The 224,057-nt window shown below is 41.5% G+C and overlaps 3 protein-coding genes across 5 annotated transcripts; all 3 read right to left on the reverse strand.

The window, feature by feature from the left end:
• Positions 1 to 61,385: 61,385 nt before the first annotated feature.
• Positions 61,386 to 86,162, reverse strand: slc6a5 (solute carrier family 6 member 5). The gene is made up of 17 exons (XM_015953704.3): positions 84,659 to 86,162; positions 83,304 to 83,768; positions 81,933 to 82,080; positions 81,373 to 81,504; positions 81,077 to 81,250; positions 79,819 to 79,969; positions 79,325 to 79,457; positions 75,940 to 76,074; positions 75,735 to 75,838; positions 75,159 to 75,283; positions 74,324 to 74,436; positions 71,407 to 71,538; positions 71,093 to 71,192; positions 68,838 to 68,938; positions 66,886 to 67,053; positions 65,186 to 65,386; positions 61,386 to 65,096 (listed from the first exon to the last, which is right to left on the reverse strand). The coding sequence occupies exons 1-16, from the start codon at positions 84,659 to 84,661 to the stop codon at positions 65,231 to 65,233; spliced, it is 2,340 nt and encodes a 779-aa protein (XP_015809190.1). The 5' UTR covers positions 84,662 to 86,162; the 3' UTR covers positions 61,386 to 65,096; positions 65,186 to 65,230.
• Positions 86,163 to 89,929: 3,767 nt separating this feature from the next.
• On the reverse strand, positions 89,930 to 209,301 carry prmt3 (protein arginine methyltransferase 3). 2 transcript variants are annotated; one of them, XR_008559332.2, is made up of 17 exons: positions 209,218 to 209,301; positions 208,904 to 209,030; positions 200,244 to 200,326; positions 200,113 to 200,162; positions 199,892 to 199,997; positions 195,160 to 195,298; positions 194,576 to 194,717; positions 193,373 to 193,438; positions 190,772 to 190,893; positions 187,779 to 187,878; positions 155,902 to 155,980; positions 140,110 to 140,297; positions 127,455 to 127,541; positions 113,219 to 113,269; positions 112,575 to 112,662; positions 107,859 to 108,002; positions 89,930 to 90,117 (listed from the first exon to the last, which is right to left on the reverse strand). XR_008559332.2 is itself a non-coding variant. In XM_054732209.2 (16 exons), the coding sequence occupies exons 1-16, from the start codon at positions 209,237 to 209,239 to the stop codon at positions 90,008 to 90,010; spliced, it is 1,560 nt and encodes a 519-aa protein (XP_054588184.2). In that variant the 5' UTR covers positions 209,240 to 209,301; the 3' UTR covers positions 89,930 to 90,007. The 2 variants fall into 2 exon arrangements, 1 of the variants encoding a protein (XP_054588184.2); XM_054732209.2 differs by lacking the exon at positions 107,859 to 108,002.
• Positions 209,302 to 210,400: 1,099 nt separating this feature from the next.
• On the reverse strand, positions 210,401 to 223,592 carry htatip2 (HIV-1 Tat interactive protein 2). 2 transcript variants are annotated; one of them, XM_070554923.1, is made up of 7 exons: positions 223,221 to 223,581; positions 222,658 to 222,847; positions 222,472 to 222,579; positions 211,727 to 211,864; positions 211,591 to 211,652; positions 211,168 to 211,404; positions 210,401 to 211,073 (listed from the first exon to the last, which is right to left on the reverse strand). In XM_070554923.1, exons 1-6 carry the CDS (start codon positions 223,334 to 223,336, stop codon positions 211,185 to 211,187), a joined length of 834 nt encoding a protein of 277 aa, XP_070411024.1. In that variant the 5' UTR covers positions 223,337 to 223,581; the 3' UTR covers positions 210,401 to 211,073; positions 211,168 to 211,184. The 2 variants fall into 2 exon arrangements, with proteins under 2 accessions (XP_070411024.1, XP_070411022.1); XM_070554921.1 differs by having other exon boundaries at positions 210,549 to 211,404; positions 223,221 to 223,405; positions 223,503 to 223,592.
• Positions 223,593 to 224,057: the final 465 nt, after the last annotated feature.

The following is a 224,057-nucleotide window of genomic DNA, read 5'->3' on the forward strand; positions in this document are numbered from 1 at the left end:
ATAATTTTATTATTGAACAACAACCATGTTCTCAATGAACCCAAAAAACTCATTAATATTAAAGCTGAATGTTTTTGGAAGTAGTTTTTAGTTTGTTTTTAGTTTTATCTATTTTAGGGGGATATCGGTGTGTGCAGGTGACTATTACTGTGCATAATTATTAGGCAACTTAACAAAAAACAAATATATACCCATTTCAATTATTTATTTTTACCAGTGAAACCAATATAACATCTCCACATTCCCAAATATACATTTCTGACATTCAAAAACAAATCAGCGACCAATAAAGCCACCTTTCTTTGCAAGGACACTCAAAAGCCTGCCATCCATGGATTATGTCAGTGTTTTGATCTGTTCACCATCAACATTGCGTGCAGCAGCAACCACAACCACAGACACTGTTCAGAGAGGTGTACGGTTTTCCCTCCTTGTAAATCTCACATTTGATGATGGACCACAGGTTCTCAATGGGGTTCAGATCAGGTGAACAAGGAGACCATGTCATTAGTTTTTCTTCTTTTATACCCTTTCTTGCCAGCCACGTTGTGGAGTACTTGCGTGTGATGGAGCATTGTCCTGCATGAAAATCATGTTTTTCTTGAAGGATGCAGACTTCTTCCTTTACCACTGATTGAAGGAGGTGTCTTCCAGAAACTGGCAGTAGGACTGGGAGTTGAGCTTCACTCCATCCTCAACCCGAAAAGGCCCCACAAGCTCATCTTTGATGATACCAGCCCAAACCAGTACTCCACCTCCACCTTGCTGGCGTCTGAGTCGGACTGGAGCTTTCTGCCCTTTACCAATCCAGCCACGGGCCCATCCATCTGGCCCATCAAGACTCACTCTCATTTCATCAGTCCATAAAACCTTAGAAAAATCAGTCTTGAGATATTTCTTGGCCCAGTCTTGATGTTTCAGTTTGTGTGTCTTGTTCAGTGGTGGTCGTCTTTCAGCCTTTCTTACCTTGGCCATGTCTCTGAGAATTGCACACCTTGTGCTTTTGGGCACTCCAGTGATGTTGCAGCTCTGAAATATGGCCAAACTGGTGGCAAGCGGCATCTTGGCAGCTGCACACTTGACTTTTCTCAGTTCATGGGCAGTTATTTTGCGCCTTGGTTTGTCCACACGCTTCTTGCGACCCTGTTGACTATTTTGAATGAAAAACTTGATTGTTCAATGATCACGCTTCAGAAGCTTTTCAATTTTAAGACTGCTGCATCCCTCTGCAAGATATCTCACTATTTTTGACTTTTCTGAGCCTGTCAAGTCCTTCTTTTGACCCATTTTGCCAAAGGAAAGGAGGTTGCCTAATAATTATGCACACCTGATATAGGGTGTTGATGTCATTAGACCACACCCCTTCTCATTACAGAGATGCACATCACCTAATATGCTTAATTAGTAGTAGGCTTTCGAGCCTATACAGCTTGGAGTAAGACAACATGCATGAAGAGGATGATGTGGACAAAATACTCATTTGCCTAATAATTCTGCACTCCCTGTATATTGTGCATGTGGGAGTAATTATGTTTATATTTATATTATTGTGGCTTGTAAGAAGACATTTTTTTCTCTGACACTTTCGTTTTTGGCATAAATTCATCTTTAAACTGTGCCACAAAATTTGCTGCAAAACAATGAAGTAAAGAGTGCAAAATGCTCACACGTTCTGATATTCATCTGTATCCTTCTACCTATTTAAGTCATTGTCTCGCTTCTGGACATGCCCAAACCATCTCAGTCTGGCTTCTGACTTTATCTCCAACACATCTAAGCATGAGCTGTCCCTCTGATGAACGCATCCTATCCATCCTTGTCAATCTAAGAGCGAGCCATAACACCTTAAGTTCTGCAACCTCTAGTTCTGCCTCCTGTCCTTTCCTCACTGGCGTTGTCTCTTCACCAAACAACAACATGGCCTCACTGCTGTCTTGTACACCTTTCATTCTCACTGAAACCCTTTTATCACACATCACACCTGACGCTTTTCTCCACCCATTCCAACCTGCTTGCACACATTTCTTCACCTCTTTTCTACACTCTCTGTTTTGGACCGCAGATCCTATGTTCTCTACCTTCTTTACTTCTACACCCTTTAACACCACTATTATATTTGTGCCCACCATTTAGTCTACCTTGTCACAAATAGTGCCAGAGTCTGCCCCGATTATGCTTACTGTTTCTACCCTGGTCTTTTCAGTCCATGTTTGTGGATGTGTTCCTCTTTTCCTTTTGTTTGTGTATTATCATGTTTTTCATATGCTGCCTGGTTAAACATATCTGCACTCATGTCTGGCATTTACTGTTTCTGGACACTTTGAATGGCGTCTCTTGGTTTTGCGTAGCCTTCTGTTTTTGTAAGTTATGAAATTCTTTTGTTCCTTTCAACCTCCTGCTTCCAGTGGCCTGCATTTATATTTTTACAAACAACTCATTTGTGACACAACCAATTCAGCAAGCCATTCTTGTTATCAGTGCCTTCCAAAGCTAGTTTTCTTTATATTGCTTTCCAGAACAAAAAAGTCTTTGATTTATGTTTTAAGTTGTGACTTTTACTAAGGTTCATCTGAAAACCCTTGTTTAAATTAAAAGTAAGAAAAAAGTCAGTATTAAAAGAAAACAAGCTGAATACTTCTGATTTGATGATTCTTCTATAATGTTCTGTGCATTTCTGATTAAGGTTTTGTCACCTCTGATACATTCGTGTGTACCTTCATTATCATTTTCCTTAACAGGGACATATGATCTTTTACATTTTATTAGATGTGTGTTTATTCAAAATATGTTCATGATGTTCTTGGAACCAGTTTGGCACACAGCGGGTTGTACAGTAATTAGATTGTTGTAGGATCAGTCCTCACTCCTGGCAGAGAATACTGCTGTTGTGCCCTCGGGCAAGACACTGCCTTGTCGGCTGAAGGTGTTCAGTGGGGCTGGTGGTGCCAGTGTTCAGCAGAAGCACTTCAGTCAGTGTGCCCCAGGGCAGCTGTGGCTACATTGTAGCTCATCATTACCAGTGTGTGAATGTGTGTGTGCATGGGTGGATGACTGATTGTGTTGTGAAGCACCTTGGGGGGTTGTAGAAACCTAGAAGGAGCTATAGAAATGCAGGGCGTTAACCAAATTCCCTCTCAAATAAAACAATTTCACCAGCTTTAATCTTGACATTTTAAATACTTTCCACTTTAAGAAAACATTTCTAAGCTGGCTATGCCCACCCATCTTCTGCTCAGGCTGCTATAAGCCAAAAACTCCAATGTCCGGGAGGAGCTTAGAGTAGAGCCACTGCTCTTCCAGGCTGGAGAGGTGAGAAGAGGTTCTATGCTAATTTTCTTTATTGTGACATCACAATAAGGGACTTTTTGAAATGACTCATTTTAGGTATGTAGTACCTGAAACCAAACGCTAACAGAAATTGGACAGATGGGTTTTATTCATTTAAGGTGTGTTTACGGGAAGCAGTAGACACCCACATGGCAGCACAAAATGTGCAAAAGTGAGCTTTGCATTATTATTATTTTTTTGGAATAGTCAGCACTAAGGTTGATTGATTTTCAGCCCACCAACAACTGTTGCTAAAGCACAATAAAAAAAACTTGTCTGCCATAGAAAAATGAGTAACCAATCCAGCAATCATGTAGTTCATCACAGCTGGTAAATGGGAGATTTTTGATCCATCAGCATTTAGCAGCACATTAAGCGTTTCTGCTAACCTTGTCACATAGGATCCAACCTGTTTGCACATCATTCCCACATAATACAAATGTCAAGTGGATTGAGAGGCAGAGAAAAAGTTGATGTGTGAATAAAGATTCATACAATTAACAGAACCCAGCATGTCAATTTTGGATCTTCACTTTTGGAAAAGACACCATTGTATATTTGAGGGCCAATAGCCAGCGTGGATCCACCAAGAAAAGTCTCTAGCAATGTTCCAGCTGATTCAGAGCAGCCAGGACATCATTTTAATATGGTGATGGCCCAGAGGAGGCGTAGACCTAAAGCTAGGCCCGTGGTTCACCTCTGACCTGTTTCCCCTTGCAGCAGCACACCCTCTGAGAAACAGACCCTGGTAACTGGCAGCTCTGGTAAAGCATGGAAACAAAAAACATGTTGGTAATTTCAACACTTGTATTTAGCTGCAAAAAAAAAATATATATATATATATATATATATATATATATATATATATATATATATATACATATATATACATATATATATGTATGTATGTATGTGTATATATATATGTTTTTGCATGACAACTAAACACTATATACCTGAGATATAGTCTACTTCATATTTCACAGATAAACACAATCTGCAGATGTGATTTCACTAAAATGGAAATGATTATGAGTGAATTAGATGTACTGATGGAGCACACTGGATTCTTTTATAACTTACCAGTCAGCAACTGAGCTGACCATTTGCTTTAGTTTTCAAAGGTAAACAACATTTTTCATTGTTGCACTAATAATAATAATAATAATCATAATCATGATAATAATTGTATTAAAAATCCATCCATCCATTTTCATCCGCTTATCCAGAGTCGGGTCGCCGGGGCAGTAGCCTAAGGCGAGAGGCCCAGACTTCCATCTCCCCAGCCACTTGGGCAAGCTCCTCCGGGGGAATCCCAAGGCATTCCCTGGCCAGGTGAGAGACATAGTCCCTCCACCATGTCCTGGGTCTACCTTTAGGTCTCCTCCCGGTTGGACGTGCCTGGAAAACCTCACGAGGGAGGCGTCCAGGAGGCATCCTGACCAGATGCCCGAGCCACCTCAACTGGCTCCTCTCGAATTGGAGGAGCAGCGGGTCTACTCCGAGCCACTCCCAAATGACCGAGCTTCTCAGCCTATCTCTAAGGGAGAGCCCAGCCACTCTTCGGAGAAAACTCATTTCGGCCGCTTGTATCCGCGATCTCGTTCTTTCGGTCACTACCCAAAGCTCATGACCATAGCTGAGGGTATGAGCGTAGATCGACCGGTAAATTGAGAGCTTCACCTTCTGACTCAGCTCTCTCTTCACCACAACAGACTGAAACAACGCCCGCATTGCTGCAGATGCAGCACCAATCCAGCTATCGATCTCACGCTGCAGTTTTCCCTCACTCATGAACAAGACCCCGAGATACTTAAACTCCTCCACTTGGGGAAGGACCTCATCCCTGACCAGGAGAAGGCATTCTACCCTTTCCAAATCAAGACCATGGTCTCAGATTTAGAGGAGCTGATTCTCATCCCAGCTGCTTTACACTCAGCTGCGAACCGCTCCAGCAAAAGTTGAAGATCACGTTCTGATGAAGCCAACAGGACCACATCATCTGCAAAAAGCAGAGACCTGATCCTCAGGCCACCAAAATGGATGCCCTCCACACCTTGGCTGCACCAAGAAATCCTGTCCATAAAGGTTATGAACAGAATCAGTGACAAAGGGCAGCCTTGGCGGAGTCCAACTCTCACTGAGAACGAGCCCAACTTACTGCCGGCAATGCGGACCAAGCTCTGACACCGGACATACAGGGACTTAACAGCCCGTATCAGAGGACCTGGTACCCCATACTCCCGGATTACCCCCCACAGGGCCCCCCGACGGACGAGGTCAAACGCCCTCTCCAAATCCACTAAACACATGTGGACTGGTTGGCCAAATCCCCACGCACCCTCCAGGATCCCCCTAAGGGTATAGAGCTGGTCCAGTGTTCCACGGCCAGGACAAAAACCACATTGCTCCTCCTGAATCTGAGGTTCGACAATCCGACAGACCCTCCTCTCCAGAACCCCTGAATAGACCATACCAGGAAAGCTCAGGAGTGTGATCCTCCTGTAGTTACCCTGCAGTCCCTCTTTTTAAATAAGAGGACCACTATCCCGGTCTGCCAGTCCAGTGGGACTGCCCCTGATGTCCATGCAATATTGCAGAGCCGCGTCAACCAACACAGCCCCACAACATCCAGAGCCTTAAGGAACTCCGGGCGGATTTCATCCACCCCTGGAGCCTTGCCACAGAAGAGCTTTTTAACCACCTCAGTGACCTCAGCACCAGAGATTTGAGAGGCCAACCCAAAGTCCCCAGACTCTGCTTCCTCACTGGAAGACGTGTTGGTGGGATTGAGGAGGTCTTCGAAGTATTCTGCTCACCGATCCACAAAGTCCTGACTAGAGGTCAGCAGCACACCATCCCCACTATAGATAGTGTTGGTAGCGCACTGCTTTCCCTCCTTGAGGCACCGGATGGTGGACCAGAATCTCCTCGAACCGTACGGAAGTCTTGCTCCATGGTATCGCCGAACTCCTCCCATGCCGGGTTTTTGCCTTGGCGACCATCCGAGCTGCGTTTCGCTTGGACTGCCAGTAACCGTCAGGTGCCTCTGGAGTCCCACAGGCCAATAAGACCTGATAGGACTCTTTCTTCAGCTTGACAGCATCCCTAACCACCGGTTTCCAGTAGCGGGTTTGGGGGCTGCCACCACGACAGGCACCGACGATCCTGCGACCACACCTCCGGTCGACCGCCTCAACAATGGAGGCACAGAACAGGGTCCATTCAGACTCAATGTCTCCCGCCTCCCCCGGAACATTTTGGAAGTTCTGTCAAAGGTGGGAATTGAAGCTCCTTCTGACAGGAGACTCTGCCAGACGTTCTCAGCAGACCCCCGTGATACGTTTGGGCCTGCCTGGTCTAACCGGCATCCTCCCCCACCATCTGAGCCAACTCTCCACCAGGTAGTGGTCAGTTGACAGCTCTGCCCCTCTGTTCACCCGAGTGTCCAAGACATGCGGCCGCAGGTCAGATGAAACAACAACAAAGTGAATCATCGAGCTGCGGCCTAAGGTATCCTGGTGACAAGAGCACAAATGGACACCTTTTATGTCTGAACATGGTGTTCATTATGGACAGTCCATGACTGGCACAGAAGACCAATATCAAAACACCACTCGAATTCAGATCAGGTGGGCCGTTGCTCCCAACCACACCTCTCCAGGTCTCACTGTCATTGCCCACGTGAGCATTGAAGTCCCCCAGCAGAACGAGGCAGTTACTGGAAGGAGTGCTTTCCAGCACCCTCTCCAAGGTCTCCAAAAAGGGTGGGTAGTCTGAACTGTAGTTTGGTGCACAAGCACAGACCACAGTCAGAACCCGTCCCCCCACATGTAGGCGGAGGGAGGCTACTCTCTCATTCACTGGGGTAAACCCCAAAGTACAGGCACCAAGATGGGGGGCAACTAGTTCGCCCACCCCTGCTCGGTGCCTCTCAGTGGGAGCAACTCCAAAGTGGTAGAAAGTCCAACCCCTCTCAAGTAAACTGGTTCCAGAGCCAGATACATGCATTCAGGTGAGTCTGACTATATCTAGTCAGAACCTCTCAACCTCACACACCAACTCAGGCTCCTTCCCCACCAGAGAGGTGACATTTCATGTGCCAAGAGCCAGCTTCTGTAGCCGAGGATCAGACCGCCATGGTCCCAGCCCTTGACTACCACCCGTCAAAGACTGCACCCGACCCCTTTGGCCCCTCCCACGAGTGGTGAGCCCATGGGAAGAGGGACGCACATTTCCTCTTCGGGCTATGCCCGCTCGGGCTCCATGGGTGAAAGCCCGGCCACCAGGTGCTCGTCAACTTACCCCATCTCCAGGCCTGGCTCCAGAGGGGGGCCCAGTGACCCACTTTTTTTTTTCCACTTTGGGCTTTTATTTTATTTTTTATTTTTATTTTTTTTTTTTTTGGTTTTAGGTTTGATTTTTCCTTATTGATTCATTCAGTTAAGAGAAAAAGCCTGCTGCCAAAACCAATACCCTGGTACAGTTGGTAGCACCGCTGCCTCGCAGCAAGGGGGTTGCAAGTTCAAAACATGGTCATGGCCTTTCAATGTGGAAATAGCATGTTCTCCTGATGCATGCGTGGGTTTTCTCTTGGCACTGCGGTTTCCTCCCACAGACCAAAACAGTGCATGTTGGTTAACTGGAGACCCTTACTTGATGGATCACACTTAAGATGATGGATAAATAAATTAATAATTCAACCAAAAATCCTTATTTCATTGTTATAGTCCATCCATCCATTTTTTTACCCCACTTTTCCATTCAAGATTGCAGGGGGCTGGTGCCTACAGGCAGGGTACACCCTGGACAGGTTGCCAGTCCATCACAGAGCAGCATAAAGATACAAAGGACAAACAATCATGCACACATTTTTAGTATATAGGATGAAGCCGGAGTACCCAGAAGAAACCCACAATGCACAGAGAGAACCTGCAAATTCCTTGCAAAGAGACTCCAGGCCAGGATGTGAACCCAGGAACTTCTTGCTGCAAGGCAATAGAGTTAACCATTGCATTTTGCAAGAACCAGTGTGCCACACAAGGCTTGAAATCCCTTAAAACAATAATAAACGAGATGTGACACAAAGGCCACATTTAAATTCTTAGTTGTGTTACACACAGCAAGCCTTCAAATTGCTGCAACTGCCTTGTAAAAAAATGTATAACCCTGTGTTACGATCCCTGGGTCTAACTGTCCCATCCTGCGAGGTCCAGCGGCCCCATGGTTTCTTCAGTCGTCTGTTTTTACTGCACGGAGAATCAGCACCCTGGAGAGCAGCGCTTCAGCTACACTCAGCTGGTTCAGCACCATGGAGAGTGGCACACCGTGGATCCTCACCGGCCCAGCTGAAGCGCATCAGCGCTTAACAAACTGCCTTTAAAGACTCGTGCTTGTCACCCGTTCAAGGAGGGTGTCAGATTCTGTCTGGTGCTCTCCATTCAGAGCATTAGAGCTATTTTGTCCGTAAGAGACTGTATTTGTAAAGGTTAAATTCCTTTAGTATCAAGCTTTGATGAGATGTGCTGAGCTATAGAGCTTTTCTTATTAGTGGGTGAAATTCCCATTTGTTTGAAGCTCTGCCGACCTACATTGAGCTTGAGACGCTCTTTATGAGTCCTTTAGGCTCTCTTAGGAGAGGTTAGGAGTGTTTACTCCTATTTGTCTATCACAGGTTACTTCCTGTTGTCTTCCTTTCTCCTAGTTTTAATGCTACCCACAGTCTACCTCAGTTGTGTTTTATAGCAACCTCTTTTAGTTAAATCCATTATTTTAGATTTAGAATCCGTTTCTGTTAGGTTTTGCCCTCTAACTTTTGTAGAGGGGCTCTTTGTGTTAAATAAACCTTTTTCTAAACAGAGGCTACGCCTGGTTCTCCTTTTTTCCTTAGGTGTAGATTTGTTTTCTTGTGTTACCCTCTTCCAGATCTCCTAGCCTGGAAGGGGGCGTAACACCCTGTGTTCTTCCTGACAGCTTGATAGCTTATTGTTTTTGCCAAAAGATCAGGTGAACAAATTCTAGCAAAGTTATAGATTTCTTCTTTGTTTCCATAAGCATTTTGGGTAATACATCAGCAGGGGTTGGGAGCCCTTAAGCAAGCTTTGGATCAGCAGACTCCTAAATGACACTGTCTGGCTAAATGAACTCTGCCGTACATCATTAGCTTGGCATTAGTTCAGATATTTCAGAGATTTTATTTCTTTTGGGGGGCTAAAAGTCTTTTGGTCCTCACCTGAGAGTTGGAATATGGCTGAATGACTGAAGATTTCCTGTGATGTGTTCACTGCAGGATATTTGGAGACATGTTAGTGGGCGACAGACCATCGGCCAGCCTGCAGGAAAATTAATATATGTACACAAGCCTTAGAAATGTGTGAAACTAATTTGTATGACAAGCACCATCTATGGACAAGTCACCTAAAAAAGTGGTAGGTCTTGTATCAGCCACATGAAACTCTTGTAGTCTAGAATGACTGGTGACCCTGGGGTCAGCTTTTCACATTAATAATCTGAGCAGCAAGTCTTTAGCTTCACTGGATAATAAAGAGAGAGGAGGTGGAGGAAGGGTTTAATGTAAAAAAAACCAAGCACAAACTCACGAAATAGGCAAACACCAAAGACTACCCATTACTTTTATCAAGTGTGCATCACCTCCAGCTCCTCAGCAAATGTATCATGAATTAAAAATGAGAAAGGCCGTAGGTGTCCCTGACCTTTAGGAAATGTATGGGCTCACTGCTAGGACATTTATCATTTTCTAATTAAGTTATGTGGCAAAAGCATCTCTTACATGCCCAAAGTGTATGGTGAAATGGGTCTCTATCAGTATGAAATTATTACAAAGCCATGTTTAATTAATGAAAATATGACCCAGAGTGTCAGAGCTAATATATCAGGAAGAACAAGTCTGAGACCATTCGGTTGCAGAGAATGAGGATAAAAGTTGGGCTGTAGCTTGAAAATAACTTAAAATGAGGACTTTCTTTTGAATTTTGCCACATGCTTGACAGGGTGAGCCTTAAGTGATTGTACAAGCTTTTAAATTTCAAACCCATGGGGAATGTTCGATTAAAAATGTAGGAACGTGTTTGAAATAAAACATTTTATGAAATCTTGAGCACCAACGGTCAAACTGGAAATACTGATCCTCAATCAGTGACATGATGCGTTTGCTTTCACCTCGAAACTCGTAAAATTTGACTTCTGTTTGAACAGTTTGAAAAAGAACAGCAAAAGGAATGAAGATACGCAGTAAATTTTGTTATAGCAAAGATTTTTGCTTCATTTTAATTAACAGTTCATAATACTACAAGAATTCCACCCATCACACAATTTGTCCAGAGGAGAAAGGAGAGAAATAGGAGTACTATGATAAAATACAAGCAGGTGTATGTTAGTTATTGTGATATTTATCAAATATGGTTAGCTATTGAGAATAATGCATACATTTAATTTAAAGTGATAATTAATTAATTAGTTAATTAATTAAATAACACTCAAAAGAATCGAAATTTGGTACCATTTAATACTGGTATCTATTCCAAGGTACCAGAAAATTGCACTGTATTGATTTAAATGTTAATGGTACCCATCAGGCACATCCCCAAATGTGAAAAATGGTCTGACACTCTTATTCACTATCTAATATAGTAATATAATCAAAAACAACTAAATAAAAATAAACCATACAAACATACCTTTGTTTCCTTTTCGTGTTAGCTCTGCTTGAAACCAGCACAGTTTGCATTATTACAGATCAAACCTCAACAAAAAGCACTTCATGCTAATTTTTTAACAGACCTTTTCCCTTTATAGCCAGGTTTCAGTTTATATTCTTTGATTTTGTGGCTGTTGTCTTTTATATCCTGTTGTAATAATTTGTTTCCAGGTTGTGATTATTCTTATTTACAACTTGATGAATAACAGCAAAAAATTGGAACACTTTTGACACAATAACAAAATATTCTGGTATTATTAGTACCACTGAGACAATTGTTTCATGCATCAACACCTACTGTACATCTTTTGTTGTCTTGACAAGCCCACACATCAAGAGTGTGATGATTACAGGCTGTCTCACCAGGTGCAGGAAGGTTTCATAATCGACTCTGGTTTGAAACGCAGCAGGCAATTTTGTCTCTGATGGTTCCCTCTGTGTAGGCACACGTCCTATTCTGGCTGAATCACATGTTCAGGTCACACATGGTCTAGAAAAGCACATCTACATCCTTCATGTGTTAGTTTCATCTGAAGCTGCTAAGTATCTAAACCAGGGATTCCCACAGTGTGGTGCGCGCACCCCCGGGGGTGCGCGAGCTGCCGCTAGGGGGTGCGCGAGGTGAAAAGTGTAATGGCTGCGGAGCTCAGAGAAGTCTGTCATATGTCACCATTAGCGTAGCCAGAAACTCATTTGTGGGTGGGCCTAAGAAAAAGTAAGTGGGCACAATAAATGTAATTGAAAACAAGTATATTTTTGCGCGCGTGTCCTCCACATGTGCCCTAGCTTCATAATAACAATGCGCCGAGCTTCAGCACTCTGGCCTGCGCACGCTGATATGTTCCGTATTTGATCATTTTTAACAGTGTTGGAGAAATCTGAAGGTGGTGAGTCATTGTGGCAGATTGTAATTAACACCCTGTCTCATGCAGGTGTTCTGATGTTGTAAACCTCACACACAGAACATTGTGGATGTAACTAAATAAATCAAGAAATGATTCCCATCTGAACATCTGAGCTGGACACTGCTCAGCGCAGCTCACTGTCAGCGCGTACGTAAGGTGCACAGCAAGCAGAAGATGTGGAGAGAGGCTTGGAGCGCATACAAGAAATGATTCCCATTCAGGCTATTAACAGTGCGCTGAAGATCTGAAGTTCAGAGTGTGTCTGTCAGAGGTCAGATGCGTTCCAGCGGAATCACGGGTGCACAAGTGAGCACATCTGGGCTGGGCAGAAGTAATTTTACAACATTGGTTTAAATAGCGCCAATAACGAGACACGGTGACTTGAGCGGCTCATGGAGCTGTGCCACGCGTACACACATACATACACACACACACACACACACACAGATTCAATAAGCGCGCACGCTGCACAAACTCCGACGCGCCGTCAGACTGAAGGCAGAAATGTTGCTGCCTCCTCGGTGATAAAAACTTTTAAGAGGTTTTATAACAACATTTTTCATTTAAGGTCATTTTTCAATTAAGATATTATCTTCTATTTTGGGATGACGTATTAAAGTCGGGTCCACTCCAGCCAGTGACTCTGAACCTGACTACAACTCATGTTACTGCAGCATTTGTTATTCCATTCCGCGTGGCAGCGGATCGCAGATTCAGCCACACCATAAAACAGCAATAAGTCGGTCTGAGGCAAAAGTGAACATCATGGCTATATCTTTTCCATCTTTTCCCCTATAGACATTTGATTACGCACAAGTAGGTGACCAGTTCAGGTTTATGCAGAGCAGAAGGAAGGAGAGCGCTCTGGCCGCACAGGTTAAACGTTCCTACTTTTAGAAAACCGTTAAATTGCATTGTTTATGTGCTACCTGGGCACTCTAAATATTTATTTAAAATTAAATCAAAGGAAATTGTAATGGTACCGAATGCTTATTAATTACTATTTAAAAAATGAAAGTGATGGGGAAAAAGGTCGATCATATTTTTTTAACCCTGTCTGTTTAGCTTAACGTCTGACAAATATATATATATATATATATATATATATATATATATATAGAGCCATGCCCTGATGTGGGGGCTGGGGGGTGCGTCGACATGGTCGGGACATAGAAGGGGGTGCACGGCTAAATAAGTTTGGGAACCACTGATCTAAACAATTCATCTTATTTTTTTTCTGTCTGAAGGTATTCTTTACTGTAAAGTAACAGCCATTTTTACTGGTTTTATAAGTTGTTGGATAGTTTATTTGCTCTCTGGGACATGACTTAAGCTATGTCTTCATTTTGAATCCATCCAGTGCAAAAGTGTGTCGGAATCTTTGCACAATCAGACACAGCAACACCCATGGTTTTCACATCTTATTCATGTTGGACAAATTTGTGATGCACACTTTCCCACAGCAATTTAAGATGATGTCAGCAGCAGCTCAGGTTACTTTTTGAATGCTATGTATATATATATATATATATATATATATATATATATATATATATATATATATATGTATGTATGTATAATTCTACCTAAATTGAAGCTACCGACTTATAGTCTTTATTCACTTTATTAACTTCTCAAACTAACAGCTATAAAGTTTGGGTGAATATTTCCGTATAGGGAATTCATTAATTGACTCTATTTGCAGGAGTTGGTGGAGAGAGTGAATCAGACCATAGACCTTCAGCAAACATGAAGTGGTTGGAAGCCCTTCCACTAGTCACGTCGTCTATCAGATCATTATCCAACGAGTAAATGTGGTTGTCCTCAGATGAATTGAGTTGACAGGGCAAAAGCTGCCCTGTCTTTTGACTGCTTGGCTGAGTAGTGGCCCGGTCTGGACTTGCAAAGGGAGGAGATGACAGAGTATGTGAACTCTCGCAATGTACAGGAGGTCCTTATCAAGGAAGCAATGGATGAAAACCTGTAGGAGATAAAGGCTGGGGAATGGGTGACAGGAAAGTTCACCACAGGACCTGGAAGGATTTAAGGTAGATAAGTCTTTCAAAGTGGTCAGCTTTACAATCTGCGGGTTGAAGGTTTGGCTTGACGAGCAAGTGACAAGAGTTTGTAAGGACTGACACGAATCACACTGTAGAAAAAGTGAGGCTCCAGCTGAAAGAAACCTTAAAGAGATCAGAAAGTTTTTAAGAAGCTTGTGTTGTCATTGAACCAGTGTCCTGGCACAACGAGATTACAGTGTTGGGTAATAGGAGCGAGTAATTAGTAATTAATTAATTACTTTTGGATTCTTCAATAAACACTGTAAATATGGGAATATTTACCGATGTATTAATTGATTAAGATACTCTTACGTATCTATGGGGCACCATCCCTTTAATTAGAAAGGGAAATTAATCCAAAACTCTTATCAGTGTTTCTTGAAGATCGTGGACCAGAGGAGCAGAGACTTTAAATCGACACAAGAAATCTATTGGAGACAAATCTGAATTTTATAACGTTTAATTAACAAGGAGATTAATAATGCAAAACAATGGTATAATTGAAAATGTGTGTAAAATGGAGGATGTCCCCACGTGATGGATTTGTTTCAGTGGTGAGTCCCCGACAAACCATAAAAACACGTATGAGTGTGTGTGTGAGTGGGTGTGTGTGGTGTGTGTGTGTGTGAAATCAATGAATGCTTTGTTTCCCAGCGCAGGTGTGCGCGTGCATGTGAGTGTCTGATAAGGCTGGAGAATTAAGTGTCCGTGTGTGCACGAACTGTCTGTCTCCAGCTCCAACACAAAGAAAAAGTTTTTCAGCTTAAGCTCAGTTTCACAGTAATCTAACTTTAACACTTCAAAAGTTTAGACTTTTAAACACTTCAGAAAGATTGATAAACAACAAAGGTCACTAATTATTTAATCTAAACAGAGTCGGTAGCCTGGCCACAGCTTACCGACAGTAACCCAGATTAAATAATCAATAAACAAAAGATCTTACTTCACGGTATATATCTATAACGTGTTTGATTACGGAAGATAGAGAAAAGCGTCTGATAATTTGAAGCAAGTCACGCGGTCGACTGCTTATTGTGAACTATAAGAGACGAGAAAGATAAAAAGAGAGAATGAGATAAAACTTGCAGGAGCAAAACAGCTGTTCCGGGCAAAGCAAGGCATCCCTGGTCAGATGATTTACTCCGTTGTTCCTCCCCACGAGTGTCTCTCCACGGAGTCAGCTGGACAGAGAGAGCAAAGTTTCTTTGTGCTGAGTTTGACAACTTACAGCGTCTCTGAGAGCAGGATGGGCTCCGCTCGTTCCCAGTCAGGTCCTGATGGAGTTGGAGTTTATCAGTCAGCGATCGTTTCCTTCACCTCAGCTGGAGGAATGCAGAAAAAGTAGATTTGCTTGCTGGGTTTCCAACCCAGCTTTTCAGCGTTCGGTGTTTGATCTGCTCACGTTGATCAGAGCAGCAGCAATGAGCGTCCTTTACAGCCAGTGAACTAGGCACAAGAAACAGTTAAGTTTCGTTTTTCACTGAAACTTATAGTTTTGAGCTGGTTGTTGTGGTTCGTTCTGCGCATGTACAGAACCGTGCTCCGCCTTGGCGGTGACGTCATCACATTGTTTCCCTATGCAAAGCATCATGGGAAATGAAGTGTCTCTTGGCACTGATGTTATTATTTGCTTTTTCAGAGCAATTTAAGCACAGTCTTTTTGGAGAAAATCACTGCATAGTAATTTCCATATGAGGGCAGACCCTCAACAACAGTTTCAGAACAACCCATTCAATATTAGACTCAACATAACAGAATCAGGCTGAACTGTGGGCAGACACCTTTACAGCACTCCCATATGCAGGAGTGAGAAAAAGGTTTCATGAGGACAGGAAAAAAGGCATTGCAGAGTTACCCCTGTAATGTCCAGTAATGGTCAGTTTTTAAGTACAGTTTGACCCTTCAATATCTGGTCAAACTGGAGACATGAGACTGCATGTGTTTCCTTTAATCTGCCTGCCTTCATCCCATCAGCTGGAGTTCAGAGCTTCTCTGCAGCTCTGAACACATGATAACATATTGTCAACAATGATGTTCCCTCCTCAAGGTCTCAAGCTTCCCTTATTGTTCTACAGGACTCTTCATGCCTCTGAATAAAGTGAACACTCGCAGCTCGGATTAGTTGCTTAATCAAAGAATGAATTCTTAAATAGAATGTGAACTTTAAAACTTATAAGTTAAATAATCATTATATAAACTTTTGTTTATTGTCACTTATAATAATTATTATATAGTGAAATGCTTTCATTAATCTGTGCTTGAATGACTGAAGTTTGAAATGAATGTTATGTTATTATTACACTGATTTATACAAGGATCAGTAATGTTGATTTGACAAAGCTGGTGTAACCCAGGTTTCAGGATAGTTTTAATTATATTAATATAGTTGTAGTTGTTTAAAAATAAATTAAACAAATAAAAAAAACTTATATTACAGAAATGTTACTGTTATTGTTCAGACTTTTAAGACATCAGACTTTTATTTTTGTAAACGGATGTTGTGCGAGCCATGTGATTGGTAACAGCCAACCGGATCGCTCGGTTGCTTAGTCGTAGCTAAGCGAGGGAGATGAGCAGCAACACCCAGAACTACTGCAGCACGCAGAGCTACCGCAGCGAAAGAGAGAAGGAGAGCTGAAGATTTAAAAGAAAGTGCCTGAGGCGAATTTTCCTTTTGTTGACCGAAAATACAGCAGGAAACGGTTTTGATGTTCCAATCTGTTCCAATTGGAGACGTTTTGTAAAGTTGTGGAAAGGACTTGGTGAGTTAAAAGAAATGTATAATTTTAGTTAAGCAAAGATGTGTAATGTAACTATTATTTAATGTAAATGTGGCGCTTTAAGTAGTGAATGGGTGAAATGGGGAAGCATGTTATGGTGAGTGCTGGAGGGAGAAGGGCTGTTAATTTAATGGCCAGCGGTTGCCGTTTTCTGTCCGTTTTGAAGGAGCTGCACATTCGTCGGCACAAATGAGACAGAAGCTGGGTTTATTTCAGCACTACCTGGTGCCTCATTTTATTCAAGTATGCATATTTTGTTATGCTAGGCCTTTTAGTGTGGGTCGGAAGACAACCTCCTAAACCCGACCGCGGGAACCACGTGAAGAGCTAAGATGGCGGGCCACCCATGGATTCCTGAGCTGAGCCGTAGTCGCCAGCAGACCTCCCTCTGCTGAATCAGCCCTGGACTTCACCAACATTGGATAGGTCTTCCAAACACTGGTGGGAGTTGCTTTATTTCTTGTTTCAGGAAGGCACTGAACTCAATAAGAGCCGAACTGTTCTTCAGAACCACCGACAAGGAGACTAGAGACTGTGAACTGCACATGTGTTCAGCCTTTTGCTGGATTATTTTGGTTGTGTAAAGTTTTTTTGGTTGGTTTTACTTGATTGTGGGAACTTGAATACGGGTAAAAGGGTAAATCTTTTTCTATGCAAGGTTATTTCCATGAAAGGGTTATACCTGCGAAAAAAATGTATTAACTTGGGTCAAAGAGAACTAAGGTTTTGCTGGAACCATAGAGCTGAATTTGATGGTTTATTCTGATTGAGTAAACTTAAGAAGGAGACAAATAGAAAAAACCAGATAACGTGAACTAGGGTCTATTGAAAGGTTGCAACCTATCCCAAATTAGAATTAAGTGTTAAATCCCAAAATACGGGTTTTAAAAGAAAAAAAACACTTAACCCATTTAATTCCAAAAATCTTAACAAGGGGTTACCAATTGTAAATTTGTGTTGTGTGTTTATTGTTTGTGTATTGTCTATTTTCTATTACAAATAATAAGCCGGCAGTTTAATTCTGGTCTGTGGTCTCTTTCTTCTTTTAATTTTACTCAAATCCTAAATTTGCTCCAGTAGTCGAACCTACCTGATCCATACTGGTCCAACCCTTAGTTCAAATAACTATTTCCCCTGTAATCGCCTACACAGGAGTGTTACACTATCACCATCTGCACTCACACAAGGACAAATTAAAGTTAAGTCAAACGCGTGACACATAGATATTTCTTTACCAAAGATCAGAGCATCCGGGATCTGAAAGAAGGCGTGTTTTCTGAGGTTGTCTTGTTAATATTCCTCAACATGTCAACCTCTGATTGGCCACACAAATCATAACATGAGAATATTAAAACAGAATCACTCTGGTGATTCAGCAGTTCATTCCAGTTTGAGTTGGAGTCGCATTTCAGCTCTCATCACTCAGCATTCAGTTCTAGAGGAAGCTACGGAAACGGCCGTCCGTAGCGAAGTCTCTTTAACTAAGAAGCAGCCTCTGACACGTCGTCAAGGTTGTTGCAAAGCTGACACAGCAAACGGTTCCTGCACAACAAAGCTGATTTTGTTCTGACTCCTTAAGGGTCTAGACGCAAACGGTTCCATCCAACCTGTGTGCCTGGTGACATCTCTGGACTGGAGAAGTTGGCGCTGTGGTCAATCTGCTGAACCTGGGTGCTTAGAAGTCATCCAACCTCAATGACCTCCGGATCCGTGAAGAGGGTCTCCGAAGGGTGAGGTAGAACACAGTGTGATTGTGTCTGATGCTTTTTGATAAGAATTAACTTCATAGCTTAACACAAACCAAATTCTTTTACTCCCAGAACTCAGCTTTCCTAGATACGGAGGTTCTGATAACATCGCATTCACACATTGGCACCATATACCACATCTCCTCCATCTAGATTCATCCATCACAGTAAATATTAGTTAACTTGTCATGTTTGAATTGTTTGGAGAATAAATTCTTACTTTTATAAACCTGACTCTTTCCTTGAATCAAAACGAAGTGTTTACAATCCCTGAATAAAACAAAGGATCCTAGAATCTTCTGAATAAACACACAAAGACCAAGCAGGTTGATATTCTATATTTATATAGAGTATCACAGCTTATTGCTCATAAGTAGAGGTAATATATATTGAGCTCTTAAAGCACTCAATTTACCAAATCCGACACCCCCAACAGGGAGTAGCTTTGCTATGCTAAATGATTCCTCAACAGTTCACAGACATGATTCTCCAAGATTTGGAGGGGCTGGGAGCCTTCTCGCTTCAGAGAGAGCCGCAGTTGTTCGTAGGAGGGAGATCCAGGGTGTGCAGAGCACATTGACACCATAGGTATGGTGTACTTGCCAAGCTAGGCCACAGTTCCATTTGTTCGCATTCCTTCTGTGGGTGTTTTTCTTCTCTGCAGCTTCAAGGTTGCAAGGGCACCAGATTTACATATGAGGAGTTGTTTTTGGGGCAGGTGGAGATACTGCCTTGCAGTTCTTAGCTGGTCTTCAGTCCCTCAGTAAATCCAATAATTGGGTTTAAATTTCTCACCATGCAGACATTTTCTTCAACATGACACCTGTTTTGCCCACTAATGCCGGAATCACAGCTAGAACCCCCAACTTGCAATTAAACTCGAGCAACGTCTGAGTCTGAGCTGTCCCCGCTCGGCTGTACGAGAAATCCTTCTACTCCAATTAGAACAAATCCAGTAATCATAAATCCAAAATCCAGTAATCCTAAATCTAAAATTCAGTAATCATAAATCCAATAATTCATGCAGTATTGGGTCAGTTTGGTGTGTAAATTGCAAAGTGGGGTGGGTGGGGTAACACTAACACCACTTTGTATTTTGATCTGTGTGATGTGATATTATGTGGGGGTGGGGGGCTTATGAGGTCTGAAGTAACATCATTAATCTTAATTAATTAATTAAATGTATGGATTTCCATTTCACACATTCAGGATTTTAGAATTTATTTTTATTATTTTGATTGAGAATTTGTTCACATTTGCTACTCACACTCTGAGAAAGCTCAGGATTTCCTTTTAGCAAGATTGTGAATATTTGGAGTGAAAACATGAGCTGTAAATTTTCAGCATCTCAGGTGTTAATTTTACCTAATTTGTGTCACTGGCATATCATTCTGTTGCATTATGTAGCGCATAATCTAGTGTTAATCTTTTGACATGTTTGACTGAGTACAAACATTTTTACACTTTTTTTAGCAAAAAAGATGAAAAACCAGACGATGCGAACTGTGCAGCTTCAACTTCATAAAGCTGTAGGCGTTCACTGTTGGCAGTTATCTAACCACTTTGTGCCAGCTCAGCTTTATTTCCTTTTTAAATTTTTTCTGTTAATTCAAGTGGGTAAAATGCATAAAGTGATTCACATCTTACTGTCTCATGATCATATCTGACGGTGCAGTTTGACAGGCTGCGTTGGCTGATGCCAGATGCCAGCTCCCTGGTTGATGACTGTTATTTATAACTAGTTAATGAGTTCAATAAAAGCAGCTAAAGACAAGTACAAGAGGAAAAATAACAATATAAATGACACTGATCGGATTAATTCACCTTTTAAGACTAAAAATAAATTTGTCAACATTAGAAAAACTTAAGCAGACATTTATTTTTCACCTAAAAGTTTTTTATACAGACCATATCATGCATGGATATAATTTGATTGCTGTGTGCCTGATGGGAAGATGCAGGAATCAACATTGTGGGTTCAAAGTGAACCATGTAAAACCCACTAATTACCCCATAATTTGTAACCTTGTCTAGGAAAATAATACCCTGCCATCACAGAAGGAATAAAATCAAATATTTGTCACCATCAGCATGGAAAGGTATATGGTCAACCAGAGGACAACATCTGTCTGCTGTAATATGGGCTCCTTGATTTGTGCTTGGTGCAGATGGCCTGCCACGCTTCATGGTTTCACACAGTAAATGTGCTACAGTAACAAATGACTCAGGCTGGGATCCAATGACAGGGACTCTGTAGGACAAACGAAAGGCCAGATGAATGGACATCTTCCACCACAGCATCACTGTAGCAGTAAATTTTTGATCCCATCCAATAAAGCCTGGTCTTGGCAAACTTTAAACGTCAAAACATGAAATATATACTTCAACTGATGGCAAAGTACTCATGCCCATCATTGATAGACCTTGAGTGCAGCTATGCTATATTTGAAAATGGTTAAACTGAGCTACAAAGGAGAATTTGTGTTAAGTATAGTAGTAATATTTATTGACCTCTAAAAAATTTCCCAAAAAATACTTGAGATAAAAAAAATGAAAGCACACAGTGACTTTGGGACAGAGTTAAATATTTGCAAGATGGGGTTTGAAAAGTACTAAATTAAAGATAGAATATAATAATAGTTGCTTTATGCTTTATTTTTTGTTAAAGCATGTATAAAAAAGCCCAAACACAAACCTCCCCCTTTGGTTTCTGCTGGATAATGTGCATGACAGCTAATGCCTTTCGCTCTAACATCTTTAGCTTGGACAAAAATGCATTTGGTCTCCAGCTTCTTGGCCTTCTTAAGCTCCTCTGTGCTTTATTCTTGTGCCAGTAGTTGTGAAGTGGGTTGCTGTTCCTCTTGCCTCGTGTGTTCAGCCCACCAGGGGTGTTTCAGACTCAGCTTGGCTGTAGCAGAACAAAAACACGTGAATCTCCTTGGGATGGAAATGATCCACCTTCATAGCAGGGGGCTGGTGCTCATCTCTAAACAAAAGAAACCATCTGATATGCTTGTATAGTACGTTAGAACATGAGATTCTGTGTAATTTAATTCATGTAATACAAAAAGAAATGTATGAGGCAGCATTTTGCCATTTGAAATGTATTTACTTATGGACACAGACAGTCTTCCTCCTGTGTTTTCTAGATTAGTCTATTAAATAAACAAAATATTTTTTATATAATATGCTTGTGAATGTGCTTTGGTCTCTGTCCTGATTTTCTACAGACTTCACTCATGATGTATGCCGTCTCTACCAACCTGTAGTGGTCTTACTCACTCCATCAGATGGTTTGCATTGTCAGCTGCAACAAGAGCACTTGACATCTCTGAAAGGTTTTAGTTGTAGCCTCACCAGGGCCAAGCAGCTCTTTAGACCATTGTAGAGTGAACAGGTTTTTCCTTGAGTACCCGCGGGCCGCATGTTTGACACCCCTGCTCTAGATGGAGGATTTTTTACTGGCGAATAAACCTCCATCCTGACAAGGTGGACAGTGTTGTTCTTGCTGCATGCATTTTGCACAACTTCTTGATTGCACCAAGTGAGAACCAAAGAATCCTGGATGAAGCAAACCAACAGACCACACACATGGTGCCAGTGATGGACATTGGTCCAAATCGGGCATCCAGAGAGGCCTGCAACATCAGGGAGATCTATTGTGACTTTTTTTTATCTCTCCTGAGGGCAGTATGGCTTGGCAGGACAGGATGGTGTGAAGTAGGAAACAAGTCCTGCAGCTGAATCAATGTTGAGACACTGTACAGAATATTTAAATGTGTGCATCTTATTTTTTTAAAAAGGTTCTCAACCGTGTCATGATTTTTAAAACTGTTTAACCACAGACAAGAGTGCATGTTTCCTAAATAAAAGTATTTTTTTACTTAGTCATTCTTTCCGAAAATGTTTTTGTTATAACAAGCCAAAGGGATTAAATAAGTGGGATACTCAAGAAAAGGGCTTTAGTTTGTTTTAGAAGAGGGACGTTTACACCTTTGTGAACAGTAGCATGGGATTAGCACTGTTTGCATTTCAGCACACTACAGGGTGCATTAAATTGCACATACAGCTATTTGTAGTTCCTCACTGCTGAAAGCAGAACATAGGAGGTATTTTGGAGTGATGCTTTAAGTATTTTATACAAAATATTCTATATGTCAAAAAATTGACATTATTTTTCTAAAAACCTTTGCTACAACTATGACCATATACAAATACTTATTCTGCAAGTAGTACACATATATATCTTTAATACATGTATACTACTTGCTGAATGGAATATATAATATAATTTATAGTATAATATTAATGTAAAACTATTTATTATGCATTACTGAAATTGTCCTATAACTGACAGAGGGGATTTTCATTCTAAGATTTGTTTTGGAAACTTTACAATACACGACCATGCATGTTACATGGTACTTACCAGTCATTTGTAAAACTTTGCCAATTTCTGCCCACGCATTGTCCTTAGTTTTGACATCCTTGCAAAATGGATGCATGGTGTCATATAATATTTTGTACTTTTCCACTTCAAGGATGAGCTTTTCCTCGTCCATCTTCTGATCTTGCTCGCAAGTGTTTTTCTTCTGCCTTTTTCCCGTAACTCGTGTGACGTAGTTATCGAGAAAATGGCTTTCAAATTAAAAGATAATATTGACTTACACGATCTTCAAATTATGTGTAAACACGCAAAAAATGTTTTGAGACATATTTGTATACATGTAATAGCTATTAGATAAAAATACCTGTGCATATGAACAAAAAAAAAACGCTTTTTGTTTATCGATTTATTGTGAAAAAACGGAAGTTGTGCTTGCTCACTTTCCTGTTGGGCGGTTGTGATTTCTGTCCACTGACTGTGGAGGTGCTCCAGCGTCAGGTGTTCTGAGAATTTCTTCTACCCCGTAAACCGTCCTACCCGTTGATCCTGAGCATGTGCGCGCATGCGCACAACACAAAAAGGGAATGCTACTCCGTTGTCATTTGCAGGAAAATAGGTAAGTAGTAACTATTAGTACTTTTTATTGAAGTTGATACTTGATTTTTTTTTTTTTTTTGGGGGGGTTAGGGTTAGGGTTAGGGTTTGTGTCATGTAAAACACAGTAAAATTATCCTACAGGTAGGACGTTTTGCCAAAGTAGGACGTGCGGGCCGCACGGACGCAGTAGTGGAACAGCTCTGATTGACTACAACGGGACCGTTTTTGCTGCGGAGTTCGTGCTGGAGCGGAGCGGAGGTAGTGGAATTTTGGGGTAAAATATCAGAGCTTTTGTTCACGAGCGTTTGAGTCCATGGTTGGTGTGTGTGGAGCAGAGTCAGGTAGCTGCATGTCTGGGACAGAAAATGAGACACGAGAGACTTCTCCTGAAGTGTTGAAGAAACTCACAACAAAGAATCACAGATGTTGATATTTCTCACTCTAGATTATCCGGGTCATAACTTCTGAATTACTAATCAAATAAAAATAATTCAAACGGTTTCTGAAAGCACATAAAGCGAGCTTTCCAACGAGGTATCACATGACATAATTCATGTTACTCCAAAAATCGCTATTAGAAGGACACCAGCTTTGCAGCGTCACAGAGAGAAATTGAGCGAACCGCGGCGGGAGAGCAGAGAACCAAAGGGAGGAGACAGTCTGATCATCTTCATCAGCAGCTTTTATAAAGTTATGGAAACGTCACAACTAAAATCCACCTGGTTGGTCAGGTGTCCCAGAAGGCTGTTTCTGTAGATGGTGACATGAGGAGGGACAGATTAAAGTCACACTGGTTTTTATTTGAACACTCAACTGTTTACTAAATGATTCAGCTTCATTCCAGCATTATTTATACGTACAATAACTATTTATTTAGCTGAAAATATCATTTTATCAGTGCAGAATTTTATTAGTTGACTTTTTGTAATGAAATGTTTACATTTAACCTTTTATCTGCTTATTGATCTTCATAATGCTGGTAGAAATGTAGCTACAGCTGTGAAGTAGCCTATGAGTGTTATTTTATGATACCTAGTATTTATTTTACTGTATCCCGTTCTCTGGACCAGAGCATAGACCTGTGATCACAGACAGGCTGCAGTCATTAAACTGGTAATCGTGAGGTCAGGGGTCACACTGTTTTCTGAGTGTTTGCTACATAGTTCAGAGTTTAAATTGTTCTTTTGACATAGTTTGCTCAAGTCATTTTGAAGTTCCTGTTTAGTAATAAATGTAAAGAAAATTCGAATCTGTTTTTTTTTTCATTTAAGCTGCAGTTTTACAGACTTTAATAAACATAAACACAAATACAAACTAGACACTGAAAGATGAGGTTGTTCTGAAAAAAGGAGCAGAGTTACAAACATTATTATCACAATTTCAAAGCCATAAAACAAAAGAAAAAATACTTGTTCTATTTATGGTCATACGAGGGTTAACCGTGATAAACTTTCCGCCTCCTACAAAGAGATGGTAAAAGTGAATGTGAGCATAATTATATACGTTTTATTACTTTATTATGTATTTTTTATTATTGACTATTACTCCAAAGAGTTCAGATGAAGGCAACTGGACTTCTTTGGTTTCTTTAAAACATTTCACTTCTCCTCTGAGGAGCTTTGTCAGTTCTAACTGGAATATGGGAGAGCCAAGTTCATAAGCTGTAGCTGTCTGTTGTTATTTAAAGAGCAGAAACTACTCTGAGTACCCCGCCTGTCCATCTCCTGATGAGTCGTTAGCCTCTATTGATGGTGAGTCATCGTGTTGATTAGATGCAGGAAGGTGTGACCTAGACTGAAACTGAATGAGATTCAAAGCTGCATTATTGGTACTGGAAGGGTGAAATCTAAGACCCTCCCCTATTTAAAGTGGGGTTTTCACGTTTTTACATAGATAGCTTATTTTACTCCTCTCTCAAACCATCTGTCTTCTCTGTCCAGAATGTGGACTTTGTCATCTTCAAAGGTGTGTCCCTTGTCCTTCAGGTGGAGGTGGACTGCAGAGTTTTGACCTGAAGAGGCGGCTCTCATGTGTTGTGTTACGTTCTTGTGTAATTGTTGTTTAGTTTCTCTAATGTAAACATCTGGACAGTGCTCCTACACTGGACTGCATAAACGACCCCACTGAGCTTCTGTCTGGGTGTTTTGTCTTCTGGATGAACCTGTTTCTGTCTGAGGGTGTTGTTGGGTTTAAAGTGTACCGGGATGTTGTGTTTGGAGAAGATTCTTCTAAGTTTCTCTGAGACTCCTGCCACATATGTGATGATGGTGTCTTTGTGTAAAGGGTGTTGTTGTTAGGTTGGTAGCAGAGCTCTCATGTTTAATGTTAAGTTCAGTGAGAACATGGAATGGGATCAAGAATTTTCTACTGACAGGAAAAAGATCTCAGCTAACAAAGCTGTAAATCCTAATGGATAAGTCTCTGTGGTGCATTTATTTTACTACCTCTTACTAAAGCTGACTTTAGTAGGCACAAAATATCTTTGGTTGTACACCTGTGCAATAGCAAGTATCTTGAATCTTGATTCCTGTTAAATGTACTTCCTGAATGAGTGACCTTTTCAGGCTAAAATAACAAAATGACAAATACAGACCGAAGGACGACTTATTTCTTCTTTTATAATGCGTTGCATCACCACCTGGTATCAGAACAGGACTCAGTATTGGAAGATAATCAAAAATCAAACAACTTGGACTCGGATCTGGAGCAAAATGTGGTTGTAACATCTCTAGATATAAGTCAGCTTTATAAACTAAAACTATTATTTATGAACTAACATTAACACTAATGACACTAATTGATATATTTTTATTATGTTGTTTGAACCCAAGGGTCTCATTATCTGAATTTTCTAACTTGTTGGATTGCTCTATAAGTGCCCCCTTTTTTTTTCTTTTTTCTTTTTTTTTTTACTTTGAGCACCCGCCCCATCAAAGGTTTCTGCACGGCCCTGATGACTACAGCCTCGCATCAGAGCCGGTCCGCATGTCCTGGCTGCCCCGAGAAATGGGAACAGCCAGCTGCCTGCTCTAACAACTGTTCCCAGCAGGAGACAGAAGAAGCTGGACACCCGCTCATGGTTCTTATGCAGCCCCACTAACATCTTTGACCAAGTGGTTAAATGACAGCATTCACTCTGATTCAACCAGCGAAATAAATCACAGAAATATAATTTTACTAACTGATAAAAAATAAGCAGAAACTGCTTGGATGATCTGTTAGTGCAGTCAATAACCACAGCTTTCCCTCTTTTTCCCAAATAATTCCATGATTAACATCCAAAAATGAACACACTGAGGACACAACTAAAGTTCAGAGTCGAAATGGCTGAACATCTATGTAACGTCCAGCAATGGTCAGTTTTTAGGTACAATTTGACCATTCAACATCTGGTCAAAAAGGAGACACAAGACTGCATGCATTCCCTTTTAAATCAGCCTGCCTTCATCTCACCAGCTGGAACTCAGAGTCTCTGCAGCTCTAAACACAGATGACGAAATGTCAACAATAACGTTCTCTCCTCAAAGTCCAATCTTTCAGGTCTTCATGCCTCCATATAAGGAACACTCCAGCTCAGATCAGTTGCTAAATCAAGTAAGGTTAAGTTGAACTCGTGACACATAAATAGTCTTTTACCTAGCCTAGTCACAACCTCTGTGTCAAAAAAGGCATGTTTCTGAGGTTGTCTTGGTAACCATTCCTCAACTTGTCAACCTTTGGTTGGCTACGCAAATCATAACATGAGATCCTTAAAACTGGATCACTCTGGGTGATTGAGCAGTTCTAGAGAGAGTTTCAGACCGGCCACCTGAAACAAAACCCTCTGAAACCATCAAAGGTTTTGACACGTCGTCAAAATCTTTTTGCACCTGCGAAGCTGATACCGCAACAGTTCCTGCAGAACAAGCTGATATTGTTTAGACTCCTTCAGAGTCCCAGACGCGTGGTTCCATCCATCTCTTGTGACCCGAGACATCTTTGGACTGAAGCGTCGGTGCCACGGTATTCTATAGCCCTTCGGTGCCAGAGGTCAGCCGACCTCTCTGACCCTCGGATCCACCAAGAGGGTCTCCGAGAAAGAAGTGAAGTAGACATGACAGATTGCATCTGATATGTTTTGATAACAACCACCTTCATAGCTTAACGCAAACCAAATCCATTTACATCCAGAACTCAGCTCTCCTAGATAAGGAAGTTCTGACTAACACCGCATTCACACATAGGTTTCATACATCACATCTAGTCCCATCCATTACAGTAAATGCTTAGTTAACTTGTCATGTTTTAATTGTTGGTAAAATAAATTCTTACTTTTATAAACCTGACTCTTTTCTGAATCAAAACGAAGTGTGTACAATCCCCTGATAAAGCAAGAATCCTAGAATCTTCTGATTAAACACCGTTAAGACCAAGCAGAGTTGATATTCTATATTTAGACAGAGTATCACAGCTTATTGGTCATAAGTGGAGGTAGTATATATTGAGCTCTTAAAGAACTCAATTTGCCAAACCCTACAATCTATTAATGTGAGGCCCAGGCTGAGGCCTTTACCCGGAGCTAGCTCCCAGCGCTAGCTCTGACGTGGCTCTGATGCTCATTAATTATTCTGAATTTTAAGCATTTACTTACACTTAAACAGAAGAGCTACAAAAAATGTGCCCCCTCAGAGTTGTCATGAGTGTAAACAAGATATATTAAACTTTTTTGAACCAGGCTGTAAACATGTTTAGTTCTGCTGCGAAATTGTCATCTTTAACATGGGAGTCGATGGGAACTTGCTCGGTTTTGGTGCCTAGTGGATGAGGGTGGAACTGCAATTTTTGCCACTTTCTTGGTGGCTTAAAAAAATTCAGACAAAACCTCCCCTTGGTGTCACACTTCTCGTGATCATGAAAAAGCAATCCATAAATTAGGAGATTTATTTTCGGATGCCGCTATGCCTAAAGAGAGGTGCAAACTGGAAAAGCTTCTGCAGCTCACACTTCCAACAATAGATTGTGAAAGAATGGAAAAGCTAGAAACATGCTGATTCATCCTGATGTAAGAAGTGAGCCTACTCTCTTTTGGTAGTTTTGGTGTTTACATGGTCATAGAGCACATTATTCTGTTACTCTTCAAAAAACAGTAAAAATGCTCTAAAATGCTGGCAGTCAAGAGCTTCCTGTTCAGATAGTGGCTGCGAGTGAATGGGCTAAACCAATTTTAAAAGGAACCCAGGATACTAAACTTTGTGGTTCTTAAAAGATAAATGTTAGTATCAGTTATATTAAAGTGGTGTAAAAAACCTTCTTAATGTCTTCATTTTTATAAAAATTTGTAAAAATTGTTGAACTCATAGGTCGCCATTGTTGTTAGAGTTGCAATGCACTCTAGGTAGTGACGTTATATGGTTGTACCTTGCAGGGACGAAATTTTGATTTCAGAAGTGGGGGGGACACACCAGGCTTGTGCGGATTTGGGGTGGGGGTGTTATGTAAAGACCCTTTGACACGTCACATGCCCATCTCAATAATTTTTCCATCCTCAATATATATATATATATATATATATATATATATATATCAAAGTTAAAAAATGTACAACTCTATTATCATTAATATTTATTATCATTATTGAAGTGCAGTTTTGGCTGTTGACAATGGATAGGCCATTGTATTTATTGTTTTGGGTCTTTTTTTATTGTTTTTGGTGCAACATTTTCTAACAGGGAGTGAGATTCTTTTTTTTATTTAATTTTTGTTTGTTATTTTTATTCATTTAGAAGTTCTGGTTCTGGACATTTCAATGTTAAATGAAGGTTTATTTGTTGCATTTTAAAGGGTGTACTTGCATTATTATGATATATTAACATTATATTAGTGGTTATTTTGGTCTAGATAATGTTGACAATGATATTGTTTATCATCAACAATTTTTTTGGACAAAATATCATCCAGCAAAATTTGTTACTTTCCCAGGCCTAGTCAAAAGTATAAAAAGTATTTATATAAACGGTCCCTCCTGAGATCTGGCCGTTATTTCATTTGCTGTGTTAGAGGACATGCTGAACTAATGTTTTACACATGATCATCACCCTAACATTTGTCACAATGATCAATTTTATGTCTATCGTATCTTCATTATTTCAACCTCACCTGTGAGCCTCCAGCCTCTGCTCCATCTCCTCCAGGCTCTCGTCCTCCATCTCCTACAGCCTCTCCTGCTGTACCTTCACCGGTCTCTCCTCCTGCATCTCTGTCGGTCACCTGAAAAAAAGATGCATGAACTATAAACAGTGGGAGATTTTGGAATGGAACAAACAGAAATATTTACAGGATGGTTCTAGTATGATTCACAATTATTATTAATATAATGTGTAAATTATTCATTACCAATTTGAGTGTATAAAAACATATTAAATATGTTTTTTCCCTTAAAAGTGTTTAAACAGTTGTTGCATTTCAACACACAAAAAATAAATGGAAAAAATAAGATAAATCTAATGAAAAGTGTACATCTTTGACATTAAGCTTAAAAAAATCTGTTGACGATGATACTGTTCATTTTTCAGAGCTTTTTAATGTGAAAATATGCATTGCAATAGATAAGTTTACAATAAAGTTAAATGATAAAAGTTTTGAAGTTACACTTCTACTACTACTACTACTAGTAATAATAATTATGATGATAATAGTAATAATAAAAACATAATAATTATAATAATACGAATAAATTGTGTCTGAGGAGTCAGTTATGTGGAGGAGATGAGTTTGTAAAAGTTAGTTTTGAGTATGTTTGTGAAGGAGGAGGTGAGTCTGAGCTTAATGCAGGGGTGTCACATGTTCCAACTTACGTTTTGACTTTGAAAGAAGTCTCTTATATCCACTTTCGTTTCTTGACATGCTGCCGCCTGGCTGTGCATAACTACCAAACACTCACAAATGAACACTTATTCAAATGTTGTGTAATGGAAGCTGAGCTGAGCTCTGATATTACACAGCGTCTAGTTGACGATGTGACTCAGTACCGGTGTTCCCTAGCGGCTCCAAACTAGCAAAACAACGTGAGCACGTTCTCACTGTTTACAACTTGAGTGACAGCAGCAACAGCCAATAATACGTTAGCAAGTATCAGCAGAGCCAATAGATTAGCTTTTGGGTGGGTCTAATAGGAAACCGGTTTCCGTTTCGGTCCTAGTGCTCAACTAAATCCATTTAATGGAGCGTAACATTGTTTTTGGACGGAAAAAAGTGAAGGGGACCGAAACTGCCTTTTGAAAAAGTGGGGGGGACATGTCCCACCCGTCCCCCCCCAAAATTACGTCCCAGGTACCTTGGTTGCACCAGCTGGCTTTGGGACCCTGTAGAGACTGTTCAGTGACATCAACATGTAATCTGTTCAGCCTTTTCTATTTGAACCAGAGTGAAACATTAATGAGGACATCACTGACCATGTTTCACAAAACGAGCATCAAAATGAAGAACAAGAAGGGCGGGATGAGGCGAAGGCAGGACAAAACCGGTGGTGCGTGTGCGGCAAATGTGTCTCCATGGTAACCGAGAGGGAGAGTGTTTGTTGTCGAGCGCACATTTTTGTCAGCAGAAGTTAACGGTAAACTATCCTGTGATCAAACATATTCAATTATGAATGATTTTGGAGAATATTAGCATCCGGAGCTGCCGTGTGCTTTATAGATGATTAGGATATTCAGTGAAACGACTTTCATCATTTTTGCAGATATTATATATTTGGAGAACACTGTATTGCTACACTTACTGCTTGTTTTACTGACGGGAGAGGTGAATGTTCAGTCCGTAATGAGTGGCGTGTCCGAAGGTTTGCTGAACGTGACAGAAGTGGCAGCTGCAGGAGCGGGTTGTCGGCTCAGGAGAGCGTCCAGCATCTCTTGTCTCTCCGAGGGCGTTTAGGCTCCTTGTGTGGGAAAATGGTCGGTAAAGCATTTAGTTTCCGCCTTCTCTTATACCCAGCTGCTCTGGTGAGCTCTTTAAGTAGTTGTGGTCGACTATATGCCTCAAATGCATCAGGAGAAAAATGTTGGGAACACAGCCGCGGATCGTTGGGAAGTTGTGTCCGTCCACAGGCATCTTCCCACTGCTTTCTCCTCTTCTTGCCAGTGGGAAAGCTGTGTAAACTCACATCAGTCCCCTTGTTGCCTTCTGACTGGAAATTACATCCAAAAGCAGCACAGCACAGCATTTTACTTAATTATTAATATGGTGAGCACGTAAGCAAACACTAGCGTCAATAGCTATTCTTCCAAGAGCAACCAATATACGTGATCGCCCCCAGAGTGCATTGCGTGTGGAAAACGCATCCTATGTATGTCAAAAAATGTACTAAATATTATAGATTTATAGATAAACAGCAACATTGTGTGTGTTTCTGACAACATAGTTTGGTACAAAAGAAAACTTATTAGGGCATACATGTCCTCATAGCCGGAGTTCCTTTTAAGGGAGCATGAGGCAGGATGAAGAAACTAAACTCATGAGCGATGCGCCCGGTGATGCGAGTAACTGCAGCTCAGCACGGGAGCACACACAAACTTGTTACACAACAAAAAAACAAGTACCTGCTAAAGTATTGCTTACAGGTTGGTCTATAGCGCCAACATGACATAATTCTAATGACTCTGGTGTTCTGCTTGGTAAATGTTCAGTCGTCAGGCCTCATCTCCCCATACGGATGTCTTAGATTTACTAGAATCCATAGATAAACGGCTTCTGGGATTTGAGGGGCGACTCCACCTCCTCGAGGTTCTTCACAAGGAATTTCAAAACCTCCGAGAATTTCTAGAGTTCAGCCAGGAGCAAGTGGAGCGACTCGCAGCTGAGAACGCGTCTCTGCAGGAATCGGTTTCCTCCTTGACTGAAGGATTTGATCGGATCTCCCAGGACAACAAATCTCTAAAGGAGACTGTTCTGGATCTCCAGGCACACAGCATGAGAGATAACCTGGTGTTCGCAGGCCTTCCAAAGCAGACAGAAGGAGAAGCGGAGGATTGCGAACAAACCTTCAAGAACTTTCTCCACATCCAAATGAAGATACCTGAGGAAACTGTTGGAAACATCACCTTTCATCGGGTGCATCACCTTACAGCCAGGAGAACGGACAGCAGAAGACCTCGTCCCATCGTGGCTACATTTGAGCACTTCAAGCAGAAATATCTTGTTAAAAGCCGCAGGAGGGAGCTTAAAGATAAAGACTACAGCGTGAACAATCAGTTTCCTAAGGAAATTCTGGATCGCCGCCGCGTTCTCTTTCCGCTGCGTAAGAAGTTCATCCTGGATGGGAAGCGGGCTGTCATCTCCATTGATAAACTGTTTGTGGACAGCAAGCTCTACAAAGAATGAGGAGTAACAGACTGGCTTTATTAGACAAACATCAGGTACAACTTTATTATTATTATTAACAGCATTCGCTGGGTTGGAACATGTCAGGATTTATTAGCTGCTAGATCCGTGTTAGATATGTTCACCTGTTCCCTCACCACCTCACACCCACAACACTTTTTCTTTTCTTTCTTTCTTTTTTCTTTTTCTTAACCTTTATAATTCCTTCCTTTCCCTTTTTTTATCTGCTTCTGGATCTTTACATCTGCATGGCACAATTAGCTTTTTTATCTACACGGCAGTAACACGCACACAACCTACACACACACACACACACACATAGAATCCATACGCATAGTCACACACAATAAGTAGCCTAAGATGTTTCATTGCACAATCAAAAACACTGTTGGGCTTGTATTATTATTGTTATTATTATTGTTGTTGTTATTATTATTATTATTATTATTATTATTATTATTATTATTATTATTATATTTTGTATATTTGTATGCTTTCACTGAAGTGCCAGAATCAATCCATGCTTCTAAGGCAGTTTCAGGGTTAGTTTATGGAAAGCGTCCTTTAGTTGATGTGGGCACTTCCGAGAAGAACAATCTTCTGGATTTCTTGGACTGTTGGGTTTCCAGGAATCTGTTTTGTTCTCTTTTCCAGTCCCTTCTTGATGAGGTCATAGTGCACCCACTATGACGGTATTGTTGTTGTCTTCATCCCCCACATTCTTGTGACTTCTATTTCCAGGTCCTTGTACTTTGATAGCTTTTCAAGCTCCTTGGTGGTGACATTTCTTCAGATGGGATGGTCATGTCAATCATGAGGCTGGTCTTCTCTTCTTTGTGTTTGATGATTATGTCTGGTCTGTTGGCCATGAAAGGGGCTGTGTTGGTTCCCTTGGACTCCGTGGAGCTCTGCTATGCTGCTGCTTTGGGCCTAGCGAGATGGGCTGGGGTCCTCATGCCCTGGGTGGCTTTTTGGCAACAGAGGTGCCTATTGGGGCCAGTGGGGGAGCTGGCTCCCTGGAGGGCTTAGGCCAAACAGCCATTCCTCCCCATCCCTACACAATTTTCTCCTCCTGCTCCCTCACATTATCACACAAACATGCACATAGGACCTTGGGGGTGGACAAGTCAGGGGGTGTGGGTATGGACCCCAAAATGGATGTCACCTCGGAGAGAGTCACCAGACGGTATGGACAAGTTTTAAAATCCAAAATTGGCTTCACTGAAGGACTGGAATGATCAGTGAAGGCAGCGAGGAAAATTATCTCAGCCTGACCCAAACAAATTCTTGTCATCCGAACCTGACGCCCTGGTAGCCTTGAGCGGAAAGGCAAAAACCCCCACGACGAAACGCAGACAGATGCTGTGAAAACCCCACCTACCCCCCACCCCCCGCCGCCTTCGGACTGGTGGAATTCAGCCTGGTGAGGTCATCAACCTGCAGGAGTCAATGTGTTCTGCGCTTCTCCCAAGATCTCCCTCCCACCTGTGACTGTACAGTGGCTGAGCGCCATAGATGGCTGCTGTTGCTGGGGGAAACAGGATCCCAGCCCCCCCCACCCCCCACCCCACCACCCCCCACCACCCCCCACCCCCCACCTTCCTATTGGAGTCTCATGTTGTGTTGTCTGAAGTCTGTTGCATATCTGTTGAGGTGTTTTTTATTTTATTTTTTGAAGAGCAAAGCTGCCCTCCTGGTGGGAGGGTAGCTGTGAAGTGCCTTTTTTTTTGCCTCCACCTGAACCAGTTCCTCATGTTATCCTCTATCTCTATTAAGGTAGCGCGACTCGGGTTGCGAATGACCACAGTCACCAATTCTTGTCATGTGTCTTGCCCATGTATGTCTGATCTCTGAATTGTGTGTACTGAAACTCTAATTTCCCTCTGGGATTAATAAAGTATTGATTGATTGATTTCCGCATTCCTGTGGCAGCCTGCCCCCCAATTTTATTTGCACATTAAACACTTCCACCAACGACATTCCACGCAAACACACTTAGGGCCTTGGGAGTGAGCAGATTCAAGAGCAGATTCAACGTCATTTGGCAAGGGGATCTTTCAGCCTCATCCCAAGTGCCGGTGCCCACTTCAAACTTTAAACTGCTTTTACACACTGAGGGCTGTGGGGGGAAGAGGGGCCAGATGGTGCCTGCACTGCCCGCTCACCACAGCCACGAATACACCTCATCAACACGCACCAACACAGTATTGGAGCAGGCGGAGGGAGACTTTTGGGTGGGTTGCTTTGCTCGGCGCCCCCGCCCAACGTCGTGCAAAGCAACCCACCCACAGTTCGACCCTTTCTGCTGGGGTGCTGATGAGTGGGGGGCCAGATCTGTGGCCCCTCACACTCTCTATTGGACGCTCCTATAGAGAAACCTTACATATACAAAAACGGGTACGCACACAGGTGCTCGCATGGTGCTCTCATAAGTATGGACTTGGGCACGGAAATTAATTAATTTTAAAAAAAAGTTCAGTCTTTAAACTGGCACACAGCAGCCGTAGTAACTAATGCTACTGAATGCTATCTCTCTCTGAGTCTTGGTGATGTCATATCAAGCACTAAACACAACCTAAAAGGTTTCTTACCTGGTCACTAGGAAATGAGCTGTGTCAGCATCCTTTTTTAGTCCCAGATCTAGTTTAAGCAGCCACCGTTCGTCAGTCGCCTATCCAACATATTTGGCTGCCTACCAACTTTTATTTGGTTTTTGACTCACAAGATGCCGCTGATAAAAGTTTCTTCTTCTTTGTGCTCTTGGTCGTTTGTCGGTTGCGATAGAATCCATTCCCACAGTTTTTCTTCTTCTTTGTTAGAATCTGCAAGCTAGACACCAAACAGGCGTATTGCTCACACCTAATCCCCTACAAATTCTGCCGTACAACCCTATCGCACGTTGAAAACCTAGCAGAACTTTCACCCCACGCCCGACTTCTGTCTCCAACAAAGTCCTCAGACTGACCACAGACACACCAAGGGCCTTCAAAGATGGATAAAGAAGACCCGTCTCCCCATCATATCGCTGGCAGTGCGGAAGAACGTGTCTCACAGTTTCCAACTCCCCACAGCTACAAAGTCCATCTGGGTGATTCCCTACTGTAAACAATGCATCATCATCCATTAGCTTTCAAAAAAGTTAACATGCATTCTTATTTTTGCTTTTCTACAAATTCTGTCCCACGCCCCATTAGTAGGAAAAAAACATTTAAGCAAATAATTTTTCTATATTTTTTGCAATGATTTTAAGCATTTAACTAATTAAAATTTACATCAACAGGAAACAAGTGACAGAAATAAAATCAGGCATCTATTGTTTAGCTGCTGTCACAGAAAATATGAGCTTTGTTAGTTTTATTCCTGTTGCCTCAACATTGCAGACACTTATTTGATTTCTTTGCTTTCATTGGGATAGTTGATATTCAACAACCACATCAGAGCCTCACGGTCATCAATTGAGCTCTTGATGCTGTCTAGACCTTGGAGCAGCAAACATAAATGTCAAATGGATTACCAACATTATTTGTGTGCTTACAAAACCTGGAAATTAATTCTTATCCCCATAGACTCCTACAGATGCACTCTAAAATTATCAATCTAAAACAGCAGTCATGATTAAAATTTCCATTTCAAAGAACAGATACTTTCATGTGTGAGTCCAGGTACTTTATCCAACAAAATTTTAAGCAATAAATGTTGTTTGTAATGTACTGAAGAGTAAAGGAAATTCAAATAATTTTTATTAATGTTTGTGTTTACACACCAGTGCACCCAGATAAATGTTCTAACTTATTAAATCAAACAGCTAGTTCGTTAAAAATAAGCTGCTGCTGTAATAAGTAGGCTTAGATGGTATTAATTACACATTTCTCAAAAAGGTGAGACATCCAAGCAAAAATGTAAAGTGACTTTCCTTGCATTTTAAACACCAAAGGTTGTCTCACTAGAATTAAGTACAGAGTTTGTCATCTCAGAGCATCCCATAAGTAAACAAGTTCTGTCATGTGATGTTCAAATAAAACTGATTCATTCAAATCCATCCTTTTTTGTCCCCCAGTTAAAAGAAATAATCATTAACAGTCTAGAAAAATCCTGTCTGGTCACAATGTGAGAAGATAGTGTAGCCAGAAGGTCTTCAAGATGAAAAATTGGAGGCAAACTGCAGAACGGTGAGGTATTTTCCTTGGGAGCCAATATACTACCCAGGCTTTTATGCCATTGCTCTTTACAAGTCAGAAAAATGATCTCCCAAGCCACCACATGGTTTCTTTTAAATAGCTTAGAAAAAAATCACACCTGGCAACAATCAGCACCAATCAACCGTGCTCCAACAATCAAACGGAAGTAAACATCCAAATAAATATACCTAGGTTTTAAAGACTAAATTCTAAAGTACAAGATACATTTTTTAACTAATACTAAAGAAACAAACCCCACTTCATTTGGTTTGTTCAAATGAAGTAACCAATCAGAGGATGATCCAGAGAGGTAGTACTGGGTGGGCAGTCCCCTCTCCCCTTACAGCCTACTCTGGATACAAAGAAAAACATTAGATTCAAAAGGGTAATTACATCAATATACAATGAAAACCCATTACATCAAAACCAGTGCAATGTCCACATTTTAATCTGGTTAAAATATCACGTAGTAAAGTTCCTTCAGACTATAGAAAAATACATTAAAGAGACGAATGGGAAAGCATTCATACCACTCTGTCACACACAGTTATCACTAGTTTAGTCAATTAATTTAGAAGATGGTAAATGGGATGCATTTTACAGTGTTTTTGTAGCACCGATTGCTCAAAGAACTCTTAAACAGCAAATTCCATTCATCCATCTTCACACACCATTTTATCAAATACATGAGGGTTCAGTGTTTTGCTCACAGCACTTTGATGTGTGGTTTGGGGAACAGGAACAAAACTCCACCTTTCCAATTGACAGATGACCGCTCTCCTAACCGAAGTAAAAAAAAAAAAAAAATAGAAAACTGTATCTCAGTAAGCCAGCCAGCGGATTTCCCTAAATCTTTACTTTGATTCTTTCACCGTCTTGAACAAAGTAAGAGAGAGAAAAATGACTTAGAAAACTGGAAGAAATTTCCAGCACAGCCAGAGCCAGGGCATGGCTTGGTGTGGTGAGGATTGAAAGGAAAGACAAAAGCAGTTTGATCAAACATTTAAAAAAAACTCTTAAGTAATGTCAATAATCTTTTGAATCAAGCGAAAAAGTGAAATGGGGATGCCCCGCAAATCAGCTCTGCCAACAATTTAGGCTCCTAACAGCATCAGTGAAGAATAACTCAACATTGTCTTGATGGTAGACTTGTTTTCCATCCCACCCCAAAATCAGATTGAATGCTGATTCTGGAGTAAATAAGTCTGAAAGCTGCAAATACTCATATCAGATTTAAAACGTCCTAAGAACCAAAGTAAACTAAAGTCTGAGAGTCAAATACTCTGCTGGGAAAATGTGGCGCTGTGAGGTTTACAGATCCTTCAGTTGTATTTTTAGTAGTGGAATGAATGCCTTATAAGTCAAACTCTGGGGAAAAAAGCTCAGATGTGCCTGTTTCAGGACAGAGAAGTCAGCTGGAAGAGAAAGTAGCTTCAGACGACAGGATCTGGAGTCTTATTTCCTGATATTTAGACATCATGCCCCACAGTCAGTGTGCTAATATAATAATATAATAATGCTAAAATGCTCAGATGGGAATCATTTCTTGATTTATTTTGTTACATCCACAATGTTCTGTGTGTGAGGTTTACAATATATATATATATATATATATATATATATATATATATATATATATATATATATATATATATATATATATGCCCTGATGTGGGGGCTGGGGGGTGCGTCGACATGATCGGGACATAGAAGGGGGTACCCAGCTAAATACGTTTGGGAACCGCTGACATAAAGCATTTTAACTCCTGGAGTTTCACCGACTATTTTCTATCAGAAGCTAAATCAGGAGAAATGTGTAGGAGACTATTGTCATGTTCAGCCTGCATGTTAAACTCAGAGTGATTTGTGATTTACAAGGAGCTGCCAAAGTGATGCTAAACCTAGAAAAACATTTTTTCTGATTCTATCAGATATGCAGCAGCAGTTTAGATCAGCCAAATGATTTTCACTAGTGTTTTAGGGAAGACCTTGCTAATAAAGTACTGGAATCTCATAATCTAAATGCATAAATTAGTTTTATACTTAATGTACCAAGTTAAACTTTAACTTGTTTAGAAATGACAGCTTAATCCTCTATCAGTTATTGAGCAGAAATGATTGCCTCTAAGAGATCACTGATTTCTCATATGAATTATACAAAGATTAAAACTTTCTAAGTTTTTAATGAGGCACTCAGACTTCTCGATCCACGGCTAATCAATGCATCTGATTCGTGGCACCTGGCTGCTTCTTACCCTGCAAATTCTTTTGAAAACAGGTCTATATTTTTCAGTTTTCTGTTTTGCAATAAAACTAAAGAAATACTTTTTGGTCTTGATTGTTTAGCTGAGGATTTGTCTCCTTTCATGACTCTACAAGAACCAGAAGAACTTTAATCCGTCCAGATACATAAAACTGGAGATGTGATTTTGATTTCTGGAATTTGATTAAACTTTTGTTAAGGTAGAAGTGTATTTTATGCTGCAATCACACATCCAGCATAGCTTCACATGCCTCATGAGCTCCACTGGGATTAAAGACATGGACATCCCATTACAGAACATGCAAAAAATAATGTGCAGGGTGTGACGATGTGAGTTTTTAGCATTCTTTGAACACATAATTGCGGCAAACTCCTCAGTGGTTGGTGTTTTCATAGACTGTTGGAAAGTTCTGTCTGACATTTTGCCTTTGAAAAGGAGAAAATATTTTGTACATCTATTTCATCAGGCAGGTGTGTAGGAGAGTGAAGAACAAATCAAAAGTTTCAAAGTTTGACTCACTGTCTAGCATTAAAAACACATTTGCAACAATACAAACTTTTTTGAATTCACACGTCTTTCATAAGCATTCAGCAGGCAGACAAAAGCTGAAATGGAAGGTCACCAATAAGAGAAGTATCTGACTGACGATCCGGTGCTGACAAGCATCACCTCATGTTTCTCCATTTGAATGTGAGTCTACCAGGTTGCTTTTTGTCCTCTCATTTGTCTCAGAGTTGGTCCTGTGATGGACTGGCAGCCTGTCCAGGTTGTACTCTGTCTTTCACCAGCTGACAGCTGGGGTACACAGTAGTCCCTGAGTAAAACTAAACAAGCACAGAGAAGGAATGGATGTACTGTATGTTTATTGGTCATGTATGCATTGCTCATTTACCCCCTTTTCATTATTTTTGTGTGTACTTCTCTAGCTGCGTTGCAGGTGGCCATTCTTTGACAGGAAGGGTGCTCAAAGTAAAAAAAAAATAAGGGGCACTTATAGAGCAATTCAACAAGTTAGAAAATTCAGATAATGAGAAACTTGGGTTCAAACAACATAATAAAAATATATCAATTACTGTCATTAGTGTTAATGTTAGTTCATAAATAATAGTTTTAGTTTTTAAAGCTGACTTATATCTAGAGATGTTACAACCACATTTTGCCCCTGATCCGAGTCCAAGTTGTTTGATTTTTGAATATCTTCCAATACTGAGTCCCAGGGGCGCAGATAGGATTTTCAAACGGGGGGGGGGGGGGGGGGGGTGCTCCAATGTATCCTCCCCCAAACACCTGCACACACACACACGCGCACATACACATACACAAACTATTGCAAGCGCCTTAACTAGAGCTCAGTCAGTTTGTGTAATTTCATCCAATGGTTTACGTAAAAACTAACACTTTTATATACGTGTTTGAAGCCATTATGCAGTGGAACGCTGGCAACTAAGCTCTGCCTGATCAACACTATAAATGATAAATGACCCGCACTTGTATAGCGCCTCTCAGAGTAAGGACTCCAAAGTGCTTTACACTACAGTGTATCATTCATCCATTCACACACATTCACACACTGATGGTGATAAGCTACAATGTAGCCACTGCTGCACTGACAGAGGCGCCCCACTGTTTAATTCAGTCATTTGTTATTCTCCCAATCAATTACTAACCAAAACCTCATGCTTTATGCAAAACATTAAATGATTTTCAGCATACCAATCTTTACAGAAAACATAAAAGCCCTAAAAAACTGCATATAAAACATAATAAGAAACAATATTCACTTGTCACTTAGAGCAGTAGTTCCCAAACTTTTCAGCCTGACCAACAGATGTTCCTTCGTATTTTTACGTTATTTATAAATTTTCATTATATTTGGAAAGTTTTAATTTACATATAAATATATAAAGCTCTTTTAAAATTTTATATTTTACTTTTTTTATGATTATGTGGTACACTTGACTTCCATACAAACGCATCGGCATCTGCCCCTTTTTACGGCTTTTTTTTTTTACATTGTCACTACGTCTGTCACGTTTGCGGTGTTTTACCATCATTTCTACATCCATCACGTCCCAAAGAAGGTTAAACCAGCATCAAGCCCAACGTTTGGAGCTTGTAAACTCCACACACCTCTCGTGCAGCACCATCTGTCTGATGCTGCAGCAGCGTCAATCTTCCCGGCTGGATGAGTGAATTTCTTCATTAGAGTCAATATTCTGCTTCATAATCAGAGTCAGTCATGACCAGACAAAGTGATCAGTCAACAAAGACCAGACCTGCCGGCAATTATACGTTCTATCTAATATTAGCGCTCTTCATGTTGCACGCATCTCCTCCTCTCCCCGACTGGGAGCCTCATGGCGGGAGGCGTTTTTCAAACTCCCAAGCTTTGCTCAGCCTGAAGGTTACACATCTCCACTATCTTCTGGTGTAAAGTAGTAACTTCATGTGGGATCATATTTTTAGATGCAACTTGTTAAAGTCAGCTATGAGGCTTTGGTGTTTTTAACGAGTAAGTCCTAACACTGACAACAACGTACTGAATCTAGAACCAACATGCATAAACAGACAGATTGGTCCCACCTACTTATATTGTTGGTCTTTTTTAAATACGCAGTAATCGTTGCTTGCCTTTTTCGCTTCATCCTGCATCCTAGCAGCAACCACTTTGGCGTCTCTGGAGTCGGTGTTTGTTTACGTCATGCTGCATTCAATGTAATTGGAAAAAGGTGCTTCAAGCGCTAAACCTCCGATTTTGTTTTCTTTCTGGCCTTAGTTGGGGGGACGATCGGGGTCGATCTGAATCTGGGGGGGGACAGATCCCCCCTGTCCCCCACCCTATCTGTGCGCCTGCTGAGTCCTGTTCTGATACCAGGTGGTGATGCAACACATTATAAAAGAAGAAAGAAGTTGTCCATGTCTGTATTTGTCATTTTGTTATTTTAGCCTGAAAAGGTCACTCATTCAGGAAGTACATTCAACAGAAATTAGGATTCAAGATATTTGGGTGTTCTGAAAGGCGCTTTTAAATAAAATGTATTATTAATTGCTATTGCACAGGTGTACAACCAAAGATATTTTGCGCCTACTAAAGACAGCTTTAGTAAGAGGTAGTAAAATAAATGCAACCACAGAGACTTATCCAGTGTGATCTACAGCTATGTTAGCTAAGATCTTTTTCCTGTCAGTAGAAAATTCTTGATCCCATTCCATGTTCTCACTGAACTTAACACTAAACATGAGAGCTCTGCTACAAACCTAACAACAACATCCTTTACACAAAGGCACCATCATCACATACGTGGCAGGAGTCTCAGAGAAACTTAGAAGAATCTTCTCCAAACACAACATCCCGGTAAACTTTAACCCAACAACACCCTCAGAACTGTTTCATCCAGAAGACAAAACACCCAAACAGAAGCTCAGTGGCATCGTTTATGCAGTCGAGTGTAGTGAGGACTGTCCAGCAGATGTTTACATTCAAGAAACTAAACAACAATTACACAAGAACATAACACAACACAGGAGAGCCGCCTCTTCAGGTCAAAACTCTGCAGTCCACCTTCACCTGAAGGACAAGGGACACACCTTTGAAAATGACAAAGTCCACATTCTGGACAGAGAAGATAGATGATTTGAGAGAGGAGTAGAAGAAGCTATGTCAAAACGTGAAAACCCCACTTTAAATAGGGGAGGGGCTTAGATTTCACCTTTCCAGTACCAATAATGCAGCTTTGAATCTCATTCAGTTTCAGTCTAGGTCACACCTTCCTGCATCTAATCAACATGATGACTCACCATCAATAGAGGCTAACAACTCATCGGGAGATGGCGAGGTGGGGTACTCAGAGTAGTTTCTGTTCTTTAAATAACAACAGACAGCTACAGCTTATGAGCTTGACTCTCCCATATTCCAGTTAGAACTGACAAAGCTCCTCAGAGGAGAAGTGAAACGTTCTAAAGAAATCAAAGAAGTCCAGCTGCCTTCATCTGAACCCTTTGGAGTAATAGTCAATAATAAAAAATACATAATAAAGTAATAAAACGTATATAATTATGCTCACATTCACTTTTACCATCTCTTTGTAGGAGGTGGAAAATGTATCACGGTTAACCCTCTTATGACCATAAATATAACAGATATTTTTTCTTTTGTTTTATGGCTTTGAAATTGTGATAATAATGTTTGTAACTCTGCTCCTTTTTTCAGAACAACCTCAGCTTTCAGTGTCTGGTTTGTATTTAGTGTTTATGTTTATTAAAGTCTGTAAAACTGCAGCTTAAATGAAAAAAAAACAGATTTGAATTTTCTTTACATTTATTACTAAACAGGAACTTCAAAATGACTTGAGCAAACTATGTCAAAAAGAACAATTTAAACTCAGAACTAAGTTGCAAACACTCAGAAAACAGTGTGACCCCTGACCTCATGTTAACCAGTTTAATGACTGCAGCCTGTCTGTGACCACAGGTCTATGCTCTGGTCCAGAGAACGGGATACAGTAAAATAAATACTAGGTATCATAAAATAACACCCATAGGCTACTTCACAGCTGTAGCTACATTTCTACCAGCATTATGAAGATCAATAAGCAGATAAAAGGTTAAATGTAAACATTTCACTACAAAAAGTCAACTAATAAAATCCTGCACTGATAACATTATATTTTCAGCTAAATAAATATTTAATGTACATATAAATAATGCTGGAATGAAGCTGAATCATTCAGTAAACAGTTGAATGTTCAAATAAAAACCAGTGTGACTTTAATCTGTCCCTCCTCATGTCACCATCTACAGAAACAGCCTTCTGGGACACCTGACCAACCAGGTGGATTTTAGTTGTGACGTTTCCATAACTTTATAAAAGTTGCTGATAAAGATGATCAGACTGTCTCCTCCCTTTGGTTCTCTGCTCTCCAGTCGCGGTTCGCTCCGTTTCTTTGTGACGCTACAAAGCTGGTGTCCTTCTAATAGTGATTTTTGGAGTAACATGAATTACATCATGTGATACCTCGTTGGAAAGCTCGCTTTATGTACTTTTAAAAACCATTTGAATTATTTTTATTCGATTAGTAATTCAGAAGTTATGACCCGGAGAATCTAGAGTGAGAAATATCAACATCTGTGATTCTTTGTTGTGAGTTTCTTCAACACTTCAGGAGAAGTCTCTCATGTCTCATTTTCTGTCCCAGACATGCAGCTACCTGACTCTGCTCCACACACACTAACCACAGACTCAAACGCACATAGACAAAAGCTCTGATATTAAAATCCATCCAGCTGACGTGAAGCAGGCAGAAAAAAAACGTACAGGTAGATGAACGCAGACTCCTGCCTGCAGGCAAAACATCGGTCTGTCGTCTCTATGGCTACAAGGTAGAGCGACAGCAGAGTCGACCAATCACACGTTAGTATGATGCGGCAGAGCCAATCAGTGAGCTTGTAGGCAGGTCTAAGGGAAAATAGGCTTCAGCTTGATATCACCCTCTGCTGCCTGCGCCTTCTCCGCTGATCACCGTGTCCAGTGAGTGGCCCAGGGTGTAAACTCCTTCCTTCCATGTCTCCTTATCTCAATCGCTTTTTTGATTCATTTTTTGAATTTCTGTTGCTGTGTTTATGATCCATGTGTTCTCCCCAGTCCGTTATGATTTTCCCTTGTACAGCGGTCTGTTATGGCTGATTTCTTTATTGTGCTTTCTGCTTCTTGTTTTCTACTCTTGTGTGTCTTCGTTTCATCCACAAGCAAATGCTGACTATGGAGAATTTACAATTATCCACCTTGGTTGGAGGTTTTTGAAAGAATAGTTTTAGGCATTATATATCTTCATGTTCATGTGGATGACAGGTCAAACCGTTGGCCTACAGAAACATCTTGGTTTTGTGGAAATCTAAGCTATATTTAGTGTCTGATCTCTTAACCCTCCCACTGTCCTAATGGGTGTGAGCCCACGAGGAAAGTTGACCATTGAGCAGGGTTGATGGTTTATCCCTTGGGTCCATGTGGCAGGGGTGAGGTAGTGCTCACTCCGCACCCCAGCCACATGAACCCAAGGGATAAACCATCAATCCTGCTAAATGGTCAGCTTTCCTTGTGGGGTCACCCATAAATATAAACATAAATAAGGTACAACATCACTCCCTCAGTTGTAGGATACAAGAACATGGCCTTTGATGGTACCACCCCAGAGACAAGACTTTGTACCTTGAAGGTATGATTTGATCCTTTTTCATTGAGTTTACTATATTTTTAAAAGCCGAAGTCAAAAGTAAAACAAATGTCACATGGAAATTTATTTTTGTCTTATTTGAACCCTTTGAATTACCATGACCTGGATGACTTAGAACCTTCACCAGTACTTGATGTGAACACTTTGCATTAACATTCAGCAATGCTGGCTGCACCAGATAAAAGTCAAAGGACCAAAATGAATCCTCAATGTCAGACAGAAGCTGAGTCATCAGAAGGTTCAGTCTGGTTTGTTGTGTAAAAACTAGTCTGTGGGTTTATATAAACATGCCCTTCTCTGCAAATATAGTTGGTTAATTTAAAATATTGGTTGTATAATTGTTGTACAATCTGTCATGAAGCAAAAATGTTTACCACTGGGGTGTAAAATAATACAGAACTCACAGGTAGTAAAATTAAATAAAAAAGATTAATTTCATGTTGATGTGATGAGGTGTCATTTTAACATCTCTGTGTAAGATCAAGTCATTTTTCTTTCCTTTGTCTTCTGTTGTTCATGTACTTCCTGTTTAAACCATCATTCACGTGACTCAGCTAATTGAGAGACAATGGTGAGATAATTGAAGGCAGCAAGAAATATTTAGAAATACCAACAATTTTTGTTCTCTTCATTAGTCACCACTTGTGTTTTTTCTGTGTTAGTGTTCTTGATGTAGAACGAAGGTCGTGGACTCTGGCCTCAGCATCAACAGACTCAAGTCTCACTCTCAGTGTGGTGGAACCACCCTTCTAAGGTTTCCTGTTCATCTGATTGGGGTTAATTGGTGGTTTGTGTAATCATCTAAGGTTTGAAATCACAGCTTTGATTTCAGACAATTTCTGTTTCTGAAGCCTCAGACCTGTGTTCATACATCACCAGCTCACAGACAGACACTGGGTGAATATGCAAAGTGAGTGGATGTAGATTTTCACATATTCAGAAAACATCAGGGAGCTGTGGTTCTCGTCATACAAGACCAAAATCAAAACAGCATATATCCTTTCTTGTGTGCTTTCCTCTAAATGAAAAACATTAAAAAGAGAACAAATAAAGAATTGAGGCGGCTTAAGAGCAGGAAAGCTGCAGGATCTGATGGGATTAGCCCCAGACTGATCAAAGACTGTGCTGACTAGCCTGGTGAAGTGGTCATGCACATGTTCAATCTAAGCCCCAATCCTGTAGAGGACCTCCTCTGTGGTTCCAGTTTCCAAAACATCACATTTCATTTAACCAGAGCACTACATACCAGTCACCTTGACCTCCCACCAGATGAAGAGACTCATTCTCACCTACCTACGCTCCATGGTGTGCCCAGAGATGGACCCACTGCAATTTACACATAAACTAAACATGAGGGTGGAGGACGCCCTCATCTACCTGCAGCACTGGACGCGGGCTCACCTCGAGATGCAAAAATAGCGCTGTGAGAGTCATGTTTTTTTTACTTCAGTGCTTTCAACACCGTCCAGCCATCTTTACTGCAGCAGAAGATGAGGGGTGTAGGAGTGGATGGACATTTGACTGCATGACATCAACTAACCCACCAACAGGTAACAATATGTGAGGCTGTGTAACTGTATGTCTGAGGTGGTTGTGTGTAGTCCTGGAGCCCCGCAGGGAACAGTGCTCTCACCATTTATTTCATCTTCTACACCTTGGACTTCACCTACAGACAATTATCAATAAAGTAAAAATATGATACCAGTCTGGGGATTATTGTTTTACAAAGAAGAAGTGTGTCTGGGGGAATGGCCTGGAGTACAGGTCATTCATCAAGGACTTTGCAGACTGATGTGAGGGTAACCACCTTCACTTGAATACCAGTAAAACAAAGGAAATGATGACTGACTTCCAGAGAAACACTCTTCACTCACTGGTAAACATCCAGGGAGCAGACATTGAGGTGGTAGATACCTTTAAGTACCTGGGTGTTCACCTCAACAGTAAATTGAACTGGTCCCACAATACAGATGCTCTGTTTAAGAAGGGCCAAATCCTCCTCCACCTCCTGAGGAGGCTGGGGTTCTTCAGAGTTAACTCCCACCTACTAAAATCCTTTTATCACTCTGTTGTTGGCTCTTTCATTCATTTTGATGTGACCTGTTTGTCATGAGTCGGGGTGAGTACTCCTCTCAAACATTCCAGCTTTGAGTTGTGTTTCAGGAGAGGGAGGTTTCCAGCTGTGGCAGATTAACAATCAGCGGTACCAGCTACTTAAGGAGTGGGAGAACACACCTTGACGTGGGATGATTACTACAACTTGGTAGTTTTCCAGTGACTTAGTGTTTTTCTTGTGACTTAGGATTATCTATTTTTGTTGTGTTCACACCTGCCTCAGGATTTTGGATCTTCACTGATGCAGAAGCTTCTCTGGATTCTGTTACTCACCTGGATACTCACCTTCTACATAAACCTTCTGGACTCAGCGCTCTGGCGTTCTCCTCCATCAGCTCCACTCACCTGCTCTCCACACGCTCTTTCTCCTGGACCTACTCACCTGGACACACCCTGACTCTAGATCTGCCCCTCCCCATACCTCCACCTACCTAAATCCCTGTAAGTCTTTTCTCTGCACCTTCCCAGTTACGACTTACCTCTCAGGACTCACCTTTATCTGCTCTCCTCCTCCTCAGACGCTGCGCTCCGTACTCTCGTCCTCCGCTGGAATTTCCAGTGCGACATATGTTCTCATTCTGCAAATAAACTTTTATCATTTTGTCTAAAACCTGTGAGTTGTGTTGGGATTCTGCATGTCCTGGGTTAAGCGCCTTCCCCAGACCATGACACTGTTGGGGTGCAGGCAGCTCTGACTGAGAATGGAAGAGCGGAAGGGCGGCTCTAGGGCCCCACACTCGCACTTACCATCCGGGTGCCTACCTACCAATAACAACCCCCTCTTAGGCACCTTTGACCCAGCCGCAGTCTGGTCATGACCACACAGTCACACCTCCTGTGGAAGAGATCCGACCCGCAACCACCCGCCTGGCTTTGCAACACATAATAGGACCGCACAGTGCTCCCCGCATCCCAGGAAGCCTGCCACATCTCCATGGACCCATAACCAATCGCAGGGCAACACTCTGGAGGTCCCAACTCCACCCACAAATCCTGCCTCCCTAGTGTGCCCTTAGCCACAGCATTTGCCTGTTTATTACTCTCCACCCCCACATGAGCTGGAACCCAAACAAAGCACACCTCACAGCCCCTAACACCCAACCAATGCAATGCCATCCTGACAGAAGCCAGCAAGTCGGGATGAGACCTGGAGCTCTGCCCCACCAATGCCTCCAGTGCCACTGCCGAGTCGGAACAAATAACGGACCGTGGCGGAGCATGCTCCCCCACCGAGTGCAGAGCACACATAATTGCCACCAGCTCAGCTGTGAACACTGAACAGCCATTGCACAGCTGGCAACCACAGCTGTAACACAGACCTGGAACTGCAGTTGGAACAGAGGGCCTCCTCACAATGGAGAAAATCATGATTGCCCCACACCTCTTACACCTCCTATCCCCCATGCAGACTCTCATTACATGACCAAACTTCTGGCACCGAAAACACCTCAATGGTGCTTCTCAAAAGCCCTGATGGAACAGCTGACGTGGCCCGACATTACTACAGCAGAAGACATGGACCATGAGCCCTCTCTTCTTCTTCTTCTTCTTCAGTGAGGGAGGCAGGCTAGATGCCCATGAGGCATATCGCTGCCACAGCCGCCCAAACACACTGTCAGAGAGCAGTCACAGCCTCTCAAACCCCCGACACATGCAGAAACCACATCAGGGCCCACACCCTACGCCGGTCCTCCACACCCAACAAGGTCCGCAGAGAAAACACTGACAGACCCGTAGCCCTCAACCTCCGAAAATAGGCTTCCCTCTCACAATCATACCATCCACAGTGCAGAAGAACATGACACACAGACTCAGGCTCCCCACAATCACACCTCCCGTCCATGTGTTTCCCCTCCAAAAACAGCCCGCTTCGAAGACCACAATGCCCCAACCTCAACCGAGTGAGGACCACAGAGACTCTCCTCCAAAGATCAAGGACCGACCCACAGCCACCCACCAAATGATGTAACCCATAAAAGCCCCTACCCAAAACCCCACCATCCCACAATGCCTGCCACAATCTCATGGCCTCCCTGCCTATCTCTGCCTTTTGTGTGACCTTCATCACTCTCTCCTTGTTCTGCTCTCCCTACCTATTCCACCTCCCTCAGGATCCACTGATTTCCCTCTTTCCTATTCACTCTCTTTCTCTTTATTTACATTTTGAATCACAATTGTCTATTTTTGCTAATTTTAAATATATTTTTTTATCATTTTATAAATATTTTTTTATATTTTTACATTTTTTGGTTTTGTGAAGTGCCTCATGATTTTTATCTTGAGAGGAGCTATAGAAAAGATCTTTTCTTCTTCTATCGCTGAACAATACTAGTAGTTGCATGGTGGTGCAGTTGTTAGCACTGTTGCCTCGCAGCACGAAGGTTGCAGGTTCAAAACTCGGCTGCGGCATTTCTGCGTGGAGTTGCGTGTTCTCCCAATGCGTGCGTGGGTTTCCTCCGGGTACTCCAGTTTCCCCCACAGATCACAACATGCCCTATAGGTTATAAATTGTAAGTCGCTTTGGATAAAAGCATCTGCCAAATAAATAAACATAAACATACTCGGGGGAGCCCATGGCAACCTCCAGGTCCACAACAGTACTCCTCAGCACCGCCTTGGCCACAGAGTCCACCCTGTCATTGCCCACCGCCCCCACAGGAACCCAAACAAAACAAACTTCACAGCCACGAGCCCGCAGATCATGCAGCATCCCCCTGGCAGAAATCACCAGGTCTGGCCTAGAGCTAGAGCCTGACCCTGACATAGCCTCCAACGCAGCTGCTGAGTCAGAGCAGATAACAGCACGCTCCAGGACACGCTCCTTCACCCAACGCAAGGCACATAAGATAGCCACCAACTCAGCCATGAACACGGAACAATGGTCCCGCAGCCGACAACCAAAGCTGAAGCAACAGCTGCGGGACCACCAAACCCACCGCCACCTGACCACTATCAGGATCCTTAGAGCCGTCCGTATACAGCTGCAAATGGCAGCCCCATTCCAACCCTATACAATCCTGAAAAGCACCAGCAATCCCACCATGACGGCATCGCCCCAAAAAGGTTAAATCCACCTCTGGCACAGGCAGAAGCCAGGACGGAACATCAGACCAGACCAGGCGCGAACAAACAGGCCAACCTAGGAAGCCCAAGGTGTCCGCTCTGTCCCGCAACCGGGCAGAAAATCCACCCTCACCAAACCGACCCCGCCCTCCAAACTCCCAATGCAGGTCCAACAGGCCCAATGCAGGAGAAGCATCACCCAAACCCCTGACTCTCAACAGGTACCGGAGTCCCAGTTTGACTCGTCAAAATTCCAAGGGCATCTCACCCACATCGACCAGAAGGGCAGCAACTGGGGTCCACCTAAATACCCCACTTCAAACCCTCACAGCCGCCGCCTGCAAGACAGCCAACCTCCTCAGGGTAGTGGGGGCAGCCGAGCCATCCAGGAAACACCCATAATCCAGGGCTGACCTGAACACACTCCGGTACACCATCTCGCCCCCAATCCGTCCCATCTAAACATCGCATCACATTCAAGACCAGTCCACACCTGGCCTCCAGGCTCCAAACATGAACACCCCATGTCAGCAGCTCATCCAGCCACATGCCCAGGTACTTAAAGAGCAAGTAACGTCTAAATTAACTTTTTTTTTTGCTGATAAACTGTATAAATGAGTGTCTAACAGTGTTTTAAATGTGTGTATTCATTATTTTAGCATTTTGGTGCATTTTCTTTAAAAATTAAAAATTCTGCCTAAATACCACAGCATAGCGCCACCTTCAGCTTAAAACATAGAGTTTGAGTCATTTTGAATACTCTTTAGCCAATGGCTAAAGAGAAAGAGACTACGTAAACCAGTAGCAGCTCTGTGTCAAAGTTATAAAAACATCGAGAGTTGGGAGTTGGATTTGCAAGCGAGTGTAGGACGGTTAGCAGTAGTTCAGCATTAGCATATAGGGTTATCATATCCTAATATTTAGCATAGCTTTTAGTGTTATACATACTTATTTAGTGTTAGCTTGGCTGTTGGATAGTGTAGTTTAGTTAGTGTTTAGCTGTTAGTGTTATTAAGAAAGTAGTTCGGGTTTAGTGTTCCCTATCGTGTTTGTATGGTGAGAAGGTGTAGTGTAATGGGTTCGGTTGCTCTGTGGGGTTGCACTCCTTTCCACTGGACTTAGAAATTAGGCGCCAGTGATTGCGCTCAATCGGTGTACTGGAAAACAGGCAGCTGCCGCCTGGTGCTGTAGTTTGCAACCAGCATTTTACCTGCGATTCCTTCGCCAACATGATGGAGTTTGAACTGGTTTATTCTGCACGTCTCCGTTTGAAGAGTGAGGCCGTGACCACCGTGGCTCTTCCACGATTTAGTTGCAGCCTACCGACTCTGCTCCCCCATCATGGCGGGCTCCAGTCTGAGGTGAGCAAGCTAAATAAAAATTTTAACATCTTCTAAAGACAATTCCCTACCTAAATGCAAAGTTTCAGAGACGTGGTTCGGGCTGATTTGTCAAGTTCACAAAATGTGGAACGGGATGTAAGGTTAGAATCAGCGGCAAATCGGAACATATCGAAGTCCTGGCCGACAAAATGGTCCACATGACATTACAGCGTGACCCGGTTCTGTAAGGAATTCTGTTCAGGAGATCGCATTTCAGGCTCTCCACATCAAATGTGACTGACTTTTACGTTATAATAACGATCACACACTAGGAATGTTATAAAGCGCCTATATAGGACAGTTTCTTTTGTATTTTATCTGACTTTATAAACTCCAAAAACAATGTGCTTCTATTTTTATTTATTTTTTTTTTCAGGCGAAATCTACCCAAGACATTGGCTGTCAGACTGATTTAGTAGTCTGCAAGAATGCACTTGTCCAGGCTGACGTGAAGTCTTACCGGCGTAGCAAAGGTGAATTATTTCTAATAATCGTCTATGTAAACATTTTTTTTATCACCTTCTAGTTTTAATTTGTTTTACAGATTATTGTTACATGTGATTTTATGCTCTTTTAAACATTTATAAATGTGCTGTTTCTTTGTTTTTTACATGGCCACCCAGTTTAGAGCTCACAGCCTCAGTGTGTCTTGTGACACAGGGACCATAGTCCCAGAGCAGCGTCCACACCCCTGAAAAAACCAAGATGTGAGGTGTCTGCTGTTGATTCCAGCTTCCACCTCAATGACAGTGCAAGCTCTGAACTGTTCAAGGTAAAAAAAATTACAACATTTCAGAATTTTTAAGATATTAACAATTAAATAAACTTATGTGATTACATCATGACATCAGGAAGGATGCTACTGATTCTGCCCCTGTGACACTTGGTGGTGACGTGTGAGCTGATTCACCTGGTAAATAACTTTTACATTAAATATTTTGTTCGTTGCTATCAAAAGTAAATTAACTAATAACCTGCATTATTGCAGGACACTTAGCAAAATATGGACTCTACACCATGAGGCAGGCACACGTTAATACTCTATAAGAGCACATAAGGTGAGCAACACCACAGATTATTGTTATTATTGTACACTGTCCTGGATTTGTTTTCTTTCTGCATCTCATCATTAGCCTGGCTGATCACCTGATAACTCATGTCATCTGGTTATGACAGCATGAGGATGTCCTCACACACCTGTAACCTATCAGCTCATCTGGCAGAATAGAGAGAAGAGACGACACCACATCTCCTGTTCCTGGAAAGCCTTCAGCCATCCTTCGATGACTGAGAACCTCCATCAGCTCTGTCTCCTGTCTGCCTACAATTATTATAATAAATATTGTGTTTGACAAGTTTTTTTGTGCTGCCAAATGTCTCATTTTGATTCCAGTATTTATATTTTAATGGCTATTTATAAATTACATTAATTGAATTATCACATTGTTGCATGTTTAGCTAGCTTTATTGTGATGAATTAAACTAGCACCTCACCATTAAAAGCTCGTTTTAATTTCAAGCATGTTTTAAGTATTTATGGACATGAACAAAAACAGGAAATGTATAAATTGAGATTTATTATAACAAATAAGGGGGAAAGAGTCATTGAAAGGCACATTCTTCTGGAAGCTCCTGATCCTGACGACACCAGCAGGAGACCAGCTGCAGTCACCAGAGGATCACCTACGACCAAGAGAGCAGCTGGTATCGGTAAATAATTCAATCAGGGCAGTTTTAGTGGGCTGTTTGGGATTGTGTCACATAAATGAACACATTACAGAATAATTTTCCCATGGGGTATTTTCATTACTTTCTCTGCAGCAGACTGTAACTTAAGCCCAGGGCTCCTGGAGAGCTGCTATCCAGCACGTTTCAGTGCTTTTCCCACTTTAACAGGTTAGATTAGCTGTTAAGCAGCTCAGCTGTTTGTTGCTGATTAAAACCAGGTGTGATGAAACAGATAAACCTCTAAAACATGCTGAATACTAGCTCTCTAGGGCCGTGGAGCCAAACCCTGCAGCTAATCTAATGCTATGGCTAACGGCTACTTACCATTCAGAGCTGGTTCTGTTGGGTCGGTTCCAGTAGTTTCAGGCAACTCAAAAGCTCAAAACAATAAGGCTCAGGTCCGCTTGTCTCCTCCAAATAGACTTGGTCCCTTTCTTCTGGAGTGTCTGGGTAAGGAGGGGGAGAAGCGTCCTCCACTTCTAATGACTGCTCAGAGTGAAGGGAGCTAGCTTCATCTCGTTACCCATCGTCTTCGTCACTGCCGTTGCTCCGCGTGGGTGGAGAATGACTCTGAGGCACACTTGACCTGCTCTTTAAAAAAGGACACGCACTCCAGCGGCAGCCCACCCAGCAGCAAACCCACCGATGGGGCAATCCGCTTAAACCCAAAAACCATATACTTGGACTTGGATGGGGACAACTTAAAGCCCTAATGCCTCCACCAAGCCACCACACCATCCAAGCCTTCTTGCACCCTGCGGAAAAGAAATGGGAGGTTCTGGCCCCACTTCCAAAATGCCCCATCATCAGCAAACAAGGACCTCCCCATATCACCGGCCAAGGAGTCAAACAAGCCATTGACCATGACCTTAAAAAGCACCGGGCTAATCACACTCGCCTGAGGAACAGTGTTGGGCAAGTTACTTCAAAACTGTAATGCATTATTTAGTACTTGTTACCCTCATTTTAATGTAATTGATTACATTACAATATTACTGATTTTAAAATGTAAGGCATTACACTACTTTGCATTACTTTCAGTTACTTTCACCAAAACAATTTCAATAGGAATTAGGTCATGTGATGCTCAGTGAACTCATGACACATTCAGAGGAAGGTGATGTGGTGTCTGAGCTAGGATTGCTGTTAAAAACAGTCAGATATAATAACAGTTCTTTATTAAATAAATGCAACAGCAATCTGTACTCTTAGCACGCTGCCATCTTAGATTAACTGATCAGGGAGTGAGGTGGTGGGGGCTCCAAGCCTATATTTGCCTTGGTCCCCAAATGCCTTGATACGGCCCTGGATGTGGGACTGACTTCTGGGGTGATCTGATTTTATCACATGTATAAATATTAAATGCTTATATATTATTGCTTTTCACTGGTAAAAAGCAATAATATAGGACTTCATGTCTACCTACTTTTTTTTCTTTTCAAGCACTTTGTTTTGTTTTCTTGATTTTATTTGAATAATTTCCGGCCCTTTCTCTCTCTAACCTTCCTTCATGCTGCATGTTTTCTCCGTCTTCCAGAAAAACTGTTTCCTAGATTTCCTACTTTCTAACTAATAAACCAAAGGGATCTACCGAACGCAAAAAAAGCTTAATATGCGCTGCGCTCCAGCAGCAATGAGTTGAAATCACCGGGCGAGGGCACAGATTATGAACTCAGCTGAGGCAAAGCAGGTCAGAAAAGTACAGAAAGTACAGAGAATATGGGCTGATATGAACGATCGCAAGTTAATTATTTTGTTTTGGTGGAGCGATTTTGTGAATACAACAGTGGCCGCGCGCAGGGCGCATTTGGAGTATTTGAGCCGTTACCGCTGCGTCTTCTCTGCTCATAGAATGCTCGCAAAGCGGAGTCCATAAATGACGTCATAAATGTGGATACCGGATCTTTATTTGGGGCTTTCCGCAATTTAAATTTTTAAGAAACCCACATCTTGATTCTGGGTTTAAAAATGCATTGTAATTACCGCGTTACTGACAATTGTACCGAGTAAATATTACCAGTTTCTTTCCCTGTAATGCCTTACATTACCACATTACAGCAAAAAGCAATGCATTACAGTAATTAATTACTTTTGTACCGCATTACTCCCAACACTGCTGAGGAACCCCATTCTCCACCCCCTCAGAAAATGACAACACAGAACCCACCCTAACCTGAATCGTCCTATCACTGAGAAAGCCCCTGATCCAGTGCAAAATTCTCCCACAAAACCCAGCCAAATACAGAGAAATCAAAAGCCTGTCTCTTCAAAGCACATCATAAACCTTTTCGATGTCAAGGAACACCGCCAACACTGCCTCCTTATTCGCCAAAGCCCGCCTAACATCCAGATCCAGAGGTGCCACCACGTCCATCGTGGATCGCCCCAGCCGAAACCCACTCTGGCAATGAGCAAAAAAGTCACCGTGCTCCAGGACGTACACCAACCTTGAGGTGACCATGCGCTCCATAATCTTACAGACAACAGACGTCAGAGCTATAGGCCTATAGGAGTCCGGGAAACCAGTGGGCCTACCCAGCTTCAAAAATGGAACAACAACAGAGTGCCTCCACTCAGCGAGCCAACAGCCCAATTCCCACACAGCATTGTACATGAACAAAAGCTCCTCCAGGAAGATACCACCTGCATGCTGAAGCAGCGGATACCCCAGACCATCCCTCCCAGGGCAAGTACCCCCCCCCACCCCCACCCCCACCCACCACCCCCACCCCCCACCGAACAGCTGACTGCTGTTCGGCCATAGAAAAAACAGGTTCAAGTCACAGGCAGTATCCCCAGATTCCCACATACCAGGCGCGTAATGCTCCACCAACCTAGCCCTGGCAGCACAGTCGTCAGCCGAGATGCCCGCTGAACTATGAACCCCCTGAAAATGAACGGCCAGCAAGTTTGCCTTATCCACATCCCGCATTGCCAGTCCACCCCCAACGCCCAGTGCAGGAACCCCCCGAAGCAACTGTGCCCCCGACATCCTATGGGCCGTGCACCACAACAACCTCACATTGGTCCGGGGCCCCAACCCACCACAGAAGCCCCTCCAACCAGCCTGCTTCGCAGCTCTCACTACCCTGCGAGCCTGAGCCCTCAGCTTTTTATAAGCAAGCACATTGACCTCCAAAGGGTGCACCCTGAGCAACCCAAACGCCCTATTCCTAGCCCGAATAGCCACATCACAGGCCTCAGTCCACCATGGGACCATAGACCTCCCAGCAGGAACGCGCTTCCCAGGAACGTGGGCCTCCGCCACCGATCGCACACACACAGAAACAGCTGAATCATGAGCCCTCTCTCCTTTCTCAGCTCCTTTTATTAAGAGCCTATTAGTCAATTAGCCACACCTGCTAGTGTGGTACACCTGTGCAAGGCCACAACTGGTACTTCTGCTTCCCTCCCCACTCTGTCACCAGCCCAACTTTGTGTTTCTGGAAAGCTTCACAACAACAAAACATAAGAAATCATGCATATGAACATAAATCAAGCCAAAACGAACAAAATCATGCAACTTAAACTACTGAAATGCAATTTCCTACTGTGATGCTAATAATAAAAGTGGTCTTTAATTGTCAGTAGAAAGGGGGCTGTCTTTTGAAGCTGTTACATACATAGGTAAACCACAGATATCTTGTTTTTTTTTGTATAATTTCAGAAATCCAACATGCTTTGCTTTATTCAGAGAACTATAAGAAGCTCACAGGTGTAATAAAAAATGGATGACTGAAATAAGTCCTTGGGTTGTTTTAAGAGGTTGAATCTGTACCATCCTTTCATGGTCTCACAAGTTTCAATCCAACATAAAACAACACTGTTTAAATATGTATTTTGGTCTTGGCAGCTCACTGCCTGTACAATTCTAAGTTTCAAGAGTCAGATAGAGGAATCCTGTCAGTAATGGCAAATTCATCAGAAAATAACTATTTCAGTTGAATGTTATTGCTGGCTTCTAAAGTCAAGTGAACCACAGAAGCAACAGAAAGTGCCAACTGGTTGTCATCATGGAGATGGCACAGTAGCAGTCACAAAGGCTGCATAAAGATTTTACCACTGTGGTAGAAAATGGGAAAATCTGTTAGTTCATGTAGCTGGCAACTTCTTTTATATTCACACCTGCCTATTCACTGAAGGCAGGCAGGAAAAAGTCGAAACCTGCTCAACAAATAAAGTTGGTCATTTGCGCTAAGCAAGATCGGCAGTAATTTTGCAATATTTGGAACTTGACTAATTATTCCAATTTCCCAAATAATGTGCAGTCTATTGCTCAACATGAAATTCTTGAACAAAGTCAGACACAAACAATATTATATTTTAAATATTATTATAACAGTGTGTGTAAAAAACATTTATTTCTATGACATAAAATTCTTTTTATATCAGTTTAACAGGAAATGATCACTTTACAAGCAGCTTCCTATAGCTTTGCCACCTAGTGGTGAATCTTTCTACTCGTTCCAATCGTCCTTTTTTAGTTCTAAAAAGTGTTCATCAGCTAAAGAGATAAATCAAAAAGATGTTTCAGTCAGGTGAAGATAACTTAAAAACTGCAAGCAAGGTGGTGTGTCATCAAGCTGAGGGCCACGTAACTTTTAACTGATGTGGTAAAAAAAAGACAAAGAGGCCTTCATGAGGAGAGCAGGGGTGTCTGGGCTGATCAGAATGATGAACGTCTGAGTGTCAGCACCTGCAAAATGGAAACAAAGTGTTCTGGAACACAGCAGACTAGTTTTATGAACTGCACAGGCCTTTGATGTATCACACAATATCAGGTTGAGAAGAGTCGAACTGTGCTGACGGTACAGATGGAGCGTTTCCGATGAAAAAAAAATTAAAATAACAGATTATCAACCTGCAGCAAAACAATTTCAGACTTAACATTTTCCTGTGTACATCTGGTGATAGAAAAATGTAGTTCTTGCTCAAACATGTAAAGCTGAGGCTATTTTAACAAATGTATAGTACTGTGCAAAGGTTTCAGGCCGGTTTGAAAAATGCTGTAAACAAGGAATGATTTTTTTATCCTTTTTTTTTTTTTATCAATTTCCAAAATGCAAAGTAAGTGACCCAAAACATCGAGCTAAAGTCTGTCTTAGTATAAAGAAGAACACGTTTTCCCAGACGTGATGGTCTGGCACTATAACTGAGGCGCCACCCATTAGCATGTATTAAATGTTCAAATAACGAGCCAGACTAAACGAGGTGGCTGTGTCTCAGTGGGAGGAGTCACCTGACATGTAGGAAGTTGTTAGTTCTATCCAGGCTTTCCCACCACATGTTGACGTGCCCTTAGGCAAGACACTGAACCCAATATATCTCACTGATCTGCAAACTGTGGAAGTGTGTGTGTGTGTGTGTGTGTGTGTGTGTGTGTGTGTGTGTGTGTGTGTGTGTGTGTGTGTGTGTGTGTGTGTGTGTGTGTGTGTGTGTGTGTGTGTGTGTTGGCAATGTAAAGTCAGAAAATCTAGAAAAGCACTTTATAAATACAGTCCATATAATTTTGATGCTTTCAAATCACTGTTTTCATGTACTTCATATCTGAATTACCGTGTTTTGAACTGAAGATGCTTTCAGAGATATTTTCCCATGTAAAGCATCCATTCCCAGTCTGGTATACACTTGGGTTCAAAAGTTTAAATTTAAACAACCAAGATTGTTTTTATTGTTTGTTACAAAATGTACTTCATTAAACTATTTCTAATTTTTATTCCAATAATAAGCCTTTCACCATAATTTCTAGAGACCAAACACATCACACACCTTAAAGAATGTTGTATATAGAAAATAGAGAGATGACTCCTCTTGTAAAGGTCCTGTGGCACACTAAATGAAGACAGCTTGCTGACCATCAGAGGGCAGAAGAAAGAGGATTTAATGGACTTTAATCATAGACTGACTGTAATTGCCAGACATGCCAGTCTGGGTATTTCAGAAACTGTTCATCTACATCACCTGCAACCATCTCTTGGGATTCCAGAAAACAGCTAAAAAAAAGGGTTCAGGTTGCAGCTGGGGATGTAATGGTGACCATGGCCTGCTTTGGACCCTGTTGTACCACCTGAGCCTGATTTAAACCCCACAGCCTTCCTGAGTATTGTAGCTGACCATGTACATCTTCTGATCACATGGACCCATCTTCTGATGCTACTTCCAGCAGGATAAAGCACCATGTCACAAAGCTCAGATCATCTCTAACTGGTTTCTAGAACATGACCATGAGTCCACTGGACACCAACGACCTCCACAGTCACCAGATCTCATTCCAGTCCAGAATCTTTGGGATGTGGTGTAACAGGAGATTCTCATCATGGATGTACCTGTGTGATGCTGTCATGCTAATATGGAACAGAACATCTTAGGAGGGTTTCCAACATCTTACGTCTATGAAATAAATACAAAAGTAAGCATTTCTGTGGGTGAAATGAGGTCCAACCCAATCCTAGCATGGTGTACCTGATAAAGATGCTGGTGTATAAGTATTATAAAGATCATTCCCCTAATTTCCTTCAATGACTACATATTTCATCAGCAGGTGGGACAAAATGCTGATTTAAACTCAAACCAAAACCTGCTGCAACGAAGAACTGTATAAAATAACAACTGAAGACGATTTTTTTTCATTCAAGCACATTCAAGGAAATGATTCAGAACGCATTAAAGGCACACTTGGCAGTTTTGCTTCCCTTTAGCACCCCCTAGTGTCCGTTATTAATTCTCTGCATTTGTCTTTTTAACACCTTAATCTAACAGCAGAAATGTCTCCCCACACCGCCTTCATTGGTTTCTATAAGAGTGATTTGTCACTGAATGAAACAAATCAGCTGTGTTCTTAATCCAAAGCATGCAGGAAAAGTGCTGGAAGCAGACTGCAGCGCCAGGCATGTCGGCTTAATTTTGTTCTAAGTCCAACAGGTAGCGGCCCGCCAGTCTGAAGTTGCAAATGTGGTATTCTGGCCACAGAGTGCAGTGGGGGTCTGAGTGGCCTTTCATTAACTCTGTAAAGGGTCATTTTAGCACATACTGGCACAAGAAAACAAAGTATGGAATTAAAAAACACTTCTAACATGCAAATTATATGCAATACCCTCATATTCATAGTATTTGTCTTACATTCACAACTGATTTATTGATCAGTCTATAGCATTGGCCATATTTTATGTACATCACTAATCAGTCAGTTGCTCTAGATTTCATTTGAATTAGGAATAGGTGATGCCAAACATGTTAGCTGGTTAGCCTCAGTGAGCAGGGCAGCACATCATGTGTTCCAGCCAACAGGCCTGCAGCAGTGTTCACATCCTCATTCTTTCTCCTCATTTGTCTTCTTTGATCATGATTTTCCAGAAAACGACAAACAGCATGTTGCATGTTCTATTCTCACAGAACCTGCCTTGAGTTCTGCATCAGATGAGTTTAAACATTGAGTGGCAGCTTGGATCACAGAGGGGTTTTACTGTTTTACCTGGTTTCTTCTTTGTTAGTGTGTATAGCTCTGCAAACCCAACAAAGAGCTTGTAAAGTAGTCATTGATGACAGCAGCAGAAAAAAAAACAATAACATTTATTGATTCATACATTATACATTTCATGATATATTAGCGATATACTATCATTGGCAAAGATACTATAATCCAATAGCATTTTTATACATAAATACAAAATCTGAGGTAGAGCCTCAAAGATTGATGATGAAAATAAATAAATGTGTTTTACATTTATGATATATTTATATATATATTCTATTTTTTACACATCACACACTTTTGAAAACATAGTTTTATAATATATCTACTCTGAATTTTGAAATCAAATGAATGTCATGGGCGACTGGAGGCACATATCTATATCCATAGGCAGCAGTGCCTCACACAGAACACACAGAAATATGACATTACTCAAGTAATTAGAAATTGAACCTATGCACCCATAGGTCACGTAATAAAGTGCCAAAAGGACACAACAGACAACATTACTGGTACCATATGAGACAGACAGCTATGCTGCGGTGTTATTTTTGAATAACATATAATATTCTACCATCAGAGAACATCTATAAGGCCAATGGTTACCTGAAAATGTTTCGTAACGTATTGGCTAACATCAAAGAACACTACATTATATGAATGGCAGTATTTCAACTTCCTATGCAGATGAAACATTCCTTTTTGTTTATTAGATTTTTTTGTTTTTACTACAACTCTAGATAAATTTCCACTTTCTTTGGTTACATTTACTGCCCAAAGTTGACTTGCAGGCTACAGGTTCTGATTTATTTTTTCATTAAACTGACAACATCATCCCTCTGTTTCTTAACTTTATGTAGAACAAAATGTTCCCTAAAGTAAGCATGCACCACCTTATACTATGGAGAGAAAAAAGATTACACATGGACATTGAGTTATAGCAACACAAACTGCACATGCAAGCTCTTTCTTTGAGAAATTTTATAAAGCAGTGTAGTTTTAACTAAACTCTACTTTTTTTCCCCCTCTTTCCTTTTCCCAAGCCGGAGGATTGGATTCCTTGTGCAATGGGAAACACGGCAGCACGAAGGGGATCAATAATCATAGTTACACCCCCGAATAAATGAAATCTTTAGTGATTCAGGGCATAAAGCTTCCCATCGTTCAACTTGCTACAATGGACTAAATGCCCAATACATCCATTATTTGCTTTATACTGCACACATTTCCTGCTCTGATTTTATATATATATATATACACATATGTATGTATATAAATATATAGAGCATTTCTCTCATTTCCAGTTAGTTCTCAAAGATCCTCTCATTACTGAGAGCTGTGTGAAGCCGAGGCGTTCCAGGAACTGTATGTAAATTCTCCTCGCTTCTTTTCTTTCAGATCTACTGCGACCAGCCATGCAAACGTCTGATTGACAGTTAAAGTGAAGTTTGATCAAACTTATACAGAGACAAACATATGCACACGAGCATAAGCAGACATACATTTTCATCACAAATAGAGCTAAATGCACGACATCTTCAAAGTAACAAAGAGCAGCGAGCAAGCTATTTAACATCAGTTATATTTGTGCTCATTAACTGATTTTGTTTTGTTTTCAACGTCTTTAATTGTATCTGTGCTATTTTCATGTCAAGGTCATGAAAAGACATGGCTTAGAGAAATAGGAAGAGAGCCTTTGTTGCTGTTATTGCATCCTCTTTAAAAAAAACACACACTGCAGTTTAGTGCCTGCAGTGTTGAAAGCATAGTTGAGCCAATCAGGAGTTTGTGAAAGCACAAAAACACACATCACATTGGTCCAAGTGTGCAAAGAACTAATTGCTCCAAAGTGGGGAGGTGATGTTTCTGTTAACGGGTTGGTCTGAATCACCCGCTGAGCTGCATTAGTGAAACAACTACAAATGACTTTTAGACCACCCGGCAAAAGGAGAGCAGCACCTCGGTAATGCTGATGATGGCAGAGCAGCGTGTCTTTAAACAGGTGCTAAATTACAGCAGTACAGAGGGAGTGAGGGCCACTGAAAGCTTTCTACTTTCTGTTCATGAAAAATGAGCTGCAGGAGAAAATGGCATCTCCTGTGTGTTACAGCACTTTTACATGTTCTGCTTCTACATTTGATTCCTGTGTTGTTTTCTTTTTGCAGAACAAACATGATAACACCTGATTTAGCACTGCACACAGCTGGCCAGTGGCAAGCGGTCCGTGTGTCCTCCAGTGGTCCTCTGGGAAAATCGTTTGGACTCGAACGCATTTTAGCATCGTGTTCGGTGAAATCAAACACAAGGGTGGCTCAACTTTTCTTTAGAACTGAATTTTCCTGCAATTACCGCGGTAGTCTGAAAGAGTATACCTGAGACCGTTTCCACGAGGACACACAGAGAAGCATGAGGGTCTGAAATGACGAGGGAGTCCAGAGCTCTACCGCAAACAACAAGAGACAGCGCACCTCTCCTGGAAGGAAACGAGGCCATTTTCTGGTCTAAATCTTCATCTGCTCACACATAGAAGCTCCTCCTACTGATGTGAGGACAAGACGACACGCAACTAGAAGACATTAGGCTCTAAGTGTACTTTGTACAAAACATAACAGCTTAGCAAGAGAAACGTGAAAAGACATTTACTCACACACACACACACACACACACACACACACACACATACACACACACACACACACACACACATGCACAATATGTCTTGCTAGCTCTGTCCTCAGCTGGAAGCTCTTTATAAATACATGTATTTATAAATATCTGACTATGTGTAATAGTTTTATATTCATATATGATTTATGACTTTACTGATGTGATGTACAATGCAAAATATTTTCACAAATGGCCTGACAAAGTCACAACACATCCAGTAATAAATAGACATCTAAAGAATATCCACACAGAGTGACCATGAGGCCTGATGTGAGACCTGAAAGGGTTAAACGGCCACGTTTTCACCCACTAAAAAGTTGGATTGACTATTCTACGAGCTCCCTGTGCTAGAAAGGTGCTTGCTTTATATTCTTGGATAGTAATACAGGAGTTTATTAAGAAGACAAAGAAGGTATCACATATGTTCTCTGGAGTAGAGAGAAAAGTTCATCCAAGCTTCTATCACGCTGCTTAAAGGCCAAAGTGGACAGAGTCAAAGTGGTAAACAGGATGCATTCGCTACTCTACTGGGACCGGAGGCACAATTTTCAAACTCATAGTCTATTTCTGACTAAGCAAAGGCGACTGAGCAGTAGTTGACATGACTATAAATATATTCTGCTAGATAGGAACTAAACATGTGCTTACGTAGTTTTCTTTTTCTTTTCTCAGAAGCTGTTGAGTTTATTTTTACGACTGATTAAATTTTGTACACTGAGAGAACCAGAATCAGATCCCAACCAAACTGCATATGTATATATTTTGATTGATAATGTATTTTTGATTTTCTGTGTCTGCTTACGCCAACACGATTCCTTATCTCTACACACAAATGTAATGCCAGACACACACACACTAACAAACAACTCCATGGGGAGCAGCTATGTCGAGTCTAATATTGCAAGTGCAGTCTGAGCTGTGTCATTTTATGACACAATTTTTCTCTTGGAATGAGTTCCCTGGGAGGGGGGAGCGGAGTAATCAGTGATCATGTGTAATGATAGCCCGTTAACCGAGTACAGAGTAGCAGCGAGGGGGCAGGCTCCACTCGGGGCAGCCACTCCTCCCTGACAGAAGACGGGAGAGAGTGAAGGAGGATGAGGAAAGCCTGCTTCCAGTTCCACTGTAGAGAGAAGAAACAGAAAAAAGGATGAAACAGAAAAAAGAGAGGGAAGAGGTGGAGGAATAGACAACCAGGAAGCAGGCATCCACCTCGCTCTGAGAATGGGTGGAAGGTGATCAGTGCTGGGACGGCTGCTACTGGTAAGAACCCAGCTGGAAATCCTTCGGTGGCAGTTTGAGACCCAGGGAGTTGGTTCCTAATGGGTCGATCATGTTCTTGTAGCGGTTCCCACGGTGCTTCATCAGGAAGGGACCCCAGTCAGGCTGAGGGGAGCAGACCAACTTCAGACGCTGAAACACAAAAACAAAGATGGTTGGATAGATGTTGGGAGGAGACTCTGGCTGTTTTTATCCTCTCATTATCTGTGATGTTCCCTCTTCACTGGTCTCAGTGGGTTGGTTATCCATCACTTTTAACCCAATTATAGGAGCTGCTTCATTTCAACATAAAAGCAGCAGCGGTGTCCCCTGGTGGGGGCCCTAGGGGGTAGTGCTCCTTTGAAATACCGTGACTTTGTCGTTATATTTAGTGACATTTCAAACCCCTCAAGTCACTCTTTTGGACAAAAGAGTAACATTTTCTGGTGTTATTGGAGATTTTCATGTGAAGACTTGGCAGCCATCCCAAAGCATTCACATACAGCCCAGTCTTCCTGCTGCAGTCAGAGCAGAAGATGGCAAGCCCTGCATGAAGCTGCATCTGTCTGATCCCTCCAGGAAAATGAACTAAACTAAAAAATGAATAGATGAACAAGTGTTATAAAATATCTCCATCAGAGTGTTTTTGGGGTAATTTTTTATCATTCCCAAAGATAAAGGAAGGGGTGTGGAATTGGCGCCTTAACAACCACTAGACTCAAGAATCAACAGAAAAAAGTAAATTTGTTCTAAAACCATAATGTAGGGTGTTTTACTCCATTTTTGTCTCTAGATGGCCAATTGGGAGATCACATCAGACAGAAACCTTAAGTAACTTTTAGGACGGCTATAACAACTTTCCATAATAAGGAGATGACATCACTGCTTCAACATGCTGTACTGTTTGAAAAAGTCTAACATTAAATGTATGTATGTATGTATGTATGCATGTATGCACATACATATGTACATACATATCATATATATATATGTATATATATATATATATATATATATATATATATATATATATATGTCGGAATAGAACTTGAGAACCCAAATGCACCAATGAGAAAAGAAGCTAAGGTGCAATCAAAATTATTTTTAACTGATGCATGTATTTTACAGGTGAAGGTTAAAAGAACAGGAAGAGTGTGCAACTGATGGAAAAGGGAAATAAAAGCACTAAGGAACTTTATATCAAATGGTTCCTGATTTGCTGACTGATTCTTAGATAACAAAAATCTTTCAGAAAACAATCAGTAGTTGAGGCTGCAGACAGCGATACGGAGGAAACAAAGACATTTGGACCAAAAGCATCAGCCTCATCATCCATTAATCAAAGTGTTTAAAAGAGACTCAGAAGACTTTCAGAAATATGTTCAATTAATCCTCAGCCTACAGCTTGCCTCTCCGTGCTAATGAGAGAAGGATGAGACTATTGATTTCCCACACCGTGTGTGTGTGTGTGTGTGTGTGTGTGTGTGCGTGCGTGCGTGCGTGCGTGCGTGTGTGCGTGTGTGTGTGTGTGTGTGTGTGTGTGTGTGTGTGTGTGTCTGTCTGTCTGTCTGTCTGTCTGTCTGTCTGTCTGTCTGTCTGTGTGAAAATATATATATACGTGACAATGTCTCGCCACAGCTTTGTGTCATTACCTCGATGAGGGTGCCGGGGGCCAGGTACATCTTAATCACAAACATGATGGGGATCCAAATAACTGAGCAAATAACCATGAGCCAGCCCATGACCATGGACCAGGTGGGATAGGTGTAGTCCTCATAGGTCATCACCTTCCACTGGTACAGACTGAGTCCCAGGATGCCCTGCACACAGAAGGTACTTTCAGTACACAACAGAATTATTTTCAGTAGTTTTCAGCAGCTTTTTAAGTCTTGAATAAACAATGTTCTTTGTCAACATCTGAGTTATATGAATTCATCAAACACTGCAGAGGGTAAAGTTGTGTAACCTCAGATAAACACTTGAAATATTTCACAATTTTGTTATTTATTCAACAACTACAATACATGTATTCCTTCACAGGAAGGTAAATGTCAGCCTAGTGTGGGTTATCTGATCATCAGCAGGTGTGAGTATCTCACTCAACTGATTTCACACAATGCCGAAGAGGAAAGACCACACTTAAACCGGCTGCAACCTTCATCCATTAAAGCTGAATCAATGGTTTTCAGACCGTTTAGCTTCTAAAACGGTAATTGACAAACTTGTGATACTAAGGGCTTCTTGGCAAAGTTAAGAAAAACACACAAAATAAACCGATTAAACAGGAACATAGTGCAAAACAAGCTCCACTATTATTCTCATATTTTAAATCAATAATGGCTACTGAGTTCATCTGTTACAACCGTTTTGGCAAAAACTGCTTCTTTGAAAAACTCGTCACCTTCATTACAGTTTAAGCACCTAGGGTGAGGTTCTGGATTTAAAAAGATTGGAAAAGTGTTTCTGTGGACTAGCTGTAAGCACATCACTCCTGTAGAAATTTTTCTGCAAACCGAGGCCATTTGGGAAGCAATGCACCACACGCGACAGCGTAACTACATATTTTACACGTGAACACACCTGAAAAGGGGAGAGAAGTTCCTTTGACTTGAAGCTTTAAGCTAAACAGCATCTCACCACTGTTTATTATCCATCAAAAAGTCCCACATGACCAAAAGCCAAAGTCTAATTAGATGATTTCTTCTGAGATATTTAATTTCTTAACAGTCCATTTCTTAAACTTTAGGTGCAAAATGTAGAATTTGACTTCAACTTATTTTAAATTTTCTGCATGAGCGTAATGAAAAACATGTTTCCTTGTGTTGTAAACAAAAGAATAGATGACAGTTGTAGTTTGTAAGGAAACTGGGTGGAATAAGGACACTGGTTTGACCTGAAAGGATGAAATTATGAAAAAGAGAAGGCTAACAGAAATGGATCTGCCTCCTGCTAAGAATCGATGAGCTGATCCCCCACAGAGAAGCTCGATGTCCAGCTGGTCCAACCCAGCTCCATTTCCCTGAAAACAGTCAATGTCGCATGGACTGTCCAGACCTTGTTTGTAGGACGTCCAAACTAGGTCTTTGCATGGTCTGCATCACATCGTCTACAGCACCGGCTTCAAATACAAACTATGATCCTGGCCGGTGTCCAGCTCTGGGTAAAACCTTTGTATTGTAATATTTATGTCTTCTGCTGCTCTGCACAGACAAATCTGTGTCAGATTACAGAACACGTGTTTATTAGAGGCAGAGGCATTAGATGGGCTTCAAACTAATAAACAATTTGGAAATTGGTTGCAGGACACCCGATATTAAACATAGCAGTAGCTTGTTTTTCATATTCCAGATGCAGATTAAAGAAGTTGACAACAAGAACTCTCTTTTAAAAAACACATTCACACATCTATAATCAACAGTGTGTGTGTGTGTGTGTGTATGTGTGTGTGTGTGTGTGTGTGTGTGTGTGTGTGTGTGTGTGTGTGTGTGTGTGTGTGTGTGTGTGTGTGTGTGTGTGTGTGTGTGTGTGTGTGTGTGTGTGTGTGTGTGTGTGTGTGTGTGTGTGTGTGTGTGTGTAAGGGAATGAGAAGAGCAAAAACAAACACCGTCAAAATTGTTGGAGTCACAAAGGCCCAGCACAGTCTCCAGAATCGGTTTGGCTGAAAACCAATCATCATTTCGATGTCCTCACAAAACCTCTGCAGACCTGAGAGGAGGAAGGAAAAGGGAAGAGAAATAAAATCAAAGAAGAAAAATGAGAGGAAGACAGAAAATAGAGACGCAGAGAGTGACCTGGGTTTAATAAGATTCCTAGAAAAAAGATCAGCAAATTTCATCCATCTGTGTGTGTGTGTGTGTGTGTGTGTGTGTGTGTGTGTGTGTGTGCGTGCGTGCGTGCGTGCACGCGTGTGTGTGTGTGAGGCGTGCGTGCATGTGTGTGTGCATGCATGCATGTGGGTATGCGTACGTGCATGTGTGTGTGTGTATGTGGGTTTATGCATGCGCGTGTGTGTGTATGTGGGTTTATGCATGTGTGTGTGTGTGTGTGTGTGTGTGTGTGTGTGTGTGTGTGTGTGTGTGTGTGTGTGTGTGTGTGTGTGTGTGTGTGTGTGTGTGTGTGTGTGTGTGTGTGTGTGTGTGCTTGTGAAGAGTTTCTGGAAAAGTGTAAGGGAGCAGATGGCTTCAATCCTCTGCTGTTATTGATGAGTAACAGTGAGTGGCATGAAGAAGCAGAGTCACACAATCATTTCAATAAGTCACCTGTACTGATGCCGGGACAGGCTGGAGAAAGGCTGCATGCCGACACACACCTGAGCCCTGGACTGGTGTACGTTTGACTTGTGTGTTACAACAGCGGCCCCTGGTGGTTAAGTAGGGCATACTTGTGCTGCAGCCAATTGGTTAAGATACTAAAATCCATCTGTGAAGATTTTAGTGTCATTTCTAACCTCTGTTACTTTGATTTCAACACTTTCAGTTTTGATGTGAGCTTTGAGATCATAAAATAATCCCCAGAGATTGTATTTAGCATAAATCAATATTGTCTAATAAACAGCGACACATAAAAAAAGTGCTCTATTTTATTCAGTACAAAAAAATAATTTGAATCTGTACATTTTCAGTGAATGCACTGACTTCAGAAAGGTTACAATAAAATAAAAAAACATAGAATGTGTGTCATTTTCGAGAGATAGATCAATACTGTTACTGTTCAAACAGATGACCTCATAACACGTCACAACAGGGCCGGACACCAAGTGTCCTAAAATAACTCAAATGCCCTATTTTATAGGTTCATGTACATGCTATTTAATAACCTCTATGTTTGTTGATCTCCAGCTTCTTTTCATGTTAGTGTTTCTCTCATTCATGTATATTTCTGAGCTCCATTCTTTTTTTTTTTTTACTTTGTTCTGATTTTTATTTATTATCATTCTTTTTTTAAATCACCCAGTAATTATCATTTGGAAAGGCGCTATAAAAAAGTTTCTTCTTCCTATTCCTTTTATAAATTTTACATTTTAACATGAAAATAATTCATGTGAAAGTTGCAGGAACATCCAGCCAGAAGTGCTACAGTAGCGCCACAAGTCAGTTTAACAATAACTAAGCACAGCCTCTGAAACCGTCTATCAGGGGTGCCCAATCCTGGTCCTGGAGGGCCGGTATCCAGCAGGTTTTAGTTTTAACTAGGGATGCACCGATCAGGTTTTTTGCTGCCGATCACCGATACCGATATCAAAGAATGCTGATCACTGATACCGATCACGTGGATTGGCCAGATATTTTCTACAACATTATAATGAGTGGTACAAACTACATAATCTGGGAATAAAGGAAATGTAACCTAATCTAAAATGGTCGATCGGTCTGCTTTGATCTATTTTGAAAACTCTGATCAAAACCGATAGGGGCGCTATCGGCCGATTGGGATCAAATGCCGATCCATCGGTGCATCCCTAGTTTTAACTCTGCTTCAACACACCTGATTTCAATCAACAGGTGATTAGCAGGCTTCTGCAGAGCTCGGTGAGCTGCTGCACAGGTGATTCAACCAGTGAATCAAGTGTGTTGGAGCAGAGAAACCACTAAAATGTGCTTGATACCAGCCCTCCAGGACCAGGATTGGGCACCCTTGGTCTAGGTACTTCTTCATGCTCTGCAATAGACATCTGTTTGTGAGCAGGTGTCTAATGCTATTGGCTAATGCTGAGTGGCGCTCAAATCAAAACGCATCCCACGATGTAAACCTTACTTACGTATATCTGGATACAACAACCCCTACATTAGAGGCTCCCAGTGGTTTTTGAGCCACCAGGCTTGCCGCTGAAGCCTTGAGATCACACAACGTCGTACTCACCGTAGAGGTAGGAGATGCCAACCAACTCAAAGATAGCGATGATGACCAAAGAATATGAGGCTGCGTATGTGTCCACCAGCTGCAGCATGTACATCCCACTCTAGAACACAAACAAAGCACGCGTTAACCAGAACCGAGACCAGTTCCGTTTCTAATCACTATCTCTCTTCTGTTTAGATTTCCAGATGAATAGAGAACATTTTCATTTAAAGACAGGATTTCATTTTTTCTTGAAAACTGAATATTGATCCATTCAGTGAGCGTGCTTACTAGCCTTTGTTTTACATGCAGACTGGCTGGTTTTGTTTGTGTACCTCTGTTATCATGGGAAAGCCCAGGATGAAGAAGGCGATGCAGCAGACCAGAGTGAAGATGGGTTTGTGTTTCCTCAGGTATTTGGGGAACTCATCTGACACAGATGTTACGATGGTCTCAATGGTGGCAAACTGGGTGGGAGAGGAGCGGGAGGAAGAAGGAAGAAATACAAAGAGACGGGAGAGAAATTAGAAGAGCACACATCATTGCTGATCATGTTGGCTGTTTCACGCTAACGCTGAACTAACAGCCTGCAAGGTTACATCATTTCAATCCGAGCAGCTGCTGCTGTCAACAATTCAGCAGCCAGTGTTGTGGAACACTGATCTCTGGTTTGTCCACCAAAAACTTGCAGTAATTTAATTTGCAGTAGTTTTAGTTTTTCTGGGCAGAGAGAACAGAAAGAAAAGAGAAATGCATTTTAAATGGAAGAGACGTGCCGGGGGGGGGGAGCCAGAAAATGGAGGACAGAACCTCGATGAGAACAGATGAATAAATAAATAAACAGGCACATTTAGAGGGGCTGGTGTCATGTCGGCATATGCGTGAGAACAGAGCAGAAATGCTCCAACGCCGAGCTAAATCTGCCACTTCCCGATTCGTCTCCTGCCTCCTGAGCTCCCAAAACTAATTTCCTGTCAACATCCCAAGCCTATTACTGCCGAGTTGCTTCCTACAACAAAGCCTCCGGCTCTCTCCTCTGAGCTGCTGCTGCCAAGGCAAGAGAACATCATCATTTAGTCTTACTGTTGACTTGTGTCTTAATGCGCCGCTGCGCCCTCTGCTCCTCAGCTCAGCCCGGATGCACTAACAGCCATCGCTGCATTATGTGGGATTGTTTATTCAGGATCATAACGGGAGCTGCTCGGGACTTTAACTATGTACACAAGAACAAATGTTTACTAATTGAAGCTAAATCAGATGAACTGGTGTGGTAATGGACACCATAAATCCAGGTGTACAAAAAAAAAAAACAACACCACCATTTTAGAAGGATTTGCTGCCTCCTTTGTGTCTACAGACACACCACCATCATGGTACAGAGAAAACAGCAAAAGATCCTGATAACAGATATAACAGCGATGTGAACTTTGAACTCTCATAATTAATATTTAACTTGTACTTGTCACCAGATGTGTAGTTTATTGTACAAGCCTGGATTTGCAGGGATGCTGGAGTTTTATGAGATGTGGGCCATTTGGTTTTATTTAAAAACCAAAGTTTAAACAAAATATCTAAATGTCAACACCATGGACTTGTATATGATGCCTGATTAAAATAAATGAAGGAAACAAGAATCGGACTGTTTGGTCATTAACTCAAATACAAATTTGCTTTTATTTTATTTTTTAACTAAATTAAGAAAAGCTAGACTTACTTAACAAAATGTACTGAAACATTTTAAAAGAAGATGTGAAATGTATAAGAAAATAATGCAGAAGCAGCAGTTTGACATGTTTGGATAAATGCTGTTACGCGGCTACGTGTCCACTCATCTTCAGCCTGTTATAGTCAATCCTATTTTAGAAAAACTAAAGGACATCCTCTTTTAAACTAAGTGACATTTTATGATGGTTAGATTCGCTTTATTGTCGTCCCCAAACTTTCTGATGAACTTGGTTCCACTGATCGCTCCGCCTCCGTCTGTTCAGCTGCCTGCAGAGCTGCAGCTCTTCAGCAGACAGCCCCAGCAGGTAGCTGAATGGGTAATTACGTTAATTGGGTCAATGACTGCAGTGTTTACACATCACTTCATGTTGCCACCAAAAGTTGAGTGTTTACATTAGAGAAAATAAAATCATCCATGTGTCTGACAAAGATTTTAAGTTTGAAATTGAGCGTCAGAGCAGAAACGCTCCAGCTGAAAACAGAATTAATGTTTCTTACAGTAAAGTAAATGGTGACACTTTTGTTCTTCAATGACTATAGCGGTAGAATTGTGAAGTGAAATATTTTGTTGTTAAAAATCAAACATTTTATCTTTTTTTTCACCCACTAACTTGTCGTGTTGCTGCAAAGTTCAAAGGGCAACATGTGAATGTTGCTAGTTGCACGTTTTTGTTGTTTCCTGGAATAACTAATCATTTCTCTTTATAAAGAAAAGAAAGGAAGAAATTGGGAATTAAATGATTTCATTTGAGTAGTTGCCTTCTTGACAGGATCTTCCCCCATTTGGCCAAAAGAATAATAATTCTGGAAATCAGATCCTGAGAAGAAGGCTGAAATGACTCTCAGGCCCAATACCAATACTTGCACTGTGCCCTACAGTCTTCTGTGAAGTGCACTTGGAGGAAGTGCGCTGTTAGGCTTCGAGTGTGTGGTACACAAATGTGCAAATAATTGTTGACTTAGGACAGGGAGCGTTGCGTTATCGACCGCAACGCGTGCCGGGATGCTGGTCGCTGTGCTACTTAAAAAAAACTTTATTAACTACTTTCAAACAAACAACTATTTGAAAAATAACATTAATTGCTGCTTTGTCTAAAACATTCATAGCATCGATTAGTCGTTTTAAAAGTAACTATTTACATTTGAAAATACATATTTTCAGAAAAAGAACTTGAGCCTTTTCCCCTGCAGCATGGATTGTGGGAGGAAATACCATTTGTCCAAGTCGGCATGGATGTGGACTTAGCTGAAGTAAGGATCAAGGGGGCAAAGGGGACGTGATCAACTTCTGCACATGAGGATCGGGACACCCAACACAGGTGGGCCTTAGTGGTTCAAAACACCAACAGCGGGGGTGGGGTCGGGGATACGATGCACTCAGAACACTGTTCTCCCAAATCTCTTAAATCTGCTTTCCATATTTAAAATATTCCAGTCTGTTGTGTTGGTTTTTATGTGTTTTTTATTCATTTCAAACACAGGTGAACTACAAGTGCAAAGAAATAACAGAGAAAAAGCAACAGTTACCATGGTGTCAAGTCCCAGAGTGAGGAGCATGAGGAAGAAGATGATTGCCCAGAAAGGAGACAGAGGAAGTCTGGTCAGAGCCTCTGGATACACTACAAATGCTATTCCTGGACCTGGAACACACACACACACACACACACACACACACACACACACACACACACACACAGTTATATACAAATGAAATACTTCTGTTGTACTTGTTTTTTATTTGTTTGGCAGATGCTTTTATCCAAAGCGATATGCAATAGTGGGGGAAACCGGAGTACCCGGAGAAAACCCACACATGCATGGGAGAGCATGCAACTCCACACAGAAAGGCCGCAGCCGGGTTTTGAACCTGCAACCTTCTTGCTGCGAGGCAACATTGCTAAAAACCGCGCCACCATGCAGCCCACTTGTGATTGTAACCACCCAGGCATTCCTGTAATACTCTAAATGGCTCTTGATCAGCTCTTCAGTCTTTCCGAAGGTCTTTGTTTAGATGTGTTTGTAAGAGAAGCTTTGATCGTTTACTGTAAGAAATGTTTTCAGCTGATAATGATTTCAGTGTATATTTCATCAAGTCAGCCAAAGATTTAATTCTCACAGTTTTTTGAATAAGTTCTCAAGATCCACCTTTAATTTTTGTTAAGTTGGCTCTTTAGGAGCTTTTTTGTGTCTGAATGCATCAGTCAGAGTCCAGTTGCTCTTGCAAAAACCTTCTCTTGAAGTGATCAGGCGCAATCACAACCACTGTAACACATCACAAAAAGGTCTGGCTGCTTGGAAGCAAAAACAAGGATACGACTGAAGACATTCACATTGTCTCAAGAGCAGCATGGGTTTATCTTACCCTCATCTGCCACCTTCTCTATGGGCACCTTCAACTCCTGAGCCATGAAACCAATGACCGAGAAGATGACAAACCCAGCAAATATACTGGTAGCACTGTTTGTGCAAGTCACTATGATGGTATCCCTGCAGGGAGAAAAAGCAAAGAGGGGGTGAGAGAGTGTACGTGAGCAAAGAGAGTCTGTGCTAATGAGACATTAATGCATAACATAGTTAATGCTTTCCTGGCTAAATGGCTCAATAGTGTCCCCTGGTGGGAAGATTAGAAAATTGTTCTTTTGTGTGCAGTATTTATTTATTAAGTAGCAGATAAATATAAAAAAGTGAATACATTCCAATAAGAAATATTGAGAGTAGCTACAAGCCTCTGAAATGTGATGTTCCATTTAGCACAGAGGGAAACCTCCAACTACATTCATACATTTGAAAAATGTAGATGAAAGAAACTGAAGTATGGCTGCAAAAGATTACATTTATTTCAGACATGTCTACCAGACATACAGATACAGCATCAAGCATCTGTGGTGACAGGTTAAATATGTCTGACAAAAGCATAGTTTACCTTTTAAGTGTTTACCTGTAGCAGTTATTGTGGAACTTGTTGTAGGAGGAGAGCGTGATGAGACCTCCCCATGCAGCAGAGAGCGAGAAAAAAATCTGTGTGGCTGCATCTTTCCACACCTGAGGGAGAGGAAGAGACGGGTAAAAGAGGAGCGGTGAGAGAGCATAAACAAAACAGACTTACATTTTTCTTTATGAGTATCACAAGTAGCATTACATACCTTTGCATCATTAAGTTTCTCCCATTTTGGGGTGATGAAGTAAAGGATGCCATCAGCAGCACCAGGGAGGGTTACTCCCCTGATCAGAAGGATCACCAGAACCACATAAGGGAATGTGGCTGTAAAATAAACCACCTGAGAAAAGAAATGAACAGAAAGATGTGAGTCAGGAAAAAAAATCATGTGTGGTAAATGAAAAACAGCTAAAATAACCAGATAAACAAAGACTCTTGATTCAGTTTGTTCTTATTTTTGTGTTTCAGCTTTAGGAAGAAAGTAGGCTTGTGGCACTTCTAAACTCTTACAATAATTTGGAACACATATAATCTGTGAACTTTGACCTGACCAGTTTAAGAAATCTAGAATGACCTTTTTCCAAGAAGAAATAAAATGTTTAATTTACTTAAGTTATGTCACAAGTGTGCTTAAAGAGCAAGTCACCCCCAAATCAACTTTTTTTTCTGATAAACTATATAAATGAGTGTCTAATCGTGCTGCAGAAACCTGTAGTCAGGAGTTTTGCACTTTAGTGCATCTTAGTTAAAATTTTGCTATTCTGCCTAAAACTGTCAGTGTTGTGCCGTCTTCAGGTAAAAACTCTGCACTACATTTGAATTGAAATCTGCCATCGCTATTGGCTAAGAGGCACACTATGGCCCAATCTTAATACTCGCACTTGCACCCTTGTGCCCTTCATTTGCACGTTCCTGGCCAGGGGTGTGAGTGCGTACGGTGTCCCGATTCTCAAGTGTGGAAATTGACCACGCCCCCATTGCACTCTCAATCTGCACTTCACCCAAGTCTGCAGCGATGCGGACCTCGGGCAAGGGTATTACCCACAAGTCATTGCTGCGGGAGAAAAGGCTCAAGTTCCTTTTCTGAAAATATGTATTTTCTAATGAAATTAGTTCGTTTTAGGATGATTATTTGATGCTCTGAATGTTTTAGACAAAGCAGCAATGAAGTTAAATTTATTTCAAATAATTGCTTTTTTGTTTGTTTGAAAGTTGTTAATAAAGGTTTTTGAAAAAAGTTTCACTGCAACCAGCATCCCGGCATGCGTTGCGATCGATGACGCAATGCTCCCCGTCTCAATTCCGCAACTAATTGCACATTTGTGTTCTACTCACTTGAACCCTACAGCGCACTTTCTCCAAGTGCACTTTGCTGAAGACCACAGGGCGCAGTGCGAGTATTGAGATTGGGCCTATGACGTTAGCTGGTATATTATGATGTCACAGTGTGTGTGTGTGTGTGTGTGTGTGTGTGTGTGTGTGTGTGTGTGTGTGTGTGTGTGTGTGTGTGTGTGTGTGTGTGTGTGTGTGTGTGTGTGTGTGTGTGTGTGTGTGTGTGTGTGTTAGCGGTTCCGTCCTCTCTGTCTGCCAGGCAGACTCAGGCAGGAAGTGGGAGCTGAATAAGACTCTGGTAGGGGGTGACTTGCTCTTTAAATGTTAAATAAATTCACCATTCCATGTCTTAGAGTGTATGGTGAAGGCAGCCATTTCTCTGGATTAAGAGAAAGGTGGACCATGTGTTCTTGCTCCTAATGTTGAATCGGTGTTTGTGAGAAGCTGATTTTTTTAGTTCCAGTGTTCTGAGATATTTTCGCATTATTTTTTCAGGTTATCACTTTTACATTTGCTGTAAACAGATGATTTCTAATCTAGATGACGATTCATCTCTTTCCTTTTGGGATTTAGTATTGTACAATGTTAATTTCATCCAATTATAAAAGTTTTTGTCATTTTTATTCATTTTGCTTGTTTGATGTAAAGCAAAAAATGATTCTCTGAAACAGACTTTAATCCACCATAGATGTTTTGTTCTTCTGATGTATATGCTGTAATAAATACATCAAAACGTAGAAAAAATAAAATAAAATAAAGAAGTTGAATAACTTTCAATATATGCATGGATACTATGTCACTTGGGGTTTTCAAACTTGAATATTTGAGTCGAGAAACAATTTTGTGGATGTTTGAAATGGGTTGGGACACCAGTTTCACTGCGGGTCCTTAAGGGTTAAAATAAACAAGAAAGTGTTTATTGTAATACATGTATATGATTTGCTAAGCATAAAAATATAGGCACCCCACTCCGGTTGTTCTGGCTGTGTTGTATGTTTACATCCACTAGAGGGCAACGCACTTCAAGAATTTTATTTTGTAATGTTTCATGTTACTGCTGTTTATCTGACTGAAGTTTTTTCAGGTGGCAAAATAACCTTTTAATGGCCAAATCAAGAAAAAGCATTGAACATCCCAAATCACAGAACATTTAGAGAAACAATAACAATCATTGGAAACTTTTTATTCTAACAGTGTAGTTTCCAGATGTTTTTTTTTTTTGTTTGTTTCTTTGTTTGCTTTACTCAAAGGTTGTTGTTTGTTTGTTCATCAGTAGCATTCAGTTTAATAAAATGTTTGGAAGAAGAGGTGCTCTACCACAACGGCTCCCAGTCCTTTAGCGCAGTGGTTCCTAATCTGGGGGTCCCGACCCCCACAAGGGGGCGCCAAAGCCTCTCAGTGGGTCGCCAGGACCTCTCCACTTTAAGGGGTTAAAACTTGATTTATTACTTGTTTATAGCCTACATTTTGCTCACATTTTTTTTTTCATGAGTGAAAAGTTTACCGATATTAAGACAGGAAGTAATTAGTACAGAAAAAGTAACACACTTTTAAGAACATTTTGCTCAGCTCACTGTTTTATTTTCAAGTGTCAAAAGTTCATTAAAGATAGGACTGGTTGATTAATCACAGCCTTTACAGTAAATAATCCAGTATTAACAGTAATACACACATTTAAGCACATTTTGCTCAGTGTATTTTTTATGTGTCAAACGTTTATTGAAAGGAATGATTGATTTATCCGTGTTTACAAGAAACAATGTGTTCAGAAAAGTAATACAAACTGTCAAGCACATTATGCTCTGTTTGGTTTTGTTAATGACTTTGTTCTGTACTGGAGCCTACTATTACTGTTATCTATGGAATCAAAGCATGTTAAAATGTGCTTGAACAATTTTATCATTTCTTAATACTGTTTGTACGGGAAGAGAGAATGGGAGGGGGTCGTCAAAAATTTTACTGGTAAAAAACGGGGTCCCTTGGGAAAAAGGTTGGGAACCACTGCTTTAGCGCATCGGGGTAGGATCCAGTATTTTATTTTGAAAAATAACTAAATATATTTATACTCAAGTGTAATAATATAGAAATAAGGTTTATAATAATTAATCAAAGTGTGATTTAATTTTTAAAAATTCTTTAAATTACTATAGATTATTGTCATTTACTAGAGCTGTCACTACTTTTAACTGCACTGTAGTTTTTAGCCAAAGCCTTTGCTGCTAAACACAGAGATCGTTAGCTGTCTTTTGTCTTGTTACCTTTCCTGATGACTTGATTCCTTTGGCTAAGGAAGCATAAACAATGAGCCAGGCCAAGAACAGACAACCTGCTAGAGGCCAGCGGAGGTCTCCTGGGTATTCAATCCCTTTGGAAATGTGTAACACATTGTACCTGCAGGTGTGAGGTGAGAAGTTAAACTCAGCAACGAAAAGGTCACACAGCGTACTATATGTATTAAATCTGGGTGCAGACTACATCTGTATTATTTGAAGCAAATTTCATATTCATATATTGTTCATGAAAAAATATATATTCATCCAAATACTTTGTAATACTTCAAACATAAATGGTTGATGATACATCTAAAAAATTATTTGTTTCTTTTTTAGAACATTATTTGCAAAATAAACATTTTCTATGCGAAGGATAACTAATGGATATTTTAAACCCATAAATAGATATGTAGTCATGTAGAGTTCACTGGTTAAATGGAATGAATGGGATCAACTGATGATGGACCTTTCAGACTCACTTGAAGTATTCCTCACTCGGGCTGACGTAGGTCTTGTTGCCATCCACGGTCATGTTCAACAGCTTAGTCAGGTTTCCCACAGCGTTTGCAGACAGGCAGAAAGAGGAATTCTTGATGGCAATGGGGTTTCTGTCCCGCAGTATGCACGAGTCTGTTCCAATCAGAGACCAACACATATGAACGAGAGACTGGCAGAAGGACAACAATTTCCTGTTCGCTCAGGTTTTGCATAGAGTAGAACAGATGGGTGGGATTTATTTAAAAAAAAAGGGGGGGGGGCAGCAGCGAAACATTTAAGGCACCTTACTTATAGTGCAATGATGCACAGATGGACGTTGAGAGGTAAACACTGTTTTTATGTTTTCTATTCTGCCTTTAAATTGATGCTATTTTCAATCCCTGCAACAAGTCCATGACTGGAAATGACTTATTACGCTGCACACACTCAACAAAACATTTTCTGTAAAAAAAAAAAATTAGGTTGACTAACTCTTGCAGAAAAATCATATTTACATTATCATACAAAAAATCACTTTACAGATGTTTTGCATGTTTATTTTTCAGATCTATAGGGCATTACGCATAATTCACTTTAACTTGTGTACAGAAACTGTTCATAAAACTAAACAGAAAAACGTTGTTATTGAACTTGGTGTTCACGTTGCAGCCAGCAGGGGTCAGTGTGGGGCACACTGCGGCACTGCAGCAGCTCGTCTGTACAGTAAATTTGTCAAGCAAGCAGTTTTTGTGCTGATTTCACACAAACGCTGAAGGCGAATTTTTCCCCAAATGAACGAATTTAGATATTTTTTTCGACGCATGATGACGTGAAACGATCCTGTTTAGATTTGATGATTTGATTAAAGAAAATCGCATTGAAATGTTTTATTATTATTATTTTTAAACCCCCCTGCAGAGCGCTTCGGCTGATCCCTGCAGATTTAAATTATAACAAACAGATTTTAAGAGACATTAAAACTCAAAAAAATGATCAGATTTTTAAACAGAAAGCTGTGAACTTGGAGCTGCATCTTGTGGCGAGGGAGGCCGAAGGAGTCGGTGTGATTACGGCCTGAGTCATTAAATTAATTCCTCAGATAAATGATCTGCTCTGATGGAGAAACACTGCAGAGATCGCAGGTCAGGATTCATTTTACTGCAGGACACAGCTGAGGGAGTCATGACGCATTGCGCATTGTGGGGAGTGGGGGGTTTTGGTGTGCGTGTGTGTAAGTGCGTGAAGAGGTGTGAGCCTTACCTAACAGAAGCATGTCTTTGTCCTTACATTCCACCGTGTTCCACTCATTCCTACAGTTAGCCCATGGCAGTGAGCCCTTCAACGAAGCGAACAGGTAGTACAGTGTCCAGCACATAATAATATTATAGTATATGGCTATCAAGACAGATATTATCAACATGGCAATCCCGCAACCTAAAATAAATAAATGAGACGAAATATATAAATTACTCCTAATGGAAGTGGAGAAGTTGTGATCATGAAAAAAATGCTTTATTTTTATAAGATGCAGGGTTGCTGTAGTTGTGTGTGCGTACCTTGCAAGGCCGGAATGCATTTCCAAACGGACACGGGGCCCTGGCTGGCGAACTGGCCCAGGGAAACCTCCAGCAGAAAGATTGGGATCCCTGCGATTCCCAACATGGTCAGATAAGGAATCAGAAAAGCACCTGGAGGGAAGGAAGCACACAGCAGGCTGAAGAGCGTGCGCCAAGTGCCCGGATGTCTTCAAAAAACTCATTTAACAAAAACAAAATTAGGATAGATCATTTAATGATTAAAATGATCATGTATCAGATAGATTTTTTTGTTTGCTTGACAAACTATATAATGTTGCCGTGATTTTTGTATTAAAACATAATTGTTATAATACTATTTGACATAAAATCTGTTTATTATGTTTATTTTCTTAAGTGAAAGAAAATCAATGCTCAAACTTTTTGTGCAGTTTTTACGTGAAGGCCTTCAAGCATATTGCAGACTGAAATAATACATTTAAACATTTAAAGAGGCAAATAAATAAATAAAGTTCTAACTAACTTCAGTTCAAGTAAATGCTTTTATCTCTCTCCTTTTTTAATTTTAAATCAAATCTTACCTCCCCCGTTTTGGAAGGCAAGATAAGGGAACCTCCACACGTTTCCAAGTCCCACCGCGTAGCCAACCATGGACAGAATAAAATCCAGTTTATTGGACCAGTTTCCTCTGGCCTTATTCTCATCTCCCCCATCATCCTCATCGTCCTCCTGAGAGGAAATATTTATACATTCAACCCCAGAAAGGAAAGCGAGAGAGAAAATACAAGTTCAGAAGTAACTTCTGGAATTCTGGTTCAAAAGCCTGGACTTGGAGCATTTGGATTTTTGTAGGAATTTTCAAATTTGATTGGATTTCTCATGAATATATGTAACAATCACATCTAAAATTTCTAAAACGCACTATAATAAATATAAAACGCATTAATTATGTCCTAAACGATGTATTACAATTATATTATTTGGTCATAAGTTAATTATTGTGGGTTTTTTTTTTCAATCAGGTGCACATTAATCTTTGTTTTATTTTAATTTTCATCCATTGAAAAGTTGCTTTTAAGAATGTTCAGAATAAGAATTAGTTACTGAATCAATAATAAATGCTGCCACGATGCTCCACTCACTCTACAGGTTTACTATTGCAATGAGACATAAATATCTAGGAACAGACTTTAAAACCTCTGAAACCCTAACAATAAAAATAAGTCATTATACAAAAACAGCAACGACTGGATGGTAAATATAGATCATAGCTGATATTTATATTAGTTACAACAATGCTGCGCAAGAGACTGTGTGTATGCGTGCGCGTGACTGTGTGATGGGGGATGTCCTCGCGCAGATCCGAAACAATCCGCAGCCTCGTGCCTATCAGGCGGGAAACACCTGGGGCATACCAAGGAGCGGGGAAGACAGAGAATACCGCGAGAATTTGACTCTATCTAAAAATGGAATCAGTTCGCTCTGACTTTTGTTCTTCGGACAAGATGCATCGATTAAACATCGGTGATTTTTAGCTGACGTAAGCCGGATTTAAAGTTTGGGCGCAGCAGACATCAGATGATGCAGAGAAGCTGCGCAGTAATCAGTTCATCTGCACCACATGATTATCCCAACGCAAGATTTTACGTTTGTATTGGACCTTGATCATTACGAAAGCTAATATTCTGCAAGTGGTTCCAGTGGACTGAAGACTGGACTCATAATAATCCCTGACCAGTTCAACCCTGGAATTATAAATTATTTATCTTATCGTGGCGCAGATAATCAAGTCAAACGAATTCAGTGATTGAATTTGAACTAAAGACAAAACGACACGTCTCAAAAACAATATTTTAAGAAACACGTAAAGCTCCACATATTCTGAATCAAAGGACCTGCTCCGCGTCCATCACCGCACCTGCCTCCAGCCGCGCTCCATTAGGCTCACTTACCCCCGCCACCGTTCCAGGCTGAACAGACGTGTTCCCATCTGTTCCCAGTATGATGGTGGTTTGACTCATGGTCGTCCAGTTGCTCGTGGTGTTGTTTTGCTCCGCGGTGGCCCGGAGCGGGTCGCTGTTCAGTGCGGACCCCCCTCGGGCCGAACCCACGGATTCCTTCCTTAAGGCTGAGCTGACTGCTGCTGATCCAGGAACGGGCGGGGCGGTGCTTTTAAACGTCCCATACTCTTTATTGGTGTCCGGTTCTCCCGGTTTATTTTCCGTGGGACAAAAAGTTTTGCTCTCGTTGCAGGGAGGCGGCTGAGGCGCCGGGTGGTGGTGAGGGGCGGGCGGTGGGCACGCAACCGTGTTGTCCGGTTTGTTTGACAAAAGTCCGGATCCTTCTTGCTGCAGGTGCTGCACCGGGATGTAGCCGGTGGTCGGTTGCTTGGCCATGTCTCTGTACTCAGTAGAATCCTGGAACGTGAAAGTGACAGATCAGCTAGCGGAAAGGCGACGGAACGGTGCTGCCGCTCATCTCCGTCCTGGGACTAAACACCACGCAGCTCACTTTCTGTTGATTTTCTGCCTTTGCTTTTTAGTTCAGTGTTAACTCAGCGTCCACTGGAGGGTGTGTGTTGCTGAATGGATGCAGAGAATATCGGTGTGCGTGTGTGTGCATGTGGATGGGGAGGAGGAGGGGTTGCTTTGCTTCTCCATTTCTCGCTTTCTGCAAGATTCTTTAATTTTACGCCCCATTTCACCCTCATGTCATTCAGCCACACACATCCACCAATTTTATGGGCAATAGACAAGCTGCTGCCGGTCGCACGAAGCTTTGCTCTCCCTGCAGGCAAAGCGAGCTCACCGGCGTTACAGCAGTGAGCGGACCCGGGGCGGCAGATTTCAAAACGACTCTCATTTTTTTTGGAAAGGGGGGGGGGGGGGGGGGGGCAAACTGGGAAATCCACCACGTTTAAAAAAAGTTAGGTTTACTGACTGAATAGTGTTTATCTGTGTTCTTAATTAGTGGGTCACATCACCAACGTCTTCCTTCCTTTATTTATTTATTTTTTAAACTTCATATAATAAAATAGGAAACAAGTATGGGAAAACATCTAGATCTCACATTTAAAAACCCAGAACATGAGCTGTAACTAAAGAAATCAGGATCACTGGAGCGCAACCTACAGAATAATGAAGAAATGTTCATTTAAATTAGAAACAACTTCAGGACCACGGACAGCGCAACTAGCCCAGCGTCTATAAAGGGTTTTAAAAAGTACCAGAACAACATGAGAACAGACCATAAACATCCGCTGTGATAAATAAAGCTGCAGGTGAGATGCTGATAAATTGTTTCTTACCATGGTTTGCAGATCTGAGCAGGTAGACTGAGAACAGCTGTAAACCCACGAGGAGAAGGACTGGAAACCAACTGGTTAGAGCCGCGCAAAGCAGCAAGTGTAAAGCTCTTCTAGCTCAGAGGGACAGGACTGGAGTTTGCGTCAGTGCAGAGCAAGGTGCCCTTCGCGTGACATTTTCTTGATAATAGGAGTTTGATAAATCATTGGCCTTGGATTCGGAATTTTAAGGGGGCTAGCGGAGTCAAGATGACGGGGGCGCGTCTGTGCGTGCGTGAGCTGTATATGTCTCCTGATTACGCACGTTGCATGCGTGAGCGCTGGGCGAATATTTCCAAAACTGATTAATTCGCCAGTCCTGAGAGATGTGGATCTCTCTCTCTCTCTCTCTCTCTCTCTCTCTCTCTCTCTCTCTCTCTCTCTCTCTCTCTCTCTCTCTCTCTCTCTCTCTCTCTCTCTCTCTCTCTCTCTCACACACACACACACACACATACACACACACGCACGCACGCGCGCACACACACAGGGGATTTTGATTTTGATTGGAGAAGGTTTAATAACAAGAGTACACGTGTTTACACTGTGCCGAGGGTCTCTGGTGTACCTGTACCTCTAACAAAAAGAATACTTTTATGGATGAACTTACACAGTTTGGCGTGAGCTGTGTTCGGTTATTACAGACGAAACCAAGTATTTTATTATGTTTTATTAAATAACATATATAATGGGTTATTTTAATTTTAAAGGAAACTTAAGGGTTAAATACAACACACAGCTGGAGGGGATGAGCTAAAATGATACGAAGTTGCTATAAATAGTTGCTCTTTTCTTTTTTAACGCTCGGCGGGTTTTACGCACAGCGCGCTGCAGGCTGCGCGCGTCATCCAATAAAGGCATCGATCAACCCCTTACTTTTCCCTTTTTTAAAAATGGGTGTTGCAGAGTTACTCATTTGTTACAGTCTTACGCAAGAAGGAGTTTATAACGCAGTCATCTCACGTGGAGCTAAAATCACTGGAGCCTCCACTGGAAGCAAATGAACGGGAGATGAAGGGCCACATTACTTTCTAAAACACTGCATTGCGCATTACGCCAGCATCAGTGTACACGGATGACTGAAACGAAAGTGTGCTTCTGGTGTTTGCAGCTTACGTTAAAACAAAAACAGGAGCCTCGTTAGGCCTCAGTTTAAACCCTGCAGAGACAAAAAACACACACAGGCTAAACGGGAATTCTATTTCACACAAATATTTATTTAATAATGATACTTTTTCTTGAGTCATGTGATTAAGTATAACATCTATTTTTGCACAACCAGCTAATAACTTCAGGCGTGTGTGCGTTAGTGGTTTGCTACAAAACTGCAGCAACACCAAACAACCACTTTATAATAACGTTCAATGGGAAATTGAATACAAACGTTAATATGGTTGTTTGTTCGAATCATGAACTGGAATTGAAACATTGAAAAAGAGGACAGAAACGGGACATTTACTATAATAAAAACCAAAGTTTGAAGGCTTTTTCCTGATTTATTTATTTGTATTTTTGAAAAAATAAAATTCTAATTCTACTCGAACGCGTTCAGCGGACCATTTTACAGTTATGGGACGCTCTGAGCTGAGGAGGTCCGAGGCAGCCTCCACCCTTTCCAGTCCCACTCGGGCCCCTTCACTTGTTATGCGCGCTGCGCTTCTAAACGCTTGTAAATCTCGTCCGTTCCAGATAAGAGGCAGAAGCGGGTGGATTAGCCGCCGCCCCGAGTTTAATTACATTGTCAACAGAGAATAATTGTAATTGATTTCTGCGCCTCTTCCAAAGAGCACTGAACACACCGCCGGGGCTCAAACCTAAACTCAGAACATGGGTAGCTGAACATCCTTAGCATTAAATCTGCTTGTTATTATATAATCATGGTGTTTAACTCGGACCCTTAGAGCAAACCGTGATTCTGGACTGGGTGCTTGGCGGCGGGGGGTGGGTTCCGAGAATCTCGTTAATTACACAAGATGGGGCAATTAATTGATCACTCCCACTGTCGCCTGAGTGATAAGGAGCCGCATCCATCTGAGGCGCCTGGAAGGCAGCGATTCAGGGAGGAGGTCATCCAGAGGCGCGCAGCTCCATTATCATCATCAGCCCTGACAGAACCTTCACACCTCAGCCGCATTTCAAGTTTCAGAATCATTTCTGCTGCAGCAGAAAGCACTTCTGACCCCAAACGGTTTAAAAACAGCAAATCTTAGATTTATGGGCTAGCTTTTTTTACTCAAAGAAAGCCTTTCAAAAGGTGCAAAGTGTGGCTTAATGGGAAATTGTGTAAAAGCACAATTCAACATTCTAGAAAAAGAAGGAAATTGATTAAATAAAATATAAATGGACAGGATCCTTTTGTAAAACTAGGCCATTATAATTTAAAGTGACATTTGTTTTCAAGCCCATTTTAAATGCAGTTCCAACTAATTCAAACAAGACTAATGCTCCGAGTTATTGAAACACCCAGAATGGAACATCAGTCAAAGTTACATAAAATCCTCAATTTTGGATAAATTATCAACACATAGGATCAAAAGATTAATTGTTGTTATGCCAGAATAGGCCTGCTCATGTGACAAACCCACTGGCAGATCATATTTTACAAAAACACTGACGAGCACACAGAAATAGCAGAAATACATCAGAATATGTGACTGTCACAATCACTAATAAGACGGCTAGCAGTACCAGAGTCCCCTCATCTTCTCTGATGAGTTCAGGATCCATCATCTCAGGGAGACAAGGGGGAAAAAGGTTTAATTGTAAGCAGAGCTGCTCAATGTAGTAAAGAGGCTTCAGTCACCCTTTTTAAAGCTAAAATACCCTTTTCTGCTAAATCCACAGAAGATGGATGATGCTGCAGGTGAAATCTTACTCAGCTCAAAGTAAGACAATAAGAGGGAGAAACACTTGGTAAAGGGATCATTTGTGAAAATCAGCCAGTTCCTAACTTTTTTGTTTTGCTGAAAAATAATTTCAGACAGATGAAAGTGAGTAAAGTTCAATGATAAGGGCTGGGTTAAGACACTTTCTGATATAGAAGCACACTCTTGTTCGGAAACTAGACGGATGCTTTGAGGTGAGAACCTGGTAGCTCAGCTGAAAACTGCATTGCTGCCATGACGACTAATGGGCGACCCCGGATTAATGGTGATTCTTTTTTTTAAATGAGTAGAGAAGGGTTAATCGATTTAAGAACAAAGATAAATGAATAATGTCCAAATGTGCTTCATGTTTGTTTGCAGCAGGCTAGTCACACTGACATTAAAAACAGAATATAATAATAATTATTATAATGTTGAGGTTTTATGGTTCATGACTTCCAACCTGGTCCTGCAAAAACAAATATCCAACAATACTTTTTATACCATTTCATTATTTAAACTTTCTAAGCAAAAACAGTAGAAACTTATTTGGAAGAACAAACTCGCCCCATCGTTCAGAAGCTTCTAAACACATGTAGGAAATGCTACATGAAATAATATTAAACTGCCATGTCATCGTAAATGAAGTTCTTACAGGTGAAACTGGAAAAAAAGAGAATATGGTGCAAAAAGTTTATGTCAGTAATTGAATTTAAAAGGTGAAACTAAAATATGAGACAAACTCAGTCAAATCCAGATATTTTAAGCCTTTATTTGTTACAACTGTGATGATTAAGGATTATGAAAACCCCACATTCAAAATCTCAGACAATTATAATATTGTGGACTCAAAGTGTCACACTGCCACGTTGAGCAGGGGTTAGGACCCAAAAATACAGAAACACTCGAGACAGGCGCAGATGAAATAAGTAAATCCTTTATTTAAAGGAGGAGACTTGATCCAGCGGTCAAAAAATACAAAAACTGAAGCTCAAAAACTGAGCACAAACACGAGCAAAACTCTGGAGGACAGAACAACGTAGACACAAAACAATGGACCAACAAACACTGAAGGACAGACAGGGTTTTAAACACAGAAGAGGTGATCAGGGGAACAGGTGACAGGTGTGAGGAGTGAAATCTGGAGGGAAGGCAGGTGCAAACAATAAATAAGGGGAAAGAACAAGCAGTAGGGCAAACAAACCTGAACCTATAAGACACGGATGAACTAAACCTAAAGACAGAGGGCAAGCATAAACAACTAATAAGTGGATGGATGAGGAGGACTAATATCAGGGAATGCTAGGAGGACACTTGGAAGCCTAGAGAGAGGTCAGGAGGGGCTGGGGACCAGAGGGACACAGAACAAGACAGGAGCACAGGGACGCCGAATAGGAGACACATAAGGAGGACGCAGAACATGACACACACTCAGCTAATGAATCCTAAATACCTGGAAAGGGTTCCTGAGCCTTTAGATGGTTTCTCAGGCTAAATTGGATTACTGAAATACTTTTGCAACATATTCTCATTTTTCCCATTTCACCAGTATAGACACCAGATATATCTGCTTCGAAGGCGTTGCACAGCCTGTTTGAGGTCCTACCACAGTATTCTAATCACATTTACCATGGAGACTTATTTTCCATGATTTGAGATTTTCATATGTTCTCCCCTATTACCCATGACCAGCTCAGTGACCTAGTGGTATGATTGTCTGCCCTGTAAATGGGAGATGGGGTTCAAAACCTGGTTGGGTCATTCCAAACACTTAAAAAATGGAATCCAATGCCTTCCTGCCAGCTTTAAAAGGTTGGATTGGGGGTTAAACCACCAAATAGTTCCCGAACGCTGCCGCATCTGCAGCTCGTCACTCCCCCAGGGGATGGGTCAAATGCAGAGAACAAATGTCACACACACCAGTGTGTGACAACTAGTGGGACTTTAACTTTGATCTCTTGTTCTACAAGTTTTATGTTGTGCTCAAGTATAACTTTGCACATTTATTCTGAGCTGCCATGATCCAAACATGAGCAACCTTTTCCAAACAAGCCCCATGTGTTCAGCTTTCAACTCACAAACCATAATAGGTATTTTACTGTCATGACATAAACTTTGTTAAATCTCTGATTAATAAATACTTCAAAAAATCTGTTTATTCTTGCAGCTCTGTTGTTTTTTGTATTTTTTAAAGATATTTTAAAAATGTATTAATTCTATTTAATATTTTCTTGCATTGTGCAACAATGTTGTTTCCTTTGTGGAGATAAAGGAAATAAATAAAAAATCCAAATTTAATACAAAAATCATTTAAAAAGACAACATGCAGTCCATGATTTCTGTACGCTAAAAGAAACAGACACAACATGAAATGTCAAAGTTTGGAGTTTTATTGTGTTCTGCTGCTACAAGGTTAAAAAAAACACTTCAATGGGTTACGTTACAGTGGACTTTATTGTAGGCTGTAGGTTTGCTTCCTGTCTGGAAGGCCTAAGGTCACAAACAGTGAGCGAGGATCCTTTTTGTTTTTACGCACAACGATCTTTCCTTGGAGCTCGTCTCCTGGAAAAAACAGAGAGAGAAGGATTGCAGGTGAAATTGAGATTCTTTTCTCTTGCATCGCATCACTGCACGATCATGCTCTATGGTTGGAGGCTTTCTCACTGATCCAGCGTTTAGTTAGAATTAAAATTTCATGACACAGTCATCCATCCTGGATGTGAAGAACAGCTTCAGCAACACATAAAGGAGGATTCTGCTGGCCGCCTGTTCTCCTGAAACTGTAGAAGTTACAAACATCTGTATGCTGCTGCTGGGCCTCCTGTGGTTTGTTTAGCCTGTCGGAGCACATTGGACTGTTGCAGAATGACACCTCGACACGGTACCTTTACTACAACTACAGTACACGTCATTGTGATGCTGTAAACTGACACGTGAAAAGCTAACACAGCTTCTAAATGACAAGAGAAATGGGCATCAAGAGAAGTCATAGTCGATGCATGTAGTGAGCACCTTGAAGAAAGCTGCTGTATGAGCTGGAAAAGGTATGTGAACCTGTAGAAATGAGCAGAACCACTGGGAATTCTGGAAAACATCCCACAGGAGCAGTTGAAAGTTAGGAATCTTGAAACCCTTAAAATACTCTGGTGATGTGACCAAAGTTAAAAATAAAGTGATGATTTATAAAAAAAAAATGGTTACCAAAAGCCCTTTAACTTGTATACTTTCTATCTGTGTGTAAACGTTCTGCTGAGAGAGCGGTGAAACAGAGTGCCAAACAATTGGCTGCTGCTGAAATGAAATCCTTATTTGAAAACTGCTCAATCAGGTTCTCTGATTTTATTTGTGGATCTGAAACGTTTTTTTGTGACAAAACAAAATCTGAGGAAATCAGCATCCCTCTACATGTTTTAGTGTAAAACATTAACATTTAAAACTTTAAATGTTACAGAAAAAATAACAGTAAGTATTATGAGAGGAAAAAACAAAGATGGAGAAAAGTTGGTCAGTATTTAAATGTTATTCACAAAGGAAAGCTCTTATTTTGTTCCTCCATTTGCTGTTTCATAGATTTCTGTTTCTGTAGTGTGTGTAAGCTCACACACGGCAGCATTTTCTCATTCTTGACAAATGATGTGGAAACAAATGGTTGCATTTATTTATAGAAAGACAAAAATGTGTTGACAGATTGTTTAAAAACATTAAGACAGATTTGGTTTCTGTTCGTTTAAAGTTCATACAACTGGAATAGTGACTCATTTGACTGTCAACCTCTACATCATTAAACATATTGCATCTATACATCAAACTAGAAAGAAAAAAAACAGAAAGCAATTGCACTGAGTCAGACATTGATCAGTATGTTGGCGATAAAATAAAAGTCTTCCTGATGCCCTGCAGCAGCACTGCTGAGCTCAGGCCTCTGCAGCCTGAATGCACCAGTGCTCATGGAAATGATGATGTGTGTAAAGGCAACATGGTTTAATGTATGTTAATAAGCAAAATTGTGTGTGTGTGTGTGTGTGTGTGTGTGTGTTAATGCAGATGCTTCAGTATCTCCAGATGGCAGAGAAAGAAGTGTGCCTACAGTACGACGCACGATTATGACACATAATCACTCTGATTAACTTCATGTTTGAATGCTGGAGGTGAATGAATGTTTACCGAAACAGCAAACAAGAGTCCTCTCACCCTCGCAGTCCCACCGCACCTCCTCACTGATCGCTGCTGGAGGTTAGGGAAGGACTAGGTAGAAACATGCTGACTGTGGCTATTTCTCTTGCAAAGCGTTCACCATAACTGCTGTCACTCGTTACCCTAGCAACGCTGCTGTCACTGAGGCTGCTACTGGCGCCATGCTCTGGGTCTGTGGCTTCACTGCATGACAGGCCAGCATGCAGCACTGATTCACTGTGGGTGTTTATCCCAAACCAGCCTGATAATTATCACAAACCAATGTAAAAATGAAAGATAGATGTGCATTTAGTTGAATAAACCAATATTCAAAACCCCCTAAAACCAGCATTTAAAAATATGTGCAACTCTAGACAACATTTTCAGAGTCATAACATCTGTAACTGGGATCTGTGGTAGGAAATTAAGACTACCAAACCGTAAGCTTGACAACTCACAGGATTCATTTATTGCATAAAAATAGTCATAATCAGCTCTAAGAAATTGGCGTGGCCTTCCAACCTGTTTCCAACCCACCACCTGAGTGTTTATGACTGGTTGGAGACACAACATTGCAAATTGCAAATTTTTTGATAACTATGTTAAAATTGCCAGAAGTTTTATGAATGATTAGTTCAGAAATATAACGTCATTGCAAAGTCATTCCACTATTGTGAAAAAATTCTTTTAAAAATATAGTCATAAGGTATCTTCACTCATTCACTGGCAATGACGACTAAGGTCGTCATTTGCATATTTTTACTGTGTGGGCGTCGGAACGAGCCCCCGCACCATGAGAGCAAAACACCTCAGCTCTAAAGCCGGTTTTCATCCGCATCCGTCTCACGTCACGCAATCAGAAAGCAGAAAATCCATGTGTTAGGACACATGTGTCAGACACAAGGCCCCGCGGAGTATTTTTTGTAGCCCGCGAGACACATATCAAAAATATATTAAAACTGACCCGCTGGCCGATTTTACAGCAAAGACTACAACTCCCATGATGCTTTGCGGCGTTTGCGCGTAAGCGCCCCCTCTTTTGTGTTTTTTCCTGCGTCTGCTGCCGGTGTCTGCAGCTCCGCTGTCTCGGACAAACTAAACACTCCTCTCACTCAGCGCAGAGTTCACTCAGCTTTTTGCCGACGTTGAAGCCCAGAAACAGAGATTTTAACCGCTCAGTAATGTGTTCACGACTGAAAGAGTTTTCCAACTAAATTCCAGACAGAGCTGATATAACTCCAGTGAGCAGCGACACGCTCAAATCAGCATGACTCTGTGGCTGCTGTAGTTTTCATTTTTCCTCCCCGACACGCAACAACGTGGTCAAGCTGCTCAGACATTTTCAGCAGCACAAACATATGTGAGCATCTGTTGTCATCTAATATTGTCATTATTATGATGAAGATGAACAAAACAACAGGAGTCTCCTCAGCTCTGGAACAGGTGAGCATCACAGTAAATCAGTGAAGCAAACTGAGCTTTAAATATTTTGGTTTTATGCTCTTTTTCTGCTCTAAAACATGAACGTTAACAGGTGAGATATTGCATTTTCATTTAAGATAAAATTATATTTAAATTTTGTTGTTGGCCCGTGAGAAAAAATTTAACCAACAGTAAATCAGGAACTGGAAAGGCTGCAGATAGATGAATCGAATAAAAAATCCATTTATTGTTCCTCAGTGGGGAGAGCTAGATGTCACAGCAGCGATGACGCTTATTACAGGAGAAAAAAAAGGAGAATAATAAAAATAAGAAAAATGAATAAACAAGAAAACATAAATCCTGAATAGATTTTGTAACGTGATGAAGGTTCTCTGATGTGTGGCAAAGGTCACATTTTCCCAGCTGGGTCAAGCTGGGTCAAAAAGTACTTTTGAATCCACAGATTAACCCAAGGAGCCACGATGTCTGCTCAAGATCATAACACCATATCTGCTGTTCCGTCCCAGGACACTGCAAGTCACGATGATAATAATTAGATAATAATTAATAAACTCATTGATTTTATTACTGTTTAATATAATCATCATAAAATGATCACTTGGTTCAATATAAAGGTATTTTAATTACATGAAATGGATTATTATGCTTTGGGTATAATAATAATTATTATAATGATTATAAAGATGTGTTCAGCAAAGAAGGTCAAGTTCACCTTATCCAGCTAACACAGAGTCCAGATAAACAATAACTGCAACACGTTTGTGACGCATAATCAAGGTTTCTTCCGGAGAGAGTGGGAGTGTCCTGAGACAAAACTGTAACCATCACAGATTCACATTCAGTTCTTGAACCAACGCCACGGAGGAAAAGGGAACGGCCGTCGCTGAACCCTCCACCTGCTGTTCTAGTCACGTCGACCAGAATAGCTAAAGAATAAACAAAACTGTAACCAGCTAACGAAGACTCTACCAGTCATTGATTTCTGAAGTTAAGACGAGAACGTCCATCTGCCAAACGCTTGACAACCGTGTACCCGGCTACAACTCTGGACCAGACGATCGGACACTCGCGTCTCCCCTGCCAGCCCCAAGTGTCATCTTGGATGAACCCATCCTTCCGATCTCCGGATCTACAAGAGGGTCAGCTGTTTGGGTGAGGTAGAACACGAGAATGCGTTTGATGCTGTTTCTCTCAAAATAACTCAGTTAGCCGCAAAACATCAATTCCATCCAGAACGCTTTTCATGCTCTCTGAAAGAAACCTTCTGGACTTCATTCACGCATCCAAACTCACCATTGTCATGGTCTGCGTCTTTCCCCATGTGTCTCCTGATGTTCTCCATCCCTCTCTAGATTCCCCTTTTGTGTCTCATAGCGCCCTCATGTGTCCTTTGTCTGCGTCTCATTTATGTGTCTTCTGTTTGTAGCCCTTCAGGTCATCCCCAGCCCCTCCAGTTGTAGCTCCAGCCTCTTTGTCCCCAGCTCGGTGTGTGTGTCATTCCCCAGCTCAGTGTATGAGTGTGAGTGTAGGTGTGTGTTAGTGTGTGAGTTCTTCCCTCAGTCTTTAGATTTACTTTTGTGTTTTATATAGTTTTAGGTTTAGCTGCCCTCCACTGGTTCTCTTCCCCATTCAGATAAGTGAGTACGTTTACATGCAGCCAATATCCAGGTTATGATCGGGCTAAGGTCGGGATTCGGGTTTCTGAGTTGATCAGAATAACCCGTTTACAAGCATAAATAAAAAGAGTTACCTCTAACTTGCATAACCCGATTTAAATGCGGACGTTGGGGTAGCGTCAGGACACATGGACTACGTCCAGATGCAATATGCGTCATTTCCGGTTCTTCTTGTTCTGGTATCCATGAAAACAACAACATGTTTCCCAGTTCGGAAGAGATAGCGACCGCGTTTGTTTGCGCTTTAGTTTCCTCGTCACTCAAAGTGTGGTGCTGTGCCGCGACTAGCCATTTTGCCCCCAACTTGTTGTTTACTTCTGGTGTTCTGGCGCATACAAGATGTCTCGCTACTCAAAAGACCAAGATTCTTTGCAAACAGAGCATGCGCAGAACACACACTTTGATGGGGATATCCCGGTATGCGTTTACACGACCAAGCATTCGGGTTAGAAAAGGGTTCAATCAATCAATCAATCAAAGCTTTATTTATAAAGCGCCTTCCGCAACCCTGTCAGGAAGCCCAAAGCGTTACCCCAGGTGTAGTAACCGGGTTTTTAAAAACCCGGTTATGAGCATATCCAGGTTTTTGGCAGTGTTTACAAGGATCTGTGGAACCGGGTTATTGTGAATATTCGGGTTTTAAAAGGGTTACTGGCTGCATGTAAACGCACTGAGTGTTGTCACCTGCCTTCCCTCCAGCCTCACTCCACACACCTGCTTCCTGTTTTCCTAATTGCTCCTCCCAGTCTATATAAGCCCTGTCTTGTCTCTGTGTTGTGTCGGTCCATTGTTTGTATGTCAGCGTTTTCTGATGCTCTGTGTGAGCTTTGTGTCTCGTCCCAGTTTTGTGCTCTAGGTGAGCTTTTGTTCTTCTGGTTTTGGATTTTTGGCTCCCTGCCTTCGGATTTATTTTTGTTTCATCCTACAATTAAAAGGATTATTCTAATATCAACTCCTGCCTCGTGTCATCCTGGGTATTTTCATTTTTGGGCCTTAACCATCCCCGTAATGTGACAACCATTCTCAAATTAGTTTTCCATCCAACACAGGGGTTTACCTTTTAAAACAAGTTTAATATCAAAGCTGTTAAAGATTGTCATTAAAATTGCCATCCATGAATTGTCATTTTATAATTGTCGTTTCAAATCTTCCGGTTTAAAATTGTTAGTAATAAATTTCTTCATTTTTAAACTTGCCTCATTATTGAAACGAAACACAGAAAAGGTATAATATTTCTGGTTATTTGAAAGCAAAGATCCTAGCTTCTTATTTAAAATAACTTTTGCTATTACATTTTATTATCTAAATTAAACATTAATCTTTGAATTAGATCAAACAGGTTGATGTATGAACTTAGATAAATATATAAGTATCCAGGATATTTATATATATGAAATAAGCTTCATAGGTTAATCTGATTGGTCATTTTTCGGAATCTCCACTGAATAGCAACAGAGGTGATTTCAGTATGCAGATTAACTCTACAATTATTAAAATGCTGAATATACCACAAGTAATCTACTCCTCCTTGAACCGTCACTTTATCGTGGTGGAGGAGTTTGAGTGCCCTAATGATCCTAGGAGCTATGTTGTCTGGGGCACTTTGTGCCCCTGGTGGGGTCTCCCATGACAAATTAGTCTTACGTGAAGGGTGAGACAAAGAACGGTTCAGAGGATCTTTAATGGATGTAAATTCAAAGAGTTGGAGTGCCCGTCCCAGAGGGTTACCGGGGCCCCACCCTGGAGCCAGGCCTGGGGTTGGGGCCCGTGAGCGAGCGCCCAGCCTGAACCGGCTACATGGGCTCATCCAACTGTGGACCCACCACCCGCAGGAGGAACATGAAGGGTCCGGTGCAGTGTGGATCGGGTGGCAGACCGAGGCGGGAGACTTGGCGGTCCGATCCTCGGACAAGGAATCTGGTTTTTGGGACATGGAACGTCACCTCGCTGGCGGGGAAGGAGCAGGAGCTTGTGGCTGACGTTGAGTGGTACCGGCTAGATATAGTCGTACTCACCTCGACACATAGCATTGGCTCTGGAACCCAAGTCCTTGAGAGGGGGTGGACACTCTCCTTTGCTGGAGTTGCTCCGGGTGAGAGGCGGAGGGCTGGGTTGGCTTTTTGTTAGCCCCAAGACTCTCTGCCTGTGTGTTGGGATTTACCCCGGGGGACGAGAGGGTAGCTTCCCTGCGCCTTCGGGTCGGGGAACGGGTCCTGACTGTTGTTTGTGCTTATGGGCCAAATATCAGTTCAGAGTACCCACACTTTTAGGAGTCCGTGGGACGAGTGCTAGATAGTGCTCCATCAGGGGGACTCCATTGTCCTGCTGGGGGACTTCAATGCTCACGTGGGCAATGACAGCTTGACCTGGACGGGTGTGATTGGGAGGAACGGCCCACCTAATCTGAACTCGAGTGGTGTTTCGTTATTGGACTTCTGTGCAAGCCGCAGCTTGGCCATAACGAACACCATGTTCAAACATAAGGATGCCCATTGGTACACTTGGTACCAGGGCACCCTAGGTCGCAGGTCAATGATAGACTTTGTAGTCATATCATCTGACCTGCGGCCATATGTTTTGGACACCCGAGTGAAGCGAGGCGCGGAGCAGTCAAATGATCACCACCTAGTGGTGAGTTGGATCAGATGGCAGAGGAAGATACCACGTAGACCTGGCAGACCCAAACACATAGTGAGGGTCTGCTGGGAACGCTTTGCAGAAGAACCTGTCAAGGCGGTCTTCAACTCCCACCTCCGGCAGAGCTTTGACTGCGTCCCGAGAGCAGTGGGGGACATTGGCTCTGAGTGGGCCTTGTTCCACTCTGCAACTGTTCAGGCGGCTGTTGCTAGCTGTGGTCGCAAGGTGGCCGGTGCCAGTCGTGTCCCCTGTACCCGCTGGTGGACACCAGAGGTTCGGGGAGCTGTCAGGCTGAAGAAGGAGGCCTACAGGGCGTGGCTGGTCTGTGGGTCTCCGGAGGCAGCAGACGGGTACCAGATAGCCAAGCGAGGTGCAGCAATGGCAGTTGCCGAGGCAAAATCTTGGGCGTGGGAGGAGTTTGGTGAGGCCATGGAGAAAGACTATCGATCGGCTCCAAAGAGGTTCTGGCAAACTGTTCGGCGCCTCAGAAGAGGAAGGCAGCAACTTGCTCACACTGTTTACAGTGGGGATGGGGAGCTGCTGATGTCAACTGGGGCTATAGTCAGACGGTGGAAGGAATACTTTGAGGAGCTCCTCAATCCCACCTATGCGCATTCCGAGGAGGAACCAGAGCCGGGAGACCTGGGGATGGACTATCTAATCTCGGGGGCAGAAGTTGCTGAGGTAGTCAAACAACTACACAGCGGCGGAGCCCTGGGGGTGGATGAGATTCGTCCTGGGTATCTCAAGGCTATGGATGTTGTAGGGCTGTCGTGGTTGACACGTCTCTGCAACATTGCGTGGTCATCGGGGACAGTTCCTGTGGAGTGGCAGACCGGGGTGGTGGTCCCCATCTTTAAGAAGGGTGTCCTGAGGGTGTGTTCCAACTATAGGGGGATCACACTCCTCAGCCTCCCTGGAAAGGTCTACTCCAAGGTACTGGAGAGGAGGGTCCGATCGATAGTTGAATCTCAGATTGAGGAGGAGCAGTGTGGTTTTTGTCCTGGCCGTGGAACTGTGGACCAGCTCTATACCCTTGCAAGGGTGATGGAGGGGCATGGGAGGGGGCATGGGAGTGTGTGTGTCGAGTTTGGTGGCAGGAGAATCTCGTCTCTGCTTTTTGTGGATGATGTGGTCCTCCTATCTTCATCCAGCTCTGACCTTCAGCTCTTGCTGGGTAGGTTTGCGGTCGAGTGTGAAGCGGCTGGGATGACGACCAGCACCTCCAAATCTGAGACCATGGTTCTTGACCGGCAAAGGGTGGCTTGCCAACTCCAGGTCGGGGGAGAGGTCCTACCTCAAATAGAGGAGTTTAAGTATCTCGGGGTCTTGTTCAGGAGTGAGGGTAGGAGGGATCGGGAGATCGACAGGCAGATTGGTTCAGCATCTTCAGCGATGCGGACGCTAAGCTGATCTGCCGTGGTGAAGAGGGAGCTGAGCCAAAAAGCCAGGCTCTCGATTTACCGGTCGATCTACATCCCAATCCTCACCTATGGTCATGAGCTTTGGGTAATGACCGAAAGAATGAGATCATGGATACAAGCGGCTGAAATAAGTTTCCTCAGTAGGGTGGCCAGGCTCAGCCTCAGAGATAGGGTGAGGAGCTTGGACATTCGGGAGGGACTCGGAGTAGAACCGCTGCTCCTCCGGATTGAAAGGAGTCAGCTGAGGTGGTTTGAGCATCTGGCCTGGATGCCTCCTGGACGCCTCCCTGGGGAGGTGTTTCGGGCATGTCCTGCCAGCAGGAGGCCCCCGGGTTGACCCAGGACATGTTGGAGAGGTTACTTCTCCAATCTGGTCCGGGAACGCCTTGGGGACCTGCCGGAGGAGCTGGTGGAGGTGGCCGGGGAGAGGACGGTTTGGAGCTCCCTAGTTGGGATGCTGCCCCCGCGACCCGGACCCGGATAAGCAGAGGAAGACGATGACGATACCACAAGTAATGAATACCACTGATGCGTTTTATTTAAAATTGACTTGCTTGTGTGTAATTTGGTTTTTCCACATTCAGTGTAAATGCAAAAATAAGTTTGTTTCCAAATTAAAAGGTTCAAAATTGCATATATGTTGATAAAGAAAATGTGCAAATTTGCGTCACTTTTTCAAAAAATTTTAAGTTTGGCCCGTGAGTTCGTCCCAGATTTTCACTTCGGCCCAGTGTGAATTTGAGTTTGACACCCATGTGTTAGATCGCTTTGGGCCGCTGCTGTAAAAAAAGTGAGGCGCGAACCGGAAAAGCTTCTGCCGATAACAATTCAGCAACGGATTACGAAAGAAAGGATAAAGCTCAAAACGCACTGATTCTTCCTGATGTAAGAGGTGAGTCTCCGCTTTTATTTTAGTCGTTTAGGTGCTGACATCATCCTAGCGTGCAACATTCTGTGACTCTTAAAACAAACAATAAAAACTGTGAGAAACGCTGGCAGCGAATGGCTTTACCGATAAGGAAACGGCTGGCAGCGAATGAGTTAAAAAGATGTCTTAATTATATAACAAATGTTTTAAGACATTTTATTCCCAGTAGTTGCATCCCAGTGAGGTACCGGCTTAACCAAATGTCTCACAGAAGCTGGTTAGAAAGCTGGAGAAACATTCTGACTCGTAGTAATGAGTTGAAGAAAAAGATAAATTTCTACCTTCTACTATCATACAAATATATTCAAGAGCAGGTTAACAGAAAGAGTTTTTTCACTTGTTTTGTTGAAATACTATCGGACAATAAGTTTTATCATGGGGGCTGAACATGAAATCGTTTTCTATCCCTATTTTCGAGATTAGCCAGTGACATAAAATAGACGAGAAAAGTCGGGTCAGAAAAACTCAAGAGATCTATGTCACACTGAAAATTAACATTCATGGACTCACCCTTCTTGACGCAACGAGGAAGGTTGTTTATTTAGCATTCAGGAGAGAGCAGAGAACATCTTGGCTTGTAGAATCTAACTGTTAGCATTAGCAACTCCACAACATGGCAGAACCCCTTCAGGCTTGTTATTAGTGGAAATAAAACTTCAGCAATGCAGAGCAAAGTGAGTCAGTGGTATAGTTGCATTTCTGTTAGCCCAGGGGTCGGCAACCTGTTCCCATCAAAGAGCCATTATTACCAGTTTCCCACTGTAAAGAAAATACTGGGAGCCACAGCAGCTGCGGCGTTGTGGGCAGGGCCTACCCTCAGACAGCAGAGAGCTGCTTTAACCAATCACAACAGGTGACAGCAGCCAGTACCGGTCGCTCGCGTACGTCAAAGTTATCTTTCATAAGACGACAATCAATAAAACAATTGATATAAAATGGATCCAGAAGTTGTAGCCCGTCTCTGCCTACAATATTTTGATATTTTTCACCCTGTTGGTGGATTTACTGAGCAGATGCCACTTTTGTCATACGTTTCTTTTTAAAACATGTTTAGACTGTTCAGAATACAAATTCAGGCTCTGTCACGTTTGATTGTTGTAATTAAACTTTGTAGGTGGGGAAGGTCAGAAAAGGATCCGATCAATTTGTTTTTCCCTCATTTACAGTGACGGAGATAACGGCGCAGTGCGTCTGGCTCTGGTGTTAAGTTAAATTATATCTCTTTGCAACAATTTTCACAAGAAAACAGTTAAAAGCAGGGCTTGTGTTGACCAGATAGTTCCCGTATTTGACCGTTTATTTTGACGGAGAAAGAATAGAAAGAATTACCCTGACGCATGCAGACGAACTGACATTTTATTTGTTTCGCACATCGCAGATGTAGCTAAATCACTCAGGAAAAGATTCCCATCTGAACATCTGAGCTGGACACTGCTCAGCGCAGCTCACGGTCAGCGCATACGTACGGTGCACAGCGAGCTGAAGATGTGGAGAGGGGCTTGGAGCGCGTTGCAGAACCAGAGCGCATGCGGGAAGATTCCACCGACTGAAGCGAGATTTGTCACTTAGAAAATGTTCCCTGATTATGAAACTTTGGCTTAATAGTGCTTGTTCCTGTCTCCAATGTGGCGACACATCCAGGAGCCTGTCTGAGGAGAATCCCAGAATCTCACATCCTCGTCAGCTCAGAAAGCGCCTATGATTACGCACAAGGGTGACCCGTCAACCCGGTCTCACAGTAAGACTGGGTTGGAACTGTTCAGGTTTACGCAGACAATCTTTACATTTAGAATTAACATACAGATATAAAATTAATTCAGTAAAATATAAAGCCTTTTATTTAAATATCCATTCATTATTTTACAAGCACAGAGAGCCGCATCAGATGGATGGAAGAGCTGCATGCGGCTCCAGAGCCGCGGGTTGCCGACCCCCGTGTTAGCCAATCAGAGATGAGTTGTTTGAATACCATATGTATAAATAATAGGGCTGGGACTTGATTAAAAATTTTAATCTAATTAATTACAGGCTTTATAATTAATTAATCTCAATTAATCGCATTTTAATCGTTCAGGAAAATGTGCTCTCAAAGTAAAACTTTTAATTAAAATTATGAGACAGAGAATCAAACATTAGACATGGTTATTACTGTAAAACTAAAGCTTTTAATAAAAAAATGCATTTTAATTATTCAAATGTCACTGTGTGATATGAAACAAAACCCAAATCAACTAAAATTTATAATTACAAATAGAAAACACCTGCAAAGGGTTCCTGAGCCTTTAAATAGTCTCTCTGTCTAGTTGAATGACTGAAATAAATATGACTTTGCACCAGATTCTAATTTTTCCAGTTTCACTTGTTTGTATAATTGGGAGTTTTTATTAGCATTTCTACTGATAATGTAGTAAAAACACATAAATAATAACCCTTCAAAATGACAGTAGAACAGGCACAAATATGATCTAGGACTTAAATGTACTAACTTTTAACACCAGAGCAGGCATGGCATATTCTGAGAATGATCAGGAACACTAACTGGTTCCAGTTGGATGACTGGAGGTTGATGGGATGATAAAAGATCATGGCGAGGAAATAATGATCTGACGAACAGGTGAGCGGACCTTCCTTACATGGGAAGTCCTGATGTCACGTTAATAAGGGGATTCTGCAGACCCGCAGATTCACACCTGCAGCAGCGAATCTGGTGTGATCTCCAGCCTGATCACAACGTTCTCGTTCCTCGCTGCCCCTTAAGCATCCGCCCCTTAGCTGAAGACAGCTTCAACACACCTCGCTGCATAATGATAGTAATGCATGTGATGTTTAGACAGTGACTCGTCTCAGAAACACATAATTCCCCGACAGAATTGTTTAGAAAATCATCAGAAAAGTTTCAGAGTGTTTCTGTTTTAACTTAAACTTCGGTTTTCAACTTTAAGACACGTTGTCTGTGATTGTTTACAGAGTAGTGAGAACACGGAGCGTTCTCCCAGCGGCAGCCAGGTGCCTGTTTGTCTGACTACTTTCATAAAGGGCATAGAATTATTCTGTCTGGTGCTTTCAGCGCTGCACAGATGTTACGTAAATGTTAAAAATATAGCTTACCGCAACTTTTGTAAAGTTCCCGTTGCCACCGGGCAGCCGCAGCAGAGACGATCTCTGAAAAATGTCCGCGGCACAGACACGTTGTTGTCTGGAAGTTTTTTTTTTCCAAGTTAAGAAAAGAGGCGGAGGTGTTTCCTAAATCCTGCATCAGTCCAAGCAAGGCAACTTCTTTCTGTTTTTATTCCGTTTTAGTAGCCATTAGCACTGTGCATTGTTGTGTGTGTCAGTGATAATCAGTCTACGAGGAAATCGTGCAATGACAAAGGTTCCGCCGTGCTTGAAATGCAAGCGGCAATTAAATGCGTAAATTTTTTTAACGCGTTCTTTTTTTCTAATTAATTAATCGTAATTAACATCTTAAAGTCCTGGCCCTAATAAAAAAGTAAGACTTCCCCATAGCCCTCTGGCTAAGCTTTTTTCCCCGCAGAGACCGACTCACAAGGTATTTATTTACATTAGAGACCACTGCAAATGTGTTTATACAAACAAGTGAATGAGAGAGCTTTAACATTGGTAGGCAGTCAACATTGTTGTGGAAACACTGAGACCAAAAAAAAAAGGTTGACTTACTCATGCAAGTTTCTTCCAATGTATTGCATAGATTCATGCGTAGTATATTCGTTTTACTAATTTTGCTGAATTCTCACCAAGAAAAAATCTGATATATAAGAAAATTAATCTATAACACTGTAGTTGTTTTTAATTAAAAAAAAAAGCATTGCAATAACATCAGTAGGCGTACTGTTGCAACAGCAAAAACCTTGGTAAGGGCATCAGTTTGGAGCTCATAGGGGCAAATGCCAAACTGTAGTTGGCAAAAACACGATAAAGGCCAATGAAATAAATGTCTGACCTTTGCTCTGGCAAAAAAATAAAATAAAAAATAAGGCAGAACATACCTTTGCCCTGAAAAACATTGCAATTAGGTGTCCAGCTAATCCCTTGTGTTTCAGATTGAACTGTTGAAGCATACAAACAATCATTGATGGAGTGTGTGTAGAGTTACAGTGCAACTACGGCAGCTCTGCTGTAATCAGTCAAACTGAACTCCCCATGGAAGAGGGGCCTTGGCGCCTTCAGTAAACTGGCCACTTTGAAGCTGGGAGAACGAGTTAACCATGTGTGGAAATGAGTGGTGGAATGGAGCCGAGCTTTTACTGCAATGTCGTACATCACCATGTCGGTGTCATTACGCACAAGCGGGCCCATGGAAACAGATTGTCCCAGCCAAACACAGCTTTCCTCCATGAAATTACAACTGGAATACATGGCTACGAACAGAGACCATTTGATCCACTTTGCTCATATTTCTACTGTAACTACACAGTGAGAGTAACTTCACTTGATGTTTTGGCTTGGAGGGGTATTACTATATACCTGAAAGGGTAGGAAATGCACACACAACTGAGGAAAGAGACTGTATGATTTGTTATTAATTAAAACTGTGAATATGATTTATAGAAGGAATCCTTAACTGAACTTCAAACACAAACAAATATTCTTCCATCAAAGAGTAAATGACATCAGCCACATTCACCATCACTGTAATCTACTTAAATTCAACATTTTCCTATTTCTTAGATCTTTCCTCTTTTCTGCAAAGCCAGTTTAAAGTCGAGGCATTGTAGATTAACACCAGCCTAGAAATCTAGACCAACCGCTGCAGTAGCAACTAATGTTGCTCTGATGGTCGGTACAGCCGCGCTCCATTGTAGCCTATTTTGTGTCTTGCCAATCAAAGTGCTCTATATTTGTTGTGCTCATCACCACCAGTGTGTGAATGTGTATGTACTGGATTGTGCTGAGGAGTGCCTTGGAGGGTTGTAGAATCCTAGAAGGCACTATACAGATACAGCCTGTTTACCATTTAGTGTCGACAAAGAAATACTACAAAGATGGCATTGTCATTTGAAATGGCTTTGGCATCAACTTTGAAAGATTTAAACTTGGGCCTTGAGCCGCTGGAGGTAGTTGAGTAATTTAATTATGTAATTGCTTCTTCTTTGATGTTGTGTGGCAGACTGCTCCACTGACGGATTTCTGTAGCGCTGAATATGTCACGTTGTTTGTTGCTCTGATTGGTCCTAGCACTGTCCAGTTGTGTGTGGAGACAGCTTGAACGACAACCGTAGTCTGCCGCACAACTGGGTGGTTTCTATGGCCCGTGGCCAGACCAAATAGTTCCATATATAGGAGGGCTTGCCAGTAACAGCCACGAGGAACTTCTATGTGACAGTTCAAGGATCTTCAGAGTTTAAACAAGAAGAGGGAGGATGAGGGGATGCAAAGCTGTGTTTAGACTGTGTATGAACAAACAAGGGTGGGGGTAGGAGACAATATGGAGGATATCCAGCTCCGGTCAGGACAGAAAAGGTTAGTCATAAAAGAAGAAATGCACAAAGACCACCTGACTGGCCAATAAAAGCTGGATAAGAACTCATGCCCATACTTCAGCTTCTCTAAGAGCAGGTAACCAGGACAATGTCTCACCTTGAGCATAATGAGACTTTCTTGCACAAAAAGCAATTTGTTATCCAGTTAACAGTAAGCAGGTAAAAATGTTAAATTAATAAATAAAATACCCTCCTCTTCAATACTAGAGCTACACAAACACACCAGAGCATGACAAATGATTTGCTGTTTAATTTATTACGCTGCCAGCTGGGAGAATTTGCAGGGATGTTTTGTTCTAGGCTGCTGCCCGTGTTCTCTCTCTTCTACCAGCACCTCCCACAAAAGCCAAGCTAAGAGTTAATTACTGCTCCACTCAAGTTAGCACACCTAATAAGATTTGGTCTCTGTCAAAATAAATCAGAACAGCAAAAGTGAATATTATAGCAAACCAGTGGCTGTTTATACTCAGCCTTTAATCTCAAAGGTGCTTCTCAGTCAACTCCCAAAACGAGAGGCTGACAGAGTACTGTCATCTTCAAGGTGACTTAAGAAAGTTTTCTCCTGCAGCAAGATGGGTAGTTTATGGAACTTTTGTCAAGCAGTTTGAGTGTTGTAAAGTACACAATAAGAACCTAGCAGGCAGCCAACGAATGCAGTTAAAAACTCTATTTCTGGTTTACGGCCCCCGGAGGAGGCTGAGGAGTGTTAAGAGTGCTGTGGTACTCCGAGCACATCAATAATCTGCCACTCACTTCAACCGTAATTTTTCTGTTCTTCCAAAGAGTTCTGTTCATTCTGTGTGGTTCATGTACTCAACACACCCCAACACGCCTTCATTGACTGGATTCACGTTAGACTGATCTCATCCAAGATCACTCTGGATCTGTACTGGGATTCTTTTTTGTACTTTTGTCCCATCTTTAAGCACTCAGAATTGTGTGTGTGTGTGTGTGTGTGTGTGATTGAATTATTCCACTCACATATTATATCCAAGAGGGTTGTTTTCTCTTTGGAGAACACTAATGTGTGCACCTCATGGCAATCTACACATGAGTTTTTAATATGTCTTGTCTTCAAATGAAAATTAAATCCTAATTTTGGCTTGGGAGAAGTGTTCGGTGAGGTGGATACAGGACACATAGTACTTAGCCCTAACGTTGACAAAAGACCTTTGAGGGTGTCGTGCAATGACTGGCCAGCGCCCATTAGGCTCTTTCAGGCTGTTGAATAAAACTGCTGTGGGTCAAGTTTATGCAACAGGATTTAGAGCTGAATGTCCTAAATATTGAGTCAATAAAATGTTTTCTCTTTGTCACTTCAACCCTTACCATGATTCATAAAAATTACCCCCAAAACAAATCTTGATCCGTTAAATTTCCTTTGCATTAATTAGAACTATATTTTGGTCCCCACCATAGATATGTTGAAAAATAGACTGAGCATTTCCACCTTTATTAGTATTGAAAAATGAATCATGTAGTTTAGAGAAACAGTCATGTTCTATTGTAGTAGCTGGGGTGTGGGCCCTACACTGTCTGTACACAATCACAGTGTTTTTTAATTCTCAAAAGAACTAATTACAATACAACACATTTATAAATACTTCTACATGCAGCAACAACGTAACCGTGTGAATCAATAAGAGTCAACATATGGAAGTGAGATGTATTTACACGATTTAATCCAAACAAGGCCCTAAACTATTTGCATAGCGGGGGCTGGACATGAAACCATTACTGAAACCAGCTAGGGGGTGCATTTCTGTTTAGGAGTTTCCCTTTTGGGTTCAATTCCCTGATCCAGATTTATACCTATGGCCCACACCCATGATAGAAGTCCAATTTAGTATCCTTCACTCATGTAAATGCAATGAAAGAAAGCAAAAGTACTCAAGAAAAACTTTAAATTCTTACATTTATTTTGACCCTAACAAGTGGAGACTGCTTAATCTAATGGTATTTTGTGCTTGTCAAAAACTTCCTGGAGCCCTTAAATACGTTTTTATATTCTGCAGCAAAGAGACAGAAACGTACATACAAATCCATTCTGAGGTTATTCTACGTGATATTACTTTAAAACATAAAAATAATATCCTCACATATAATTAAGCCAGCTGGAAAACCTCAGCTTGTTTTTGCTTCCAGAAGAGTGAACAAACTTATTAGTAATGTATGATTATGATCAGCTGTAAACAGCTTTTTAAATGATTACTATTCTACTTCTTTATTAGATGTTGTTTTTATCATTTGTAAGATGTTGCAGGTCCAAAATCAAATAATCAATTATTAAATGATTAAATTGACAAGACAATTAAAAACGTACCAAGTTCATAGTAAAGCATGTTTTTGGTTAAAGGAGTGTACAACGGTTTCTAAACACAAACAAATGCAGCAGACACTTTAACATTCAGGATCAGAGCTATTTTGCTTTGCATTGTTCAGCCCTGTAATAATATATTATTGCACAGTTGTCTTCTGCTCTCTGATACATTTATCTGAGCAAACAAAGAACAGAACCTACCGTAGCATTTACGCAGTCAGAGGTTTTGACATTCTTATCATAGCAGATGCAGCAGGTGGAGGCCAAGCAGGGCCGCAGGCTGTCGGACATCAGCCGCCTCCTTGCCCGTGCAGGTCATTTGTTACTGTAACCTCCAGCTGATCTCTAATCAGAGAGGGGACAGCCAGATCTGAGCTCCATCCATCCTCACATCAGCTGACTTATACTGGATATTTACTGTGATAATAAGAGGGTGCCGAATGTACACATGATCATTCACACAATGTGCATGGTGAATGAGCACGGGATAAACACCAGGGAATACTTTTTAAACTACGCTTTCAGTTCTTGTCAAAAGATTTAACATTACAAAGAAAGATTCACACAATTGGCTGAAAAATGACAATATTTACTCTTTTAAACAGTAAGTACCCAGATGTATACTAGCACTGCTTATATTTCTGTTCTCAAGGGATAATGAGAAATAAAATAAATGAGAATCTGTTGGCAGAGCAGACTGTAAGTCAGAAATACGTCTTGGCTGTGATTCTTATAATTTAGACTTTACATTCAAACTTTTACTGTATTTCTTTTGTGTGGTGCAATTCAATCTCCAACTGCTAGGTGGCAGCATTTTTTTACGTCCTTCATTTTTCACGGAGCAATAAGGTTTCGGAATAACACTAGATGTGTAATGGAAGCCTCTAGATGGAGATTTACACAGATTTCTAAACATGAAACAATAAATAAATAAAAAGCAGCAGACACCTTAACATTCATGGGCTGGGGTCTCCATTAGGGCCCGACCGATATGCTTTTTTGGGGACCGATACCGATACAAAACTTTTAACAAAGGCAGATAGCTGATAAAATGGCTGATAAATCTCCCTCGCAAAAAATAAAAATTGTCTTACGCTTAAACCCTTCATTCTCTGCCTTTTTGATGCAAACTTATTTCTCAATAACTCACCAGGGTTTCCAAGTAATGCAAATAAAATTTATTTAGCAGATCTCAAAAACAACAGAACACACAAACTCAGTCACAGCATAAATCTAACATTCACGTTTTTTCTTGTAAACTGTGGTTTCCACAAATACATTTCAATTTAAAGGAATATTCCACCACTCAGTAAAATTGTGTCTTGTTAAGATTCCCCAGAGTTAGACAAGTCAGAAAAAACTATTTATAACCAGCTCAATATGATCTGGCAGCAGTTGGCTTTCTTAGTTTAGCATAAAACAATGTAAGTGAATTCACATACATTGTAGTGTTTTTTTATGTAGTTGAATGCAAGCCTTCCCTTCCATTTCTTTATGCTAAAACAACTGGTTACAAAATGTTTTTTCTGACTTGGCTAACTCTGGGGAATCTAACAACACACACAAGTTTAGGGACAGAAGATCCCTATAAGAATATTAAAATGATAAAAATGCAGCAATAAATAAAACGTAATACTTGTGCTTTGTAACAAAGTAACACTCTGTGGAAGTTAACTTGGTGAACTTATATAAGCCTTATATAAAATATAAGGCTGAAAAAATACAATAGATTTATTCTATTGTAGAGAGGAATGTTTATTTTCTCGTCGTATTACCGCCCCTCGAGGGCGGTCCCTACTCCCTGCTATCACAGCGCTTCATTGCTTTGTTGCCAACCCCCCCACTCCCCTCCCCCGTCCTCAGCAGCGGCAGTGGTCGTGTGAGTTTGAAAAGACTGCTGAAGAAGAGCGGATGAAATTGTCTGAGAATATTCCAGAATGTCTTAACAGAAAAAGGCCATTGTTACTTACTTACTGCCCTGCATGACTAAAGGGGAAGCAGCGTGAGCTCTGCATAGAGCGAAATGCTGCAGCAGTTTTTTTTTCCAGGGTGACTTTTCAATACAAGGCCACGAGGCACACAATAAACTTAGGAAGCATGTTGAGGGGAAACATACTTTTGTCATTGCTTATTTTACTGTTCAACTTACCACAGACGCAACAAATATGCTTAAAACTGAAGACTTACCTGCTCGTCTCTGCTTGACTGAATTGCTCCTGCTGCTCCGCTGCATGTGTGCTGTGACGGTAACTACACCCCCCGAGAAGTGGAGCCACACAACATGAGTTCATAAAGCTGGCGCCATCTGCTGGATAGGTAGCGCAATATTGGCCATATCGGCCGTCTTTTTGGTCGATAGCAGACAGTGTTAATGACCCCAATGTCGGCCGATAAGATCGGCTGGCCGATATACCGGTCGGGCCCTAGTCTCCATGCCCTGGGTGGCATTTTGGGAGAAGAGGTGCCTACCGGGTACAGTGGGGGAGCTGGCTCCCTGGAGGGCTTAGGCCAACCAGCCATTCCTCCCCATCCCCATACATTTTTCTCCTCCTGCTCCCTCACATCATCACAAAAACATGCACATAGGACCTTGGGGGGTGGACAAGCCAGGGGGTGTGAGTATGGACCCATTTCCGCATTCCTGTGGCAACCTGCCCCCCAATTTTATTTGCACCTTAAACACTTCCACCAATGGCATTCCACACAAACACACACTTAGGGCCTTAGGAGTGAGCACATTCAACTGCATTTGGCAAGGGGATCTTTCAGCCTCATCCCAAGTGCCGGTGCCCACTTCCAAATTTAAACTGCACTGATTGATCCCGGTGGCTGCCTGGTGGGATCTGAGTCCCTGGGCTCTGTTAGATCCCCGGCGGGGGTGGTTGCCACTGGGTCCCGGGAAGCTGGGTTCCGGGCTCGGCCAGCTTGGGGACAGGAGGCTGCGGTTGGGCCTGTGGGCTTGCCGCTGATATCTCCCGGGACTGCAGGCTGCTGGTTGTGACCCCCGGGGCAATCCTCTGTGCCTCATGAGAGGGGGTTGGGGCTTTTCTGGTTACAGTCTCCCTGCGCTCTGGGACATACCCTGGATCTCTGGTACTTAGAACTCCCTCCATTTCCTACACATCTTTGGGGCAGATCTGTGGCCCCTCATACTCTCTATTGGACGCTCCTATTGAGAAACCTTACATATACAAGCGTGTGTACACACAGATGTGCTCACATGGTGCTCTCATAAGTATGGACTTAGGCATTTTCAACACGTGTTAAGGCTGTGGTTGGCACTTAATGCACTGTGATTTATTATCGTGTGATTGTTCAGTAAAACAATGTTGATTTTATTTTTTTGTTTTTCTCTTTCTGCAGGTCTAGAAGCAGACTCTTGTTCATCATTGTTTATTTTTGTGGACATTTTGTGGCCTTTCAGTTGCTCTGCTCCACGGCTCTGGAACTCACTTCCCTCTGCCATTAGAAATATGGACTCTTTTCCATTATTCAAGGCACACCTGAAAACCCACTTATTCAAACAAGTTTATTCCCTGTAGACCTAGACTTTAGAATTGTTTCAAATTTTTATGTATCTTGTTTGTTCTTATTGCCCTTTCTAACCTCTGTTGTTTTTTGTTTTTATCTTTGTAAGGTGACCTTGGGTTTGAGAAAGGTGCCCTCAAATAAAATGTATTATTATTATTATAAATCTGTTAGGCTTGTCACCAGCATTCAGACGTTAATTTTGTTTGCTTCAAAGCCAGACAGGACACGGGGAGTGGGGAGGGAGGGAAAGAATTTAATTCAGTCTGAAAAATTACAAATATCATCTGGCTTTTAGTATTACAATAGTCATCATCATTCCCCCTGTATTGTGATATATATCGTATCACTCCACATACATAACTCCACGTGTGTTCATTCATAGTTTTGATGCCTTCAGTGAGAATCTCCTAATGTAAATAGTCATGAAAAAAAGACAACACATTGAAGGAGAAGGTGTGTCCAAACTTTTGGCCAGTACTGTATATCATATCGTCCACTCTGTATTGTGATATATATCATATTGCCAGATCTTTGCTAAGACCCTACAACCAAGTGTACAAACAACATACTTGAGAATTAAGAATTGGATTTTTCAAACTTACTAATTCAATTCAGTGTGCTTCAGGGTGGATAGTGGGTGAAAATTCATCAGAAACTTTCTGCATCTGCCTTTTAATAAATATGTCATTTTCTAAATCAGAATATAAATGAATATTAATGCCTTTTAGCTAACAAACATGCAGAAATTCTTTACTCACAGTGATCATGTATACTTTCTGAGATAAGGATCTATGGTTATATATGATCAATTAATATTTGCACTGCTAATAGATAGCTTTTGAAATGAAGAAACAGAGATTAGTTCTGACTGTTCTGTTTAGTCTAAGAAAACCCCATAAGTTTAAAAAAATGTATTTATACCCGTTAAATAAACCTTCCACCTCATGATTGCTTACAGGTTGCTCAAAAGAAACTTCAACAAATCTGAACTATCTCTTAAACCACATTTTAAACAGCTGATGCAGCTGTTCTATTAATGTATTGCCAGTCAGTTTCAAGGCACTTCTTTTGGAACATGTCATGATTCAGATGCTGCTATCAGATGAAGTTTTACATGCTGCTACTGATGGCTGTATGCGATTTGTTTGGATCCCTCAAAGTCGCAGTGGGTGACAGATAGCAGGTGTCAACCAACCTGACTGCACATCTACCATAGACAGATTACCTGAAGGAACACTCCATGATATCCCACAATACTCAAAACAGTAAAATATACTGAAAGAAAGTAAACTTGGATCAAACTGAAACAGAAACTCTTAAGAATAAAAGGATTAAGTTGTTTCTGTCCAGTGCATTTGCCAGGAGGTAACTGATGAAGTTACTGACCTGCTTGAACAAAGAGTGGTTTCTCTAGGAGAAAGACTGTCTGTCTCCAGTGAGTCTTTGTGGCCTGAGGACCTGTGGAAAACATCACCTGGCACAACAAGGAGACATTAAAAACACTATGAGCACAACTTTGCTCAGTTGCAAATTTGCTAAAAGAATTGGGGCATGAACAATTATCATAAATGTTGAGCAAAAACTAAAGCTAAATAGAAGTTTCTTATCAACAAAACATATTAGTACATCAATGTTTCGTTTGATTCTACTTGAGTAAATTCACTGTTCTGTGTATGAAAATCAGTTTTAACATTGCCTGTACAATATTGAAAGAAAAAGTTATTATTTCAATTCTTCATTCCAGCTTTAGCCTCCCAGCGGAAGAGATCATTTACAGCTTCACCCACAGGATGCAGCTTGAGTCTCAGATACAATAGGATGTTCAATCAAAAGGTTTTTTTCTGAGCTGCTCACAGAGCTTGGCATCAGCTGTTCCAACTGGCCAGGCTTTGCTGGGTAACTGCTTGTATCAGCAGTTGGCTAAGATGCTCGTCGATTGCCAGTGAACGCCTCAGGGAGGAGGAACACGCTAAAGCGTGAACATAATTGAGTTTCCGTTAAATGACTAGGATGTTGCTCCCCCCGCTTACCTTGTTGCTGCAGCCTTTGTCAAAGAAAATGTCAAAGTAGCCGACAATTGCCTGGAATGAAATATGGGGCCTGTGTTAGAATGTGACAGTACAAATATACCCCTGGATGTGTTTAACTACACAACAACTGGGACATGCACAGGTAAAAAAACAAACCTCGTCTCAAAGTATCAATGAGCAGAATTTAGCATGCTGAGAATAAGGCAGCACATCCAGACAGATAAGGACAAGTACAGTTGTTTGTAAGTGGCTGCTTAGTTATTTTGTCAGCTCAAAGGAGTTGTAACAATCATCACCCATGGCAAAAAGGTGGGTGACTGTTTTTGCCTGTATGTCTTTGTGCAACTGTTTTTCTGTAGCGCTTTACAAACCTGTCATGAAAGAGCAAAATTACTTTAATGAAAGTGTTTGAGTTTAATCATTGGAAGCTCATCTACAACCGAATAACTGTTGGAGTCAACTCAATTCAGGATGGTTGCCAAGGCCAGTTGACCATAGAAAAACAAACAAAAAAATTATCCTATAAGTCTAACAAAATTTGAGCTAAAATGTTATGTGATATTAGCAGGGAGTCACTCACAAAACATACACTGAATGCTACACGTTACTCAAAACCTTTGCTTTGGCAAAAATATCAGGAAGCACTGCATGAATTTTGATGAAAGTCTTAATAAATAACTGCTGAACACCCTAACTTTATTCAAGATGGTCCTGGTCCTGAAATCTTAAATGAAAGGGAGCAGACAATATCCATTCCTTCAAGGAATGCTGGGCCTTTCTGTCTGTCTGTCTGTCTGTCTGTCTGTCTGTCTGTCTGTCTGTCTCTCTGTCTGTCTGTCTGTCTGTCTGTCTGTGTGTCTGTGTGTGTGTGTGTGTGTGTGTGTGTGTGTGTGTGTGTGTGTGTGTGTGTGTGTGTGTGTTCTCAAAACTGACCTGGTAACTGTTTTTTTTTTCATTCTTTTTTTTAGATTGAGTACACAACACAACCCGTGTGCTTTTCCTCGCCTCATCAGAAACTTGTCACAGGACAAAAGAAATAAATTATGAGTCAGGCACCAACAACACTGAAGAAAATTCTGCTGACAATAGTCAAAAATACAGCTTGCTACCAAACATGAAATTAGCTCAGGTAGCTATTCTGGTGACAGAGTTGCAATGATGTAAAAAATCCCCATGAGAGAGAAGGGGAACTGGAATAAACACTCCAGTTGAGTCTGTATGTCTGGAAAATGCACAGCAGACAAGAATTATACTATAGATAGATCATTTGTTCCAGGGAATCCAGTGTTGTGTTGATAAGAATTTATAGAAACCAATAAACAAGACAGAGCTGCTCTGATACGTGGGGATTTCATTAGATCTTGTCTTTGGGTCCTACCAGAAATGATAACCTTATTTCTGTTTGCACGATTCACCTCACTGAAAGGCTGTGTGGAAATATGGAACTTTCATTAGGTTCTGATTTTGATGACCTGCTGAGCTACAAACGCATTTATGTGAATTCACACTGCTAAAACAAATTGAGGGAAAGTCCAAGGATGGAGTGCCTTTGGGTGTCAGTTGTCAGATTTGTGAGGTAGAAACCTTCCCCCCCAGGTTTGTTTGTCTCCCATTTCTGCCCCCACTGAAAGAGGAGGGCCACTCTATCAATCTCAAGAGCACACTTGTAGTGGCAATGGTGCAGAACTAATGGCTTTTAATCCTGATGCAGCTGACAACTTGGAGGCCAGTTCTCTGAGACAAAGAAGAACCAAATCAATGCAAGACAGGAAAAGAGCAGAACAGGAGGCAGCCAAGAGGGAAAGAAAGCTGTAAAGACAGGAAAACAGAAATAAGGAAGACACACATCTGAAAAGTAAACAATCTGTAACAAAGTCCATCTTGCAGCAGATGTTCCTTTTAAACATATGTTTAGTTGGTCTGTATGCCTTGGAGAAGATACCTCCCATGCAACCCTTCTTGCCAAATCTGTGTCACAATAATCTAAAGGATTTTCCCATAGCGCATTTAACAAACTACAAGAAACACATGCAACTTCAATAAACCCAGCACCATCAGAAGCTGTGTTCAACACACTCCACACTGCTTCAATCAACCTTTATCGACTGAGACAAGCAGGGGCAGCACTGCAAGCTCACTGCTAAGCTGCCAGAAACTGACCCAAAGTGGATAAAAGAGCATGTCAACCCAATGCAATTATGGCTTTTAATGAACACTACAGAGAAGCTCGTTGCTGGGGTAATTAGGAAATTAGCCATAATTACTCATCAGGCAGAGCAGATTCACCTCCCTCAGAGAGACAGAGATCATCCTCAACGCGCCTCGCTCATGACAACGCCTCGTAAGCTAGATTGATTGTCATTTTTATGTTGTGTAAGTTTCGAATGACAGCCAATATGGTCAATTTAAATTTTGGCTTCAGAGTTTAACTTTCAAATGGAAAGCCAGATAAAGACTTTGGCCCCTTGATATGTATTAGGATCACATCCAAGAAAAGAAATATAACGGCCTGAGGTATTAAATACAGATGATGTAGAAGTGCTCAGACAAGCCATAAAGACCCTGATGACATAAACTTAATAGGAGCTGCATCAAATCTATCCAATCAGCAGCTTTTAACATGTTAAAAGACTGAAAAAGGGACATGACATTTATCAGAGCTTTCAGAGTAATCTGAAAAGATTTGGGAGATTTTTGAATTTATAATTGAAAGGAGTGAAGAGATTCAAACTTACTTTAAAGACTGAAAACAAAATGGACTTTGTTAATTAGAAGCTTTTTAACAAGATAAAAGAAAGTCCTCTAACAAAATGAAGGACCATTTCCATAACTTCGTCTGATCTCTCAAACTGTGAGGACAAGTACTTAATGTGGACGATGAGGTAGAAAATTACTGAGTTTCAAATTATTTTAACCCTCCCACTGTCCTAATGGGTGACCCCGCGAGGAAAGTTGACCATTGAGCAGGGTTGATGGTTTATCCCTTGGGTCCATGTGGCAGGGGTGAGGAGTGAGCACAAAAGTTCAACAGAACTTTTGTAGTTTTGCTTTTATAGTTGCAACAATAACTAATAACTGTAATGAGTGTTAACCTTCATCACCTTACATAACCATGGTGTTATATATGTTAGGCCTGACAGAGCTCAGAAGGATTAATATTAGACTAAATGTGTCCACTAAGGAGATTTGTGTAATTAAGGATAACTTGTCTCCCTTTTTATAAACAGACATTGTACATTCTTTCCATCTGTTTTATGTTTTGCTTTTCACTTTTTGGAAGTGCCAAATATCAGAAAAAACATAAATAAAAAAAATAAAAAAAACAATGAAAGGGTAAATAACCTTATACTTGAAAAGTCTGGTATCACTAAGTAGTTAGGGGCAAATGGGAGTGGGTAAGAAAGGAAAAGAGATGACGGCAAAAGAAAGGGGTAAGACAAAAGTGTGAGCACGCACGCACGCACGCACGCACACACACACACACACACACACACACACACACACACACACACACACACACACACACACACACACACAGGAACATGCACAGGAAAAGGGGTAAATCAGAATCAGAATGAATGCATTTCATTTTCATCAGTGTTTAGCCTTGGGCCTCAGCTCTGTCTATGATAAGTGATGACAGCAGGCTTTCTGACGGCCTACAGAGGAGGCTGTGCAACACAGCAGCTCTCCAGCCCCTATTCTCTGGGAAGAGAGGGGGAAAATTAATAATTATCATCATGGATAACACCAACAGGGAGCAATTCATCATGTCTCCGCTTTTGCCTGACTGTGTGTCAGCAAGCCGCGTGGCCCGGCCAGATACTATTATACGATGGTGGTGGGGGAGGTAGTAGGAGGAAAGTGGGGGGGTTAAATAGAGGAAGAAGGAGGGGCATTGAGGTTGAGGAGAGGGAGGGGTGGGAGAATAGATGGCTAATGCGCTTTTGATGGGGTTTATCCAGGCATGGAGATTTCAAGCACGACCACCTCTAAAGCAAGATAGTGTGAATTCCCCCAATAGACCTCGGAGTCTCCACCCAGCCGTTCCGAGATCAAACATGAATGTGCTTTGGATGAACACAACCTACAGCCGGCTTTCCTCACTCATGATGTGCACAAGACAGGCAAGGGTCAAGCCATGCAATATGCATTTATTTGTACTTTTTCAGGCATATTTTATAGTAAAAGTAAATTGTAGAAAAGATTTAACACTGACTGTTCAACCTTTCTTTTATTTTAGTCTGTTTATCAAAAGTCAAATGAGTTAGAATCAAAAGGGTCTGACCAGGACACTGGCAAACCACTTTCTGCAAGGCAAAATTGATATCAAAACAATCCAAGGAATAAACAATCCAGGCCCTCCTTAGCCTGGCAAGCCATCATATATATGTGAATATAAAGTCTGGCCATGACCCATAGATGGATCTCAGTCATGGAGTGGGATCTACAGTTGTCTTTCCAATTGTCTCCACATGCTATTGGACAACAAACATGACATACCGCTACGGATGTCAGTCAACAGGGCAGTCTGCCGTACATTGTCGAAGAATACGCAAATTCATATTTTTTCTAATTAAAGGACTTGAGTACCTCTATCTACTTTTGTCTCAAAGAAAAGCCCAAGTCTAAATTGTCCAAAGCTGATTTGCCAACCAAACCAATAGAGTGCTGTGACTGACCCACCAAACATAGAGAGCAAACAGAGAGCATGGTGTCTAGCCCACAAAACCAATAGAGTACTATGATTGGCCCACCTAACAAATAGGGCGCTGTGACTGGCCCATCAAACCGAGCTGTAATTGGCAAGCCACCAGACTGGTCTGGCCTGCTGTGGTTCCTATGGAGTACGGTTAGGCCAAAATCCTGATATCTCTATCATGTAAAATACTCCTGAAAAATAAATAAATAATAGATGCAAAAGGATGTTATTCTAACAAAATGCTCTAAATCAATTGATTTTCCTCCACGCCATGCCATGTGTTGCAAGATCCAGCATGAAAACAAAGTAATTTCTTTCCCCAGGAACACTATATGACTTCTCCAGGGTGATACCAAGGTATCAGAGGATATATAATCCTTACAGTTACTTCTGGGTCTGCCTCAGGGTCCCTTCCAGTTGGGTGTGTTTAAAAAACCTCTGAGAAGGTAACCAGGAGGTGTTTCAGTCAGACGCCCAAGCTGACCACTACTGATGCTCCTAAACATGTGTCTAAGGCTGAACTTGGCCACCATTCAGGAAACTCACAGCTGCTGCTTGCACCCAGAATAGCAGTCTTTCAACAATGATCTCATTTCCACAGATTAGGGTTAGAAGACAGACATTAAAATTAAGGGTTGAACCATTCAGCTCAGTTTCTTTTTTACCACCACAGACCAGAGCAGGGCAGTCACTAATGGAGATGAAGCACTTATCTGCTGGTCCGCTTCTACCTTACTGCCCCTTACAAACAAGACATCAACATACTTAAACTACTCTGCTTGGAGCAGCGACTCACACCCAAACCGGTGAGAGAATTTTCTGACTACTGCCTCATCTACCTCAGGTGACTTATTCTAATGAAGAGGCCCAGCAATTGATCCTTTGCACCGACGTCACCTAATCACGTGGGTCCAAACTGCTGCATGTAAACAGTAATTGACACGAGTACCAAACAAAGGGAAAAGTAGAGCCTGAAAATTGTTTTTGCGACCAAAACAAAAACAAAACACCTCCAGCATTTCTTCAACTAGTTCATGCCCAGTGCAGTTATCAGAAGGAGTAGCACATCTAGCCGGGGCTTACCAACGTTAGCTTACGTTCTCTCTGCAGCTGTTCACCGATGTAAACATGTTGCTGACTTTGCCTAAATTCACCCTGCTGGATTTATAACTTTATGCTGTAAACACCGTTTCACTTTACACCAAAGCTGATTTTTAAAAAGTTCGGATCCCTTGTTGATGGTGGTGTTACCGGGTTCAGCTGCTGCTCTCGCACCGGAATTAGAAGATCTCTGAACGGCGACGCTCATATAAATAAATAAATAACGTAATTTTAACACATGTAATCATACATTGGAGCTTTAATATTGTTAATAATTATATCGCTTTACGCTACAGCGGATGGCCGGCATTATCCGTGGTGAAATACCCATCCATCAGGATTATCAATAACTAGTATAAACACATCACATTTATCTCTGTCTCTGTCTTCCTCATGAAATAAATGAACATTAATCTTATCCGGTAAAAACATGTTTGCTGCAAATCTGAGGGCTGTTAGTCCGCTTGGCACGGCAGTTCATCTCCGTCCTCAGTCTCCATCAAAGTTATTAAAAAAACAAAACTAGTTAAGTTTACATCCTTGTCTGTTAGTGCAGCCAACAACACAGCAAGCTAAAACCATTTTACTATCAAATCAACTAAATAAAAGCCATAAAAGGCTACAAACTGGCTTGTTTTGACTAGCTTCACTGGAGTTTCAATGGGTGTAAACTGTCTTTTTGCCATCCATCATGGCGAAGGGGGCAGTCACATGAGTGGCGTGACGTCACGTGCAAAGGGTCAGTAACACCTTTTAACCCTCCCACTGTCCTAATGGGTGTGACCCCGCGAGGAAAGCTGACCATTGAGCAGGATTGATGGTTTATCCCTTGAGGTCCATAATGGACGGTGGTGCTCACTATTGACCCCGGCCACGTGGACCTCAAGGGATAAAGCATCAATCCTGCTCAATGGTCAACATTCCTCACGGGGTCACCCATAAAGACAGTGGGAGGGTTCATTTTTTAGGATAACCTTTTTTTTCTTTTTTTTTTTGTATTTTACTCAGACCAAATGATGCACAACTACTTAGACTTATTTCATCTTCGCCTGACTTTGCTACAGAGTTAGTTTCTGATGTTTTCCACTGCAAGCTGATTGTCACAATACATACAGTAGAGTGGTTTTTGTCCCATGGTGACAAACTACTTTTACAATTATATGGACCAGTGTACAACACTAGTGTAAGACTGAATTATATGGACCAGTGTACAACACTAGTGTAAGACTGAATTATATGGACCAGTGTACAACACTAGTGTAAGACTGAATTATATGGACCAGTGTACAACACTAGTGTAAGACTGACTATACTGTTACCTGCACGGGTGCATCCCTATGTCCAAAAGGGGCTTTGGATGTCACAAAACTGTTTAATTTGTAATATATAGCTTAATAAATGTACACTACCGGTCAACCGTTTTAGAACGCCCCAATGTTTTCATTTTTTTATTGGAAGTTATGCAGTTTAATGTCACACTGCACTCTGAAATGAAAGCATAGTACAAATAAGCAAATGGAGTTAAAAAATAAATCATGGAATCAATTTATAGACCAAAATTTATTCTAAACGTTTGACTCAAAGTAGCCACCTTTGGCAGACATAACAGCTGAACACTCGTGGCATTCTTTCTACAATAGAAATCAAATATTCTTCTTAAAGTTCTTCCCAAATCAGTTGCAGAAGTTCCCATAAATATGTGGCACTTGTAGGCTGCTTTGCTTTCACTCTTCTGTCCAGTTCATCCCAAACCAGCTTGATTGGGTTTAAGTCTGGAGACTGTGCTGGCCACTCCATGTTTACAAGCTTACCATCTTGTTTTTTTTTTCCTGAGGTAGTTCTGGCATAGCTTGACCTTATGTTTGGGTGATTATCTTGCTGTGGGATGAACCCCTGACCAACTAGGCGCATACCAGTGGGTACTGTATGGCGCTGGAGAATGCTGTGGTAGCCATTTGTGTTCAGGGTGCCTCTCACTCTGTACAAGTCACTGACCCTGGATCCAGCAAAACAGCCCCAGACCATCACACTTCCTCCTCCATGTTTGACAGTTGGTGCCACACACTGTGGAACCATCCTTTCACCTACTCAACGGCATAAAAAGATCCTGCGTGATGAACCGAAGATTTCTAATTTGGATTCATCAGTCCATAATAACTTCTTCCAGTCTTTAGTAGTCCAATGGTGGTGTTGCATGTTCCAGGCAAGCCTCTTTCTCTTATTCTGGCATCTTAACAGTGGCTTTCTTGCTGCAACTCGTCCTGTCAAACCTGCAGCTCGAAGTCTTCTCTTCACTGTTGAAACTGAGACTTGCGACCACTATTAAGCTGTGCTTGAAGAGGTTATCCTGTGAGCCATCTGTCACACAAGCTGTTAACTCTCAGAAACTTGTCTTCTGATGCAGTTGTGGCTTTGGGTCTGCCAGACCTCTTCCTATTAGAGTTTGTCCCAGTTTCTGAGGGCTTATTGGTGGTGAAGGAAACTGTACTTGCTGACACTTTGACTTTGCAATTTATCTGTAGGAAAAACCTACATTTTTAAGTGTTATGATGGTCTGTCTCTCTTCCATTGTTAATTGCCTTATTCTCATCATTTTTGTAGCAACACACTATTGTCTGCAGTACAGTACTGTTCAACTGATGCTCATGAGGGTATGGTTGTCCAATACTGTATTTGCCACGTTAAATGTGAATAAGGCTAATGAACTCTGTTTGAAAAAACAATACTATTAAAAAGTGAAGGTGAAAATCAGCTTTTTACCCAACAATGGTAACACAGTATGTTCCAACACTGCTGTTATGCAGACATAGGGGGTTGTAAGTAATACAGAAAAGTTGGAACACCTGTGGGAATTAGTAGCACCAGCTTTCAAGGCTTGATCAACCTCCATTGCTGCAGAACAGCTGTGTTCCCTGAAAAAGGCCTTTTTGTATAATTCTGAAATGTACATTATTTTTCAGTTTTGAATAACCTTACCTTTTTATTTAACCTCTGGCAGTTCACCACTTAACTTTGTACCATTTCAAACTATTCATTGGACTTGAATGACTTAAACTGCAATAAATAACTGGTAAAACTAGGGCGTTCTAAAACCTTTGACTGGTAGTGTATGTGTGTGTGAAAGTGAATATATAAATTGACAAAACAAGAGTTTCTCTACTAATTTCTAATGCTATATGTACTGATGTACTGTGAGGAGTGAAGAGTGGATTTTTCCATTAACAAACCTGTTCCTAATGTACTAAAATTTGTCCTTGGAGTTGATGAGTGCCTGACCTGACAGTCCAGAAGGCCAGCCCTCTAGACACACAATTTAAATTTGATGGAAAGCAGGTAAGAGATGGATTGCACAGAATTTTTTTCTCTGCAGCTCTACAGTAACTATGTAAGCAGCAGTGAGACAGCGGCGTAAAAATTAATTACGGACAGAATTTTATTCTCTACTGCCACACCATCAGCATACATCACTGCCAGGATTTAGGATTTTGCTACCAATTCTACAGTTCAGGTGAGTGATCATGATGATGGCATTGCTGTAAGGGCAAAAAGGAGGCAAAACAAGGATAAAGAAGCCCAGCAAAAGGAAGTCTTAATGAAACTTTAAGGATATCTGTATGTTCTAATTCCATGAGTGTAGCAGACCGTGTAAACAAGGCAATGAGCATGTCAGATGGAAGTGATAGGAAAAGGAAAAAGAGGAAATATAAAAAAGTATGAGCAAAAAAATGTGTCTTCTGCAGGAACGACGCAGACGCAGGGGTAGTGCTGTTCATTTAATGCAAGGTTAGGCAGGCTGAGCAGATGAATGGACTGTCGAAAAGAGAACAAAAGCAGGCGTTCAATCACAGGACAAGAGAGGCAACAGCTACCCCTTACCAATCCCTAAGCACTGGTCCAGAAGCAGTATACCCTTCACACACTATACCCCTCACTACTACTGAGAAGCTACAGCCCACACTGACTGCAGATCAGTATCTTTATGATACAAATGTGGCCTGCGTCTGCAAAAACCAAGATGAGCAGACGGGATGCTGGAGGCAAGTACCTACATTACACAAATGACTACACGTACACAGAACATCTGCTATAAAAATGTCAGGAATACCTAGATGAAACAATTGTATCAGCATACCAAAATTATAAATCATTCGAAGGGCAAAAAAAAAAAATCTTTTAGCGGAGTGCTTTTCTAACCCTCACACATTTTTATAACAGTAAACTTTCAGGAATAACACAGAAAAAAATAGTTTTAACTAGAACTATGTCTCATATTATCCTACCACTTCTTTTGCTCCACACATGTCTGGACTTACATCCTAGAAATAGAAATGGGATGTTTTAAATTACAGAACAGGGATGACAGGAAAAATGAGAGGATGTTTACGAATCCCATTATTTCCACCAGCCTCAGAGAGCACAGGCCAGATAATAACTACCTATTGATTATCCATTAAACCAGTACACCCAACAGTGCAGTGCAAACTCTACACACCATGACACAAAGCTGCTTCAACCCTATGAGCTTTGTCACCGACGGATCGTTCCACACAGCATCAGGGACTACAAAAGTAAAGCCACTCTGTAGTCATACAATTACTGTTTGTATTGCAGACAGAAGTGAGCGGTGTTTATGGGAGGTGAGAGGAAACAGGCTCCCCAAATCCTATCAAAGGGACCTACAGACCTTCAATCTCCAAGCTTAGCTGACCCTCGACAAGGACAGAAGTGTATTGACTTGTCAGAGCTGACATACAAATTACAACTAAAATGATCATCATTCATTTATTGATACAAATTATTTAATAGAAAAAACAATGATGAGGATTCACTACAAATAAGACATTTATTTACTCAGAGTATTCCTACGTATGGCTACATGCATTTTTGTTATTGGGTAACACATCTTTCTGTGCATATAAAAAGTCTGATTTGTCTCTAACCCCCAAATTCCACTACCTCCGCTCCGTCCCCGCCTTCCGCAGCCGCTCGCTTCCGAACTCAATTTTTACTGGTACCGGCTCTACAACGGCTCCGCTCCGGTGCGGAGACCTGAGGTGGGCAAACAAGCATGCGCGGGATTTTCGAGATCTTGCGATACAGTCCGAGCAATAAACGCGGAAGTTAGATCCAAACACCCGTTGTGTGGGAGAAGCATCGGCATGAACTGTTTAATCTGCCCATCATTTGTGTTGAGAGATCAGCAGTGTTTGGATCAACAAAGTGAGACTACTTTGATAGTAGAAACTGTATTCATGGCTTACTTTTGTGCATTTAAACTTCAGCCGCCATTGATAGTTGTTAAAAGTTGTTAAACCTGTGCATATGAAACAAAAAACGCCTTTTGTTTATCGATTTATTGTGAAAAACGGAAGTTGTGCTTGCTCCTTTTCCTGTTGGGCGGTTGTGATTTCTGTCCATTGACTGCAGAGGTGCTCCGGCGTCTGGTAAAAATAGGATCGATTCTATTTTTGCCAGACGCCGGAACAGAGGACGGCGCCGCACTGCCGGAGCACGGCCGCAGTAGTGGAATAGCTCTGATTGACTACAACGGGACCGGTTTTGCTCCGGCATTCGTGTCAGAGAGGAGCGGAGGTAGTGGAATTTGGGGGTAAGAGGGTTGAATCCCTCCCACAGAAGAGAGCAACACTCCCTAATTAAACAGAAAAATGTATAAAGCATCAGTGAAAGAGGTTAAAACGATGCTAATAATATATACGATATAATAAGAATTAACTTGGTACAGAAGCATTGGACACTCCTATCACACGTAATGTTAAAATCACATGACACATTCCTTTTGTCTCTCCAATCAGAGCTTTCCTTTCTGACGCGTTGCGTGGTCTGTGCTGTGTTTATTTTGTTGTCAAATCCTGATTCGATCATAAATCAAAACATCTGAATTATAAAACTAATTCCCACGTCACCCTTAACTCAGTTCAAACGTTCTAGAGTTTCGAGCCGGCCACTCGTAACTTTTTAACCACAAGGAACCTTGATAAGCTGGATAACAAAACCTGTTGCAAGCTCCACCTGACGCAACGCTCCTTCAGAGTAAAAGCTGAACTCACTGACCCTTCAGGGTCCCGCTGACACTGAAAAACACCTGTTTCTTACCTGGAGGCAATCCCAAGACTAGTCTATCGTACCGTACGCTGTTTCATCGGCTCCGGTACCAAAGGGGGGTCCGAGGACCTGGCATTCTGGATCTACGATGGAGGTCTCCGTCAAGGGTATGTTGAGCAGCAAGATAGCATCTGCATGTGGTTTTGAAACTCCAACTGTAGTTTAGAGCCAATCATTCGCTCCCACACAGAACTAATGCTTCTCCGAAAACGAGAGTTCTGATAACAACATTCCTTACACCATCCATCTTGCCTCATTCACACCTAGATCCATTCATCACACAGAGTGTTTAGAGTTACAGTTAGCCTTATTTTAAATTATACACCAAAGATACACCAAATTGATTTCAAATTTTCTATGGAATCTCCCCTTTGATGGTTTCTTACGCAAGATGTGACAAACGAATCATTACAGTACTGATTATCGTTACAACACCACAGCCTGCCTGTGTATTGTTGCTGGTCATGTCCATCCCTTTATGACAACAGCGTACCCATGTTCTGATGGCTACTTACAGCAGGATAATGCACCATGTCAAAAACCTAGAATTATCTCAGACTGGTTTCTTAAACATGACAATGAGTTCACTGTACTCAAATGGCCTCAAAACTCACGAGGTCTAGAACACCTTTGGGACGCGGTGGAATGGCAGATTTGCATCATGGATGTGCAGCTGACAAATCTGCAGCAACTGCGTGATGCTATCTTGTCAATATGGACAAAGGTCTCTGAAGAATGTTTCCAGTACCTAGTTGAATCTATGCCACGAAGGATTATGGCAGTTCTGAAGACAAAAGGGGGTCCAACCTGGTACTAGCAAGGAGTACCCAATAAAGTGGCCAATAAATCACTGAAGCAGGGTTCTTCGGGGGGTGGGTGGAGGAGAGGACAAGAAGAGAAAGTGTTCATTCGTAACCGCTGTACAACTATAACCCATAGCTGCATGCACAGTTTGGTGTACAGTCACTAATGCAGATGCTTCTGTACCTGTAAATGCTGTTTCGCTCACTCACACATCAGAATTTTTATTTCACATATTTTCACCTCCCTCATATCACTGCGACAGGCACTGCGTTAAGTGTGCGCACGCAGAATTCATGTTAGCAAGTTTAGAAACTGTGTTCAGAGCCAAAGAGCAGCAGACTTAAAAAAATGACTATTAATTCAAATGTGTTAACGTGCCATAAAATATTTTTTGGTGTCAATGTAACTAATGTGTTAATGCGATAATGATGTATTAGCTTTTTCATCACTGGTGTGTGTGTGTGTGTGTGTGTGTGTGTGTGTGTGTGTGTGTGTGTGTGTGTGTGTGTGTGTGTGTGTGAGACAAAGAACAAGACTCAACCATTTAGCATTAATATTTAACTAATTATATAATTACATGTAATTACTACTTTACGTGAGTTCCTGTAGATGTAATGATGCAATAAAACAATTAGATTATGATGTATTATTATGGATTGCAACACTTTTCTGATCACTGGGGAAGAAGTCAAGGGCTGCCTGGCAAATGACTATAATTGAGTTGTTTAAAGATTTTATATCACAGTAACTAACCTGGACGTGCACGCAATAAACACATTATTCTGCAACTAGTTAAGATGAAACTCTTGATCCACACATGTGATGATGTGGTACCACATGGTCATCTGCATTAAAGTGCCTTCGGTTTGCAAGAGATGTTTATTATTTGATTGTAGGAAGTTCTTTATTACAATATTCTAGAACACCAATAGTAACATAAATATTAATTAAAAAATTCTGATTGAGTGGCCATTTGATGACACACTATCGATGACAACTATCTTCAGTGTTCAGGGACTAAATGTGAGTTGTTTAGTAAATCTGTGCTGGCATTAGAGATAATGACAGAGAAAACAGGCTGTGAACAGTTACTATGTTGTATGACAGATCTTCCAAGTCACTTTTGCCTCATATCTCTGATTGAAATTGAAACTACGAAATATCTAAATGACAGACATCCTCTTCAACAAAAACACAATAAATCAGTGTGTGCTGACTGATGACTCGTCTGTTTGTACTGCCATGTTCCTTTCACACAGCATCCCTGAAAAATGACAGATGTCAATAGTGGATGAACAAAATTGGTTCTGGTTATTTTTTCTGTCCCAATCATTTGACACTTGGATTTATTACAATTTAAATACAAAAAAAAAAAACCTTCTGTTTGGAAGATAAAAGCCATGTGTACATAGGAGCTGCATGTCTTCTGTCAATTTTATTTTTGTGCAGGTGATACATCAGCATCATAAAAAAATAAAATAAAAAAGATGTGATTGTGCTTCTTACCGTACAGTCTGCAGTGTTTAGTATCTTCAAGCAAAAATCAGTTGTAAACTCCAGCTCTGACAGGCACACTGTGTTACAGTCTATTGTCTGTTTCAAAGGAAAAAACAACATAAAATAACCATGAATTAGACAAAATATGAAAGGATAACAAGACTACATACAAGGTCAAATTTTATTTGTATAGCAGTTTTTTAACAGTTCACACTGCCCCCAAAGTAATGTACAATAAAACACAAACAATAAAATGAGTAAAGGACTAAAAATGTAAAATAAAAACAAGACACACAGAAAAATTGTAGGAACAAATAAGTTAAAACCCATCTAAAAAATACTCAAATGCCAGAGTCAAATGGCACTGAAAGCCAGATTAAAAAGATGTGTCTTCAATAAAGATATGACTATGAGACTATGAGAAGTCCTTATATGCAAGGACAGGCTACTCCATAACTATGGCCCGACTACAGAGAAGGCCATGTCAGCACGGGTCTTACGGTTAACAGGGCCTGGGAACTAGAACGCATGGTTCTGGTTGGAGCGTAGGGAGTCAGCAGCTTGGAGATGTAGGAGGGAGCCATAACTGAGCAAGGACTCAAAAACAAAAAGTAAGGTTTTAAAATGAATCCTAAAATAAACAGGAATCCAGTGCAGAGAGGCCACACTGGGGTTATGTGTTCATATCTACTGGTGTCTGCCAGAGTTGTTTGGATGTTAATGCAGCTCGAACGGCAGCGTGCACCCCCAAATTTTACATCAAAACAAGACTTGGCCATGGGAGGTGTGCGATTGTGCATGGAGAAAATAATTAGCAAAAAAAATCTAAACAATTTTCATTTTGCGTGTGTTCATTACGCATTTGTTCATTAACCCTTTATAGGTCCAATAGCAGTTGCTGCTCGAACGGCAGCATGCACCCCCACAAACGTTGCATCAACATTTGGGAAGTGTGTGTTCACAAGAGGATGACACGGGAATGGATTTTCTTTGCTTTCCCAAACCACTCCCATCGTAAAAAATAAATGCTCTTGTCCCAATCCCAGAAAGCAAGAAAAAAATGCTATTCCCACCCATCCCAATAGCATCATTCCCACTCCCTCACAGTCCCAGCAGATGTGTTTTAAGGTGTAATGATTCTAAACAAACCAAACAAAAATACAAAAAAAAAAAAAAAAAAAAAAAAAAAAAAAAAAAATCACTACGTGTAAAGTGTTTTCACTCCATCACTGGCAACTCCCAGAAAACTGTAAAACTTCAGACTTCCCTGACAATGTTTTAATGGTGAGATGGGCCTTTTCCTTCCAAATTAGCTCCTCCAGCTCATATTTGTTTCTCTCCATGTTGCTGATGATGTTCAGCGCTGGTCATGTGACTTATAGTGACAAATCAGCTGCTAGTCAGTGACCAACATTTGCAAAAACATTTGGGCCACATTTACCAAACAGGCATACACTTTTGAATCACGTAGGAAAATGACCTGTACATTCATATTTATTTATTGTGACAATAATATGTGGAAATAAAAAAAAAAAGGAACCATCAATGATTTTTTGAGGATGAGACAGCTGCTCTGCTTAGAAAATAAACCAATAGAATTTGTCTGAATATGAGATTTTATTAGGCAATATAATAAAACATCAAAAACATCAGAATACATATGAAAATATTTCTAAATGCTTTAATGGTTCATAAAGGCCTAGATTAATTAAAATCGTAAGCCAGGGCTTGCGATGTAAAAAACTATTTTATCATCTTTCTTGGGAATGTTTATCGTTAAAACAACATTTATTTCACTTTTAAATGATCATTTATTGTTTTCTCCACACCGACGGTAATACGCTGCCATAAACTCCAGACGATAGTCGTGCAGCAGTTTTTTTGCACTAGTTGTGAGTGTTTTTGTTGCTTGAGATTTAGACCAGCTAAAAGACTGTTACAGTAGTCCAGTTGTGATGAAACAAAAGCATGAATGACCATTTCCAGGTTGTTCTTGTAAATTAAAGGTTTAACCTTCGAGATGTTCTGGAGGTGAAAGAAGCAGTTTTTTAATGAGTTGATTACAGTGTCATTCAAATGATATTGCACAATCAAATATGACACCTAGGAAAAGCAAAATGTTCCGTGCAGGGATGCCTGCGCGCAAAAATTTGCTCTGTGGGGGAAATATTTTCTTGATCTGGAGCGTGCACCTGCACAGATGATGCATCAAAACGACCAACTCAGCCTTAGAAAGTGTGGTATAAAATGATTTTGGGGTGATCAACCCAACGTCACCCCAATTTTACAATTTTTGGGTCATCGCCCCAACATCACCCAAATATCATTTGGCTTATATAGCACGTGACCACTATCTTGTGCTAGTGGGCAGGTCCATTTTAACATTTCTTCAGGAATTTTCTAGTTATTATTATTATTAGTAGTAGTACTAGTTTCACACAGATATATTTTTTTAAATTTAAGCATTTTCAAAAAATGCCATACACTTCTAAGGACTCTGTTTAAGTATGGTGTCTAGGAAGTATAAACTCAGAGTATGGTGTGTGCAAAGACACACAAAACACATCAATGCCAGGCTGATGCTTACAAGCTAATTACTGTAACAGGTCATGTACATGCTTCTGTGCCAACTACATTTTCTGATGACAGCAGTTTTATTTATTTATTTATTTTGCTGTATGGTGCTCCTTCCAGCACTGCATGCCAGCGGAGGTACATAAAAGGTAGTTTTTCCAGTAAATGGGCTATGTCTGTGGTGTCCTAACAGCATCAAGTTGATTTTATATACTATATAACTAGGCCTTTCCACCTCACGCATAAGCATCAGGTAACCTCCACCAAGCGTAGCAACCAGCCACCATTATAGCAAATGGGTGCATTTCCACTGGCCGCAAAGCAGTGTGTTTTGGACACGCCCACGAAGTGTATGTGTTGCTCCACTAAATTTATGCTTAGAGTCTATTTTTGTGTTGCGCTTCCAGAACACATCAAACTTTGCAATTCAGATAGGGCCAAAAAAGGAAGTCAAACACAAAAGTAGTGTAAATCGTCCAGAATTCTGCTAAATAAAAGTCACATGCCAATTTCCAGTTGCTTGACTAAAAAAAAAAAGATGTCATTACCTGCTCATCCTCGCAGTAGAGGTAAACAGAACCAGGGTTTTTCCTGGCTCAAATTGAGGCAGAGGTGGTACCATCCTGACCATGCACCAGCACATGCATTCTCTGTGCATTCAACTGCCTCACTTTTTTAAAGGCAAAATATTTTTTCGTTAAGTGTTCTAATCTATTCTTCTGTTGATTAATTGAATATTCCATTTGACAACGTTTCAAGTGAAACAAAACTGGTTTGCTGCTAAAAAATATGAAATAAAACAACAAAATGATCAGGCTGAAATAACAGACTCTTGTTATCAAAGGCTCAAAAATATGCATCAAATTGGTGTTTAGCTCCCTTTTTCCCATCTGATATTTATAGTTAAAATATTTTTAAATATTTGACCTACATTTCAGTAACTTTAGGTTTGTATTAATTAGGGCTGTAGCGAAGCCTCGACGAAGTCGACGGCTCGATTCTAAAAATTTGTCGACGTCAGATCCGGAAGTCGACGCACCGCGCCCACTTGTTGCATCCCCAGGAGTTTGTAAATAGAGGAGGAATCTGCCTGTTCTTCCTCTAGTTCGCCCTCTTCTCCGCCTTCACTAACATCTCCGCCAAATACCGAAGACCCGGAACAACGTCCGTCCACTACTAGATTATTTTCCTGTTTTGCCCCGTCGTCTCCCGGCAACGGACAACAACTTCCGGGGTCAGATGCGCTGCTTCGTGTCTATCGCAGATGTAGAAAATCACCGGGAGCGCTTCTCCCTTAATAAAGGAGCTTCTTTCAGACATGAGGAGAGCTGTTTTGGTGGTAGCAGTCTCTCCTCCGTGCTGGTCTGTTTGCTGCTGGGTGTTTTTGGTTTATTTAAACTTGGTAACTTGAACTTAATGTTGGTAAAGCTACTGTTAGCATCTTCGCTAACAGCTTCTTGCGTTGGGATAAGCTGTTACGTTTTGGTTGAGAGTTCATCTTTTTTGTGGTGTAGATCTCCCTTTTATTACATTTAGAGTGTTGTGGGTTTTCGGTTTAGTGTAAAATACCACCTGAGTTTGGTTTAACCCGTAAGACCACTCGCCTCACGCACATAAGTGACCAAAACAAAGCAGCATGGAGACACTCCATCTTCTACCACCTCTCAGGCAGCAGCCTGCACTCCCAAGTTCTACACGTCATCAGAACATAACCAACCAACACAATAAACGCAGTATTATACAAAATGGAAGGCCTGTAGTGTTTATTCTCTCACAGTAAGAATTTATCAATTTTTTTTGAGGAATTTATTTGAGATTTTCTGGTTTTTGTTAATTGTGCAAGAGAAAAATAATCATTAGATTAATTTTCTAAATAGTCATTAGAATAGTCGACTATTCGATAAAATAATCGTCAGAATAATCGTTTTAAAAATAATCGTTTACCCCCAGCCCTAGTATTAATGACAATCATCTTAATCGAAATAACACATAAATATATCCAGTAAAATATAATGCATTTCATTAACATGAATTTGTATTGGAAATGGTAATAACATTTAATTTCTGCTGCCAACAATGTAATGGTGGCATGTCTATTATGAATAGGTTGGCAATAATCCAGTTTAAATTATGTTCAAAGATAGATGCGTTTGTGAATTATATACTACAATGGATTGCCGTACTTCCTGCTCCTGTGTGTGGAACAGACTTGTAGCAGTAATGTGACTCGTATCTGCAGCGGTTCTGATCCATAGCGCTGCAGGATGCACAATAAACAGGATGGATGGAGGGGACTTTTCATCCACTTGTAGAGTAAGTCGTTCTTAGTTTTATGATCATCATATATTTGTCTGTGCACCACTTGATCGTGAGACTGCTACCTGTTAGCTTTAGCATTAGCCAATCTGTGTGTAGCTGCATTTTTTATCCCAAACTTTGGACCGGTTCTGCCTTTGTGCCTTTGCTGGTTCCTTTATTTTCCTCCACTGCGTCCAGATGACCACACTGTGCACCAGTAAAAAGCATTTTTCTTACACGTAACTAACTTGCTTTTGTTCAATAAAGTTCTGGGGAAAATAGTCATTCAAAGATTTTGCACCAGTGCTACGTTTAAAAATAGACAGACATGCACAGACAGTTTTTTCGTCGCACTGTACAGCCCTGCTCTTATATGGACGAGCCTGGGGGAAAACCAGGCCGTCAATACCATCAATATGTACCAACTTGTGAGAAAAGCAATTTTTGATCTTCTTTTTCTGCAGCGGTTTTAGAGCTTTTCGGTGAACCGCTGCTGATACAGCGCCCCTGTAGTGGCGCAACACTGCAATTGCAGATAAAACAACATCCATTTAGCATGGGGCAGAGTGAAATCAGGCTGGGGCAGTACAAAAATAGCTGGAGGCGGTCGCCATGCAAATTTGAATGCAGGAAAAACCCTGAGAACAGAAATTATACCACATACATTTTTGAGTATATGCTGCCACCTTAGGGAGCGATAGTGGGTGGCCTTTCATTAGCCCTGTAAAGGGTCATTTTAGCGCATACTGGCTCAAGAAAAGTATTTAAAAATATGAAAAAGTTGCAAAGTATCCCTTTAAAGAATATTTAATGTTCCAAACAAATAAAAAAAATAAAAAATACAAAACATCTCAAACAATTTTAATGGTGACTTATGATTCTCTTTTAAACAATGCTACACAAATATTCTCATAAAATTAATAAAGATGATTGGATTTTTATACAGTACAGGTCCTTCTCAAAAAATTTGCATATTGTGATAAAGTCCGTTAATCTCTGTAATGTACTGATACACATCAGACTTTCATATATATTAGATTCTGTAATGTCCAGAAATGGTCACCTACAGATTGACCTACATGCCACTGGTCATCTGCAGACCTAATTCCATCCTCCAAGGTGGATTTTACACCATCTTCCAAAGAGCCCAGAAGGAAACTGCAACCTTGTTGTCATTTCAGGAGGAACACGATGTCAGCCTGGGTTCCCAAACAAAGCCTTCTTTGATAACACCGCAGGAGTGTCCACTCTCTGAATAAAGTGAACGTTTTCAGCTCATATGAGTCAATTAATCATGAAATGAAATTAACAAATGTTAAGTGTGTTTGATCACTGAAAAAAAAAAGAATCCTAGAATATTCTGATTTAACATCCAAAGACCAAGCAGGTTGATATTCTTTATTTATATAGAGTATCACAGCTTATTGGTCATAAGTAAAGGTAATATATTAAGCTTAAAAGCACAACATTTACCACCCTACATATGATACTATAATTCATTACACACAACTGAATTAGTTCAAGCCTTTTATTGTTTCTAATATTGATGATTTTGGCATACGGCTCACGAAAACCCAAAATTCCTATCTAAAAAAATTAGCATATCATGAAAAGGTTCTCTAAACGAGCTATTAACCTAATCATCTGAGTCAACCAATTAACTCTAAACACCTGCAAAAGATTCCTGAGGCTTTTAAAAACTCCCAGCCTGGTTCATTACTCAAAACCTCAATCAAGGGTAAGACTGCCGACCTGACTGCTGTCCAGAAGGCCATCATTGACACCCTCAAGCAGGAGGGTAAGACACAGAAAGAAATTTCTGAACAAATAGGCTGTTCCCAGAGTTCTGTATCAAGGCACCTCAGTGGGAAGTCTGTGGGAAGGAAAAAGTGTGGCAGAAAATGCTGCACAACGAGAAGAGGTGACCAGACCCTGAGGAGGATTGTGGAGAAGAACCGATTCCAGACCTTGGGGGACCTGTGGAAGCAATGGACTGAGTCTGGAGTAGAAACATCCAGAGCCACCGTGTAAAGGCGTGTGCAGGAAATGGGCTACAGGTGCCGCATTCCCCAGGTCAAGCCACCTTTGAACCAAATCTGTGGCAGAAGCGCCTGACCTGGGCTACAGAGAAGCAGCACTGGACTGTTGCTCAGTGGTCCAAAGTACTTTTTTTGGATGAAAGCAAATTTTGCGTGTCATTCGAAAATCAAGGTGCCAGAGTCTGGAGGGAGACTGGGCAGAGGGAAATGCCAAAATGCCTGAAGTCCAGTGTCAAGTACCCACAGTCAGTGATGGTCTGGGGTGCCATGTCAGCTGCTGGCGTTGGTCTACTGTGCTTTATCAAGGACAAGGGGTTTTCAGTTTTGGATGGGGCTAGCTATCAGGAGATTTTGGAGCACTTCATGCTTCCATCTGCTGAAGAGCTTTGTGGAGATGAGGATTTCATTTTTGAGCACGACCTGGCACCTGCTCACAGTGCCAAAACCACTGGTAACTGGTTTACTGGCCATGGTATTACTGTGCTCAATTGGCTTGCCAACTCTCCTGACCTGAAGCCCATAGAGAATCTGTGGGATATTGTGAAGAGAAAGTTGAGAGACGCAAGACCCAACACTCTGGATGAGCTTAAGGCCTCTATCGAAGCATCCTGGGCCTCCATAACACCTCAGCAGTGCCACAGGCTGATTGCTAGGGCTGGGGGTAAACGATTATTTTTAAAACGATTATTCTGACGATTATTTTATCGAATAGTCGACTATTCTAATGACTATTTAGAAAATTAATCTAATGATTATTTTTCTATTGCACAATTAACAAAAACCAGAAAATCTCAAATAAATTCCTCAAAAAAATTGATAAATTCTTACTGTAAGAGAATAAACACTACAGGCCTTCCATTTTGTATAACACTGCTTTTATTGTGTTGGTTGGTTATGTTCTGGTGACATGTAGAACTTGGGAGTGCAGGCTGCTGCCTGAGAGGTGGTAGAAGATGGAGTGTCTCCATGCTGCTTTGTTTTGGTCACTTATGTGCGTGAGGCGAGTGGTCTTACGGGTTAAACCAAACTCAGGTGATATTTTACACTAAACCGAAAACCCACAACACTCTAAATGTAATAAAAGGGAGATCTACACCACAAAAAAGATGAACTCTAAACCAAAACGTAACAGCTTATCCCAACGCAAGAAGCTGTTAGCGAAGATGCTAACAGTAGCTTTACCAACGTTAAGTTCAAGTTACCAAGTTTAAATAAACCAAAAACACCCAGCAGCAAACAGACCAGCATGGAGGAGAGTCTGCTACCACCAAAACAGCTCTCCTCATGTCTGAAAGAAGCTCCTTAATGAAGGGAGAAGCGCTCCCGGTGATTTTCTACATCTGCGGTAGGCACGAAGCAGCGCATCTGACCCCGGAAGTTGTTGTCCGTTGCCGGGAGACAAAGGGGCAAAACAGGAAAATAATCTAGTAGTGGACGGACGTTGTTCCGGGTCTTCGGTATTTGGCGGAGATGTTAGTGAAGGCGGAGAAGAGGGCGAACTAGAGGAAAAACAGGCAGATTCCTCCTCTATTTACAAACTCCTGGGGATGCAACAAGTGGGCGCGGTGCGTCGACTTCCGGATCTGACGTCGACAAATTTTTAGAATCGAGCCGTCGACTTCGTCGAGGCTTCGCTACAGCCCTACTGATTGCCTCCATGCCACGCCGCATTGAAGCAGTCATTTCTGTAAAAGGATTCCCGACCAAGTATTGAGTGCATAACTGAACATAATTATATGAAGGTTAACTTTTTTGAATCAAAAACACTTTTCTTTTATTGGTTGGATGAAATATGCTAGTTTTTTGAGACAGGAATTTTGGGTTTTCATGAGCTGTATGCCAAAATCATCAATATTAGAAACAATAAAATGCTTGAACTACGTCAGTTGTGTGTAACGAATCTAATATATATGAAAGTCCAATGTTTATCAGTACATTACAGACAATAATGAACTTTATCACAATATGCAAATTTTTTAGAATGACCTGTACTAGCTAAATGTGATGGAAACAAAATTCTAATTAGTTTGAACTGAGGTAAAAGATTAAAAAGCGAATTAACATTTCATCTTGCTTTTCTGATTAATTAATTTATTTTTCACTTTTTCCTTTTGTTCATAGAAGCTAAGTGTCTAACTGCAGGTAAAATTATGCTTTGCTGCATTTTTCTGGACTATATTAAACAGCGTTTAAGGCTTTATCCAATTTTGTTCCCTTCTTTTGATCTGTGTTCAGATGAGCTGATCTGCGTCTGTCTCACCAACTGCGGTGCGCACCAGCAACACGGTGCGAGAGAGGGAGGAGCTGCTTTAAAACTAGACCTTTTTACTAAATGGGAGAAACAGATAAAACTGCAGAGGGATATTTGCTCAAACTACATTGTCCAGTTTGGAAGCCTGTGTGTTCACGGTGTGTTAAAAAACCTACAGCATTTAAGGGAATTAGCATTACCAGGCTATTAAACACAGATAAGACTTTACTGTTGCACACCGTATTTTACTGAATATGTTTTCTGCTCAACATCCAAGTCCTCATACCCAAACCAGGTCCATATAACTGATGTTACCCTGTCTTTTTTACAAGCACGTCTTCATTCACGCACACTGCGGTGCAGCCACTGCTGCGTTTCGCCCAGCGTTGATGCAGCTTGTCAACATTCATGCACAATCGTGGTTAGACGGTAGAGTCAAAATCTCTACTGGTGGTTAAATTTATATCATATCAACCGTGTACCGGTTATTCCATGCATTAGTAGTAGACGTGTGAATTCATTATCAATAACATCTGCCAACAAGCTATACAGTGGACTTGCAACAAATTCATATTTCTGATGTTAAACATTCCAGTCTGTTGACACTGAATGAAAAAAATTGATCTCTTCTGTTCAGAATGAATTTATAATTCCATGGAACTGCTCTCAATTTTACGGAATTGCAGCCAGCCTTAATGGAATGTTATTGGATCGTATCAATGGGACGCAATAGATGAGAGTCCATGTAATTTGGGTAAAGGGGGTGTCTATTTGTCACTGGAGGGGAGAAACTATTGATTAGAGGACTCAGATTCCATTACATCAAAGTTCTACCCTCATTCATCACACTCTCAGATGGGCGGGGGACACAACACTTTGCAGGAAGGTTAACTGGTGAAGAAACACAACAAAACCCAAAACAAAAGAGCTTTACTTTATATGTTTTAGTACATCTGAAACGGTTTTATCCGTGTGTGTGTGTGTGCGTGCGCGCTTGTGTATTTTATCTTAGAGCAATTTATGTCCTTGCCCATCAGCTCTGTAAAACTGTGCTGTCCTCAGCTAGCTGAGAGTAATAAAGTTTCTTTAAGAAGAACTTAAATGATGATTAGACAGATCAATCATCCAGCTCAAATGCATCAACACAAACACACTTCCCTAAACATCACAGCTCTATCTCGGTCCACTGCTAACTCCCGCTCTCATTCTTTGTCTACACACCAGCAGCTTGAACCTCGAGAACTTAATTTCTCCTATCTCTGTTTCTACACAACAAAGTGCCTGGCAATATATTAGTCTAATGTAGGAGTGAATTGTCTTGATAGATGTGAAACCGTTTTCTCATAAGGCTGTGTTTTTTCTTTGAGGGGAATATCTTGATGATACATTAACTCTTCAGTGTTTGCATTATGAAAAATCAAGAGTACGTGTGTTTTTATTTGTTTTTGATGCGTCTTTCACCATGAGCACCAAAATCAGAATGTTGGTCCTGAAAATGTCAATGTTTGTGCTTGTCACAGCTCAAACTGAGAGCTAAAAAAACTGGAAGATTTAATTTGGCATTTTATGTGGACATTCAACAAGAGAAAACATTGTTTAGTCCAAGCCAATTTCTATGTGAAAACAACAAAATACCTAGGGCTGCACAATGTATCAAAACATCTTCTCACTGCAATTTTCCCAATATGCAATGATTATATTGCCAGGTTTTCAGTTATGGATGGGCCTCAATTAAACAGGTTATTATCAATTTAGGTTAGCAAGTACAGAAACAATACAGTAGTGCCAGACTTTTTTTTTTTTACGAAAATAAATAAACAAATAAAATAAAAAACGGCCATGGCTGTTTCCTCTCGTCATTTTGATTTCTCAAATAATAATAAATACTAATTCACAATTTCATTTGCATTAATATTTAGTCTAAACATACTGGCCAGCGTGTGCAGCAATATATTAATGTTACAAATAAACAGGTTCACCTAAAGTAGCAACATTTTACCTGCCTTGTTCTGGTTCTGCTGTTGGCCTGTGACCCACAGATGCACTCCGAGCTCCTCAGCTCTGATCATGGTGTCCAGGTCTGAGATAATGCTCAGATGTTCTGATGGCAAGTTCTTGATTGATTTTGTTACCTTGACTATGTTCTCTATGCGTAACGTTTAAAATGTCTGCACACCTGCATGCGTCGGGTTAGGGTTGACAGCCTTGAGATTTTTCCATCAAAAAAAAGCAGTCAAATACAGGAAATATCTGGTTACCGAGACTTCAGCCTACATTTAACATTTTTAACTTCTTGTGAAGATAGCATGGCAGCCCTTCACGGCACGAGTGTGCCATTTTCTGCAGTTTAAAACGCTCGCAACACATAAAGCAGACTAATGCTTCCGTTGTTCATACACCAAGCTATCGCATCAAGCAACGCGCTACAGCACCCAATATGTCATCTGACAAAGACCGAAAACAAGACACAGTGACGAGCGGCCGCCGCTGTCATGGGCTCAATCCCAACTTTCACATTTCCACACTTGCGCCTTTCAAATGCACAATCCCGACCAGGGGTGCGAGTGCGTAGGGTGTCCCGATTCTCAAGCACAGAATTTGATCACGCCCCTTTTGCAACCTTGATCCACACTTTACCCAAGACTGCATCGATGCAGACTTGGACGAAGGGTATTACCCAAAATCCATTGCTGCAGGAAAAAAGGCTCAAGTGCCTTTTCTGAAAATATGAACGATTAGTTGATGCTCTGAAACTTTTAGACAAAGCAGCAATAAATGTAAATATATTTCAAATAATTGTTTGCTGTTGGTTCAGAGACGACCAAGTTTATTTTAATTGTATAAATATTATAATTTAAATTTTGTTCTGTTTCATTTCATTGTATAATGGCCTGAAAGGGCACACCTCTAAAATAAAATAAATTCACATACATTTTTTTAAGGAAGCCACTTGAGTGGGTGGACTCTGGTAAAAAGTAGGTGGCCCTGACCCACTCAGGCCCACCCACAGCCACGCCCCTGCTATACTAGTATATACTATATGCTATACTATGCTTCGCATCTTTACAACAGAATTTTCTCAAACACAATGAGCTCCAATCAGCATCTGTATCACACAAACTGGAAAAGGGTCAGCTTCAACTTTGTTTCTTTGACTCATTCATGTTTGTTTGATCAGAAATTGTACATAAAACAATGGCTTGTTTACAGACTAATTCTGAAGTTAGGAGCCTTTAACACAAAACTAAACTCTACAGGTATTAATACAGAAGATAAGAGTTTTAAAACAAACCGCTAAATTTATAATAGATCAAGCATTTTGCTCTACTAATTTTTTATACATGTGGCACTTTTAATAACTAATTATCCACAGAAAATATGGCACAAATTTATAAAATTATAGATTGTCTTGCTTTTAGTAGTATTTTTTTTAAGATACACAATACAACCTATTAGCCAAATAAAACAGCAGCATTATCATTGGGCATGCCAAGGTGTTTACCTGTATGACTGTAGGCTCAGAGATTAGCGTGTCTGCATTCACTACTTCCGCTACAGCATCGTGTACCACAGCCTTCTTCATGCATGCCATGTTGAAGCCATAAACATCATCCCAGAACGCAATGCGGTCTTGATGCTTCTGGATATCTCCCACAGCTACCAGGCTAATATTGCAAAGGTCTGGATACACTGTGGAGAAAACAGCAGCAAAGGGGTTAAAAAGTTAAGGAAGTAATCACACACACACTTCTAAGTTACAGAACTACCCATTCTAGGATGTGAAAATCAACAAAAGAGCATTTGTGCTCGTGGTCTTTTTTGAAAGTCTCATGCAGGCTGCTATGACATGTTTTTGGGTAACTTTTTTCAAAAAAGGCAACAGTTCCTTGTAAGAACGACTAAAAGCTTTTTTTCTCCTAATTTTCCACATCTTTCATTTTTTGAAGCAGAACTTCAAACATCTGATATACAAAAATATAAAAAAATACCGAACTATGGCATCCTCTAAATTTTGATTAGAGACTAAGAATTTTCATTTATTTCAGCTCAATGACAAATAACAAAAATTCATCAAAGTGTCTGGTTTCACCTACGAGGTAAACCTGAGCGAAAAAGCCCCTATAAGCTTTATGTTCAACCAGGATAGTTGATAGTAAGGTGAGTATCAAGATCCTGAGATACTGAAACATGCCTATAATTCTCATCCCAGGGGTTTTCTAGTAAACCACTGTTTGGTGTTGATCAACAGAACTTGGTGAAAGTCTTCAGACATCTTCACCATCCATTGATTTCTGTGGCCAAAGAACCTCATCTTTTTCCAGAAAACCTCCAAAAGTGCAGTGACAAAAACAATTTTTCCAGCACATTTTTCTCTCTAAAGTTATCGTAAAAATATTGTTGAAATCTTGTTTCATCTTGTTGTGAAACCAGACATATTGTCTCAAATAATGAACTGTACGTACATCACTTTAAATATAATGCTGCTTGTATGTGAGATGTAGAATGTCTAAAATTAGCTTCCACTAGGGCTCACTATAACAAGGCAGGCCATACAGCAATGAGTTAATCCTTCTAGGTATTTATTTTTCTTCAAACCAAAGATCATTAATCATAACTAGATTAATGGGGGGGAAACACGAGTCTCAAAAAAACATCTATCCAGTGATAAGACATCAATATCAACAAATATAATGACTAATAAACCATACCACGAGTTTACTGTGGGTGTGGACTTTTACATCAATTCTACAAAGATGCTGTAATGGCTGAATCCATCACACAAGCACAAAACACCACCCAATGACCACTGTCCTACTTCAATTTTTCTTACAGTTTATTCTGGACACTCATCTTCCATACTGCTTTTTCCTCAATGAGGTCACAAGAAGCTGGTGCCTAGTTCCAGTGGTTGTTGGGCAAGTGGTAGGGGACACTCTGGACAGGTTGACAGTCCATCAGAGGGACACACAGAGACAAATAAGATATACAACCAACCAATCTAAAGTCAATAATTAGGCATGAATGTTTCTGGTCTATAGGAGGAATATGGAGTACCCGCAACTCCAAGCAGAAAGGCCACTGTGAGTTTTCGATCCTATGACCTTCTTGCTGCAAGACAACTATGTCACCATTCAGCCCTGTTCTAAACACTGACTCGCTAAAATGAGACTGCAGTCACACTGCTGCATGTGACTATTAATCAACCAAATCCAATGATGCTTTTGGGCTACAGCAATTTTTTTATATGAAGAGTTTGTGAAACAGGTTTGGAAACCGTCTGCAGGAATGTATTACATTTTCCCTTTAATGTTAAGCAAATAAAAGTAATTCAGGATGTTTCAGATATGATGGATGAAGTTAATATTAGTGCTATGGCAATCAAGGATTTTCAGCTAGAAATAAAAATATGTCAAGGAGCTTTTGCAAATTAATTACTAAAGCATCAGCAATAAATGGACTGTTTTAAACCCTACCCTTGACAGGGGACAGAGCAGAGGTACAAAAAACACCTGATTACATAGAAGCACACACAGACGTGGACAAACTTGTTGGTACCCTTTGGTCAATGAAAGAAATATCTCCCTTAACAGGGCGAGGCTGTAGCTAATCAACGTGGGAGCACAAAATGTGTGCATGTCTGTGAATTATCGTGGACCACATACACAACTGCAACGGTGGAAGGATACCCTCAGAAAAGCCGTCTGTTGTCCAGGCAGGGAAATACTTTTCAACACACCCTAGGCAACAGAGAAGTCAGAAGGGACAACGTCTTGGTCAATGCGTGTGTACGACAAAATTGAGCTGACGGAGAAGTGTAAACCAGGCTTTACTGTGTTGATAGCTAATGAAAATGTTGGCAGTTAGCTTTTTCAGTTAGCCAACCGTCAAAAAAACAAGTTGCATTTTTTGTTGGCATTATGATGGACCTTGCCTGCACTCGTTTGAGGAAGCTATAGATATAAAATCATAGACTGATGGTGACCTGACTTTGTTGCTCCTGGACTTAGTATTAATATATCATCCAACAGTGTGGATCTTTCTACCACATGGCTTATTTAGTATCAGTTGGTTCTTGTTAGTGTTAGCTCATTGTTAGTACAACAGGCTGCTGCAGGGTTGTTTACAACAGTTGCAATTCCACTTGCAACCAGTAGGAGGGAGAAGCAGGAAACAGTTTTGTGTTGCTTTAAAGACTAATTTATATTCTTTGCATTATACTGTGTTTTATCTGCTGTGTGTTTTTATTAACCTTTTAGCCCCATGCTGCTTTTACTACTGTCACAAAACATATGATGCTTCCAAATGTTACAAATTCATTTTGTTCAGGAGCAAAAAAAGATCAAACAATAATAGATTATGCACTAATGAGTATAAAGATGCAATTGTAGATAATAAACTTTCTACTCAAAAAACTATATTCAAATAATGCTAGAGTTGTTTATTTGCGTTGCCATATGCATATGAAATGGGGCAGTATTTAAGATGTATACACTACCGATCAAAAGTTTTAGAACGCCCCAATTTTTTTCAGTTTTTTATTGGAAATTATGCAGTTTAATGTCACACTGCACTCTGAAATGAATGCATAGTACAAATAAGCAATGGGAGTTACAAAATAAATCATGGAATCAATTTATGGGCCAAAATGTATTCCAAACTTTCGACTCCTCAAAGTAGCCACCTTTGGCAGACATAACAGCTGAACACACTCGTGGCATTCTTTCTACATTAGAAATCAAATATTCTTCTTAAAGTTCTTCCCATATCTGTTGCAGAAGTTCCCATAAAGGTGTGGCACTTGTAGGTTGCTTTGCTTTCACTCTTCTGTCCAGTTCATCCCAAACCAGCTCGATGGGGTTAAAGTCTGGAGACTGTGCTGGCCACTCCAGGTTTACAAGCTTACCATCTTGTTCTTTTTTCCTGAGGTAGTTCTGGCATTACTTGGACTTATGTTTTGGGTGATTATCTTGCTGTAGGATGAACCCCTGACCAACTTGGCGCATACCAGTGGGTACTGTATGGCGCTGGAGAATGCTGTGGTAGCCGTTTGTGTTCAGTTTGCCTCTCACTCTGTACATGTCATGGACCCTGGATACAGCAAAACAGCCCCAGACCATCACACTTCCTCCTCCATGTTTGACAGTTGATGCCACACACTGTGGAACCATCCTTTCACCTACTCGACAGCATACAAAAATCCTGCGTGATAAACCGAAGATATCAAATTTGGATTCATCAGTCCTTGATACCTTCTTCCAGTCGTCCAATGGCTGTGTTTCATGGCCCAGGCAAGCCTCTTTCTCTAATTCTGACATCTTAACAGTGGCTTTCTTGCTGCAACTCATCCTGTCAAACCTGCAGCTCGAAGTCTTCCCTTCACAGTTGAAACTGAGACTTGCTTACTACGACCACTATTAAGCTGTGCTTGAAGCCGTTGTCCTGTGAGCCGCCTATCACACAAGCTGTTCTCTCAGAAACTTGTCCTCTGATGCAGTTGTGGCTTTGGGTCTTCCAGACCTCTTCCTGTCAGTTTGTCCGTTTCTGAGGGCTTATTGATGGTGAAGGAAACTGTACTTGCTGACACTTTGACTTTCTTTTGCAATTTCTCTGTAGGAAAAACCTACATTTTCAAGTGTTATGATGGTCTGTCTCTCTTCCATTGTTAATTGCCTTTTTCTCATCATTTTTGTAGCAACACACTATTGTCTGCAGTACAGTACTGTTCAACTGATGCTCACGAGGGTATGGTAACACAGTATGTTCCAACACTGCTGTTATGCAGACAGAGGGGGTTGTAAGTAATACAGAAAAGTTGGAACACCTGTGGGAATTAGTAGCACCAGCTTTCAAGGCTTGATCAATCTCCATTGCTGCAGAACAGCTGTGTTCCCTGAAAAAGGCCTTCTTGTATAATTCTGAAATGTTCATAATTTTTCTGTTTTGAGTAAACTTACCTTCGTTTTACCATTTCAAGCTATTCATTGTACTTGAATGACTTAACTGCAATAAATAACTAGAAAAATTGTGGTGTTAAAAAACTTTTGACCGTTAGTGTATATTTTTAAGAAGTTGGTAAATCAGTGTTTTGTTTCAATAACTATTTAAATCAAAGGTTATTTTGCATTACACTGTGAATTTATTTGATAAAATAATATCAGAAAAAATATCTTAGAATGCAAAATATGCCATGGAACTGAATATCAAAGCTGATTACTGGTGATTGTCAATATGCTCCTCATATTTCCTAACACTGCCTATTGAATGAATTATTCATATTCTAGAATGAACATTAAACATAAGCCTAAATGCCTTTTCATTTCAGATTCACATTTGAACGAGTTGTTTGGTGAAGCTAATATCTTTGGCAATTCTGAGTTGAGATGCTCGAAGCTAGTTGTATTCCTACTGTGAAGTAACATTAAGCAACACTGAGGCCTGGGGCCTAAACTAGAGGTTACAGCAACTCTTTAAAAGGACATGTCAAACTTTAAATTCTACAATTACTGTATTTGGTTGTGTTGTAAAAACAGACATCAGATGAAGAAACATAAGTGTTAAAGGGGTCCTAGAATTCTAAATCACATTATGTTGCTGTTTATGTTACGTTTAGGCAGATTGGAGTGTTTTATGTAGCATCCCAAGATGTCCGTCGTGACTTGCTTACCTTTGAAAATAACTAATTCTGTAATGGCCATGACAAACATTTTGTTCTGAGAAAACCTGCAAACATAGATGTATGGCATTAAAATTGCATGTTGAACTCGCTTCAATGTAGGCAGTATATACAGTGGTGTGAAAAACTATTTGCCCCCTTACTGATTTCTTACTCTTTTGCATGTTCGTCACACAAAATGTTTCTGATCATCAAACACATTGAACCATTGGTCAAAGATAACACAAGTAAACACAAAATGCAGTTTTGAAATGATGACTTTATTATTTAGGGAGAGAATAAAATCCAAACCTACATTGCCCTGTGTGAAAAAGTAATTGCCCCTGAACCTAATAACTGGTTGGGCCTCCCTTAGCAGCAATAACTGCAGTCAAGTGTTTGCGATAACTTGCTACAAGTCTTTTACAGCGCTCTGGAGGAATTTTGGCCCACTCATCTTTGCAGAATTGTTGTAATTCAGCTTTATTTGAGGGTTTTCTAGCATGAACTGCCTTTTTAAGGTCATGCCATAGCATCTCAATAGGATTCAGGTCAGGACTTTGACTAGGCCACTCCAAAGTCTTCATTTTGTTGTTCTTCAGCCATTCAGAGATGGATTTGCTGGTGTGTTTTGGGTCATTGTCCTGCTGCAGCACCCAAGATCGCTTCAGCTTTAGTTGACGAACAGATGGCTGGACATTCTCCTTCAGGATGTTTTGGTAGACAGTAGAATTCATGGTTCCATTTAACACAGCAAGCCTTCCAGTTCCTGAAGCAGCAAAACAACCCCAGACCATCACACTACCACCACCATATTTACTGTTGGTATGATGTTCTTTGTCTGAAATGCTGTGTTACTTCTACGCCAGATGTAACGGGACATTTGCCTTCTAAAAAGTTCAACTCGTCTCATCAGTCCACAAGGTATTTTCCCACAAGTCTTGGCAATCATTGAGATGTTTCGTAGCAAAATTGAGATAAGCCCTAATGTTCTTTTTGCTTAACAGTGGTTTGCATCTTGGAAATCTGCCATGCAGGCCATCTTTGCCCAGTTTCTTTCTTATGGTGGAGTCGTGAACACTGACCGAGGCAAATGAGGCCTGTAGTTCTTTAGAAGTTGTCCTGGGGTCTTTTGTGACCTCTCGGATGAGTTGTCTCTGCGCTCTTGGGGTAATTTTGGTCAGCCGCTCACTCCTGGGAAGGTTCACTACTGTTCCATGTTGTTGCCATTTGTGGATAATGGCTTTCACTGTGGCTCACTGGAGTGCCAAAGCTTTAGAAATGGCTTTATAACCTTTACCAGACTGATAGATCTCAATTACTTTTGTTCTCATTTGTTCTTGAATTTCTTTGGATCTTGGCATGATGTCTAGCTTTTGAGGTGCTTTTGGTCTACTTCTCTGTGTCAGGCAGCTCATATTTAAGTGATTTCTTGATTGAAATAGGTGTGACAGTAATCAGGCTTGGGGGTGGCTACAGAAATTGAACTCAGGTATGAAACACCACAGTTGGGTTATTTTTTAACAAGAGGAGGCAATTACTTTTTCACACAGGGCAATGTAGGTTTGGATTTTGTTCTCTCCCTAAAAAATAAAAACCATAATTTCAAAACTGCATTTTGTGTTTACTTGTGTTATCTTTGACTAATGGTTCAATGTGTTTGATGATCAGAAACATCTTGTGTGACAAACATGCAAAAGAATAAGAAATAAGGAAGAGGGCAAATAGTTTTTCCACACCACTGTAAATGTTGATTGTAATGCTAACAGCAGAACAATGCCAGCTTGAGTCACTGCCTGTGCACGGCAGACTCGCCTCTTTCAATGGGCTCCAGGGCAGTTGTGGCTACAATGTAGCTCATCACCCCCAGGGTGTGAATGTTTGTGTGAATGAGTGAATGACTGATTGTGTTGTAAAGTGCCTTGGGGGTTTCCAAGACTCTAGAAGGCACTATATCAAATACAGGCCATTTACCACTCCTTATGTCCTTGTTGGATGAGAGGAAAACAACAAAAAAGAACGACAAAGCACACATGTAACACTCCAGAGTGCTGTTCCACAAAGCTAGCTAATCTCTAAATTTAGGCTTACTCTGAAACTCCCGGTACCAGATCTCCTCGGGTTGCCAGACCGGCTCAGGTGTCTGTGCCTGCCAATGACATCACACCAGATGATCGGCTGGACTTATGCAAGTTTCGTTACTATGTCCGTAAAAGTGACTTTAGCACGATGATAATGAAGATTTTGATTGGCCTGACTAAATGTGTGGTTATAGTTATTCTTACAAAAAATCCATCATTACCATAGCTGGTATATTTTAATTGTAATTTCATTCTTTGAGTGAAAGAGTTAGGAGTTCATTGCTTTTGAGTAACATTTGTATCAATTGAAAAATGTACTTTTAGATATATTTATTTCATCATCAATTTGTTGTGTTTACCCCCATATGAAAATAAGTGCTTTATTGGCATCAGAATGAGTCTTTAAAATTCACAGATGTCATATGTAAAATCTGTGGCACATAACAAAAAGGATTAGAAAATATCTTCTGTAGCCCCATTGACTTGCATTGTTTATTTGGGTTTTTTTTTTGTTCTTCTGGGAACTCGTGGTCCGACATTTGATGGGCTTGACTTAGGCTCCCTATAATGTTGTTAAATAGAAAACACTGTCCACTTTTTAGCTCTACAAATTTCTCAAATGTTATATTACATTAGAATGTATATGTACTTTCTTAGCTTGTTTCTGTAGCACTGGAACTCAGAACAAAAATCTATTTTCTTTTAAAACGCAGACCAATGGGAGGGAAATGATTTGTTAAGAAAGTATTCAGTGGAAATCTGGTCGATTGTTATGCATCAGCATTCTTGTCTGAAATATGAAGGCAAACAGGGAAAAGGCTCTTTGCTTTTGGAGATTTCTCCATCCCCAGTTCACTCAGCAAGTGTATCACTGCTCCAAAAGCACTACATGAACTTGCTAAAAATGGGCTTGAACCAACACTGCTTTTGACAGTCTGACTCTGGCTTTTGATGACCATGCATTGTTATTCAAACTTTGACAGCACTTGTAGAAAATCAACATGGTCTCACCCGACCTTTAACTCGTTCACTGCCAATGACGACTAAAGTCGACTAAAGTTGTCATTTGCATTTTTTTTACTGTGTGGGCATCGGAACGAGCCCCTGCACCATGAGAACAAACATCCCAGCTCTAAAACCGATCTTCACCTGCATATGTCACACGTCACGTGATCAGGAAGCAGAAAATCCATGTGTTAGGAGATCGTTTTGGGTCCGCTGCTGTAAAAAAAGTGCGGTGCGAACCAGAAAAGCTTATGCTGATCACAATTCAACAACGGATTATGAAAGAACGGATAAAGCTCGAAACGTGCAGATTCTTCCTGATGTAAGAAGTGAGTCTCCGCTTTGTTTTGGTTGTTTTGGCGTCGACATCATCCTAGCGTGCAACGTTCTGTGACTCTTAAAAAACCAGTAAAAATTGTGAGAAACGCTGGCAGCGAAGGGCTTTTCCGATCAGGAAATGACTGGCAGTGAATGAGTTAACACACACTGCTAAAAAACGTAGAAATAGATGACAGCTTTGTGATGGGCAACTCGTGGCCTCGCTTATTAGCAAAAATCTGCTCATGGCCCTGTGCATTTCACCACAGCTAATGACTTTGTGCTCCATTATTTACACATTTACAAATAAAGACACTTGGTATAGATGATTGGGTAGGATGAGAAATCAGTTGGTCTATGAGACTGAAGCCGGGCGTACACTGTGCGACTTTTTCACTTTTTTGAGCCAATTTTTCACTCGTGCGAGAATCCACAAGATCGGGGCGAGTTTTGCGCTGAGCATCATGTAGTGTACAGGGGGTTACGAGAGGCGATTAACACCATGTGACCAGCTACCGATCAGCAATCGTAAGCTCGCACAAACTTCTGGCGTGTTTAATATTTTGCTCGTCCCTCGTGAGGGTATCGCACTGTTGAAGCGGCGCTGCGACCCAAAAAGTATCAGAACCGCTCACGGCGCATGCGCAATCCTGCATCAACGCCGCTCGCCCGCTATTTCTCTAATAACACACGTTGTTCGTTTTTATTTCTACAGATTTTATTACTCACAAAGATTGTCAAGAAAGCGTGTTTGTCGTGTTCATGTCAAATTAAACTGATCACAAAACACAGATTTACTTTCTTTATTTTGTTTTCCTCATCCAACCCCCATAAATCCCTGTGTGTCCTCCTGCAGCACTCCCGAAGGACAACAGGCAAAACAAGACAAAAAAGTCTGACGTGTTGAGTAAAAACTGCTATTTTTAGCATATTTTTTAGGGCTGACGTGTTGCTACCAGACGTACAGTGTGAGCAGTCAGATCGCATCTGAGAACTGGGTCGTACAGTGTGAGCACATGACTCGTGAGATCTGCCCTGCGAGGAAGTCGTACAGTTTGAGCAGAAGCTGAGTGCTACGAGTGAAAAAGTCGCACAGTGTACGCCCAGCTTGAGAAGGACTATAAGCTAGATGAGGGTATGGTGTGGAGAAAGACAAAGTAAAGGGAAAGAGGGCATGGACATGGGTGTTGCTAGATTCATGGGCTTGACATCTGCGTCCTTCTCGATTCACTGCCTACAGCCCGTTTGTCATGCACCCAGCTCCCCCAACACCCCCTCACCCTTCACTCTTGCTCTTTTTGCCTCCCCCCCATTGGTCGTCTGGAGAAAAAGAAACTGTGGGAGGGGAGGCCTAGGACAAAGATATCTTTTCCCTGGACACTGTGCTGTGCCAAGCACGCAGGGACACATTTAAGGATGAAGGGGAAGTTAATGTAGTGGGGAGAATGGGAGAGCAGCTGTAACTCTGTTTTAATGTAGCTTAAACACACATATAGCAGCAGTGCTGCAGGGCTCAACAAATAACTCGGCACAACTTTGTGCACACACATTTAAAATAAAATTTTATATATATATATATATATATATATATATATATATATATATATATATATATATATATACACACATACACACACACACACTTCGGAAGAGAAATTGATAAATCAAATGTGAAAGATGTATTTTGTTGGGTGATCTGTACAGGCGACACTGGAAAATTTTGAATATGGTGTAAAAGTTCATTTATGTCAGTAATTTACTTTAAAAGGTGAAACTAACATGAAACAGACTAATTAGATGCAAAGCCATTATTATTTGCTATAACTGTGATGATTATGTCTTACAGCTTTTGAAAACCCTACATTCAGATTTTCAGGCAATTAGAATATTGTGAAAAGGTTCATTATTCTAGACTCAAAGTGTCTCAATTTAATCAGCTAACGACTGCTAAACACCTGCTAAGAGTTCTTGAACCTTCAGATGGTCTCTCAGTCTAAGATGAATCACTAAAATAGATTTACTTTTGTTATATATTTTAATTGAATTTCACCTGTACATACTTAAAAGGAAAGTTTGCTTTTTCAGTGCAATTAAATGAAAGGTTGTGGATAATTTTACCTATAAACAAAAACAGCAGAGAAGAATATCACATTACCTAGTAACCCCACCACCTGCATACAAAATAGTTAGCATTTTTTCATCTTTGGCATTGGCTGATAAGCCTCTTTAGTAGAGCCGATTTAAAGTCAGGCACCTTCGCGGGCAGCCCGCTGCTGCTGGAAACTGGTGAATCCAAAACAATGGGAGTAAAAAGTTATTCTTCTCTTTGGTGTTTCAAAACTCCAAAGTTACCTTTTTCCCATGTAATATTTGTAATTAAAAATATTTTTAAATAGTTTACCTACATTTCAGTAACATCTTAGGTTTGTATTAACACTCATCTTAGTCAAAATAACACATAAATATATCCAGTAAAATATAATGCATTTCATTAACATGAATTTGTATTGGGAACGATAATAACATTTAATTTCTGCTGCTATCAATGTAATGGTGGCATGTCTATTATGTATAGGTTGGCGATAATCCAGTTTAAATTATGTTCAAAGATAGAAGCCTTGCGTATTATATATTACATTGGCTTTTCAAACTTCCTGCTCCTGTGTGTGGAGCAGACTTGTAGCAGTAATGTGACTCGTATCTGCAGCGGTTCTGATCCATAGCGCTGCAGGATGCACAATAAACAGGATGGTGGGGACTTTTCATCAGCTTGTAGAGTTTAGTCTTTCTTAGTTTAACGATCATCATATATTTGTCTGTGCACCACTTGATCGTGAGACTGTTACCCGTTAGCTTTAGCATTAGCTGCACTTTTGATCCCAAACTTTGGACCGGTTCTGCCTTTGCTGGTTCCTTTATTTTCCTCCACTGCATCCAGATGACTACACTGTGTGCCAGTAAAAAGCATTTTTCTTACATGTAACTTGCTTTTGTTCAATAAAGTCCTGGGGAAAATAGTAATTCAAAGACGTGGCACCAGTGCTACGTTTAAAAATAGACAGACACGCACAGACAGTTTTTTTCATTGCACCGTACAGCCCTGCTCTGATATGGAAGAGCCTGGGGAAAATCAGGACGTCAATAGCACCAACCATAGATATGTACCAACTAGCGAGAAAAGCAACTTTTGATCTTCTTTTTTCTTCTGTTAAAACTAAATTTATGATGATGTAACTGCATCTACTGAAGATCACATGGGTCATGCACCGTGGAGCTATTACTTATTAGGGCAAACATGGCTGAAATCTAACAGTATTGATTCATATCAGCGATTATACTGTAATGACAGAGTCTCTGGTTGCTCTTTTATGAGTATTATTTTCAGGCTACTGTCGCTGTAACCCACGGCTTACAAACCCTTAACGTTTTCAATGGAATCGCTCGTAACGGAGTATTTACTAGCATAGCAAATGAGAGCGGAAAGAACCAAAACAGGTGTTGTGCCATAAATCGGCTCGCTGCCAAAAAATGATTAGCTTAGTTTTTTCCAGTTCGGAAGTTGTTTTAAGTGTTGCTATTTGTCTTAAACGTTCACAACGAGGATATATTAATCCTTTTTGCAATATTTGAGATTGAAAGATGGTTTGTGGTAAGAACTGGCTTTCTTTATGTTACAGCCTTGATACTAAAAAATAAATAAACAATGTAAAATGGCGCCCTGTATTGAATGTAAACGTTGTATAAATGTAAATAAACAATTCTCCAGCGATTTGATTTTTTCCCCCTTCCTTTCTTTAGTGGCTAATCATTTTTTGGCAGCGAGTCGATTTATGGCACAACACCGGAACAACATTTCTCACCCGTTGAGCTCGCCTTCAAAATAAAATGTTAACCCTATAGTTTACTATTCAAACCCTTACAATACGTTTGAGGTAATTTGGCCACTCCGGCTATCTGTAGATGTTTCCCATTACACTGGGAGGGAGGCAGTGTTGCAAGATGTACGATAATTATCGTATTTGTACCATAATTTTGGGCTCTGTACGATGTACGATCAATAGTTTCAAAAATCCTCAAATGTACGATAATTTCACATTGCATCTAGTAACACCGTCTTTTGCTGTGGCTTTCCCAAGTCAATTACATAATTTTAAACTGTTCTGAAGTCAGATTTCACCTCAGTGCTTACAGGTTTATGCTATTGTCTCTATTACAAAAACTGACTCTGGATCTGTACAATAAATAGCCCAATCACATCGATAGGGCCTACTCTCGCGAGAAACTGTAAGGTTATATAATGTGGCAGTGGCCCGCCGGTTTTTGCTGTTGGCCTGCGAGCGCGCCGAGTTAAGTCTAATCTAGGAGGACAGAGCGACGAGACAATGGCTTCTAACCAGAGAAGGGACGGATGAAGGTAAAGCAAAGAAACACCGGACACAAGTTTATCATTCTGCGTGGGAGTTGGACCCTATTTTCAAAGGATGGTTTACACCTGTTACGGGGAACGAAACCAAGGCTTTCTGTCGTTGCTGAAACATCCAGATGGTATCAGAAATCACCGTTCTCAAGAATCACGCAAAGGGAGCTAAACAAAAAGAAAGGGTAAAATGCATTGTGCCAAACCAGACATCTATTCTTAAATGTCTCCAGCAAACTAATGAAAAAGAGAAGTTTGAAAATGATGTGAAAAATGCTGAAATCAAGCTATGTGGCTTTTTAGCCGAGCACAACATTGCAATGAGAAGCACAGACCACTTAGTACAGGTGATTAAAGACATTCTGCTGCGACCGACAGTGAATCAGATGAGGAGATCGAGATCAGCAACTAGGTGAGTAGGCTTCTTTGTCATTTATTGGGTCAGTTTTTCCACTGCTGTGATGTTTTGTCGCGTGCTTTTAACCTATGTAGAAATGAAATAAAAAGGACTGCGCAAATGTGCATATTGTGTCAATGCGTGGAGGTCGGAGTGGTGCCGACACACTCTGCACGTTTATAGGCATTATATTACTGGTTTTAAAGATGTTTTTTTAACAGGGCAATATAAAACACATTCTTTGTTATATTATATGGGAGTGAGAAGTCGTTTATAGAACGTTATTATCATATTTATAATGTACGATAATTTGTACTGAAAAATGATAATTTAGGCCTCTCTGTACGATATTGTGGGATTTTGGATCTGGCAACACTGGAGGGAGGGGTTTGGCTCGTCTCTCCGCACAAGCAGGGTGGAAAAACAGAACTCCATTTGCGTTGAACATCCCCAAATAATTCAAAATCAGGACGCCAAATGCAAAGTTTAGACCAGCACATTTACCCAAAGGCTCTCAGATTGAGCAAATTTGTGAGAATACATGTAGTAACCACTTAGAGACGGAGCAACATCTCGCTAGTATTGCGGCTAATCGCTAGCATAGCAGTTTGACCAGTTATATCGATATAAAGATATAAAGTCATCTTATATCTTGTTTAAAAATTATATCAATATTTTAAAATTATTGATATATCGCCCAGCCCTAATACATCCTCTGGGAATAGTGAATAGGAATGGAATCAGCAACACAACATGACTTTGTCAAATAAAATGCAAATAACCTCCATGGCCAATTTATGTGTATAATACAAACAGTCTACAAAGTGTGCAGCAGTTGGAAAAGAAAAACATTCAAAGATTTCAATTAACGAAAGATGTAAAAACATATCATCATACATTTCAGAACACTCAAATAATAACTAATAACTATGTGATTGCAGTGTTTTCTTATTTTGCAATACTGTGCAAGTCTGCAGCATTTTTGGTGTGATTTTGAGTTTTTATCACTTCACCTCCTACTGCAGTTCTGGTGGGCAACAGATCAAATGGGAATACACCGACTTGCAAGACTAACGCTAAACAATACGGTTACCTCTGGCCTGTAATTCTCTGTCACACTCAGGTCACGTCTCGCCTGTCCAATCTTCCCCAGTAGCTGATCTGTCTCCATAGGAGCTATTATTCTCGCCATGCCTGTGCGTGGACATGTGTCTAAGTCTGTGTGTACAGGTGACCTCTCTCAGGTTGCAAAGAACCAGTAAAGGCAGCATGGTGGAATCGTTCCTCAGAGTGGACACATATGGCACAAGTCATTAAATGTTTGGCAGTGATGGGGTGACAAAAGGGACGGGTACCTAAAAGCATCAGGCCTTTGTCTTTGTGCACAAGCAGGTTTTATAATTCTGACTTCAATCTGCATTCAAAAACATATCTTTTATCACATTTAAGCCTAGCTGCCACTGAGGGACAATCAAAGTGCAGAGACCAAATAAAGCCACTGTGTGCACATCTTCCTGTTTCCATCTTTCAAACCCACTTCTCTTATAACTATGACCACTACCTCTGCAGCCCTTTAACAGCTTTGCTCTAGGTGATTTGGTGCCCAAGGCGAGAAAGCCCATTTGCGCCGCAATGCATCGGAGCGGTGGCCCAAGCGGGAGCTCGTCATGCAGCCAGATCATTAGAATTTAAATATTGATGTTTTAATTTCATGTCGTTTCAGAGGGGAATTTTGAGTATGTAGAGAGTGCATTTCATTTAACAAACATAACTTTAATAAACTTTTTTTTTTTGCGCCTTATCCATCAGATGGCGCCCCAGGCGGCCGCCTGTGTCGCCTGTCAGCAAAGCCGGCCCTGGCACAGGGTTTTAAACACCAAGATGTGGAGGACATTGTTGATCTCTTAAGTGTTTCAATGAAAAAAGATGTAAAAAAAATATATAAAAAAAAATCTGAATTAGGCTAACGTTGTTTAGTAACATGAGTGTTGACACGTTTTTTTGTTGCAGAAACCGTGAACAAACATGAAAGAGAATATAAAAAATGCATTTTTCTTCTTGTAAGCAGGAGAAAACAAAAATCTACAACCAAACAGGGCTGTTCTTACAGAATTCACATGTTCATTCACAAGTTTTACATTTCATACAGGCAGACGCATGTTGAATGATGCTGATTCCTACAAACATGAGATTCTCCACTCAGGTCCATCACAAACTGATTCTCCATGGTGAAAGATGTCAACTTAAGCATGAACTAACACTAGTATGATTTAGCATATTTCTTCCTTTGAGGTGTTTTGTTACTTTAGTGATTAGAAAAATTTGGTTTTTGGTTATTTTGTGGGTAAAATTAACATTGGATACTTAGTCTGATAGCAAAAAGTAAATTATATTGCCAACTTCTTTTTAGAAATGTCACCTACCTGAACCACCATCAGCCAAGTAAAGGTCTCTGGCATACAGGACAGAGTCCAACATGGACTCATAAAGCAAGAAGTAACCCTGAGGAATACAAAAACACACATTAACATCCCGAAATCTGAAAGATTTTTAAGAAAAGGTTTAATCATAGCTTTAATTTTATACTTGCATCTTTAATAGCTGTAAGCAAGTGATTAATGCTTGGGTGGACGACTCCAGAACCCCTGGACAATTCATTTGGTTTTAAGCATCAGTATAGTATTAATGTCAATTATCAATGGCTGTAAATCAGGTATCACATCCATGTGGTGTAGAACTCAACAACCAAGGCTTTGACCTTGGCTTGACCCTGTGTTCTGCTCCAGTAGACGTCACATTAACCGTGGTATTATTCCATTAATGCTGAAATTGAGTTTTGTCCACATCTTGTAAGCTTCAAGCTGAGTGGCAGATCCTGCTGACAAATGGCTTTTTTCTGACTGAAGTTCCTCCAATCAAATGACCCTTTGATGCCAAGTGTGCCCTTTTGAACATTTGGACATGTTCAAATGTACAGAGAGGCATCTGAGACAAGTAGGCGAAGCAGAATCACTTCATGTGTGTGGAAGTATCACTGATGAGCCATATAGCTATCACTTTCACATCAGTATAAAACCAGGACACAAGAAAAAGAAACCAAATGTCTCTCTTCTAACGTTATGTCCCTTTTTAAAAAAAAAAAGATAATGCTTTCTTATACACCTGTGAAGATATGTCATCCTAAAAGTGGAGTTCTGGCAAGATATCTAATGCTGGGCAGTTTTGCTGAAAGGGAAACGGCTCACTACCACTTTACTAGAAAGCAGAATCAATCCAAGCAAGATGTTTACAGCTCTATAGAGACAGATTAAATTTGCAGCATAAAATCAACAGTGATGGAAAAGAAAAGAATGACTTGAACTAAATGTAAGAATCTAATATCTTCACTTTCTCTTCTATGGCAGGAACAATGGACAAGGAGAGGTGAGGTGAGGGCCAGAATGGAAGAGAAAAGGGGGGAGGGCATGGCGTGGCGGTGTATGTTTAAAGACAAAACTGAAGAGGAGGAAGTGCAAAACAGTGATAGTGAGGGAATGCAGTCGCCAGCAGAACAGTAACTCACTGAGATAAGAGCCTTGTTATTTAAATAAAGACAATGTTTTACTGGAGGGAGGAGTGCCGTCCAAGACAAACAGGAGAAACTGATCGGATCTATCTCTAAATCCAAACTCGTGACCATCTCGGTCCTGCATCTGAGCAGATAATGATGAGAGTGATCACACATATATAACACCTCTGAAAGGGTGATATGGAGAATTTCTTTCCTGATTATCAACACTGGAATGGTCCCAACCTAAAGCCAGGCCAACGGACTGTCAGCTCCTGCTGCTGACTGTTGTGGTCCAGTCAATGTCCTTAGCAGCTGCGCGGATCGTTTTTAAAACCTTCACACAGCCTCGTAATTTAGAGCCCAATTTCACGGGACACTGGTTCATGAAGGAAAGAGGATATAAGAGATGCCTGAAAGCAGAGTCACACCTTATTTTCATCATCAACAATGCTCCAGGAATACTTTCTGGCTCCCCCTTCCAGTCTAAACTGCATGTCCTCCCAGTGACAAGCATCCCACCCCTACATTTTTATAACTGCATTGTTAAAACACAGACACACAATTAACTAAAACCGAGGCATCCCTACTTCAGTGTGTTGCATCACTTCTTGACAAAAAATCTTCAACTTAATAAAATGGGAACAAACTGGAAGGCATTAGTGAGCTGGTTGACTTCCCTGAAGTCACATCCAGGTGCCTTTTAATCAGAATTGCATGCGTTTAGACAAATGACCATGGATGGATGGATGGCTGGTTTAGGGTCCTGTCACACAGGTCAGACAACTGTCCATGACCTAACCTGTATGAAAACGGCTGGATTGTAACAAATTTGGAAAATCTTCTTAGAGAGTTCACTCATTTTTTTTTTCCAACACATTTGCATTGGACTCTAGTACAAACAAATGCCTTATGAGTTGATCTCTGTGAGAACAAAGTTATGGAGCTCCTGTTTCTGGAACTATTTTACTTATTCTTTATTTAAATGCAGCGAGCCAGGTCAGAGTTGATCAGAACACTGCAGAAGTCTTATTTTTCCAGATATTTGGAAATCTCACCTCTGGTTACCTAAAAGCAACACCACTGTGCCACCGACTCCATTTGCTTTGCAGTGTTGATATTTTATCTCCACAAATAAGACAAGCCTACAGGAGTTCTGCCATGTTGTGTAGCTGCTAACGCTAACGGTTAGTTTCTGCAAGCCAAGACATGCTCTGCTCACTCCTGGACGCTAAATCAACAAGATGGGTGAGGCCATGAATGTTAATTTTACAATGCGACATACAAATATCAAACTTTGCTAATCCAAGCATTTCCCCGTCTCTATCTATCTTTGGCTAATGCAGGAAATAGGGGTAGAAGACGGTTTTCACATTTAGCCTGCATGTTAAACTCAGAGGAAACAATCATATTTCATTTCAAATTAAATGACATGTTTCAATTATAAGTTAAAAAAATGGTTTCTCAGTGAACATGGCTTTTAAATGTGAAGGTAATCACGACATTGCTATGCGCTTAGTACTCACCAAATCTTTTTTTTTTCTAATAAGTTCTGTTCTATGAAAACTCTCCTGCACTTCACCAAGCTCTTTATGTATGAAGCATGTTTCCACAATGACCTTTCCATGTATCTTTTGGATGTTATTATATACAACATGCATTTTGTTCAGTCTGCATTCTGAACAGTTCTCTTTGTTAACATTCGTTTCGATGTCTCACTATGGGATACGTCCCTCCGCGGATTCCTAAGAAGCACTTATCTCAAAACGCCAATCCTGATTGGCCAGTGACCATGACGTACATGTCCCCTGCTACTACAAGTAGCAAGCGTCCCAACGCACGCACCATTCAATCACCTCTTCTCGCTTTGGTGGTTGCTTATCTCAGGTAAGTTAGCTCATCTGTTCACAGACAGAGCCAGCTAATATTCTCTCCGTCGCCGAACGTTAACTTACTGTCCTTCTGTCCTGACCTTCACCATAGGCTCGGAGCATAGCGAGCAGCTTCACACTCCAGTGCACCTGTTCGTTCTCTGGCTAACACACCAGTTAGCCCACATGGAAGCCGCTCCTTCCACCAGAGGAGTTGACGGTGCAGGAGCTCGCCTCTATACCCGTGGGAACAAAATCTCGAGCAAAGACCCGCACAAGGTCTGCTTGAGCTGCCTCGGGCTTGAACACACCCAGCTGGCATTGGAAGTCCCCGGGTCATGTGAGAGCTGTGCTTGCTTCACCCTGAAGAGCCTTCGCTGGCGGCTAGCGCGCCAAGATAGCCTCTCGGGGAAGGACCCTTGCCTGCCGGCCCCAGGGCCACCGCCTGGGGACGCCGGCGAACATGCCCTCCTGGAGCCGGAACCGTGTGCCGAACACAGCTGGGGCTCACAGGTCGAACTGGCCGTTCCGAGCCACCCCGTCGAGGACGTGTTGGAGTTGGATTACGGAGACGACGAGGACACCTCGGATCTCCTCATTTCAGAGAAGGAAGAGGATGACAATGTTTTTCTCCCCATCGCTCAGGCCTCCATGCCTAGCTTTCCGTCCTCTCCCAGGGATGGAGCGGTTTCTCCGGCCGCCCACCTGGACATGCAGTCAGTCTGCCGACGCGCTGCGACCAGGCTCAACATCCCTTGGCCCACCGTGGTCACTGAAGCTGTCAGATCCTGCTACGAGGGAAAGAAGCTGCCTCAGGCCACAAGGGCGGCAAAGCCTCTCCTGCCCGCCTTCCCGAAGATTCCTCCAAGAAGTGAGATCCTCCTGGGACAAACACCCTTTCAGCTCCAGGTCTCCTGTTCAATGAGCCTCCTTGCTGGACTTCAAGGGTATGGATAAGGCTGGCATGCTTTGCATGCCACCGATGGAACCGCTGGTTGCAGCCCACCTGCACCCACGGCTCTCGGCAACTTCCTCCAGGCCTCCCTGCAAAGGCGGACCGCTCCCAGTCGGCGCTGAACGAGAGGGCGTACAAGGCTGCCGCCATCTCGGTCCGAGCTTTGAATATCTCCTCGATGCTCTCAGCGTACCAAGCCGAGCTCTGTGAGGACATGAATACGAAACCGGACCCGGAGGTGTGGGAGGAAATCACCGTACTGACCGACATCTGCCTGCGGGTGCAGCACTGCGCGGTCCAGGCCACGGCTAAAGCTATGGGCATGATGGTGATTCAGGAACGTGCATGATGGCTGAACCTCACCAACCTCCAGCAGTCCAACCAGCTCCTTCGGGCTCAGCGCCTAGACCAGTTTGGCCTCAGAGGTCCGGCAACCAAACCGCTCCGCCACCGGGACAACCCACCCGGCCCGGCGGTCAGCAGGTGAGAAAGAAGAAAAGAGCAGCCTGACGGAGATCTTTCCCTCCCGACGCTGCAGCTGGCAGTTTCCCGTTCGCCAGCTCCACCTGTTCGGTGTTACCATGGTGCTTTCTCCCCCCCTCGCGGGACCCCTCCGGCAGAGTCCCAGAGTGGTTCAGGGTGGGGCCAGGGCGTGCAACCGGTTGTGCCGGCTCAAAACACACGTCACAAGCACTCACATTGTTTTTCACAAACATGTCACGCTCAAGAATCATTAAAAAGTTTGCTGCCGCATCCAGACAGAATGTCAAGGGCGCAGCAAAAATCAATAAAAATGATGCAGATGAGCGGAACCAGGCGGGAGCGGCACCTGGCAGACTTTCCCGCCAGCCACAGGTCGTCTCCGTACGCCAGGGCCGCCAAAGCAAAAGTCCCCGCGCATGAGCAGTAGTTGCCACAAGCACCACTGCCCCATAGCCTCTGGAGGAAGCTGCAGCTCCGTGTGCCACGGCTGTGTCACCGCTCTCAACTCACATAGAGGAATGGACAGTGGTTTCTGCTTCACATTGGGAGCTAAGAACTATTTCGAGAGGTTACAGGCTCCAATTCGCTTCAGTTCCTCCTCGATTCTCCGGCATAGTGTTCTCCCACGCCCAGGGGACATTAGCTCACATCCTTCAGGGAGAAATCTCCTCCCTGCTAGAGAAAGGAGCAATATGCATTGTGCCTCCCGATCACTCTCAGAGCGGTTTCTACTCCAGGTACTTCCTGGTCCCGAAACGGGGAGGGACCGGTATTCGCCCGATCCTGGATCTGAGGGCCCTGAACCGATGCCTCGGAAAGTACAAATTCAAAATGCTCACGCTCTCATCCCTTTTGCGTCTGATTCACCAGAACGACTGGTTCACCTCAATCGACCTGAGGGACGCATACTTTCATATTCCCGTGTACCCTCCACACAGGAAATTTCTGAGGTCTGCCTTTCAGGGAGTGTGTTATGAATACACCATGCTCCCTTTCGGCCTCTCGCTGAGCCCGAGGGTGTTTGTCAGGTATACGGAGGCGGCGATCGCCTGTCATGGTCTGCGTCTTCCTTATGTATCTCCTGATGTTTCTCCATCCCTCTCTAGATTCCCTTCTGTGTCTCATAGTACCCTTATGTGTCCTTTGTCTGCATCCCATTTATGTGTCTTCTGTTTGTAGGCCTTCATAGCATTCCCTCAGGTCCGGTGTTCATTTAGTCATCCTCAGCCCCTCCAGTTGTAGTTCCAGCCTCTTGTTCTCCAGCTCAGTATGTGTGTGTATGTGTGAGTGTATGTTTGTGTTAGTGTGTGTATGTGTGTGAGTTTACGGGTGTGTCAGTGTGTGTAAGGGTGTGTATGCGTGTGTGTGAGCCCTTCCCTCTGTCTTTAGATAATTGTTGTTTAGTTTTGTGTTTTAGGTTTATTTGCCCTCCTCTGTTTCTGTTGTCCCATTTAGTTAAGTATACTCACCTGTCTTCCCTCCAGCCCTCACTCCACACACCTGCTGCCATTTTCCCTAATTACTCCTCCCTGTGTATATAAGCCCTGTCTTGTCTCCGTCTTGTGTCCGTCCATTGTGGTTATTCTGTCAGTCTTCTCTAGTCTCCAGTGTTTTTTGTCTCTAGTTTCGTATATGGATTTTGGACTTTTGGCTCCCTGCCTTGGATTTATTCTTTGGTTCATCCTTCAAAATAAAGGATTTTTCTCTATATTATCACCTGCCTCGTGTCATCTTGGGTTCCTGCATTTTGGATCCTACTAACCTCCAGCACATCGTGACAGAATGGACCGACCAACCAGGACCCAGCGGACCCAGATGTACCAATTTGATGGTGATCCTGAGACCTGTTGGGCCTTTATCCAAGACTGCACCTGCTGCCTGGACTTAAATTCTTCAGAATTCAATAAGGTATCATTCATGGTGCTTTGCCTGGGGGGCAAGGCCCGGCAGTGGTCCGACAGTTATTTGGATATACACCCCATTGAAGAGGTTTCTTTTTGGACTTTTGCTAAGGACCTGTTCGTATCCTTCGGCTCCACACTACCACCATCTTCTATCCACCAATCCACGATCCGGATATCTTCAGCCTCCATTCCCTCACCCGGTCCTGACAAGCCACCTACTCATCTCAGGTGGGCTGTCACCACACTTCTTCCTCTGATTCTGCCGGCGTCATCTCCTCACCTCAGATGAGCCTAACCACTTCACGCAGACGTCACCGCCATCACCAGCAGTCCCCAGAGACCAGAGTTGTGCCGCCTGTCCAAGAGGCCCCTGCTCTGCAACCTCAACCTGAGCCCCTCCCATTAACCAGCAGATCATCCGCACGCCGTCAATGTCGCTGCCATCACCAGCAGTCTTCTGAAGTCAAGAGTTGTGCCGCCTAACCAAGAGGCCCCTGCTCTGCAGCCCGAGCCAGAACTCCTGAACCTGTCCAAGACCAGAGTTGTGCCACCTATTCCAGAGGCCCCTGCTCTGCAACCCAGGATTGAGCTCAATAAATCACCCATAGCCAGAGTTGTGCCGCCTGACCAAGAGGCCCCTGCTCTGCCGCCCAAGCCAGAACTCATTCAGTCATCCAAAACCAGAGTTGTGCCTTCTGGCCAAGAGGCCCCTGCTCTGCAGCCCGAACCAGAACTCATAAAGCCATCAGAAGCCAGAGTTGTGCCGCCTAACCAAGAGGTCCCTGCTCTGCAGCCCAAGCCTAGACTCATGAATCCATCAGACACCAGAGCTGTACCGCCTACCCAAGAGGCCCCTGCTCTGCGACCCGTGCCTGAGCTTCATCTGCCATCCCTGCATTCAGCCTCAGCGGTGGTCCCGGAGGACGCATTGCATCCCGCCTCGGCGGTGGTCCCGGAGGACGCATCGCAAACTGCCTCGGCGGTGGTCCCGGAGGACGCATCGCATCCTGCTTCGGCGGTGGTCCCGGAGGACGCTCTGCATCCTGCTTCGGCGGTGGTCCCGGAGGACCCTCCACATCCTGCTTTGGCGGTGGTCCCGGAGGACGCTCCGCATCCGGTCCAGCCCGTCCAAGAGGCTCCGGTCCAGCCTGTTCCCGAGTCGGAGAATCCAGTCCCCGAGTCGGAGGTTCCTATTCCCGACTCGGAGGTTCCTGTTCCCAAGTCGGAGGTTCCTGTTCCCGAGTCGGAGTCGACGTCCACGTCTCAAGTCTCTGAGTCGGAGTCGATGTCTCAAGTCTCTGAGTCGACGTCCACGTCTCAAGTCTTGGAGTCGACATGCTTGTCTGAAGTCTCGACATCCTCATCTGAAGTCTCGACATCCTCGTCTCAAGTCTTGACATCATCGTCTCAAGTCTCGACGTCATCGTCTCAAATCTCGACGTCATCGTCTCAAGTCTCGACGTCATTGTCTCAAGTCTCGACGTCTCCAGTGTTCCTGTCTCCAGAGTCCCCACAAGTATCTACGTCCCCAGTGTTCCTGTCTCCAGAGTCCCCACAAGTATCTACGTCCCCAGTGTTCCTGTCTCCAGAGTCCCCACAAGTGTCTACGTCACCAGTGTTCCTGTCTCCAGAGTCCCCACAAGAGTTCCAGTCTCAAGTGTTCCAGTCTCCAGAGCCCCCACAAGTGTCAACGTCCCCAGTGTTCCTGTCTCCAGAGTCCCCACAAGAGTTCCAGTCTCCACAGTCCCCACATGTGTTCCAGTCTCCACAGTCCCCACAAGTGTTCCAGACTCCAGAGTCCCCACAAGTGTTCCAGTCTCCAGAGTCCCCACAAGTGTTCCAGTCTCCAGAGTCCCCACAAGTGTTCCAGTCTCCAGAGTCCCCACAAGTGTTCCAGTCTCCAGAGTCCCTACAAGTGTTCCAATCTCCAGAGTCCCCACAAGTGTTCCAGTCTCCAGAGTCCCCACAAGTGTTCCAGTCTCTTGAGTCCCAAGTGTTCCAGTCTCTCGAGTCCCAAGTGTTCCAGTCTCTCAAGTCCCAGTCTCCCCTGTATCCAGAGTCCCAGTCTCAGTCCACGTCTCCAGAGTTCCATCCCCTGTCTCCAGAGGCCCTTCCTCGTTGTCCTCCTCCAAAGCCCCCGATCCCCAGAGTTTCCTGTTACCGGCTCCTGACTCCCCGTTGCCTGCCCCCAAGACTTCCATGGTCCCGCCTCCTGGTTCCCCGCCGCCGGCACCCTAGGCTTCCCTTTTCCGGCCTCCTGGTTCCCCGTTGCCGGCCCCCAAGGCTTCCCTGGTCCCGTCTCCTGGTTCCCCGTCGCCAGCCCCCTAGGCTTCCCTGTTCCCGCCTCCTGGTCCCCTGTCGCCAGCCTCCCGGGGTCTCCTGTTCCCTCCTCGCCCGTCCTTTTTGGGTTGTGTTTTGTTTGTTCCCTCCTCTCCCTCCCTCTGGTTTTCTTGTGTCCTGTGTCGTCTTGTCTTGTGCTTGCTGTTGTTTGTTCATCTTTGGGCGTCTGGTATCCGCCCCTTTTTTTTGGGGGGGGGGGGGTACTGTCATGGTCTGCGTCTTCCTTATGTATCTCCTGATGTTTCTCCATCCCTCTCTAGATTCCCTTCTGTGTCTCATAGCACCCTCATGTGTCCTTTGTCTGCGTCTCATTTATGTGTCTTCTGTTTGTAGGCCTTCATAGCATTCCCTCTGGTCCGGTGTTCATTTAGTCATCCTAAGCCCCCTCCAGTTGTAGCTCCAGCCTCTTGTTCCCCAGCTCAGTGTGTGTGTGTGTGTGTGTGTGTGTGTGTGTGTGTGTGTGTGTGTGTGTGTGTGTGTGTGTGTGTGTGTGTGTGTGTTAGTGTGCGTATGTGTGTGAGTTTACGGGTGTGTCCGTGTGTGTATGGGTGTGTATGCGTGTGTGTGAGCCCTTCCCTCTGTCTTTAGATAATTGTTGTTTAGTTTTGTGTTTTAGGTTTATTTGCCCTCCTCTGTTTCTGTTTTCCCATTTAGTTAAGTATACTCACATGTCTTCCCTCCAGCCCTCACTCCACACACCTGCTGCCATTTTCCCTAATTACTCCTCCCTGTGCATATAAGCCCTGTCTTGTCTCTGTCTTGTGTCGGTCCATTGTTCTGTCAGTCTTCTCTAGTCTCCAGTGTTTGTCTCTAGTATTTTTGATCCCAGTCTTCTCTAGTCTCCAGTGTTTTTTGTCTCTAGTTTCGATTTTGGATTTTTGGCTCCCTGCCTTGGATTTATTCTTTGGTTCATCCTTCAAAATAAAGGATTATTCTTTATATTATCACCTGCCTCGTGTCATCTTGGGTTCCTGCATTTTGGGTCCCACCAACCTCCAGCATATCGTGACATCGCCCCTCTGAGAGGGAGGGGCATTCAGCTGGCCACGTACTTAAACGACTGGCTCCTGCTGGCACGGTCCAGAGAGGAGGCAACGTCAAACACGCTGGTTGTGATCCATCACTTGTGTGGTTTGGGTTTCAGAATAAACTGGCAGAAAAGCGCTTTACTCCCCTCCCAGAAAATAACCTTTCTAAGTCTGAATCTGGACTCAGGGGCGTTCACGGCCCGTCTCTCGGCACCAAGCGTGAATGCGCTCTCGTTCTGCCTGGCGCGCTTCCGCCTACACAGTTTGGTGCAGTTTGCATTGTGCCTCAGGCTTTTGGGTCTCATGGCGTCGGCTATTTCAGTGGTACCACTCGGCCGTCTACACATGAGAGATTTTCAATGCTGGGTGGCTTCTCTGGGACTCTCTCCAGTGTGCCACGGAGCGCGCAGGATGACGGTCGCTGTAGCGTGCGTCGCTCCGCTGTTGGCATCACCCCTCCCTCTTGGCACAGGGGGTACCTTTGGGGTTGGTTCTCGTGAGGAAAGTGGTCACAACAGATGCGAGCCTGTCAGGTGTGTGTGTGTGTGGGGGGGGGGGGGGCTCCTGGAGGGTCGCTCTGTCAGAGGTGTGTGGAGCAGAGAGCTCTGGGGGACACACATACATTTTCTGGAACTCCTCGTGGTCTTTCTAGCCCTGAGGCGCTTCCTGCCTTTTCTCTCCGGCCATCATGTCCTAGTGAGAACAGACAACATGACTGTGGCTTATATAAACTGCCAGGGGGGGCTGCGCTCCATGCGGTTACACACGCTGGCACGCAGACTGATCCTATGGTGCAGCATCTCCTCTCAATCAGAGCCACCCATGTCCCAGGTGTTCTGAATCGGGGGGCTGATCTGTTGTCCAGACAGATACGTCACGGTCACTGGCCAATCAGGATTGGCGTATTGAGATAAGTGCTTCTGAGGAATCCGCGGAAGGGCGTATCCCATAGTGAGACATCTCACTCTTGTTATTTAGAGAACCGGGGTTACGACAGTAAACTAAAGTTTTCAGAAGGCTGTTCTAGCATGTTTGAAAACTAGCAGTTTCCTTACAAGTCTTTAGGTTTTGGTATCAAAAAGCTTTTTTATGAAGTACAAGAACCTCCTATACAACCAAGCTAGAAGCTTTTAAAGTTTAGCTTTAAAATATCAGAATCAGAATAAGCTTTATTGCCAGCGCTCCAGCGACCCAGAGCATAGGAACTGGATGAAGTCCTTTATCGTGATTATTATGCTAATATGCTGGCTCATCAATATTAGGAAACCAGGACATATTCAATAGACTAAGATGTATAAATACTTCATTTAGTTTGAAGAAAATCTTTCACCTAAAAATCTGTATCGGGATTAACTTCACCCAGAAGGAACACATGCTCTGTTTTGCTTTATTTTAACTCACTTTATTTAATAATGTTAGTGAATTAGTTTGGAAACAGGTTTAATTTTTCACTTACTAATTCAAACTATTCAGCTGTTAAAATGGCTTGGTGACGCAGATAAGTAAAGGTGTTTGAGGTAACGACTCCCTTAGCAGAATGCAGTATAGTCACTGTGCATTTCCATAAAAGGGACTAATGAAAACCTAATGACAATGGGATGGAGCAGCTTATACACATGAACAAAATTAGCATATAAAACACATTCCCATGAGGGAGCTAACCTCTGCAAACATCTGAACTATATGTGCATACATACACACAGAGACAAGTGGAAACACTTAAAACACTATTTCCTCCCATTTTTTCGAGTTGTTTTGATGAGTTTTGATTGTTATTTAGTAGAACTACACTGCTGAAAAAATAAAGGGGACACAAAAATAAGACATCCTAGATCTGAATGAATGAAAAATTCTTATTAAATACTCCTGCTGTGCTGTTGCCCTTCTTCGGCCTCCTCCACATCTTTTGATGTACTGGCCTGTCTCCTGGTAGTGCCTCCATGCTCTGGACCAGGGGTGCCCAATCCTGGTCCTGGAGGGCCAGTATCCAGCAGATTTTTTTTTTTTTTTTTTTTTTGCACCAACAGTCTTGATTCAGTGGTTGAAACACCTGTGCAGCAGCTCATCAGGCTCTGCAGTAGCCTGTTAATTAGCTGCTGATTGAAATCAGGTGCGTTGAAACAGAGTTCAAACTAAAACATGCAGGATATCGGCCCTCCAGGACCAGGATTGGGCACCCCTGCGAGTCTGGACACTACGCTGACAGACACAACAAACAATACCCCAGCTCGTATTGATGTGCCATCCTGGATGAGCTGCACTACCTGAACAACTTGTGTAGGTTGTAGAATCTGTCTCATGCTACCACTAGAGTGATCATTCAAAAGTGACCAAAACATCAGCCAAAAAGCAAAGTAACTGAGAAGTGGGCTGTAGTCACCACCTGAAGAACCACTCCTTAATTAGGGATGTCTTGCTACTTGCCTAAGTGGACAGTTTGATTTCATAGAAGTGTAATTGACTTTGAGTTACATAGTGTTGTTTAGAACAGCAGTAGCTCAAGAGGTGGAGCAGGTTGTCCAGTAACCAGAAGGTTGGAAGTTCGATCCCGGCTCCCAAGAATTCTGCTGTTGTGTCCTTGAGAAAGACACTTAACCCTCTTTGCCTGCTGGTGGTGGTTGGAGGGACCGGTGGTGCCAGTGTACAGCAGGCCTTGCCTCTGTCAGTGCGCCCCAAGGCAGCTGTGGCTGCACTGTAGCTCATCATCTGTGTGCATGGGTGGATGAATGATTGTATTGTGAATCATCTTGGGGGTTGTAGAACTCTAGAAGGCGCTATACAAATACAGGCCATTTACCAAGTGTTCCCTTTATTTTTTGGAGCAGTGTATAAAGACAACTTTAATATTTATTGAGGGGATGTGGTTTTTTTGTTTTTTTTTGGTTGAAGCAGAGGGGGAAAAATGTGTAAAAAAAAAACTTTGCAATTTTGTGTCCATCAATCCTTGGACGCAAGTGACAGTCAATAATCAAAGTCTGCATCAGCACTTCACGCTTCCCTACTCTATCTGCATTCGGCACACATCTTCATCAATTACAGAAGATCATCACTTCCAGTCCCAGGGGGACTCAAGCAAAATAAAAGGAGCCGAATAACATGCATGTATTAATTTGCTTCTGTGCAGACGTGTGTGTACAAGAGCAGAAACCCGTGTGTGTGTGTGTGTGTGTTGAGGGGGAAGAATGGATGGGGGACGGGACCGTATCGTTTCGTGCTTCACTGACTACTGACAGAAGATGCTGAACCTCTAAAATCCCATTTCCCTATTCTCCTCCAATGTTCAGACTTCACCAAGTTAGTGTAATCACATTTTACACATCAGTAACTGATTTTATTATGTTAATTCTTAGCGATTATACATGTTTCAGGTTCCAGTATCAATATCAGTAACATTTAAGCACATGCAAATAAGGAAAAGAGGGAAAAGATATGTTAACAAAGCAATTTCTTCTATAGCTGCGATAAATCACGAGATTTTCGCAAGATGGATAAGATATGATGAGGCAAATGAAAATGAAATGGTGGTTTATATTTAACTTATGCTAATCCTGGAAAGATTCTGTGGTTATTCGATCCAATAAAGAAAGAAATAGACAGAATTGCTACATTCTTCGTAGGTGTTAGTTGCTGTGCTTCACCTGGTATCACCAAAAATCAAGCCACATGAACCTTTTCATCAATCTTAACATCTCATTGGTGTTTGGTCTTCAGGGGACATCTTTCTGGGTTTAACAATCCCTGTCACTCTAATCTCTACTGTCAGCCTCACCCATCATGTCAGTGCTAAAACTGCTACAGGCACTCTTGCTACTTCCAGGAGAAGATGGCCATAGCTGAATAAGTTGGTAACTGAGTCATCCTGACTTGTGCTTATAATTTTTTTTCCAAAGTTTCTCAAGTTTTACAAACCATCTTACATTGTTTTTAAAGTGATTAAGCATCCCTGTGTTGATGGAGGTGTTTCTGACTAAATTAAAACTTCTCACAGAGACTGCATTTTTAATTTACCACATACAAAGCAAAAAAAGAGTAGCAAAAATTCCAGCAATAGCGAAAACTTCAGTAGAAAGAAATTACCCGAGAAGGTAGGATAGGATTTGGTGCCTCATGATTCCTGTAATATATAAAAACACACTTTCTAGGATATTTGAAGGTCTTGTGGTAGTAATTATAGCCAATAAATCCTCATTAGAGTAGCCAGAACTATGACAATGTATCGGTAAGTGCGTATGACGATGAATCTGCGCTCTTTGTATATAAGTGTGTGTGCCTGCAAGACTGACAGTCAGTCAGACTGAAGGCCAGGATGACTGATGACTGCCACCCTTTTCTCAGACAGGCGAAGCTCTCAGAGCAGATAATGAGGCTAAAACCCAGAGTATGTCATTAATTTAACTTCACAACCGTACCACACACACACACACACACACACACACGCACGCGCGCGCACGTGCACACATGTTTTTGTGTGTACAGATACTCAGATAAAGAAACCATCCTCTTTTCAAGATAAAATATCACCAGGGAAGTTTCTAGATTCTAGATCAGGGTTGTATTCCTGCTAATATAAAATGATCGCTTGCTTAGGATCACCTTAGCATTATGATCCTGATAGTGGGTAGTCTGGCCTGCTAGACTCGTCCTCTGTTTAATTCTACACAGAGTGCATCAGCTGATTAAGACAGGCAAGCGGTTTGAGTGGACTGAGGAGTGTACAACGGCTTTTCACCAACTCAAGGCTGCTTTGGCTAACGCTCCAAATCTGGCTCATCCCAAACCCGGCCAGCCTTTCACCTTGGACATTGATGCTAGTAGCATGGGGTAGGGGTGGTGCTTTGGAAGCAGGAGGAGGCTGGCGAGAAAGCAGCGGCCTACTTCAGTGCCTTAGTCGGTTTGAGACGAACTACTGCATCACCACATGAGAGTTGCTGGCTGTAGTCTTGTCAGTGAGCCACTTTCGGCCTTACATCCTGGGAACCAATTTCAAGCACCAGACCGACCATGCTAACCTTGCTTAGTTGTTGATCATTAAGCAACCGGAGGGACAGGTGGCTAGATGATTGGAGATCCTACAGGAGTATGATTTTGAGATCCAACATTGCCCAGGCCACCAACATTCTAATGCTGATGCCCTCTCTCAGCAGCCAAGCTTTGTTAATGAGTGCTGCCACTGCCTTTGTCAGGGGGAATGGGAGCCGGGAGCCTTAGCAGCAGCAGGCTGGTCAAGTTCTGGCAGAGGTGAAGTACTGGTTAGTGGCAAGCATAAAACCAGATTGGCCAGCTGTGTCCTCCCGAGAGCTGGAGATTAAGATCTTGCACTCCCAGTATGGGAGTCTGAAGCTTCATGATGGGGTCCTTTACAGGCAATATCAAGCACTGGGAGAAGGAGTTGATTATATATATATATATATATATATATATGTGTGTGTGTGTGTGTGTGTGTGTGTGTGTGTGTGTGTGTGTGTGTGTGTGTGTGTGTGTGTTGTCCTGCTATTTAAATGAAAAGTAATGAGTGTTTTGAGCGTGCCAGCCACATACTTTGAGTTGTATCGGCTTGTTAAATTTTAGATTCACTAGGATGAATACAATAAAGTTTATCTCGCACCAAATAGAATATTCATTAAGAAATCCCAATGTCAACTGAGCTGTGCAAGTTGAACTTTAAGCCTATTGTGGCTTCAATTAAAAATGACCTCAATAGGTGGTTTGATCTCCCCCTGTCTTGGATGGGTAGAATAAGTTTAATCAAAATGAATGTTTTACCCAGAATATTATATCCCATACAAATGTTGCCTCTCAGGATCAACAGGAAAACATTCTCAGAGATTGAGGGATATCTTTCTAAATTTATATGGCATGGGAAGAAATCTAGACTTAAGATACAGATTTTACAACTACCTACAGATGAGGGGGGGCAGGCACTTCCTAACTTCTTATATTATTACTGGGCTTGCCATGCACAAATAATTTCAGGGTGGTTACACTCCTTTTTGTACCCAGATGAGCCACTAGTGGATACTTGGTGCTGTGACCCTCTATCGCCTCTTAGTCTCTTATCTATTGATCTGGCTGACCTTCCTCTTGGTGTCAGAAATAATTTTATTTTGATGTCTACACTTAAGGTTTGGCATAATATTGCTGCCCACGTCGGAAGAAGAGGTTTTTCTAGTGCACTGCAGCCTCTAATTAGGAATAAAGCTTTCCCCCCAGGTATTGGCATTAGTATATTTGATGTTTGGCACTCTAAAAATATAAGATTTATTTGCGATCTGTTTGATAGGGGTAGTTTAATGGCCTTTAATCAAATTCAAATTAAGTATAATTTACCACATAAACACTTTTTTGGGTTCTTACAAGTAAGACATTTTGTAAATTCCCTTAAATTTCCAGCCAATCAGCCAGTTTTAAATCCTATTGAAAGCTTTCTTCTTAAATTTAATGAGGAAATAATCATAAACAAGAAATTTATCTCTCTTTGTTATGGGAAATTATTGTCTTTGAATTTTGTGACCACTGATAAGGCCAGGGTTCGGTGGGAGACCGACCTCAAAGTTCAGCTTAGTACAGAAGCATGGTCCAAAACTTTTAGATCTGCCAAGAAATTGTTTTCCTGTAACAGACTCCAGGAAAGCCATTACAGAATTTTACATAGACTCCAGCGAACGCCAGAGTTTCTAAATAAAATTCATCCTCAGATTTCTCCTCTTTGTGTAAAGTGCACTACGGGTGTGGGGACATATTATCATTGCATATGGCAATGTCCTTTAATTTTTAGATTTTGGGAAAATATTGCTATAGAGCTTCGCTCCATATTTCATCAAATGATCCCACTGAACCCTGTGCTGTTCGTTCTGGGTCTGTCTATAGAAGGGCTCTCTCTGTCTTCTGTACAGATGCTCTTGTTAGGTAAACTTTTACATTTAGCGAGGCGATGTGTACTGTTTCAATGGATTCGGATACAGCCTCCCACTGTTACACAATGGTACAGAGAAATGTTTAAGGTGCTGCCAATGGAGCGCCTCAGTGCCGTCATAAAGGGCAATTGTAATGCATTTTGTAGGACATGGCAGCCGTTGCTTGATCACTTACCTCGTGACCTTGCTGTGTTATTACATAAAGGGGGGTCACATTTTGTTTTTAAACATCATGATTAATGTCTGCACCCCCCCCCCCCCCGTTACTTTCGCTTGACTTCAAATGTGAAACGCTGTACGTATTTTGACCCAGACATATATATATTTGTAACTCATGTACCTGTATTTGTTTTTCCTTTTCTTATTTTTATCTGGCTGTGCTGATTTGTAGTTATTTGTGTTGTTCTAAAAACTTAATAAATCATTGTTTAGAAAGAAATCCCAATGTAACCATAGAAGCACCACTTGCTATAGAGCTCCGGGAGTTGACGTTGCTTCTCCCGGCATGCAACAGTTCAAATCGAAACAGCGCCATATTGGCAGGCAGAAGCCTGCAGCTGGACTATTTATTGTCAGAAAACTCAATCAAACGGGAAATATGGTAGATTTCTGTTGTGCCCCAAGATGCCAGAACAGACGCGGACGACATAAGGAATGAGCCATCTACAGGATTCCCCAAGATCCGGAGCGCCGCAAATGTTGGATCATTGTAATAAAACGCGTTAGTGACCGAGCTAAGATAAAGTTGTGGGATCCCGAGAGTAAAGGTTTTCCCTTTTGCAGCGACCACTTCATATCAGGTACTTAAACCAATGTTTCCTCAACTGTGTATGGTATTTATTTTAAATGCTTTTATTACAATTCTTAGTGGGCTTCTTAAACTTATTTTGGTGTGGCTTTTTCTGTCTTATTACTCATAGCAACAAGTAAACGTCACGTAAAACGTTGCCTCGTGATTTCTGCGTGCTGCCGTTTAACGTGTTTTATGATCACAGCAATTAACCGGCTAAGCTGTATTTCATTTTTAAGCAATGGTTGATCAATTGTCAGATCACACATAAAACACACTTTGGATTGCTATTATCTGTCTCACAAGACAGATCTCAGACAGATCCTGAGACGCTCCTGCTTGACATATTTATTTTATTCACGGAAATTAAATCAAACTAGTAATTTCTTTTGGCGTTATTTGTCCATCCATCCATCCATCCATCCATCCATTCATTTTCATCCGCTTATCCGGAGTCAGGTTGCGAGGGCAGTAGCCTAAGTCGAGAGGCCCAGACGTCCCTCTCCCCAGTCACTTGGGCCAGCTCCTCCGGGGGAATCCCAAAGCGTTTCCTGGCCAGGTCTGGTATGAAGTCCACTCCGACAGCTTCTGGCGTTTTTAAAAAGTATCCCAGGGACACGGTAAGGGTCGGAGATGTTTAGTCTATTTAATTTCTGACTATATAAAACGATTTCTTCGGTTTTAGTGTGAAGTAAACTCAGACGAAGTAAAATGCAAGCCGATCCCATTCATTTTGTTTACCTTTGTTGCCTGCCAACATGGTGTCTACTCTCTGAGAGTCACGTGATGTCCAGAGCTCTATATGCTGTGTGTGTGTAGATATGTGTGTGTGTGTAGATATGTGTGTGTGTGTGTGTGTGTAGATGTGTGTGTGTGTGTGTGTAGATGTGTGTGTGTGTGTGTGTGTGTGTGTGTGTGTGTGTGTGTGTGTGTGTGTGTGTGTGTGTGTGTGTGTGTGTGTCTGCTAGGGCTGGGGGTTAACGATTATTTTTAAAACGATTATTCTGAGGTTTTTTTATTGAATAGTCGACTATTCTAATGACTATTTAGACAATTAATCTAATGATTATTTTTCTATTGCACAGTTAAAACCAAAAAATCTCTAATAAATTCCTCAAAAAAACTGATGAATTGTTACTGTAAGAGAATAAACACTACAGGCCTTCCATTTTGCATAACACTGCTTTTATTGTGTTGCAGTTGGTTATGCTCTGGTGACGTGTAGAACTTGGGAGAGCAGGCTGCTGCCTGAGAGGTGGTTGGAGACGGAGTTTCACCATGCTGCTTTGTTTTGGTCACTTATGTGCGTGAGGCGAGTGGTGTTACGACCCTTCCTGGGGAGTTTGGCTCGTGTGAAAAAAGGAAGGGACAATAACGTGGGATTTAAAAGTTAAAATGATGATCAGGTTTATTTACGACTACAAAAAAACATAAATCTTTCCATCCACAGGTTGGGAATGATAAAACTAATTCTGCCTGTGGGGAATTAAAACAAAAGTACAAATAAGTAGGGATGTCCCACTGGGCAAAGATTGCAGGGTTCTGGACCAAAATAAGGATCTCCAAAGGTCCAAACTCTAAACTGGGCGGTTAAACCAAACTCAAGGTGATATTTTAAACTAAACAGAAAACCCACGACACTCGAAATGTAATAAAAGGGAGATCTACGCCACAAAACAGATGAACTCTAAACGAAAACGTAACAGCCTATCCAAACACAAGAAGCTGTTAGCGAAAATGCTAACAGTAGCTTTACCAACGTTAAGTTCAAGTTACCAAGTTTAAATAAACCAAAAACACCCAGCAAACAGACCAGCACGGAGGAGAGACTGCTACCACCAAAACAGCTCTCCTAATGTCTGAAAGAAGCTCCTTTATGAAGGGAGAAATGCTCCCGGTGATTTTCTACATCTGCGGTAGAGACGGAGCAGCGCATCTGACCCCGGAAGTTGTTGTCCGTGACCAGGAGACGAAGGCGGGCAAAACAGGAAAGGAATCTAGTAGCAGAAGGACATTGTTCCGGGTCTTCGGTATTTGGCGGAGATGTTAGCGAAGGCGGAGAAGAGGGCGAACTAGAGGAAAAACATGCAGATTCCTCCTCTACAAACTCCTGGGGATGCAACAAGTGGGCGTGGTGCGTCGACTACCGGATCTGACGTCGACGAATTTTTAGAATCGAGCCGTCGACGTCATCGAGGCTTCGCTACAGCCCTAGTGTCTGCTCTGTCGTCTCGATCCCCAGTGAGTTGTGGAGGATGGCTGCTTATATTATTATATTTTCGGGGCAGCAGTAGCTCAACAGGATGAGCGGGTCGTCCAGTAATTGGAAGGTGCAGGTTCGATCCCGGCTCCGGACAGAGAATTCTGCTGTTGTGTCCTTGGGCAAGACACTTAACCCGCCTTGCCTGCTGGTGGTGGTTGGAGGGACCAGTGGTGCCTGTGCTTGTCAGCCTCGCCTCTGTCAGTGCGCCCCAGGGCAGCTGTGGCTACATTGTAGCTCATCACCATAAGTGTGTGAATGTATGAATGATACACTGTAGTGTAAAGCGCTTTGGAGTCCTTACTCTGAGAGGCGCTATACAAGTGTGGGTCATATTGAACCAGGATCCTCTGGAGGTTTCTTCCTGTTAAAAGGGAGTTTTCCTCTCCACTGTTGCTACATGCTTGCGTAGTATGAGGATTGCTGTAAAGTTGACTTGATGCAATTTTCTGGGTTCCTCATATAGGAAACTTTTCACCGATTGGCTTAATGAACTGACCTGTATTTGAATGTTTATTATGTGAAGTACCTTGAGACGACTCTTGTCATGATTTGGCGCCATATAAATAAACTTGAATTGAATTGTAAATGTTCGTAATTACCATGACTACAGCGACACGTCGCATATGTGTCACCACAGAATCTCCTCTCCCCTAACGTAGATGCTACTAACCAAATGCCCAGATTTATGGCGGTTTGTTCCTCCTGAAAGAAGGATTTGAAGTTTGGTGAACTGACAGCCATTTTCCCTCTGTTTTCTGTGTGTCTGGTTCGATTATGTCACTTTAGTGATGCACATTTGTAGTCCTGGACTTATTTTCACACAAAACCTAAAATAGCATTTCCCCCAATCAAAAATAAGCGCATTCTTGGTATTAAAAAGCTTCTTTAAAATTCACGGACATCATATGTGAAATCTGTCGAACATAAGCGGAATTAAAAAATTTTGTTTTTAGCCTCATTGACTTGTATTCATTTTTCTGTTCTTCCGGGGATCCATGGTCTGGATGCAGATGGGCGTGACTTAGGCTCACTATATACACCCAGAAGGGCTCTGAGATCCTTAGGAAACAGTCAGCTGGTAGAACCCCGGGTCAGAACCTAACTGAGTGAAGCTGCTTTTAGCTACTAAGCTTCACACAGTTGGAATCAGCTTCCTTATGACCTCAGATGTGCCCCAACTCTGGTAACTTTTACATAAAAATTGAATGATGGGTTTCCTATGCTGCACCTTCTGCACTGTAATTACTCACCCTTTAGCTTTCATTTCTTTTATCTTAAATCTGAAATTAATTAGTGTGTATTTTAATTGTGCTGTCACGTTAATTTTAATGTTCATGCTATTCTTGCTAAAGGAAAGCACATTGAATTGCCTGTGAATGAAAGTTGCTATATAAATAAAGCTGCCTTGCTTTTAACTGCTGAAATGTGATTTAAAAAATTGATAAATAAATGCAGGAGTGAGAAAAGTTTTTGAATTGGTAAAAAAAAATCAACTCAGGGAGTTTGATAATAGATTTTTATATTAATGATGATCATCATACCTCTTTATTTCAAAGTTTGCATCCCAGTTTTTCAGGTGTCAGTAAGCCTAACCACTTCAACTTCATTTTACATCCAAAAGGGGCCCCTTCCTCGAAATACAAAAAGTGGGGCTGAAGAGTCGAGGCAAATCTGTTTTTCATTATCGTTTTAAGAACTTCAATCCAAATCAGAAGCAACACAAAAGTTTGTTAGAACCAACTATTCTCTAGTCTTTGTCATTTAGCCCCATCAGTCATCCTCTGTGACTGATCTAGGAGAGGAGGAGCAACAGTCTTAATTTGGCCTTTAGGGAACTCAGCTTTCCTCCTTCCTGACAGCAGCACATTCTCCTGTCTTCAATGAACTGTTTGTTTTTTGGTGTGCTGAGAAACCGAACAAATCAATGTTGTGAGTTATGAAATGACAGCAGTGCAGCTGAAGGCAGTCTTTCCAGCAGACAGACTCTCATTTTCCCTCTTCTCCTCCACCTTCGCTAGCACAAATGCACCACATCCATCACCCATCTCTGTCTATTAGCCCTGTAACCACCGCACGTCTTCTCAGTCATACAACTCCTACAGCTGGACTTCATAGACAAGGATGTGTTTTCTCTTCATCTTTAATTGTCAATTAACAGAGTTCTTTATGACTAGTCACTCAAACCCACTGCAATGTCTTAAATTTTGCTCAAGATTTTATCAAACCATAGTGGAGTCAAGCTTTTTTTTTTTTTTTATAAAGTGCATTTTTAATATTCTTTAAAATTGTAGAAAAACATAATCTAAGGTCAAAAAGTTACTTTGATTATCCTTTCAGGTTTTCAGATAACTAGCAGGTGTTAAAAAATACTAAATCAAGAGAAGTGGGCAGGCTTCCCTAAAACACTCGCAGTTTTGGAGTCACGTGACTCATTACGTAGCTCAAGGAAAACTTAGGAAGACGTGCTTTATCCAGGGCTCCAGTTATTTTTAGTTGCTGAAGTAACACCAATTCAACTAGTTTAACGATTGTTAATGTTTGTGTATGTTGGGGTTGTACACGCTCTTGTTTGTCTGGACATTGTGTTCATTGATTTCCATAATAGAAAATTAATTATTGGAAGCATAGAGAGCAGATCACATAAACCTAGAGACGACATGGACTGGGGCTTTCTATCAGCGCTGCTGTAACTTTAGGCTGCCGTGTTGGATGGGTCACCAGTCGCCCCAAGTGCATTCATTGGGCTAGAAAAGTCATTAGTAATCCCACATAATCTGTTTTCAATAGTATGCCGGTTGTTGGAACCATAGACTGCACAAAAACAGGCATAGTTACTTACTCAGCGTTCACTCCGATCGCTGTTTGAATGTGGGACTACTTTCTTTTGAGGGTAAGTAGTAAAGTCACATGATTGTTTTAGACCAATGTATAAACTGACATTTTTGCATTTATTCCCCAAAAATATGAAATTCAGCTGTTCTTTGTGTTAAGAGAAATTAGAAAGGCTCTGGTAACATAAAAATTTCACACCTTTTATTGCTCTGAGAGAGGGTTTTAGTGATTTGACTAAATAAAACTGACTTTTAGTTTTTCACCATAGTAACACAGATCCACAATTTTACAAGTTCCCTGACATTTTTATCACATATTTTTTAGTCTCTCACTAAATAGGAACAATATTTTAGGCCAGAGAACACGATGAGAGAAAAACCTATTGTTTGTGATTTCTGTTGTGAGACATAATCAATGACTTCCTCTTGATCCAAAGAGCATGAATCTTCATATCTATAAATCAACACAATTCCATTGTATTACGTTGTTTGATGGCAGCAAACAAACAGCTATAGTCTTACCAAGAATTACCAGCATACAAACATAGAAGTTTCAACATAATGTGCAGCTTACAAACTGTAACAGGTGTAACACCAGACAGTAATGTATAAATACAACAGATGGCTTTAAAAGCAAACCTGCAAGCTAATTTAGTTTAGTCTATATCACGTGTCAGACACAAGGCCCGTGGGCCTGAGCATTTTTATGTGGCCCGCGAGATAAATATCAAAACTATATTAAAACTGCCCCGCTGGCCGATTTTACAGCAAAGACTACAACTCCCATGACGCTTTGTGGCGTTAGCATGGAGCCGAAGCGCCCCCTCCTTCCGTCTGTTGCCAGTGTCTGCAGCTCCGCTGTCTCAGACCAACTAAACACTTCTTTCACTCAGCGCCAAGTTTACTCAGCTATTTGCCAACGTTGAAGCACAGAAATGGAGATTTTAACCGCTCAGTAATGTGTTCATTTTCAGTTTTCGTTTTCTAGTATTCACTGCTTGAATAAATGTTATATAATTTGATATATTTTTAATTTTAGAGATTCTTCTGATGAAGAGTCATCCACCATCACCAGCAATAGGCAATGCCAGAGACAAGATCTTGCTGGAGATGCTCCACATCTTCTGGACTCCTGGACAACAAAGTCAAACCCAGGTACCGTCGACCCACGCCACCCAGATTTAGCCCCAGAAGAACCCCTGGCTATCAGCTTCCCCTCATGGATGAAACAGGTACACTCAGTGCAAAAAAAAAAAACACACACACACACTCCCTGGATGTGCAAAGAGTGCAAGAAAGGGTTTTGTCTGCAGCAGGACAGGAATTGCTCTGCAGAAGACCACAGCAGCTAAAAACACCTGAACATTGACAGACAATATCACCTGAAACTCAGACACTGAAAGTTGTACATGTAAAAAAATCAATACAAGGTTGTAATCCATGTTAGGTTACATTTATGCCATTTCAGATTTTTTATTCATGTACATTTGTATTTTCTATCCATAAATTTCTGAAGAAAAATTTAATCTGTTTTTTCTGTTATTACATTATTGTTACAAAATAACTGCAAAATATTTACAGATATAGAAAGCTAAGCTTGTCCTGATAATGAGGTAAATGTTTTTGTTCAGATAGGACCTTTTTTGACAGATTTATTCAAAGATAAAGATAAACATGGCCAGGCGGACTTGAACAATGGCAGTACTAAAAGGGTTAAACTTCCTTAGCTGTCTGTTTCAAAATACATCCATATTACAGATGTTTTCTCTCTCTTGAGGCAATAGGTATGCTCTGTGTTAGCTAACAGCTATACGTTATTATTTGTGAATTCCTTAGCTACCTTAAATTGTTGGACTTTATGTTGTTGTTCTGTGAAACAAAGATTACTGATGTAGAGGAACTTGTTGAATTTAAAACTAAGCCATTGTTACTCAGTTTGAAAACCTCTTTCTCAGGATGAATTTAAAAAGTAATGTTTGTTGTTTTTTATGGTTAAAGCAGATTTTTCCCACCCGATTCCGATCCATTAAAAATCACGTGGTCAGACCTGATTTTCGATTACATGATTGGATCAGAGCATCTCTAATTTTTGGTCAATGAATCAGTCAGTCTTGTGGATGAGACATTACAAAGTCTCGCAGTCTCTCTTTCGTAACATTCCAAGTACATATGCACATTACACATCATTAGGAAGTTAGGATTATTGTGATTCCAATGATGTTTTGCAATCAAGGACAGGGATAAGTACCGAATTCTATACTTTTTAAGGCATCGACTGAATTCCATTGTGCCGACTGAGTACCGATTCACGTCATATGAAACAGTGCCTTTTCTCTGTACCGATGCAGCGCACTGACGCAAGAGTGTGATGTCATCAGTCACTGTAGGTGAGCTGTAACCAAAGAAGCATGGCAGAGAGGAAGCGTTATGAAGTTTGGGTCAACTTCACTAAATGGGATGGGTAACTGGGTGATGACGAAACCAGCAACAGCAACTTAAGTGAGGTACCATCGTCTTAATCTGCTCCGGTGGGTAAATAAACACAAAAAGATGTTTGCTTCAGTGTAATTTGCAGTTTATAAAACTACAAGGACCCACCATCACACTGTTTGTTCAGAGGGGAAAGGAGAGGAAAAGGAGCACATGGCGCTGGGATTAGTTGGTGAAACACCACAACATTAAAATTCAAACTGTTGTATGGTATCAAAGTTTGCTTTAATTACATTTGTAGTTTATAATGCGTGTTCTCCTCATCATAGTTATTCCAGAGGGATTAGAAGAGGAGTACATGGAGCCGGGTTTGTTTTTGCGTCATTTAGAAACAGTTGTTGCAAAAGGTTTTGAAGTATTGAAGAATTTTGTACAACACTATGATGATAAAATACAAACAGTTGTATATGTATCATGATATTTACCAAATATGTTCATATATTGGGAAAATAAACAATATATATTATTTAAAAGCTGAAGGGTTGGCTCTGCTGAAGCAAAATATTCAATATAGGACAGGGGCACCGCCCCCTACACTCATTACGGCACATTGTTTTGTTAATCGACGTATGAAATAGACAATGTAACTTGAAAAATAATAATCTCAAACATGAGGACCAGTCTTATATAGAAAGAATATAATGAATAGTGATGGCAAGGGCTCCTTGTGTTCTGGAAAACCAGACTCCTTCATAGGGTTTATTTTCTTTCTCCAGCTATAAAGTGAACAGTCACTATTGTTTCACTTCTGAAAGGTTGCCTTTAAAAAGAGAACCTGTAATGTTTAGAGAAACTAAGTGTGATAAACAGAGTAAGGGAACCATCACACAAGTCTAGAGCTCAAGGTGGAGTCATATAGGGCTGCAACAACGAATCGATAAATTCGATGAAAATCGATTACTAAAAGCGTTGGCAACGAATTGCGTCATCGATTCGTTGTGTTGCGCAACTCTTCCAAAAGCCCCCTCCCCTCCCGCCCGCCGTTGCGCGCAGACCGGTAGAGAGCCGGCAGGTGTTTGTAAGAGGAACATGGCAGAAGCAGCGAGACCCCAAAAAAGTAAAAACTTTTAAAGTTTGGGAGCATTTTCAGTTAAATCAGGCGAAGACATGCAACGTTTGTAGGTCAGACTTAGCATGGCACGGGGATACTACGGTGATGATGCAGCGTCTTAAACGCAAGCATGTCAGAATCATCAGCGAGGAAGGAGAGAGCTCGATGTCCGGGTAAGTTAAAAACTTTTCAAAAGTGATTCACCCAAGCCCCGGATTATTACACACGCTAGACATGCCCTAAGCTCGTAAAAAAAAGTCTATAAAATTGTAAGCGCGACGCTATTAGATAGGCGGGGGGGGGGGGGACTCGCGCCGCTGCGAACCGGTTCCGCCGTCACATTTCCGCAGAAACTGGTTGATTACACCGGGGCCAGACTACTAACATGTGGCTTTACAACCACAATGTCCTCAGAAGCGAAAACGCTCTTAAAAGGGAGGGAGGAGTCCTAACTGTTGCTGCAGGCGTGTTGTGTGAGTGCAGTTATATACTGGTTAATATATTTTTGGGTTCAGTTGCTTTCATGTGGCCTAATGTGAGTCTATTTGGGATCATTGGAATGATCAGCAACATTTCTTGATGTGACTTTATGGCAGTTGCCCAGGGCATCATCGCAAGGAGGATGGCATTCATTTATTATTGTTTTATTTGGTATTGTTTCAGTCATTTTTGGAAATAGTGATTAATTTTGATTAATTCACAGCCTATGTTTAATTACATTTAAAAATTAGTTGTTTGACATCCCCAATTATAATAAATGTCTACAGATGAGATCAAACAAAACAGATGAGAATTGCCCTTAAAGAGCAAGTGACCCCCAAATAAACTTTTTTTTGCTGATAAACTAAATAAACGAGTGTCTAATCGTGCTGCAGACACGTGTCATCAATAATTTGGCACTTCAGTGCATCTTAGTTAAAATTTAAATATTCTGCCTCAAACTGGCAGTGTTGTGCCATTGTCAGGTAAAAACTCTGCACTGTATTTTAATTTAAATCTGCCACCGCTATTGGCTAAGAAGTATGCTATGATGTAAACTGGTACATTATGATGTCACAATGTTGTCGTGAGCCTGAGTGTGTGTGTATTTGTTAGCGGCTCCGCCCTCTCGGTCTGCCAGGCAACAGCATGTGTTGCATTTTTCAAACATGAAGCGGGAGTGGAGTTAGACTCTGGTAGGGGTTGACTTGCTCTTTAAGCTGTTTAACTTGGACCAAGCATTTTAGGTCACAGATAGGTGTAGCTTAGGATCTCTGTCAATACACCTTATAAGACAATTTAGGTGATGGCATGTTGTTTTTCTGCTATTGAACTGTTTTCTAATAATGGTGTGTTTAATAAAGTGAAGGAAGGAGAAAAATAACGTTTCCCTAGCAGTTTTTAAAAATGTCCCTATGTAATCCGATTAATAGATTAATCGTGTCGAGACCCCATCCGATTAATCGATTATCCAAATGATCGTTTGTTGCAGCCCTAGAGTCATATCACTTACTTCACACATCTGAGAAAGAAAGAGCAAATACATGTTTGAGAATGCACGTCTTCAACCTTTCATCACAACCTCAGGGTATTGACTAAGCATGTGAAAACATAGCATTAGATGTCTCCTTTAGTTTAAAATTGCAAATCTGAGAGCATTATAAACAGTTAGAGACATAGACAGTTGTTAGAGTTGTCAGAAATGAAACCACTTGGGTTTTAAAGAAGCTAACCAAATTATTAATTAAACCTAATTATTAAATTATCTGGTTTAGAGGTTAGTGGTTGTCAAATGATCATTCAGCACTACTATGTGAGAATTATTAATGATTATCTTATTACACTCAGATAGATGTTCAAAACGTAACTTTAGTAGTTTAAAACTGTACCTTTGACTTATAATCTCACGAGAGCAAAAGAAAATAGCAGAGCTAACTTATGCAGAATGGCTCAGATAATAAGACATTACCTGGACTTAACACAAAATAAAGCTGCCTTCGAGACAACTGTCATTTTCCTTTTCTCACAAACAAACTGAAGCACAGCTCTTCAAGTCCCAGTCATCCTGAGAAATGTCTGCCACAGTTGGCCTGATGAGAAGTGACTGGGGAATTCTTAGATTTATTAGCGCTCTGTGAGCCAGTGTCATCAGAGATTACGCCCCCTATCCTTCACTGTTCCACTGGCACGTCAGCCACCGAATTTCAATTTCCTCAGCAAGAGGATGGCGAGGCTCTGGCTGACGACCTGTGCTCATGACCCTGGAGTATCACGATGAATGGGGGTGGGGGGTGGAGGAGGGACAGATACGGGATGCTCATGAATTAGGGATGACTTCACCGGTGCATCCAACTTTGGCCGTCCCGTCTGTATCACCACAGAGAATCTCCCTGATAAATGGCCATCAAGGGGGAGGAAGACTGCTCTTCTTGGTTAGATATTCAGCGGAGCTTAAGGATGCATTCAGCTTTTTTTTTTTTAAGTGACACCATGTTCAAAACTTGCATTGCTCCAGCTTGCACTCGAGAGGGAACATGGAAGAGTTTGACTAAGAGCGAAGCATCAATACAGTGACTGTGTGTTTTCCACGGAAAATAAACATAAGATTGTATCACACTACACCTGATCTAGAAATATATTTAAATATAAATGTAATTATTAAGTGTTATTTATCAAATATAAATGTTTAACCTTGATCATTAAATTAAATAGTTTGGACCTGATGCGGAATGGCTCACACATCTCTATAGAAGGCCTCTCAGCTTACATTAGACTAGGGTTCGCCAACATGTCGCTCGCGACACACATGAAAGTCACTCACATGGCAGCAGCAAGCCAGCCATCCTGACTTGTAATCAACGAGGAGCGGGCTTTTAATTTTTTGCCAAGCCGTCCCTATTTTCTTTAATATCTAACCTAAAATTAATTTTGTGGAAGTAAATTCAAAATATGATTATTGCACAAATCTTTTGGCAAACGTGTTCTACTGGAAATACGCAGATTAATTGATCAAGTTTCAGCAAAGATCCCATTTCTGTCAACTGTGATCTCAGCGGCTGCAGCCGGAGCGGGGCTGAAGATGCGCTTCTAAAGAAGACGGGGTGACGTCAGTTTACAGACCAGGGGTCTCATTTATCAAGCTTGCTTACGCACAAAACGGGGTCGGAAAACTGTGTAAGCAACTTTCCACGCAAACGTTGGGATTTATAAAAGAAAACTTAGCAGAAAAATGTGCACAACTTTAAGCTGACTAAGGACCTGGCTTACGCACATTTTGGACGTGGAGAGCACATGCAGTGCTGCTGCTGAGGATACAATTATGAATTCCAGCAGCATTATCACTTGTACCGCTTCGTACACACAGAGCAAGCCCCCCACACATGCACACACACACACAAACATACACATACACACACCCTGAAGCGCAGAATACGGAATGCTGAATATCAGCAGGGGGCAGATTGAGACAGTATGTCATGCGTCTGTGACAGTGTGTGTGTCCGGTAACTGTGACCCGATAGATCATGCACCCTGGTTACTTGGCCAAGCGAGTTCTCCGTTTGGGTGACTGGTTAGCACGCGTGACTCTCACCCTGGAGTCCGGGGATCGAATCCTGATCGGACCTTTTTTTTTATATCTGCCACTTATCTCTCTGAAGAATTCACAACATTGACAGCTTCAGCAACGCTGTGCCACTCCGTGGATTTTCTCATACTTGTTTTGCAAAAGCACTTCCTTTCATTTCTCCACCTCACCCACAGGTACCTCAATTTCTGCTTCTGTGAAATTGTGCTTCCTTGATCTGCCTTGATCCACGGTCGCCATGTCATTGGCGGAGCGCTGCAACAGCCGGCTTATGTATATGCATGAGATCCACAAGGCACTTTGCATTGACTATTTATGGCAGTAAGTGGGCGTGGTGAGGGCGGGATGTGACTAAAAAGCAGCTGAGAACCTTTCTCGTTAGTCTCCGATTTATGAAGCGGAGATTGTGTGCAGCTGTGCGTACTCCATGTTTGATAGATCACAAACCTACTTGGCATAAGTACTTTTTTTTTCTGAGCTTAAGTACGGTTTTAGTAAGGATTGTAGCGTAGTAATTATTGTATGTATTTGGGTGCTTTTAAAGCTTAATATACTACCCTACACTTTGACCAATGTGATGTGAATTTTCATATAAATATGGGAAGAAACGAAAAACGGCAAACATCAGGTCGTTTTTTAATGCTCCATAACGTCAAGTAAGTAGAAACTTGCATTTTGATAAAGACATCTATAAGAAAGAAATGAAATGCCTATGAAATTGTTTCTAAATGGTTTCATTAGGCAAAGTCCAGTCACTTGAGCACAGGCAGCCAGAGCCTGTCAGACACAGGCACAGAGTCACAGGTCAGTCTCTTATGAGGACATACAGTGTTGTATGTAGAGAGCATTTTTTTCATGTCCCCCCAAAAAATTACTCTCTGAAGTTTTACTGTTTAAAATTGAAATGGGATTTCCGCCCTTGGCTCCAGGCTTTATTTACTTTGTTGACTGGGTATAAAAATGCCTAAAATCTGAGCAAATAGACACAAAATCATGTTTTTATTCATCCTACTGGTAGTTTATTTTGCTCAAATTGAAAATGAGGCCTGCCTCTAATTCTGGCCTCCTTCCAATGAAGGACAATTGTCATCCATGAACTGTCATTTATGATTGTCATTCAAATTGTAAAGTTTAAACATTGTTAGTAATAAATTCTTCTTTTTTAAACTTGCCTCATTCTTTGATATGAAACACAGAAAGGTATAATTATTTCCGGTTATTGAAAAAGCAAAGATTCCTAACTTCTGATTCAAAAACAAACTTTTGCTACTAAATTTAATTACCTTAAATTAAACATTAATCTTTGGATTAAAAATAGACCAAACAGGTTGGTGTATGAACTTAAATCGATTATATAAGTATCCTGGATATTTATTAGAGCTGAGGAAAATAATCAAATAATTGATGCATCGGGATGCAGACAAACGATTCTGCATCGTAGAAGAGTACGCCATAATCGATTATAGTGGAACGTAGTTTTGTTTTTTTAACGGCGGCACCAGCGCAGCATCCAAATCTGTCAGAGCGTGTGTCCTCCACATTTACCAAGTGGTTCCGCCTTAATGTGGTACTGCAGGGCTGAGCGCTAGAGTTGTAACCTGAGACCGAACCGGAACCAAATCAGCCCGACCGGTTCTGTTGGATTTGGGCTGATTGAGCAGGTTGTCATGCGGCACGCTCCGCTCGCTCAATCAGCGACAGAGAGAGAGAGAGACACTGTCTGCTCACACAAGAGAGAGGATCGGAGGACGATCCTCCAAACCGATGCTCCAAACACGTGTTATTACTTTCATAATTTAATTATTATTTCTCCTGGAAGCGCTCAGTCAGACCGAGTGTTGTGATGCTGGGAGATCCAGTCGTGGGGAGGGGGCGGGGTCAATGACGGCGGCTGCAGCGTGATCATCTGTCTCTCTTATTTAGGGACACGGAGAAGTTGAAAGGAGAGAGAAATAGAAGATAGAAGTTTTTGTTCCAATTTATTCTTTTGTTTCATGATGATAAACTGATGTTAAATTCAGCTTAAAGAGAAACTGGGAGGAAGCTCTTGTCCATTTTAGGTTACAGGAGGTCTTGTCTCCTATCTGCTCCTCCAGAGACAGCGTGGACATGAGGGTCACATGGTGAGGGTCCCACAGGACAGGTTAGTGGAAAGGTTTGTAGTTAGCTGGTTAGTGAAAGAGATCCATCAGGTGGGTAATTTAATCCTAATCCAGCCCACAGCCTTCAGCTAGTGTTATTATCAGAAAGAATAAAACAAGAACTGACCATCCATTCAGAGATGATGATGTCAACCTTCTCCACAGGAAGCTTGATGTCCTCAATCCGGCCTTTGATCAAAGTGATCTTGTCTTCCAGATTATTGGATCTGTGGGATAACACAGCAGCATGTAAAAACTGAATCATAAAAAAGTAAAACTGGGCTACATAATTTCTGCTCAAATTATAAAATAAATGTAATAAATAAAAATTAAAACCTTTAATAGCCTAATTGAGGCAACTGTATACTTGCCTGTTATTTTATTGCCACTGATTTAGGTTATGCGTGATGTTTTGGACTAGTCAGTTAAAAAGCAATAATTATAATAATAATAATGATAATAATAATAATGGGGATGCTCGATGATGGCTTTTTTACTGATATCGATGTACCGATATTGTCTATTAATTTCCGATACCGATATATGCTATATCCCCAATCATAAAAAAATAACTACATTTTAGCTTACTAACATCACATTTTTCCCATCATGCTAAAATTTTAAACATTTTCATGTTTTCAACATGCAAAATGACAACTATTTCAATTTAAGATAGTAATAGGAAAAGTGCCATATTTATTTTTCCCTAAGCATGACTATCATGCGTATATTAGCTAGTAATCCATTTTCTTTTTCTGTATATTGCAGCTATGGTAATGAACATTTCTAAAAGTCTTCTGATAAGAAAGCAAGCCTTGGGTGAAGAATCTTGTTTTTGCTTTAGTGGTTTGTTAGCTGCTAGCTACACAAAGCTAGCTAGAGGACAGTGTATGTTCACTAGACGGCAAATTTCTACTTCACAATTTGTGCCAAATAAACTAAAATATCCCAAAAACTTTACCTTTGATCTGTCATATTTTTACATTTTGAGAGAGAGAAGTTGCTGAAGAGGTTGATGTATAATATGTGTATGGTATGTAAACTTTGGGTCATCAAACGACTGAAAACCAACATATTTTCCAATATTGCATTTTAATGCCGATTTCTGTTGATTTTATTGGTAGACTGATAATATCGGACATCCCTAAATAATAATAATGAAGGTATTGATAGGCCCTGTATCTATATTGAATTAAATGCATGCTGCAGAGAAAACGTTTCAGGACCTGGAGCATTGTGCTCATTGTCCCGTCTAAACCAGGTCTATCCAGACCAAAGCAGCTACATGAAAGGGACAAAACTGAAACTTTGCGTCTAGCTCGAGTACGGAGTGTAAAGATCAGTGATGCTGTTTAAACGATCCCTCCTTTCAGAGCAGTTTGAGTATCAATCTCTGTGAATATTCCATTATCATGACAGCTAATGTTACAGAGGACAGAACAATTACTCACTGCGGCCCTGAGAGCATTTCTGCAGCAGTGATCCTTATCTTAAACTGTCTCTGCTCTTTCAGCTGCTCTCCTAGCGCTGCCATCACCTCCTCCCAGCAACCCGCTCCCCTCCCCCTGCACCTCGCCTCTCACCCAAAACCCACCACCTCCTCCACCTTTCACCAGAAGGGAACACTGTAACCTCATTATTGGAGTAATTTAGAGGACAATGTCAGTACTCTGGGGAGAGTGTCTATGCAGCTTTGTGAGAGAAAGAAACCAAACAATAATTGCTTTCCACTGTAAGATGTCCACCGTGTCATAGATTATTTGTCTCCCACTGCAACCTACATGGATCCCAACATGAAAATAATTTATAGAAACGTTAAAACATTATAGTTTCATCATGTTCTCTGGATATTAAATAAGAGTTGGTGACTAATTCCAATCATCCAGACTTTGTTACCAAATCATTAATCTTAAAGTCTTATTAAATCTCACTGGTATTCACTAATGACCATGCTTTTCCCCCTCAGCTTTTTTGTTAAGCAGCAGAGTTTTCCTCCTCACAAATATTTATCAATTATGGCCATTCTTTTGAAATATGCAGACAGTTTCCATTAAAAAGTGAATGTGAAGGGGGAAGCCAAGGCGGGCTTTTCATTTAAACTTTGCCGACAGAGTGGAGACAGGAGATGGATGCTCCTGCCCAGCCAGATGCAGAAACTTTAATTACAATCCTCATACGAGCATCAAGAGGAAGTCACGGCACGCACGCACGCACGCACGCACACACACACACACACACACACACACACACACACACACACACACACACACACACACACACACACACACACACACACACACACACACACACACACACACACACACACACACACACACACACACACACAACTTCAAAGTTATGCCTCATGCCTTTGGTAGAGCTGAATCATCCCAAGGGGAGAGGTCTTTGTGTTTCTGGATATACATACAAATATGTTAAGGCCTGTGTGTGTGTGTGTGTGTGTGTGGGGGGGGGGGGGGCATCTTTCTTTGGCTGAAACTTCGCTGCATAGTGGTGCGCACACACTTCAAAAGCAAGTCAATGGACTGTAAAATTAAAACATTCTTTTCTTTCACAAACCCTGTTGTTTTGCTTATATGACACTCTTACATAATGGTAATAATGGCAGTCATAATGGCTTTTAACTCAAAATTGCACTTTAGAGGTGGGGAAATGGTGGTTGTAGGTATCTGAAGGGAAAGCAGGAACTCTGGTGGAGGTAAATGGACTCCAATGGTGAGAAACCAGATGCTGGAAAACTGGAAACACACTGAACCAGAAATCTGACTGAGGACTATAACAATAAAATCATAAAAAAGAAGCTTCATCTACATTCTGTTTGTGAGGAAGTGACTGTGAGCCGAAGGCTGTAGCTGCTGCAGAGGAGACAAGGCGAGGGCCAAACGAGTCGAGCTGCAGGTGTAAATAATAAACATTACGGCGATGCCACTGACAGCAGCTCTATTGGAGTCAACCAGCTGCAACAAATAAAAGGAAGATGGAGGTCACACAAAACTCTGCTCCAACAACTCGGGGACCATCCAGCTCAGAGAAATATGACCCACAAACAGAAATGGTTGGTTTCTGATTGATTTAAGCTCCTTTATGTAAGTGTCTCACCTGACTATGTCCATAGCCTGATAGATGATTTCTGATTGGTCCACTGCAATAACCTTTTTGGCCCCAGATCTGGCAGCAAACATGGATAGTATTCCAGTCCCACAGCCCACATCCAGAACCACCTGCAGAACATGGAGGGAACATGGAAATTCTGGTTGTGAGAACTCGGGTTCTACCAGCTGAGCCCATTCTAACAACACCAACAGGAAATGCACCCAGAAATGTTTATTAGGTCCTAACGAACTCCAAAAATATGGAAAGTGTGAAGTAATGAGTTCATTTCAGATTTCAAATCTAATTACACAGAAAGGCACCAGGAAACAAAACAGGACTATATCACAATCAATGGAAGCAATGAACTTTAGTCAACCATCAGAGTTGATGCTTCTTCCATTGATTGGTCTTATCAAAGCTCAGTGGCTCACAGGACGCAGCGCTCAAGCAGATGTGGACTTGATACAAACTCTTTTTGTTCTGATAAAACAGCAAATTAATTTTAAAGAGTCACAAAACCTGATGCCTCCTTTACACCTGAGCGAATGTACAAAGTAGATTTAAAATTCAGATAAAAAAACTTTATTGACCCCAGAGAGAAACAAAATGTTCTTTTTTAAAAAAAAACAATAATAATAATAAAAATGATGATAATGGTCTGTATTTGATATAGCACCTTCTTCATGTTCTACAACCCCCCAAGGCACTTCACAACACAATCAGGCATTCACCCATTCACACACTGGTGGGGATGAGCTATGATGTAGCCACATCTGCCCTGGGGTGCACTGACAGGGGCGAGGCTGCCGAACACTGTCCCTCCGCCCACTACCAGCAGGCAAGGTGGGTAGTGTCTTGCTCGAGGACACAACAGCAGCATTCTCTAATAATAATAGCAAAATCACATCAAAAGAAGAGGACCTGCTATCCGTGTTCCGGTTTTCTGATTCATTAATCCTATTAAAGCTCTGGCATTCATTACAGGAAAGTGCGTCGCCACAAACTTCCACACCAGAATACTGAATCAGTTTTAGACATAGGTTTGATGATCGTTTATATTTGTCCAGGACAGATGAGAACAGCTGTACACACACACACACACACACACACACACACACACACACACACACACACACACACACACACACACACACACACACACACACACACACACACACACACACACACACACACACACACACACACACACACACACACACACACACACACACACACACACACACACACACACGGAAATGCTTTTCTGATTACAGAAACAACAATTATTAGGCAACTTCACAAAAAACAAATATATACACATTTCAATTATTTATTTTTACCAGTGAAACCAATATAACATCTCCACATTCCCAAATATTCATTTCTGACATTCAAAAACAATACATAAAAACTGTTAAAAAAAGAAGACAAATATCAAAAAGATTCTAGGACAACAGGAAATGGTGTAATTAAGAGTAAAAGGAGCATGAACATGAACTCGGGTTTACATTGTGAAACAGCTCAGAATAAAGAAAAAACAGCTACAATAAAGAACATTTAAAAAGACCAGGCCCTTGTTGAAGGCCTGTCTTCAGTATTCAACCCTGAACATGAACTCAAGCAAACATTCAATGACTGAAAGTAAAACAAAAACCTTACGGACGTTGGCGCTACCATCTTGGTCTGATGTATGTTTAGAATTCTCTACGGTTGGTCACATTCCCCTCCGGCTTTTCTGTGATGTTACCAGGTCCCACCTGCTTTGCCTGCACCTGCCCTTGCTCATGTTATCAGACACTGGAATGACATTCGCTCGGCTTCTTTATCTTAACGGCTGTTGCATACACACACACACGCACATACACACACGTATAATGTATGCGTTTCAATGTCGAGTACACTGGCTTCACATGTAATGAAACATGCTATTAAGATAAAATTGCCAACACTTCCATGAAGGGCCTCGCGCCGTATCCCACCCTCATCTTCAACACACAACAATAACTGTGCGCGCACGTCTAAGTGGAGTTAAACAGCCAGGACAAGGTGGCAGAGACTGCATCACCATCTAAATGTAACACACTTTAGTTGCCTCTCTATTTAAGGAAACTCGCAGTAATCATCCAGCTGTCTTTGTGATGTTCACAGAGCGTCCCTGCTGGCACAACGCCCCCTCTCCTTCTCCATGTCTGATGACACTGTACTTCTTTTTGTTGCTACCGGTAACAAAGATGCCTCTTATCTGCCCACAGAGTCCACCTGACAGGGATAACGGACACTCACAGCCTTCCCAGCACCAAACCACCAACCATCCATTTAATAAATAAATAAATAAAAGAGTAAGGGGTGTGGAGAGGCCTTTTTATTAGTGGTGGGGTGTTATGGCTTAGATAGTGGATTGCATTGCTGTTATCAGGACTCTGCAGTCGACACTTAAGGTGCTAATAGAGAGCTGCAGTGTGTTTTAAATCAGCTTCTTCACCTTATTAATGCCTGGTTGGGAAAAAGCACACTCCTGTTTCTGTTAATGGGTTCTGCTTTACTTTAAATCAGTCAAGTCACACATGCAAAAAAATAAACACACACACACACACTGCATAGGCTCACCTTGTCCCTGAACACTTCAGCATTCCTGTACATGAAGTCTCGATAACTCTCCGTCCGCACTTTATCCTGCAGAAAGAAGACTTTCAAAATGAAAATGATGCAGAAACAAAAATCCTGCATCTATGGCAAGTTAAGCTTTTATTTATCAAGCTGATAATTAGACACTTGGGGGGGTCCTAAAAATTTTAAAACAAATCAATAAAATAAATACAGCAGAAATAAATAAAAAGTCATGACTCACTAATTAACCTGCCAGTCAGATCTGCACAATAATCAACGCAGCAGATCTCTGCAAGGAAAACTGCAGAGTCTACAAAAGTCAAAGTACGATACGTGAGGTAAAAACACAAAAGGAAGTGAGGAGTCTTTGTGTATCGATTAAAAAATGAACTTTTGCCATAATTAATAATGAATTCCATATGACACATGAGGCATTTTACTTTAAAGAAGAGAAAAACACAACTTATTAAGCAAAAATATGCTGCGTGATGATTATTCACACAAAATAACGTGAAAAGAAAATAATAATTTTGAAAGATTTGAGCAATTTTCCCAAAATTAACAACAAATCAACATTGAAACGATAATAAACGACGTCCTCCTCGCTAAGACTGCGTCACTGGTGATGCAGTTGACTCCAACCAAAGAAAGACCTGACCACCATCTGCCCCTTCGTCACCATCCCTCAGCCCATCCCGAGGCTCTGATGAAGTTTTCAGACTGACGCACAAACAACGCAAAACTTCATGGAGCTTAGCACCAATCAGGGCTGCCAGCAGGAATATGCCTGAGCACTGCAGTAAGTAGAGAGGTGCAGACGGGAGAGAGAGAGAGAGAGAGAGAGAGCGGGTGGGCGATAACCCCCACCCTCTCGGTGTGTGCTGACACTTTCAGGTTTCAGCGCTTCAAGGCGTAAAAATTAATTTCCATGTTCTGAGGCAAGTGCAATGTCTCACATGAGAGCTCAGCGTTTATTGCTGATTTGTCACTTTTGAAATGTCTTGTCCTCATTATGAGTTTACGTAGAAAGACGATTTCCTTTTAAACGCCACATCAAAATCTTTCGCCCGAGTTTTGCAGCGATGAGCCCATCCTGCCCGCAGGAAGCCCGATCTGCCTGCAGGAAATTACCCACAGGAGGAATGAGAGCCACGATACTAGTCAGTGTTAGTGCACGTGTGTGAGTGTTTGGGTGATTCAGACCTTCAGCATCTCCTCGTGGATGCTGTAATGGCCGTAGGAGCTGAAGTAGGCCTCGTCCTCGTCCTCACGGAGCTTGGCTACCGCGCCCAGTTCACCAGATTTACTGGTTTCTGCATCCAGAAACAAACCCTGAACCAGGAGTCTGAAGGAAAAGCAGATAGATCTGCTATTAACTCCCCACAGGACGAAAGCAGTGACCAGAAAGGAGAGAGCAGACACGGCTCTCATGCAGGACAAAGCAGTAAACGAAGAAGATGGGAGGCATTCATCTTTTTAACTCTCCTTCACGTCCACCCCATCTGCACTCGTTCTGTAATTTTCCTTCTCCTCTTCCTACCTCCCATCCTCGCTTTAGCCTCCTTGCTGCAGTGGAATTTTCCTTTCCCCTTTTCATGTTTCCCCTTCCCTTCAAACTTCTTCCACAAGGTTGGTTCTCCAGTTTTTGTTTCTGTGGTGAAGGGATCACTGTGCCCCCTGCTGGCTAAAGGCGGTAGTGCTGAAGCAACACGCCATTCTGATTACCCGTTAACAAGTTCCTTCAGAAAACATTAAATCACAACCTAAAAAAGATAAAAGTTACAGACTTGAGTTTGTGTACGTCCTCCAGGCTTCTGGCCAGGCCCTCCTCAGCAGCCTGTGTCCTCCGCAGCAGAGCATCATGGGTCCTGGATGATGAACCTCCTGATGAGCCCGGTTCCTCACTACCACAAAGCTCCTCAGGGTCTGACAAAGTTACAGAGGATGGAGAGAAACAGCTTTACAAATCTCAAATAGCTGCTGTATGGAAAGATTTTTCAATTAATACAGTTAGAAAAAGAAAGTTATATAATTATATATAAAATACCTCAAATTCATCTGCTGATATTCTGAGTTTTAGTAAATTCAGAACTTTTCCAGAACCCAAAGATAATGTCTTATTTAATTATCTAAAAGATATCCTAAAAAGCTCTTATGTATTTGTTTTTCTTTAATGTAGCAAACTATTATAATTAATTAGAACTGAGACATGTGTGCTTGGCTTCTTGCTGCATCGCTTAGATTTGAAACCAAGTAAATTTCTTACAAAAACAACCAAATACAATTAACACACATTCAGATCAAATTAGGGCAAAAAGTAATTATGTCAGTGTTATAGAAGGGCCTCCTGGCCATGAACCTTAAATCATTGGAAAGCATCATCACAAATTTTTACTATAAGACATTTTAGAAAGACTGTGTATTTGTGGAATGAGCAACACAGCTAAGCATGTGGGTACCCCAAAAATGTGCACAAATCCCCATAAAGCTTCTTTCCGGAGTATTTGTCTTATCCGATGGCACCATCTAGTGGCTGACAAGCGTATCACACAAAAATCCCATGTTTTTTTAAGATGGCGACTTCAAGTTTCGGTTTATAAATGTGCTTCTGTAGCCGACAAACAGAGCTAAAACACGTTGTTTTACGAGTATTATTCTCATGTCATGTTGTGTTTTCAGATATTTATATTTTAGAGACTTACTTGTCCGTGAAAAGTTCATCAACTCTGCATCAGCCGAGGTATTCCTCAAATTTGAAGCATCTAGAACAGGGGTGTCGAACTCACATTCACACTGGGCCAAAATGAAAAACTGGGACGAAGTCGTGGGCCAAACTCAATATTTTTTTTCGAGCGGCGGCAAATGTGCACATTTTCCTTTATCTACAGATATGAACAGTTGAACCTTTTTATTTGGAAACAAACTTGTTTTTGCAGTAATACTGAATGTGGAATAACCAAATTACACACGAGCAAGTCGATTTTAAGTAAAGCACATCAGTGGTATTCGTTACTTATGTCTCAATTTTGTTTAAATATTTTACTCCTTAAAATCTGCATATATTCAGCATTTCTTCTTATTTTTTTTTATCTTTTGAATCTTTGAAGTGTTTCTATTTTATGTTTTCTTGTTCATTCTTTATTTTTTACTCTCCTTTGTTGCTCCTGTAATGAATGATATTGCTGCTGTGACACCAAGCTTTCCCCACTGAGGGACAATAAAGGGATTTTCTATTTTATTTCTATTCTATTCTTCTATCTGTAATCTATCCTGTTTTAAAGTAGGTGGAATCTTTTTTCACAGGCCAACAACATTAATAAAGATTTAGTACTCCTCTTAAATGAAAATGCAATATCTCACCTATTAACTTTCATGTTTTAAAGCAGAAAAGGTTAATAAAACCAAAATAATTCAATCCCAGTTTTCTCCACTCTGATTTCCTGTGATGCTCACCTGTTCCAGCCAGACCTGCATCCATTGTTGGGAGTAACGCGGTACAAAAGCAATTAGTTACTGTAATGCATTGTTTTTTGCTGTAATGTGGTAATGTAAGGCATTACATGGAAAGAAAATGGTAATATTTACTCGGTACAATTGTCAGTAACGCGGTGATTACAATGCATTTTTAAACCCAGAATCAAGATGAGGGTTTCCTAAAAATTCAAATTGCGGGAAGCCTGAAAAAAGATCCAGTATCCACATATATGACGTCATTTATGGACTCAGCTTTGTGGGCATTCTATGAGCAGAGAGGACGCAGAGGTAATGGCTCAAATACTCCAGCTGCGTCCTGCGCGCGGCCGCTGTTATATTCACAAAATCGCTCCACCAAAACAAAGTAATTCATTTGCGATTGTTCATATGAGCCCATATTCTCTGGTACTTCATGTACTTTTCAGCTGAGTTCATAATCTGTGCCCCAGTGATTTCAACTCACTGCTGCTTGAGTGCAGCGCATATTAAGCTTTATTTTTATTTTTTTGCGTTCGCTAGATCCCTTTGGCTGATTAGTTAGAAAGTAATAAATCTAGGAAACAGTTTTTCTGGAAGATGGAGAAAACATGCAGCATGCAGGAAGACTAGAGAGAGAAAGGGCAGGAAATTATTCAAATAAAATCAAGAAAAATAAGAAAAAAGGTAGGTAGATTTATCCCCAATACACATTTTTACCAGTGAAAAGCAATATTGTTTATGTTTATGTATTTAGCAGACGCTTTTGTCCAAAGTGACTTACAAGTGATAATCGGCATGTTGCCCTTGAGGCTAACAACAATAACGACAACAACAACGACATCAGTCATGGAGAGGAGGGAACAAGGAGTGGACAGTAGAGAGGGGGGACGGGTGCAGGGAAGGTGCTAGTTTAGAAGATGCTCTCTGAAGAGCAGGGTCTTCAGGAGTTTCTTGAAGATTGAAAGGGAAGCCCCGTTCTGGTAGTGCTTGGTAGGTCATTCCACATTTGTGGAACGATGCATGAGAAGAGTCTGGATTGTCCTGAGCGTGGTGTAGGCACTGCTAGCCGACGATCCTGTGATGACCGGAGCGGCCGGGCCGAGACGTAAGCCTTTGCAAGAGGATTCAGGTAGATGGGAGCCGTACCATCTCGGACTTTGTATGCTAGTGTTAGCAATTTGAATTTGATGCGTGCTGCTAGCAGTAACCAGTGGAGCTCAATGAACAGAGGGGTGACGTGTGCTCTTTTAGGCTGAATGAAGACCAGATGCGCCGCTGCGTTCTGGAACATTTGAAGAGGTCTCACAGTACAGCCTGGAAGACCAGTTAGAAGGGCATTGCAGTAATCGAGGCGGGAGATGACAGCAGATTGCACCAGGAGCTGGGTGGCATGTTGTGTTAGGTATGGTCTGATCTTTCGTATGTTATACAGCGCAAAGCGGCAAGAACGAGCAACAGAGGTAACATGATCTTTAAAGGTCAGGTGTTCATCAATCACAACACCCAGATTTCAAACTGCCTCTGAAGGAGCCAGAGATAGGAAGTCATTTTGGATAGAGATATTGTGCTGTATGGATGGTTTTGCTGGGATCAGTTTTAGAGAGGTTGAGTTGGATATACGGATAATATTTAAGCATTTAATATTTATACAAGTAATAGAATCAGATCACCCCAGAAGTCAGTCCCACATCCAGGGCCGTATCAAGGCATTTGGGGACCAAGGCAAATATAGCCCCCACCACGTCACTCCCTGCTCAGTTAATATGAGATGGCAGCATGCTGAGAGTACAGATTGTTGTTGCTTTTATTTAACAATCATTTTAAAGCACTGTTATTATACCCGACTGTTTTTAACAGCAATCCTAGCTCAGATACCATGTCACTTTCCACAAATATGTCATGAGCTCACTGAGCATCAGATTACCAAATTCATATTGAAGTTGTTTTGGTGAAAGTAACTTAAAGTAATGCAAAAGTAGTGTAATGCCTTACATTTTAAAATCAGTAAGATTGTAATGTAATGAATTACTTTAAAATGAGGGTAACAAGTAATAAATAATGCATTACAGTTTTGAAGTAACTTGCCCAACACTGCCTGCATCTGTGGGGTTGGACTCTGAACTGAGGAAGGAGTTCATCAGTGAGAAACCATTACTCACACAGGTTTGTGTTGCTGGACATGGAGAGCATCTGGACCACGCAGTTGTGTCGGGGAGGGGAATAAAAGCTACAGCAGCCACAGAGTCATACTGACTTGAGCGTGTCGATAAACTGGAGTTAAATCATCTCGGTCTGGAACTTGGTCGGTGCGCTGTCTATGTCAGCAGCAAATAGATTACTGAGCTGTTAAAATCCATTTCTGGGCTTTAAAGTCCAATTGCTGAGTAAACTCCGTGCTGAGTAAGAGGAGTGTTTTCAATTTGTCCGAGGCAGAGGAGGTAGCGCTGCAAACACTGATACTAGTAGCATGGACGCTAAGGACTGTAAAGACATACCGGTTTTTCTCCTTGAAGCATCAACATGTTCCATCTTTGCTGAAACACCCTTCCTTCTGCATCAATCTTTCTCTTCCTGGACATTTTGGGATGATGTGTGAATAGTTATTTTCACTTGTTGCATTAATTAAACACGGAAGTGGATACACTGCGACCTAGTGGCGAGTCACTGCACTGGGAACACAATCGCCATGCGTTATGGGAAATGTAGTTTATAGTCAATGTGCGCTTTGAAGTGGCATAGACTTTTTTAAAGACACTTGAATCTTTCGCGCCTTGTGACTGACACATGTGATCTAAGTGGTAGTCTAACGCTACTGGTCAGTTCTGGTCAGCACTCAGTTTCCTATTGCACGGAGCTCTGTGTGTATATATGTATACACACACAAAACGTTTTGCACCAAATTCTAATTTTTCAAGTTTCACCTGAGTGTGACTTTAGTGTATTCTTAGTTGCTGAAACTTACAATATTAGTGTTAACAATAACTTTAAAGCCACAGTAAGGGGAGTGCAGAGGCTTGCTAGACTGGATTATTATCCAAGTATTTAACCCTTGTTGATGATGTGCACCTGCTTGCAGCAGTGGGTCGTCCTGCAGCGCCGGTCGCAGGAAATCTTCACTCTCCCAAGGTAAAGGACCATCTGGCAGCCCCATCAGGCAGGATGGGCTGCATTTCTGAGTAAGCAAACACATGTATACTGCTACAAGAAATATTTCGTTTATATTTACAGGTGCTGGCTCAAAACATTTAATTTATATGTGAAAGCTCTGATTCAATGAAAGCACTTACTGTTGACCGAATGAAGTTGATCATTTTTATGTAACCATAGTCATCTAAATCTAAAAAGGGCAAATAAGAAAATAAAATAAGTGTTGGGTGGGTCTTAGCTGTAAGAGTCGGTGGCATTAGTGTGTACTCACCGTGCTTTCTTATGATGCTAACGAGGCTGACCTCATGATCTGATGTGCAGTGCTGCAGGATGGCAGGTACAGAACCTAGCACCCTGAGAAAAACATAGAAGTATGAAAACTCAGAATAAAATCAGCTAAACCACAATACATTATCACACTAATGTCACTTTTCATAGGAATTGATTTTATACAAGAAAAAAAGATTATATTTGGGTGTGATGAGATGCCTTTAACACACTGAGTTCACTGAGTCAAGAAAAGTTTTCTAAAGTCAAAATTTAGTAACAAATATTAGCATGTTTTTAACTATTTGTACATGGTTTATTTCTGAATTACCTTTATAAATTTGAAACAAAAATGTAGATCAATAACTTGCTTCCTGAGCTAATTTTTGAATGAAAACTTTCTCTAAGGTCTAGTCCACATGTAGCCGGGTTTTTTTTAAACAAATATCCGCCCCTCCAAAAACTTGCATCCACACCACCTTGTTTAAAAAAAAACTCTGTTCACACGTACCCGGATAAATACGTTGTTAAGGACATGCCAGACCTGTAGGCGGCAGTACTTCCCCCGAATTGTATCCAGTCAGCGTAACTTTTCGTCTTCCTGCTTACGTTCAACAAAACAAACAAGCAAAAAGTGCTTGGACAATTGAAAAAGCAGAGGGAGGAGAGCCAAGATGGCGCTGTGAACGAACGCGCTTTTGAGGGCAGCTATCAAACTGAACTTTATTTTGCAAATATATAGTTATAATACGGCTTGAAACTTCCTACTGTGACTCAAAACCGAGTCTTTTACCGTATTTGACTACAATAGCAAACTCTTAAGGCTTCTTTTTCAAGTTATGGCGAACTCTAGCGGGAAGAGAAAAAGTGCGATGAAGAAGATGGAGGAACAGGAGGTTGCAGGTGCTTCCAACGCTCTTATCGACAACTGCCATGACTACTCTGCCGTAGATGTCGCCCCAAAATTTTCTGTAATGAATGAAGGGGAATTTCCGCCTCTCCCCATTACCCCAGAGAAACCACCCAGTAAGAAAGGTAAATATGAAATGGCAAACAATGATATTGTCACCTCTTTATCAACGTCGAGCAACGCCAGATCGGACGAACTGAAGACGTTGGTTAAGGATAATACAGCTCAAATCTCGAGCCTGAGGGGAGATTCGGATGTCCTCTGCAAGCAAGTGGTTGAGGTAAAGGGTAGGTCTCTCAACTCAAAATCTCAGTTACGAAAGAAAAGAAGCAGCTTCTCACGCTTGAATCACGCATTAATGAAATAGAGAGATATTCGAGGCACTGGAGTTTAAAGTTACACTGAGTGTCTGAGAGGGTGGAAGACAAAGATGTGCGGAAAGAGGTGACCCGTATCTGCCAGGAGCTGCTGCCATCAGATGCCGAACGACTCCCAGATGTAATCGGCACAGTCCACCGGGTCGGGGTGAAGAAACCGAGCGCCACCAGAGGCATCATCATACAGTTCTCCTCACGGGTGCAAAGAGCTGCGGTGTGGGCTGCAGCGAAAAACTCATCCTACCTTCGAGGGAACGGTCTACGCTTCGCGGAAGATCTCTGCAAAGCTGATAGAGAAGCAAGGCTGAAACTCTGGCCGCTTGTGAGTGAAGCACATAAGGCGGGGAAAATCGCATACTTTGTAGGAGGCCGTGCTTTTATTGAGAAAAAGGAGATTTTTCCTCCAGCCTGAGTTGAGGAGCTTGGCTACTACAACTCTCCACATTTGCTCCATGTTCCCCCAACAATTTGCCTTAAGTTCTGCAAGTGACTGTTGGCTCATATGCCGTGCATTTATGTTGAATTTACATGCTCTTATACCTCATGTTGATGCTGTTCTCGTATCAATCCTTCATATAGCTCGCAGGGTAAGAAATGTGCGATCGGCAAGTTAAAGTTCATCTAAATATCACAGATTTGTCGTTATCCATAGTTTCTCTCAACGCCAGGGGTCTAAGGGATAACTTGAAACGAAAAGCTTTATTTTTGTTTGGGAAACAATGCAAAACTGATTTTTGTTTTTTCAGGAAACTCATACAGGTGATGATGATGTCTGCTTTAGGAAATCTCAGTGGGGAAATGAGACCTTTTTCTCAAATGCTACACAAAGGTCTGCTGGAGTTTGTGCTCTAGGGCTGCAACAACGAATCGAAAAATTCGATGAAAATCGATTACTAAAAGCGTTGGCAACGAATTGCGTCATCGATTCGTTGTGTTGCACAACTCTTCCAATAGCCCCCTCCCCTCCCGCCCGCCGTTGCGCGCAGACCAGAGAGCCGGCAGGTGTTTGGAAAGAGGAACATGGCAGAAGCAGCGAGACCCAAAAAAGTAAAAACTTCTAAAGTTTGGGAGCATTTTCAGTTAAATCAGGCGAAGACATTCGTTACCTGCAATGTATGTAGGTCAGACTTAGCATGGCACGGGGATACTACGGTGATGATGCAGCGTCTTAAACGCAAGCATGTCAGAATCATCAGCGAGGACGGAGAGAGCTCTGTGTCCGGGTAAGTTAAAAACTTTTCAAAAGTGATTCACCCAAGCCACGGATTATTACACAGGCTAGACATGCCCTAAGCTCGTTAAAAAAAGTCTATAAAATCGTAAGCGCAACGCTATTAGATAGGCGGGGGGGGGGGGGGGGGGGCTCCCGCCCGCTGCGAACCGGTTCCGCCGTCACATTCCCGCAGAAACTGGTTGATTACACCGGGGCCAGACTACTAACATGTGGCTTTACAACCACAATGTCCTCACAAGCGAAAACGCTTTTAAAAGGGAGGGAGGAGTCCTAACTGTTGCTGCAGGCTGTTGTGTGAGTGCAGTTATATACTGGTTAATATATTTTTGGGTTCAGTTGCTTTCATGTGGCCTAATGTGAGTCTATTTGGGATCATTGGAATGATCAGCAGCATCTCTTGATGTGACTTTATGGCAGTTGCCCAGGGCATCATCGCAAGGAGGATGGCATTCATTTACTTTTGTTTTATTTGGTATTTTTTCAGTCATTTTTGGAAATAGTGATTAATTTTGATTAATTCACAGCCTATGTTTAATTACATTTAAAAATTAGTTGTTTGACATCCCCAATTATAATAAATGTCTACAGATGAGATCAAACAAAACAGATGAGAATTGCCCTTAAAGAGCAAGTCACCCCCAAATAAACTTTTTTTTGCTGATAAACTAAATAAACGAGTGTCTAATCGTGCTGCAGACACGTGTCGTCAATAATTTGGCACTTCAGTGCATCTTAGTTAAAATTTAAATATTTTGCCTAAAACTGGCAGTGTTGTGCCGTTGTCAGGTAAAAACTCTGCACAGTATTTTAATTTAAATCTGCCACCGCTATTGGCTAAGAAGTATGCTATGATGTAAACTGGTACATTATGATGTCACAATGCTGTTGTGAGCCTGAGTGTGTGTTTGTTAGCAGCTCCGCCCTCTCGGTCTGCCAGGCAACAGCATGTGTTGCATTTTTCAAACATGAAGTGGGAGTGGAGTTAGACTCTGGTAGGGGTTGACTTGCTCTTTAAGCTGTTTAACTTGGACCAAGCATTTTAGGTCACAGATAGGTGTAGCTTAGGGTCTCTGTCTATTCACCTTATAAGACAATTTAGGTGATGGCATGTCATTTTTCTGCTATTGAACTGTTTTCTAATAATGTTGTGTTTAATAAAGTGAAGGACGGAGAAAAATAACGTTTCCCTAGCAGTTTTTAAAAATGTCCCGATGTAATCCGATTAATCGATTAATCGTGTCGAGACCCCATCCGATTCATCGATTATCCAAATAATCGTTTGTTGCAGCCCTATTGTACTCATAAAAACACTTTTACTGGTAAAATAATACATACTGACTGTGACGATAATGGTCACTATATATGTCAGATTCTGGAAATATATACTTACAACTTCATTCTAATTAACATTTATGGATATAACTCGACAAGTGATAATAACAATTTCCTTACAATCGTAGAAAAGACTATTTGTTATTGGTTGGCTAAATTTCCTCATGCTTATCTAGTTATAGGAGGTGATTTTAATGTCATTTTGGACAACACCATGGATAGGTGGCCACCAGGTCCTCTGTCTAACGCTAATATATACCTAAAATCAATAATGCAAAGATTTGATCTAATAGATATTTGGAGGAAAAAATACCCACGACAGAATTTTTACCTGGGGTAATAAAACAAGAACCAGACAATCAACAGGGTTTCCCTTACATAGGCGTAGCCGTGGCGGCCCGCCACGGCTGAAATCCCACCGCCACACCTACAAGATCCCAAGTTTTTTTTTTTTTTTTTTGCGCTGTTTCCCGAAGAAGCAGCGGGAACTACTATGTTGTCGCTTGTGATCACAGCCGGCGGGCAGCAAGGAGCAGGCAGGGCAAGGTGAAGTTACAGCATAAGTTACTGAGTTTAAAATTAGAAAGGTAGCAGTGGATACAATGCTTTTACGTTTACATGTTTCAATAGCGTTAAGATAAACGAGTGTTGACGATCTTGACAGGGTTTCCTCCAGTGCTTATTAGGCCAGGTTCTCCTCCCCCCACCAGGCTAAGCATCACTTATTCATGTAAAGTTTATTTATTTTTTCATGTCTGACTTTAACAGCATCTAATACTGTATTACGGCGTGCGTGCAGCAGCGACAACTTAAGATCGATGTGTGAGCAGCGTGAGAGGTCGGGTGTTTTCATCTGAACCCTTAAAACCTCCAGCAGGCTACGTTGCACTATTGACGTGTTAGCGCGCGGCGCTTACAACTTAGCGACGTGACATGTCTCGGAGAAAGCGTGAAAACACTGTAACGTGAGGAAGTATGGGTTTCTGTGCCAAAGGTCGTATTTGCTCGGCTGGGTCAAAGCTGGGTCACGCAGCACCTTCACCCACAGATTAAGACCTAAGCCGCCAGCAAGTCTGAAGGACTCCACAACAGCCGAACACCTGCTCTCCAGAAGAAGGACTTCACACACAGTCTAGTCATAATAAAACAGAGTCTTAAGCTTCTGTATTTTATTAATGCTAAATAATCATTTGATTACTTTGCCCATTGTAAATGTATTTTAATCAAATGAATGATTATTATGCTTTGGGTAATAATAATGAACTATAATGAATCAGTATACTTAATTAAATAATGTTTTTGAAGATGTTTAGCGATGACCTTCACACCTGCTCATACAGGTCCGGATCCACAGTAACTTCAAAACACATTTGCTCTGACGCACAACAAGTTTGCTTTGGGAAGAGAAGTTTTTCGGTAAGGGTCAGAACAGAGGGGAGAGAGCAGAAGTGCGGAACGAACGCCACGGGGAGAGGAGCCCTTCAGGCTCCTGTTCTCCCACCACGCTATTTCTGTCAAGCCAGACCGAAGAGCTGAAATGCAACCTGCTATCGCAGACTCGTCCCAGAGTCTTTTGATTTCTGAGTTAATTTAAACATGAGAAAGCGCATCTGCCGAAACGCTTCAGCAACGTGTACCGAGGTCAACTCTGGACTGGACCGTCGCACACCTTTGTCTTCTCTGTCAGCCAAGGTGTCATCTGGAGAAACATCCTCCTGAGGTCCGGATCTAAAAGAGGGTCCTAAGTGCGGTGAGGCAGAACACGACCAGATAGCGTTCTGATGCTGTTTTTCTAATAAGAACTAAAGTTTTAGGGCTGTAGCGAAGCCTCGATGACGTCGACGGCTCGATTCTAAAAATTCGTCGATGTCAGATCCGGTAGTCGACGCACCGCGCCCACTTGTTGCATCCCCAGGAGTTTGTAAATAGAGGAGGAATCTGCCTGTTTTTCCTCTAGTTCGCCCTCTTCTCCGCCTTCACTAACATCTCCGCCAAATACCAAAGACCCGGAACAACGTCCGTCCGCTACTAGGTTCCTTTCGTGTTTTGCCCGCCTTCGTCTCCCGACAACGGACAACAATTTCCGGGGTCAGATGCACTGCTCCGTCTCTATCGCAGATACAGAAAATCACCGGGAGCGTTTCTCCCTTCATAAAGGAGCTTCTTTCAGACATTAGGAGAGCTGTTTTGGTGGTAGCAGTCTCTCCTCCGTGCTGGTCTGTTTGATGCTGGGTGTTTTTGGTTTATTTAAACTTGGTAACTTGAACTTAACGTTGGTAAAGCTACTGTTAGCATTTTCGCTAACAGCTTCTTGCGTTTGGATAGGCTGTTACGTTTTCGTTTAGAGTTGATCTTTTTTGTGGTGCAGATCTCCCTTTTATTACATTTAGAGTGTTGTGGGTTTTCGGTTTAGTTTAAAATATCACCTTGAGTTTGGTTTAACCGCCCAGTTTAGAGTTTGGAACTTTGGAGATTCTTATTTTGGTCCAGAACCCTGTAATCTGTGCCCAGTGGGACATCCCTAGTTATTTGTACTTTTGTTTTAATTCCCCACAGGCAGAATTAGTTTTATTACTCCCAACCTGTGGATGGAAAGATTTGTTGTTGTTTTTTTTGTAGTTGTAAATAAACCTGATCATCATTTTAACTTTTAAATTCCACATTATTGTCCCTTCCTTTTTGCACATGAGCCAAACTCCCCAGGAAGGGTCGTAACACCACTCGCCTCACGCACATAAGTGACCAAAACAAAGCAGCATGGAGACACTCCGTCTCCAACCACCTCTCAGGCAGCAGCCTGCACTCCCAAGTTCTACACGTCACCAGAACGTAACCAACCACAACACAATAAAAGCAGTGTTGTACAAAATGGGAGGCCTGTAGTGTTTATTCTCTTACAGTAACAATCAATTTTTTGGAGGAATTTATTAGAGATTTTTTGATTTTTTATTAACTGTGCAATAGAAAAATAATCATTAGATTAATTGTATAAATAGTCATTAGAATAGTCGACTATTCGATAAAATAATCGTCAGAATAATCGTTTTAAAAATAATCGTTTACCCCCAGCCCTATAAAGTTTAATTGCAAAACATCATTTTTCACTCAGTTCACCTTCCCTCTCCCTGAAGCAATCTCACACACATGCATGCTTGCATTCATAATTCCATCATCCTCAATCTTAGCACATCCAACACAAGGTCTATTTGAGCAAGCTTAAAATATCAACTGTTAAAGATTGTCCAAAAAGGTTGCCAATGTTGATTGTTTTTCCTATGATTGTCATTTCAAATCGTTAGTTTAAATTGAAGAAATAAATCTCTTAAAATTTAAACTTGCCTTTTCATTGAAGTGAAACACAGACAAACGGATATGATCGTCAGTTTATCGATGAAAACAACCTTTGAGTCTTCTTATCTCTATAACATTTGGTTATTAATTTGTTGAAATTAATATTCCAGATTATTATGTAGAATGGTTCATCTTTCATAAAAGAGCCAAGAACCATTACGCTACAACACGTTGGACGCTTCTTCTGAAGTGGGAAAATAACACTTCTTCTTAAGCAGAGCACGACGTCGCCTCGGCTCATTCACCCTCTACCGAGCCGGACTGAGCTCGATAACATTGACCCAGCACAGCCACTGGGTCGTTGGAGCTGCCCCGTGACTGCCTGATGGAAAACCAGCGGGTTTCATCAGACTCGTAAAGTTTCTTGTTTTTGCTGGGGACCCCCTGTATTTTACCACTCCCTCCTGCAGTCTTCCCCTATTAAAATTTAAAATGATTCTGTAAATTCCGTGTATCAATAGAAAAAATGTCTGCCTCTGCCAGCTGCAGTAAATGTAGTCTCCAAATAATAAATGAGGTGCATTCATCTGTGTATCTCCTTTGATCTGCATAAGTGATATTCTCAGCACCAGAACAGTGAAGCAAATATTTAATCATGTAAATGTGTATTTCAAGTAAATTTGTACATACATCAATCTGATTCCATTTTACTTGTTACACTTCTGCTGCAGCAAACAAATTTCCCAGCTTTTGGGACAATAAAACATTTCTGATTCTCAATGAGATGTTTTTACATTTGAAGTAAAAACATCTCATTGAGAACCAGAAATGTTTTATTGTCCCAAAAAGAGGGAAATATGACATTTGTAAGAGGATACTGATGACATTATTTCCTATGAAAGTGTTTCCACTTTCCATAAGTCCTAACAGTGTAAATTTCTGGCATTTTGTCTAAGTGGTGTTTACTACCATTACTGTAACAGTGACCTGCTCATAATTTTTCGTGTTCACTCAAATGTTGAAATTAAACAAAATGTTTTTGTTACTTGCCTCTTGCATTGCCTATTTACCATTTATGGTCATGTTATTTTATGTGCAATTTAATGCAGTATTTTTCAACCTTGGTCTGCAAGGCAGTGTGCCAATAGTCACACACCTGGATTAATCAGTTTGTCCAATGATGTAAGACAGGAAATAAAAGAGCCGTGCTTAATTCAGGAAATAGTGAAGTTGTGCACAAAGCTCAGAAAGCACAAGTTTGTTTAAAAATAAAAAACAGCACAGCCCCACCAAAAATATTTTTCACCAGCCACCACTGGATGTCCAGTATATTTATGTCGATGGTTTGACTCAATTTCAGAGCTGCATTGTGGGGGCCTGGTCCACACGCAGACACCCAAAACGGAGAAAACGCAGATCTTCACTTTGGCCGGAGTTTTTAAAAAGATCCGTTTTCGTGTGAAAAAAAAACTCCATTTTCGTGTGGATCAGGGCCTAAGAGGTAAAATAACAGATCTTACTTGTCACAGAACAGACAGGAAACAGGCTGACTCTCCTCCTCCATCCACTGCTCTTTATCCACATCATCTTCATCATCCTCATCTCCGTCAGAAAGCTCAGGCATGTCCTCTGCAACTACGTCACCAGCTGTTAAAGCAAAGGCACAAAGATTCTTTAGCAGCTGCAATAGCATCATCAGCGCTAGCCACTAAAGCAGCGAACGGGATGCTGCTAACGCATTAACACATAAAAACACAAAACTACAGAATAAATACGTGTCCTTGTGCCAAAAGCTACATTTTAGACACTATGTTTCGCTGTTTGTAACACTCACGTGGAGCTGTGTATTCTGCCATGTTTTCGCTTTGGTTTCACAAGACTTCCTGTTCACGTTCAGTGACGTAATTATCGACGTGGTGGACTGTGATGGATTTTCTAAGTAAAACCACTAGATGTCGCTAGAGAACAATCAATCAATCAATCAATCAATCAAAGCTTTATTTATTTTATAACACTGACCAGCATACAAATTAAATCAATAAAACTAAAAAATAAATTGCATTTAATACTTTACATTGTTGTATTCTTTTAACATGAGAGTTTCAATAAATTCTAGAGTACGATTATAGATCCAGAATAGACAGTTTAAATGCTGTGTGGAATATTGACCTGAATAAGAAGGGACAGCGTAAAATGCAAATAATAATAATAATAATAATAACAATAATAATAATAATAATAATAATAATAATAAATCAAAAACAGATATCGTATAATTCTTTGTTAAACTGAGCTACTGGCATAGAGAATGACTACAAAGGCTTAATAAAAAGGACCCAAAATACTGTAAATGTTAAAGCTTCTAAATGGAATGATGGAAAAAATATGCAATACTGTGACAAAAGACAAATCAGAAACTAAAGCTATAAAGAAACACTTAACACAAAATAAGCCTCAGCTGCGCAACAAAAAAGGTCATTTTGTTAGCTCCCAACAGTTATTCCCTGTGGTAAAATCACAAACCGTTGGGGTTTTTATACTTGCATTACATGTTCGTATTATTAAAGTAGAAGCATTTTCTGAAATGTTATATTTATTAATTTTAATTGTAAAATGTTTATGTACCAGCTGCAATAAATTTATTTTCAAGAAAATATTCTGTAGGATCCGATTGTTTTTGTGCATCTGGGATTTAGCATCAAATTATTTAACTCTAGCCTAGAAACCCAGATGGACAGTAGAAGAAACTAAATGATTTTTCTCTGCATGTATTCACTTACAGGATGCCTGGCTGATTTAAATTCCAGTAGAATAAGTACATACTGCATCACCATATTCAACCACAAGGGGGTGGTGCTATATAACTAGAGAAAAGTTGTTTTTTGTTTGTTTTTTAATCTAAAAACAGAAAAACTTTGCACGGACAATTATTAGTTGAACCCATCAAAACACAAACATAAGAAACAAAAAAATACAAATGATGCAAAGAATTGAAAATATGTCTGAGTCAAAACAACTGGGGTTTACAGGATTTTATTAATATTTAGTCTACATCACACTCTTAACAAGAACATCTAATACAGAATGATTTCAAGAGGTTGTTTTTATAAAAGAGTGGGAAAAACAATCACATTCATCTCTGTCATTGCTGTTATAGTGTGAAACACACTGTTTCTTTGAGAGGCATGGAAGCTAAATTTTATTTCCATATTGACTAAAATAATTTTTTACATCAGCTTGACAAATGAATAATCACACATGTAGATAAATTAATTAATAACCATTTGTATCTGCTAGGTGAGACTAAAACTAATAAATATTTTACTTGTGATCAGGCAGAGCAGCCATGTGTTCATGAACATGAAGATGCATTGATTTCCTAATTTAAACAAACATATTCAATACAATTCAATGAACAATTATATAAATTCTGTGCACAATATATTATATAAAATAATTTATCGTATGCACTTTCAGGCTTAGTGTGTCAAACACCCAAAAAGTCAAACGAATGACATGCATCCCTGATGAAAATGACACAAAAATGCTCCTTAAAGATGAGGAACTCATTATATTTATATAAGATGATTTGGATTTATCCATGAGAACATGAATATTAGCTTTCAAGTAATGTGGAAACATTTCTTAGGGATGAGGATGGATGGGTGTGGTCATCTCTGCAAAAATAACCTGACAAGAAAACGGGAAAAGTTGAAGTTTTGTGTTCAGTACAGCCGTGGATTCAGCTGCCACTTTAAAGAGTAGAGTCACATTCTTTTCTCACCTCCAGTAATTTCATGCTCATTTATTTCCCTTTACTTTTCCCAAACTGATAATGTCTTTGTTCTCCAGGATCTCAGTCTTCTGCTCAGGCTGCAGCAGAGTGTTGGACGCCATTGCTTTAGCCACCATTTGGATTGGGATGGACATGGAAGTAGAGCACACGGCTGAGACGGCGCCGAAGAACTTCCTGGCTAACCACTCGCCGGGTCGACTCTCCCGTCTGTCCACCAACAAAACTCTGTTGGTCAGGAGAACGATTATTATTTTATAGTTACAAGTTATTTGAAGAGATTTTCCTTGTTCTTGCTCCTCTTTAAGATTAAGATAATGTGTACTGGTCAGGTTAATAGGATAATCCAACAGCAGGTTGTCTTCTGTTCCCTTAAGTTTAAGTTCGAAGGATTAAGAAAATCTGATCGCTCACCCCGGTCTGTAAATGGCAAATCTTTCAAAGCCTAGTGATTCAATCTCTGCCTCCACTTGTCCCTAGAACAAAATCCATCAAATTAAGTATTTTTTCCCAAACTTGGAGCTGTCTCAAGCAGGACAGAATCAAATACCTTGACTTTAAGGTAGAGGAAGTTGCTGTTTTTATCAGCTCCTCTAGAAGACTCCAGATGGAAGTGAGTGCAGCCTCCAGCCTTGGCCAGCTCAGCAGATTTCAGAACATAGTCATGATCAACCCGGACAAATCCATCCTGAAACAGATGCAACAACTATAAAGATCAGAAAGAAATTTGGACCACATTAAGAGTGTGATACGTTCTTACCTGTCATATTTAGCAAAAACATAGGATTTTACCCTTTTTTTTTGACTAAATCAGACTTGTATTTTTGCAGCAGTTAGCTAATGAGTGAAAACCTGGAACAGGGTATAAATGTGTTCATAGAAAATATGAAAGCTTTAAGAGAAGAGAAAAAATGACAAAGAATTTTTAAACTATATTTAAAATGTTACTCTATAAGGCTTTTAATCCCCACTAAGCTGTGGTCGTTTGTCATTTCCATTAACAGAGTGAGTAAATGTTCTATGTAATGGCTTTCTAGTAAATAAATATACACGGTAGAGTCTTTGCCCATTGGATAGCTGTTATTAGTGGAGACAACACTGGTCCATGCTTTAAAGAGCAAGTCACCCCTAAAGCAACCTTTTTTTTGCTGATAAACTATATAAATGAGTAAACTATATAAATGAGTAAATGAATAAAATTCAAATATTCTGCCTAAAACTGACAGAGTTGCGCCATCTTCAGGTAAATATTCTGCACTGCATTTGAATTTAAATATGCCATCGCTATTGGCTAAGAGGTACACTATGACATTGGCTGGTACATTATGATGTCACAATGTTGTTGTGAGCCTGCGGCTGTGTCTCAATTCAGGGTCTGCATCCTTCGTCGGCCGGATTCGTCGACCGGTTACGTCACCGCGCCGCGACCAGGCCTGTCCCAATTTGAAGACTCCTTCAAATGCGGTCGACGAATCCGGCCTTCTTTTCGCCTGAATGAAGGATGGGCCCGGTGTATCCTTCAATGGTTTACATTTCCCAAGATGTCTTGCGGGCCGGATGGCAGAACTTTTAAAAACAATGGCGGACAGTGAAGCGGGAGCTGTCGGAGAGGATTGTGCATATAAATGTCAGTATAAACTTGAAAACTGTTAGGTTAAGGACTTTTGTGATACATGAACGTTATTTTAGTTTGAAATGTTACACTAAAAGTGCTTGTATTGCGGTCTCGGCTCGGTGTTGTAGTTCTCCCGCTACGTTTTCCCCCTGATTTTAATAGAAGTTTGTATTTTAGGGACAAAAGAGAAAACCACGGACTTTATTAAGCTTAGGGCAAAGATGGACCACATGATCACTGGAGCAAAGTATTCGGCGGCTGTGGCATGGAGGTACAATAACATCTCATATTTTAAAAACTCGTTTTTGAGTTTAGTTTTTCTGCGAAAACACGAAAGGAATAACCCGTTGTCCTCTTTTCTCTGCCTTTTCTCTTCCTGTTTTTTTTTCTTACATGTTTGTTAAGACTATTCTGGAGAAAATGGGCATCCAGGGGAAGGTGACAGCGATGACCAGCTTCTGGAGCTGATCAGGGAGGACTTGAGGGTGCAGAGGGAGGCAGAGCAGCAGAGGGCACAGGAGAGAAGGGAGAATTTTGACAGGCTTTTTTCTTTGCTAGAAAAAAATGGTTAAGAAAGATTAAACATGTACATATAAAAGAAATATCTAAATAAAATCAGTTCTGCATTAAACTCTTGAATTTTATTTTTGTTTATAAATGTGAATTGTTTAATATTACAGGCAGGGTCCGAAATTAAATTTTTTACTCACCAGCCAAGTTGGCTGGTAGATGATGAAAATCTACCGGCCAAGCATATTTTTTACCGGCCAAAATTATAAATGATTTAGATCTACCTAAAGCATGTTATTCTATATTATGTTGATTCCAAACAGAGTGACAAAATAATTAAAACATCAATTAATAAGAAAAACAACTCTTTTGTAATTTTTACTATTTATTTATTTATTTTTAGAGATGTTTTTATGAACTCTTTCATTGAAATCTAGTCAGACTCCTTGTTTTCTCTGTCCATGAAGTCTGGCCTCCTGCTTCTGACACCGTCTTTGTGCCAAAGCATTACAGCCTCATTTGGGTCATAGTCCTTGATCTCTGGAGAACACAGCTGCACCATGAGAATAGCTGAAAATGTGTCAGGGCTAGGGTTGTCACGGTAACCGGTGTAGCAGTAAACCCCGGTAAAAAAGTTTACAATAATAATAACAGTCTTGTTTTTAAAAAATATTTATTATCTCGGTGGATTACCATGACTGCGGTGTAGGCGCAATGACCCTTACCAGCCACCGTATCATCTGAAGTTGCCGGCGGCACATGCGCACTTTGTTGTTTACGACCAAAACTTTCTTTAAGCTAAAGCTGAAGTAATGGCAGGAGTAGACGGCAGCACTCGGGACATTTATTATCCCTCAAAGAAGACAAAGTCGGAAGTATGGGCATTTTTTGGATATTTGAAGAATGCCGAGGGACAGTTGTCTGTGAAAGGCAGCAACGCTACGTGGCCATCATAATGTAGCCCTTATCTCACGACTCCGCCATCTCCAGTTCGCCACTTTTCACAAAATCTTATGGTTGCCACTGGCCCTGGTGGTTTTTCTTCCAGTTCGACGAGTTTTCTTTTGGAAGGCTGGCTGACTCCAGTTAAAAACCGCCACATTTCACTGCTAGTTTTAACACGAAGCTAGCTGCTAACTTAAACTGATTGAATGGGATAGGTGGAAATGACGTTGATGCGGCGCTCACGTTTCGCGTACGTTTGTGTACGTTGCATGCAGGCGGGAGGAGTATCAGACATCCATGGAAGATGACTGATAAACATAACTAATTTGGTGCAAACATTTACTCGCCAGGTGGCAGGTAGAGCTCAAAAATTTACTCGCCAAATGGAGCAATTTGCTCGCATTTGGCGAGTGGCGAGTGTTAATTTCGGACCCTGATTACAGGGTATCTGCTGGGTCTTGAAAAGTCTTAAAAGGTGATAAATCGGTTTTGGTCAAATTAAGACCCTTAGAAAGTATTAAAAACTATTATCACATCTTTGCTCAGGCTCAGCTTGTCGAAAGTATTTTCTCTGGATTAGCTCTCCAACAGTCAAGGAAATGATTAAAAAGCTAAATAAAACTTCGAGCTCCATCGTTTAAAGTCCCTTCTCTCTTCTGCTCAGCGGTTCCACGGTTGCTAGGCGACAGAACGTTCGCCGAGGGAGTGGCGGGAATTCATGAAGGCTAGGCCTGTCCAAATTCATAACCATTAACACCCGGTCTACTCGGCCGACGGAGGATCCAGCCCACGTCGGCCGAGTAGACTGGGTCCTTCGAAGGATGCAGACCCTGAATTGAGACACAGCCTGCGTGTGTGTATTTGTTAGACTCTGCCGTATCGGTCTGCCAGGAAACAGCATTTGTTGCATTTTTCAAACAGGAAGTGGGAGTGGAGTAAGATTCTGGTAGGTAGGGGTGACTTGCTCTTTAAACTACCAGAGTAGAAGTTCTGCCATCCGACCCGCAAGGCATCTTGGGAAATGTAAACCATTGAAGGATACACCGGACCCATCCTTCATTCAGGCAAAAAGAAGGCCAGATTCATCGACCGCATTTGAAGGAGTCTTCGAATTGGGACAGGCCTGGTCGCGGCGCTGTGACGTAACCGGCCGACGAAGGATGCAGACCCTGAATTGAGACACAGCCATCAACAACATATGGTACCAGCCAACATTCTAGGGTACCTCTTAGCCAATAGCGATGGCTGATTTAAATTAAAATGCAGTGCAGAGTTTTTACCTGACGACGGCACAACACAGACAGTTTTAGGCAGAAAATTTCAATTTTAACTAAAATGCACTAAAGTGCGAACCTATTGACTACATGTGTCTGCAGCACGATTAGACACGCATTTATATAGTTTATCAGAAAAAAATGTTGATTTGGGGGTGACTTGCTCTTTAAGTTTAGGTGAGGTTTAAAGGGATACGAGGCAATTTTGCTTGCTTTTAGCACCCCCTGGTGTCTGTTATTAATTCACTGTGGTTATACCAAAAGTGAAACTTATCTCTTTGCTTTGAGTTTGTCTTTTTAACACCTTATTATAATAGCTGAAATATCTCCTCAGCCTTCATTAGTTTGTAGAGGAGTGATTCATCAGTAAATCAAACTAATAATCTGTGTTCACGATCTATAACATGCGGAAAATGTGCTTGAAGCAGACACCAGCTCCACCATGTCAGCTTCACTCCACTCTACAGCTCCCTCCACCAGCAGGGACCAGACCAGCAACTCTGAAGTTGCAAGTCCGGCATTCTGGCCATAGGGGGAAATGGGGTCAAAGTGACAGTTCATTAACCCTGTAAAAGGTTATATTAACACATTCATTTAACACAGATGTTTTGAAAATATGAAGAATTTGCTAAGTATGCCTTTAATGCATTCTAAGGATTAATAGCTTTGTGTTAAACAGCTACAAAGAATGGTGAGGACTAAGGCGAGAATGTTAAATCAGCCAATGTTCAAAACAAACGTCTGAAGATAGCCTTGATCATCATTTCTCAATATCACTTAGAAAAGTGCAAACAGGAGAGTCCGGGCATGGCGTGTTGGTGAGCGGACGTGTCTAGGGGAGCTCCGACTACTTTTTTCTATAATGAGCTGCTAAAGGACTTGAATATCGCTTTTCTTTCCCCTATCTGACCTAAAACTGACCTTTCACAATTCTCTTGCCTTGAGTACGAGTATACTTAATGAGCAAGAAGAAACAACACGGAACTCGAGCTAGCGTGTCAGCTAAGTTAGCTAACATGGCTAAATGTAAGGCCAGCAACGACGACAGCCCTGTCACCAGAGGGGACCTCGAAGCACTGCTCAGTGAACAACGAGAAAGCTTCAAGACCGATGTAGCTGCCCTGATCAACGAGTCAACAGTATCTCTCAAATCGTCCGTGGAATCGCTGGGACAACAGGTAGCATCTTTCAATAGCCGCCTCACTCAGACAGAAACATTGGCTGGGGAGAACTTTGGGAAACTTACCGAACTGGAGGCTGTCATTAAAACTCTTCAACCCCAGTATGAAAAGTTACTAGAAAAAGTGGATGATCTTGAAAATAGATCAAGGCGGTCGAATTTGAGAATAATCAACATACCGGAAGGTAGTGAAAAGGGCCAAGATCCAGCTAAGTTTGTGGCGAATCTGCTGATGACGGCTACAGGCTCAGAAGTCTTCAGCAGCCCTCCTGAGATAGAGAGAGCCCACCGCTCCCTTCGCAGAGCAGGTCACAGCGCTACGGAGAAACCCAGGGCCTTTATCGTGAAATTTCTTCGCTTCCAGGAGAAAGAGAAAGTCCTGAAGTGGGCCAGGAGCCATCAGATGACGTATCACGGCACGGATCTGAGAGTCTACCCGGACATTAGTGCTGAACTGGCCAGAAAGAGAGCATCATTTAACGGAGTCAAGCACACCTTGTATAAAAAAAGGGATAAAGTTTCGCCTTTTGCATCCAGCTCGTCTCCTCATCTCTTTCCAGGATAAGGACTACTACTTCGACTCTCCGCGTAAAGCCCAGGATTTCTATGATCAGCGTATCAACAGCCCTGAACAGTAAGCTGTTAAAAGGATGGGGTCAACTTAATATTAAGATGCAGTTTAGTCTATTTGGCCTTGTTATAATACGATTTGGATATTTTGTTATTGCGTTATCCTTTGTATAGTCTAGGTACCTTGTTTTGTGACCCTTACCTCTTATAAGTGTAGGACTATTAATACCATTATTATCAATATTTCATTTTTTCCCTTTTGTCTCTCTCTTTTTATTTTTTATTTTTTTGGTTCTACTAAGTTGAAATGGGTCATTTGAACGTACAGGCTCATTAGAAGCCTAAACCGGATTTCAATATTCAGTATTGCAGCACTCAGTTTCTTATCTGAGTTCGGAGCTCCCCCTAGTGGAGGGAAAAGGTGAGGCTAATGCTGTTGGGAAGTCTCATGTTTTTGATTATCCTGCTGCTAGTTCTAGTTCAGAGAACATGCTTGGGAATAGGGTTCAGGTTTAATACTCTCTGTTCTGAGAGTTTAGGGGGTTCTTTCACAATGGGGGGGGGGGGGCAGGCCCTTTTTTTTTTTTTTTTTTTTTTTTGTATGTGTATATGTCTCTGGTGTCTATATGTGTGTATGTCTCCGTTTACCATCCTTTCTCCTGCCTTCTTACATCAATACTCGGCCAGGCAGAAGCAGTCTCTCTTTGTGTATCTTTGAAAACGATATATGGCGAGTACGTCTAAAGGCACAGGTGCCAACTTGAGATTTGTATCATGGAACGTTAAGGGGCTGAATAGTCCAACCAAAAGAGGCAGGATTCTCTCGCATCTTAAACAACTGAAAGCGGATATAGCCTTCCTGCAGGAGACTCACTTGGTTGCTAGGGATCTTTACAGGTTGAGGGCGCCGTGGATCGGTCAATCCTTCCACTCCAACTTTGGTAATAAATCTCGGGGGGTGGCTATTTTATTCCATAAGAGAGTGCAGTTTACCCCGTCTAAAATAGTAACTGATTCTCAAGGGCGGTTCATCATAATTACAGGTTCCCTCAATAATGTTGCAGTCAGTCTTATTAATTTATACGCACCCAACTGGGACAATGAAGATTTTGTCTATAAGGTTATTTCATCAATTCCAGATTTAAACAATCATTGGCTTATTCTAGGAGGTGACCTAAACTGCACAATAGACCCAATGCTGGATAGATCTTCAACAAGACCGCAGCCACCCTCTAAAATGGCTAAGGCTTTCTCCTCTTTTTTTGGTCAAGTGGGAGGGGTGGACCCGTGGCGGTTTCTCAACCCTGACAAAAAACAGTTTTCATTTTACTCACATGTACATTCAACGTTTTCACGAATAGATTATTTTTTCATAGATAACAGCTTCCTCCCGACTCTAACTTATGTTGACTACTCAGCAATAGTCATATCAGACCATGCACCGGTGCTCCTGGACCTGTCTTTTAGCCTCCTGCAAAAAAATCACCCCAACTGGAGATTAAACTGCACTTTATTCAATGATATCAGTTTTAAATCCAAAATCTCAGACGCAATAGACAACTTTATTATAGACAACAAATCAGATGCTATTTCTCCTTCTTTGATATGGGAATCACTGAAAGCTGTTATAAGGGGAGAGATCATTTCATATTCTATTAGTTTCAATAAAAATAAGGGCCAGAAAAAGGAGCAACTAATGAGAGATATTAAAAACCTGGATGATGTTCTCTCAACATCTCCATCTCCAGAGCGCATCAAGGCGAGACAAAATTTGCAAATGGAATATAACTTACTTACAACGCATGAGACAGAAAAATTATTGCTGCACTCGAGGGGCCTTGTCTATGAGTATGGTGAGAAAGCAGGGCGACTGCTGGCCCACCAACTCAGGACAAGGGTAGCAAATCAGCAAATCAGACAAATAAAAACTTCCTCTGGAGAAATTACAGTAATCCCATCAATCATCAATGAAACTTTTAAAAACTTCTACTCTACACTGTATACATCGGAGGCCTTCAACACTGACTTTGATCAAGCTTCGTTTCTTAGTAACTTGGAATTCCCTTACATTAACCCTGATAAGGTAGACTATATGGATCAACCTCTAACAATTAATGAAATCACCGATGCAATTAAATCGATGCACAGTGGGAAAGCCCCAGGCCCAGATGGATATCCTATAGAATTCTACAAAATATTCAGCGATAAATTAAGCCCCCTTCTCCTCCAAATGTTCAATGATTCTCTCAATCGGGGTACGTTACCACAGACCCTCACAGAAGCATCTATAACACTATTACTAAAACCAAACAAGGATACTACAGAATGCGGCTCTTATAGACCGATTTCACTCCTGAACAGTGACTATAAAATTTTAGCCAAAATTCTTGCTAAGAGATTGGAATCTATTCTACCAGACATCATATCTTCAGACCAGACGGGATTCATGAGAGACCGCCACTCATTCTCAAATATTCGTAGACTTTTAAATGTTATTCTATCTCCAGGTCCAGTCGATGTTGCGGAGGCAGTGATCTCACTAGATGCCGAAAAGGCGTTTGACAGGGTCGAGTGGGGATACCTGTTTGATGTTCTTGGGAGATTTGGCTTGGGGTCTAAATATATTTCATGGATTAAGTTACTATATTCTTCACCCAAAGCCTCAGTAAGTACAAATGGAATGAGATCACAGTACTTCACACTTTCCAGGTCCACACGCCAGGGGTGCCCCTTGAGTCCCCTACTATTTGCTATGGCAATTGAGCCACTATCTATAGCTCTCAAATCCATGAATCATAACCAAGGGATCACTAGAGGTGCATCGAAACATGTGCTTTCGCTTTATGCAGATGACTTGTTGTTGTTTGTCTCCAATCCTATTACCACCATTCCTCGTATAATTGAACTATTAGACAGATTCGGAACCTTCTCAGGTTACAAACTAAACTATTCCAAAAGTGAATGCTTTTTAATTAACAATCCAGCCCCACAGATTGTGGAAAATGATCTCCCCTTTAAATTATCTGGTAGCAGTTTTAAATACTTAGGGGTGAATATTTGCAAACAGTTATCTGCTATTTTCAAGACTAACTTTTTACCTCTGACAGAACAAGTTCAATCAGACTTGGAAAGGTGGAAGAACTTGCGCTTATCCATTGCAGGCAGGATAAACTGCATAAAGATGAATGTACTCCCACGCTTTTTATATCTCTTCCAGAGCCTGCCAATCTATCTACCAAAAGCATTCTTTAATAAGATCAACAAGTTGTTCTCCTCCTTTATATGGAAGAATGGGGTTCCCAGGGTCAGGCGTGGGTTTCTAGAAAGGGATAGGTCAGGTGGCGGACTCGCACTCCCAAACTTGAGAAGTTATTATTGGGCAGCCAACATTCAAAAGGTTATCCTCTGGATCCAACAACCTACACTGAGTTGGTGTGAACTAGAAGCTGGTTCATGCACTTCGACTTCCCTGTTAGCACTAATTACATCTAAGTTACCCATTCCGACATCTAAATACACGGATAACCCTATTGTTATCACAACATTAAAGATCTAGTCTCAATTTAGGCTCACTCATGGTTATAAAGAGGCCTCTAATCTTAGTCCCATTTGTAGAAATCATCTCTTCCCTGCCTCGGGGGTGGATGCTACCTTCCTCACATGGCGTAGGTTGGGCCTTAAAAACTTAAGGGATCTTTACACTAATAATACTTTTAGCAGTTTTACAGAACTTTGTAAAAGGTTTGATCTTCCACAGTCACACCTTTTTCGTTACTTCCAGATCCGTAACTATGCCAAGATGAATAATCCAATCTTTCCAAATGCCCCCCCAAATACAGTAATCGACTCGCTCCTGGATTTCCCCGTACTCCAGAGGGGTCTAATTTCTAAAATATATAATTTCATATCTCAACTATCAGAGACCGCATTAGATGAGATCAGAAAAGTTTGGGAAGATGAATTGGGGAGTCCATTGAATGATGATGAGTGGCAGAAGGCCCTAGCGAGAGTAAACGGGAGCACATCTTGTGTAAGAATGAGCTTGATACAATTTAAAGTAATTCATCGCATCTACTTTACTAACTCTAAACTCTCTAAAATATACACCAATGTTAGTGACAAGTGTAACAGATGTAACTTATCTCCCGCAAACATGACACATATGTTTTGGTCCTGTCCTCGACTTCATGACTTCTGGAAAACTATTTTTAATCATATGTCCCGATTTTTCAATCTTACATTGTTGCCGAATGAGAGGACTGCGATATTTGGGTTAATGCCAAACCCTGACAACTTCAGAAAATCTATAAGTGATGTTATTGCCTTTGCGTCCCTATTGGCGCGGAGAAGAATCCTGCTGGGCTGGAAATCACCGCTTGCCCCTACTGCTTCTGCTTGGCTGAGAGACCTCATGATGTTTATTAACTTGGAAAAAATCAAGTATGGTGTAAGAGGATCCACTGAGAGTTTTGAGACAATTTGGAAATTACCGTTGGAATACATGAGATCTTTGAAGACACTGGAATGAGAATAACCACCGCTTTGAGTTCAAGGTTGGGAACTTACCCCCCCCCCTTTTTTGTCGTGGTGTGGCTGTCGGCGGGTCTGTTTTCGTGCTGTTTTATTTTTTTGATCTTCTGTTTTTTATTGTTTTTTTAATTATTATTATTTTTTGTTTATTAATTAATTTATTTAATTGATTTGTTTATTTACGTATTTTCTCTTTTTGTATGGGTGCTTATATAAGATATGTTCCAGCATGGGCGTAGTTCCACTGCCTGAAAATCCAATTTCAAATACACTACCTCTCTCTCCCTTTTATATGTCAAAATCCCTTGGAAATTGAATGGGGAAGGGGAGGAGCAAGGGGAAAGGGGGTAAGGAAAAAGGAAAAAGAAAAATGTAACTCTTCCATATAACTGTGCTTTGTAAATGTGAAAAATCAATAAACATATTAAAAAAAATAAAAAAAAAGAAAAGTGCAAACAAGTGAGAATCTAAATATAAGAGGCACGGTACCAAACACACTGTTATACTGCCAATATAATAGGAGTTAGGAGAGTATTTAAAAACCTGATTAATCCTTCACCTGTGCTCTAGAGGCAATGACAGTCACACCTGTAAACTAAACAATGCTTGACTGCTGCAGATAACAAACTCATTTACAATCTACCAATATAGCCTGGAGGGTGTTCACTTACAGCTCCGGCTTTTGCTCTGGTTGTGCCCAGACAGCAGTAGCCCACATCGTGACCTTTGAAGGCATCAGCGTAATCATCAAGCTTTTCAAAGTCAACCACCTCCTGTAACTGTGGACAAAAACCACAAACAAGCATGAAGCAAAGTGTCATGACTTACTGACCACAGTCGCTGCATCAATCACTGACCAGGTCATCATTCGCTTTGCCTTCAAAGGTCAGCTGCCTGCGTCCAATGAGGGTGATCTTGGAGAAGATGCTGCGTTCCAGCAGCTCTTGGAGCAGCAGCCTGCCGGTTTCCCCAGAAGCACCGAGAATAAAGCAGCTTTTGTTCTGGAGCCTGAAGTTGTCCTCCAAGGTCTTCATGTCTTCAGCCATGCTGTAAAGCAAAGACAGGAGACACATCTGTTTGCAAAAGCAATCCATGCATTTAACAAAAGGCTGCATCACCTTAATATCCGGGGGGTTTAAAACATTGTAGCTTTAGTAATGTTAGAACTAGTGGTTATTGGGGTTTTAAGAGACACATGTACATAAAACAGACATGGGTTCACTCAGTTAGGTATGCAGACATGAAAATGATTCAAATGGCTGATTTCCTACATGTTTCTGCTCTAAATTCGCTCCATGCCTTAAAAAACTAGCACCACTCAATCTGTATACAGATCTTTGTCCAATTATACACGCCATTATTCATATTTATGTCATCAAACAGATGTGCGAGTTTTTAGACTCTAAAGCTAGTCTTTTACCTTGTATATTCACTTGGAGCACTATCGTCAAAATAAACTAAAGCGGCAGCAATAATAAGAGCAGTGACAGATAAAATCCAGGCCTCTTTTCCCAGGGAGGTTCCGAGGAGTTTCATAACAGACAGTGGAAGGAGCGCCGAGTACTTCCTGGTTGCTTCACCTCGTCAGTCGGTGTCTTCCTGCTCCTACCGGACAGCGGGGGAAATGCGATTACCTGTCATCACTACTGTTTGCAAATGTTGTAATACGCAGGTTAAGCTGCCAGTAGGTGTAAATATTCACCATTTACGTCTGTAAACACAGCAGAAATCTCTCCTTTACCGAACGGAGCGCTCCATGGTTGACGCATGCGCAGTGGAGCTGAGACTCGTCAAGGCTTCTAGTGTAAAAGTGATGGGAAAAGGTTGTTTTTTCCATCCTGTTACACCGTTTTCTTAGGTTGTTTTAAATGTGGTGGGATGCTTGTGTTGTTGATTTGTTAATATGGTTACAGAAATAAACAGTTTGTGGATTCGTGAGATTTTACTTTGTAGTTATTGTTTTTACTCTCAACCTGTCATTTTATTCAGGGTTTGATTAATTCTTCGTTTGTCTACTTCTTAACTTCTTAATATGTTTTATTTTAGGGTGTGTTTCATGTGGCTGCATTGTCATGAACAGCACTTAGGGTTGTGTGATCAACAGTAAATACGTTCTACAAAAGTAGACCTTGATCCTGTGGTACCCCCCCCCCCCCCCCCCCCCCACCCCCCAATTATCTGTGTGCATGTGTAGTGCATTTATTAGCAAACATTTACGAGTCACGGGGCAGATCTTAATGAAACTCCCAAAGAGTGA

This window comes from Nothobranchius furzeri, chromosome 9 (genome assembly GCF_043380555.1).
Source record: "Nothobranchius furzeri strain GRZ-AD chromosome 9, NfurGRZ-RIMD1, whole genome shotgun sequence".
NCBI classification, from domain to species: Eukaryota; Metazoa; Chordata; class Actinopteri; order Cyprinodontiformes; family Nothobranchiidae; genus Nothobranchius; species Nothobranchius furzeri.

Excerpts from the sequence above, each read along its gene's own strand:
- prmt3 (XM_054732209.2), bottom strand. The coding sequence starts at position 209,239 with ATGGCAGAATACACAGCTCCAC. Across the intron at positions 190,894-193,372 it reads CTGAAGTGTTCAGGGACAAG|GTGGTTCTGGATGTGGGCTG; the intron begins GTGAGCCTATGC and ends CATGTTCTGCAG. Across the intron at positions 90,118-112,574 it reads ACCACTCTTTGTTCAAGCAG|GAGACGAGCTCCAAGGAAAG; the intron begins GTCAGTAACTTC and ends TGTTTTTTCCAG.
- htatip2 (XM_070554923.1), bottom strand. The coding sequence starts at position 223,336 with ATGAAACTCCTCGGAACCTCCCTGGGAAAAGAGGCCTGGATTTTATCT. Across the intron at positions 222,580-222,657 it reads GCAAAGCGAATGATGACCTG|TTACAGGAGGTGGTTGACTT; the intron begins GTCAGTGATTGA and ends TTTTGTCCACAG. Across the intron at positions 211,405-211,590 it reads TTTGCCATTTACAGACCGGG|AGTTTTGTTGGTGGACAGAC; the intron begins GTGAGCGATCAG and ends CCTGACCAACAG.
- slc6a5 (XM_015953704.3), bottom strand. Across the intron at positions 71,193-71,406 it reads GCTTTCCCATGATAACAGAG|AGTGGGATGTACATGCTGCA; the intron begins GTACACAAACAA and ends TTTGTGTTCTAG. Across the intron at positions 68,939-71,092 it reads TGGCATCTCCTACCTCTACG|GTCTGCAGAGGTTTTGTGAG; the intron begins GTGAGTACGACG and ends TCCTCCTCTCAG.